The 287,352-nt window shown below is 43.0% G+C and overlaps 16 protein-coding genes and 1 long non-coding RNA gene across 46 annotated transcripts in view; 7 read left to right on the top strand and 10 right to left on the bottom strand.

The window, feature by feature from the left end:
• Positions 1-21,493, top strand: part of ppip5k2 (diphosphoinositol pentakisphosphate kinase 2) — a 24,643-nt gene extending 3,150 nt beyond the window's left edge. For 3 of the 15 annotated variants that reach the window (XM_077019656.1, XM_077019662.1, XM_077019663.1), the window contains exons 4-32: positions 86-176; positions 579-664; positions 2,820-2,974; positions 3,180-3,281; positions 4,310-4,471; positions 4,898-5,019; positions 5,528-5,629; positions 5,836-5,922; positions 6,113-6,188; positions 6,287-6,396; positions 6,495-6,580; positions 6,709-6,834; positions 7,515-7,636; positions 7,878-8,060; positions 8,426-8,567; positions 8,685-8,908; positions 9,075-9,202; positions 9,357-9,471; positions 9,805-9,912; positions 10,025-10,141; positions 10,368-10,538; positions 11,793-11,834; positions 11,998-12,171; positions 14,340-14,412; positions 15,776-15,895; positions 17,783-17,803; positions 19,599-19,742; positions 19,850-19,957; positions 20,132-21,493. In XM_077019656.1, coding sequence (XP_076875771.1) covers positions 86-176; positions 579-664; positions 2,820-2,974; positions 3,180-3,281; positions 4,310-4,471; positions 4,898-5,019; positions 5,528-5,629; positions 5,836-5,922; positions 6,113-6,188; positions 6,287-6,396; positions 6,495-6,580; positions 6,709-6,834; positions 7,515-7,636; positions 7,878-8,060; positions 8,426-8,567; positions 8,685-8,908; positions 9,075-9,202; positions 9,357-9,471; positions 9,805-9,912; positions 10,025-10,141; positions 10,368-10,538; positions 11,793-11,834; positions 11,998-12,171; positions 14,340-14,412; positions 15,776-15,895; positions 17,783-17,803; positions 19,599-19,742; positions 19,850-19,957; positions 20,132-20,721 — 3,887 coding nt within the window. In that variant the 3' untranslated portion in view covers positions 20,722-21,493. Of the gene's footprint in view, positions 1-85; positions 177-578; positions 665-2,819; positions 2,975-3,179; positions 3,282-4,309; positions 4,472-4,897; positions 5,020-5,527; positions 5,630-5,835; positions 5,923-6,112; positions 6,189-6,286; positions 6,397-6,494; positions 6,581-6,708; positions 6,835-7,514; positions 7,637-7,877; positions 8,061-8,425; positions 8,568-8,684; positions 8,909-9,074; positions 9,203-9,356; positions 9,472-9,804; positions 9,913-10,024; positions 10,142-10,367; positions 10,539-11,792; positions 11,835-11,997; positions 12,172-14,339; positions 14,413-15,775; positions 15,896-16,947; positions 17,011-17,782; positions 17,804-19,598; positions 19,743-19,849; positions 19,962-20,131 lie in introns of all 15 variants that reach the window. The other 12 variants (XM_077019671.1, XM_077019657.1, XM_077019659.1 and 9 more) reach the window with 12 other exon arrangements.
• Positions 21,494-21,912: 419 nt separating this feature from the next.
• Positions 21,913-26,932, top strand: macir (macrophage immunometabolism regulator). The gene is made up of 2 exons (XM_077019654.1): positions 21,913-22,010; positions 23,641-26,932. The coding sequence occupies exon 2, from the start codon at positions 23,648-23,650 to the stop codon at positions 24,278-24,280; it is 633 nt and encodes a 210-aa protein (XP_076875769.1). The 5' UTR covers positions 21,913-22,010; positions 23,641-23,647; the 3' UTR covers positions 24,281-26,932.
• Positions 26,933-29,831: 2,899 nt separating this feature from the next.
• LOC143525566 (lysozyme C-like) lies at positions 29,832-32,355 on the top strand. The gene is made up of 4 exons (XM_077019653.1): positions 29,832-30,059; positions 30,178-30,336; positions 31,807-31,882; positions 32,145-32,355. The coding sequence occupies exons 1-4, from the start codon at positions 29,933-29,935 to the stop codon at positions 32,233-32,235; spliced, it is 453 nt and encodes a 150-aa protein (XP_076875768.1). The 5' UTR covers positions 29,832-29,932; the 3' UTR covers positions 32,236-32,355.
• A 154-nt stretch (positions 32,356-32,509) lies between these two features.
• On the bottom strand, positions 32,510-44,188 carry pdzph1 (PDZ and pleckstrin homology domains 1). 5 transcript variants are annotated; one of them, XM_077019650.1, is made up of 14 exons: positions 42,023-44,188; positions 41,482-41,655; positions 40,922-41,006; positions 38,137-40,515; positions 37,819-37,983; positions 37,415-37,567; positions 37,049-37,150; positions 36,733-36,900; positions 36,264-36,442; positions 35,167-35,324; positions 34,738-34,780; positions 33,889-34,075; positions 33,399-33,534; positions 32,511-33,122 (listed from the first exon to the last, which is right to left on the bottom strand). In XM_077019650.1, exons 3-14 carry the CDS (start codon positions 40,974-40,976, stop codon positions 33,023-33,025), a joined length of 3,825 nt encoding a protein of 1,274 aa, XP_076875765.1. In that variant the 5' UTR covers positions 40,977-41,006; positions 41,482-41,655; positions 42,023-44,188; the 3' UTR covers positions 32,511-33,022. The 5 variants fall into 5 exon arrangements, with proteins under 5 accessions (XP_076875763.1, XP_076875764.1, XP_076875765.1 ...); XM_077019652.1 differs by having other exon boundaries at positions 32,515-33,122; positions 38,137-40,496; XM_077019648.1 differs by having other exon boundaries at positions 32,510-33,122; positions 40,922-41,655.
• Positions 44,189-76,347: 32,159 nt separating this feature from the next.
• On the bottom strand, positions 76,348-79,185 carry diras2 (DIRAS family GTPase 2). Its single transcript, XM_077019647.1, has 2 exons — positions 78,981-79,185; positions 76,348-77,903 (listed from the first exon to the last, which is right to left on the bottom strand). The coding sequence occupies exon 2, from the start codon at positions 77,886-77,888 to the stop codon at positions 77,289-77,291; it is 600 nt and encodes a 199-aa protein (XP_076875762.1). The 5' UTR covers positions 77,889-77,903; positions 78,981-79,185; the 3' UTR covers positions 76,348-77,288.
• Positions 78,374-95,891, top strand: syk (spleen tyrosine kinase). Of its 4 annotated transcripts, none has more exons than XM_077019644.1 (14): positions 78,374-78,818; positions 86,552-86,999; positions 87,448-87,608; positions 89,102-89,240; positions 89,532-89,604; positions 89,836-89,870; positions 90,558-90,626; positions 91,920-92,046; positions 92,159-92,318; positions 92,630-92,839; positions 93,266-93,455; positions 93,782-93,922; positions 94,306-94,418; positions 94,663-95,891. In XM_077019644.1, exons 2-14 carry the CDS (start codon positions 86,598-86,600, stop codon positions 94,733-94,735), a joined length of 1,893 nt encoding a protein of 630 aa, XP_076875759.1. In that variant the 5' UTR covers positions 78,374-78,818; positions 86,552-86,597; the 3' UTR covers positions 94,736-95,891. The 4 variants fall into 4 exon arrangements, with proteins under 4 accessions (XP_076875759.1, XP_076875758.1, XP_076875757.1 ...); XM_077019643.1 differs by lacking the exon at positions 78,374-78,818 and adding an exon at positions 81,738-82,050 and having other exon boundaries at positions 86,555-86,999; XM_077019642.1 differs by lacking the exon at positions 78,374-78,818 and adding an exon at positions 81,738-82,050.
• An 18,043-nt stretch (positions 95,892-113,934) lies between these two features.
• Positions 113,935-134,677, bottom strand: auh (AU RNA binding protein/enoyl-CoA hydratase). The gene is made up of 10 exons (XM_077019641.1): positions 134,401-134,677; positions 133,829-133,896; positions 133,646-133,733; positions 133,417-133,503; positions 130,784-130,876; positions 129,782-129,838; positions 118,434-118,621; positions 117,825-117,875; positions 116,066-116,113; positions 113,935-114,686 (listed from the first exon to the last, which is right to left on the bottom strand). The coding sequence occupies exons 1-10, from the start codon at positions 134,618-134,620 to the stop codon at positions 114,609-114,611; spliced, it is 978 nt and encodes a 325-aa protein (XP_076875756.1). The 5' UTR covers positions 134,621-134,677; the 3' UTR covers positions 113,935-114,608.
• Positions 134,678-136,556: 1,879 nt separating this feature from the next.
• On the bottom strand, positions 136,557-141,498 carry nfil3 (nuclear factor, interleukin 3 regulated). The gene is made up of 2 exons (XM_077019640.1): positions 141,284-141,498; positions 136,557-138,365 (listed from the first exon to the last, which is right to left on the bottom strand). Exon 2 carries the CDS (start codon positions 138,221-138,223, stop codon positions 136,826-136,828), a length of 1,398 nt encoding a protein of 465 aa, XP_076875755.1. The 5' UTR covers positions 138,224-138,365; positions 141,284-141,498; the 3' UTR covers positions 136,557-136,825.
• A 3,576-nt stretch (positions 141,499-145,074) lies between these two features.
• On the bottom strand, positions 145,075-202,504 carry ror2 (receptor tyrosine kinase-like orphan receptor 2). 2 transcript variants are annotated; one of them, XM_077019638.1, is made up of 9 exons: positions 202,086-202,504; positions 163,745-163,825; positions 157,641-157,928; positions 156,448-156,478; positions 150,094-150,215; positions 148,591-148,905; positions 148,063-148,320; positions 147,774-147,979; positions 145,075-147,377 (listed from the first exon to the last, which is right to left on the bottom strand). In XM_077019638.1, the coding sequence occupies exons 1-9, from the start codon at positions 202,177-202,179 to the stop codon at positions 145,950-145,952; spliced, it is 2,823 nt and encodes a 940-aa protein (XP_076875753.1). In that variant the 5' UTR covers positions 202,180-202,504; the 3' UTR covers positions 145,075-145,949. The 2 variants fall into 2 exon arrangements, with proteins under 2 accessions (XP_076875753.1, XP_076875754.1); XM_077019639.1 differs by having other exon boundaries at positions 148,063-148,308; positions 202,086-202,503.
• A 187-nt stretch (positions 202,505-202,691) lies between these two features.
• On the bottom strand, positions 202,692-210,331 carry sptlc1 (serine palmitoyltransferase, long chain base subunit 1). The gene is made up of 15 exons (XM_077019636.1): positions 210,187-210,331; positions 208,950-209,057; positions 208,689-208,783; positions 208,405-208,498; positions 207,892-207,964; positions 207,649-207,781; positions 207,193-207,322; positions 206,853-206,942; positions 206,543-206,650; positions 206,241-206,336; positions 205,761-205,857; positions 205,063-205,117; positions 204,397-204,514; positions 204,011-204,084; positions 202,692-203,815 (listed from the first exon to the last, which is right to left on the bottom strand). Exons 1-15 carry the CDS (start codon positions 210,238-210,240, stop codon positions 203,695-203,697), a joined length of 1,446 nt encoding a protein of 481 aa, XP_076875751.1. The 5' UTR covers positions 210,241-210,331; the 3' UTR covers positions 202,692-203,694.
• Positions 210,011-212,659, top strand: LOC143525558 (uncharacterized). The gene is made up of 3 exons (XR_013133699.1): positions 210,011-210,338; positions 210,952-211,096; positions 212,226-212,659. It is a non-coding gene; the product is annotated as an uncharacterized LOC143525558 (long non-coding RNA).
• A 339-nt stretch (positions 212,660-212,998) lies between these two features.
• cdc42se2 (CDC42 small effector 2) lies at positions 212,999-238,304 on the bottom strand. Of its 2 annotated transcripts, none has more exons than XM_077019634.1 (5): positions 238,011-238,304; positions 221,932-222,212; positions 215,531-215,632; positions 215,232-215,348; positions 212,999-215,025 (listed from the first exon to the last, which is right to left on the bottom strand). In XM_077019634.1, exons 2-4 carry the CDS (start codon positions 221,983-221,985, stop codon positions 215,247-215,249), a joined length of 258 nt encoding a protein of 85 aa, XP_076875749.1. In that variant the 5' UTR covers positions 221,986-222,212; positions 238,011-238,304; the 3' UTR covers positions 212,999-215,025; positions 215,232-215,246. The 2 variants fall into 2 exon arrangements, with proteins under 2 accessions (XP_076875749.1, XP_076875750.1); XM_077019635.1 differs by lacking the exon at positions 238,011-238,304 and adding an exon at positions 222,968-223,790.
• A 4,466-nt stretch (positions 238,305-242,770) lies between these two features.
• lyrm7 (LYR motif containing 7) lies at positions 242,771-246,134 on the bottom strand. Of its 3 annotated transcripts, none has more exons than XM_077018312.1 (5): positions 246,048-246,134; positions 245,649-245,721; positions 245,182-245,252; positions 243,818-243,899; positions 242,771-243,713 (listed from the first exon to the last, which is right to left on the bottom strand). In XM_077018312.1, the coding sequence occupies exons 1-5, from the start codon at positions 246,063-246,065 to the stop codon at positions 243,643-243,645; spliced, it is 315 nt and encodes a 104-aa protein (XP_076874427.1). In that variant the 5' UTR covers positions 246,066-246,134; the 3' UTR covers positions 242,771-243,642. The 3 variants fall into 3 exon arrangements, with proteins under 3 accessions (XP_076874427.1, XP_076874426.1, XP_076874428.1); XM_077018311.1 differs by lacking the exon at positions 246,048-246,134 and adding an exon at positions 245,825-246,041; XM_077018313.1 differs by lacking the exon at positions 246,048-246,134 and adding an exon at positions 245,832-246,041.
• A 1,622-nt stretch (positions 246,135-247,756) lies between these two features.
• carm1l (coactivator-associated arginine methyltransferase 1, like) lies at positions 247,757-255,688 on the top strand. The gene is made up of 13 exons (XM_077019633.1): positions 247,757-248,047; positions 249,040-249,165; positions 249,631-249,737; positions 249,860-249,964; positions 250,048-250,158; positions 251,055-251,232; positions 251,446-251,536; positions 253,497-253,578; positions 253,670-253,755; positions 253,851-253,940; positions 254,052-254,189; positions 254,302-254,391; positions 255,489-255,688. Exons 1-13 carry the CDS (start codon positions 247,882-247,884, stop codon positions 255,496-255,498), a joined length of 1,380 nt encoding a protein of 459 aa, XP_076875748.1. The 5' UTR covers positions 247,757-247,881; the 3' UTR covers positions 255,499-255,688.
• Positions 255,689-255,875: 187 nt separating this feature from the next.
• Positions 255,876-265,210, top strand: pum3 (pumilio RNA-binding family member 3). Of its 3 annotated transcripts, none has more exons than XM_077019632.1 (18): positions 255,876-255,975; positions 256,359-256,438; positions 256,910-257,086; positions 257,202-257,340; positions 257,553-257,628; positions 257,816-257,909; positions 258,004-258,016; positions 258,741-258,915; positions 259,047-259,150; positions 259,266-259,344; positions 259,465-259,563; positions 259,673-259,726; positions 260,127-260,207; positions 260,550-260,692; positions 262,090-262,312; positions 262,772-262,859; positions 263,112-263,202; positions 264,282-265,210. In XM_077019632.1, exons 2-18 carry the CDS (start codon positions 256,369-256,371, stop codon positions 264,406-264,408), a joined length of 1,833 nt encoding a protein of 610 aa, XP_076875747.1. In that variant the 5' UTR covers positions 255,876-255,975; positions 256,359-256,368; the 3' UTR covers positions 264,409-265,210. The 3 variants fall into 3 exon arrangements, with proteins under 3 accessions (XP_076875747.1, XP_076875745.1, XP_076875746.1); XM_077019630.1 differs by having other exon boundaries at positions 255,877-255,975; positions 258,004-258,070; XM_077019631.1 differs by lacking the exon at positions 255,876-255,975 and adding an exon at positions 255,978-256,056 and having other exon boundaries at positions 258,004-258,070.
• A 692-nt stretch (positions 265,211-265,902) lies between these two features.
• On the bottom strand, positions 265,903-267,866 carry kcnv2a (potassium channel, subfamily V, member 2a). The gene is made up of 2 exons (XM_077018310.1): positions 266,670-267,866; positions 265,903-266,151 (listed from the first exon to the last, which is right to left on the bottom strand). The coding sequence occupies exons 1-2, from the start codon at positions 267,849-267,851 to the stop codon at positions 265,903-265,905; spliced, it is 1,431 nt and encodes a 476-aa protein (XP_076874425.1). The 5' UTR covers positions 267,852-267,866.
• A 987-nt stretch (positions 267,867-268,853) lies between these two features.
• vldlr (very low density lipoprotein receptor) lies at positions 268,854-286,142 on the bottom strand. Of its 3 annotated transcripts, XM_077019627.1 has the most exons (20): positions 285,836-286,142; positions 283,452-283,571; positions 281,767-281,889; positions 279,685-279,807; positions 279,022-279,393; positions 278,431-278,553; positions 277,938-278,060; positions 277,366-277,485; positions 277,023-277,148; positions 276,519-276,690; positions 276,128-276,352; positions 275,882-276,000; positions 274,299-274,438; positions 273,620-273,761; positions 273,384-273,533; positions 271,668-271,730; positions 271,042-271,083; positions 270,536-270,613; positions 270,258-270,427; positions 268,854-269,760 (listed from the first exon to the last, which is right to left on the bottom strand). In XM_077019627.1, exons 1-20 carry the CDS (start codon positions 285,900-285,902, stop codon positions 269,725-269,727), a joined length of 2,634 nt encoding a protein of 877 aa, XP_076875742.1. In that variant the 5' UTR covers positions 285,903-286,142; the 3' UTR covers positions 268,854-269,724. The 3 variants fall into 3 exon arrangements, with proteins under 3 accessions (XP_076875742.1, XP_076875743.1, XP_076875744.1); XM_077019628.1 differs by lacking the exon at positions 271,042-271,083; XM_077019629.1 differs by lacking the exons at positions 271,042-271,083; positions 271,668-271,730 and having other exon boundaries at positions 285,836-286,141.
• Between the last annotated feature and the right edge of the window lie 1,210 nt (positions 286,143-287,352).

The following is a 287,352-nucleotide window of genomic DNA, read 5'->3' as shown; positions in this document are numbered from 1 at the left end:
AAACTGCCTTGACTTTTTAAAGCTGCCAAGACTGACTCTGTATTCTCCCGTATGCTTATACCACTGTTCTTATGTTCTGTTAAAGGGTTTCCCCTGGATAAAGCCGTAGCGTACGCCGAGCTCAGGGATCCGTTTGTGATCAACGACTTGGGCCTGCAGTACAGTATCCAGGACAGGTGAGTCCCGTGGCGTATCCGGGACGGGCGAGTCCCGTGGCGTATCCGGGACGGGCGAGTCCCGTGGCGTATCCGGGACGGGCGAGTCCCGTGGCGTATCCGGGACGGGCGAGTCCCGTGGCGTATCCGGGACGGGCGAGTCCCGTGGCGTATCCGGGACGGGCGAGTCCTGTGGCACTCCATTCACTACGCGGCTCACCCACGTTGGAGGACGTGGTGTGGAGTTCTTTGTTATTCTTTGATGATTTTTGTAAGAAATTCACTGCCAATGTTCACTGAGCTCTTCATTTTAAAGTGTGTATGAGTGAATGTACAACTTAATTTCATTTTGTCTTGGAACTTTGAAAATTTTATCCTAAACTCATACAGAAATGCTAAGTCTCTCTGTCTCTCTGTGGATAGGAGAGAGGTGTACCGTATTCTGAAGGCAGAAGGTATCCAGCTCCCGCGCTTTGCTGTCCTGAACCGAGACCCAGCCAGACCTGAGGGTTCGTACGCACTCCTGTGTTTGCAGACACTTGGTGACTAATGCTTGTTAATGTCTGGCCTGAGCAGAACAACGAATAAATGTAGAAAAGATGCAGCTCGGCCCTTATTTGGTTATGAAGAAATCATTTATAGAAGAAAAGATGAATTGACCTTTTTGGTCTCTTTATCTCCACTCTAACTCAGCTCCACATCTGACTTGAAAGGTGTATTTTGCGTGTTGGAGTGCAGAATCTATTGCCTTTTTAAAAATGATTGCTGACCTTTTGATATGTGCCAGACCATGATAAGAGGAGGAAATGCTGGAATTTTCTTCACGAATGAGAGTCTGGAGAGTACATGGCGTTTCAGTTAACACACTGATCCAGTATACACTGATCTTTGGTGCAGCTTAAGGTTACTGTCAGTCCAATGTCTTTTGTCATTGGTAACTGTGCTGGTTCCATGGCAACACCTGTCACATCCTCAGATGAGCTCTCTTTCTTTCTCCCCATCCCTCTCTCTTTCTCTCCCTCCCATCACTTTGTCTCTAGTGGTCCTCCCCCTTCCGTGGTGATTATGTGCTCATGTGTGGAGCTTTGGCTGTGGGAACAGCAGAGTGCTTGTCTTCTGTTTGTAACTGGCTGCTGTCATTTACCAGGAGCCTGGCCTGTCCTCCACGCGCCTGGCTTGTCCACCACCCTGCTCAGTCTCTCTCTGTGTGCGCCTCGTTCAGAGCTGACATCCAGCATCCTCGTGATCCTCTGCTCTTTCCCATTAAGCCTCAGAAACTCCACTCCTATCATCATTTCACTTGATGTCCTCCGGTGTGTCGTTCGCGTGTGTCTTCTCCAGGACAGGCAGCGTAACTGCCCCTCCCCCACAGGCTCTGCCAGGCCTGTTTATGTCAACCCTAAAATCGGGCCTGAGTGTGTTTGGGAAACACGTACCAGCTTCTTTTGTCAGGGGGTTTATCTTCTTGTCTGAAGTAGAAAAAAAGATAAACACACACAAAAAAATGCTAATGTGGGCAAGAGTGTGTAAAAACTGATAGGTCCTCTGTAGCTCATTTCTGTTAGTGTAGCACTACCAGGCCTCTCTAGCTTTTATTCATTCTGGAAATGTCCTGGGTGACTGGCTGCTTTAAGAGCCACATCCCTCTGGTTTGGCCCAGCATGCTGAATGGAGCAGAAGGCTTGTGTGTGGCAGCTCGGAGGCGTGACCCCATCAAGGCCTCTAGAGGCTGAGGTCAGATCCCGACGGCACACTAGAAGGGCCTGTTCATTCCTGTGACTCCTGTGATGATGTGCTTGGCTCGCTCTGCGTGCAGCTGTGTTAGAAGTGGCGTTGAAGGAGCTCCAGAAGCATAAAGTTTTCGTTCTGGATCGAGCATCAGGGTGCAGCTGGGCTGAAGACAGATTTACTCTACCAAGTGTTCCCCGGGCGAACATCGTTGTGATTGGCTGGCTGCAATGCACCTGTAGCGAGTTAGCTGTCTTTGTCTTGTTGGGCTCTCGGTGCTTCCGAGGCCAGCGATTCAACCCCTTTATCAGTGACATGCCAGTGCCTGGAGATTTTAAAAGCCCCCAATCCTGGATCCCGGCCCGTTCACGTCAAGGATCACGGCACTGGGAATGTGTCCCGCCCACAGTAGCAGTCGCTTGGTTCCACCAATATTTCCAACGGTGTCGCCACTTAACCCTGTTCAGTCCACTTTAATCTCTCAATACCCATCAGTACCCATGCAATAGAAAAAGCCAGTGTAATATTCCTAAGCCAGATGCAATTCAAAATATAACAATCCCATCAGGCATTGGTACTCACAAATAAAACGGATCAAAAACACCTCCATAAATAAGCAAATTATAAAATGCAGGCCTAACACTGAAGATAATAAAATGCAGCATTAAATCCAGAGTTGGGTTCCTTCAGCCAGAGAAACATGCTTCTGGTCTGATTTAATGACTTTCCCAGTTGCTTTAATTATGGCTTTATTGAAGTTAATAAGTTCAGTCTCCGTAGGTAGGTCCACAAATGCTTCACTGTGGGAAAGCACTGTGTCTGTAGTCTCTTGTAGTTTGCATTAATATAAGTAATTAATATAAGTCTAACCCTTTTTTACGCAGGTTTTCCTATTTAAGTTTTTATCCAAAGCAGCGCTGTGTGTTTGCTGTGCAGAGTGTAACCTGGTGGAGGGGGAGGACCACGTGGAGGTGAATGGGGAGGTTTTCCAGAAGCCTTTCGTGGAGAAGCCAGTGAGTGCCGAGGACCACAACGTCTACATCTACTACCCCACCTCCGCAGGAGGGGGCAGCCAGAGGCTCTTCCGCAAGGTGGGGGCGGACGCACTCCTCTCCGTTTACCCACGCTTGCGCTAGTTTTCCAGCTGCTGTACGTTGTGCTGGTTCTCAAGCACACTTTACTTTGCGCCACATGTCCGTGATGGACGCCGTGATGGACGCCGTGATGGACGCCGTGACGTCCCCGTGCCTGTCCCCGTCCCCGTCCCCGTTTTCCCGCCGGCTGATCCTGTTGCAGATTGGCAGCAGAAGCAGCGTGTACTCCCCAGAGAGCAGCGTGAGGAAAACGGGCTCCTACATCTATGAGGAGTTTATGCCCACGGATGGGACTGATGTGAAGGTACTGAAGCCTTTGTTGGACTAGATTTGGGGCATCTTTGGGTTGGGTCCAGTGCTGGGTGCTAAGAGTAAACACACAGATGGAGCTGTAGAGGTTGGCGGCATTACCAGTGTGTCTGTATACAGCCACAGCATGTCTGTAGTGTTCAGAAGGGCATTACCAGTGTGTCTGTATGTCTGTAGTGTACAGAAGGGCATTACCAGTGTGTCGGTATGTCTGTAGTGTTCAGAAGGGCATTACCAGTGTGTCTGTATACAGCCACAGCATGTCTGTAGTGTTCAGAAGGGCATTACCAGTGTGTCTGTATGTCTGTAGTGTTCAGAAGGACATTACCAGTGTGTCTGTATACAGCCACAGCATGTCTGTAGTGTTCAGAAGGGCAATACCAGTGTGTCTGTATACAGCCACAGCATGTCTGTAGTGTTCAGAAGGGCATTACCAGTGTGTCTGTATGTCTGTAGTGTTCAGAAGGACATTACCAGTGTGTCTGTATACAGCCACAGCATGTCTGTAGTGTTCAGAAGGGCATTACCAGTGTGTCTGTATGTCTGTAGTGTTCAGAAGGGCATTACCAGTGTGTCTGTATGTCTGTAGTGTTCAGAAGGACATTACCAGTGTGTCTGTATACAGCCACAGCATGTCTGTAGTGTTCAGAAGGGCAATACCAGTGTGTCTGTATACAGCCACAGCATGTCTGTAGTGTTCAGAAGGGCATTACCAGTGTGTCTGTATGTCTGTAGTGTTCAGAAGGGCATTACCAGTGTGTCTGTATGTCTGTAGTGTTCAGAAGGGCATTACCAGTGTGTCTATATGTCTGTAGTGTACAGAAGGGCATTACCAGTTTGTCGGTATGTCTGTAGTGTTCAGAAGGGCATTACCAGTGTGTCTGTATACAGCCACAGCATGTCTGTAGTGTTCAGAAGGGCATTATTGGTGTGTCGGTATGTCTGTAGTGTTCAGAAGGGCATTACCGGTGTGTCGGTATGTCTGTAGCGTTTAGAAGGGCATTACCTGTGTGCTTGTCTCAGGTGTACACGGTGGGTCCGGACTATGCTCACGCGGAGGCCCGGAAGTCGCCCGCTCTGGACGGAAAGGTGGAGCGGGACAGCGAAGGTAAAGAGGTCCGATACCCCGTCATCCTCAACGCCAGGGAGAAGCTCTTGGCCTGGAAAGTCTGCCTGGCTTTCAAGGTAAGCACACAACGTCTGTCCCAGCTCAGAGTGACACAGTGTTGTATCTCTCGCTGCTGAGGCATTATGGGGGTCCATCACCGCGCAAGGAACCGAGGAGTTGTTCTCGGATGGGGTGTATGGGCCAACAGACGTGCGATGGCGGGGAAAAGCTGCCACGCAGCGAGAAATACGTCGCCATGGTGGTTCGGTTTTGTGCTGGTTGCCACAGTGACGGCCCTCCACTGTGAACAGCACTAAAGAAACTGTAAAAATGTCGATCTGTATGCTAAGGCCTGACAATTCTCTAAACCTGTAAGACTTTGTATTCACTGAGTTTTTCAGCGACCGTCAAGGACAAGACCTTGGTCAGAACAGGGCCAACCTCGTGAACGTGTGGGATTCTTGTTGTTATAAACAACATTACTTCACTTTCTTTACCCACAGCAAACAGTGTGTGGCTTCGACCTGCTCCGTGCCAACGGCCAGTCCTACGTCTGTGACGTCAATGGTTTCAGCTTCGTGAAGAACTCCATGAAGTATTATGATGACTGTGCAAAAATACTTGGGTAGGTTGCTGCTGGAGGCTTAGGCTCCACGCCTTGATATAGCAGACGGCTTGTTTTTTGTGCGCTCCCAGTGAGGTGTTCTGATTTCTGATTGGTTAAGGGCTCCTTCCATTCTCGTCACACTTCCACATGTATACACGTAAGCATGTAGACACTTGGCTGGAGATACATACATACATACATACATACACACACAGTGTCTACATGTGGTAGTATATACACCAGGTTGGGGTTTCATGTGGTTAAACTCTCATCATGACAGAGATGCAATAATTTATTGTGATCAGCTATTCTGGGTTGATGTTTCATGTCTTCAGTGTCACTATGATGGATTTATCTGAGCGGCTTTGTCTATTACATACCACTGTGTGATCAGACCCTCAGAGGAACAGTCACTATAGCGTTCACTTCCAGAACCTTCCTTTAGTCAGCTCAGGATTCCCATCTGTTCACATGAACACAGTTTACCTCCTCTGGGAGTTGTGACGTCTGCTCTCTGTTTTCCCAGGAACATTGTGATGAGAGAACTGGCTCCTCAATTCCAAATCCCATGGTCCATCCCTCTGGAAGCGGAGGACATCCCCATAGTTCCCACCACGTCTGGGACAATGTATGTGCTCCGTATGTCAGTCACGAGCCCACGCTCAGCGCTGCTGCAGCCGAACAGGAACACTGGGCCATGAGTGTTGACCATGCTCACCATTTTGGTGATCTCTGCTAGTGCCTGGGCTACTGTACCACTGACCTGGGGGTTTCTGCTGAAGGCTTGAAGCCCGTGTGGAGTATTTGAGAAGCTTCCTCTCTAATGTTTGACAGGATGGAGCTGAGGTGTGTGATTGCTGTGATTCGCCATGGAGACAGAACGCCCAAGCAGAAGATGAAGATGGAAGTTCGGCACCAGAGGTACTGCCTTCCACTCTAGTGCTCAGTGGTGATCCGCCACCAGTTTCCACTCTGGTGGAATGGGACTGACCCAGTGCTGAAGGTGCTTGTTCCCCATTGCCAGCGGTAGTGTGCAGCTTGGGTTTGGCAGAGCTGGTGCTAGTAAAGAGTATTTTGTCCATGTTTTCATGCGTCGTGTTGTCTCCGTCAGGTTTTTCGATCTCTTTGAGAAATACGAAGGGTACAAAAGTGGGAAGCTGAAACTAAAAAAGCCAAAGCAACTTCAGGTAAAGAAATCAGGTGTTCAGATAGTCACCTGTCCACGTGTTGTTTTCATAACCATGCACTTTTATACTTTAAATGTTTTATTTCTTCTTCTCAACAGGAGGTTTTAGACATTGCCAGGCAGTTGTTGGTTGAACTCGGGCAGAATAATGATACAGAAATTGAAGAAAGCAAAGCCAAACTTGAGCAGCTGAAAACTGTCCTTGAAATGTATGTGACTGTTTTTCTCCCTCATTTAAATGGTCTGTTTAGTATTTGCATGACCCAGTGTTATTTATTTTACACTAATGCGTATCGCCCTGTTTTAGGTATGGCCATTTTTCGGGTATTAATCGCAAGGTGCAGTTAACGTATCTGCCTCATGGCTGCCCAAAAACATCAAGTGAAGAGGAAGGTGAGATCTCTTCTACAGAACCCTACAGAACCTGCACTTAACTGGAAGTGATTCTTGATTGTGAGTGTGTGTGTGTGTGTGTGTGTGTGTGTGTGTGTGTGTGTGTGTGTGTGTGTGTGTGTGTTCAGACGTGCGCAGGGATGACCCGTCTCTGTTGCTGGTACTGAAGTGGGGGGGGGAGCTGACTCCAGCAGGCAGGGTCCAGGCGGAGGAGCTGGGCCGGGCGTTCAGGTGCATGTACCCTGGTGGACAAGGTATAAACCTCACTCCTACCTCATTACTCTCTATGAACCTCACTCCTACCTCTTTACTCTCTATAAACCTCACTCCTACCTCATTACTCTCTATGAACCTCACTCCTACCTCTTTACTCTCTATGAACCTCACTCCTACCTCTTTACTCTCTATAAACCTCACTCCTACCTCATTACTCTCTATGAACCTCACTCCTACCTCATTACTCTCTATGAACCTCACTCCTACCTCTTTACTCTCTATAAACCTCACTCTTAGGGCATCACTCTTCCATTATACTCCAGTAACCTCACTCTTTTACCTCTTCCTAATATCAGGAGTTTAATTAGTGCTCCACTAGTTGATTGGTGTGATTTAAGTAGTTTACCTAACCAGCACTCTGCAGACTCATGTCTGCTATTGTAAGCCTACTGAATGACAACCTGCTCCGTATTCTGTGAGCATAATGACAAATGATGTGTTTCCACACAGCCTGACCAACTATGGGCTTCTATGACTACAGCATGTGTTCTAATATGCAGAACATTTCTCATTGAATAATGAGAAACGGCATGTTTGTGTGAACCCCTCTGGGTTTTTAAAATGTCCTGCACACGTAATCTCTTAATAAACCCTTGATTGTCCTTGGTGTTTCAAAGGGTTTGGTCATCTAATGACCTTCTAAAACCATCTGTGGCAGGTGATTACGCAGGCTTCCCTGGCTGTGGCTTGTTACGTCTACACAGCACGTACCGCCATGACCTGAAGATCTACGCCTCGGACGAGGGCCGCGTTCAGATGACTGCAGCCGCCTTTGCCAAGGTGCAGTGTGAAAACAGACTGCTGACTTTGTGTTTCAGACGGGCACAAACATTGAGCGTAGACCTGACGTCTTGGACGTCTACGTAACCCGATGGGCACGATGATTTTGCATGCGCCACTTTCACACTTTCACCAATAACCTTTTGGATGATGTTTGCTTGGTTCCTTCGCCGTTCCTCTTGCTAGCGTTTGTCGGTTTTAGCGTGCTGGCGTGACGCGAGGCTCCGTGCTGTGCGTGCAGGGTCTTCTGGCGCTGGAGGGCGAGCTCACACCCATCCTGGTGCAGATGGTGAAGAGCGCCAACATGAACGGCCTGCTAGACAGCGACAGCGACTCTCTGAACAGCTGCCAGCAGCGGGTCAAGGCTCGTCTCCACGAGATCCTGCAGAAGGACCGGGACTTCGCCGACGACGACTTTGAGAAGGTCCGTGAACACGAAGAGTGTTGTGTGTGTGTGTGGGGTGGGGGCATACAAGCAAACCTTTTCTCACAAACCGATTCAGTCAAGGATCAGTTGGCCAGGAGAGGCCCATTAGTTACTGGGCCTTCCATTGTGCTCTGCCTTTTGAAATTTCTTCAAGGAAGTATTGTGAAGCTCTTTTGAGAAGGGCAGAGAAGTCACAAATGTGCCTCTCTCTCTTACCAGAGGAGGTATTTAACGGCTCCCTTTTCAGCACTGCCATTTTCTTGCCAACTTCAGAGCAGGAAGGAGTTCTCGCTCCGAGTTCTTTATCCACAAAATGCCCTGCGCCTGTGTTCTTTTCAAACTGAACTGTCCTCTGTTGGTAGTTGGCTCCTACTACGAGTACGTCACTGGTGAAGTCCATGCAGATGATCAGGAACCCTGTGAAGACGTGTGATAAGGTCTACTCCCTTATCCAGAACCTCACCTCGCAGATTAGGCAGAGAATGGAGGAACCCAAATCAGCAGGTATAAGGCCTGAACATCATACAATTCTGCACTCAGGTTCTGGATAAAATAAACATAATGCAGTCCTAAATATGTTCTCACACACACACACACACACACACACACACACACACGCAGACATCCAGCTGTACCACAGTGAGACTCTGGAACTGATGTTGCGTCGATGGTCCAAGCTGGAGAAGGACTTTAAGATGAAGAACGGGCGCTACAACATCAGCAAGATCCCCGACATCTACGATTGCATCAAATACGACGTGCAGCACAACAGCTCCCTCAAGCTGGATCACACCATGGAGATCTACCGTCTGTCCAAAGCCCTGGCTGACATAGTCATTCCACAGGTGACGTTGTGACCCGCTCTCACTCGTGTCGCTTCTCATTTTGCATTACGTATTGCATTGCATAACAAATCCTCTTTCTTTTGAGGGCTTTTCCACAGCAGTGAGGTTCAGTCTTTAGTAGGTACCGTAGCACTGTGGCTAATTCTTTCAAATCCCTTGTGGTCAGGAGTACGGCATTTCTCAAGCCGAGAAGCTCGACATTGCCAAAGGCTACTGTACACCTCTGGTTCGCAAGATCCGCTCAGACCTCCAGAGGACGCAGGATGATGACACGGTCAACAAACTCCACCCGGTGTAAGAGACTGCAAGTGGCCTGTTAGCCATAAGCTTTATGATGAGCATTCTGGGAATTCTCTCCTTTTTGTGTTTTGCTCAGCCTTTGATTGTTTGGGTCGACTCGTTCCTGTGGAGTAGAAGGTCCCTCCATGTCACGTGTCCCTGTGTGCAGGTACTCCCGGGGTGTCATGTCTCCAGAGCGCCACGTGCGCACCCGGCTCTACTTCACCAGCGAGAGTCACGTGCACTCCCTCCTCTCCATCCTGCGCTACGGAGCTCTCTGTGACGTAGGCCATCTTATCCTAACACCAGTTGCTTAAATCCGTGAAGGCAGCAGCTGTTTAATGAGAGGAGAAAGTGTCTGGACTTTGCACCACTCTGGGCCCTAATTACTGTCAAATGTGTCTCCTGTTTCCCCACACCTAGAGGGCATAAACCAAGAGGTGTGGGGAAAAAAATCCAAAACCGCAATAGTCTTGTTAGGTTTTTTTTCTACATTTGACTTTTCGTGTTAATTTAATTGGTTTTAAAGAACCGTGTGACTGTGCAGGACAATTTCAGTCTGCTCAGATGGATGAAGTCTGTTCTTTGTTACTCTTTAGTGATTTAATTATTTTCAGGAGACCAAAGATGAACAGTGGAAGAGAGCCATGGACTACCTCAGAGTGGTCAGCGAGCTGAACTACATGACCCAGATTGTTATCATGCTCTATGAGGACCCCAACAAGGTATCCCTGCAGTTTGCCTGCTGTGACCCTCCACGGGCCTTAGTGGGCATGGTTTTAGGCGCCTGGTTTCGGTGATGCTCCGTTTGGTGTAACTCGTGTCGTGTGGTTTCAGGACCCGTCCTCAGAGGAGCGCTTTCATGTCGAGCTCCATTTCAGCCCTGGAGCAAAAGGGTGCGAGGAGGACAAAAACCTACCATCAGGGTTTGGCTACAGACCAGCATCCAGAGAGGTGAGACACGGCTGGCTGTCTGGCTGCCCGTGCCTGTCTCGCTCTCTCATTATCCTCATGTCTCATTAGTCATACACAGGCATGCTGCAGGGTGCCTGCATGCGCTGTGTATTAACAGCTGTACGTGGGGGGGGTATAACTGCCACCCCAGACAGGGCTTCACCTGTAATGGCAGAAGGGAGGACCTCAGGGGTCTGAATGTGACCTTGTGACCTTTGGCTCTCAGAACGAAGGCTCCAAAAAGAAGTCACAGAATGACAGTGACGAGGAGTCAAGCGCTCAGAGGCGGGACGAACCAGACCGAGCCTTCATGATGTTCCGGCCAATGGTGTCTGAGCCAATCTACATCCACAGGAAGTCCCCCCTTCCACGCTCCAAAAAGATTGGCTCTGTAGAAGTAAGTGGCATCTGTTTGGGCTTGGCTGTTTGCCTTATCTTTAAAGGAGACAGTGAATAAAGTGGATTCATTCTGTATACTGAGATGACCTTTATCTCTCTGCTTGGTTTTCTGTTTATTTCTATGAAGTCCTGTTTTGGGTCAGCATTACAGATTTTTGCAGTTCCTTGCCAAGAACAGCAATACATCAATGTTAGAGGAACGTGCCAAATATTTTAAGGAACTGATTTATTATAACTTAAATTTCATATTATTGAAAAAATATAGTTTATAAAGCATGCTTTTAGCTAATAGATAAAAACATTTTTGTTTGTTTCATTGTGTATTGGTAGGGTGATGTTGAAAGAACTAGGCATTCTGATGTTAGAAGAAGAGGCAGAGAACTGAACTAAGACTCATAGCCCAGTGACTGCAGTGATTCTCTTTAATCATATTTGCTGCACCAATTATGCAAAACTGATTACTTCATTTCCAAAATGTAAACTTTTCATACTATTTTCCGCTTGGTCTTTACTATACAACTGACTAGTGGTAGAAGTAAATGCTTTATTGGTAAGCTCTTAAGCTTCTTAAAGCCACGTTTAAACCTGCCTGTCATCTCCTACTGCAGTAGAAACACTAAACACATAATCACATTCCATCCTGCGTTCTCAGGAGCAAAGAACTGGAACAGATTGGGAATGTTTCCTTTTGACTCACCTAGAATTAGATGAAAGAAATCTAGAAAATTAGAAATTAAGCTAAAAATAAAGTAAATAAGCAAAAAGAACTGTACAAGTAGTAAGTAATGATGAGTATGAGTACAGTGCATTCATTATTTCTAAACCATGGTGTTTATTTGGACAACACTGTTCCTTCGAGACTATGCACAGTATATTATTATGTATTAAGTTTCATTGCAGATATTGCTGATATCCTAATCAGTGGGGTCACTGTAATGGTCAGGTGTGCTAAGTTATTGTTAGCATCATGCAGGGATTGTATGTCTTGATTGCCTTGACCAGGATGTAATTGCTGCATTTTATCACTCGTGGCTCAGTGTTCTCTTTGTATGGGGTGTAATGTCAGTCACTCATGTTAGAGATTATAGACATTCTTATGGTGGGAGGGGCGTAAGCTGCTATCATGGTCGCTACAGACGCTGTGTCCAAGCACTAGATTCATAGGCAAATGTCTATTTTTTTGACAGCTAACAAATATCTGCCAATTAGCACTTTTATTTGTTCTTTTGTTTATGTTTGTTGTCTTCTTTAGTCCCCATTGCAGACAGACTTTATCAAGACCTCTACTGGCAAAGTATGACCACACCCACATTTTTTTGTTTGTTTGTTTGTTTGTTTGTTTTGCTTTTCTCCTCCTTGAACAAAGGGCCTACCTTGTGAATGTTGATGGGACACATAGCTGGACTGTTGTTAATGTTGCATGACTGTGCTGTTTCTACCCCCTCTCTCACTTTCAGGAAGAAAGCCCCCTGAGTGTGTCTAGCCCTGACTCTATTGGTACCTGGATACATTACACCTGTGGTGTTGGTACTGGGCGTCGAAGACGCAGATCAGGGGACCAAATAACTTCCTCCCCTGTCTCCCCCAAATCACTGGCTTTCACATCCAGTATTTTTGGCTCATGGCAACAGGTTTTTACAAATTTAATTCATTTTTCACAACTGCTAACTCCTCGTTCATGCACACCTGAGAACCCTGACAGCAGACAGCAAGGACACCTAATCAGCAGATTAATCAAAAGAGTGCTTTTGATTTCCTTATGGCTTTTTCTTTTAATTATAGTTTTGCCATTTTTCATTCTATTTATAGAGGAAACTCGAGACAAATGAGCTTTGGTCTGGGACATCTGAATAGTCAGCTTCTCGAGCTTATCCAGTGTCAGAAATTCAGGAATTCCTACCAAAACAACTAACACTGGAGGATTTTGGGGTCATTTTGCATGGTATTCCCTCCTTGCGCTGTATTGTGTAGAATAACTGAGAACTGACTCGTTCAGTTGTATGACTAATTAAATCCTGAGGATTCTTGGCATGCCTGCAGGTCTGTATCACAGATTGTTCACCTTCTTACACCATTGAGGTCTAGACGTCTGTGGTTCCTGTCCTGTACATTCTATGATAATGACATCTTCATGGGCACATGCTTTTTTTCTTGCCTTTGAATCATTTTCATTTAAGGTGCATTTTTTATCTCTTTGCTTTGCATTTATGCTTTTTGGTTTTCCATCAGCACCTTTCCTTAACAGTGCCTGTAATGGGAAGCAAAACGTACTAAAACGGACCTTTCCTTACCTTAAAACAATCCAGTATTTAGCATTCACACTGTAGGAGTTAAAGACTGGAGCTTCACACTGCAAATCCGTTCATGATTTTCTGTATTTGGCTTTTGCCCTCTGTTTCCTCCTTGAAATAATGCGTTTTCCCAGCTGGTCTAAATCTGTAGAGGCACTGGAAGATGACGAGTTTTGGGAATATCTGCTACATAGGTTCATTTCACCAGATTTATTTCAGTAGCTCTTTTCATTCATCTGCTGACTCTCATTAGCTGTCCTTTGCATCCTGCTCCATTTCAGTGTCCAGTAACTGGTTTTCTTTTTCTTGGGTTCCACTAGGACTGGTGTTACTGGGTTTTATTTTTTGACCTTGGGTGGGTGTCTGTCCCTCCGATCACCTCCGCCTGAGCTCAGGTCCATCTGTGCTTTGGCATCCAGTATCAGTCATTGGTCACTGTCCTCCACCTGCAGATATGCAGCTAGATTCTGCTTGTTTCTATCCTCATAGTTTAATTTCTTCGCACAACACTTCAGAGATTACGGCAACACTTTTAAGGTGGGCCTCATTGACCGTCTCCCACTAATGATGGTGTGTTTATGGCTGTGATGGTTGATGAATTTAAGAGTGATCTTGATCCAGGAATCAGTTTGCCAAGCAAAGGTAATCATGATCTTATTTTCTGCACATTGAAATATAGTTTAGATTTTTTAATCTATTTTAATATTAAGATGGACCGAAATAAGCTGGTTTGTAACTTTCCAAAACTGATGGCACCCAACATAATTTTTCTGTGGGTGCCAATGTTTTATAAGTAGACTTAGAATGATCCCGGGAGCCTCCAGGTTTCTTCTTCTTTGCTCAGAGATGCCTCTGGGCACCAGGTAAGCATCAGCAGGCGCGAGGGTGTGCTCATAGTCCATTATACCGTGTTTCCACCATCCCACTCCCAGCTCCTAGGGTTCTCCACCCCTGTCACTTCAGAGAGGGTCCAGCTACTGCAAGTCTGCCTTGGTTTTGCACGACACTGTGAAATTAACATTTTCAGCAGAAACACAAATGCCTGTGAGCTTGTATATTTTTTTGCTTCTACTGCTGTTTTTGTCGTTCTTGTTCTTCCAACAGAGGTGCAAGTGCCTATTCAAGTTGTGCGGTGGTGTCTTGTGGACTGTCTGCAAACACTGTTGCCATGTCTGTCTTCATTCCCTCCGCTCTGTCCTAGTGCATTGAACTGTGACTGCCCTCGTGCGATATGGACCTGGTGGCCATGGGGATGTTGCATGATCCACTTGCTGTCCATGCTGTTTGTGTTGTCTGCACTGCCTTCTTCACTAACATATTTTCAGTGTGGCTTATTAACACACCTGTGTGTCTGGAAAAGGCCTACCTTTTGAAGAACATGTTTAGATTCTCGTGTTTCTCATTTTCTTGCGTTTCTCATTTTCTTGCGTTTGTCATTCTCTTGCGTTTCTCATTCTCTCGTCTTTGTCTTTGTCGCATGGCCAATTGTCCTGTTTGTGCTCTTCCAGGTCCTGTCGGAGAACAACAGTCATGGAAGACCAGGCCGACTGCTCAATGACCAGAAGCTCACACCTGGAATAGGTAAGACGACCCCCCGCCCTTATATCCAGAAAAGAGAAACTATACACAGACCACATAGTTTTGTCTGCCACTTGACTGTCTTATGGTGATGTTTCAAAATCACACGTAAATGTTTTGCTTTGGTACGAAACAAGTCCGTCGTAGACTTGGCAGTTTGTCTCTGGACTTTGTACTGTCGTATTGTTGCTCGTGTTCTGCTTCCTGAAGAAACGCTAAGTGTCGTGCAGTAGTGTTGTGTTCCTCCCTCCTCACGAGGGAAGGCCGTGGGTGTCTCTGTGCACATTGTAGTGCTTCCTTTGCACAAGCTGCTCTGTTGATCAATTACTAAAGGCGTGATTTTCAACTTTAAAGTGATAACTGAATTGGCATGATGTGAACACATTTTAGAGCAAGATTTTTGCCACACAACCAACTAATACAGTGCTGACTCAGATTCTCATACATGCTGGTAATGTCCTTTGTACATGTTTACTGCACAGTAAACAACGATGAGACTGGAATGTTGATGAGGGGTAAACCAGGTGTGCGTTCTAAGTTCAGATATATGGCAATGGCTCTGAAGCCAGCATGGGGAAGCAGGAGTGTAGACGTCTGGGGCGTGGCCTCAGCTCTGTCTAGACGTCTGGGGCGTGGCCTCAGCTCTGTCTAGACGTCTGGGGCGTGGCCTCAGCTCTGTCTAGACGTCTGGGGCGTGGCCTCAGCTCTGTCTAGACGTCTGGGGTGTGGCCTCAGCTCTGTCTAGACGTCCGGGGCGTGGCCTCAGCTCTGTGTACATGGATGATCAGGATTCTTTGTACGTTTTTTGCTCAATCACTCCTCTGTTTACCACCATTTGGCAATTGCGCACATCAAGCTGTGTTTTAGACTATTACAAAAATTAAAAATAAATAAAATCCTGCCCCACCACCCTCCCTTTCATACTGTTGAAGAACCATCCACTGTTAATGTGCTCTAAGCCGCATACAGTTAGTCAAATACGTTGTGCCTTGCTGAAGAATGAATTGTAAAGTTATAAGGGACAAGTTGTGATTTAGCCTATACCTATCCAAAAATATATATTGTACCTGATTTTGTTATCAATCATTTAGTAAATTCAGTACTGTATATATAAACCTCATGCCAGAATTAGATGAATACAGCAATTGGTGAACATGGCATATGTTCTACCAAGAGACGGTTTCCTGTTTTAAAGATCGTCATCACCACAACAAATGACATTACTGTCATTATGGGATGCTCTTAATGAGGCTGCACAAGTCTTTCTGTGGCAAGAATCTCCTAGGACTGCATGCTGCATGCACTGCGTGGTGTGTGGCTCCTGGAACACACGATTGCTGTATGTATCTGCTCTAACTCCCATCAGGGTCTCATTGTGCTGGTCTGTTCAGCACCATGGTGCTGGGAGGCTCCTCCAGCGCTCCTAACCTACAAGATTATGCTCGCACACACCGTAAAAAGCTGACCTCTTCTGCCTTCTTAGATGGTATGTGCAAACGCGCGCACACATTTGTTTTCTTTTTGTTTTTGTGGGGGGTATTTTCATTCTTTTTTCTTCTTCTTTTTTGGGGGTGGGATGGCTGCAGGCAGTTGTTTTTTTGTTTCTTTTACTACTTATTTGCCTGATCTCTCACTCCCTCTCTACAAACCCCAGGAGTCCCACTTTGGTTAGACATTTTAAGCGGTTGTGCTTGTGTCCAGAGATTCAGGGGTGGCAACCATACTCAGAACATTCACATTTTAGGTCAGAATCTTTCCTGTGGCATTTATTGTTTTTGTTTGTTTGTTATTATTATTATTATTTTACATACAACCCCTAGCAAAAATTATGGAATTGCCATTCTTGGAGAATGTTGTTTCAATTGTTTAGTTTTGTAGGAAAAAAACTCTTTTGTAGCCTTCTTATCTGCAAAAATATTAATCTCTTTACTGTAATTTTGGTACTCAGCATATTTAGTTGTTTTTGTCATTTAGTAATAATATTATATATAATATATAAAAACTTTTTTATTAATATGCCATTTTACCTGTATCATACATTTTTGTATACTTTGCATGCCCTTAGAACTCTTTGCATTTGAATAATTCAGGAAATGCAAGACACAATGTTGCATCAATTTCAGGATTTCTTCATTATGAGGTCTATGACACTGATGCCACGTGTCTGGGTAAATAAGCAGAGTAAGGATGCCTGGGGTAGACGGGTGTAGGCAGGGCAGCATAACTGGGTGGAGGTTCGAGGCCAAAAATGATCGACCCCTACCCCCCCACCCACCACTATTCACAATGCAAAAGCATCCTGCCATTTTGGAAAAGAGACCACAACAGCTGTCAGAGACGTTTCTCTTTCTTTCTTCTTTTGTGTTTTGCGTGCATCACTTTGTTTGGTGCGAGCAAAACACAAACTAAAGCCCTCCTTCCTGCCCCTCACCTGTGCCTGGCATGCCCTCTCACCGCTGCTCTCTCTGCCCTTCTGCCCCTCCTGGCCCTCCTTCTTAGCTCTTGTACATTTCAGGTGCCTGTGTTTCTCTTTCTCAGAGGCCATGCGTGGTTCTGCTGTAAAAAGATTTTCTATCTCATTTGCGCGACACCCAACCAATGGTACGTTTGCTTTAGTTAGTCCCCAGTACACCCCGTGTTTCTGAGCTCATGCCCTTTGCCTTGTTCTGGAAACACTTCAGTTCCAACCCATTAACTGCAGAGCTGTGCGCATAGATTGCAACCATAGCAGTCGGCTGAACTTTGACCCAAAGGAGAGACCCAATGTGCTGTTCCCCCCTCCCCTTTTTTTAAACAAACAAAACATGTCTCCTTCACTCAATTCTCCCATATTTCATTTAGTAAATACTGAACATTTTGTGGCAGTATCATAATGCAGTATAATTTTATTTACATCTAAATAAAGCTGAATGGCTGGTCATCGTTTACGTAGAGTTGAACATGTTAGATGTTCACAAAGTCTGAATGAACACGTACATGTAGATGCATTGCATCATTTGTAGGGTGACCCACTGACCTGTAATAGCATAATTAAGGTACATATTTTGTGATTTACATATGTGTATATGCAATGCCCTTGCTTTAAAAAAATTTTGTTTACTAGGATATCTTGGCAGAACTTAATTGATACATTATTTATATTTATTCATGTTTTTAGAATTTAGACTTGCATTAAGATACTTTAATGAATTAGAAAATAGTACAGTATACAAATGACTGCCTATCCAGCTACTACAAATAAATTTTTTTAAATGAAATGTCCCTTTGACTGCAGCTGTCTTATGAAATCTTAGATTTGGAACATTTTGGGGGTATTATTTTTATTGTTTTGCTTTGTCGTTTTGTTTTGAATCTGCTTTTCTAAACGGGTCAGTGTGTTCTACTATGTTCTGTGGTAAGTGTTAATTCTGTTGAATTCTCTCATTTATTATCCTGTTTGGTGTTTTTATTTGGCTAGTGACCCTTCGTAGAAGTCAACTCCCTTATTTCTGTGTTTTAGCCCCAATTTTTAACCTCAACCAAATCCTCAACCCGTGTTTGTACGCTCCTTGTAGGAAGTAGTGTTGTGTGTTTTAGCAGCATTTTTAATCAAAAGCTAGCTGTGATTTGTACATGCATCTCTGGCAAGTGATCAAACTGAGGTCTACTACGGGAAAAATATATTCTTGCATTCATTGGCTTCCAAATTCAGGCCAGATAAACTTGGAAGAACAAAGCTGATTAATTTTTTTAATGCCTATAATTTTTTCTAGTATACTATGAGTGTGTATTGAATTCAAGCAATTACAAAAAAATGAATGCTGAGGATATCAAAAGGGTTTCACACTCCACAGGGATTTGAACAATTTTCTTAGTTACAAAATTAATACATGGCTGAATTCCAAATTTGGGGCCCAGTTGAATTTATAATTGAAGGACCCAGTTCATTTATTTTAACATGAAAAGTCCAATTGGGAATCGTATCTTTTATATTGCAGTTTGTGGTGTTTTAACATTACAAGTTTACATCTAGTTTAACAAAAAAATTACAAATGGGTTGAACAAGCTTTCTGCCGTTCCTCTTAGGACAAGTTTCATGGTGCCATTGCACAGATTTGCCGTTGGGTTTAGCATTTGGGCTTCCTGTAAATTGATTTGAGTTTTCACAAAAATTGGGGCCAGATTGGACAGCATATGATTAGCATTTTTGTTGTATACCCACCACCATGAATGTCAGTATATCTCAGTAAATGTGAAGATCGTTGTCTTCCACTCTTTGCTATTACATGATGTATTTTAAAGGCACTTCCCATGCAACTCACCTGTGTTCTGCATAATGTTTTAATCCAAATCTCTAGTATTGTTTAAGGTTATGTTAACATAGCAAATTCATACACTCCTGGTCTAGCAGAAGTTTCTCAATTTAAGTGCGTAATTCTGCTGTGCTACTCCAGGTCCTACAATTGCTATGAGCTGGTTTAGTCACTGAAAACATTGCTTTAAGGCTCACAGTTAATGAACATCATAAAAGCCTTGCGTTATGATTCAGGATTGAATCTATATTGCAAGGAGTGAGAGAATCTCACTGGTTATGTGATGTGGTGAACACAGGTCTCGTAAGCTATACTTTACTACCTTTTTAATAATGCATACCTGAATCTTAGTTTAATACACCTGAAAGTGCTAATAGTGTAATTCACATTTGGACAGGTTTATTATGATTTGTTTTAATATTAGTTTATTTATTTGTATTTTATGTATTAGGTTTTTTTTTGTTTGCTTCTGAAATTTTATCATAATTCCCCAACTCCTTCCATGCAGAAGTAATGTGTGCTACTTAAATCAGAATTCAGTACTGAGAAGTAATCAAAATTGATCACGTGGTGATCTTGCCAATCAAATGAAAAATGTGGTATGAAAGGTAAGTAGATCACCATTCTCACTCCATCATCTGGCGTATGTTGTGGTAGGTAGAGCTTCTAGTGAGTTGTACTGTACTTTGTGTGAGCCCATCTGCTTCCATCCTGCCCACCTCAAACACACGTTTGATGGTGCTGCTCCTCTTCACCATCCTCTCAGATGATGGAACGCCATGTCTCCGTGTGCCGGGCCCAAGCAGCCTTGTGCCTAGTGCCTGTGCCGATCTCAGGTGAGCGTTCTCTCCGTGGCCGTTCGCAACGCTCATGGTCTGCACTTCACCTTTTGTGTAGGGTTCGAGTTGTACTCCATGGTGCCCTCCATCTGCCCACTGGAGACGCTCCACAATTCGCTGTCCCTTAAACAGGTCGATGACTTCCTCGCCTCCATCGCCAAATCCCACGATTCTCTGCTGGACATTTCCGGATGCTCCCCAGGTACAGGAACATGTTTATATATATATATATATAATGAGATTTGAAAAACTCATTTTTGCTCATGTCTGGTGTTGTCACCATGTTGACTGAAGTTGGTTGTTGCTCAGCTGTTCAAGGAAAGAAGGCCCCTTTAAACACCTACACTCCAGCGAAGGTGTTGCCCTGTCCTTTCACCCAACCACTGGCAAGGAGATCACCGGAGCCATCTGTAGCAGGCATGTATAGAACATGGGCGGCAAAGCTAGCAAATGCCCGAGTTAGCCCATTTTCCGTTATCATGAATTTCTCTTCTGTTGTTGATTATAATATTTTGCATAAACAAAAAAAAATTGGTTTTCTGTGTTTTATGCCCATATCACTTTTTCCATCATGTGCCTTTCTCTGTGCAGTCAGAGGAGACCCTTCCTCTGGTTTTTCTGGATCAGGTCGAGCAGGCCAGGCCCAGCGTGGTGCCGGAGGGGACAACACACTACAGCGGAGCTCTCCACAGCGTGCCAGGGAGAGCCGAGCGTCCACTCTGCCCAACCTGACCGAGTACCGGCCTGCGGCCAGCATCCCTCCCTTCTCTCGGCCACCATCCCATGAAGGTGTATCTGCTAAATCCCAGCAGATTCTAGCCTACCAGAAGACGAGAGGATCAAGCCAAGCTCAAGCTAGGGCGGGATGCTCCAGAGTTGCAACCCAATCACAGCACGTTCCTGAAAATGCAGCTATGACGCCTCGGAACGCCTCCCATGTTGGCCATTGTGAGGTCATAACAAAACAAAGCGTTGCACAGGAAACCCAAAGTAGAGTATTTAGCCCTGTCCTAGACACGCCCAAGCACAGGCCCACCCTGCGGACATCTCAAGACTGTGTTGAGGGCAACGTGCAGCTGTGCTCCGCAGCACCTGTGACAATGAAGCAGCAAGGCTCACCAGCAAGTGCTCTTCAGGAGGAGAAGGCCACAGCAGATTCCACAGTATCGAATAAGCTTTGAAAGTCCTGATTTATCCAGATCACACTGCTATGTTAATCTGAATGTTACGGGCCTTGTATTTTGTGATTTCTTTGATTTAGAAGAATCACATTTTCTCAGTAGTTTAGCAGCAGTAGAATATGAATTATTCAACAGATCTGTTTTGCTGGATGTCCGTTATCAGACACGTATGTATCAGACACATGTTATCAGACAAGGAACACCAAACTTTTGCCATGTTTTATTGTCTCAGCCATACAGCTGGTTTAGGATATGCTGTATATTTGCCTGAGTTGCTCATGAAATTTCTTAAATATCTTGTCAGATCTTGTCTATTTGAATGTTTAAATACAGAAGCGTATGCATACAGCCTGCTCTGACAGGCACTACGTTTTTTATTTTTATTTTTTGCAGTCTACTTGTCCACATTTGAATGAATGCAACAGCTTTTAGGTCTATAATATCAAGGTCCTAAAAGCAGTGTAATAAATATATTTCATACATGTCCTTAGTTACACTGAATTTGCACTTCAAATCCTTATCAAACTGGAAGTGAAGTTGGCCTTAGAGTTATATTTTTCATATTTTTCATCACATTTATTTCATTGTAAGCAAACCTGATTGTGTGTGCGTCTGTGTGTGTTATGGGATGGGTAATAGGTAATAAACCTTGAATCAACCTGAATTCAATATGTGAACATTTCTTATGTATTTTGTCCTAGTTGACTGTACAGACATTAACAAGCTAGTTATTTTTGTGATGTAAAACATGATTAAACTTTTCTGAACAGAGTTTTCAATGTAATACAGGTTCTTTATGAGAGTAATTTTTTTTAGAAGTCTTCTGGGTTTACTCAAGTAGGAACTTAATTATCTTGTGTTATTTGAATTGCTCGAAGTTAGTGTGTAATGTTTTGGGTTGTACAGGCGGCGCTAATGTAACGTCTTGATCTGTTTCACAGTAACATAGTAAACCTTTAAAGTGTTTGTAGTGCTTTCCGGTAGTGTGGCTGCATTTTAAAGTTTGTGTGCCTCAGTGAAACCGCTTTATGTTGTTTAGTTACAGTAATGGTGTTGGGGCTGAGGAACATTAATCCCGGGACTAGTGTTTCATCTCGTGTCCGTCGTCTATTTTCTCTACCATCCGACGTGCACGTGACCGCTGTCGGGAGCGCGCGCGCACACACACACACACACACACACACACACACACACACACACACACACACACACACGCTCTCCGGTACACTGACAGGGTCTGGGCCGGACGAGTGAAGGCGTGTGCGTACGGAGCTGGCTTATCCGAACAGGTTTGTTGGCGACGTTTCTCCATTTCTCCTTTAGATACATCGCGGAATCACTGACTTGATGCAGGTGTGCTCACTGGTTTTCTTTGCGTCGTACAGAGAGACGTATGCGACTGTACTCTATTAATAGTACAAGAGAAATGGTGGGAAGTGGTGGTTTTTCAGCCATTACTCTATTGAGAAATGGTGAAGGAGAAAACTGGGCACTATATTTTGCTGAATTTTATTAGCGCTTGGTTTGTTCTCTTGAGTATGGCCACATATTCCGTTTGTGGTGTGTTCACTGGTCTCAGCGCCACCCTAAAACATTAGGATGGAGTCGGCCTCCTCACAATGGAGCTCGCCTGTTCGCACACAGCCGTGGCCAAGAGGCCTGCAAACCACAGGATGGCATTTAATTATCATCAGTGCACCGATATTGTTCTACATATATGATGAATTAGTGGTGAGGTTCGTATTACTGGAGTTATTACCTGGCGCCTGTACCGAGTGCGCTGCCCCACCAGCAGCGATGACAGGTGTTTTTGGGTGGAGATTGAGTCTGGAAATGCATCGAAAATCGCCCTTATGTCGGATCGTTATTGACGTTTTGCCTGTGTTTTAATTTATGTATTGTGCACATATCATTTATCTTATATTAAGTCCCGTTAAATTGTGGCGTTCTGTTTTGGTTCAGTGTGTGGACACAGACGCATGCTCAGGATGAGCCTATATCTCAACCTTTTGTGCTATTGCTCAGATCCATGGCCTGCCATATTTAAGACATATTTCGTTTACGCAGGTCCAGTTATTTCACTGATACTGCAGACGAGTAGTGGGTTTTTTGTAATGCAGATGCATCTGAGCAATATATATTTTTTCTTACCGTTTTTCTAATGCTGTGACTGAACACGTCTGTCCGTTAAGGATCCTACTGTAGCAGTACCGTCCTTTAATTTTAAGCATCATTCAAAAATGCAACACTAAAGCAACACAAAACAAAAAACCTAAAATGTTCACTTAATTGGTATTTAATAATTTTCTTAGGAATTTTCCATTCTAAAATAGTACCGAAAAAACATCCACTCCTGGTCTCATTGTACCTCACTGGTGTATGAGAATCAGTATTAAGAAGAATGATAAGTGAACATGGGTAGTTATGGTCTCACCAAATATGGAGTTTGATGCTTTTTTACCTGATCTGTATTGGCCAGTACATACTAACCTCATGTCGTAACGTATTAACACTTTATTTGAACATTAGATAGTCAGGATATAATAAAAGTACATGTTAGTAAAGTCCAATGTTAGCTAAAGTGAGAGTGCAGTAGATCTAAAGTCCTGCTATTGTGTGTTGTGCTGATTTTTTTTTTTCTTTTTTTTTTTCCATGCCATTGGTGTTATGGACCATGTGTTTGGCAGGGCCCCTCACATGACCATATGTCCATGTTATTCAAACAGAAGGGCGATTCAAGGGTTGCAAAATATGTTGACGCATCTAATATTATCATGACTTGTTATCATGAATGTGTAAGTGGATGGGGTGATTTTCAGAGCCACCATTGACAAGATCTCTCTCTCCTACCATGAATTCTTTTTCTTACTATTATTCTCTGGCTCTCTTTCTCTCTTTGTTTTTCTTTCGATGTTCTAGCCAGGTTATGTCTTTAAAGATGGAGATGGATGTCAGTGGTGTGTCCAGGGCACCCGTATCCGTGCTACCTGCAGCTGAGGTCAAAACATCACTGAAGCCAGAGGCCGACAAACCACGCTGCTCCAGTACACCCTGCTCACCCATCAAAAACACAGTCTCAGGCTACCAGATCCTCCACATGAACTCCAACTACTTGGTGGGCTTCACCACTGGAGAGGAGCTTCTCAAACTGGCTCATAAGTGGTCCAGTCCAGAGAAGAGTGGTGCTGAGGCCCTGCCCAGCCCCATGAAGAAGCCCGTGGATTTGGGCTTGCACCGCGCCTCGCGCCTTTACAAAGCCAAAAGCCGCTACTATCAGCCCTACGATATCCCTGCCATTAACGGGCGCCGGAGAAGGCGCATGCCCAGCTCTGGCGATGCCTGCTTCAGGTCCCTGGCGGCAGGGGAGCCCAGCAAGGCCCTGCACGGCCCCCTACCCCTCTGCCTGCTCAAGGGCAAGCGACCGCACTCCAAGTCCCTGGACTACCTCAACCTGGACAAGATGAGTCTCAGGGAGCCGGCGGACACCGAGGTGCTGCAGTATCAGCTCCAGCATCTCACACTGCGTGGTGAGCGCATGTTCACCAGGAACAAGACATGAACGCCCGCTTGCTGGCCACTCACCCCCTCAGCCAGGCCCTGCCCTGCCCCTGTCCCACAGGGATTTGGCTGCTGTTTTTGGGCCTTGTGTTTCTCCACTCAGACCATAGGCAGTCCCTGTAGTAAGACACCCATAGGCCACTAATGTTATGTTAAGAACTGTTTGTTAACCAGAAGGTTCTATGAGACACTGTCGAGGCCCGACTAACATTACATCTGTGAACAAAAGTTGTTATAATAGTGTGCGTGTCAAGGGGATCTGTTTGTGTGAGGGGGATGGTCATTCAGGATTAGCAATAAATTATATGCTTAACAATTGCTACTACTGTATGTGCGTGGATGCCTGTGCTAAAGTCACATACCTTTGTGCGAAAATTACTATTTTGCAGAAAAGTATGTATGCTCTGCATTGGATCGCACAGATTTGACATTTATATATCTTTTTTTTCCTGTTTAGCATAGTTCATGGCCATTCTAATGTTAGCATTTTAGCATTAGGTTCTTTAGCGTTAGCATCTTTAGATGTGTCGGTGAGGTGAGCTCGCCAACTTTTTTGGCGTTTCTTTTTCTTTCTTTTTTTTGCCTCTGTCAGGCAAGAATCTCTCTGTAATACACTGACTGTTACACAATCTGGAGGTTATTTAAGGCAGTGGTGTTATAGGATTTGAGGAGAAGCTTATCTTCAAAGATCCTGAGCTAAGATTAGCACCTCATATACATACTATTAATCCCCCTTTCAACTTTTTTTCAATCTGTGCTTCATACACCGCAGGACACTGAAGAGATTATTTTAGTCCTGATTTTCAGATTGAGTAATCCTTCATGGTCCACACTGATTTACTTTAAAATGCATTTAAAATGCATCTAAAACAAAGTATGGGCAGTTGAAAATTTAAGCATGACCATATACACATCACTGTCTTTATTTCTCATGTGCACAGCATTTCTATTGAAACAAACCAAAGGATGAACCTTAGGCGTCCTGGGAAAAACTTGATTGATAATGTGATTTTTTTTTTTTACACCAGACAATCATATCGAAAGTTTTTACCCAATAAGCCACTCAAAAACAATTCGCATCACTTGCTTTCTCTGGTGCCAATAAGGCATAATATTTGCCATCTTACACACTCATATTGTGTCTTACTATTTAAAGCTATAAAGTAGCATAATATTTATTGACTATTATTATTAACAGACCACTACCACAGTTAATAGTGTGAATCTGACGTACTTGTTTAAAGCATGCAGTGGGGTTTTAAGGCCAGCTTACATTGTTTTTTTTTTAGTTTTTTCTAAGGTTTGGTCAAATAATGCCTTGCACTGTATGTCTACAGTTTTGATAGTTATCTTTTGAATCCTCAAATGTTGACTGATATTGAGTGTAATCCATTGTAAAAAAAAAAAAACTGTATACACTGTATGCTTTAACTTAGTTCTTACTGAGTAATGTGTTTTCAGTTTTTCTTAATATGGTTTGAGACTGTAAAGGTCCATTATTGAGTGGATATGGTATCATACACACAATTCTCTTCTTAGTCAGTCGGATAAATGTTCTAGAGAATGCTTTGTCTGAAGCTACAGCGCTTTTGTTTATTCCAGACATGTTTTGCAGTTCTTCATCAAAGGGTTGAGTGTAACTGAATGTTATGTAGGGTAATGCCCTAACTACCTTTACTTACTGGGTTACTGAACACCCCTTCAGTAGAAATGTTCTTTTTTCCCCTCATATTTATCTCTCTTACCTTTTATTGTATAGATGAGAGATCTCTTTATGAGCGCTAACAAGAGCACCTTAGACTCCTGGTTTCCTCCTGCCCTAACTGAACTGCGTAACTTTTTGGGGTTTTCTCTTGGTTTACAGACCAAGTGTTTTATTTTAAGGCTGGATACTGTTACGTGTTTGTGCTTGTTTATTTTTTAGGTTTGGTACTATAGTAATACAGTGATTTTGGTTTAAGCATGCCGGATTTTGCCACTACAGGTAATCAAAAGAAAAAAACAAAGAAACTTGCTGTGCTCTCCAGTGTACCATATGTTGCAAAGTTAGGGCATAGAACGCTTTTTATTGAATCCAGGAGTGAGCCAGTCTGTACACCAGTGTGGTAATGCAAAGGCAAAAAGCCCAGGAATCATCTGTTCATCTCTACGCCCAATGTTGCCTCTCCATTGTCTCACTGCGGACTCTAAAGGCTTAAAGGAAAACCTCGTCCTCTCATTGTGATGTAACGTTTCTACTGTTTCTACATTGCCATATTACATCCGCCTGCTGAACTCTTCTCCTTTAAACATGGGTGAGACCTGGAAGGACACCGTAAATGCTCACCTTCTGAAAGAGCTGAAGTTGTCGTTGAAGATGCATAGACAATGAGCTTTTGTGGACAAAAAGACACACAGAGCCATCGCAGGCCAGCAGGGCCTGCAGCTCTTTAGTGAAGACGCATAGTGCAACCTGCCGGCCTCCTCTGCTGTTTGCAACTATTGATTTAGGAGATTCAGGGCATCAGTGCCTCATTAACCCTGTGTTCTGTAGCTCAGCTGCACTTCATCTCTTTTGTCTCGACGTGTGGGTCTGTGTTCCTTGCACTGCTGGTCTTTGTCTTAGGTTTAATCCTACACTTACCGTTACACCCCATTAAAACACTACGCTGTACTTTTTCTGTGCTCCTGTGGTTTCATGAAATTGCTCGGACCTTTGCAGTAATGATCCAAATTGTAATAATTAATAGTATTAGTAGTAAAAATAGTAATAATTAGATATTGTTATATTGTTACATAGTTATATCAATAGAAGCAGCACTGCTCTATTTTAATGAACAAATGGAGTTATTAACATCTAAACTATTAACATCTTGTTCACTGGAGCATTTGTTTTGTTTTTTCATTGTTTTGGGGGTCAAAGCTGCTTTTAAGTCTGAGCTACTCGGACAGTTATTTATTGGACACGAGGTTCAGTGTTTTGTTCTACGTTTTGAAGAACTATTGTAAACCAGTAATTTCGAGCATCTGAATGGGAGCGTCATGCAGTTGGAGCTATCTGCAGTAATTCATTTGGAGAGGGACACCATAGCATTGCATAAGAACCCTGCTACCTTTTGTTAACTTAAAACCACACAGCATATCTAAAATTGATGTTAGCCTAATCTTAATCCTGGTGTGCTCCTGATCTGTAAAGAAACATTTTTGAAATTCTTTATGTTGCTTCGTGTTAATGAGAAATTTGGAGTGTCAGGCACATCTTACAATGTTAGCCAACTGAAAATGACTGTATTGACTACACAACGTGACAGAATCAGGCAGATGCTTTCAGATGAAATTGAAAAAGAAAACTTTAAATAACATACCAAGTCCAGTAACAGGTCAATACCAGAAAGTCAGGTTCACAGCATTACATGCAAAAGGGGCGAATCCAAAAAACAGTACTGAGAAGGCAGGGTCAAAAACACTGAAAAACGCCTTGAAAATTCTTTGCAAATAAGTTACGAGGGTGATTAAATATTCTAAATATATATACTGTATACTGCATGCTGATACCTGATTCAAATGGCAAATTGAAATGAAAAATACAATAATCAATATACAGTAAATGAATGCAGTAAAACAACTGGGTTATTTTAATGGCAGTTAAAACATTTTTTTATTTATCTCTCATACCTTTATTGTAGATGAGAGATCTCTTTATGAATGCTAAGAAGAACACTTCCTGATTTCCTCCTTTCCCAACTGAACTGCACACCATGCAAGGGTTTATCCTCCATGACGGTTCCTGAAGGTGCCACCAGAGGGAGCCCACGAGCCAGGAGTCAATCAAATTTAGATCTCTCTTTAGCCTGATCTCCCTCAAGTGGCTTCACCATAAACAGCTTCACAAAAGCCACTCTTTGTGAGGTCTTGGTGTTAACTGGTATTTCTCAAGTAGAAAGTTTCCAGTAAATCTCCAGTCTTTTCTCTTTTCTCTCCAGTTCTAAGAGGGACAATCTTCCATTGTGGCTTCAGGCTTTTGTCCTGTCCCATATGGACATTGGAGGCTGGGGTCTGGGTCCCTGGCTCTGATCTGGGGCTGTGGCTTCCGGTAGAGAATACGCTGTGCGCAATTGGCTGCCGCTTCTCGCCGGTGTGTGTGTGATTGGTTGTCTGTGACTTGTACCTGTGTTAAATTGTAAAGCGCCTTGGGTATTCAGAAAGGCGCTATATAAATTGAACATTCATCATCATCATCTCCGGACCAGGCATGTTTAGTGGAGCTTTGCTCTGTTTGTTTGTTTGTTTGTTTTCAGTTAGACTAGCTGGGGTTTGCTCACCTGTAATTCCACCCCATCTGGCTGGTTGAGTTCCCTTCCTGCCCCATCTCCACTACACTGTCCCAACACTCTGAGCCCTGCCCCTGATGTGGGTTCACTCCCCTTTTGTTTCGCTTACTGCTCATCACCGCTCCCTTATTCCACCTCATCTGTATTTGGGTCCATCTAGGTCCCGCCCCTCCTACAGAGTACCTTCAGATTGTCAGGATGCTTCACGCTCATCCTGACAGTCCTGGCGCCCCATTACACTGAAATAGAGTATCTTGCCGTTTGAGCACTTAAACATTTTTGAATGTCATAGGGTTAGGGTGACATCTTGCATCTGCATAGTGTTAAATGTTACACTGTCCTAACAAGTAACGTTGACACTTCCACGGTACATTTGGAATCAAGTACAATAGACTTACAGTAAACTTCCTGTAATTACGTTTTCACATTTAAGTCTAGGAACAATGCACAGCACTGGAAGCTGGAACCTGTGGGCTTAAATAGCAAAAGGGAGAAGGCAGGTAATAGGGAACAGGTGTAAATGGTGACGCAAAGGTGTGTCAACAGTCAGAACTTTTACAATTTCTTATTTCATGCTCAGATTTCTTCACCAGAATGTCTTTGGTGGGGCTAGTGATTGAGTGGACAGCATGTGATTTAGCTAAAGGCTGAATCAAACAGTGTTTAGGTCAGATTAGGAGTGTGTAGGAACATAGATGTAATCAGGAACCTCTTCCATCCTCAGCCAAAATTATAATCCAGGCCATAAAAAAATTGGAGAGATCAACAAACAAAAAACAAACAAAAAAAAAACCTTTAAAACATAAATGACAGGAAGGGACCAAAGACTCCTTTGGCAGTGTAAAGTCGAAAGAGGAAGAAAGGAAAATACACAACCATGTTTGCTCAATTCTGTGATCTCTACAAAAACAGGAAGTTTGAATCACATGAAACCTGCTACTGGGAGTGGACTTCCTGTCATCGGCTCCTCGGTTCCCCATGTCCAAGACCAGGCATACCTACAGATTCCCATGAGTGTCAGTTTTTAAAACATTCTTAAAATGTCTCAGCTAAAATGGCTTTACTTTGACAAATAAATACTTTAGATTAATGTAGCTACATTTTAAACCAGCTCTTTGTCAACATATAGCTAGCTAAGTGAAGTGGTTTAAGAAGTTGTCAGTAGAAGAAACAAATCACAATAGAATGAAATCCAAACATCAAAACAGTACAAAGTTTGAGGAAGTAGGTAGAAGCCAGAGTCATTCTGAAGATACAGAAAGTCTGCAACACATAAAGGTTCAGTGTGTGAGAGCAGAACCTGCAGCTTCACACCCAGAGAGCCGCTCTCAGTCCGCAGCACTATGAGGACTCTGGTTCTCCTTCTGCTCCTGGTGCTCACAAGTGCCAGAATATTTGAGAGATGTGAGCTGGCAAGAACCCTGAAAGCTGCTGGGATGGATGTCTCCACCAACGCCAGTCTGGCTGACTGTGAGTAGTCCCAGAACCACTGAGACGTCCTCGTTTTTCTCTTGTGCAGGCAAGCCTGTTCCAGACACAGGAGTTTCTGTAATGTAAGTCTATAACCTATTCTCTTATTCTTCAATAGGGGTCTGTTTGACTAAACATGAATCCAACTACAATACTCAGGCCCTCAACCACAACCGTGATGGTTCCACGGACTATGGCATTTTCCAGATCAACAACCGTTACTGGTGTTCTGATGGCAAGTTCCCCAGCCATAACATCTGTAAAATCTCCTGCGCTGGTAAGAAAAAATTCCCAGCTTCAAACTGTGAGAAATTAAGGATTATAACATATGCGTTAAAGTAATGTGCAAAATTTTTTTATAGTTCAAAACACACTGCTCACCTTCCCAGTCCACATATACGCCAAATATAGAATCACTGTTTCATTTATGTTAGTGTCAGAGTGTGTGAGTTGGGGAAGCCGTGAGATTAGTGCAAATGACGAACATTTATTGACAGGGAGACAAACAGAGTGACCAATAAACATGGCGAGAGGCTACACACATAGCTACATAACGAAAGCTAACAAGGGGTGTGGCATAACAGCAAATCCCCCCCAAGGACACCCGGGGGAGGGGGGTTGAGGGGCGCAGCCAGTCAGATTGGTGCTCATTTATCTTATATCCTAAAAGACTATACTTAGACTATTGGTAACAATAGGTTTTGATTTGGTAGTTGCACTGTAAAAATCTGAAAGAGATAAAGAAGAGAATGTAAAATATTAATTTTAACAGTTTAAACTAGAGTAGAGGCTCAAGTAGGAAATAACATTCCATCGCAACAAGTCCAGTTTTATCTTCATATTTAACAGACCATAATGAAGCTCAAAATATTCTGGAATTTCTTTACGCAAGTGAACCCCAAGGTATTTGATTGAACAGGCATCCCAGTTAAATTCATATATTCACAAAGGCCTTCAATATGCATCCATCAAGTTTGATATGAGCACCTGAGAGACGCTTGTTTGTTTTTATATGTCATGTCCTTGTGGCAGCTTGTTACTGGTGATTATTATTATTTTACCGTCATGGCTTTATGTTGGATCACCGTTTGTATTAAAATCCCCATTTTGTTTCTGAGACTCATATGTTTTTTCCACACATATTCTACCCGTGATGGTTGTCTGTAAATCTTCAGTGCTCTGATGATTTTTCCCAAGAGCGCACTCTATTGTGCCAAACTCTCAGCTTCTTATTTTAACATATTACTAATAGCTTATTGTTTCTATCATTTACATGATAAAGGTTTTATAGCAGTCCTACCTACTTCACAGTGCCACTGGTTAAAAACATATACATGCATACATATAATCTTTTCCCTTATTTTTCGGATGTCATCTTTCACCCTATTGTCTTTATTTTCAATATAATCGCACTGTAATTGCTTTAGTCTTCAAGGTTTACAGTTGCCTGTGTTTAAGGTTCTTCATATGAGAAGTGGTGGTTAAGATTCTGACCCTCCTCACCACCTTGAGGGCAACCCACACCACAGATATTGTCACCTCAGCAATATACTTGAGTTCAGTCTCCAAACTGTAGACATTGTCTTTCTGTTCAGACTCCTGGTCCCAACTCCCAAAGCTACAATTCACTTGAACATGATAAAAATGTAGTCTGGAAAAAAACATTCATAACTGTTTTTTGTATCAGTGAAGAAGATCTTAGAGGTCCCATAACATTGTACTACCTTACAATCTCGCAATTCTACAGATTTACTCACTGACAATATTTCAAAAGCCATCTGGTGTGCCAAGATCATAGCGAAACAGCAGGGCATCAAAGCATGGTAAGACTAAATAATATATATAAACATGAACATGTGTGTATATAATATAAAACTTGTACAGTTTACAGAGAAACAGGATGTTTCAGATAGAGGTCCTTCATCAGCTGTGCAAGCAAAGTGCTCCTGATTTAATAGGAGGAACCAGTTTATATATGAACATAGATATTTAAATCCTCACATTCATTCTATGGGGTTCTACAAGTTCCAAGAGTGGAGATGTATCTTTAATATGAATATGTGTATTTCTTGTATTTTCATTAAGGTATGGTTGGTGTGCTCATTGCAAAGACCGCGATGTAAGCAGCTATATTGAAGGCTGTGGAGTTCAAATGAAGAATGATGGATTCAAATAATGAACCGCAGTCTGACTGGAATAATCCACATAAGGAATATTTCTTCATAAAAGTGTTCTAGGAATATCTGTTGAACATATTATTAAACAATACATTTTATTAAACAATAAATGCAAAATATTTTTCCTGTTTTTGTTTTTATTTAAAATCTAACATATCTTTCTCTATAAAATAAATATCAAAACGGCATGTATGAAAGAACAGAACAAAAAAATGTATACTATAATTAAGTATTTAAACATAGCTATTCAACACCTATAGGGCCTGAGTAGTCTCAGTACTGCCTAAATGAGTAACCTATAAATTAGGTAATAACTGAAAAAAGAAAGATATTATGACACTTCATCATTATATTTGGGAAAAAGCAAGACATTTATTTCAAAGCATGCAATGCAAGACAAACATCAAATGTGTTTCACAAAAAAAGGGTTTAAATCAATTGTACACCTTTGGCCTTTTCAGCCTTCTAGGTGTGTCTATTTGTCTAGTTTCACCTGGCACCTTTCATTAAAACAGTGAGTGATTCAACAGTGTGGGTCCTGGAGCAAGAGCTGCAATACAAATGCTCATTTACAGTGGTCATCAGGTTTATCTGAGTGTATACGCAGTTGTTTAGATAAGTATGTGGGTCCCATGTTCCACACACAAACACTGACCTACGGAGGTTTTATTCCCTCTAACACATCTGATTCATGTCATGAAGGGAATTGACCAGTAGAAATCAAATGAGCTGACCAGGTGAGCTGAGAGGTTCTTTTGAGGACTGGGAACTACTGACCTATTCTGCTCACATTCTGGTCTCCTCTAATGGGCAACTCATGTAATCCTGAATTGCTTGATGTAGTAGCAACCACTTCCCTACTGATGTCTTTATTGCTGCAATCCACCTGCAAGCACATGGTAAAGGAGAAAATTATAATGTATGCTCAAACTACACAGTACATTTTATTTAGCCTTTCTCTAATTAACAAGACAATTATAACACTTTACATAATTGCTGTTGATTATGTAATGTTACATTAGTTATTGCACTCAACCATGCTTAATTTAAAAAAATCTAATTTTGTCAATTCATACTTTGTATAATTGTATAAAAGTACTTATTGTGATTTTTTTTTAGATAAGCCTTGGACCATGCTAACCACAAGGAAAGAGTTGGGTACCGTCTGTTTTCGCTGGGATTTTCAGCACAGAGGTGGAACACTTTGAACTCCTCCGATGGGGGTTTTAGTTCGATGGTGGACTTCTTGAATCCTAGAGTGTGCTCCTTTACTGTGTACCCGTGCAGATAGATCCCTCCTGCAGTGAGACACAAGTCAAAACCACATGAGCCAATCCATATCCTGACTAGGAACATACTGCTTATGTCTTGACCACTGAAGTTTCATGTTATGCAAATGTTCTGCCGTATTTATACTAAACTATACTAATATCTTTGTTGAGGTTTTGAAATATGAGCAAAGAATTTTGCTTGATATGTTCAACACATGCTGTAAAGGAATCCAGCGACTACATTTACATATGATCAGAGACCATTAATTACTTCTAAATGTTCAATACATCTCCTTTGCTTCTTGACAATGATTTAACATGGATCTCTTTGAATATACATTATAATCAAACTGTAGCTGATTAGGTATTGATGAGACATGCCAACTGCGTGGGTCGATCGAATCCCGGCGTAGAAATAGAGGCAGCCATCTTTTAAGATGCAGTAGCGCTGCACCCACGAGTCCTTGTTTCTGTCTTGCAGGTGGAGCAGACCCAGACATTCTGGGTTTTTCACAGCCAGCGGAGGAAGGTTGGAGTTGTGGCGAGTCACATCCACCCACACATGATTCTGCAACGTGAATCACCAAGGTTACTCTACTGACTGTTACCATGGCAACATCCCAACAAGCCACCCCTCCACTGTAAAAACAGCCATGATGCTTTGTTCTGTGCTACTGTGCTGCTCATTCTTTCGGCAAATATGTTGAGATGCATGCAACAGAAACATCAAACAATGCACAATGAGATTACCTAATACCGAGCTTTTGAATAGATGACAGCCCATTGTCATAATTAGAAACAGTGGGGAATAATGTACACTGACAGCTTCTCTTCATCGCCTCTCCGGTTGTGTCCAAAGACAGTTTAGTGCAGATGTAGCAACATGACTAAACGATGATTCAGCTTGTGGTATATTATGAGGCCCTAGTTTTAATCCCATTGCACCATTCCAATCCGTCAGCCCACACCTTAATTTCAGGATTAAAGTTTTAGATAGCACTATATGTAAACAGATTGGTGAGGAGTCCTGAAGCTATAAAGTGGTTTTGAAGAACTACTCTGTATAAATGTTCTTTCATCTTTGTCAATTAGCTCCTGGGGTCACGTGTGCGTGTGACATACACCATCATTACGCGCGTGCTAACGTCATGTCTGTAGCCTACGCTTTTGACCTCTTAAAACCTGGTTCTTTCACTAATGGACTGCTAAACTGAGTCCACACTCTGGTACCTGAGCGCAGGGGTGCACGGCCCGATCCATAGCCTCCAGCCACCTGAAAGAACGAAGAAGAAGAAGAAAAGCTCATAACCAGCACTTCCAAATTTTTAATTAGCACCAAGAGCTCAAATGTAAATCACAGAGGTGAACATTCTGCTCAGGGAATGGAGGATTCCTCCAGACAGGAAATGCTATGACTTCATGAATTTAGTGTTTGATAATGTAGTGGGCATTTGTAACTATTTTGCTGAAATCTGATGTTTTCCCTTCTTTAAATTTAGCTAAGTTAACCAAGTTATGATTTCAGTCATTGAGGGACCTGCTTGAGCTGGTATATAGAGTCTAGGTAGTTTTTCTTAGTCATCACACTTAAGCAAAAAAGATGCATAATAGCCTTGATAAACATGTTTGCCCAACAACGAGGATCTTAAATTCAGTTACCTTCTCATTTCCTGGCTTGATGTAGCACAAAAGTAGTAAACTCGGTTTCTGGACACTGGCCAGCATTTGAAGACGAAGGGCTTCCCCAGACTGCCGTCAGCCTGCACGACTGCACCGTCCAGCTTCATGGCTGATAATGCTCGGCTTTTTCCTTCATCCTGCAAGAGACGCACTACGTCAGCCCCTAAACTCTGGAAAATATCCCGACCCACCTATCCTGCCTCTGCAAATTACCCACCTGCCTCTGAAAATTACCCAGCTATCCTACCTTGTAAATGATAACTTTGGTACTTTAATGTTACTCCTATTATGATGATAGGTTCTTACACCATTTGCAGATATTGTTAAAACAATTCGATAGGCCTGGTTTGGCTCATGTTATGTTCCATATTGTGTAGGTGTCTGCATTCTGAGTCTGTTCCAGGTCCCAGTTCAGTTCTTGTGTGGTGTCACTCTACTCCATCTGTTCAGGTCCTTGTGTTCCAGGAATCATTTCTGCTGGTATGTGTGTGATATAACTGCAAATTTAGGAATGCTACCAACAGAGATAGTTATTAGATTTATGCTTGTTCTTGTGTATTTTTATTTATTAATATTGTGTATAGATTGAATGGTTACTTTGTGCGTTTGCTATTCACCTTCAAGAACTGATTTTAAGATGCTTTTGCTTGGTTTTCTTTGTAAATACCTCATATGCACATTGCAAATATTATCTGTTAGTTCAGTTCATTGGAAGCAGGGTGTGGTTTGCATTTTTGCTGGACTAAGTTTGTGTTTTTGCAATAGTCAAGGAAATGTTTCAATTTTTGGTTTGTCTTCAATTTTTGTAGTGGCAATTTAGGCTGTGTTTAATTTAAAACAATTTGGGGGAGGGAAGTAGGATATTATTCTTACTCCTGGTCACATCAAACAGGTGCATCACACAGTTTCACACATAAACTAACTGTTTTTGTTTACTCTCTCATATTCCTCATTCACATACAAAACATATACAAATGCAAACAAAACCACACAAACATTTCACACCACACACCTTTCATGGCGTGATCTAGACCAGGTTGTAACACCTTTCAACTAAAAATGAAAGCTGGACTCACTCTTTTGTTTCTGTAGTAGTAAAGCCAGCAGTCATGCTTGAGCACAAACCACCTCTTCCTCCAGCCTTTCAGCAGGCCAGACTGAGTACGTTTGTGTAAGTATCCTCGGCAGGCAGGTCTCGGTGTATTGGGAGTACAGCCAATGTCCGAGCCCAGAGTCAGAGTCAGCACATCAGGGCCTTGTTGAGAGATCACAAATGTAAACTTTTGTACAAGAAAGAAATCACTTTTTAAATGTATTGCACATCTAGCCTGATAATCTCATTAATAAGCAGTGCTGTTCATAGTTTCAGTTGTGTAAGTTTATATCAGAGAATCAGATTAACTCTGAAAGCTTCTGCACATTAGACACGAGTTCATCATGCTAATGAAGCAGCGTTTTGATCTGAATTGCTGCTCTGTGTTCTTCCTAGACAACACACTGACAGTCCCACCATACCCAGGTGCCGTGTCTAGAAACCCGTCATACCTTGCTGCGCGAGGTCCGCTGCCTCCGAACACTGCACGCTCGTGACGTCGGTACCGTTGACAGCCAGCACGTGATCTCCTACTCGTAGCCCCGCCTCCTCTGCGGCGCTATCTGAAACCCCCACGATACACTGAACTTCAGGCGACGCCGAATTAACGTCGTAACACTCTACAAAAAAAAACTTTGGCGTAAAAGATATGACATGGCCGACTACAGGGACGGGGAGGAAGGTAGAGAAACTCAAGGAGAAACTAGGTGGATGTGTTAGTTAAGATCCTCGAGCTGGTGGTGCTGAGATGTTTTTTCGTCCACTTACTTGTGTCAACTTCAGTGACGATAACTGGTTTGGAGAACTGAAGTCTAAAGCCCCACGGATATTCTCCCATTCTTTTGTTGATTTTTACAGTTCTTTCACGAACTGAAAAAGAATTAAAATGTTTAAATATGTCTGTCTTAAATTGTGTATTCGTTACTTTACTTTAAAATCTACATGTATAAAAATCAAGAAAAAATATCCCATATCTTTCTTTAACGAAAAGTACTTGATTACTTGGTTATTATTTTACTTGCTTATGAGGGGTTTGCAGTTACAACACAAGAACTAAACGTAAAGAACGCAACATGTTTTTTATTCTAAACACAGAATGTACGTTTCCATATTCTCCACTTTATTAACTCTAACCTGCAGCAGGTCGGGTGTGGTTAAGGCACTGGGCAGTTTCATCTCCGCGATAAATCCAGGAGGCTGAGTGGAAGGTCTCGGTGTAAAACCCCCGGTCTTCAACATCTCGGAGTGACACGTCCATTGAGCCGGTGTCCTCTGAATTCATTGTGTCTGTCCAAAAATAAAATAATCAAAAACATCAAATACTGATTTTTATCATGGATATAGCAGTAATCAGCTATTTTGTGTAAATTACAGTGTCCAAATATATATATTGTATATTGTTTGCCAATTTGGCTCTACCGGGGCATGTTTTCAAGATATAAACCTGGCACTGGTTATGCTTGAATTTTCCCAGTTTTCTATCGACCAATTTTGTAAAAAAAAAATAAAAAATTATAAAGTTGTTTCTTTATGACTACCTGATTCGTCTGTGATGTTATTTGTTGTAGAGAGCTCCAGTGCCTTAGAGCTCCAGTGTTTGCGCTTTTTGAATAGCTTGCGTTTCTTCACCCAATGATCTGCGATTTCTTCCGAGTGCGTGCGGTTTACTGGTGTCTTCAGATGTTCCTTCACCTCCGGTGAGGCTGTCAGCAACAAAAACAATTTGGCAAGAAACGATATTAACAGTGACTTGTACCTTCGCCCTATGATACAACAAAACTACTAGTAAAACTGATTTGGAGGTTTTAATGAAAATCAAGAAAGTTTAAAAAAAATGTTTTAGCTAAGTAATTTACCTTTTGGTGTAATTTGAAGGTAGGGTAAGTATGACTTTGATGGCTGATGTGTGCTTTTTGTATCCGGACGCTTGTTTGTATGACTCCAGACCTTAATTGATCCACTGGCTTGGCTCTGGCTTGCTTTTTCATAATTGCTCATTTCCTTTGCTGAAGCATCTCCAGCATACTCAGAGAAACCGCCTTTATTTGCTGTTCCCTTTGTAGTCTCTGTGCATTTGTCTGAAGAAGAATTTGAGAGAACATGACAGCACTGCTGATAATCCTTTCTATATGGATCTTGCTCTCGGACTTCCTGCTGCGTTGTTGGAGACACAGAAGGTGGCTCATACATTCCACTGCAAGTTCCTGTATCTGATGCTGATTTATACCTCTGTAAAAGGTCTTTGCTCGATGACACTGAACCGCTGTGCAAAACTCTCCTGTCATAGCTCTTTCCAGTGGCGATTACTGAGTCCCTCTGTTCCTTTGCTGAACTGCCGACCTCTTTGCCTTTGCACGTTTGAGGTATGGACACCCCTTCACTAACAAGTTCCTCTGAGTGGCTAGGTGAAGGTGGTAAAATATGAATGAGCAGATTCTTTTGATGGACATCGCCAGCAAGGCCTGCTGGACCACACTCATCCACCTCAGCCATCTCTTCATCAAAGCCACTTTCATTCACCTCACTCTGTTCCAGAGGCTCTGCTGATGAGCTCTCCCGTTCACCTTTGACCCCGTACACAGCCTTGCCCACCTCTGAAGACTCCACTTGTTCATGGCCATTCTTCGAGCACATCTCCTTAGGAGTCTCACTGGACCGAGTCGTATAAATTGGGTTTTTCGTTATGTTATTTGTCCTGATGTTTGGAACAGCAGTATCATGACCAACAGCAGCCCACGAGCTTGGTTTGTAGCTGCTGCTACTGGAGGATTTCCGACTCTCTCCATCAAAAAAAACATCTAGGTCATCGTCTGCGTAGAACCTGGCTGTGCTGTCTGTCTGAGAGGCCAGTGACTGCATGAGAAATGAGGAAAGAGTGCCAGACGAAACTGACTCTCCGCGTGAATGTATACTGTCTTGTTCTTCACCCAACCGATATGTCACACCTGGGAAAGTCCTGCGCCTTTTTCTAGGCCCATCTGTGAAACTGGTTTCCTTAATATTGGTGTCTATGATACCAACACTATTGTTATGCCTAATTATCCTCCCTTCATGATTTTGGATGAAGTTTGTGAAGGACGACCTACCTGCTGGAGGTAGGTCGTTGGTGGTTGGTGCTCTGTAAAGTAAGTGTTCTTCAGTGCCCACGTCATGTAGCTGACTACAGCAGGATGGCTCACATGCTCTTTTTCCCTCATCCAACGAGCACTTACACTTTTTGTACCATGAGGTGTCATCTGCTGCTGTTGGGCAATGTTGAGAAGCTCCCCGCTCTTTGAACACATCATCACTTAAGTGACAGGATGCTAAGTTCTCTGTCAAGCCCTGAAGCACATCACTTTTCTTATCAGCAAACTCAAGTGGGGGAGGAATATCCCACACCTCATTGCTGAGACTGTTGGGTAGTGACAGCTGCTTCCGTGGAAACCAGAAATCAGATAGGGATGAGCGGGTGGAAGACCCATCCACCAGTGTGAAATCGGTTTCGGCATGACAGCTAGTGTAGTGTCTGCAGAAGTGATCTTTACAACAGGTTTTGCAACAGTCCATCTCTTTTGGGCTGCTCACTGAGCTTGGAGTACTTGCTAAGTCTTTAGCATCCTTCTTCAGTTCTGCAAGGCTGACTTCATAACTCACATTTTCATGATGTTTGCTGTCTTGCCTATAGCCACCGCACTGGCTCTTTGAGTAATGACGGGCTGAACTTTCCTTGTTTGACATTTTATTTTCTTCACTCTGAAATCCGGTCTCTGCCTTCTTTCCTTTTTCCCTTTGCACAAGTAGGATGGTCTTAATTTCTAAATCATCTGAATCTGTGACTTCTCTGATATCAAGTGTCATATCAGAGATCACGCCTTTCTTTTTGGATGTTGTGACTGCAATCACACTGTTGACCGTTTGCCCAGCTGCTGTCTCATGAGATTGCTGGACTATGATTTTGGACTCAGACTGTCCAAAATGATGAATTGTCAATGAATGTGTGATGTTCAGTCTCTTGTCCTGATCCACTTGCTCTGTAAAACATTTTTTCCTACTTTTGTGTCCATGAGAATGGCAGTAACTGCTTTTTGTGGATGTACTCTGCTTGCAAGGAATTTCAGCCTCTTTCTCCTCTTTATCTGAAAAGGTGCTTTCTTTGTAGAAGGAATCTGTCTCTCCCTTTTCAGCAGTTTCATCTTTCTGAGCCATACTGATACGTGGACTCCTGACGTGAAAGCTGTATGAAGAGATGATCTCTATAAACATGTGAAAAGTTAAATGACAACCTGGTTTAGACAGTGGTGTGACTGGTTTATTGTAAAGAGAATGTACTGTGAATTCAGGATGCAAAAGTAATTACCGTTCTATAGGTTTCTTTCTTTACCTTGTAACTATCAAGTGTAAAAATTGTTCAGGAAAATTAACTTTCCATTCTGTTACATTTCCTCTGTTATTGATATTTGGCCCACGTTACATGGGCCTGCATGTTGATGTCCCTCATCCTTATGCATATTCATCCACCTAAGCTAGTGTGTTGATTCAAGGTGCTCTAAAAATAGGCCCCACTAATCCTCCACCTGTCTGAGTGCACGGGCCAGGACTCGGACAGCCTTCATGGGATTGTCATTCATTCGCTGGAGTTGGGTACACAGCAACACTCACGTTTACTGCTGCAGGTGCTCTTCGTCCTGCGGCCGGTCCTCTTCCTCCTCCTCATGCTGTCATGTTCAGCAGCCTCTAGTTAGCACTACAGCAAATAACACGTTGATGGCCTTGTTAATTGTTTATTTTTATTCAACATTAAACCACTTCAGAATGGCTACAAATGTCTACAAATGTCCCAAGATAGACCACAGTCCACTTCTTGTGTCTTCCTCAAACCAAACATCTCTAGGAATGTATATGTAATATCCCTAGTCCTGTAAATGAAAAGTCATTTTTCTGAGATCATTTATAATTTTTTTTTTAATCAAGGAAGATGAAAAGTTTCATTTGCCCATGCTTTCCTAAGTCTATTTCATATGTTTAAGGCTCACAACAGCATGGGATATGTTCTTATGAACTGTCGAAACATGTTCCCAAGCTATCAGGAACTCTGCATCCCATCAAATACATATCGCACAACAACTCTGGATCCAATTAAACACATGTTCTTACCTCACTCCTTGTTTATATGAAGGAAAAGACGTGTGGAAGCTCACAACTGACGACTAAGTGATCACCTGTGCTCTGCAAAGTGGTCCACTTCTTATCGTCCTTCCGTGAAGTCGGGGAGGTGCTTAATAGCTCTAATCCCATAAACGACTCATCATGTCACGTTTTACTGTTTAGTCGGTTTATTGAAGCAGGTGTTTATTCAAACAGGTGCAACATTGCCTGAATGTTGCTGTCAACACCTTATGTGAAAGGTAAACGTGACTGTGTTTTATTATAAAGACAAATTGGGGGGAAAAAGTCACATTGGCAAACATTGTTTTGTAAATAATAACACTGTATTATCCACCGTAAGTGTAAACAGCAGCATTTAACTATATGCACTAAGTGTATAAATAATTAATTTGCTACTAACACAGTGTAAATACCAGAATATTTTCTTTACATTTAGACTAAAGAGAGCCTAACTGCAAATGCAAGCTACATTAAGTGTAAATATTTATAGCAAATGTGCATGGTAACCACATTATGTAGCCTACACTTATTTTACACTATCACTGTGCAGCAATATAGTTAAGCCAGGTTAAGCACTAACAGAATGATACTTACCACCGTGTTCTCTTCAGATTCTGATTACTGCCCTTGTCTTCACTGGTACTAAATAATTTTTGCTGCATGAATCATAATCTGCCTGTGATGAATATGACGCTTCAATTTTGAAATGCAGTTTAAACCATAACAAAGGTAGATCATACCAAATACATAAATTAATGTAAAATAATGATAAGTGCAAAATAGCAAAAGTAAATAGATAAATATAAAAATAAAGGGGAAAAAATAAAGAAGGAAAAAGAATGAGGCAGTGTTGTGTCCTTTAAGATGACTTCTTCATTCTGAAATTGCATTTATATCATGTGACATTAGCAGCTTAATAGGTACAATAACATGGTATCTACACTCACTGTCCATTTAATCTGGAACATCTACTATAACATACAACATGACGTTTGACCATAAATTAAGATTTATGATGACTATAGCTAGTGGTCTAAATTAGCACGAGTTACATTAGCCAGGTATTTATAGAGAGGATTTGTGCCAATTGAAATGCAGTGGAAAGACTCGAAATGCAATACACATAGGCATGTCAATTTATACAATCCACCTTGAAACGTTATCAATGTCCAGGTTGTTCTTTCCACAAACTCATTCCACTGCAGTCATCACAGCCAACACATTGACGTGCAGCGTACACGAGATCGCATTTAAACAGTGAAAACAGTCTAATGTGCCATAATGAGAAGTGAAATATTGCATTGATCACGTGATCTCTTAACAGAAAAAATATTAATGTGAATTTGTATTTAATTAATGAAATGCTTCATTTGAGTTAAAGCTTAAAGCAAACCACTTTGCCAACTTGCCAAACAAAACATCACAGGCTTTCGGTCGAGAACAGTGTGGTATTGGTGCCACAGTGAAAGATAACTGTCCTTTTATAGACAGTTGCTGAATTTGGGGATTTGTTAAGGATATGATGTAGCTACGTTAGCTAGCCAGCTGCCCAACAACCAATGGGATTTGTGCTTTAGTGGACATTAAACTTCAAATAATAATTAATCCCAGAAGCCTTACCTAGCTAATCTGTTATCGTTATCCTTATTACCGAAAACAAACAAACAAAGTTAGTTGGTCCTGTTATCATAAACTCACAACAAGATGGAGGACGGCTCACACCAATTGTGCATGGTAAGAGAGGAGCGAGTCTCGCTAATTAATCAAGCCTAATCTAATAATAAAGTAGGGGATGACGGACTTGTACAGACATCTTGTACAGACTTCGTAGTTGTCTTCTCCACTGTTCCTGGTCAGGAGGCACGTTTTTGGCAGAAGTTCTGAAACCAATGGGTCTAAAAGGATTATGTAGCAAATCTTCACTCTAAAGACGGCACACCCTTGTTCAACCTTTGGCAGTCGACCTCGGCGATTAAAGCTCTCAAGCAGTAGTTAAGACCCTGAAATGGTTTTTGTTTAGCATCTCAGTTTAGTCAGTCAGTTATCTATTACTCTACATGATATTATTTACAATGTGTTGCAAATAAGTTTTTTAAAATATGGTTCATTAGTGGTTCTTCTAAATAAAGGTTCGACTGGCATTTCTTATGTTGTCCACTAGATGGAGCAAAGCTTTCAAGCATTCTGATGCCAACCCATCTCTACATGTACACTTCCCTTGCTGTCACATGTCTGCACACTGCGTGCTTAACCTTTGTGACCATTTGGCATCTGTTCCTGTGCCAAACCAATTACCTCAGCCAGCAGACTGGCTTTACTGACCACTTTCATGCTTCCTGTACCCTTATGTTATTCATAATGACTCAGTGTTGCATTATTTGGGAGTACACAGTGAGATTTCTCCTTCAGTATACCGCTGCGTAGCATACATATTAAGAGAAGCAAACAGATGCTGAGCACATCTCTCATCTGAAAGAGATGTGTAGTCTGTTCTATATCAGACTCTGTCCTGCGCATGTTTAAATATGAGCCACACTCGCTCTCCAAACAGGCTCTAGCACAGATACTTTATTGACCCGGGCCGTTTCTGCACGTTTGCTTAATGTAGCCTTTTGTAAATGGGGTTTGGCCCTGTTGTGGCTAATGGATGTGACCCACATTAATGGGCACCAGTGTCCAGCCTGTTTGAATGAGCTGTGAATCTCTGAAGACTTCACACCGTCTCCATCTGGATGGGTTCTCCTGTGCAGTAGACAGACTTCAGAGAGACACAAACAACATGGCACACGGAAGTGCACTAGTGCATTGTGCAATGATGCATACATGGATCTTAATGTTACCAAAAAAAAAAATGCATAGATGAACATAATTTCTTGAATTCATTTATTCAGTATATTACATGTACATTTTGTCCTAGTGGATAGAGTAAAGCAACTACTTCTGCTGCTAATTGACGGTGAATTATACCACTAGTGTTAAAACTTTTCCCTGTATGCCAGTACTGCTTTAATGTCAGACTAAATATTGGCTCTAGCTTTTAGATGGAGCAGAATCAAGTCAGTTGTGAGGCACATGACAGACAGAGAAAAAATTGCCATTGTATGTTTATTTATGTCTCTTTATTTTCACTTATAGATATTGGTTATTAATTTATTTTGTCTTATAATTTATTATTTGATCCTATGTTTATTTGCAATACTAGTAATGGCATTCATTCTTGTAGTTTAGTAGTAGTCTGATGTATCTGATGTATCAGTAGAATTCCGATCTATCTATGTTAGGTTGATGTGATGTCTATGGTGACGTGAGGTCAGGGGCGGATCTACGGGTGGGCCTGGGTGGGCCAGCCCCACCCTGATTGGCAGCTGGGCCCGCCTAATCACCACCTCAGAATACAGTTTTCCGTATGAAAATTAATGAAAATAAACTATAATTGCTGCAGGATGGCGCCTAGCGCACAAGTCATTTAATGATCATATACCCCGCCCACCCCGAACAACTTTCGTTCGTGCTTGCCCACCCCAATTACACACTGGCCCATCCAAAAACTGCCGGCTGCATCCGCCACTGCGTGAGGTATATCTAGGTTGAGTTGTGTGTATGTAAGGGGCCCATTTATGTCTGTAGTTTGGAGTCGTAATTGTAACTTGCTTTGCATGTTTACATAAATGCCTGTCAAAATGTACATAAATGTCGTTCTGAATGTACTGGTTTCTATGTACAAATATGTTGGCTAGTTGCATTTTTAGCTATATAGCTAGCTATGCTGTTCTGTGCATCAATATGTTAGCTAGTCATGTTGTAGCTAGATAGCTAGATGTTAGGTAGACTTGCGTACTGGAGAAGATAACTATACTCTAGAATAACTGGTGAATAATTCTTGTTTAAGCTGGTAAAAATGGAGATGCTTGTTATTTGTTATAGATTGTAATACTCAATAAAATGTGGAGAGGTTGTATGAACTAACTGCATCCAAACTTTCCCACATTTAGAGCGTGCAAAATAGTATCAAGGAAAAAAGAGTGAGAAACACAGCAGGAGAGCACCCAGGAGTCACATGCTAGCACCAACCCTTAACCACTCCACCACCACTCCCGATGGGGAACCAGGAGAGCCACCCTGCCAGATGGGGAAGTCAAAGAAAGGGAAGAAGGATGCTGAATGGATGCAGGCCTTTGGAGCAGCAGCGAGGTCTCTAGCTTACAGCACAGAATGGACTGAGTTTCTTCAGCGTTACGGCCACATGATGTCTGGGCTTATCGGATCGGCAGTCCCGCCAAAAGACATAGCAATGGACCCCGAGGAATTGGGCCGCTTGTTACCCATCAGCCTCCCTTTCATCGCAGCTTTTATGCTCTTTGGTGAGGCTAATTCTCAAGTAGCCGTGACCCAGATTGAACAGATTGCGAACCTACAGAAGAAGGTCTCTTCCCTTCAATGAGATTTGAAAGCCCTAATCGCCACCATCTCGACGCTGGCCGCCAACGTCACAACACTCTCAAGTACAATTGCTGACTATCAAGCCGAGATTAAAGCGCAGTCCATTATGGGCACCAGACCACGAGGAGCAACCACTAGCACCACAGTCGTCCCCGTTGGACAGGGGGCTCAAACTCGAGGACCCCACGCCCGCAACATCAGGGCTGCCATGTGCGCCCTGCATGATGAGCCTTCGGAGGAATACAGCATAAAGCATAAAGCATTAGGGGCCATGAGGCTCCAGGTCAAGAAGGTGCAGAGCAGGTTGGCAAGGGGAGAGAAAGATGAGTTCTTGTGTCTAGTGAGATGCGCCATCAGCGCGGCTGAACTCGCCAAGCTCGGCCAACGGCTAGAGGATGACGAATCCTATTGTTAAGTCATCTGTATTTTTTCTCTTTTAATTTAAATATAAGACATTTCAGAAAGCAGATTATAATCCTAATAGTCGAGAAGTTTATTTAATGATTCCCTAGTTTGTTTGTTATTGATATATATATAAAAAGCGCCTCGTGGCGTGGGTTTTCTCCTCAAAGCCCTGAACTCCACCTGCTGGCGATGCCTGGTGCGTCACCCCATATCTCCACCCAAACTATATACAAACATAGTCCTGAGCCTCTTACATGTACAGATAACAAAGCACTTTGTAAGTTGCTCTGGATAAGAGCATCTGCAAATGGCCAAAAAGTAAATGTGAACGTAAAAAATGTTTGCCTCCTAATTTTATTCACTGAAATTTTCGAGCTTTCCCACAGAACACCTTATAATATGTAGAGTTTTGAGAGCTGTAGGTTGTCTGGTGCCCACAGGATCTTTTCCACGTTCACTCTCATGTGAATCAGACTAAGCCTTCTCCATATTGCTTTTGTAGATGCCTTTTTGGCATTTGACCAAACCACTCGCTCATTACAGAGGCGGGAAGCATTATAGAAGAGCATTAGAGGTGCTGCAGCACAGGAGATAGGAGGAAGCCTCCTGTTTCCCCAACCTAAGACATAAAAAACAAACATTGAAAGAAACAGCTCTGAAGATGTAACACTTAATTTTAAATAGTTAATTGTAGGAGAGAAATAAGACATGTATAAACCACTTTTACTTACAGGTTGCTGTAATGCATGCCATGTCTGTCTTCACAAACGTTCTTTTATTTTCTTTCTCGTTTTTCGGGGCGGCAGTACATGGTTTTAACTGTGTGCTTTCACGCCTCGCCGATTCTAAAATGCTCCAATTAAAAGGGCTGCTATTCTTAGCTTCCTGCTACATTATTTAGCAGGTTATTAGGCCACAGAATGGACCTACGAGACCCTCTACCAGTGGCGGTTCCTGCTAAAAGTTCTTACTAATACCTCTTTTAGCCATTGCAACCAGCTCGTTTCATTCGCCATTTGCTGTGTTTCCCTCAGCAGAATATTTTAGTGTATACTTGCTGTCTTATCATTTAGCTGCACCATATAAACGCTAATTGTGCAAGTTACTTAGCAATGGGCTGATTAATTAATGGAAAGAAGAACAGTGATTAAAAACAGTGAAGTAAATGGATCTTTCAGCCACTTGATTTTTGTTCTGGAGAAGAGGAAAAGGCCCACCATGCAAGCCATTAGCGACCCTTGACACACAACCTGGTAGAGCTTCCTTACATTATGCAAAACAGCAGACTGAAAAGACGCTTAATTAGCCAATTACCATCTGCAACCATCTGGATGTCTTCCTCCTCTCTCTCGTCCTCACCATTGAAGTTTGCTTATTATATAACTGCAGCTTCCATTTGCAACTGCTCTTGTGCAAATGGAACAGACAACAGGTAGAAATGAGAGATGAGCAGTGTATATATATATATATATATATATATATATATATATATATATATATATATATATATATATATATATATATGTATATGTATGTAATCAATCAGTCAGGGCCCTCTACGCCCTCTCAGAGGGCCTAAAAATATTCTTAAAACATAAATATATATAATATAATTTATCCAATTTCATTTTATATACTTACAATTTAAGAATTGACATCTAAACAATTACAAAAATATAAGCAAATAAATTATTCAACCGTGTCTATTCAATCTGTGTTGGAAGGTGAGGGGTTAAGTGGAAGCCTGTGAGCCTGTGTCTCCCCCTCAGGACTGTGATGCCCGCAAAATTGACCAATCATATCTTCCCTCTTAATGGGCGGGCTTAACTGTATGATAATTTCTGCACGCTGTGGCCTAGCATACCACCGCTAGCTAGTTTCGATTCAGTCCTTTGATGCTCTTTGATGTTCAGTGGGGAACCGTCAGGGCCCTCTACGCCCTTTCAGAGGGCCTAAAATATTCTTAAAACATAAATATATATAATGCAATTTTTCCAATTGTATCTTCCCTCTTAGTGGGCGGCAGGGGCGTCGCCTGGGGTGGGCTTCCGGGGCTTCAGCCCCGAATGATTATCCCGTAGCCCCGAACCTTTTCGCTCAGCTGTATTATTAATGAGGAGGCCAGTGCTGCTGTGAGAATAGGAAATCTCTTAACGCCAATCACAGTGCCGCTTCAAGGATAAAGTTCCGCCTTTCAGGAGAAACAGCCAATCAGCTTGCTGGTTTTGCGGGCGCGGAGGAGAGCCCACCCCCACCCCCGTGGGGGAGCGCACATGCGCTCTAGCCATTTTTGGCAGCAGGTTGCAGGTAGCTGAGGGTGAATGAAAATGGATATACGGCGTTTTTTCAAGGAGAAAGGTAACGGTAGTGAACTATGTAAGCTGTGATGGCATTGTGGAGAAAGGTAACGGTAGTGAACTATGTAAGCTGTGATGACATTGTGGAGAAAGGTAACTATGTAAACTGTGATGACATTTTGGAGAAAGGTAACGGTAGTGAACTATGTAAACTGTGATGACATTGTTTGTGGAGCTATCTGATAGCTGGTTAAAAACACACGTCTCCGAATCAAAACACAGATCAAACCCACTGTGTGCTTAATAAAATGCAGCTTGTCACTAGTCAGCTTCGGAATTAGTTAGCTAACCTAGTTAGTTAACCGACATAGATAGTTAACCTAGGTAGCTTAGGTAGTGAAGGTTTGTGGAAAAAAAAATTATATAGCTAGTTATGTTATAGCTAGTTATAGTTATAGTTAGTATGTTCAACGTGCCCTGATGTACCTGATAAGCTAATAACTATTTCATTTTCAAATTGTGTTTAATAATTTAGGATTGTAGGACTGTAAGCTATAATGAATGAAATTCAATTTAGCTAACTAGTTAGCTAGAAGGTAGACGTTGTGGATAGCCAGAATTTAGTACAATACTTTATGATGGTAGTTTAAAGCAGTTTCTTAACCCTGGTCACTGCCCTAAAATTGTGTGTTTTCCACTGGAGCCAGCTGATCAGCTAATAAACAATCCTTTATTGAGTTTACACAGCACAGCATATCACAAAAAATAATTTACTTTTAATAGTTGAGGGTTAGGGTTTGTTAGAGTTTGTTCAAATCTCAAGTATTGTGGTGTAATTTATTTCCTAATACCACAGACAAGAAAGGGAGTACAGAAGAGGGAGAAAAGCAAAGTGACTTAGAACAACCTGAGGAATTTGAAGTGTTAGAGAGGACTAGAGAGGAGAACAGACAACAGGAGAGGAGAACAGACAACAGGAGAGGAGAACAGACAACAGGAGAGGAGAACAGACAACAGGAGAGGAAAGAGGAGAGAACTGGAGAGGAAAGAGGAGAGAACTGGAGAGGAGAGGAGATGGGAGATGGGAGAAGACAATACAAGTGGTATGGAAAACAATGTCTAATAAACACATTATTAATAAAATACACATGTTTTTAGTATGAAGACTAGCAAAATAATGCCAGATGTAGTTTGTTTTAGCACAGTCTTTTGTATTTAAAATATTGTTTCCAGCTTTATTTTAAGCATACTTTCTTGAATTACTATTTAACAGGGTAGAAGAGAGGGTGGAGAGAGAGGAAATATGAAATGTGGAGAGACCTGAAATGAACTGATCAGGACTGGACTGATCTAAAGAAAGAACAGGTTAGGAGAAGAAAGACTGTGCAAAAACATACAGGATAGATAATAAGTAATTCTTAAAGAGTATTAATTGTGTAGACCCCTTAGCACTAATAATTATTAATGTTTCTTTCAATAATTTGTTTGTGTGTCATAAAAGGTAAAAGAACAATTTAGAAACAAGTGAATTGTTTACATTATTACACAGTTGCATGAAATCCATTGTTGACATACTGATTTGCATACTTTATTGAGGAATGGATTTACTAATGGAATATACCTGGTCCATGTCCTTTAGTACAAGCTCACTATCTTTAGGTCACCAACAGTCATTCTGCAGATTTTGTGCACCCTTTGTTAAAAAAAAAAAAACTCCATATTATAGTGTTAAACATTATATATCAGGGTACGCATTGTAATATATATATATTACTATATATATATATATATATATATATATATATATATATATAAAATTGGGCTGAGCCCCGGATCTTTACATACCCAGGCAACGCCCCTGGTGGGCGGGCTTAACTGTATGATAATTTCTGCCCGCTGTGGCGACGCTAGCTGGCGTTAGCGTACCACCGCTAGCTAGTTTCGATTATTTCCCTTGATGCCCTTGTGCGCATTGTTTACATATTCCGCTTCCGAGGAACACGGAGCTGTGGAACATTATTTTGCTTATTTTGTTATCTAGTACAGATGTTATTGTTCATTGCATTTCTCAAGCTGTACTGTCGTCTCAGTTTTTTTAATTTTTTTATTGCAGTTTATTAGGAAAGGAAACAATCATTTTTATGAAATTATTCATGATTTGTAAATACAGATTTTAGAAGCACAGTTAAATGTAGTGGTCATTAATTAAACAATTTAAATAATTTATTTTACCACTATAATGGATTTTTTCATTAGCACTGAGTGATTATTTGTTACAAATGTGAGTAATACTTCACACCATAATTTAGCATCAAATGATTTTGGGATTAATCCATTTTATAGATCTGTTCATCCAATAAAAGTCGGTGCATTGAAAAATGTGCAATGAATACCATGCCCACTCATAGCTGTGAAGAAAGAAAAAGACTTTAATCTGACGCATGACCTTCTCTCAGCAGATTTATCCACAGATTAAACCCTGACTCCAATCAAGGGTTAAATGGGAACTTTCCTTAACCTTGGTCAAATGCAGTTCAACTGTATGTTTTGTTTATGTAACCATGTGGTCGTCATTCATAGTCCCTCCTTTTGTAACCTGTCCCCCTCGTTAGTGTGTTCAGGTGTTTCGTGTTCAGTATGGTCTTTATATAAGCTTTGTTTGCTTGTTAGTTTTGTGGGTCATTGTCTCTGTGTCGATTATGGTGTGTACTTGTGTGTTTGAATATGTCTCTTTGTGTTGGTTACTTTCATGTCTTGGATTCATTCACAGATTTGACAAATGGCTGCCTTTAAGACCCAGGGTTCAGAATGTCCTTTAATCAATCTCGTTCTTCTCAGCGTTTGTGTGTGCCGTTTGGCTCCTTGATGCCCTCGGCGTTACACCTTGTCCTGGCCTTGGTGTTATACTGATAGGTTACCGTGTCCTGGCCTTAGTTTAATTTTTCAATGATGCAGTGACAAATCAGATTCTGATAGTATGTAATATGACAGAGGACAGGCCTCTGGATAGGACAGAGGGGATTTGTGTTCCTGTCATCTTTTTGTTTTCCTTCCTTTTATATGTTATCATTGTGACTTTTTTTTTTTTACTAGTTATTGACTTGTGCAGCTCAAATATATTCATTCCCTGGGTGGTCCCATTACCTGAGATTGCGACATGTGTTATCACTGCTCTCTTTCGGCTCCATATCTATTATCACTATTATCTGTTTGGCTGTGGATCTTCGAACAGAATCTTGCCTTTGTTGTTGTCCCAGCATGATCTGTGGTTGTTCTCATTTGGCCTTGAGAGTGTCCAGCATGTGTTCTTTGCAGTTGTGCTTTTCGTTATATATTTTTGCTGCCTGTATCTTGCAGCCAGTCGCTAGGTTTAGGATTATTGGGTTATTTGGGTTATTACTCTGGGTCATACACTCATATGCCCTTATATCATAATATTTTAAACAGTTTTGCATTTTCACAACATCTCATGAAATCAATGCCACACTAATAACTGTAATCTTACGAGTAGGATTACTGGACTACTAATCTGAGACTAAGAGGCACCATGGCCACATGAAAGCTCTCTAGAGCATATTCCACGACTTCTGCTCCCAGCTCAGGACACACCTTACACTCAGGACACCTCAGGACACACCTTACACTCAGGACACACCTAGAAAACCCTAGTTCAGTTATTTAGAGAGCAAAAGAAACATGAGCTGCATGTTAGCATGGTGGCCAGCAATGCCTTACAGTTCCTGTTCATTCTTCCTGTCACTGGCATCTAATCACAGAAACAGCTGAAATGCTGTCAGGTCCTGTGGTCCTGTGATTCCCTTTACTTGTAAGGACATTCAGTGCCCATTCACTGGAGATTTCTTTTATTAGATATGAACGCAAATCCATACCAGAAATGCACTTTGGGTCAAATCGATAATGGTAATGATGTTTAATTGAATGAGAAGACTTGCAGGGTTCACCTGCCTCTCAATTAGAGGGTCACTGAGAACAAAACGTCCTTGGTGTGTGAATATTCCCACTAGTGTGCTTGGTCTTGGCCTTTCTTTAGTCCTTAAAGGTTTAATCCTAATCCTAATTACAAATTCAAATATCGAATAATCAAACAGAATGGTTCAGTGAACTCACGAAATTATGATCCTTCTGTCAGTAAGATGTGAAAGGCTTTGGTTGTGATTTGCCTGATTGTGACATGCCTGTATTCTTGCATTAGATTTGTCTGATCTAAGTCTGATCTTTATATCCTCAGGATACACAGGATGTAGCACATTTGTTTTTTGTTTTGTTGCACCATTCTTGAAAAACCTTGAATAGGCTGTAAATGAAAAAATCCAGGATGACTGGAAGCTTCAGAAGAAAGAGCAGACATAGCACCAGCGATCACGCCATGTCTAAAACACGTGACGTCACTCATTTTTCCCATTCCGAAGCTCAGAAGAAGTAAGCTATGTAGTTATATTAGGATTTGATCACCTGAAGCAGCATCTTCAGGCATTATGAGAGATTCAGAGCTTTCTGCCAGAAATGTGCTGTTAGGGGCTCCTTGTCTTATAAGAGGAATGAACGGACCGCAGCAGGACTATATGAAATTCCTGTGATCTGGAGCGTGTTCAAAATCAGTCCAGTGGTTAACAGAATCAAATCCTTAATGTGTCTGACTGATTGTGTAATAGCACTGTCTGACATATCATTGCATGGTAGTATTAAGTCATTATTCTAGTTTGCCCCTAAAAAAACCCTTTCAAAAGTCAAAAGACCACATCCTTTACATTTCCCATTTCTTTCATGCAACAGGCAGCTTGTCATGTGTTGGTTTAGATCACAAAAGAAAAAAATATTTTTTTAAAGAAACCCAAACCTCCTTGCAAATCGGTGGGTTCCTGTGCACGAATGAGCCACGATCCAATTATAGCCCAAGAGCCCCAGAGAGCGTGTGAGGCAAGGCGAGGAGAGGCGCGACACACACGGCGTGTGAAGAAGAACCGGCGATGTTCACGGGACGGCTGCATGTGAAGATGTAGGCCAGGAGCACATGGGCGCTTCACGCTTCACTGGTAGGATCGCACAGGTAGGAACAGGATGCCTGGGGCCTAAAGCGCACTGGTCTGTGAAACTGGGGCTTCCGTCTCCCTGTCTAGCTGTGGGAGCAGTGGCAGCATGGTTTGGGTACAGTAGGTTAGGGACACGGTGCTGAGCTCCACTAGGAGTGATCTGAGGATGGATGCATGTTACACCGCAGAGTGGAGTGAAGATCTGCCATGTGCGCTAATGCTAACACACCATGTCTGGAATGGGGAACTCCCGGGATCAACGTCCTTCCCTCTCTGGGTGTCTTGACTGTATGTTGGAGGTGTTTAGCGTTCCCGCTGATTAAAAGGCTGGCATGTGGGGCAGAGCAGGTATTGGACCAGCTGACATTACAGGGGTGTTATACTACCCTTCCGAAACCCACCGTCCTGCGTCACCCTCTGATGTTGCAAATACCTCGTACAGGACGTTGTGTTTTTTATCTGTAAAATACTGAGGGCTGGAACCCACTGGCCATTATACGTAACATGACTGATTCTTGTGTATTTCACTGTAGTGTTGAATCTCTCTGTATGTATCCTGATAGTCTGTTGGTAGAGAGGATTGGTGTTTATCGTGTATGTTGATAATCTGATAACAAATAGTAATTTGACATTAAGTGTTTAGGAAAAACGTCTGATGGTTGTGTGATTTTTGTTATAGTGTGTACTGGAGGAATATTTGTGATTGCCCTTTATTGGGGGTTATAATGGGGCAGAAATAAATCATATAGTTTATAAGAGCTTGGAAATGTATAATACTTGACTGCTTCAATTTGAACTCATAAATTTAACATGAGAGTGAATTTTTCTCTGCAGCCCCCCCCTCCCCCCCAGTACAGGGGTTTTCTAAAATTATGCTGAGAGATTGACTTATTCAAAGAGATTTACATAGACATTACACTATAAATAAACATAGAACTTAAAAAGAGCTATTAATATTAAATTCTGTATGCCAAGGATGTCATATAAAACAGCACTGTAATAGGTTTAGAGTTCCTGATAATGTAGTTTAGAAAATGGTAGATTTTAGATGGCACAGAAGACTTCCAAGGCTTCAGTTTTAAAATCTGCTATTTTCAGTCAGAAATATCCAGCCAACAGCTGTCGGTGCTGTTCACTGATGAAGGGGTAGAGCATAGCTAACCCAGGCTGTATATATGGACACAGATAGTCTACACTCAAACTGATCATCAGTAAAGTGTTCCTGCTGATAGGCATTTGAAATAAACTGTTCAGTAGGTGTTTGTGTGGACTACATGTGATATATTCTGGAGAAGAGACTCTTCCCCTCTGCATCATCAGTAAGTCGAAGGGGTTCTTTGGACAGTTATTTAACTTAATATGACCAAATCACAGTGTGTTGGTGGAAAGTGGCCAATGAAGAAACATCCAAGCTGTCAGTTTGAGGTTATTACTATAATGGCTTTGACTACAACAGCCCCTCTGCCACTAAATATACAGTAGAGCTTCCTCTGCAGATGCTGCATTTTCACCCATAATGGGTGGGCAGAACATTTTACTAGCATGATGAAATAGACACATAAACAGTGTGCTGTTGGGTTCATTCAGGATGATCCATGTCTTTATACGGGTTAGTTTTACTGCTGATTTAAGTGACTTTGCAGTAGGTATGATTGTGTATTATAAAACATTCAGTGTCAGGCCTGTAATTACTGAATCAGAGCCAGACACCTAGACTAAGGTCTGCCATTGACTCTATCAGTTCCCTGGCAGAAGATGAGTATGCAGATCACGCTCCCAATTTTAGTGGTGCATGACTGTAATCCAAAATACCAAAGTGTTTATACACTCCATCTCTATAATGGGTCTTTGGTTGCGATTTGACTGGTTTTCCCTGTTGGATGAAGCTGCTTTCTTACAGAAGCATTGTGCACAGCATGAAGGGGATACCAGATCCAAATGTTAATGTTGTACTGATATTTGTGGAGCCCAGTGAAATTGCTACTTATACTAGAAAATGTGACAACAAGGTGCAATCCTTAGCAAGTGTTACTCAGCACCATGGAAAAATGTCAGTGTCTCTTTGATCTTAAGTGAGGCCAGCTCTCCACCTAGACTACGGTGTAAGGATGAAATATGGTATGAACATGTTTGCAAAACGTTTAAAGCAGTATAGGCTCTTAATATTGCAAAATCCATGTCCATGTCTGCAGGCTCCTGGGTGTGTTTCATATCTCTACTCTAGATATGCCTTCATGTCACATCTACATCATCTCCACAGCCCCATCGAGCTGCCTGTGCGATTGATGAACCCCCAATTACAGAGCCTCACCTTGCCTACCTAATTAGATCAAAGCTAATGACTGGTGTGGGCAGGGCCAAAGCCCAGGTCAGCTAGGGCTGTGTTCGAAATAGCCTACTACATACTACTGGCGTACTGCTTGGGCCCCAAATCAGTATCCAGTATGCAGTATGCAAATAAAAATAATTTTTCTAGTACGCGAAACATCCCCGGATGACATACTACTTCCGTAAAAAATTCCAGTATGCGAACAGAGCTATCTTCGTGGTGTACTGCATCCCATCATGCAACGTTACGTTACGTTCACGTGACCCCGTAGTATGCTTTGTTTTTGTCGTATACTGGAAACTGTACTGCATGCTACTATGAGGACCAGTATGCAGTATCCAGTATAAACTAAGTGCAGTATGCAGTATCCTGTATGTAGTAGGCTATTTCGAACACAGCTTAGAAGTGTCGCCCTGCTCAAACCAATAAGCCCCGCCTCACCCGTCTAAAGCCACGCCACTGATAGCACACCATGTGTCCCAAAAATATACCACACCATGCAAAAATTTGGCTGTTTCAGTTAGTGCAGTTAGTTTCACTGAAACCTCCTCTACGTGTTGTGAGAGCAAACATTTCTCAGCCATTTCCTGTGTAAATGGGTGGGTAAACAGAAAATCCCCAGAGAGGCAGTAATTGCGTGGTGCTATCACATTACGTGAAGCATTTGGCCAATGGCCTGGTGTTTGGGAGCTCTTCATCTCCGAGCGCTTTGTCCGCATCCGTTGTGTCATTCTTTCCACCAGGGTCTCGTGCTTAGCGTGTCCTGCCGTGTGCTCAGTCGGGATTAAAGGTGTCTGTCTGCGTTAGAGCTCATCCTCTGACTCCGAGAGACCAGCGTTTCCTAACGTTAGAGTGCGGGCTTTGACGTCAGCAGAACACCTTCAGCGCTGACACTGAGCTAGCTAGGTATGTCAACAATGCACCGGCTGGTAGTCGATCACTGTAGACTCCACTCTCAGGAACCAACACCCCCCCCCCCAAAAAAGATGCTTCTCTGTCCGAGCCGGTTAGTTCCCAGTGGTGATATGCGAAATGAAGCTGTTTTACTTCACTATTATACTTCACTCCCACCTGATACACCTGTTTGCTGTCAGATCTGTGTTATGTAAGACGCATCCATGCTATACATGTTTCAACAAAACATTGCTATACATTTTCTATACATGCACCATGGCTTCCACTAATGTGTAAAATCCTTATGTAAGAGATCATATTTCATCCTGATCGTATATTTCAGCACAGTGCAGTATGAGGTGGTTACAGGCATCTTATTAAAATGGAAACAGCAATCATCCAACAGATCGGATGAACGATTCATTTATTTAGGCTGATGTCAGACAACAACCCCAAGATGCAATCAGCTTCATTCAGACTGAGCACATAAGCTGAACCCATTGGAAATGTTGACGAGGATAAGGAATATGAACCATGAGACTGCAGATTGAAGACATAAACAAAACAAGAAATTATATCTTCTAGCTGAAAGAAAATCAATATAGTAAATACGGCGTGTGAATTTGAATGCACTACTTTTAAAGAATGGCAAATAAATGTGACTGATACGCATACCTCAGAGGTTGGATAGCACATTTTATGAATTACGTATTATCCAAATGTATGAATGGCAAAGACTTGTTTGGCCTTGGGTGTGTGTGTAAAGTGTGTAATTTGATTAGAGGAGCTGCTCCATGGATTCAGATATTGATCCGACACGGTATGTCTGTGATTGCGGTGCCTGCGTCAGCTTCTAATTTCTTGCACCTGTGGCCTTGGGACCTGGTGCCTGGTCCTCTTGGGGATTCATCACATATTTAGCATTTAATCAACTTTTAATTTAGATTAAAATATAAATATATAAAGTATAAATACGCTGAGTAAAAGCAATTACATGTCGCACGTGTCAACTTTGTGCAGTGTCTTAGCTGTTCCCAGGACTGCAGTCTTCTGGACAAAGATCTCGGACGCTGTTCCTGGGATCTGCTGGAGCCATTGTCTCAGTTTGAGGGTCACAGCACCTAGTTCTCTTAATAACACTGTGGCCTTCACCTTTCACCTTTTCCATCAGCTCTCTCAGCCTTTTTGTTGAAGGTATGGCTTTTTGGAAGTCACTTGTCTAAGTGGTCCAGAAGACCACTTCTGGACTGACTTCTCCGAGCAGTAGATTGGTATACCAAGGTTCCACTGATTTTGGCCAGTTTTTAGCTGATGGCACTGCTGAACAACATCTGATTTGAACAAAAAGTTAACATGATTGGTCTTTCATCTGCACTAAGGTCCTTGGCTGACCACTGGTCTCCGGTCCTTTTGTGCTTTTTCAAAGGATGCACTTTGTGAATCTCCCAGTCTGCTTTGAAACCTTCTCCTGGGAGAGACCTAGAGGATGCAATTCTTGTTGCTGTGCTCAGTCTCACCGTGGTACATAATCTTTGACCTGTCTTCCACAATTCTTTGTAGCAGAGTTTAGCTGTTCCTCACCTGGATTTAAACCTCCTACACAGATGTTTATCTGTGTTTCAATCTACACATAAAAATGATGATCATTATCATTAGTATAGTTGTTATAGGATGGTATAGTTTTGCACAGCACTATATATGAACTTATATAGGATCTTATATACAGTATATACATCATACATACACCATAAATGTTGTCCCCAGAGGGTCCTTGGTGTAAATAATTAATGATTGGTTTGTCCCCCAAAATAATCTGGATTAATCCTGTGACCAGAAACAGAACAGTAATGATGAGAGCAAATAATGCCTGATGAACTGTACATGTCATCACATACAGCTGTAATATACCCTAATAAAATGCAACTATAAAATATATCTGGTTAATCTCAAGTGAAATGAAGCTCAGTGTGTGTGTATTTAATGAGGCTGTTGGTGTCTCTGTTCATGCCATGCAGTTTATAAGCTAATTGTATTTGCATGTCCCATCTCTCCCCTGTAGCTGAACAGAATATCTGAGTGTGCAGAAAAATGTACAAAAGCGACACATATTTCTGTTAGTTGGTGTTAGTAAAGGATCAATCAGACGTTTTTAGGTTTTTAGTATTCCAGGCCATTTATCTTAAGTGCACTGGCCAATTCATAATACGTTTTTTGGCTTACTCGCCTGTGTTCCATTAGTGGAACTGGGCATCATATACAGCAGCATGCGACGTCCACAGGGATCATTAATAAGTGCTCCATCACCACCAACAGAAGTAATTCATCAGTGACCCAACATGCTTCTCCCTGAAGCTCCTCAATCAACATAGCAGGACGAGGAATGACGATGTTGCTCAAGGTCACTCCACTCCTGAAAGTTCTGTGCTGCTCTGTTCTGCCCTGGCTCTGCTCTGTGCTGCTCTGTTCTGCCCTGGCGATGCTCTGTGCTGCTTTGTTCTTCCCTGACTCTGCTCTGTGATGCTCTGTGCTGCTCTGTTCTGCCCTGGCGATGCTCCAGGGCCGGCGCCACGGGGGGGCGAATGGGGGCGTCGCCCCCTCAGGCGAGGTGTCCCCCGCCCCCTCAATGTAAAAAATAAGACCCATTTATTTTACAACAATCGCTACATGGTGCCCCCTCGGCCGCTCGACAATCGTTACACGCACCCCCCCCCCCCCCCCCCCCCACCCCCCACCCCGCTCAACAACTTACGGTCGCCCCCCACCCCCACCCCCTGACTCTGCTCTGTGCTGCTCTGTTCTGCCCTGGCTCTGCTCTGTGATGCTCTGTTTGCTCTATGCTGCTCTGTCCTGCTCTGGCTCTGCTCTGTGCTGCTCTGTGCTGCTTAGTGCTGCTCTGTGCTGCTCTGGGCTATGTTCATGTCCCCTCAGGTGACCCAGAGATGTCAATATCTGCTTAATAGCTGCTCTGTAACACCCAGTGCAAAACAAAATGAAGCCAGCTGTTTTACTTGCAATACAGAAGTGAAAAACTGGAACAAGAGTGTGTGGCAGAATGAACTCGCTCGAGCTCTCTGATGTGATTTTCATCCCTCCCCTACCGCGGCGTTTGCTCTACATTCTGTGTGATTGAGTTAATGAGCACAGGGTGTATCGCAGGAACGGCAGAGCTCAGCAAGTGTGTCTCTGGCTTGCAGTCAAGTGTGTCCCCCAGTGGTGATACAGTACAAAATATGAATGCATGGTGCTGAATTGAGGTTTCCTGTCACAGAGGTCTTTATTAGTAAAATGCGGTTGTGCCCAACAGTAGACTTTAGTGAAAGTAAATGCACTCCATAATTTAATAAAATGGCTCTTTACCTGGACATGTAGTATTTGACATTTGTGCATTCAGTTTGGAGCCAACCACACACACACACACACACACACACACACCACCCCTCATACCTGACTGAGGCCATATGCCATGTTTTCAAGGTGCCATCTGTGAGCCTACTGGTCTCAAGGAAAGCTTCGTTTCAGAACAAACTGCAGTGTTATGCAATTCTGTATAGGAAGTGAAAGCATGTGTGTGCTGAACGCCGGAAGGCGCTCGCTAGTGTTGAGCCTGCTGATAGCACCAGCTCCTGCCGGCTTCATCTTAAAATGATAAATAATATAATGGAAATTATAAATAATGTGAATTATTAATGAACAAGGAATGTATTGGGAGGATGTAAGGTGTGGGTGTAAAGGTGTCCTGGTCGTATTACCAGCGCACACATGAGTGAGTGGCGCCGTGGTAGAGGGGAACGTGCAGCTCTGTTAATGGCTGCCTTCCAGACTCCATTTAGGCCCAGCACAGTTTGCCAGGAGACGAATATCTGATTATTTCTGTTCACTGCTTTGCTTTTGCTTTGCTTCTGTTCCTGCCTCCCGCCTCCAAATGAACTTCTATCTGTCTGCGTTGCAGTGATACCCCTGCAGGTCTCATTGATTGATTGTCCCACGGGGGTGGATGGATAACGTCCATGATGAGGGAGCCCTGTGGTACCTGCATCCTTGTGTTTCAAAGTGCATCAAGGGGATAGATGAAGATTAGGTGAATGTTAAAAAGCATATTTTGAAAATAATATTTTAATGTTAAAAAACAGCACCAAGTCTTTACCTAAAAAGGAGTTTCACTCACTTTCATGGTCCTGGGAGTCTCTCACTCAATTTAGCATTGGGCGTGCTAGTTGCAAGCCTTAACCAAATGTTATATCCCTCCACCTCTGTGTTAAAAATGTACAATTTGTAGAAATAATGTTTTAATAACATTCATTAATTTCCAGTACAGCTTACAGGTGCAAAGCTGACCAAGTTAATTCAGTGCCAGTTTACCAACAGAAAGAAGCATGACCCCCTCTGTGCCATATGCAGTGCTCCAGACACAGTGAGATAACAGGGAGCCGACCAAATGCATTTAGAAACACACACAGCCATTATCAAAAGGCATTTTGGAATGCATGTCTGCTGTTTCAGTGTCAGCGAAGCCACTGCTGTCAAATGCACTGATTGCTTGGAAGTTTGTTTCACACCCCCTCTTAGCGCATGTGGTGACTGCTCAGGTAGGGAGATCCTCTGGGAGGACAGCTGGTGCACCTGCTGTGGTTGCTCCTGCTGCATTATGTTTGATACAGCAGAATCTACTCAGCAAGCACATCAGTTGTAGAGAAAGATAGCATGTGTCACCACAAACGCACACTGCGTGCACACACACACACACAGCCTGATCACACCAATAGCAAGAGACTAAAATAACAGCACGAGACCAGGCTGTACCAAAGGCATATCCCACTGTTCACATCTCGATTAATCCCTACAGCCAGATGTCTGACAATGTTCACAGGGGTTTTTATACTATTAGGGATTAGAGTTCATTCCCTTCAGCAAACACATGGATAGACAGGGTCTGGTTTTGAGTGTCCTGGGGTGTCTAACACATCTATTGAGCAACCATTGTGAAATTCACACAGCCCTATGAGCTATTCCACCAATTCCCTGCTTAGACCCCAAGGATCCTCTACAGAACCCCTGGCTCAGCCTGAATCTGACATCGTCACTGTTATGAAACTGGATGACATCCATACACAGAGTTGAGCTCCTGTGCCTTTAGTTGAATGTGAGAAGGTTTTAAACCATCTTTCAACCCCCTTCATTACTCATTTATTAAATTAATACCAAAATGATGTTAATTGAATTTAATACATATACAATATAACCTTTATGGAAATGAGAAATTATAGCACATATAGCTCATGACTGAAAACTGTACTTGAGACATGGAAGTGAGACTGAGAACAACTGAATGTTGTCTAAAACTGTAACTTAGAGCTGAGCTCTGCTGGGCACAGTCTTACAGTTGTGATCAAATTTATTCAACCCCCAATGCTGCGAAGGGTTTTATGGAATTCAGTGCACATTTGTAATTGTGTTCATAATGAAATCTTACAAGGACTTGTTAAAGAACTAAATGCAACTAAGATAGCATCAATTTTTTTTGTCATAAAGTATTAAATGGCCTTTTTGTGATTTCTTCATTGACACAATTATTCAACCCCTTTACGACTACCACTCCTAAGAACAGAGGTTCATTCCAGTGTTTTCCATCAGGTATTGAAAACATCTGTGGATGTCAACGAGCAGCAATCAAGCATGATAAGCACCAATTAGGCAGATTTAAAAGGACTGTGATACTCAGCTCCTTCTAGACATCTACTGGTGTGTTTCCAAGCATGGTGAAGGCAAGAGAATGGTCCCAGAAGACAAGAGAAGAGGTTATTGCTCTTCACAAGAATGGCAATGGATATAAAAAGATTGCGAAGTTGTTAAATATTCCAAGAGACACTATCGGAAGTATCATTCGCAAGTTCAAGTTAAAGGGCACAGTGGAAACGTTACCTGGTCGTGGCAGAAAGAAGATCCTGACCGCGACTGCTGTGCGCTACCTGAAGCGTAATGTGGAGAAAAATCCCCGCGTGACTGCTAAGGAACTGAAAAAAGACCTGTCAGATGTGGGCACTGAAGTTTCAGCTCAGACAATAAGGCGCGCACTGCATAACGAAGACCTCCATGCCAGAACGCCCAGACGCACCCCCTTGCTGACTCCAAAGAACAAGAAAAGTCGACAAAAGTCATGTGGACAAGCCACAAAGGTTTTGGAACAGTGTACTGTGGTCAGATGAAACTAAATTAGAACTGTTTGGGACAATGGACCAGCGCTATGTTTGGAGAAGGAAGAACCAGGCTTATGAACAAAAGAACACCTTGCCTACTGTGAAGCATGGCGGGGGGTCAATTATGCTTTGGGGCTGTTTTGCTTCTAATGGTACAGGAAAGCTTCAACGTGTGCAGGGTACCATGAATTCCCTTCAGTACCAGGAGATCTTGGAGGAAAATGTGATGGAGTCAGTCACAAACCTGCGGCTTGGGAGACGTTGGACCTTCCAACAGGACAATGATCCGAAGCACACATCCAAGTCCACTAGAGCATGGTTGAACATGAAAGGCTGGAACATTCTAGAGTGGCCATCGCAATCACCAGACTTAAATCCAATTGAGAACCTCTGGTGGGACCTAAAGAAGGCAGTTGCAGTGCGCAAGCCTAAGAATGTGACTGAACTGGAGGCTTTTGCCCATGAAGAATGGGCTAAGATACCCATAGGTCGCTGCAAGACACTTGTGTCAAGCTATGCTTCACGCTTGAAAGCTGTCATAACTGGAAAAGGATGTTGTACTAAGTACTAAAAAATAATGTCACTAGGGGGTTGAATAAAACTGATAATGATGTGAGCACAGTAAAGACATTTGTGGTTATTCCATCATAAATATTATGTTATGTTTGTCTAATTTATAAGTGCCTCTTTGATATAATTGTAAATAAGATGACTGAAATGATCAAAATCAATGTCAAACTGGCCAAAACACTTTATTTCAGTGGGGGTTGAATAAATTTGATCACAACTGTAGATCTACGGATACTGGTGTAGGCTTAAATAAAGAAAGGAGGAAAACAGAATCCCCCCCCTTGTGTTTAAATGTAGCTCTGTGAGGAGATAGGCAGTTGTTGGCAAAGTTAATTGCGCAGTTGGATCGATTCCTCGGGCACAGATTGCCAGAAGTGCTGAGATATTCCACCTCTCCAAATAATCTACAATCATGCATCGGAAGGCAGATCTCGCTGTGTAGAGGGACTGAAATAGCATGTCACTTCTCTTCACACAGACTCATAGCAGTCTGTCATGTCTTCCCTTATCTGCCAGTTTGTCATTCGTGCTCACCTCAAAGACAGCATGTAGATTAAAGTGAAGTGAAGGACAAATTGCACACCAGTGATTGTGTGGTAAAACTTTCTCTTCTTGAGAGTCGGTGAGGCTCCTTTTTCACTATATATGTAAATCTTGTATTACGTTTTAATGAACGTGATTATTGATGAGGTTGAGGTTGGAGTAAATATACCACAGTAGCACAGAACAAGAACACAGTACAAGAACACAGAGTGGCCTGAACTGTTTGAATGCCAGACTAATTCAGCCTCACCTGGGGCTCCTTTTCTCTGGCTCCTGGTGGCCTCGTGTCCGCATGTTTATATCCTGTTGCTTTTTGTCAGCAGTGATGTGACCCCAGGCTGACCCCTCGATGTGGGTGGACATCACTCAGGCTGACCCCTCCATGTGGGTGGACATCACTCAGGCTGACCCCTCCTTGTGGGTGGACATCATTCAGGCTGACCCCTCGATGTGGGTGGACGTCCTTTAGGCTGACCCCTCGATGTGGGTGGACATCATTCAGGCTGACCCCTCGATGTGGGTGGACGTCCTTTAGGCTGACCCCTCGATGTGGGTGGACATCATTCAGGCTGACCCCTCCATGTGGGTGTACATCATTCAGGCTGACCTCGTCCATGTGGGTGGACATCATTCAGGCTGACCCGTCCATGTAGGTGGACGTCCTTCAGGCTGACCCCTCCATGTGGGTGGACGTCCTTCAGGCTGACACATCCATGTTGGTGGACATCATTCAGGCTGACCCGTCCATGTGAGTGGACATCATTCAGGCTGACCCCGTCCATGTGGGTGGACATCACTCAGGCCGACACATCCATGTGGGTGGACGTCCTTCAGGCTGACACATCCATGTGGGTGGACATAATTCAGGCTGACCCGTCCATGTGGGTGGACGTCCTTTAGGCCTTGTTGTGATGAGAAAGTTGTAAAATAAAACAGCAATAACAGCCACACAGGCTTGCACTCCAGAACAGGCCTCATTCTCCCGCCAGCTGAAGTCCAAAAAGACGCCTGGGTCTGGGTTTGATATTATCACAGAAGAGGCAGCAGAATTGCCTTTGATGAAGGAAAATCTTGAAGAGTCAGTTACTGTTCTGCCTGACACAGACCTTGTCGTTGGGATTGTGTGTGGAGAAGTAGGGACTGGACTGGAGTGTATATGGACTGTAGAGTGTAGAGACACAAGGTGGCGGACTGGAGATGGCGGACTGGAGATGCCTGGTGAAGTTTGACAGGACCCAGAGCACTAGCAGTGCCTCTAACCACGCACCCTGCTCAGCAGAAGCTCTGATGTTTGTTTACTTTACCTTTGTTTACTTTGCTGATAACACAACAAAACTGTTCATTGACTCATGTGTATAACATAATACAAAATGGGCATTTTCATGATGATTCAAAAACATCATGAGGTTTTTTTCCTCTGGTCCTGCTGAGCTCCAAAGGGCCATTCCTGAAGAGGGTGGTTGGCATTCATTAAAAGGTCACTGTCAGTGATGCAATTTTGAGTGCATTAAAGACGTCGGGGGAGATCACAGTTAAAGCAGTAATTGAGAAACTATGATCTTTATCTGAACTGCCAAACTAAACTTGTGCCTTTCTGGGGTTATTAAACAGAATGAGGAAGATTCTTAGGACGTAGTCCAGTCCTGCTGTACATCAGTGAGCCTGCGATACAGTGTGCTCACGTCAGACCTGCAGGCAACGGCTGATCGAGTTTCTACTTCAACTGACCGATACAAAACACCACACTGTTCATTTGACACTGGCTCATAATGTATTATTTTGAGTTTGAACACGAACAAAAAAAAATGAACACTGTAGCATGGAAAAAAAAAAACCTGTGAACAGCAGGGCTGAAACCCAACACCCGGCCCCAGCCGGCGTAACGCCATACAGACAGGAAATGGTGGAATCTTCGAAACAACACTGTGCCTAGTTCATGGTAGAAAGAGGCAGCAGAGCGGTTGGGCGTGGCCCACGTGGCAGTGCTGGTGGCGGGACGGGACACGTCGCCATGGACGTGACGGCGGAGCGCGTGTGATGAAAGATAATCCAGCAGCAGATGTGTGCCACTCCCCCCCCCCCAACCAAGCAAACATAATGAGTCACCGCCGTCTCTCCTACACACTATGGCCTGCCTAGCGCCTCCACCGCCCACGTCACCATGGCAACAATCCTTCTCACCCAGCAGCTCTGCGATGCATCATTATCATTGTTGCATGTGCACAGTAGAGAGGGAGAGAGAGAGAGACAGAGATAGGGAGGGAGGGAGAGAAGGTGGAGGAGGGTGAGAGCAGGAAGCATAAGCGTAATCAAGTCATACCAAAAGATCCAGAGGTAGTGATGGTCAGTAGTTTTATTTTTTCAGTTTTTGTGGTGGTTTAAGTACAATTCCATCTCAAAGTGCAATTCTGCTGTGATTAATAAGGTGTAAAAATGAATGAACATTATTTTTTAAACTTTATGTAATTATCACATTATTATTGCCTTAAATTACATTCATAAAAATAATTGGATTTAATATTGCATATGGAAATACATTTTTCATATTAAACTATTATATTTTTTTATATTGATTTAGCATTTGTTATAAAAATAGTTCTGATGATCACTGGAGACAGAACATGTTTCCTTGTCCCAGTGGTTCATTCATGCATCTCATGGTCATTTATCACAGCACACAGCTGAACTTCACTCTCACCTCCTCAAGTATAAATTTTAATATGAATTCTAATCAGCACCAGGAAATGGCAGAAATAACCACTGCTGTGTGGAAACTAACTTTGTCTTTATTGACTGGGCTTTTCCAACCCGATGAGTAACGGCTCTTCTGTAGCGACTCCGCTGTGTTCTGTGGACGCATGTAGTTTGGTCCTGGATAAAAATAACGCCTGCCACATGTTTGTCTGTGGTGATGAAAGAATGGACCAGGGCCTCCACTAATATCGCTGGTGAAGTCCAGCCCTTCTCAACAGATGCACACTACGCTGCATGGATGGTGTGCAGATCTTTGGTCTCCAAAACTGCAATAATTCAACATGGCATAAATTCTACTAGGTGTTGAAATCGTTCTGTCTTGGCCCATGTAGACAGGATAGCTTCTCACAGCTTTGAGAAGGTTGGAGGTTCTGACGTGCTCTGAACACCCCGTTCTACCTCATCCCAGAGATGCTCTGCGGGATTATGATCCGGTGACTGTGAAGGCCAAACAAGCAATGAAAACTCTCTGTTCCTGGAACCAGTCCATAACTACATGACCCTTGTGGCTTGGTGCATTGTCCTGCTGAAAGTGTCCTTCTGCCACAGAGTAAACAGCTGCCATGAAGGGATAAATGTGGTCAGATACAATGCTTAGGTAGGCTCTACTGTCCAAACCTCCATCCACAAGTATCAGAGGAGCCAGGGTGTGCCAAGAAAACACTCTCCTCACCACTACTCTTCATCCACCAGTCTGAACTGTTGACTTCTGACAGGAAAGGCCCATCGATTGATGCTGGTTGTGCACAAATTTCCATTCAGTACGGTACAACAAAAATCGGAATTCATATGATCAGGTTTTCACCGCTCAGCCAGTCCATTTTTTGCTCTTTTGCCAGCTAGAATCTCGCCTTTGTGTTTCATTTAGGCTGCGGTGGCAATTAAGATGTTTCTCTGCTGATGTTGTTTTAGCCCATCTGCACTAAGAAATAACAAGTGTATTTGGACACATTAGTAGGAACACCACCATTGCTCTTGGCTGCAAGTGGCTCTATTTCGTTTGCCAGAACGATTCTTGACATCGTCCTCTGACCCCTTTCATCAGTGAGTTATTTTCTTCCACGGTATGATCTTCCGTGATCCAACCATTGTCGATGTCCTCTTGACGCTGTTGTACAAGAAAGTTGCAGTGAAATACTGCAAAGACACACCACTGAAAAAGCAGGAAATGTGAACAAACGTCTGAGGCTTTTTTCACATTTACTACTAAGATACAAAATTCAAGTGGTGGATGACCATGTGGCAAATGACACCAGGCAGGGCCCAGTGCACTTGACTGGAACTGATGTGATTACATCATTTTAGTGGGCGCACCCTTGCGCCAGTGACGACGTGTCGAGTCTAAACCTAGCTTCAGGGGGCTTTGACAGCCTCTCATTGTGCACACAGTAGTGCACACTGTTCTGACCCTCGCTCTGACGTGGGTCGAGATCTGGAACCAGAGATAGCACAGCCCAGACAGGCGTAAACATGCAGTCCGACACGTGGGCCTGTATTTCGATGCCTGTATTTGCAGAAGCATCACGGTTTCAACAGAGGATTTTCCCCTCATCCAGGTTCAAAGTGACTATGAACGGAGGTAAAAAGAGCTGATGAAGTCTGACATTTTTACTGGATATCAGCTTCCCCCACCTTTCCTCCTCTGTGCCAAACATTCAGAAGTCAAGGAGAGTTGCTAATTCACACAATGAATACTTAGCCTACATAATCAATACCTGGGTAAAGCAATGCCTGAGAGAATCAGTTTTCGCACCTGAGTTTGCATTATTTTAAACAGTAATAAAAAAAAAGTGGCAATGACGATAAAGATTAATCTTATCTTATCTTATCTTAATAGCTACAAAGCATTAAATCTTTGTGTGGCAGCGAGCTCCTGAGCTCAATACTCACCACCCACATTAAAAAAAAAAACATTTTTGTGTTGTTAAGTTGGCATGTTGTAGCCTATATTTGGCTCATAGTGCAGAGCTGTTTGATCAAAGCATACTGCATTAAGTCATTTGCCACACAGTGGGATTCTTTTTGAATTTCCACGCCACGTTTCTGTGTGCGAAATGCACATCACCAGCACTGTTCCTCTTCCTCTCCTTGACCTTTTTTTCTCCCTCACCCTCCAGCTCTTTAGTGAAACAACCTTGGGAATGAGAAAGGTGCTCTATAAAGGCAACAAAGAAAGAAGCAGAGACACCTCTTCCACGTTACAACACTTTGTCCTCTTGTGTGCTCTCTGACACTTGCTGTTCACATAGTCTTTTCCTGTTAAAGATTTTGCCTTCTTATAACACTCTCAGTCTGTTCTGCTGTCCCGGAACTACAGTGTAGTCAGCCAGAAAGACGCAGCCCACTGCCCCACTGTCTGCATGATACAGGAACCTGTATCCTCATGTTTGTTTGTATATCATGCTGTTTGTTCATTGAGCTTTTCTCTTGTCTTCTTCACTAGGACTTTGTGAGCTTTTTAGACTGTACTCAATCAATAACAACCCTGAATAATGAATCACAGTTGCAGGAAGGCCTTTGACTTTGAGCCCACATCTTAAGTCACCAACCCACATTGAAGATAAAAAACCATCTAAAAACAGCTATATTAAGAACTGCAGGAGAACGTTGAGAGATCCATGAACAGAGACCATCCTAATACACGCCATGCTCTCATGGTCCTGTTCACATCAGAGCCACAGAGTGTTCGTACCCCACACATCCTGTATATATCCCCACATATCCTGCATACATCCTCACACATCCTGTATATGTCCTCACACATCCTGTATATGTCCCCACATATCCTGCATACATCCTCACACATCCTGCATACATCCTCACACATCCTGTATATGTCCTCACACATCCTGTATATGTCCCCACATATCCTGCATACATCCTCACACATCCTGTATATGTCCTCACACATCCTGTATATGTCCCCACATATCCTGCATACATCCTCACACATCCTGTATATGTCCCCACACATCTGGGTATGTCCTCACCAGTGATGCTTAGTTACCTTGTAAAAGTAATCCAATTACTGATTACTCCTTTAAAAAGTAACTTAGTTACGTTACTGATTATTTTAAAAGTAACTACATTAGATTACAAGTTACTTTAGTAGTTACATTCAGCAGCAAAATTAGATTTTTCCAATACTCATTTTATTGGAAGTGCATTTTTAACAGTAACAATGTATCTCCTGACATTTAAATAATGTATCTCCTGACATTACGTTTGTGTCATTATTTGTAAATGTATTTGTAAACGTAATACAAGCGAACTATTCAGTCAGACAACTATTTGTTGTGAAACAAAATACAATTACAATTTCAAGCATTTTCAAGTACTTTAGCCAAAATTCCAGCATTTTTCAAACCTGGAAGAGACTGCAACATTAAAATTGGTCAGGTAAATGTTCATTCCCCTGTTTTTGAGGGGTATTTCTTTACACTACCACACAGAGCCGGAGTGGCTAATCGGGAGATTCAGGAGGATTCCCAATGGGCCGGCTCATGTCAATCTCTAGTTTTAGCCGAATGGGAGGGAAAAATAATTTTGGGCCGGATTTGGGCATGAAACTCCCGGCCTGAAAAGGGGCCCACTCCGGCCCTGCTACCACATATCGTTTCGGAGAAAACTGCTAAGGAAAATTTACTAAGGAAAATAAAAATAGTAACGCACGGTTATTTGGATAAGTAACATTAATCTGATTACTGGACTGGAAATAGTAACTCGTTATATTACTCGTTACTGAAAAAAGTGGTAAGATTAGAGTAACTCGTTACTAGTAATGCATTACTGACATCACTGGTCCTCACACATGCATATGGAGACAACAGGTAGGGACATTATCCATAGTTCTGGCAGACACTATTGGCCTTTCATCTCCTTTAATCAGTGTAGTTACAATTAATCACAGCAGCCAATTCATCCCCAGTGCAGTCACAGTGGGCAGCTAAGGTAGGTTGACTGAAAGCAGATTATGCTTTTTGTTAGCCAAATGTACTGGCTGCCAAACCTCCAACATAAATGCCCAAGTTGGGAGTTATTACATGAACAATATGCTGCCTCTTTATTCTCAGAGACAAAAGCATGTCACTATATGCATGTGACTAGACTATGTTTTATGTGTGTGTGTATACTCTTGAGTAACATCACTTTATTTGACTAATTTTAAGAGTTACTGGAAACATTTAATACAAACAGAACAGTGCCCAACAATATTCATAACTGGATTAAATGTAAATAATTAGGTCCTATATGGCCTTTGTGGTTAATTGTAGTGCTATTAGCAGACAATTGATAGACTGCCCCTTTGCTTAACCTTTCGACATCTAATACATTCATTCTCTCTCCCCACTCTCTCACTCTCTCTCTCTCTCTCTCTCTCTCCCTGTGCCTCCTCACTCTCTGTCTCACTCTCTCACTGCCTCTCTCTCTCTGTCTGTCTCTCTCTCTGTGCCTCCCCATCTGTCTCTCTCTCTCTCTCTCTGTCTCTCTCTCTGTCTGTCTCTCTCTTTCTGTCTGTCTCTCTCTCTCTCTCTCTTTGTCTGTCTGTCTGTCTGTCTCTCTCTCTCTCTCTCTCTCTCTCTGTCTCTCTCAATTGAATTCCATTCAATGGTGCTTTATTGGCATGACAAATATGTACATTTGTATTGCCAAAGCATACAATGGTAAAATATAATAAAATAACATAGTAAAGTAGAATAATAATAAAGTAAAATAGTGGCTATATTGTCCACCACTGTTTCCATAACTGATATTTATAATAATAGTTATGATAATAATCTCTCTCTCTCTGTCTGTCTCTCTTTCTCTCTGTCTCTCTTTCTCTCTGTCTCTCTCTCTCTGTCTGTATCTCTCTCTCTCTCTCTCTCTCTCTGTCTCTCTCTGTCTTTCTCTCTCTCTCTCTCTGTACTCCTGCTGACATCACACAATCCCCTCCACCTTCCTCCAGCGGCATGGCGGCCACTGTCTCCATGGCGATTGTTAATCCCCCATCAGAGCTTTGGCCTCAGCAGTGTGGTTGGCGTGGAGACTTACAGAGTCTCCGTGGAGAGTCTCCACCCATCTTATCTCTGCTGCTCATGCACTGATCCACACCAGCCTCACTCCTCTCCCAGCCGCTCCACCTGCCGCTCCACCTGCCGCTCCACCTGCCAGCACAGGTTTTCAACACTAACCCCATAATGCACTTTCTTGAACCCCTGAATTTGTCAAAATAAGTAAGTGTGTCAGGTGTGTAAGGTCCATGTGTACTTGAATAACAAGTGAGGTTGTGTAATAAAAGACTGTACAATGAAGTTTATGCTGAAGTGAATCAGAATAAACGCTCACGCTGTCTTCCAACATCATCCTTGGATCCAAAACAAAATACCATAGCCAACCAGCCAGATCTTGTGTGATGACACAAGTGTCTAAGCACTTGACTCTTTCCTATGCAGTAATATCTTCTTAAAAGTTTCAGTGTTTTGTAGCATGTCTCGAACTTTTAATCTGAATGAAATGAGTTTTATTTAGCCCACTGGTAAACATTCATCTCAGATCACAATGAGTCCTTGAAGCTGTAACTCTAACAGCACAGTCATCCCAAATGTGCTTGACACCATTTTCTGATAGTTGTGTCTCTGAGGGCTCTATTGGGAACAAACATATCAGCTTGAAATGAAGCTCACCCTTGTCTGGAGTGTGATTTGATGAAGATGTGAATGAGAGAAACTGACACTGTATTATGCAACACACATATATACACAAAGCACACACACGTTCTGATGTACGCACACGCACACACAAGCTCTGCATGGCCAGACCTTTGAATTATTCAGATTAAATTCATAGTGAGTGAAATGATAGAGTAGCTATTGTGGTTCTTCTGACTCTAAAGTGGCCAAACAACATTTGCAGGCAGATGTACTCCGAGACACTTGAGGTCCGGCCTGTGAATGCACTGCAATGTAAGGTAGGGCTTAATTGGGACTTCCTGACATGGCCAGTTGGTGAGTTAACATGCCAAACCAGTGATATGGGTGAGAGTGTTGAATTTCACAGAATTTTCATATGTATCTACTGTGGACTAAACTGCAGTAATAGGAATGCAAATACACCCTTGTCACATTTCATAGTGACAAGCATATGCATTCAGTTTTACTGTCCTTGATATCATTCTGGCCTGGAGTCTTTAGTTTAGTGTTTGGTCTCTCTCTCTCTTTCTCTCTCTCTTGCTCTCTATCTGTCTTTCTCTATCTTTTTCACAAACTCTCCAAGAGAGAAAAGAATCATGGTGATATGACTACAAGATCACTTCAACACTTGCCAATCACTGTTCTCTTAATAAAACAGGTCATGTGAAGTCCCACAAAAACGACGATCGTCCCGTCGACGGCGTCAGCTAACAACCGCACGCCCGTTTGACTGCAACCGATGCCAGGATGGAAGCGTCTGCTCCTCGGCCCGCGCAGACACACACACTACAGGAGGAGCTGCTGTATCCGGCAGTCATGAAGAGGCCCGTGTGGCCGGCGGGCTGGAAGAGTGCTGGCAGGTGCCCCATTACATCGACTGGGCAACTTCACTCGGCAGTAATGAGCCGCATGGCTTTATTAGTCATATCTCATATTGCAGCTCCACCATCCCTCCACCTTCTCCTCTCACGCTTAATCGGTGAGATCCCATTGTCCACTGTCTGGAGGAGGAGGTGGAGGTGGACGGGTCTGTAGGAAGAGGTGGAGGTGTCTGGTGGAGGAGGTGGAGGTGTCTGGAGGAAGAGGTGGACGTGTCTGGAGGAGGAGGTGGAGGTGTCTGGTGGTGGAGGTGTCTGGAGGAGGAGGTGGAGTTATCTGGTGGAGGAGGTGGAGGTGGACATGTCTGTAGGAAGAGGTGGAGGTGTCTGGGGAGGAGGTGGAGGTGTCTGGGGGAGAGGTGGAGGTGTCTGGTGGAGGTATCTGGTGGAGGAGGTGGAGGTGTCTGGAGGAAGAGGTGGAGGTGTCTGGGGGAAGAGGGGGAGGTGTCTGGAGGAAGAGGTGGAGGTGTCTGGGGGAAGAGGTGGAGGTGTCTGGGGAGGAGGTGGAGGTGTCTGGGGGAGAGGTGGAGGTGTCTGGTGGAGGAGGTGGAGGTATCTGGTGGAGGTGTCTGGAGGAAGAGGTGGAGGTGTCTGGGGGTAGAGGTGGAGGTGTCCGCTCGTGTTGACCGGAGTTTCCGTTCTAGGTGTGGCAGGCAGGTGACTCACCTCAGCCCTGAGATTTGGATCTAGCTGAGCAGCTCACGTGTATCACATACATGACATACGGGACAGAAATGAGTCCAGGAAAAACACAATTAAGATCATTCAAATGCTCAAAAACAAGTTTAAAGAATTTCGGATCCAGACAAAATGGTGAACCTGGTACGACCATGCACAGGATAGCTGTCATTCAAGTCTAACTTTAAACAACTGTACTGAACTGAATCTTCATTTCAGTACTGTGTCATACACATACAGCACTCTGAATACATGCTGAGAATGTCCAGGGTCCGTGAGTTCTACACTGTCTTTAAAGTGAAGCCATTAGGTGTAACCTGGGAAATCTGTCAGTGAATTAGACATCCCTGTCAGTGCATGCTGGCCATGGATGTCCTCACTAATATTATAATACACATGTCACAGGTTTTTTGCTTTGCAAGACAGTACTAATCCATCACTGTTTCTAATTAATAAACCACACTTAAACATGTGGATCTGGTCACATTTTGCACTTGAGTGAACACCCTTCCAGTGGCCAGAACTGTGTGTTTCTTCGAGCAGCTTTGTCCCCTAACGACTGAATACAGAATAAATGATGTTGGACTGCAGCGGCAGGGCTGAGTGTATCAGCTGATCCCATTAGCGTAATGCACCAATCAGATGACACGTCTTGGCAGGTATTTTCAGTGTTGGGCAGACGCTCTTCTCCAGAGGATTACCTATTCATCAGAATGAAATACAGTGATCTCTATGGGCAAACACGCTGGATCTGCTGGTAACTTTTGATGTCTCTCTCTCTCTCTCTCTCACACACACACACACACACACACACACACACACACACACACACACACACCACCCCATAGACATGCAGTACAAACCAATCTCAGTACAAACCGTTGTTACCTTTTTCATATGTTAGAAGTATTACAGATACAGGATGAAATGCATATCTTTTTTATTTTGTCATCTATATACAATTATATATAAACTTGTAGGCACACATGATGCTTAACAGCAGTTTCATCAAAACAATGTTACTTTATATATTTGTTTTACAATTCTGGCATAACAAACAACCAGGCTTAGTTAACATCAGAATTGAATCGAAGCACTTTTCCTGCTGAAGGAACACATCTCACCAACTGTTGTTGGCACTAGGGTGACTGTAGATAGACAAGTTTTGAATATGGGTATCTGACCATCTACTGTGATTTCACTACTGAGAAGTCTCACTGTCATTCTTTTACGCTTTTTGTTACAACCATAGTAGACATTTCCGTCACAATGTAGCACTTAGATAAACAGCTTTACTTAACCGGACGCATTGGTAACGGTACTGATGTAAAGACAGCCAAAGCAGCAATATAAACTAGCTAAAAAGCCATTTTCTACCATTGTAGTTACAAGATCCATCATGCTAGAATATACAACATACAAGTTATATTTCTGAAAAAGATTGTAGTTGGTTATTCATATTAGATTATACCTGTATGGAAAACATACCTGTTTGCTTGTTAAGTAGAATTTAAGAAAATTCTTGAAGGGATTTACTGATTTTGCAGTAAATATAGCTGTCGTACTCATGCAATCCAATCATAACGTTTTATGTAAATATTACAAATTCTTGCCATTTTCATTGGACCAAGTTTCATTACCTGCCACAGTGTTCCACTCACAAAGGCAACATTTGAATTCTCTAAAACAACTCCAAAATACTACCATGCAAGGTTAGTTTCTCTATAAATATAGGATTAGCTCTGGAATATGCACTTCAAAGTACTGAATGATTTTTTTAAAGGTTTTGAAAGGAATCTTTGGAGATGACATTTTAAGCTAAATGTTTTGCCTTATGATATTTGTCATTTTCAGCTGCCAAGAGATGATTGTGTGTGCTGTGTATTAGTGGACCTCAGCATTACAGCATGCACACTGTTGACAGCATGTAATATAATCCTAGCAAAAGACCAATTTCTACTTGTGTTTTACATCTGTGTGATTCTGCTTCTGCCTCTGATATATCAGGCTGCAGTCTTGTATTCCAAACATCAGCTGTTTTCTGAATTACAGCTATAAGTACTGAAGTACTCTCAGTCACAACTAAAACCTTTGGCTTGGTACTGATAGATGTCCAAAACTTAAAATGATAATGGTGTTGACATATGGAAAACAAAAGACATGATGATCTGGCTATTGTTTATATAAAATATAACTTATATATATATATATATATATATATATATTCCTTATATCTAAGAATATTATTTCACAGTCAAAGGTATGGAATGTTACAAGCTGAGTCATTATCATATCATAATCAGTCATAACCATATCAAATTATATCATATCAAATGGCAAGGAAAAAACAAGAATAATCACATTGTTTTTCTTGATTTGGGATAAAGATGATCTCTTAGCTTTGCTTTGACTTGACTAGCCATGTGACTATTCATTAGCCACTAATGCACTATTTATTCAAAAAGATTTCTTAATGAAATGTAAACTTTCTACCACCAAAACTGTAATATCTGCAGAAGGGCCTTCAGTGGGATACTCTATCTGGCTCCGCACTTTGTATACCGATTTCAGTTTTATTATGACCAATTAAGCATCTTTCAAAATACATCACTGTGGCACTTCAACCTGAAGAAAATGCTCCCATATTACTCCCATATTGTGGTACATCTGGACGAGCAAATGATTCATATAGATATATAGTGTTTGAAATCTTACTCACGCTTTACCAATCTCAGGTCTTCGTTTCCTAATTATAGTTTCAACGTGGAGGATTCAGTGCTACCATTCAATGGATCCTTGCACGTTGAGGTTTCTGGTTATCTACACTTGCACTGTATTTAACATATGGAGGGAGGTTGCCAAGTCCCAAGCAATGATGTCAGCAATTAGGATCTAGGATCTGGTATGAACATGCAGTGAATAAAACGTGAGTCCTGTGAGCGTGGGGGAGCTAATTCAAAGCGTGACCGCGTAAAAGTGATGTTTCGTTGGAGAGCGGGTCTGGGAAGTGTTCTCTGTAAGTTGTCTGACCTGTCCTCGTCTTCACGGCCCACAGTTCGTTGGCAGTCTTCTCAGAGGAACGTGTTACGGTCAAGCGGCCTTGCGCTTTGCCAGACATAATCAAACGATGTCAGAGCGCCTGCTCCTCCGCCGCCTCACATGACCACGCACTTCCCCTTCAGCTTCTCGGCGCGTTTCTGCTGCTTGTTCTTTTTGCCGTCGATCTGGAGGCTGACAGTCCTGCGCTTCTCCAGGTTGAGCAGCTCCTGAAAGAGCTCCTTCACGTTGTGGTTGGTCTTGGCCGACGTCTCCATGAAGGCGCACTTCCACCTCTTGGACAAGGCCTCGCCGTCGCCGGCGTCCACCTCGCGCCCGCTGGTCTCGTCCATCTTGTTGCCCACGAGCATGATGGGAATGCTCTCCACGTCGCCTTTGATCTGACAGATCTGCTCGAAGATGGGCTTCAGCTCCTCCAGGGACTGCTTGCTGGTGACGGAGTAGACCAGGATGAAGGCGTGGCCCTTGGAGATGGAGAGACGCTGCATGGCGGGGAACTGGTGGCTGCCCGTCGTGTCTGTTATCTGCAGTGTGCAGATGCTCTTATCACAGCTGATCACTTGCCTGTACGTGTCCTCTATGGTGGGGATGTAGCTCTCGCGGAAGGTCCCCTTGACGAAGCGTAACACAAGGGAACTTTTGCCGACCCCCCCGGCCCCAAATACCACCACCCGGTAATCATTGCTCTGTTCTGGCATACTTCTATACGAAATCTTAGAAGCAGAGGGAACAAAAAAAGAAAAAGAAAGAGACAATGAAATAATATTCATAAAACAAACAAATAAATACACATTGCTATGTACTCATTTAAACACTGAACTTAATAGAAATAAAGAAATAAGTATTATTTCTATTGTATTATAATCAGATTTATAACTTTCTGCTTGAAAGTGTTTCCCATGTTTAATATGAAGGACCATCCGTTGTGGAATCAGTTTTTGGTTTAAAAAGCAAGTTTGATGGTTTGATCAGCTGTCGCTATTAAGCAAAACTCTGCTGTTACACCCGCTGAGAATATCTCCGTAAATCTCTGCTCAGTGGACAGTGCACACACACACACACACACACACACACACACACACACACACACACACACACACGTGCCTACCCATCAGCAAAATTTCCTTCCTGCGCAAAACTGCTATTTAACAAGGAGAACATATTCCACCGTACGCCAACCTAGGCGTGTAAATATAACCTATAAGCTGCATGGGCAATCTTTACTATATAGAAGAAAAATAATTATTATTTCGTATCCTGAAAGGGTTAGTTAGTTTGCTGTTCTGTTTCACCAACTGAGCAGAGGTTTCTCTGAAGAAAGCCGATCTATCCCCGAAATACTGGAACTGCAAAAGGAGCTCGTTGTTCAGGGCAGGCCAGCGTTTAATAAGAAGAGTTGTGGATATTGTTTCAGCAGAGCTCAGTTTCGTGTCATGTAGACAAGTACTGTAGGTAATGTAAGAGTGGCGAGGTTTGTTTCGTCGTATTGAACGGAACACGACTCGTTTTTTTTTTCGCAATGCACAGTGTTGTTGAAGCTATGATACTGCGCCGTTGGATGCAATCCGCTGCTGATGCAAGCAAGATGCAGAGAAGATGCAGGAGAGATTAAAGCTAAACACGTAGCTGTAAGTACATCGGTTACGCACTTCTGTTCTTTATTGCTTTATATTTCTTTCTTAAGAGTAACTCACGAACTGGCTTTTGAGACATAATGAACTCGATTAAACTGGCAGGGCGTATCCTGTAGTCATTATTCCACATATAATTAGAGCAAATAAAGCACTCACCTAAAATGCTGCCGAGGAGAAAACTTTAGGCTCCTGTTATCATATTGTACGGCGTAGATGAAATTATGGGATGGCTGGTGTCTTTCCGCATGTGAGGTTGCTCTTGCACTAAAAATCCATTCGGTAGCCGACTCCGATATTTAAAGGCACAGCTTCGTGGAGGAGATTCGCGTCTGCGTGTGTGTGTGTGTGTGTGTGTGTGTGTGTGTGTGTGTGTGTTCGCTCCTGGTGACGTAAGGTGGCATCTCAGGGCTTTGCTACACCCCCTTGTGCAGAAGAACCCCCCACGGCGAGGGCTGGTGCCGTGGATCAATCACCTGGCACCACTGCGGATATCTAAAGTAAATTCGTTTATCACAAACATTTATTATCATGGTTAATTAAAAAATCAACTCATGTGGAGTCGTTAAGAGATAAGAGATAAGTCGTGTATGTTTAGTCTATAATCAAAGTCGAAATTCCTGTTAATCTTGCAGGTTTATTAAGATCAACCAGTCTACATCCAATACATTTCATAAGGATAAAGAATCCAAGGGTTTTTCTTAAGGATATAAGCTATGATACTATGATAAGCTGTGATGCCAAGCAACACGTTTAACTTCGATATATAAACGACATATACACACATTTAACATTCACTGGTCGCCAAATTGTGCGAGATGTTTACACTTCTCATACTCTTTAGGGAAACTAAAGCATATTCTGGTTTTTGCTTCTATATCCTACCATAAGATGGATTGATTGTTGACATTCATGATTCTGATATTCTTATTAGTCTTTTTATTTATTTAGAATATATACCTCTAAAATACATTAATATATCTAAAGTAGCCCACTGTAATATTTCAAACAATTTAAAAAGCATTCAATCTAAAACTCAGTATGTGTACCTACACTTGTTCAAGTAAAGTTTGTTTAGTGTGATGAGCAGGGAGAAACGAAATGCAACTACATTTTTAGCTGTGTAATTTGCTTGCATGCTGGTATATGGTTATTTTTTTTCTTCCTCACTGCTCTGCCCCCTGGTGGTCATAGTTGCTATTTAAGACACTCGCACAGCGGGCTAAGGGGATAGTGGTATGCACCTGAAGAGATAAATGGGTAAAATCATTTCCGATGACTTCCGTTTCGCTAAAAATAGTTGTATGAGAACTTAGTCCCTTCGCGCTCCCAGAAGACAAAATGGTTTACCTCCAAAGAAATGTCATGAAAAGAAAAAACCTAAAGCATTTGAAGAGTTGCCACATATCTAGTTTAAGCAAGCGCACTGAGTTAAATGTCACACATCGGCAAAATGCTGTCAGATGGTTAAGAGATGAGAACTCATTCTCTGTAAAAATCAGCCATTACATACCTCAGCATTTGCAAAAATCATTATTATAAGATTATTATAATAATATATATAATATGATAATATAGCTATAATATCATAATATATATAATATAAAATTATAATATTATTATATTATCATAAGATCGACGTTGAAGCAATAATAACTGTTAGAGTTGATATTGGTGAATTTGCAGCTGAGTGAGCATATATATTCAATAATTTAAATAATCTATTTTCCTCTCCTCAGAAGGCATGTAAAGGAACATGGATGACTAAATAGCACAGATCTCGGTAACAAAGGAAGTAAACATTAGCCAGGTGTCTTAAATGAAAGCAGTGTGGCATAACTTGACTAACATCAGCAAACACCATGACTGGTTTCACCTCAGTGGTCCATGTCGCACAGATAGTGTTCACAGCATCACAGGACATGCACTGGCCGTGACCCTGTGCTTATCGTAATGTGCTCCACCGTTACATCAGCTGAAATACAATATGTTAATTGACCCTCTCAACATCACATTGTACATTGTATTTTACTTTTAATATATTTAATCTCATAATCAAACGCGCAGGCATGGTTAAGTTAATTGTTGGTTATTTGTGATTTAATTATTGTAGATATTATATCAAAGGTTTTTATTATTAATAGATTTTTCCTTCTCTACATTTGTTATTAGTTTACATTTATGTTCAGATATATGCATGTCAACATTGACCTGCTCAGCATTTACATGACTCATGAATTTGAGTCCATGTTTGCAGTAGCTGACGTGTACTGGCAGACATGTGTGCTGGTTTCTTGGAACAAAGAATTCAGAAAAGACATTTAGTGAATTTACCATCAGGCTTTACGAAGAAAAGAAATCATATGATATACTGATACAGAAGCACATGGTCATGAGATTCACAGCTCACAGCTTCTTCAGAAATCTCCTGTCAAGAGAAATGAAATAATGCTTGACATGAAGGGGAGACCTTCTGAGAAACACACTGTATATGAAACCTCTTGACACTACTCTTCTAACACTGTGGAAGGCATGTTGAATTTAAAAATCATATTGCTTTTCACATGGTCAATTTGCAAAATACTACAACTTTTGTTCTATCTGTAGACAGATAATAATTATTGACACATATTTATATTATGAGAATATAACATAAAATAATAGTGGAGGCCCAGGTTGGTACAGTTTGTGTATTGTGCTGAACCTGTAAACAAGGGTGTTTTAAGCTTAGAAAAGTTTTCAATTCAGAAATTCAGAAAAAAGTTGCAATTCAGAAAATTCTAGGGACTCTCATAGAGTGTGACTCACATATGTTAATTTTTCCAGTTGAACCAAGTGGCTCAGATACATGTACTTGTGTTAAAAGGGGAAGTCAGAATTTAGACTTAAAAAAACTGTCTGAAGGAAGTAGCTACAAGTTACTTAAAATGAGGAAGTTTAGCATCAGTTGTACTTAGACCTCAACTCTTTTTATATTTGTGGTAAGCCATTTTTTAATACAAAACAGCACATTTGTGTTCAGCTCTTGACGACCCCAGCATTCTTTGACGGTCCTTGCTGTGAAGATTCTCTTGTCGAGTGAGGGGTCTTAGCAGCGCTGTATCATTTGAGCTCTATCAAGTGAGATTTTGCCGTACCCTGTCTTGCGCAGAAATTTCGGACCCTTTCAACATGTTTGTAACAGTATAGCAGTGCAGGGTCTAGTAGAACATTCTTCGGACCAACTAAGGTAAGACATGTTTAACTCAGTAGTGCTAGCTATAGCTTAATGGTTACTATATAATTGTATATATAATGTGACATTATAGATAATTCTATTTTTAAAATAATATTTCCTAATGTGGCTAAGGCCTAAATCTATACCTCTAAAGGGATGGTGAATCAAAAATAATTAGCTGTTTCTTCCTTTTTGGTGGAACTACCAGTGTTTAAAAACATTACAATTAGAAAAAGAGACATTAATATATTTTTACATTTCTTTGACAATAATCTGTTATTAAGAAACACGGTGTGGGATTCTAATGAAAAAAGTGATTATACTGTAAATAGACATGTTGCTGACTTAAACGAAACATGTACTGATCTTTTAGAAAATAGCTTTTTTTATCAAATATAAAAAAGGTGAGCTTTATTCTTCATAGCATGTAGCTTGTATGTGTTGTGGGCTAAAATGTGTGATCTCTCATTAGATAGTCACTTTGAAGCAAACATTACAAAGTCTTGTTTGAGCAAATTTTTGCCGTTACCTAGCATTTTCATCTCCAAAATATTTAGAGAAAAGCAGCACTTCATTCAAATACCAGTGATGTGTCACAATGGGTCAGAAAACTATTGTATATTATTCTTCTGCTCCAGAGAAACACAATGAGAACAAATCTAGCATTTTGATGTAGGTGCTCATTTCTGGTATGCACTAATGTTTCATTCTTGCACTAATGTTTTATTCTTGCACTACTGTTTAATTCTTGCGGTGACCTCTAACCAGCCATGTCAGAAGCTTTTCTTCAAACATGTGCACAATTGTACTCTTAGCAAGTGAGATTCAGATGAACGTCTTGACACATCAGGCTGCTGGCCACTTTCTGTTGCACTTCCGTTTTATTAAAAAACTATTAGAGCATGAATAACCAACATTAAGAATGATAAGGGAAGATATTATTTATTTATGTGGATTTTAATTTTCACTTCATCAACAGGCCTTTGGCTTTCTTTCCGCCATACATTTAGAAGCCAAATGGCTTTGGTGTCTACATCACCATTCAGAAATGAGCAACATGCATGCAGTGCTGGGAAGAGGTCTTGGGCCATAAAAAAGATTGTGGGAGCTTTTTGCTGTGGTGTCATGGTCGATTCCTCTAAGCACGTGCTTTTCCCACACAGCCTCAGGTACACTGAGAGCGCTGTGCTGACTCACTGGGATCTGCTCTATCTGGACATCTTCATTATGTTTCGTTGTGTTTAACGTCATTATCCTGCAAAAGATGTTTAATGGTAATTAAAAATCTAAAAGTCAAACTTCTGTTCTTCGAGTGAAAAATTATACAATCAAAATCTTTAATTTGCATAAATATTAGTGTTTATTTAGTGTTTGTTTCTTTTTGTGCTATTCTGTATTATTAACAGCACAACAATATTAAATTAAAATTATTATTAATTTGTTTTTTAAATATTATTAAAATTAAATAACAAAAAAAGAAAGAAAAATGTAACACACCATCAACAAAATAAAACACAAACAATAAATAAAGAAATTAATAAACTGTAATAATAATGTTAAATATATATAATTTTTTAAAATATGTAATATATATTTTACACCCTTAAAGATGTCTTTCCTGTGTTTATTTCTTTGTATTTCATTTTTGACTATTTCATACGGGTTGCCATTACCAGACCTTTCATGCTTTGTGAGGCTGGCCTCCTTTCTCTGTCTGGAATCTTTTGTGGTCAGAGCTGCATGTCAGAAGGACTGCATGTCTACCTGGGCTTGTCTCTCTTTCTTTTCAAGTCACTGCACCGAGGTTTTGTCACAGCGTCAAAGGGGGGCTGTATTGAAATGGAAAAGGACAGCAGGATGTGCACCTTGATTTGGGTGTTAAATATACATATATGTATATAGTATTTTTGCTGTGCTTCAGGACTGACATTGCTGTTGCCAGTACTGTGATCTGTTGGAGACACTCCTGCATTTTGGGGGTCACAACCCCAAGTGACTCTATCAACGTTGCGACAACTGCAGTATTAACCTTCCACATTCTCTGTTTCTTCTCACAGTCCCTAGTATACTTACAAATCATTTCTCTTCTGCCATGTGGGACTATCAGACATATATTAGCAGTGCTGTATTCTGCTTCTTGTCCACTCTCATAGTGTCGTGTCGGTTTGTCTACTATTGTCTGGATATGGAGAATTTGTTGTTGTTTGTGTGGACATGTTTGGGGTGTCCCACTTCATATGATCCTCGCCCCTTGGTTGTTTTGCTCAGTGTATGCTCTCCCTACCAGCATGTTGAATCCTGTATGAGGCACTGGCTTGTCTATAAATTCACCTCCAGGTTGTAACTCTCTAAGTCTTGAAGCTCTTTAAGTGTGGAAACTTGCGTGACTTACAGCCTTGACATATTATAACGAGTGAGCCAGCCTTGAGTCTTCAGTTCTGCTCTCCACATCAGCTATATGTTTAAGAGGTTTAAGAAAAATATGAGTGTGGATATTTAAAGTGTGAGCAAGTTCTACACACTAACAGATCCATCTTGTTTTGTGACTATGAAATCAGAGATTGCTGTGTCTAGAACCCCCTTTTTGGAAAAATCCAAAAATTTAATCATAAAACAAGATATTTTATAGAGTTAAATGATTGATTCCTCTTCTTTTCCTCCTCTGATGGTAACAGGCACGGTGGTAACAGGCACGGTGGTAACAGGCACGGTGGTAACAGGTGTGATGGTAACAGGCGTGATGGTAACAGGCGTGATGGTAACAGGCGTGATGGTGACAGGCACGATGGTGACAGGCATGGTGGTAACAGGCATGGTGGTAACAGGCATGATGGTAACAGGCGTGATGGTAACAGGCGTGATGGTAACAGGCGTGGTGGTGACAGGCACGATGGTGACAGGCACGGTGGTAACAGGCACGGTGGTAACAGGCATGATGGTGACAGGCGTGATGGTGACAGGCATGATGGTAACAGGCATGATGGTGACAGGCGTGGTGGTAACAGGCACGATGGTGACAGGCGTGATGGTGACAGGCGTGGTGGTAACAGGCACGATGGTGACAAGCGTGATGGTGACAGGCGCGATGGTGACAGGCGTGGTGGTAACAGGCGTGGTGGTGACAGGCGTGATGGTGACAGGCACGATGGTGACAGGCATGGTGGTAACAGGCATGATGGTAACAGGCGTGATGGTAACAGGCGTGATGGTAACAGGCGTGGTGGTGACAGGCACGATGGTGACAGGCACGGTGGTAACAGGCACGGTGGTAACAGGCATGATGGTGACAGGCGTGATGGTGACAGGCGTGATGGTGACAGGCGTGATGGTAACAGGCATGATGGTGACAGGCATGGTGGTAACAGACGTGATGGTGACAGGTACAGTGGTAACAGGCATGATGGTGACAGGCGTGGTGGTAACAGGCACAAGGGTGACAGGTGCGGTGGTGACAGGCACGATGGTAACAGGCACGATGGTGACAGGCGTGGTGGTAACAGGCACGATGGTGACAGGCGTGGTGCTAACAGGCATGATGGTGACAGGCGCGGTGGTAACAGGCGTGATGGTGACAGGCATGATGGTGACAGGCGTGATGGTGACAGGTGCGATGGTGACAGGCGTGGTGGTAACAGGCACGATGGTGACAGGCGTGATGGTGACAGGCGTGGTGGTAACAGGCACGATGGTGACAAGCGTGATGGTGACAGGCGCGATGGTGACAGGCGTGGTGGTAACAGGCACGATGGTGACAGGCGTGGTGGTAACAGGCGTGGTGGTGACAGGCGTGATGGTGACAGGCGCAATGGTGACAGGCGTGGTGGTAACAGGCACGATGATAACAGGCACGATGGTGACAGGCGTGGTGGTAACAGGCACGATGGTGACACGCGTGATGATGACAGGCATGATAGTAACAGGCGTGGTGGTAACAGATGTGTCGGTAGTACTCATTTTTGCTTCTGATTATATAACATACACTGTTAGTGGAACTGAACAACCCACATAAGTGATTGCATATCATGCAGTGTATCATATTTTGGAGCTCTTAGAGTGGCATGTTGGCTTTTCACAGTGCTGTGTGGGCAGTGGTTGGAAAAGAAGAAATGCATTACTGATGGAATTGATATCTGTGATGAAGCTCGTCACTTAGCATGGTTAAATGGTTGCTCATCACAGTCACAGGCTCTTTGGTCTGGTGGTCAAAGTACCTAATTACCTACTTTTGGCCCTGGGCTGAAGCCCTGGTTGGGTGACTGCTCACAGCCTTCATCACACCATCACCACTTCACTCTTCTTTAAATAAAAAAAAACAGTTGCTGTACAGTTGCTTAAATCCACAACTTGTCATCCACAACATACGAGTGATTGCACCTCACTATATATTTAGAATGTCTGAACCTCATTATAGATTCAGAGTAAACGATCCTGCCTATATTTAAAAAGAATTTAAGACTATAAATTCATTTTTAAAAGACCCAAATCTTTGTTCTCTCTCTCTTTCATGGGACAGTAGCGAGTAGAATTCCTCTAGGGCAGTCGAAGCTGGCCGAGCCAACATGTCGGACGAGGTGCAGGGCCTGTCGTTCTTTTTCGGCAACATCACTCGAGAGGAGGCGGAGGACTATCTGAAGCAGGGGGGTATGGGCGACGGCCTCTACCTGCTCCGGCAAAGCCGCAACTACCTGGGAGGCTTCGCCCTGTCGGTGGCGTACGCTCGCCAGTGCTACCACTATACCATAGAGAAGGAGATTAACGACACGTACGCCATAGCGGGCGGCAAGTCGCACCGCACGCCGGTGGCCGTGATCGACTACCACTCGCAGGAGTCGGACGGGCTCGTCTGCCTCCTGAAGAAGCCCTTCCCCCGGCCGCGCGGGGTGCAGCCCAAGGTGGGTGCGTTTGAGGACGTGAAGGAGGATCTCATCAAGCTGTATGTCAAACAGATCTGGAAACTGCAGGTACGTAAAGGCTGAATTATACTTTCTCGAATGGCCGTAGCGCGCGACTCCGCACACCTCGCGCGAACCTGCGCGAGCGGCGGAGGCGTTAAACTTGGCGCGTCACATTCTTTGCAGTGTTCTCCGAAACGATATGTGGTAGTATAAAGAAACACCCCTCAAAAACAGGGGAAGGAACATTTACCTGACGAATTTTAAGTTTTTTTGTGTTCCAGGTTCGAAAAGTGCTGGAATTTAGGCTAAAGTGCTTGAAATTGTAACTTAGTTTCACAACAAATAACTGTCTGACTGAACAGTTCATGGTGCAGGAAAGAGTGTGATGAATTGCCAGGAATATGACATGCTGTGACTTTCCTTTTTTTTTTTTTACAGTATTTCTCACGCTTAAAATTGCTGACTAAAAGAGTTTGTGCCCTTGCAAGTAAGCTAAGGATTCTGTTTCGATCAGGGCGCCGCGTTAGAGCAGGCTATCATCAGCCAGAGACCTCAGCTGGAAAAGCTGATCGCCACCACAGCACACGAGAAGATGCCCTGGTTCCACGGCACCATCACGCGTGACGACTCAGAGCCGCGCCTGCTCAGTCCCCCGCACACCAACGGCAAGTTTCTGTAAGTACCCTCGCAGTAAACAGGTCCCGCCCCTGGCAACCAGGCCCCGCCTCCGGCATTCAGGTCCCGCCCCTGGCGTGCAGTCGGCGTTCACAGCTACTGCACCCAAATAAACTTCTCCCTCGGTACAATGTGTTGAACTTGAACTTGAACTTGATGTACTTGATGATGCACATGATGGAAGATATCTGAACTATAGGCTTAGAAGAGAGGATTAACAAATATTTTTACATTTTACAATTTAATTGGTAGTTGGGATAGTACATATATTTACTAATAAATTCCAGATTAGTGATGATAGATCACAGACTAGTGATGACCACTGATCATTAGTGACAGACCATCAAATTATGGTCTGTGAGTAATAGCAGATTCAAGAAAGATGATATCAGAGATTTTGAATGTTTGTTAAAAAATTGTGTGCAACATATAGGTTATTATTCCAGTAATCATGAAGTTGCAGAGGTCTGTCCAGAGAACTTGTTACTTGTCAGCTTCTATGAACGCCTGAAGTCCTTTTAATAGCATACACAGTCTCTCTTTCGGTCTCTCACACACACACACACACACACACACACCCACACACACTCGCGTGTGTTCACAGAGAGACACAGTGGTTTCCGTTGTAACACTGTTGCACAGGACTTCCTGAAATGACCAAAGAAGCAGTTAGTGGATGTGTGTGTATGTTTGACGTGTGTATTTATGTGGGTGCATGACACAGAAAGTGAGTGAGACTGGGTGTAGTGTTCATGCCACATTCATCTCACGTCACTTCAACCTATAGAAACACTGAAGATGTCTGTGCTGGGCAGACAATGAAATGCTGCAATTTCATTAATTTTCTCTTTTTGTTTTCATTGTCGAAAGTTGAATTTGTATAACCACAGTACATAAATGTGTCTATATTGTATAGTACTAGTTATAGTACTAGTTATAGTACTACAGTACTACTGTTTAGTTCTATAGTACTAATTGTATGATTCCATTTATTGTTATCTCCATTCAGTCTCATGCAATCTGGTGCATGTTTTTATAAAACACCTCCAGTCTGACTTTTGAATTTTTTTCTATTTCAGGTAGTTTATCTTAATGCTTTCCTTCTTTGGCTAACTGAATATAAATTGTGCTAACTGAATTATAATTTCTTTCATGCTATAGCGATTGGAAATGCAAGCCTTCATATTGACCTGTATGATAGATGGAAATATATATATTCCCACACTACAGCATATTGCATATATATATATATATATATATATATATATATATATATATATATATATATATATATATATATATATATATATATATATATATATATATATATATATGCAATATGCTGTAGTGCCACCTAGTGGTAGGCCTTGGCCAGAATAATGCTGTGGTCACCTGCTACTTCGATCAAAATTTTAAAAGTATACAGTATAAATGGTGAAAGGCGTCCTCATACATTGTCTCTTTAAAGTCATCTTCGTCCGAACCGTTAACAGAATTCGGCAGCGAGACGCCAACGGTTCGTTCGCCCTGTGTCTCCTGCACAACGGGCAGGTCATGCACTATCGCATAGACAAGGACAAAACCGGCAAGCTCTCTATTCCTGATGGGAAGAAGTTCGACACACTCTGGCAGGTAGAGGACCCTTCCTGCTTATGTCCAGATGGTTGATTTATACCCAATACATTTAATGAATCTAATTAAAAGAAGATGTAATAACTTAAAGTATCAATTATTCAATTATTTTGGTCTGTGTAAATACATAAATGTATGTTTATTTTGAGGTAAATGTGCATTCTTGTTGGTTGTAGATTTAAGACTAATTCAAGGTTATTTCTTTAGCCCAGTATGACGTAGCACGTTTGTGTTTGGATTTCAGCAGTTAAAGATGCATATTGACTTGTTCATACGGATCTCTCTCTGTAGCTGGTAGATCACTACTCATACAAAGCTGACGGCCTGCTCAGGGTGTTGACTGATCCATGTCCACGAATGGAGGGTAGCAATATTTCCTCTAAAGATGGATGGATGGATGGATGGATGGATGGATGGATGGATAGATGGATGGATGGATGGATGGATGGATGGATGGATGGATGGATGGATGGATGGATGGATGGGCGGGCTGGGGTTAATGCATTACAGATACCTAGTACAACAGAAATTATTGATGAACACCTGTGTGACTATAAATAATCCCAATATTTGTTGTTATGTTCGTTGTGCCCAGGCCGCCCCACTCTTCCCTCAAATCACCCAGTGACGGTGAGTGTTGCTCTCCAGTCATAAACAAATAAAAATGTGCAGACCATAAATTTGATTAGGCGGAGTAATTGTGTTCTGATTAACACATTGCAAAATGCCACACTGTTTAACAATAATCACAGCTTCCCAATAATCACACTCACTTCCTCTTCATTCTCTCTTCATTCAAACAGCCAAACTGAAAAACAGTAAATGTTTGTTGCGGGCACATTTTAATCTCTGATGCACACATTACTGGTTTTGCACATAGTCAAGAACGGATATGAACAGTTTATTTTATGCACACACCATCTGCTGTAAACATTCCTCTGCACCAAAATATTGACACACAATAATAGTTCAGGGAAACTAATATTCCAGGGAGACAGTGCCTGCAGTTTAGAGCACCTCACCATGAGACGTCACGTGTTCAACAGCTTTTATGTTGTCAATGATAAACTGTGCTGTGTTGTTATTTAATCATGATTGGAAAAAAATTAATTAATCCCATTAATCTTGAGGCTTTGGGCAGATTCCATATATACAGGCCTGCTAAAGCGCACTGCATGGTTTGATCTCACTTGTTTTCCATTAACGTGATGACAACAATGTGAATGCATGAAACAGTGCCTATGGTTCACAGTTATAAGTGTTGCAGTGTAGGGATCAACACAATAACGCTATCCTCTCTAAAACTGTGGTTTCTAGCGGGGTGCAACAGGTGGAATTCTCTCCAGAATCAAATCCTACACCTTCCCCAAACCAGGCCAAAGAAAGGTGCCGTTGTGTCAGCCTTTGCTCTCCGCCCCTGCTCTCATCCACCACTGCATGTGGTTATGCTGCTCAGCCTCTTTCTCATTTCTCCACCTGCCCCCCACCTCCACCCACCTCCACCCACACCATCCACCTGTCCCGCAGTGAGCCCGCCACCCACTGCTACTCATTATCTTGTGTTTTGGTGCACAAACATCAGTCTCGAAACTGAAAAAGCTCCCAGTTTTTGCAGTACGTGTCTTAGTTAATTATTTTTGTGTACCAATTCATGAAATAGAGACATACATTAATGAGCCTTAGAAGACATGTATTTCATAATGTGGACAGGCTTATTAACAATTATATTGTATGGACATCATGCATGAATTGTGAGCTTTGCAGTTTTGAATCTTATTAATCATTTGAAGGCTTTGATTTGATTGCTCTATTCCACTGACATAGTCATCTCATAAAGGGGATTTTCCCATTGTGATACAGTCCTCAAAACAGACCCAGTTAGGAACATAAACCTCTGCTGTATATGATATGCATGGCACCAATATGATTAAAGTGACATTTGGTTCAGAAATCACTAGAAAGATCCATTTACATCATTTAACTTTCAGTAACTCTGAATGTTGTCTTATACTAAGAAGAGAGCAAAAATTGAAAGCAAAATTAAGTCCATGCAAGTCCACATGGGACAGTACCACAATGCTGCCACCTAGTGGTCACTTGAAAGGTTTCCCAGTTTTTATCTGAGTCTATAAAAAAATCCCCAAATCAACAACAATGCAAACAGTGCAGATTAGTTTATTTATAAAGGAAGATTCTCAAAATAAAAACAAATGTGTATGTTCTAGATCTGTATGTAGATTAGTATTATCAGTTAGCAAACAGAACATCTACTAAACACTGGCCTACATTCTTGATGGCTGCATAACATTAACTCTTTAACCTTTTTAAAACTTGTGTGAGGAGTTTATCTTGTGGCTTTTTGTTTGTTTGTTTGACTTATTTTTGGACTGAGATTCTCCTCTCATTTATGGTCCTTCACCAGGATTTTCTAAAGTCAAGCAGTGAGATTTTAAAAGGCAAAGGAAACACGCAAGCAAAAAATACATATATTTTTTTGCACTGGTTTAAAGAAAGTATGAAGGTGCTGATGCAAGGGGCCATGAAGGAGACTGGGAACCAGCATGTGGTGGTGTGCGGTACTGATGCGGTACTGGTGCACCACCTGGCCTCATGCCACAGTTTGTGCAGCTCTGTGTGTCTTTACTGTGCCAACCTTTTGCTTGTCTTTTGTGCTGACAGTTCAAACTATCCATCCCAAGTACCCATGCAAGTTCCCAAGCTGCCAGCACCAACCCATATGCCACGAGGACCCATGCAAGTTCCCACGGTGCCAGCAGCAAACCAAATGGCATACAGTCCGACACAGGTCCGACACGGTTTCGTTTCAGATAGCGGGTCATATCTTTATCTCTTGGCAACAGCCAATCACTGAGCTCCGTAATCTCTGCTTCTTGCTTGGTGTCTTTGGCGGGATGCAGAAGCCATGCCCATGGACACGGAGGTGTACGAGAGTCCGTACGCTGACCCAGATGAGCTGCGCTCCACAACGGTGGATCGGAAGAACTTGATCCTGGAGGACGGAGAGCTGGGATCAGGAAACTTCGGAACTGTGCTCAAGGGCATCTATAAGATGAGGAAGTGAGTGTGCCTCAGTGCACCCTGCACATATTTTGAAGTTCCTTTTTGACGTTCTGGTTTCACTCAGTTGAGGACGAGATTCAAACCCATGGTCAGCCGTGGCGAACAGTTTCACGTTATATATTTTAAAGCCATCAGATGTATAAAATATTGCAGGCAAGCAATCATTTTGGTTTTGGGCCATGAAGTAATGCAGAAATGAACCTGAAGTTTATTACTCCACACTTCATTATCTAGCTCCCCATCCTGAGGTGTTTCAGTAATAGTAGCCAGTGTCCTTGACGGTATGTGTGCATGTGTGTGCGCTGTAGAAACCAGAAGCAGGTGGCGGTGAAGATCTTGAAGAACGACGACAACAACGTAGACTTGAAGGATGAGATGTTGCGTGAAGCTCAGGTCATGCAGCAGCTGGACAACCCCTACATCGTACGAATGATCGGCATCTGCGAGACGGAGAACCTGATGCTGGTCATGGAGTTGGCTGAGCTGGGGCCCCTGCACAAGTTCCTGCAGAAGAACAGGTTCAGCTTTCCTCCTCTGCAGCTCCAGAACCCCAATCCCACACCATCACCCCCCAAACAGACCACATGCTACTATGGGGCTTACTGTGTTACATGGGACAAAACCCATCTACAAAGGTCCATGTTTGAGAATGTAGGACAAGCTCTGTGCGAGGGTTATATTCCTAGAGCTATTATGTTTCTACAAATGCCTGCATATTAACATTATTTAGGGTTCTTTCACTCAGACCTTTGATATGGTTTCATTTTATTGTGAACTCTTCATTTCCATAATGCAAAAGAATACTGCTGGAGGCTTTTTGATAACTAAATGGAATATAAAATTAGTTATTAGCAATGCTATCAGGTGTCAGGTACAGACTGTACAGTTTGTTTACCAAACGACTAACGCAATCGAGTCATTTATTTGATTTTTTTTTTGCACAGGCACATAAGTTTGAAGAACATCACAGAGCTCGTGCATCAGGTCTCGATGGGGATGAAGTACCTTGAAGAGCACAACTTCGTCCATAGGGACTTGGCCGCCAGGAACGTGCTCTTGGTCACTCAGCACTATGCAAAGATCAGCGACTTTGGCCTGTCGAAAGCCCTCACTGAGGATGAGAACTATTACAAGGTAGAGCTCATCACAGTAGAGGTGCCAGTGGAACCAGCTCATATTTTGGCAAACTAAAATGTCTGAAAACAATTCAAAATACATTTTTATATATTGTATTGAACCATCTAAAATGGCATCCTTGGAATAAACACCGCCCGTCAAACTTTTAGTCATCCACGCTATAGCTTTGAATTAAAGCCTACAATATGTTTTTTTCTGTGGCATCTGGACATACATTTACACCATGTGAGATATTACGACACTGTAGGTGTTGAAATACTTTTTGCTGAGGTGTGAGACTAGAACCTGCTAAACCACGTGTTGCCGTCTCTGTCTCCATCTAGTCCGAAAAATACGGTAAGTGGCCGGTGAAGTGGTATGCCCCCGAGTGCATGAACTTCCTGAAATTCTCCTGCAAGAGTGATGTGTGGAGTTTCGGGGTCCTGATGTGGGAGGCGTTCTCATATGGACAGAAGCCATACAAGGTACGTAGTTCCCTGCCCTGTCGGCCTGAGCTTTCCTCTGAACAGAAGCCTTGAATTTCACGTGACTGAGTAATGTAGGCAAAGATAAGCAATAAAGTCCAATATGTTAGCATCCCAAGATTCACCTTCGAGTCAAGATAACAATGTCTCTTTTTACAATTACTACAATCCCAATATTCTGATTAATTTATAAAAAAAATGCAAGATACTCTATTTCCTAGCCTTTGAACTCCTGATTTAGTGCACAGAATTGCCTTTGAATTGGATCTTGCATATGAGAGCATGGAGACAGTGTTTTGAGTCGTGAGGTTTAAAGTTGCCCACGTTTGGCCTCTCAGCCGGGGTCTGAGTCTGGGCTTCTGTTGTGTTTCCGTGCTGAACAGGGTATGAAGGGTAACGAGGTCATTCAGATGATTGAGAAAGGGAGCAGGATGGAATCACCGCCCAACTGCCCACCCGAGATATATGACCTCATGAGGAAATGCTGGACATACAAGTGAGTGACCCAGAATGCACCTGTGCACATCACAATCCAGGGTGTGCCTAGCTTTGTACCAATTTTTGAATGTTATCTTCAGAAACACTGTTCTTTGTTCATGATCTGTACATGTGCTCTAGTATACGTCAAGCTTACACTTATGAATTGCTTTATTCTTTTGTTGAACTGCTTATAAGTCAAGATCATTTTGTTTTAAAATTAAGCTAAACATTAAGTTCCTGTCCCGTTGTGTGGTGTACAGGCCAGAAGAGAGGCCTGGCTTCTTGATCGTGGAGCACAAGCTGAGAGACTACTATTATGACATTGCTCATTGACCACTGGATGCTCCGCCCACTACAAGAAGAGGCAGGATGTATGAAAAGCAACACAGTATGAGCTGTTTGGACATGGAGGCTGAATGAGTCCAGAATGTAGACCAAGTTATCCTATAATGTAGCTTACAGGTGAAAGGTCTGTTAGTGTTGACATATTAGGAGAGAGAAAATGATTTTAAGAGAAGAAAGACTGAAATGTTTCTTTTTTGTCATTATTTAATGCAAGTTTGTTCAAAATGTTTTCAAGGTTTTGAGCAGTGACCACATGGCTTGGCAATTTTCCTATAGCATATTTCCTGTAGCACATTACATTTCCTATAGATTATTATTAGGAATACCAGTTTTTGTTGTATAATTTTTCTACATTTATACTGATACTTAGCAATATGATGCAGTACAATGTACTTACCAAATCTGAAAATGTTTGTCACTTTTAGTCATAGCATAGCAAGCGGAAACAAGGATGAGAGATTAACTCCATGTTTACAGCAGCCTGTGTTGAAAAGATGAAAGACATTTCAGCTGCAAAATGTGTAACTGTCCACACCTAGAATGAATGGAAACCCCTCCCCTCGTATTCAAACGCAAAGTTCAAACGCAAAGCTACAGTATTTGCTTGGAGTTGTCGTCAGCGCTGACTAAAGTACCATCTTATTCCATCTTGATGAGTGATACATAGATGCTCCCGTTCAGAAGCAGTCCAGGTGTCTCTGGCTTGCCCACAGAGCATTCCTCTTCATCGTCCTCTTCATTCATGTGACGTTTAGCAGATTTTAGGGTTAGAAATGTACTCTGTTTCACAGTTTTTTGTCTGTAAGGTTTTATGTTTAGACACTCATGAACATTGCCATTCAGTGCTTATTTCAAGGCCTTTAGTAACTTGACCTGCCTGGTTGAAGTTACCATCTGAGCTTCCCCATTCCACTGAGCGTGAACTGAAACAAAAACACACGATACGTCTTCCTACTTTGGAACCCTTGGCTGTTCTGGCTGTTTAGGCTGTTCAGGCTGTTCGGGCTGTTCGGACGGCTTGACGCGCCGGGCCCTCCCAGTCGTCTTCCTGACACACAGCCACATTTACACTGGGATGCATTTAACTGGTCTATGCACAAACAGTTCATTGATGATAATAAATCCACAAACTATTTCAAATCTTCATTTGTTTGTTGTAATTTCCTTAAATGTGTAGAAATGTGACACAATACATGCACAAATATAAAATGCAGGTACCTGAGCTATGATATTGGAGACCTAGTAAAACACTGGACAGCAGAGAGGCCTGAATATATGTAAAAAGTGTCATTTACAGTGCATCTGCTACTGCAGGCAGCTCCTGTAGTATCTGTGCCTCCTTGCTCACTTTAACGTTTTCTGCCCTCGTGGAGCAGTTTTCAGTTGTGCCACTAGATGGCAGTAGTGATCCATTTTGTGCTAGAGTAGGGCGTGGTTTGCAGGTAATACAAAGTTTTGAAGCTTGACAGAAATGCTATTACATGCTTGTAAAGCATGCTGGATCATGAGAATGAGATCTATGTCTCAACATTTAACATACTAACATCCTATAAAATTACAATATGTATTGTAATGGTACTATTTTATTAGCACATTATTATACTATTATATCATAAACTGGTCACATAATTAGTATGTGCATAATTGTATTTCATAGGTGTGTATGTGCATAACTGTTTCGTATGTGTATTTTATTAGTCTACATTTACAGAGGTCATGGTCACTGCTGGTGGTCCACCACCACAAAAACCTCCAGCTAGCAGCGTTCCTGCAGTCAGACGAAGCCCACGACTGAAGGGCTAGGACTACGACCCTTCACACATGGCCACAGGTGGTCTAACACCTGTACGGCCACAAGCTGGACCTAGGTAGAAGGCTCTAATATGTGTGTGTGTGTGTGTGTGTGTGTGTGTACCATATTTGAACCTCATGTAAGTTCATTATTACTCTTCAATCACGTGTCACTAAATGGTTAATAATTATTAAAGAACACATTTTCTATTCAATATGTCACATTAAAACAGTAATGCTTTTTAATCTTATGTAATCAAAACATTCATCATAATGGCTACTCTCACCATATGTACTGGCCATATAGCCATATACATTCTCTGGAAATACTAATTTAAGACTCCAGTCATCCAGTCATCACAATCATTCAGAAAACATATGATCGGATCTCTATGACTGGTCAGTAACACTTAGGCATCTCTCTCTCTCTCTCTCTCTCACACACACACACACACACACACACACACACACACACACACACACACACACACACACACACAAACACACACACACACACACAAGCATGCATGCATGCACGTGCACACACGAAGACTGTGAAATGTGTAGTGGTGAGCCTAGCGCAGAACAGGACAGAACCACAGAGAAGACAGGTTTCCGGCCTCACACACTAACCCCTTGCTTCAAGGACCTCACACACACACACACACACACACACACACACACACACACACACACACACACACACACACACACACACATACACACACATACACACACATCACAATTTTCATGAGATAAATAGGATTTAAGATGAAAGGCATACATACGCCTAAAAGTGAATGCGGTTGTGCAGTTGTCATACTTACTGCCTTGGGTTTCTGGGGTTGGTACAAGGAAGTGACCCAGTGACACGGAGATGGATCAGATAGGTAACACTGTGACACACCTTGGTCAGTCTGGACTGATTCTTACATAATCCCTCAGTGTGTGTAAGAACGCTAAGAACGTCAGGACTTTTTAAAAGGTGTTTTTAGGAAAGTCTGTTCACTCAGGATCTCGCAAAGTCCCGTAAGGTGAAACAGAGATGTCAGACCTTATTTCTGAAGGCAGTCAGACAATAGCAAAGCTTGAGGTTTGAGTTGAGGCCTAACAGTGCACAGGTAGAAGACTGAGTGGAATGGGGCTCACTGATGAAAGAGGAATTATGGGTTAGTTTTAAAGCATAAGATGCTTGTGCAGATCTGAAGATACTTCAACAGATCAGAAGACATGCTTACATACTGCCTATGAATATACTTCAAATAAAACGTTATCCACTGTGAGTTTTAAAATGTGGAATTTTGATGTACTTTTACCTCAAAATGTTCACAAGCTTGAACTTCAGTGACAGACAATGGGACAACTGGGGTCATTTAACTACCCCACAGCAAACAAACAGATCCGTTAGAGAAGGGGTCTAAACAGCAAACAAACAGATCCGTTAGAGAAGGGGTCTAAACAGCAAACAAACAGATCCGTTAGAGAAGGGGTCTAAACAGCAAACAAACAGATCCGTTAGAGAAGGGGTCTAAACAGCAAACAAACAGATCCGTTAGAGAAGGGGTCTAAAGAAAAAAAGCCCCTCTGTTGCACATCTGCTACTGTTGGAAGTCTCCCTTGAGACTAAACGGAAGAGTCGGCCCCGCATCTCAGACTTGGACCCCCCCACCCCCCCATCTCTCTCTCACACACGCGCGCACACGCACATGCACACACACACGCACATGCACACACACACGCACACACACACACTCACACTCACCTCCCTCCTTCTGTGGTGGATCCTCTCGGCCTCGCATCTGGGACATCTGCCGGAAGCAGGTCACCCACAGTGAGATGTGCATTGCCTGAGACAACCCCCGCACCTCAGGGGCCTGAAGCCACAGCAGATGCCTGCAGAAGGGCCCTTGGTCAGGCCAGGCTGCCTGCAAGCATCTGATAGGAGCCGCCTGAACCTTCTCAGTGGGCAGACGGCCGGATCTGCAGTAGCGCGGCCGGTAAACCAGAGCCTATTTCTGTTGACGCCAGTCTTGCCGGTGGGCGGTGGGGTGGGAGTGGGGTTGGTATAGTAGCAGCCGGCCAGGAGTGGGGGGGGGTTTCGGTTGTAGGGGAAGGAGCGGTGAAGATGAGCTCTCAGCAAGGACAGGTGCATCAACCGTCTCCCTGAAGCTGTACTGCAAACACGCTTTTTGGAAATGACCAAGTCAAACAGTCTCTGAGGTGAAACTATAGCTAATAGCATTTGCACTTTATGGCTAAAAGCATTGCACTTTTTTATTAGATTTGTCGATGTTGTGACCCCCAGGTCATTTATGATCAGCAAGTGCTTGTGAACATCAAAAGTGTTCTGTAAACATCTGTTAACAGTTAATATGCAGCACAGTGATCCAACTCCCACCATCAAATTCAAAATAAATTGTACACCATGTATAAAACCTAGCTACCAATTTTCATTATTTCAGTACATTATTCATTTTGTCTCATTAGGAGAACACTAGCACAGAACATCTCCATTAAGAAACTCAAAAGACATCAGATGGAGACTCACCACAACCAGACACGAATAATCACACCAAAGCCTACTAGAAATTAACCAGCCCTAAATGGGATAATGTGTGATGTTGGCCAATAGGGTAACGAAGAGTGCAGCAGGGCACTGAAGTGTGTGGTTCAGCGTTTTAATTTATTGTGCAGTGGAGCAGCTGCCAGTTCAAACCACCGGAAATCATTTGGAAGTCTAGAGAGTCTTCCCTGGGCCCTATGTGGTCAGGCTGCGGTGGAACCGAATGGGTCCCTATGTGCTTTCAAAGTCGGGTGCACTGCTTTACTGCACAGGGCCCCAGCAGCAGGCCTTGGCCTACATCACAGTGTACACCATGTACGTGAACCTATTCCACATTCACTTCCAACAGCAATCAAGGTTTAAGACTAGCGAAGCCTATTGCCGGTACGTCTGTGCTAGGAACATCAGGTCATTGGTCTCAGAGGGCTCGCTATGGCTCACGGCCTGGATGCTAAAGGCCTGGACTACATCCGTGTGAGGATCCAGCAGACGTGTGATTGTGGTGGGTCGTGGAGGAGCAAGAGTTGCAACTATGAAGGCCTAACTTATCTGATTCACAGGGGAAAAAGGCAACTTACCACTTCTGTGAACCTTGCATATAAGCCACAGTGTATCTGGACTACCAGTGCTACGTTTTCAAATCAAAGAAGAAATTCAGTAAAGTGTACACTGACCATACAGTCCTACAGCAGAGGTGTCAATTCCAGGTTCAGAAAGTAAAAGTCCTCACCAGGATTCACCAGGAGGTTTCCTGGATTGTGTTGATTCCACTAATTTTACCTGGATTGCACTAATTAGAAAATCTAGCAAGCTTGAGCAAAATCCTGGTGAGGACTTTTACTTTCTGAACCTGGAATTGAAACATCTGTCCTACAGTTATATCTAATGAATTTGATCAGTCATCCTTTTTCAAATAAAAACGCTAATGTCAATGCATGCCACAAGGGGGCACACAAGCGCTGAAGATACAGCAAACTTTCTGCAGTAGTAGGCTAGCTCCTCTCGATCATGCAGAATATTGTTCTGTTGTTCTTCATTGAAAACATTTTTTCTCAGCATATAATTTTTATATGTCTGAGTATTTAACATATCAAGATGCTACCTAGGCCAGAAGCAAAAAGCATATTTAAGAAGGCTTATAAAAAACCTCCATTAAACACAGTCTTTCCCACAGACTGGGTTGTGTGTTTCATCACATCACATTGTTGTCCTGAACTTTGCATACATACCTGTTTTTATATAACATCTAATGTCTGAGGTTTTGCACAGTTGCTCCATTCCAGGAAACAACTGTGGACATAACCAGGTCCTCATTGATGATTCACCAGGATGCTATGCAGATAGGTGGATTTTTTCTTCTACATCCTGTCCAGTAACACTCATTGCATTACAATAAATCTTATGCAATATCCCAAACTTAAATATTCAACCAAAACCACAAGTGTAGCACTGAAACATTAAAGGAAGTGGCCAACAGCACGTTTGAGCAAACCTTCTTCTCATGGGCCATATGGGCCCATACCTCAGTAATGGGGGTTGTTTTGAAATATGCACTGTAAAATTGGATTTCAGAATCCAATAGCATGGCAGTTTTACTACTGTGACATTTAAAGACAAAAACACAGACGCCACCGATTAACACTTTTAGTGGACGATGCAACTGTGACAAGCTGACTGTAATAAACTATGATGATTCATATTTTATATATATATATATATATATATATATATATATATATATATATATATATATATATATATATATACTGTATATATTAATGGGTTTACTCAAAGAACAAAGTAATGTATACATTAGATATTTACACTTGCTCAAGAGCTACAAACCTGTTTCTTCTATTGTAAATGAATGTCTTGATGGTGACAAGCTGGTGAAGTTCTTCTAATTCTTTAGGCTTCTGAATTTTAAAAAATGTAATGTAAGGTTATGTAAGGTTTTCTTAATCTGGCCCATATTGTACATGGCCCACACGAGAACTGAAACATTGATCCACACCTGGAGATTGAAAATACGTGACTGTAAAATTGTTATTGATGAAATTTTACCAAATATATCTGACCCAAATGGACAGTTGTTCCTTTGGTTGTTGAGGATCAGATGTCAAACATCTGCCATGGGTGAACAATATATCAAAAAGGAAGGAAGCAAAATAAGAGTTTAATGAAATAAAATGGAATGTAACCGTACACCAAAAAGACTCACCGTGCACCACCTGTGAGGCACAAAACCAAAACCCCTGCAACACATGCAACACAAGCCCGACATCAACACCAGGCCACATGGATGCCACTAGCTCCACGTAAACACGGCTGGTGAGGAGGTCCTGTCACACCAGCTAGTTGAGGAAGATAAGAACATGTGACATGGTTGGAAGTGTAAAGGTTGTGAGAGATTTTCCAGAATAAAACTGGACATTCAAGTCTAGTCAGGTAAACTTCTTTTTTATTTAGTTTAACCACAACATCTTACAGTGTTGCATAAGTGATGCAACTAAGATTCTGAGAGAAAGCTTGTTTTATCATAGGCTGGTAACCGCTGTAACTCCACCTGTGTTTGTGTAAAGTCATTCTCTTACAGTTGTGCAAATACCAGTATAAAATCAGCCTGGCATCCGGTCCATAAAATACTGCAATAAATTCATTTCCTGGTAATCATTTCATTTCATGGTAATGTTTTAAAAATGAAAAGGTCATTGAACATAATATTTTGCTTAATAATTAGGCTACTGGTAAGACTTCAAGTACACAGATTTAAACTCAGTTTTAACTGGGAACAGGTTCTTGCTACTCTGGCCAGTCAGCATGCACCGTCTACCAGGAACATTTGAACACTCTGTAGCAAGAGCAAGAGAGATGAATCCCGTTAAACTCATTGTGTTAGCTCTTCTTGCCCAGGTATTCTGCTCTGGCACAACGTGATTGACAGGCTGGAAAGCACCAGTCCTGCAGCTAGGACTGCAGAAACATAAAATGAGTTTTGCAAAAGCTCTAAAAATAGCATAAACAGGTTACGTCTTTTGACGTTCAAAACAGAGCAATTCAAAACAGAGATAAGAAATCAGAGCTTAACTGGGGCTATGAAGAGTGATATTTATAGTGAATACAAACAGGTGTGTGTGTGGGGGGGGGGGGGGGGGTGTCAATGAGGACAGTAAGGACCGTTAGCATTACTGCTAATGAAGCCTGTCTAGCAGCCATTTGCTTCAATATCCACTGACTGGATGCAAACTGAAGAAGAGAATTCAGCATTGAACATCTTCTGTTGTAATAGATGTCTATAGAGCAACGTGACAAACTGGGAATACTTTAAAACAGTAGAACGTTACGAAAAGAGTCCAACAGTCTATTGCTCTATTGTCATTGTGAAGTGATTTATGTGGCTTTAATGATTTTGTTAAGAGTGACCTCTGGACAAAGTAAATTCCACAACAGGTGTTCTTTGTTCCTTAAAAATAAAAAAATAATCTGCACAACCCACACGGCCTTATGCAACAGCTCTTGGCACGTACCCAATGGGAGCAGGAAATGGTTAGGACACAGTCCGTGGTCCAGGACATGTTAGACCTGACTGTTGAGCCTGCTAATGAGCTATGCAGTCTGGGTAATAGAGGAGATGTTGAATAATGCCACTGACGCATTCTGTCTCTTGCAGCTCATGGAACTCTGTATTAACCCAAATCACATTCTTGTTCATTTTTCTTTATATGTCCTCTTCTTGTTGCCTTTGAGTGAGTATGGACATAAAACCAAGCTTCCTAAATTTGTCTGATTATAGTTATTTCAGTGATTATCACTGAACAGAAACTTGATGAGCAGGGTTCTTTAATCATTGTGATATAAGAGAGAAGCCCTGATTTTCAACTAATTGCAGTAATGGTAGTGGATAGAGCTGAACTGATGTATAACTGTAATCAAACTGGCTGATTGGTCAGGGCTAAGCCATCCTGTGAATCTTTGCTTCAGACTACATTTTCCGTATCAGAAGTCATGTCCACTTTGCATTAAATCACAGCAACCTAGATCAAGCAGTAAATGGCTGAAGGGTGGGTTGAAGAGGCTACCAGCTCAGAACAGCTGCATGTCATGGGCGCGCACACACACACACACACACACACACACACACACACACACACACACACACACACACACACCATAAGGTGCGTCTGTTGAACCAGGTGCCCTCAAGCGGGAGCAGCGCTTGGCTTGCCACGTGAGGGGGGATACGCGTGGTGGCCTCGCGCGGGCTGGATTAGCTCGCGGCTCTTGGACGTCGGCCAGAGGATCACCATTAAATTCCAGCTGCATTAGGCGCAACGTGGCTCCACCTTACATCAGAGCGCCATGCACGCGGCCATCTAGCAGTCGCTAAAATGAGGTCAACTCCGAGCAGCTGCAGTCTCGCGCTTAAAACGAGGGGAACTTTGAACTTAGGGAGTATGCCGCACGTCTTTGCAAATCAGCACACACGTGATTTGTGCTCGTTTTGTGGTTGTAATGTATTTTAGCTAAGACCAAATCCGTTGCAAATTGCCGTCAACAGATTTGAAGGGGGTAAAAAAAATACTGGACAGTCCACGCAGACCCGACTGTTGCTAGCCTGTTGGTTAGGAGCTGAAAACATTGCTCTTGTGTTTAATGGGTGACTCACTATTTACACTGCCCGACGTCAGCAGACCCCATCAAGAATAAAAAAAGAGAGAATAAGCGAAGTCGTCGTGAATTAAAAGGCTGCGTACGAGAGGTATACAAGGGGACTGAAGAGCTCTGAATAATGTGGTTTCTAGAAAGGAACCGTTCTCGAAGTTACACTGAATGTCACGTTTGAATAAGGAAACGGGGCTGTGCTCAGTGAAGTGTGTAAATACAAGTGCACATGCGGATAAAATCACGTCGATATGAAACCCGACATTCCGTGTTTTTTGTGGCAGCGGGGGCATGTAAAATGGATGTAAGCCGTGTGAAGGTTACAAGCATAGCGCACCTCGCTCTAATCTTCGTGTGGTATTGAACATTTCTGCCGGATTACATGAGTTAGACCAACGTTTTACGTATTCTCTGCCCTATGCGTAAATTGTGTATAGAAAATAAATATGAATGGCCTTTAGACATTTGGGCCTATAGTAAATGTAAATAAGAAGATTTCTAACTTGGTCGTTTCCGCATTGAAGTCTATTTTTAACTTTGGGAGGTAGACTACACTAAAATGAATACTGAAAAGATGTGTAATTACTTAATCCGGTATTAAATCTGAAAAGTCGTCCTGTTCGGAATGAATCTTAAGTAATACTCCGCGACATCTTCACAGGCAGGAGTTGGTGGGGACCGTGTGTTGTCTCGTCAGTCTGGCCCACCTGTCAATATTGACAGGTCCATATTGACATGATAGCATCATGTAGTTGCTGCAGATTTGTCAGCTGCACATCCATGATGTGAATCTCCCGTTCCACCACATCCCAAAGGTGCTCTATTGGATCGAGAGCTGGTGACTGTGGAGGGCACATTCACTCAAGGTGGGTACACTGTGGTCATGAAGGGATGGACTGGACATGGTCAGCAACAATACTCAAGTAGGCTGTGGCGTTGACACGATGCTCAATTGGTACTAATGGGCCCAAAGTGTGACAGGAAAATATCTCCCACACCATTGCACCACCACCACCAGCCTGAACCGTGGATACAAGGCAGGGTGGATCCATGCTTTCTTGCTGTTGATGCCAAAGTTTGACCCTACGCGGACAGGAGTGGCACCCATTGTGGTCTTCTGCTGCTGTAGCCCATCTGCCTCAAGGTTTGATGTGTTGTGCGTTCAGAGATGCTCTTCTGTGTGCCTCGGTTGTTATTTGAGTTACTGTGGCCGTTCCATCAGCTCAAACCAGTCTGGCCATTCTCCTCTGACCTCTGGCATCAACAAGGCATTTGTGTCCACAGAACTGCCACTCACTGGATATTTTTTCTTTTTCGGACCATTCTCTGTAAACCCTAGAGATGGTTGTACGTGAAAAACTGTAGATCAGCAGTTTCTGAAATACTCAGATCAGCCCATATGGCACCAACAACCATGTCACGTTGAACTGCAGCAGATCGTCTTGGCCATATCTACATGCCTAAATGCATTGAGTTGCAGCCATGTGATTGGCTGATTTGGCATTTGCATTAATGAGCAGTTGGACATGTGTACCTAATAAAGTGGCCACTTGTACTTTAATGTACAAATTAACAACCCACGAAGTTCAGTAAGCCAATTGGTAGTCTTGACAACAGAATTTACCTGATATCAAACTTGGTCTCAAAGTCTAAGACCACATCAAGGTTCTCATCCAGAGTTTTCACCTGATTCACAAATATACAAGGTTTTTAGATACAGAATAACCCTGGATCTGTTTATGTCTTTAACTGGAAATAATTATTTGCCATGCAGAATTCTTGCAGGTACTCATAGAGACTCGCAGCGTGCACAGATCAGTAGAAGACAAATCATTAGCATAATATGCTGAATACAATATCTTTCAAACTGGAAATGCAGTCTGGTTCAAAGTGATTAAAACTACAGGAAGAAGGTGGATTGAGAGTGGGGTCATAGGTAGATGGTGTGATATTAAACCTAATGTTCTCATTTTTGCCAATAAAAAACCAGCTGGTTTTGGCATTTCAGTGGCATTTGAGATCAGGATTAATGATATTAAAAAGAACTTTGGGATTATGACTATTTCTTCATATGATGGCTGTAAAATAATTTGCCTGGCAGTTTTACCCACTTCCTGGAAGGCAGATCTTTAAAATTTTATAAAATACCTGGAAAATATATTTTCCCCATTTCTATTTTGCTACCTGGCACTTCCTTATAAACCCTGGGTGGGGCTGTCTGATCTGGATAGTGGCCTGTGTCTAACAAGCCTCGTGTTAACAGGAGAAACAGAGTTTCAGACGGAACAACAGGAACAGTTAAAACATTTAACCATAAGGTGAATTTATTGGGGAGGCAAGACCAAACCAACACAAAAATGACCAGGGTAGGGGGGCATGTAATTATTTTACTATGAAAATGTGTTGGTTTCATACATGACTTTAAACATGATGTGGTTAGTAGAGTTTCTGACAGAGTAGGATTGTTGCGCACAGCACAGACCATGTGCAGATTCCTAAACTGGTCGGATGCACATGTGAAGTGTCATGCCAAGCAGATAAGATGGTACAGCCCCACTGGGACGAAAGCAGTACAACATGAGTCATCCCTCTGCTCCCAGATCAGTGAAGCACCGAGCCCAGTCCTGCTTCCTTCACTACCTTGTTTTTCTCATCTCTCACATCAAAACCTCACCATAGCAACATGCGAACATCACAGCTTGCCAGGCAAGTGAAGTACGTAGTTTGTTGTAACGAGCTCACGTTGTGCTCGGGTGGGGTGGGTGGAGGGGTGGTGGAGGGGGTTGCTATGGTGACACGTGAACTTCAGTGTGTATCCGATAAGGCAGCAGCCTGGATTGAATGTACGTCACTGAAAGTCACATGTAAAGTTCTTTGTTCCCTCAAGGAGGGTGCATTGTTTTGAAGGCGGTGGAGGACAACTGCCATTTTAAATCAGTCCATTGATGAATAGTGGGTCTTGACATCACTCTGCCTAGTAAGCACTCTGCTCCTCTTTACCGCTGCACACGGTTGCTGAGCAACCCGTCTTCAGCGAGGGCCTCACATGTGAAGATAAAATAGCACGGACTGACCAAGGTGCCTCATCAGGCAGCGTGGCTTTATTTAGCTGGCCAAGTTCACCAAGTTTGTTTTCCAAAGTGGGAGCGAAGTGCAATCGGTATGTTTTCTTTAGCCCTGAATTGGTTTCAAGGAAACTTTTCTCTTCTGCTGTATATTTGCCCAGTTCACACCGAGAGCTCCAGGGAAGTCAAGATTCTGTCACACGGGCGCAGCGATCGCATCTGCCGTTCTTAGTTTTGCTGCGGCGAACAAAACATAATTGACCAAGAATACTCACTATGTGTTTGTGTTCCCACGTGTTGTTTAATGCATATGCGGAAAAGTGGCACAACATTAACACAGGCTTTTCTTATATCGCAAAAAAATGACCAGAACCACTCAGCTTCCAATTCTGTTGCTTGTTTTGTTCTTTTATTCGCCTTTGTGTGAACAAAATCTGTCTAGAGAGAGCTGTGCCTCCGGGATCGACTCTCAGCTGTTCACACGGCCACACACACACAACGCTACAGGTGAACACTGATCTCACTGTGACCAGAAGGACCTGTGCTGGGTGCTGGGAGTCAACAGGCTTCAGACGACACCTGTGCCGCCTCTGATAGTGGAGGGAGAGAGCGGGTACTGGGTCAGCCGGTCGGCTCTGCTGACACGGGCTGAAGGCCAGACAGCAGCAGATATCTGAGCCCTGGACACAGCCGGCTTGGTTCCGCTGCGCCGCACACCGCAAGCGTGACCTCTGATCTCTGACCCTACACATCGAAGGGCTGCACGCGTGTACTGTAAACACGAGTTTGAACATGGGGCAGACAGCCAAAGATTTATGTATGCACATATTGATCAATATGTACATGAGAGCACATCACACAGGTAAATGAATGCACACAGGCATACATTCACACATGCTGCCCCCCCCCCCCCCCCCCCCCCCCCCCCCCCCAATGCCTGGAGAGATCAATCAGTCTCATAAAACACAAACGTACATGTCCATGCTGCATATTCGTTTTTTGGGGAACTTTGGCTCACAAGACATGGCAAGTTCTGACTACACTTTGGACCAAGCAAGGGGCTAAAACAATTTTAAAAATATGTCCTGGATGTCATTTCTTGCATTAAGCTCATATCAACAAACACAAGATAAGCGTTTTTTTCTCCCCCACAAGCACTTACTGAATGTTAGCAAAAACAAAGAGCTCTCTTATCCTAGAGCACGTGCAGCACCAGCAATCTAGGGTTCCGCCATCTTTAGTGCAAAGTAGGTCATGCAAACACAAATAATATCACTATAAAACACAAAGTCATTTCCTCATGTATTTTTTTTTACTTGGAACATATGGTACAAATGTTCACAAGTGGCAGACAAGAAAACAAGGTCAAGGAAGTTCGTGTTCACACAGGGCTGTATTACAGCACACACTTCCAGCTGCCTGCTGGTCAGAAGAAACTCCTTTATTTCTCAAAACCTAGTGAGATGAGTCAAATGGAAAACAGATGAGCCGGAAAACTTTACCAAACTCAGAAATGACCATTTGTACAAGAAACGTTTATGGACGTTTTAGTGCTGTAACTTACCAACTTCAGCTAGTCACCATAAAAGCCTGGACTCTTCTGGCCAAGTCTGTGGTCTAAACACGCACGGTAAACACGTACAAGTGTGATGGTGGAGGAATGAGTCTCTAAAGTGTGTGTCAGGGATCACCTCTCAGCTGTTCACACGGCCACACACACACAACGCTACAGGTGAACACTGATCTCACTGTGACCAGAAGGACCTGTGCTTGGTGCTGGGAGTCAACAGGCTTCAGACGACACCTGTGCCGCCTCTGATAGTGGAGGGAGAGAGCGGGTACTGGGTCAGCCGGTCGGCTCTGCTGACACGGGCTGAAGGCCAGACAGCAGCAGATATCGGAGCCCTGGACACAGCCGGCTTGGTTCCGCTGCGCCGCACACCGCAAGCGTGACCTCTGATCTCTGACCCTACACATCACAGGGCTGCAGTACAGTAAACACGAGGACGTTTGAACATGGAACAGCTAAAGATGTATGCATAGACACACGTATGAAGGCATACATGCCAACACACACACACACACACACACACACACACACACACACACACACACACACACACACACACACACACACACTCCCACTGTCCCTCCTTTTCTGATCAGAAGCACAGCAATAATTTGCTTTGTAGAAACTGCAATAATCAGGGTCCCACTCAAGATATATAAAAAATGATTATCTTCTTCTAAACAATCCTTCATCTTCAGTCTTTAAGGCATCTCAGAAGTTGCTGGCAGACACACTCAGACCCACAAACCTGTCCCCTATATCCTCACACACACACAACCTCTCCAAGGCTAAAACATTTCAATGGCACAAACAACACTTCCAGTCATAAGTCCTTCTTGAAAATCACTGAGATCCAGTCACTCAACACTTCAAGGCTTGCTATACCCATCTCATCTCATAATCTCTCTCACACACACACACACGCACACACACACACACACACACACACACACACACACACACACACACACACAGAGCTCTCAGGAGCTGACAGCTTGTGCTTCTGAGGGGCCGTGATGAAAACCTCCTATTTCTGGGTGCACGGTGAGGCCGAGAATAGATCACACATGAAGCAGCTGCAAAACAGTGTGTGTGCGTGTGTGTGTGATACTGAGCACCGTACGAGACACACACACTTTTCTCACTCTATCTTATAATCTGCTGCCACAGCTGTAGTGTTCACTGTACACAGTAGACAAGCATTATTTCAGGTAAAACACCAAATGCTACTGCGGCAAAATAGTAAAGTACACTCTAGAAATATCTCAGAAATGTGCACCCATGCAAATCGTCGCTGTGCCGTACCTGTGCCATACAGTTATGGCCGCTCAGCAGCGGTTGTACACGTGGGCTCACACTTGTTCTGTTGTCATTCGTTAAAGTTCCTTTTGTCCATGCCTCCCTTAGGTGGTGTGTGTTGTTTATTAGTAGCCACACCCCCCAGGTTTCCATGACATCATTTACGTTGCGTTGCCTTCTTTTGTTGTGCTAAATGCTTCAGTTACTTTTCGTCTGCAGGTTCTTTGTGATAATTCAGACAATTTCTTGGACACGATTGGAAGTATAAATGTTTGGGCAAGTCCTCAGGATGAGGCCTCAGGGGTAGGACTGGGTTTCAGCATTTTCTAGGCAGAATATAGTTGTACATATAGGTTCATATGTACTGACACGCCATGGACAAGTACATTGTGTTCACTACCAGTTAATGTCAGAAACATCACAGTAAGTCCTTGCAGTTTATAGGTCTGGGCTAAAACATATAGCACATATTCCAGCAGAGGCCACTCAGAGTAGCCATAATTCAACATCAGCTTCACACAAGTACTGGAAAATGCCTTGTTCATATCAGCCGAACACACAAGTTTTGAGTCACCTTATGGACTCTGGAATTCTTCTACACCCACACGAACAGATGAGGAAGACATTAAAGCCATGAGTGTCTGACACAAAGCTCCCCTCTCAGCAGCTGGGGGTCCTCGGCACCATAAAAAGGGATGCCATTGCATGGAGAGATCGGGAAGTCTTTAAACACACACACACACACACACACACACACACACACACACACACACACACACACACACACACACACACACACACACGTCCACGTTGCTTAAGCACCGACCACCAGAATGGCTCCTTGGGAACTTTGACTCACAAGACATGCCAAAGTCTGACTTCACTTTGGGCCAGGCAGGGGGCTAAAACAATACAAAATGGCTTCCACATTGTCATGTCTTGCATTAAGGTCATATCAAGATAAGCACCCTTTCCCAAAAAGCACATTTACTGTATGCTAGCAAAAAACAAAGAGCACTCTATCCCTGAACACGCGCAGCATGAACAATCTTGAATCCAGTCAGTTATCTTTAGTGCAGTAGGTCATGCAAACACATGCATAGAAAATAGCATTATAAAATGATCATTTCCTCATTTATTTTCCTTGCAATGTGGTGTACAAATGTTGACAACAGGCTGACAAAAAAACAAATTCAAGGAAGTATATATTTAACACCACCAATGTTGTGCTGCCTGGTGGTGACAAGAAACCACTTGAATGCCTAATAATGTTCATACGTGAAGACCAACACAGAGGTGGACAGACTCGGCTCCCCCAGCAAAAGCCCAGGGGGAGGGGCTGGTATTAATGGGCCTCTCTATTCCAGGAAGGAATGTCAGCTATTGGGTCAGCGTGTTGGAGGAGATGAACCCCGGAGCACGTAGGCCTGGCACACCCACCCACCACACACATCTTCTTCTGTGAGGGGCAACGGTGAGCTCTCCTCTCACTCACACACAATCTTGGAGCAGCCAAAACAAAAGAGGTGATCAAGAGGCTCTTGCACAACCCTGCTAAAAGAAGAGGGCGGCTAGACGCAGCTCCGAGCTTCTGTGCTCGCACGAACGCGCAAAAGTTACGCGTGCTGGTGTGAAGCAAGCCTATGGCGCAATGCAGCGGTCAAGAACGAACCCTCCCGTGTGCACGCCTGTGTGCATAGACTCAGAACACCATCGTGCTAGTCAATCATTTCTAGGAAAGGCTGAGAGAAAGGCAGGGGAAATTCATTATGATGTGAACGGCTTTTACTGGGAAGTTGGCATTACGCACAGGGATTCTTTAAGAGAGGGTTGAGGACTGACGTGGGCATGTTTTGCCCCTCCCCAGCTTTATAATACAACTCAGTGACATACAGTTAGAAGACCAGTAGTCAGTAGCCATATGGGTCTTTAAAGCTATTGTGTAGGTCTCACGTGAGCTCATGATTCACACGCACGCAATCGCAGTCGGCTTTCTACAGAGCCTCAGAAGACGCGCAGATGTGTTTGAATAAAAATGTTATGGGTATCTGTTCAAACAAGCACACAGGAGCAAGGTCCCCACAAAGCAAAGGCCTTCGTTATTAGCGAGTGTGTTTGCTGCCTGTTGTTGCTTTGTGTTTGCACTGAAAGTAACGGTGCACGAGTCCAAGCAGCACGTGTCGGTGAAAGACATGGATTTTCGCCCGCGATGGGAAATAATACATGTAACCTTCATCTCACATGTGAACCAGATACTGAATGTTTATGAGAATCAGGTCAGCACATTGGGGCCTTGTGTACCATAGTTACCTTGAGAGCAAAACTGGGGCACCCAAACAGGCCAAGATGCTATAGACCCAGGAAAGACACACTAAACAGCCTAGAAATGGCTCTGTTGGAGATAGTCTGAGCCATATCTTGCTGTTTTCTGTTTCTCTTTCTGTTGAAGGAGCCCACAAACACTGTCTATGTTGTATACACCAGCTCTGCACTGTGACAAAAGGATTAATCGCAGGCCACAGACACACAGTCAGCGTTTTTCTCTCTAGAGCTCTCCGTCAAGCATTACAGCAAATAAATCACTCAGACACTGTTGAAACACACTTAAAACTGGCTTGAGGAGGAGGGGATGCTAGGAGGCCAGTCATCGTTCCTCACGAGCGCTGGAGCAACTATATTCGCATTCTAGAAGATTCTTCAGGTGTGGCGCCCCAGACCACTTCAAAAGACAGCAGCCGTCTGCCTGCGAGGTTGGCGGGAACATGAGGCTCCAGCTTAGAGCTGACGAGTGAGGACACGCTCAGTGTGAAGAGACTCACTGAACTCCCGGGCGTGTGAGAAGGGAATGGAAGTTAAACAAGAAAAAAAATAAATAAAAGGGAAAAGGATGTGGGGCAAATTCCTGAAACAACGCCTCACATCATTCCTTAGTGGCATCGAGTGCAAGCATACCCAGGCCTGAAGGGAGAAACTCACACAATGGCGACATTGTAGAAAGGCTACAGTAGACTCCATTCAGGACGTTTTGGTCTTAAAGGAGAATTAGGCACATCTGACATAACAGTCACTTTGCATCATAAAGACCATGAGGAAGGAGGAGACTTTCTGTCTCACCACTCAGCTGTCCTTACAGGCAACACATTCCTGGACTTCTAAGGGTTGCAGTACAGTAGTGATATTTATGAAGCAAGCATCCTCAATCGTAGCAGCACACAGCCGATAAGCCCACCACCCTCCCCCCGTCACAAACAGGGACTTTCCTGAGAACTGAAAAAGGAATTATGTGGTCAAAAAGGTATTATAAATAACAGGCAAATATGGTCTTGGCACAGGTCTAATTCACCACTCATACCTTTTTCCTGTTTTTGAGGTTTATTAGATAAGCATTACATCACTGGTTTAATCATTCCCAGAATGCAGGCAGGCATCGGGCTAGACCATCCCCCCTGACCCTCAGGGCAACGTTCCTGTTGGCTGACACAGCCACTCTTGCAACAGGCTGGGCTTTTTTTTGTTGGGGGGGTGTTTGTGTGAGATCCTCCACAAAGGACCATCTTCCTCAGAAACTAACCTTTGTTCTACATACTAATACTTTTTAATGTTACATAATCCTGTATTTTTTTCAAGAAATAAAGTGTCTTCAAACGAGCCACATTTGTGGAATGTGGTAATAATCTTTAACTGCCCCCTCCGCTTCCTGTGGCACGCGGGCTGAAATGGGCTGCAGATTTGGGCTGATTTTTGAACCGTGGACCTTAACACAGCTCCAAACCCTGCCCTTCTGTGTTACGCTTTAACCTCGGTCTGGATCACTACAGAGTGATGGAATGGATACCACAGTAGATCTTCAGACAGGATCTAAACACCTCAGTCTAGGGGTGTCAAAAAGTTCAAATGAAAGGCCAAGTCATTAATGATTAGATAATCTATTCCATTCACTGCTGATGTAGGAAGTTCCCTCTTACACAACTGAGGAACTACAAAGGAACACAGATCTGGCACAAGGCTCGGGCAGCACTGCTACCAGAACAATAAATAAATAAAACAACATCAACAAACTGTTCTACATTAGGATTGAAGGATGACCAAAGAAAGGGACCCTTCAACTTAAAAGCAGTCTGCAGTTAGTTAAAATGCAAATTTTAGGGGACTGAGCCAGTTTTAAATTCAGTTATGTATTATCTCATGCTTTTATGTGAATGCCAACTGTAGCAGATGTGAATAAAATACAAGATAATTAACTTTTGGATAGATTTATTGCATCAGTTAACAAAGGGTAGTTTTTCTCTCTACAAAAAAATAACACTGCTAGAGATTTGTGACAGTGTCAGTCATCCTAAGCAGCATATAACAATTTGTTCTAGACAAGCAAAGATGCTTTTGATGCACTTGTACTGTTGTAGTGTTTATGTACGTTTTGGTATTATATTAATATTTAAGCATTTGTAATGTGATTATCTATTTTCTTTGAAGTGTTAGTTTAAATGTTTAAACACCTGAGGACAATGAACTTTCAAAGACATTTTACATAGAACAGATTCACAACAAAGAAAGTCCAAATATACATGTGACATAAAAAAAACTAGAACCAAAGAAGAAGAACAAAAAGACAGACCATGCAGGATGGAGCTGATCCATGGGCGTTTTGTGAGCAGACAGGCCTCCACCTCTCTCCTCTAGCCCTGGCCAAGTCCTCGTGGGAAAGATTGGCGCTGGTCTTTCTGCACGAGGGGGGAGGGGGGGGGGGTGTTCAGCGACGGGTCAGAGGCTCGGACAGGCACGGAGCACGCCTGTGCTCTCGTCACGAGATCCGTCAGAAGCAGTGGAAGGAAACTTGGACGGCAGCGGTTGGGCATACGGGATGCCCTCCAGGGCTCTACTCGGGATGCCCCCAGGATGCCCCCCCCAGGGCTACTCGCCCTTGTAGCGGGGGGGCCTCTTCTCCTTGAAGGCAGCAAGGCCCTCCAGTCTGTCCTTCGTTGGGATAACCTAACAGACACAACAGTGGATTCAGCGCAGATGCAAAAGCATTTTGTCTGACTAATGTTTGCCATATTTGTAAACAGACCTTGTATGTTGTAAAATTCAGCTAAGCTCAAAGGCCCCACCCCTCTCTGTAAATCATCCATATCTGTTTCACTGCTGTGATATACTCCCACCACTACAATATACAGTGCTGCTTGAAAGGTTGTAAACTCTTGAATAGAATAATTTTTCTGTTGTTTTACCACAATTCCCCAATTTTAATCATTACTAGTTTTTGTATATGAAATGTCAGGTTTATATTCATCAATTCCATTTACTTTTACATTTAAGGCAAAGATCAACAATGCAGAGGAAAGGAGATATCTGAGGACATCTGGAAGAAGGTGGCGACAGTCCGTCAGTCTGGGGATAAGGCCATCTACAAAAGATTCCAGCTCCAGTGTAAGACAATCATTTACAAATGGAGGACACTCATCACCCCACAACTCTGGCCAGATGGCCATCAAAATAACAGAAGCAACAGAAAAACAATAATTCAGGTAAAGGCCATCCCACATATCACCTTCAGAGAGCTGCAGACCTCTTCGGTGTCTGAGATAAATGTATATGCATCTACAATCAAGCAAAGAAAAAAGAAAGAAAGAAAAAAAGACGACATGGCATTCATGGGAGAGCTGCTAGTAGGAAGCCTCATCTCTCAAGAAAGAACAAAGTTGCTTAGTTAAACTTTGCCAGAGCACTTAGACAAAACAGAGGTTTTCGGGAAGTCCATTCTCTGGAGAGAGTCCTTATGTACTTATTTGGCCACAATTACAGGCACCATTTTTGGAGACAAGTCAACAGTGCATATAAAGAGAAGAACCTCCCAACAGTGAAGCATGGTGGTGGAAATGAGAAGGTCTGGACCTGCTTTTCTACCTCCGGAATTGAATGACTCCATATTATCCAGAGAACCATCAATTCCCAGGCCCATCAACAAATTCTTGACCAGAATGTCCTACCATCAGTCAGGAAGGTGAAACTGAGAAACAGCCACAAGCTGCTAGCTAAATGAGTTCACATAATTCTAATTATCTTTTTTGTGCGTGTCCCTTATTTGGAAGACCTGCTTTACAAATCGAGATTTGGATGTTAATTTCACAAGATTATTTAAATGTTTATTTATTTATTTTTTTAAACAATGAACATTGGTTCACAAACTTTCAAGCAGCACTGTACAAGTGTGTATTTGCAACTATGTTGTAGTGTTATACTTATATGATATGTGAAATGAGAGCTGACAGCTCATTGGACAGTTAAATTCTGAAATATTATGTTATGTTATGATCATAAATATTATGATTTCCAAGTTCAGGCCTTGTGGTGTAGAAATGCTGGCCTACCTGTGCATAGCACGCCTCCTCAATCGCTAGCCCTGTTGTTAAATCCACCTGGAAATGTCAAAAGAAAGATTCAAGACAATCAAGCTAAAGCTCTATAAAAAAAAAAACCTTTAATATATGGTGGAATTCAGAGAACATAATGATGTTCAAACCAAAGGCTTAATGTCAGATTGCTTTGCGTAAGGTTATTCTTTGATGTCTTAGCACGGCAATATGATCATCCATTTCCACAGATTTGAAAAGAGCCAGGCTGGTACAGTACTGCTGAAATAACACACTACAGAAACGGCAGTAAAGGGCACCTGTCCGAAAAGTGACATGTCCCAGTTAACAGAGGCCTCCAGAACCGATACCTCACCAGAATATTTATGCAAAATTCCTACGATAACCCTAATGCATCTTAATCAGGGACAGGAAACCTAGCTATTTATTTCAGCCGATCTGAGTATTTGAAGAAATGTCATTAGCTCATGCCTGCCCGTATGGCAAAGCTGCAAATCTTGTGAGTGATAGGAAAGACCAGGAGACCTACTTTTATAGGTTACCTTGGCATTTCACCGATCCAGAAATATCTCCCCAGTCTCACTCTGCACTAGGCAAATAACCTTCTTTTTAAGTACTTGTCCTTTCACATAGCAAGACACAATGCGACAGGCCCTTAATAGCACCTTTTCTGCACCAACTGAACAGATATCTCTTTTTAAGGTCGTCACAGGAAAAAAAAAACCTCTGCACATGGACACAGTTTAGATTATACAAACCTATACAATATAGCAGTCAGGCTCAGAATTAACACAAAGACTTATTCGCACTATTCAGCACAATTCATAACAGGAGGTCTAGTGATGACTTGTGGCATTTGAGGAAAAAGAAATGACTAATTTCTCAAACACCTGCTGTGACTTTTTCCCCAGTAAAAATCCATAATGGCCACGAAAAAATTCTGGGGTTCACATGCCATCATACTATGATCAGGATAACTTTCAGGATGAGATGATAACAGGTTTTAATAATATACAACAATAAAAAATGAAGATATAACTAATTTGTTTTAATTATTGTAAAACCTCTGTGTAATTAGGTTATCTTTGCATTTTCTTTATATTTTAATAATACAATGTTAAATAATGTTGATAATTTTTGTCACAGCAAAACAGATTAACAGGTAGCACAATAAATGAGTAATTACTAACAGCACCATAAAGTAATGCTGCTCTAAAGTATGTTGTGTATCTGGTGTACCAGCTGGAGGTCATGAAAGCACCTCTACCTGATCACTGATATAAATGACAACACTTGTCAGGAAGCCAGTCTAACTAATGACTTCCTTTGACCCGAAAGCTCTGTGGTGCTGACAGGCAGGGCCCTGGGTTCAAGGTGCTGTCACGGAGCAGACTCTCACTGGCATGTAGAACAGCAGGCAGAGGTGACCTACACACACGGTTGGGAGCGAGTGTGTGGCACCCCACACACTCCACACCCAGACAGCTTAATCTGTGTCACCAATGAACACATACAGAGCAGAAAGGCATGAAGTCTGGCACTCCTGATCTTAAGTTGATTAAGTTTAAAGAAAGAAGGAAACACTAGACCACCTTAATTAAAGTGTTTTCATTTCCTATAAACGGAAAAGCCCTCAAGAAAAACATTTTTAATTCAATGCTTGTTTTTAGCAATGGCAAAAAAACCCCCCAACTTTAGCTTGGATTATGAACGTTTACAAATGTTTACATCAGTTCACAAAAATGTCTAATCTTACCTCTACGCCCTGGTTGATGGCTAGTTTGGCCATCCTGATTGCAATAGGTCCCTGAAAGAAAGACAGAGTCTTATAAATAATTAAAGAATGTGGCTTTTCTCATCAAACCACTTCAACCGCATTGCATGACAAACGCAACAGAAATGAGTGTTCACAGATTCAGACACATTACCAAAATAACATGTACCACCTCCAGCCTTTGGAAGCCAGACTCAGTGTATGTTTATTTCACTCTAAAGGCCTTGCCACAGATGCCAAGAAGTGATGTCACAGTTACATCACCAGATGGCTTCTTTTAGCAGTTTATTGTTTACTTTGAGTAGGGATGTCACCCGCATAATAATACGACAAACCTGTTAAATCAGTTGGAATCCACGCTTAGGACTAATCCACATGGCTTCTTGGTCCAAAGCACTAAATACGGGCAATAAGGACAAATCTGGAGGGCTACTGCCCCGTGCCGTCATGTTCTCTTATGTGCTGTGTTCGACTGGAACAACTCAAAGACTCTGTACTTGACTGACGGGTTCAATCAGAGCACTAAAATGTGCAAATACTAAAGTGTGCAGTGCCATTGGCCAGCCACCACAGGCTTGTGGGGTGCTGCACCTGTGGGTTGAACTCGCGGGCCAGTTCCAGAGCTCGAAGGTAGGCTGCATCGCCGCTCTCATTCTGCTCCACGGCGTGGTTGACGAGCCCCAGGGCCTTCGCCTCTGTGCCATCCAGCACACGTGCAGCAAAGATGAGCTCCTTAGCTAGTGAAACTCCTATAGCCCTTGGGAGACGTTGTGTTCCTCCTACATGGAGGAAGGAGGAGGAGGAGGAGTGAGGGGGGGAGAGAGAGAGAGAGAGAGAGAGAGAGAGAGAGAGAGAGAGAGAGAGAGAGGGAGAAGGACTGAAACTGGTGCTTTTAAATGTTTCATCAGGTAGTCTAAGCCTTATAGGCAAAAACATCAAGTAATAATACAAAATGCACATCTTAAAAATGGCTAAATAAATCCACAGATACAGAAAGATTTACTGCATTATTACAATCATATTTGCCGATATCTGTTAAAAACAAAACAAAACAATTTCACAATGTCATTCTCACAGATGAGTGAAGTTATCGTTTTCTCAGCACTTAAAACAAAAGACATAGTGCAGCTCTGAGCACAAATGGCGGGTTAAAGAAGTCTGGTAGACCAGTAAACAATCCGAACATGTTGCAGTTTCAATGCAGTCACACGTTAAGCTTTCTAAGGCGTGTATATATATCTAGGACATTAAGGCGAGCCGCATACTGTGCTTAGCAATGATCATGTTTTTGTCTTATATAAGTATCTTGTTTTGTTTACATACAGGGATTAGGCTTTGTGTGTTTGGTACACCAAGAGCTCTAAACACTGTCCCCTGTGGAGAAGATGCAAGAAGCCAGCATTGATTTTGAACTGATGCTAATGCGTGTTTAGAAACCCTACTGGGGCACGCTGCTTCTGTAGCAGTTTTTGTGTGGTTTCGTTTATTCAGACTTGCACTGGTTTGGGCCACTGGTTCGAGCACACGGGAGCAGATGCGGGGGTGAGACAAGTGACCACAGGAATACTAAGCTTATCAGCATATAGCCTACATAGACTCAAAATTGTCTTAGTTGCAATCTCTTATAGAGCCCACAAATCTACACAAACTCCAGCAACATGATTATGGAGCGCTCCATGTTAGATGATACTGTCTATGGACGTTGGATGGAGTTACACAACCGTTACCAGTGTTTTACAAAAGTCGGGAAACTTTAGTAGCTTTCACTTCAGTCAAAATTGTGTTTCCTGGGTATGCAAACACTTATGCCAGTAAGCTATCCATCATCACGTTGTTAGCGAACATTTGGTGTCACTGCACAGCCGTCTTGACTTGGAGTCAAGTTTTTAGCCTTTCGACAGCGCTACATGACTCTTACCCAAGCTCTTGAGGGAAATGTGTTTACACTTTAAGAAGCAAAGACATGTTGCATAAGCTCTTACTGATGAAGCAATTCTCAACTTTCACCACAATACTATCCACTACTGGCTATCTAACCCTGTGTACTGTCTGTCTCAACATGAATAAAGTCATCCTGAAACCAGATGTAGGCCACAGCATGCCTGACAGACTGACTGTGCTTACAGTCTATTTTCACACGAACTCCTCTGGGTTGAAGCCATTTTCCAGGACTTTGGCAAACTGCTACATTTAAAGAAAAGCAAAGTCCTTGACCGGCATCTCCAAATGGGCAACTGTGTTGCTGCTTATCATTACAATCAGCACTCAATAAAAGCCAGACAAGTAAAACCATTGCAGAACAGCTATTAACATCCACAGGGAGAAAGTTCTCATGGCCTTTTCATACATTACCACACACACACACACACACACACACACACACACACACACACACACACACACACAGTTGGCCATATATCAAGCTCCAGCCAGCAGACCCCGGAGCCTTGCGCAACATTGTGTAACAAACAGGTTTTTCTAATGTGGTGGAGATTTTGCAAGAATTTCAAGGAAAGCTTTGCATCACACCACAATCATAACTAATGTGAACAGTGGACCTCCCCACTTACAGTACACTCTCGGAAAACAAGTCGGGCAGAAGGCATGTCTGAAGCTGACGGAACTGGAGCCCCGATCTGGTTGGAAACGGCTGGTAAAAGCCGGTCAGTGAGGCATGTGGTACATACGGCATTCCCAGAACTGTTCAAAGTTGGCCAAGAAAGGCCTGTGTCACCTCTGAACATCTGGCAGCTGCAGAGTTTGGGTGGTTTCTGGAGAAGAGCAGCTCCTGGAAGTGCTATTGGGTCCCTGCAGGTTTTAACCTGTTAACCTCCAGCATCCAGGCAGGTGGGGCGAGCTTTCTCCACCATCTGCAGAAGTGTGCGCCAGGTGATTTACAAGAGAACCTTTTATCTACTGGAGAATCGTGTGACTTCCTACGACGACACAGGGCCTGTCAAGAGGTGAAAAGGGCAGTACTAAAGAAAAGATAAACACACTGTGTGTGTGTGTGTGTGTGTGTGTGTGTGTGTGTGTATTGTTAACTTCAACATACTCTCATGCTTTAATGAACTTGTCCTCATTTTCCCCATGGATACACACCTACATGCGCGCACGCACGCACGCACACACACACACACACACACACACACACACACACACACACACACACACACACACACACACACACACACACACACACACACACACACACACACACGGATGATGAGTGGATGACTCGAGATCAAATTACAGGAGGCCCGGGCTCTCCTGTCCCCACACGGTTACACAACAAACTCCACATCCTGCTGCAGTACTGCTTATAGCCATCAGCTAGTTGTCTTGTGTGCTAATGTACAACACATACTTCTAAATATGTCTAGTCAAGCTTCTTACGACTCACTGATCAAGCCATTTCCACTATGTCTTTGCCAACTACACTGCAACAGAAATCAACTGGCTGGTTTTACATCCAAATAAAGGCTTTTTAAACCATAAAACAATGTCCATTTTGAAACTGTGAGGATCTTGAGTAATACACAGGACATACATTTACTAATATTGTTGCATGTAATATTCACAATATTTAATACTATATCTTGATATGATTGGGCAGTTCATTTTCCCCAATGGGCCACATGAGGAACTGGAAAGGTTTTAAGAAGACCTGACAGATATACTGAACTCAGTTCTGCACAATGCATATGTACTGCATTACAAGGATGGTTCTGTATTTTACAGGACGGCTAGCAACCCTAGTGGTTTTATTTAGTGCTTCTAACTGAAGTGTCATAGTTACACATTTACTTTTGACTTCTAATTTAACAACAATCTCAGGCGGGCCGGTCAGAGATTACAGGCAGAGACCAAAGGCTTCAGTATGAATTACGCAAAGCCATGACAGATCATGAATGATGTACGCAGTGTTAGGATATAATCACTGTGTCCTCCACAGCATTCCACGGCTGTAGTTAGCCTTGTAGTGTAGTGAGTAACAAATATGCCTCTGGGCATGTGCTCTATGCTATACCATTAAGATCATCTGTCAATGGAGTGAAATATAAATGTATGGTTAAATAGTTTATTCATCTAGGAGTTCATGGTTTGTTAATGCCCATTATTATTAATGCATGTGATTTGCAGGGTCATCTCACCATGATCGTCATGATCAACATGATCGTCATGTTAGTACTTTTCCTGGATCAACTCCACTCATGTTCAATCACAGATATGAGCCCTCATGAACCAGCACATTGGCTCCTCCTGAGGACGCATTTCAAACCAAACTTAGCACCTGCATCTTCTAGAATGAGAGCCAACACAACAAATACATTGATTCTGTGCTATTTACACAATACACCAAAATCAAGAGCCATTAAATCTTCAATAATCCATTGATAGAACTGATACATCGTTTGTGCGGCATTGTGTAACATTTTAATTACCCTTCACTTTCACTAAACACATTCTCATGTTTGAAATCTATACTATAATGTGCAGGTTTGAATATAGATCTCTTCGATTTTTGTTTGCATGGACCCAGCAAAGAGTCTATAGACAAACCCATAACTGCTCGGAAGATGATTATTATTATTTCAGGCACCTTACTGGGAAATTGTCAAACATCCTGTGACCACACACACACACACACACACACACAGGTATATATATATACCCGCTGCAGATGTCAGAGGAACATCCAAGTTGCCAGGAGTTGAAATCAACACGACGGCCCTTAATAACAACGTGATGTTTGGCACCCAAGCTGAGTCAGCACAGGCAACTTTGTGCACCAACAATCCTCCAAAAAGGCAGAGAGGACAGAACCTTGGGAGGAGAGCAGAGAGGACAGAACCTTGGGAGGAGAGCAGAGAGGACAGAACCTTGGGAGGAGAGCAGAGAGGACAGAACCTTGGGAGGAGAGCAGAGAGGACAGAACCTTGGGAGGAGAGCAGAGAGGACAGAACCTTGGGAGGAGAGCAGAGAGGACAGAACCTTGGGAGGAGAGCAGAGAGGACAGAACCTTGGGAGGAGAGCAGAGAGGACGGCTGCCCGAGGAAGAGGCTACATTCCCCAAATCCCCTGACTTGTGTGCTAGCAGTACAGATGAAAAGGGCTACTGTGCTAGTCGATGCCACAAACTGCCTCTCTCATGGCGAGCACCACACCAGATGGCTGGGAAGCAACCGTACGTTCAACATCCATCACCAGCAGCAGATTCAACATGCGGAGTGAAGACGCAGCCCATGGGAGTGCTGGGAGGTCTGAACCGGGAGCACAGACCCAGTTCACAGGACACGCACACACTCGGGTCTGGAGGTTCTTACAGCAGCTGACATCACACTTGACTTCTGGAATGAAACTCTGTGTAACAAGGGGTAAATTAATTGGTCCATGGCAGATAATGTCACAGGACTGTCTGTGTAATGTGGTGAGTTCATTGTGGACATACCATGCACACAGTAATACAAGGGCAACAGAAAATTTGTAAAAGTTCATTTAAACCATTTTGTTTGTGGTTCCATCTTTGACAGAACATACAGTGGAGACTTTTGCCCTTACATTGCAAAACAGTTTTCTTGGCTGCAAAACTGAACAAAGGCTTGCTGGATTCCAATAATCCATTGTGTGCAAGCTTACTGGTAGGTGGCAAAGTGCTATGAGATTGCATCATCTTGTAACAAAGAAATCTGCTGTTTAACCAAGAGATCAAATCAGAACCAGGTTTGTTCTTGCTTGACCTGCATGATCATGGTATCTCTACATCTAATGTACAGCACTAACTACATCTAATGTACAGCACTAACTAACTACATCTAATGTACAACCCTTCTCAGAAACTTCTCTTATTGGCTAGAAGATGTGTCCTGTTGTAGTGGTTAAAAACTCCCTAGTTCTCCCTACTATCAATCAGTCAGTGGACTGGTGAGATATTTAAAGTGTTACCTATGGAGTGCCTTAATCTTAATGGCAGTGAGATGTACAGTATCAATTAAAAATGTGGACATATCTGTAACGATTCGGACGTAGGTTGAAGACACGTGCAATAGGGGGCAGTGTTTATTCAATACTGGGTGGATCCTGGATGATGGCCACGCCCACACAGAGGGCACACGATCTACGAGGTATATTCGGTTGTATATACTAATACGCCTGGTCACTAAAGGGAGAACAGAACAGACGGAGCTGGACGTTCAGAACCATGAGATTTTTATAAAGAGACACAAGGGACATAAACTAGCAGGGAAACCAAAACAGAGATGGGCACACACAGATGGATCAAACAATAGGACAAATACCAATCAAACTAGACAAACACCAAACTATGAGTAACATGAACAGGAAGACACTGGCATGGAAAATTCCAAAGTATTCCTGACCATATTATTAACATGGCTGTAGTTAGCCAAACAAATTCACTGGACATCTTATGTGTTTAACTCCAACCAATCCACACAAACTTTGAATGGCTTGTACAGGGAGGGACTTTATACAGGCCTATAAAGTTTCATAACTATTGGCCAATAGGGGTACCAGTGCAGAGTTCAATAAGAACAAGACATTTCATTGGTTTCTGAGAGAAACAGATTTTTTCCCCCCCAATTGTTGATTGTTTACAACAGACACTTCAATCACCAGCATTTAGGCACAGTTGGCTTAACCTTGAAAAGTGAAAAGTAATTGTTACTGAATGTTTCTGTGCCATCACCTTCTGAACACATGGCAAATTTAGTGAGAACTGGCTTTAGGGTGGCACTGCAGTGCTAATTCCTATAAAATAATTATGGTACTTAAGTATATTTGCAGTTATGCAACATTTTTATGGCTGTAACTTTGGATCAGAGAGACAAACATAATTTAGTCCTCTGAATCCCAGGGACGTGCTGAATAAATGCACGTTTGGTCTTTTTTGTCAACATTTTAGATGTGTAGATAATTTGCATGTGTTGTGAAAAGCGCTATACAAATAAACTTTGATTTGATTTGCATAATATGAAAAGCCTGCATTTGTAAACTAGTTCTATTTTTGCCCAGTCTTGACATCAAACTCAATAATTATCACACTCAATATTATGACATTTAAACATAGCATGGCCTTTATATGCCAATCATTTCTTTCAATGTACGCAATTTCTTTTAAAACAGCTGGAATTTGGGAATACCTCAATTGTCATTATATTTGACAGGAACATTCAATTATAATATTTGAGGTATCCTGCCAAATTAAGTGCAAAGTCACCAGTAGGGCTGTTGTAATATATAAAAAGGTATTTCAAAATTGTTAAATGATAAAATGCCGTTAATTTTTTTTTAAATATAAAATTCACTTTCTTGCCAACTTGCCATTGGCATTTCAGTCAGTCAATTTAAATATAGGTCTGGAAACATTCTGGAAAGATTCCTTGTAAGTAATTATCACAAATACGCTGACTTTTAAAACACAATGGCTGTCAATTCCTAAGAGCTGGTCTTTTTAGAATCACCTGGCTAAAACTTGGCTGTAGTTACATTGTGTGGATGCTTGCAAAATTAGATTTGATCTGGCGAGCACTGTAATCCTCAGTCTTGTGTCAAATATAAATTATATATATATATATATATATATATATATATATATATATATATATATATATATATATATATATATATATATATATATAAACACATCTGAGGTTCAAAATCCCAAAACAAACCAGAGAGTCTGGTGTGCATCCATCATGTGATGGTTCTATAATGTCAAAGTGCAAATGTGTAGAAATGTGCTTCAATGGAATGTACAACATTTATCATTGTCATGATTTTTGTCCCTTTGTTATAATGAAAAAAAAAACAACAACAATTAGAACAAGACCATAATAGCCAATCAAAAAACAATTACAATACACCATAATAGCCAATCAGAGCTGCAGAATGATTACATAACCCTTGAAGGCATAGGTTTAGATATAGATTATAGACATGGGTTTCTCCTTCTTCCAGGTTTGAAACAAACACTACCTGGTACAGGATTGACCTGCGTGTCCCACTCAACCTGCTTTTTTAAACTGCGCCATAAGAAAATGTCTGTGAGCACACAGCCAACCACTGGAAGAAGCCAGAGATGTGTGTTTGCCACTGCTGTAGCCCTGCTGAGAGATGTGGGTCAGGATAGCGTGGGAAGGACTCAGAAGTGGGTCAGTGGATCTGGGGTGTCTCTCTCCTTGGTGCGCGAGTGCACACAGAACATCTACAGTACAAGAAACGTCCTGCCTCATTTTTTCAATTGCAAGTTTTGTTTTTGTTCCCTCATTGTGCCCCAGTATTTTTAAAAGCTCGTCTACGCTGGTCTTTTGTATCAGAATGTGTGAGAAGGAGACGGAGTTCACCTACTCTGTGGCTAAAATAAGACTCTACACTATAGTGTTTTCATCAGACGAGTGAGGTGCACGAGCATGTGAGCCTGAAGGTGCATTTCAGAGACGAACAACTCCTAACAGCAAGTTTGAACAATAACCTTGAAATACACAGACCCAGGCTCTGTCTTCAAGATAATTCATCTCCAGCAAGCTTCTGTGCTGTTGTGAAATTAATTTTTGTCCGCATCTATTTTTCCCCTGGATCAGAACACTGAGTTTGGGTTTCAAGGAGAGATGGCATGCAAAACCCATACAAATGTTAGCATGTCTGCTGATGTGGACAGGATGGTCTCTTCCAGGACACTATTGGTATGCCCATGCCGATGTGTGGTATCAAACTATCACAGCACAGCAGCCCGAGGAACAAATGACATCACTGGTGAAGCTAGACACAGTGTTCACTGCTCCGTAAAAGGAAAATCCCTGATAATTCAAGTTGACAAAAGGTGGCACTGGCAAGTGTGGCTTGAAAAGAAAAAAAAACTGATAAATATGCATTGCCTCACTAGCTCTTCTTCAGTAAAAATGTGCCATCTACCCACCAAAAATAAAGTTCCAGCATGACCAACCTTTAAAACTACAGATATCTCAGATATTGGAGCTGTATTAATTCCAGGAAATGGACTGAATGAACTAGCAGAAGTGTGACCACAGAATGACGTCTGGCCTAATAAGAGAGCATTTCTATTTCTACCAACTCACATGAACAAAGTATTCATTTTTCAGAAAGAATAAATGGTATTTGTAAATGGAGGACCTTCTGGTATAGCAGAATACTTGAGAAATAGGAAATTGTGATAACCGTGTTCAGCAGCCTGGCTATCTGGCAACCGGGAGTGTTGTTTGCAAATGTGTCTTATCAGACACTCTGACTCAAAGTTTGTGGATCATAATTCCAAGGAAGTGTGTAAATGATATCTCCTTTGAAAGCCTCAGGAGTTTAAGTGTTATTTCAAAATAAGCACATAGTTACAATCTGACACAATCTCACAACACTAAATAACGCTGCTCGTCTTCCTTAGTATTTCTTTTCATATCTTTCATATGAAAGCGACCAAGCCTTCCCTCACCATGCCAACCACACTCTGACCTCTGTGTTGCTAAGGCACTGGAAGACAGACCATGGTTGCCAGAATGCTGGCAGAAGTAGCAATGACAGCATGTTAAAGCCATGTATGCCCTGAGGATGCTAGCAGACACAACCATACTGCCCGTGCTGTCAGACCAGGCTGTGAATACAAAATGGGAATTGCTCATAAGTACAGTTTGCTAGCTTATGGGTAGCCACAAGTTCTGATCTCATTTGATTAGTGAATTTACTGGTTTCTTCTAGACGTTTTCTGTATATAATGCAAATCTAATACTGTTCCAGTTTGACAAAACCACCAAAAGCATTAAGAAATCTCTCCAACACAGTCATTTGAAACTGTAAGACACAAACATGCAGGCACATGTATGACTTCTCCACACAGAAACAGAAGGACACACACATGCACACACAAGCATAAGGCTCAGTTGTCTTTCATAAGAGTCCTGTTAGCATTAGCACTAGAAGAGTAATCAAATTTGCTTTAATCCCCATATGAGAATTCTGTTATTAACTAACCTTCACAGATCACTCAACAGTGATTACTTTTCTGAGTCTTCCCTGCTAGAAGGGTTAAGGTTAATCACGGCTGCAAGTGTTGTGAGAAGCACATGGCTTACACTTGGGTTAGCACAGTTGGAGGAGCTATTGCAGGGGGAGAGAAATAGACGAAAATGAGAAAGACGAGCGGAGAGGAGAAGAAAGGAGATGTCCGGAGACTCGCGGGTTCTTCCTTTCAGATGGATTACACTTAATAACAGGTCAGCAAGCAAATTTGTTCCAGAGCACCAAACGGCGTGTGTGCCAAACGAAGAAGCACTTTCTGCTGACGTCCAAGCCTCACTCTATTTCCAGGGACCTGCCGTGCGCCGAATACATCTCAAACAGCTGGCAGCAGGCCAAAGCTCTGGTGACCTATTTTTTCATGTAGTGGGAGAACCATCCCAGCGCGACAGGCTCGTCACCTTCGTCACCCCCGCCCCCATTGCTAGCGCAGACATGCACCAACAGGTCAATGTGACCGTCGCATCCCAGAGAGACTCCCCCCCCCCCCCCCCCCCCCCAACATCCACAGGCCAGATTCTCCAGGGCATTGCGTGTGAGCTTACGTGTCTGAGACTTCTGTAGTTCACTGACAATGCATTCACATAGGTGTACTGGCACGAATCGGAGGAATAAAAGGGTGAGACAGACTTTTGCTTTCTTTCTACAGCAGTGAGCACCATGTGCCTTCTCTTTCTTCAGCTGAGGTTCCACAGAAAAAGCCAAAGTGAAAGGTACAATGCAACATCAGTTCAGACTAACGACAGTCACAATGGAACCATTTAAGCAAATTGGTACCCTTAAGTTTCTAAGGTAGTTACGATCTTGTGGTAATTCTATGGTGCTTTCAATCTGATCTTGGTCAGGGTAAAAAAAAAAAAAAGGACAAAAGTTACCAGATCTAATTCATTTCATCAAGCTGTTCTTGTAGGATGTGAAGGAAGGAAACTTGTCACAGAGGTGCTGTGGAGGTTCTTAATAAAAACGGAAAAGTGCCCCATGTGCCAGACTCAAATCTGCAGCAGGAGCTGGCGAAATGTCACTAGCCCTCTTCCCCAAGCACACCAGCACAGACCACCAATGGCCAACCTGAACGAGGCGGGAGCCACATCGACGGGCTTTGACTTAAGCCTAATTAAAACACAAAACCTTTCCCAATATTAACAATGTCATTCTCCATCTGGCAGATGGCGAGGAAGGCTGGCATTTTCACTCTGAACAACATAAGATGAAGGCGCCATGTTCAACACTGACTCTCTGAGAGTCTTATAAGGCTGAATGTCATTACCTTTGTGAACATTTCTATACGAGAGTCAGGGTGGGGATGGTGGGAGGGGCATGTAATTTGAAAGAAAAGCAATAACTTCACAGTTATGACTCCTCGAGATGTGTGTATGAATAATTATTATTTTGCTTTCTTGGTTCCTCTTTTCTTCATCTCAGTGCCAGAAACTGATGTTGGTGTTCTGTTTGGTAGCTTGTGCTGTGGTTTTATATTTAGAATGAGGTAATCTGAGCAGTAATCTTGTTTTATTAAAGATTCTTTGGATGGGGCTGAACATGAGAACAGTCAGGCATTTCCCCTAACTACCAGTCCATGAGTAACTGTTGAGAAAATAACCACTGGAACAATCCTTTAATGTGCACGGACAGTGGCACCATTGTGATTCCAAGTGAGAAAAAGCCCTCCCTCCCCCACCTCCATACAATAACATTACATTATTTTATATAATTAGCATTCCCGCTAAAACCTAACCATTAGCATGAAATTGGTCCTGCAAGATGTCACTTTAAGAAGGCATTTTGAAATAAAAATCTTATTAGACATATTAGATATTAACGTTGCTGTAAGCGGTTTAACTTGTCCATCAACCTGTAGAGTTAGATATTAAAACACAGCTACCAAGACTCACCTGCACCTGGAATGATAGCAAGTTTTGTTTCAACCAGTCCCATTTTAGCAGAGGTAGCTGGGGAAAAGCAGAGAGAATGATCATCAGTTCCATGATAATTACAATACCAATTACAATTAATTAATTACAATTACAATACCTCTCACATGATATTTACAATACCGCTTTGTCATCATCATACTTCTCAGCCCTACCAACACACTACAGGTAAACCTCACCAGAAAGGGTTACTGGGAAGAAGACCTTCCATATTACATGGAGTTTTAATGTTTTATTTTTAGAACATTCCATAAATATAACTCTGACATCAACCATGTTGGCACCTTAAATATTTGTCTACAGAAATGAACATGTGCTTTTTTCAGTGACTAGTGTGAAGGCATATGGTGTGGCACTTCTGCTAAGTGGGAAGTGTGCTAAGGCTATAAGAGCAGATTTCCAAGTCCAAACTTGGGCGTGTGAGATGAGAAAACAAGACATCTGCTCAGTGTCAGTGTGGGTGTTTAATTCACTGGAGGACTGACACACACACACACACACACACACACACACACACACACACACACACACACACACACACACACACACACACACACACACACACACACACACACAGAACTGAAGAACCCACAGTGCATCACAGGCATCCTATGTTCCTATTTTTGATTTGAATGTAGGTAATGAAAGCACAGAAAATATATTTTTATGTGGTAGTGGCTTAATGTTGCTTTTGCTTTCCACCCTTGTATCTTAACCTTTATATTAATATGTCTGATGTACCCATCTTTGTTTTATATAGCTTCTGTACAATGGTTTCTGTTATGCCTTTGTTATGCAACCATGGGTTACAGAATGGTGTTATAAAAACTTACATATTAATAATAATTATTACCAATTATTATTATTATGTTGAAAATAATACAGAAAAATTCAGTATTTTCATTCTTAAAACAAACGAACAAAAAACACTAATATTTTCAGATGTACTGGTGCACATCATACCTGCTATTCTGATGTCACAGGCCAGTGCCATCTCAAGTCCTCCACCCAGTGCTGCTCCATCAATAGCTGCTATAGTCGGCATGGGAAGGTTACCTACACCCAGATGTAGCATGATAAGCTTTCAACACACTATCGTTTCATGTGTGATTGAATAAATCAAGGAATTCATAAATCAAATGCAGAAGCTGAAGTGTGTGCAGACTAAAACATACATACATTTCAAGTTTAACTAAAAAAATAAAGTAAAATATGATTTTCAAAAGATTGTATATAACCAACACTTTAATCATTATGCTTAAATTAGTGTTGAAATGTAGGTCACACAGAACAGAATGTAGATGATCAGTTGTATTACTTCTAATAGCTTTCCTATGGCTGATTGATATGGACAAAGTACAATCCTGTACTTACACTATTATATATTTCCAATAGTGTGCATGTTTCCCTATTTTAAGCATGCATTACTCCAAAACCATTCCAGTTTGTTAAATCATATGCATATTCCTTAAAACACCTACATTTACATTGCATTTAGCAGACACTTTTATCCAGAGCGACTTACAAAGCACTTTGGTTATGGTGCTCCAAGTACATATTGCAATATTCTGTTATGTCATTATTACAAAAGCTAACTCTTTATGATAAGCATATAAAGATAACATGTACTGTGCAGCCCTAATCGTCAGTGTAGTAAGCTTCAAAGGCAACCTTCCACTTCTCATTCGGATGAGTGAACCCAAGACATAAGGGGTCCAAGACTCGGGTTGCAACGGTATGAGATTTTCACGGTATGATAACCGTCTCAGAAACCGTCTCATGGTATCACAGTTAGTTTGTATATTATTAAAAGATACACTGACCCTTAAAGAAATTACAACAAGTTTTTTTGTTCAATTAACTATTTATTGTAGAAACCTGGAACTATTGTATACAAAATGTATCCTTTAAAAAAAATAAGCAGTACACAGGTTTATACAAATCCTGCAAAATTAGAGAAACCTAAATCATGGATTTCAGTACAATTATTTAAGTTTAAATTATCTAATATCTGATAAACTCAGCCTGGGTCAGTGTCTGATCAACAACTGTTGTAAACGTCCGTTGTACTGCCAAGTTGGAATATAACCAGATACTGCAGAAAGAGAGGATTTATTTCTGACATGACCCTCACAATAGAGATTTCTATTTTAAGGCTTTCACACCGAGTCTGGTTTTAACATATGAAAAACAGGCACGTTAGAATTTGAAAATGAACGCATGTAAATTAATGGCGTCTTTCACATCCAGTGAAAGCAAGGACCATAAAAAGCTAGGTTTATTCTTTCACTAGTGACCGTAGCGCGCGACTCCGCACAGTTCTTTTGTATTACGTTAACAAATAGGCCTACGAGCCTCTTGTAATTCCAGGACGAAACATGAGAGAACGTGAAGACGTTAAGATTGGGCGTTTTGAAAATAAAAGCGAATTATTTCGAGTATATGTATAAATATTTATCTTAATTAAGTTTAAGGTGCTGGGAAATATTGAAACGGACCTTTAAAGTGACGTACAAGTGCTTTAATTCCACCTTATAAAGGTGTATGAACCCTGCAAACATGACTGTTCATTGCGCTTGAAGCACGGCGAGCGCAAAGTTACAAAATTCGAGAGCTGCACGACCTCGCGAATCGACAGAGCGCGAGACCCTTGTGCATGGGCGGAGCCACCACGATTGCATCATTTTCGTCGCTGATTTTAGTTTAGCTTTTTTTTGTTAAAAAAATTGTTAAGTTTGATTGATGCACTTTCTGCCATTCTCACCGCTGTGTTCTGAGTAGCTGAACCAGAGCGGAGTTGCGCATGCGCGGGTCAGTTTCTCCGCTGGCTTGCTTTTTACCGGTAATAAGCAAACGCACACGGTATGATAACCGTGCATTTTAATACAGTGGTATACCGTGAAACCGGTTACCGCCGCAACCCTATCCAAGACATAACATATAACATTGTAAAGTGTTCTTCCGGTCAGCAGTTATCCAGTGTGTTCATATTATATATTCATATCAACAGCATTATGTTAAGCTGTTAAAAGAGTACATGTTAATTCAAACTATTCCTATGAAGAAATGTGCAAACATAAAAATACTTCATATCATAATATTAGTGTAATGGCCTCCCCCTCCTCCATGACTCCTCGCCTTGTGTCCCGTTAAGAGTTTGTGTTTCCTGACCTTTATAGTTGACTAATACAGAGTTTACTTTTACAGTGGGCTCCAATATGTAATGAAAAACAGGTTAATTAAGGGACATTAAACTGGAGTTTCTCCTAGCACATTATAGATGCAAACTAGTAGTCATATAGATGCTTACGGAATATGTATGGTGCTTTCACACCCCACAACCCCTTTGAATTGTGCAAAGGCAAGAAATGGCTTTACATTATCTGTGTAATGAATATGCGATATAAACCACAACCCCTTTTAAAAATTATACTAGAGTTTTCATCACTCAAACATCAGGCCTCAGTCTTATAACTGTGTTAACATTCTGGAGCTCAGACAGGCATCAAACAAACCCAGATCATTACCACAGTAACATTTTTCAGGGTAGATCATTTAGTCCTTTAATAAAAACTGGATTTAGCAAGTGTACTTACCCAGTTCTGTAATAAGTGCCCTTGCTTTAGACACAAAAGGCCCAACTTCACGCTGATCCATCTTGGCTCTCTCTTTCAAATCAGCACCTAATCATGGAAGCACAACAAGTATTATGTAGGACCTAATCAAGCGTCCAAAATGAAGCCACTTTTCACAATATTTTTCACATTGAATATATACACAAATACTCATAAACAAAGCAAAAATAACAACAAACGTTTTAACTACCTGCACAGAATACTCCAGGCACTGTACTGCACAAGATTACTGTACGCACTTTGTTGTTTTTCTTCACAGATTCAACTGCTTCAGACATCTATTACAAATACAGCAATAAAGACCACATGACTCATCAATTCGTGCAGAAGATGAATTAATATTATGAGCATTCAAAGTGAACTTTATACATACCATTTTAACAAGATTTTTACTGATAGCATTTTTAGCTTTAGGTCGATTGATTCCAAAAACAACAATCCCTAAAAATACAAAAACAAAGCAAAACAACAACAAAAACAATCCCCTGGTTAGCAAATTTCAAACTGCAGTGCACTCACAAGACTAAACAGGACATAAAACAATCCATGATAATCAGTTTAGTAAAGCAATTTATTATTATTATTATAACCCTTTTTAGATTATTTGTATCTTTTATTCAAGAACTTAACTGTTTTCTAGGTTTTCCCCCCATAATAAAATGAAGCCATTTTGTAATGGTTTTATAGTGTTATTTAACTATTTATTGGTTTTACGAACGAGCCAGAGCAATTGAAATGTCAGCAGGAAGGCAACTGTAAACCTCAGGTCCTGGAGAGATAACACCAAAGCATCTTGACTGACAGTTTGGAGAGTGGAGCCCCACCGCGCAGCTGGGCTTCCCCCCCTAATACTGTAATCCCAACGACTGTTAAGACAGGTCTACACAGCCCTGTAGTCTAATGTCAGCAGTGTTTCCGAACTGCGTAAAGGAGCTTGGCGTCTACCTGAGTCATCCCCGTCCAAACACCTAACGCTCAGGTCGTCCCCCGACTTTGCGTCGGAGCTGTATTGCCGCATCCCGCCGTTCGCTGCCAGGCGCGTGTGTTGAGCTCTCCTGATTAGGACATGTTGCATAACATCTTGCAATCTACAAGTACCGTCGAGGTGTGTCGGCGGAGGCCGAAAAGCTGGGAAAAGAAGTCTACACCTCGCGAGAACCGCCATGCCGCTTTGCTGCAGTGTGTAATGTTCTGACTTTCAACTTTGAACCAAGCGTGACGCAGTTGCGGATCACGTGACCCAGGTCGCGCCGGCGGTACGGGTTTCCCACGTGGATTTGCACCAGGACACAAATATTTTCAATTTTTCATTCTATAGATTATCGTATTTGTCTCGTTGCTGCTCAAGGATTAGGTGTTCTAATATTTTGTAATATTTTCTATTCGACGGGCGTTGTAGGTTAACAGCTTTTTGCGTGTTGATGGATTTTACACAGATAACCTTAAATATGCTGTTTAAAATAGAAATTAAAAACTACTAAAAACAAGATTTCACATAACGCTACAAGAGCTGCAGGCCCCGCCGCTATTTAGACAACTATTACATTATAGGCTAAGAAGGGCAATGACGTAAGTGTAACACTATATTTTATCGTTTCATTTGAAACGTTCTCGTTTCTAAGCATTTTCTCTTTTTTTGGATCTCATCCATTAATCTCTCCGGTCTTTTATCGCCTATCCCCACCCAATGCACGTCATGAACACATCTGAGAGAGCACGTGCTTGCCCGGACACGCGCGAGCCCGTCAGCTGCGGGATGGTGGGGAAGCGAGGCGCGCATGCGCGGACCCATGCTTTAATCATCCGGATTGGGGCACGCATCTTTGTGATAGGGTGCAACGCTTTTAGGACATTGTGCCACTTCGGAGGCCCTTATAGAGCATAACAGAGAAAATGGATTACTTATATTTTGTTCGTTAAAAACATAGGACACTCAAACCCGCAGCTTTGACTTCACCAATACCCCGTGTTTGTAGTTTTTGATTGATTAAACCATAGTGTATATATAGTTTCGCTTTATTTTGTGCAAAATAAGCTGCTGAGAAAAATGGTTGAAGCGAAACTTTATCAATGTCGAAGTCTTAAATAACCTAGTGTAGGCGTGTTTTTACAGAGCTAAATAAGTTCTTAATAACGGGAAATGTAAGGCAAGTTCTTGCCTTTTCTATTTTTGCTGACTGAAAACCGTACCTTAATACCAACAAAGCATGTTATGTCATTTAGATTATATATACTGCACTAACCATCAGATGATAAAATACTGATGAAATCCTCATGGAAAGACAGTAACATTCAATTATAGAATGTTCAATAATTTCCATTACGTTACTCATCGCTGGTCATCAGTCCTTATGAGCCGAGTGAGGTCCATGATTAAATATCCTTGTGCCTCTAATTAAAATATCAAAGCAAATATACTATCATAGTATGTAATAGTGCATACATAATGGCTTGGTTGCTAAGTTCGAAGATGATGTAACTTTTTTCAGCACATCAGAATCAAATTTCCTTGTGCCCATTTGTCATGTAAAATCCAGCCATAAAGATTTTATAAATTAGCTCTATAACTAAACTTTGATGAATAGTCTTCAGTTTTGTTTTTGTACATTTCTTTGCCTTTAAAATCATGCCACAGTGAGTTCAGAGCCAACGTGCCATATGAGAACAGTCTATCACTGCCTCACTGGTCTATTACTGCCTAACTGGTCTATTACTGCTTCACTGGTAGTTTTGACACAAATATATATACTTAACATTCTGTCAGAATACTGTAGAAATGTCAAGCTTCCTCATGGCAAATGCAAACTTGGTTTTTGTTTTTTTAACATCACAATATAACAACCCATTCCATATTGCCCTTAAGGAACATTAATTTTTTATTGTTTATCAACATGAGTTCCTCAACATGAAAAATTCTACCTATAGTTCATTTAAATAGAATCCAAGGTAAAAACTGAACCACATAGAAATGACAAAGGTAAACAAAATTTGAAAGAGGCACGTTCAGTCCAGAGCTGCTGTTCATTCAAAACCTTCAGATGTTTCATTGTACAATACACTCTTTCAAACATCCTGGAAAGGTGGCAAAGACAAAATGGTGCTTCAGTGCTTACGTATATTTATTGTAAACAAAAGAAAAAGAACATACAATGTACAACAAATTTTGCAAGAGCATGATCTTTTCATGTAGTAGCCTAACATTTTGGTTTCTGGGGCTACAAGGAGTCATCAACAGAACACGCCAAAGTACAACACTAAGTGCGCAGAGCCACTATCCATCTCGGTGAACTGCAGCTTTTAGACACCATTTCAACTGCGCGGTGCAGTAGCAGACACAGTGGAAAACAGGTGTTGTGCAAACACAGAAGCCTCATTTTGAGTAACATCCTTTTGATACCGAGTCGTGTGCATTAGTGCTTTTGGTGGACTCAATAACGGACCCATGTCGTGTCGCAATCAGCCTTCTCAGGGAGGCCACTTCTGCCGACAGGTCTGCGATGCCCCTTTTCAAGTACACGTTCTCCGACTCTGAGCTGGCACAGTAGCCATCTTTAATGTCAACAAGTTTTTTAGTCAAAGGCTCTGATGGGTCAGGAGAAAGTCTGCTCTGGCAGCCGCTTGGTGGAGCCTCCCTGTGGTCTTTGTGCCAGTACTCTGGCTGGTGGATCCAGTCTTGGACGTTGTTTACCTGCAGGGACAGTGGGCTCAGTGTGGACTGGGTGTACTCAGTGGCGGCTCCCTGACTCAGCTGGTAGCATCCTGTTGCAGACATGTCAATGGGGCAAGAGGATTTCCCAGAGGAGTCATAGTCTGGATCGATGGTCTCCACTTTGATCTGAATGGCCCGGGCTTTGATGCGCAGTTTGTGGGGCAGAGCTGAGGCACTGCAGTCTGGCACTTTGAGGGCAGAGACTATCACACTCCTTTGGTCCGCGGTGGATGGCACTGGACCTTTGGGCACCTGCTGTTCATCCTCTCCATCTGACGACTTGCTCACCGTTCCATCGTCTCCGTCGGAGGTCCTTGGTGAGTTGCTGGATGATCTGGTGATCTGCAGGAATGGGGAGGGTTGAGAGTAACCTCCAGGGAAGGGGCTACTCAGGTAATTTCTGTACAGTTCGAAGGGACTGGCTCGGTCCTTGGCATAGCTGCTACTCTCTAGAGGTTCTTGCTTGATGATCTCAGGAGACCTGCAGATGTTCACTAGTGGGCCACCATGTGTCACCATGCCAGAATCAGATCCCTCTGACAGTGAACTGTGCGGGGACTGTTTGATGACCGATATGCAGCTACCACTGAGTCGCGAGGGCTCCAGTTCTCTTGGGTAAGAGTCTTCGGTATTGCTAGATGACACAAAGTCCCGGTAGAGGGCAGTGGTAGAGGTGGAGATCTTCTGGACTTCCTGAGCATAGGTGGCCGAGCTTACCAGGCCAAACTTCAGCTTGAGAGAGAGCAGCTCGGCCTTGAGCGATGCGTTCTCCTCTCCCAGTGCCATCAGCTTGGTCTCCAGCACCATGTCGTTGAGTCGCCTCTTCTCCCGTGAGCGCTTGGCCGCCTCGTTGTTCTTGCGTCTTCGCTCCCAGTACAGGTTGTCCTTCTTCTCCTCCGGGATGAACTCCCGCTTCCTACGACATGAAGACGTCTTGCCCTTGAACGGCAGGCTGGACAGCTTGTGGTCGATCAAGTCCCTGTCTGGGTCCTGCAACGCCATGGCTAAGACCAGGGCGTCCTCCCCACCATATGATGGCTCCTTCTTAATTGCCTGCATATTACACAACAGCGTGTCTGCATAAGCTCATTAGTTGTCGCTTGTGTTGAGCAGGTGCATCTTCATGGTAAACAAACAGCTGTGCCATACACGCCAATGGTCTCTGCTAATAATTCCAGGCGGGCACTTATTCCTCGTCAACCTGATGAAAGAGCAAAAGTCGTTTTCAGAAATAAAATACACAGAAAAAAGTATTATGTCTTAAAATCAGATTATGTCAGGCAAAACCAGTTTGTGTTTTGACAAATCCTGACTCCACTTGCTCCAAGCAAGAAATGTGATTTTATGATATGTATTAGTCATCAAACATCTCTCATTTCAAATTATGAGCTTAGCACATGTAGTATTAATCAGACTCAGACAATGACACATTATCATTCAACCTTCAAAAAAGATTTATGGAGACAATTGGAGTCTAGCTACAACATGAGAAGGTAAATGAGTTTCACAATAAAGCAACTGATAGTGTCCTGTGTATGAATTAATTTTAATCTCTGATATTTCCCGTAAGACTAAATCCCACATAATTAATCACTGTACGCATTCTTCCATGACAAAGTTCTAGAATAATTACATTTAATGAAATAAATGACAAATGAACAAACGTAATACCAATAACAAAATATAAATTTGCTTTATTTAAGAGGTTAAGTGGCTTCTACATATGATAACTACATACTTGAGCCAGGTACAGTAATAACAGCAGTGTGCTCCTGAGGCCAGCACATTGTGCTCTCTGTCTTTGAATCCCTCAGTGCTTCTGAAGCGTGACATCACTGAATCTCCAGTAGATGCACTCCTGCTATTGGCTCACAGGATTCAGCAGCTTGTCAGCTGATAAGCACTATTATGTAAATTTCACTCAGATGCCAACACTCCATTGCTTAAGATCATACAGTAACTTATTTGTGTTGATGACTTATAATGACTTATGACATTATATATATGACGTATATAACTTGGGCTAATTTTGATCAAGATTAATTGTTTCCACAGTGCGCAAACGCTCACCAGAAAATCAGTTTAGCGCCATTATCTATCTTAGAATAATCAGTAATTTGGTGGGTGAAATGTAACCACAGTTACATGTGATTTTGCTTGTTACAAATTCATTTCTTCACATAGTCAACTCAGGCCAGCTGTAACACATTTTCAAAAGCACTGAAATAAATACAATATCTTATTTTCTTCTTTGATAAATATTTGATAGCCACGTGCACTATTTGGTTACCAGTCTATAATACATTTAGCCTGGTTTTAATAAGTAAACTTTGAGAGACGACCTTGCGTTTATGTATTAAAATGCAACTAACTTTTAAGGATTGACGCGCCAATTTAAGGTTATGCAGCGCCTTGGCTCTGGAATGATGTCATCGCTTACGCAAAAAGTACATAGAAACACAACACTTACTGACACGTTAAACACGATTAAAGGTTATTTTAAGCCACACATCGAAGTTATAAAATATACAAGGGATAAACAAAGACACACAGGACATGCGAGAAGTCCATATAGCGATATTTGAAAATCCCGTCGGGAAGAGCATGGAAAACTAAAAAATGGGCTGATGGCAATGACCTTCAACGTGTCGGTCCCAACAATCAATTGCATTGGCTAAAGGCTTTCGAATAGCCCAAGCGACAAATTCGGAAGTCAATAAAAGTCATATATATATATATACCGACTGACAGAAAATTGGGCTGGTACAGTATATGTCCTTTTATATGATATAAAATTAACACAAGAACTGGTGCTTCAAGTTTCCTTAACCTGGGGTAGCAGCGTAACCGCGGAGGTTGGGCCAGGCGCCTCCCGGGCGCGCGGAACAAAGGAACGCGACTAGCCGTGATCATCGCACGTGCTTGGACATAACATCACATAACATAACACAAAAACAACCAAGGATTATATCAAAACACAACCCTAATAGTGTTCAACAGCGTAACACGAGGTGAAAGCCTTTGTCTCGTTTTAACAATTTGTTTGGTTAAGGTTTAACGCTTAGCCTACATTTCAGGTGTATATTGGGTTATTTTTTAAACTAAAATAGCTTAATTTCTTTCCAAATATATGTGATGAAACAAAGTTAATTAAGTACGTATTGTTCTATAATTAAGTGACAGCGACCGTTTTAAAACTAGAATTGCGCTATTGACAAACAATCGAAACAATGCTGATGTTTTTGACAGGCCTTGTGAGATGTAACCCACGACGAGAAATGTTTTATAATGGGATTCGACGTGTGCCCCGTTTACATTTTAAGAACATGTTAAAAATTAACCAAATGTTATAGTATTCACAAAATCCTTTATAAGAAAACGTTCCCGAATCGGTTCATTCACAACTCCTCGATGCCCCAGATTCCTTTAGGCAATCTCGTCAAGAGTGGAATATGTGTGACCAGTCTTCCTCCAAAGCATTCAAATGTTGTGGTCGTTAGTCAGTAATTTATGGAATTACTGATCCATGATAATCTACGACCTTTAAAAGACGGGAAATTCGGGAACGATGCGTTTATAGCGATTTCAGATTTCTGTTTATTCCCAGGTTTTAAAAAAGGAAATACAAATTCACTTGTAATAAATTAGGCCTGTAAGAAATTGGTACCATGCACTAAAAAAAACCCGACAAAAATCCTGTAAATATTGATCTCGGCGTCCTCGGTGTGAGCGATGCGACACCCCCACCCACAGTATGGGTCACTATGCCTTTCCAATTGTTGTGATAACATTTCCAACTTACATAATTCACATTTCTAAGTGTGCAGTAAGAATCTGTTACAAGCCGCTATCCCAAAACCACCCAAGCGTTTAATACTGCTCCCAAATCCAACGCAGTTATTGGGAGGGAAGTTTTTTAATCAGAGAACGTGTCTTTAGTTAAGCTACTTGCAAACATTTTTACAAGATAGTTGAGTTACAGATTCAGAAGCAGTAAAGTATTGGACTATATTCACCAACAATCCCCAATGTATAGGACTATATGCTATAATGTCCTAAACAAACTAGCAACTGTCCGGATGACTCACTGTAAAACAAGTAAAGAAAAAATAAGCATACCTTTAATTAATACAAGTTCGGTCATACAGTCCGTAGTGTGAAACGGCGTAAATGAAACACATAAAGCAACACGGCTCTCATCAGCAACAGTAAAATTCCAGTAATTGTGAGGTAATGTTTCCCTGTTCCTCCTGTGCGTTTTCCTCCCGGAGTGACTGCTGCCTCATGGATCTGTGTTAGTAGGTCACTGAAGAAGTGTATTGGCAGCGAGTAGTGACTGACATGCCTTCTAGCCAATTGGAATCCAGCATTTTCCGATTTCAACCAATGATTCGCTTTTCTTCTGGCTACATCAATAGTCTAATACAAATGAATGAATTCTACTTGGGGTTCTACTGTATGTTGGATAATCATGCAGAGAAACACCGACCCAATGGAGAACTGCAGTTGAAAGGACAACACTTGTCATAAGCACACAAACATACGCACACACAAACTTAAAATGTGCATTTAAAATGTAAGGGCAAAGGAATGAAAGAAATTAAAGTCGTAGTGGTATAACATTTAGGTTACACAAAAAAATGACCGTGAAATGACATAACGTAGAGATAACGGCTGCATGCGCGAAACAACATCTGTTTCTACACACTGTGAACTGTGTAGTTTACGTGTTTGTAAATTGTTACCTAAATGAGGAGCTCTTCACAGACTTGACCTGCTCACGTGTCTCTAAGGTGTAGATAACTGCGGCTCTTACAAAAACAGCAACAGCGCCCCCCTACGTTTAGTCTCGGGTACAGAGCACCAGAACGCACCAGTTTTCCATCTTTCAGGTCCTGAACGATGATCCATCTTCTGTTTCTAAAGAAAAATGCACGACTCTTAAATATCAAGAGCACCGCCGGTCTTTTTTGCTTGATTACACATGGTGGTTCTTATAGAGTAAGCGTCTCCCCTATTAAACAGGTTAAACATGTTTTGAAAGAAAATATAATTACATATATATATATATATATATATATATATATATATATATATATATATATATATATATATATATATATATATATATATATATCCATATAAAACCATATAAAACCGTTAAGATATATGCGAATTGATATGCATCAGACGTTACACTAGTTATGAAAACCGTAGGCCTACCTGATGTTAGAGACAGTTTTACTGATTATCGCCTATCATAGTCTACTCGCTTCTATTTCACATCACAGCTGAGGACGGACTTAATTTCAGATTAATATCATCCATTTACATTTATATTTGTAACATTTAGAATATTTTCTTATCTTGTACATACGTGCTTTGTAGTCTTTACTAAACCATCCTAATACTAGCATGCTCAGTGTCAAGAATACTATCAGACCTTGGATAAAACAAACGGGAAAGAAGCCAATACTTTTTCAAGCGTTTTGAAGTGCTCAGTGACACAGTGAAGTCTTTGAAAACAGTGTATCAGCTGTACAGGCTGCCGAGGAAGTTCCCATACCAGGATGCCAAGACAGAGGAAACTCGTGATACTTGTTTCACAGCCCCAGTCAGACGATGCTTATATTAATTGTGTGGGCCTATCACCATTATACATTCTAAACACGTATTTTGCGATTTCACGTGAGAAGGTCTCAGTGGAAGGCTTGTGCATGCTGTTATCTTAAGACGAGTGTATCTAAATGTGCTACTAAATCACGGTTCAACAGAGTAATATTTGTAGCACACCAGCATCTGTTAATTACACACTTAGCCACACCACAATTTCTTCGTCACTTGCATGACATAGCACGCGCAAGCGTGAGCTGGCAAATATTCCACTTCGACTGTGTTGTAAAAGAGGCGCGAGGACATTGGCGATCGGTGTAAAAAATGTATTTATTTCAAAATTGTGCACTCAGTTGTACACTGTACATCGTCAAAACAAGCGTTGCACGTTGTTTATCTTCCCCGTTAGACCAGTCTATTGATACCTTCTGCCATCATGGAACAATACACAGTACTTTATTCTCAAACAGCATGATTAGAATCCCCAGAATGAGGAGCGCGCGTGATCCACGAGTCTTTCTCTCCATGTGTCACTTTATTTACTTTGTAGCGTAATTTGTGTGGCAGACGTGGACTCACGGACACACGTTCAGTTTGTTTAATGGTCGTAAGTTCTTTGCGAATGCTTTTCGCTTCTGTAATGGCTGGAACACGATCTTCGTCGGATGGTTTATCCATCAGAACGTGCGTGTCACGGTCAGGTACTGCAGTTGCTGCCCGTGAGTAATTAGATATACCAGCAGAACTGTTCGGGGATGAGGCCATCGTGGAGAGCGCATTGATATGCATTCCTTTCCTTTGGGACACTTCATATGCAAAGGGCATAAGTGTATTTCCGGGACTACATACACCGCTGCACGCGGGAATTCTCCAAATGTTCCCGCCTCTTTCACGGCCGTTTTCCATGAGAGCGACTGTCGGTATGGTTGGAGCAGTGGTCATCCCTCCGAGGGACACAGAATCGCAGGCTGTACTGAAACGATGCGTTTGGCTGTCTGATCTGCATCGACCAGAAAGAGCACAAGACGAACAGCTGGTTTCTGTCAACGGGGCCAGTGGCGCAGGGCCAGAGAAGTCAACCAAAGAACGCAGATAAACATCCCTTGGCAGTTCTTGGGTCAAGGGATTTTCCATTATAGTGCCAAGTGGATATTGCACTCCGAGACCATGATAGTGAACTGCAGACAGCGCCGCCTTCAGCTTTTCATTTTCCCGCAGAAGTTCCACGGCGCGTGCCTCCAAGAGATGTTCCTCCACGCGCTTGCGCTGACGCGAGCGTTTCGCTGCTTCGTTATTTCGACTACGTTTCAGCCAGTAGTTGTCGTCTTTCTGTTCGTCTGGTGTGAATTCTCTTTTTCGACGCGTTGTGCCATTTGTCTTCACAGCTGTATCAGCCTTAAGTCCTTGCATGGAGTTCCCGCAGCACTTGTAAGTGGTCTGCAAGTCGTTAACATTAACCTGCTCATCGAACGCAAAGCAACAAGTGCTAGATATCATTGTGACAGAAGTATAGTGGACTACGAGGTACAGGCTGCAGCTCTCGATAGACACTTCATTTAACTTGAAGCAGGCGTTGTGCAAAAACGAGCATTTTCAGCGTGTTCGGTTATTATAAAGGTGTATACAAATGTAGAAGTAAGGAGCTCAGGATGAGATGAGATCTGTTAAATATGGTTTAGTCACACCTTTTTCTGGAACCGCAAAATGCATTAACGCCCACTGCGCAAATCATTGGTTATCCTGCACATCTACATTCTTGGATAATTCATGTCCTTCTGTTAGCGCTTGACTTTCACAACTATTGATACGACAAACGGTAAAAATAAAGGCTGCCCGTAGACAGGCGTGACTTCCTGCGCATGTGTAACAGTAGCACGTGGACATGTCCGACAGTTGCCCATAGAGAGTTTATTAAGGTGATGTTGTGAAATGTAGACTTGTTCTTAGCAGGACCACTCGAGTTCGACAGGTGGGGCTTGGGTATCAATTTGCACACACTGAAATGACTCGGAGGTCAATTTCTTTAGCTTAAGCGCAATTACTAGTTACATTAATTATTTTCGTGCTTTTGGCTACTATCCGGCTATATTAATATGAAACAAACTGAATGGGTTATGCGTAAATTGTAATTTGCATGGAAAATGTAATATGAACTAAACATTGATCGTTTTGTTTGAGAAGAGAAAACAAGGATAGCCTACAGCACGCCGAGTATAACTACAACAGTGATCTGAGACTGCACAGCTGAACATGAACTATACAGTTAAAACTAAAGGTTGAAAAGAAAAATCACAATATGTGCCACATGTCACTTTATTTGACACTCCATATCTCTGGTTGTACACAATATATGGTTAAATTCTGTTATAACGGCTTGGTAAAAAGCAAATATCTGGTTTTACACAAATTTAGGTAATACCGCTGGCTAAACAAAAATTAAAAGAGAGTAAAAGAAAATAAAAAGAATCACTTAATTTCTTTATGAGAAACAATGACATAAATTACAAATCTTTACAAGTTTTTGCACCTTAAAAGCAACTATATCTGTTGACCTCTCACGTTTCTACAGGCTTTGATAATCTGTGCTGCAGTGTGTTGCATAGTTTTAAATCGCTTAGAAATTCTTACCCCACATTCAGATTCTGCAACAGTCAACATAAACATCAGTGCAGCAAACAGTCTCATTCTCACATTACTGAGACTACGAGACAGATAGTCAAGATTGCCTGACCTTTCCTGTATGGCGAAGTTTTGAACTGAAAACAAAATGGAGACACTGATGGGTGGCAACAACAGAAATCCTTATAAAAAGATACAATGTTTCATGTTGCACAGCAACAGTAAGAACACAAATTCTTCTGAATGGCTTTGCAACAAGTTTGATTTTAAACAAGTCCATGTGTTATATTAGCAACTCACTGACTGTGAAAAAGCAAGAAGTTAAACTTAGATTCTTCATTGCCGACCACTAAGGGTAGCTAATCAATATATCTGTCACCAGTTCCAGAGGTACAGCCTTAAAAATGGAAAACATGTATTAGTTACTGCCAAAACCCCATAAATAACATTCAGTTTTCGTCTCAATCGTTGGTTTCTCTCACAATTTTTTTTTTAGACTGATGCTCAACTGGCAGACGCTACAAAAGTCACGCTCCACAGGACCACAGGTTGCCTATGCTTCTGAGTGCATTTCACAGTCATCCATTTGTGGGCTGTCATTGTCTCCTAGAAGCTCCGTTTCTGGGACAGATGTGTCCTCGTTGTGCAGGCCATTCTGGGAAGCACCATCTGCCACGCTCTCCTCAGCCGCCTTTGCGTCCTCGCTCAGGAGGCCGGCCTTCTCGGTACCCGATGCGTTGGATGGCGCTGTGGTGACATAACCCGTGCTGGTGGAACCACTGCCACTGTGGTGTGAACCTGCCTTAGCTACCATCTGTGGGTGCATCTGCTGTGAGGGTATTTGCATGGGAATCTGCATGGGGTAGAAATTCTGGAGGTACGGATAAGCCGGCACGGGCTGGTAGCCGTTGACGGGAATGTAAAGCTGTGGAGGTACCATGGGTCTCATTTGGCTCTTCATGGGCACAAACTGGGGCTGGGGAAAGGACGAGGCCTTCTTGGGGCTGATGTAACGTGCTGCGCTGATGTTACTGACGGGGCTTGTGCTGAGTGAGCTCGTCTGGGTTGTGTTGCTCGTTCCGGAGGTCTGTGCCAAGCTGTTGTAGTTGGACAAGCTTTCCCAGGTACGCAAGCGCGCGTGTATGTCCTTGAAGCGCGGCCGTCTCGCGGGGAACTCGTTCCAGCACTCCAACATGAGCGTGTAGATCCAGGCGGGGCAGTCGTCTGGACATGACAGCACTTGCCGGTTGCGTACCATCTCGATCACATCCTGATTTGAGTAGCCACAGTAGGGCTGTAGGCCATAGCTGAAGATCTCCCACAGCACCACACCGTAGGACCAGATATCCGAGTCGGTGGAGAATTTGCCATATGTTATGGCCTCTGGGGACATCCAGCGTATGGGGAAAGGATTGTTGCCCATCAGCTTGTAGTAGTCAGCAGAGTAGACCTCACGGAAAAGCCCAAGATCAAGAATCTTCACATTGAGTTTATCACAGACCAGGATGTTCCGAGCAGCAAGATCTTTGTGGACCACGTGGTGACTGGACAGGTATTCCATCCCTGCTGCCACCTGGGTAACTATGTGCAGAAAGTCCGTCTGCTCAAGGGCAGACTTAACCGTTTTGTCATCGTCAGAGCTGCCGACGTCAGAGTGCGGTGACCGCATTACCAAGAACTCGTGTAGGTCCCCGTGGCCGGAGTAGCTGAAGAGCATACTCATGGGTTGCTCTTTGGTCACAGCTCCCAGGAGGCACACGATATTGGGGTGTTGGAGACGTGAACGGAGCATGGCCTCATGACGGAACTCTTCTCGCAGGGTCCCCTCGTCCTTGTCTTTGACCGTCTTGATGGCCACCACCTGGGTCTGCTCTCCTGGTGCTGTGCCATAAAGGTGACCTTTATAGACCTTTCCAAAGCGGTCTTCTCCGAGCTCCTCCATGAAGCGTACGGCGGACAAGTTGATTTCTCTGAGCTTTGCCTGTGAAGGCAAGATCGTATTAGTTCCACACAAAATCCCACATTGCTCTTTATGTAAAATGAAGAGATGTTAACCTGTGAGGTTATGACATATAGGATTGAATGATTTTATGATGGAGAACATTGCTTGTAGTATCCTACACAGTGATTTAATTGTGTCTCCAGCTTTATGTACTACAGCAAAACAATATCTACATGTTGACCTTGAAAGTAAGATTACAAATGTGAAATGTCCATGGTGTGTTTGGTAATATTAGTTTTTACATAATGCAAGAGTAACATATAGTTGCTCTTTATGATTCTCCACTTCAGAATCTTCTCAGATCTAGAGACTTAATCCTCTAACTTGGGGATGTTGGTGATCTAGAGTGACAGGGACCGGCGGGGATGCAAACACCTGAGGCTTGTGCTGGTTGAGAAGTGGGAGCTCCATGTCGTGACTGGGAGACGCGGCGAGCGGGCGGCGAGGAGGAGTGTCTACCGACTCCTTCTGCTTGTTACGGCACATGCAGACCAGGAAGAAGAGGCAGGCGATGACGAAGGGGATGGCGATGCTGGGGATGAGGATGTAGAGGATCTCCTTCTTCATGTTCTCTGGAGGTTCTGAGGTATTAACACACTGGATGAGAACTACTGAGTGGATTTATTATGGAATTTCATCCATGATGGGCGTGATGTTTACTCACTGCATGGGTGGATGTCACAGAAATCCACCCTTATATGGGGGTCAAGGGTGAAGCACCAGGGACTCTCCATCTGCCCTCCTGGGTTCCTGCAGAAGTTGTGCCCCCCTCTGAGCTCTGGATACTCCGCAGGGGTCAGATGATGGCTGTGTGGGTATTGGTTACTCCAGGGCTGGCAATGTTGGCCAGACTTGGTTACACTGACGGTGCCTCTGTAATTGGCACCGCTGCCATTGTAACAGCTGTGATCTGGAGGAGAATCTTTCACAAGGACTGAAAGTTAGAAGGAAGAAACGCACAGCCAAATGAAGAAACACTGTAGAAACCTGCAGGTTAAGTGGTAACAAACTGATACCATGTTGCGCAATATTGTGGCGCATTGATAGCGCAAACAGCAGAAACTTCATAAGCACCACTAGAGGGCAGTATTAATAAAATTAATTCCCAGAAGTTTTTAAACACAGACCAAGGTGCTCTAAGAGATTAACAAAGAGACAGACGGCCCCTGGGACCTGCGGCGGGTCCACCTACATGCCTCCAGGCGGTCGGTGGGGACGCCGATCCGCATGCAGCTGGCGGCGTCGGGCGAGCCCGGGTGGGGGAGCAGGTGGCAGGTGGGCAGCTCCAGCTGCATGAGGATGAGGGGGTTGGAGCGGGCGATGGTGTACTCCGCCCGGCACAGGTCGTTCTCCAGGGCCTCACACTCATCCCTGCAGAGCTGGCGCTGCCGTGGGCCCCTGCTGCCCTCCTCACACAGAGGGAACACGTAGTGGCAGAAGGAAGGGATGGCAAACTGGGAGCACTGGTCAGACAGCTGGGTGGAGGTCCCAATCATTGTGAACGCCGCTGTGGTGGGGGGGATAAAGTGAGATGAGGGAATAGGATTAGCGCGACTCGCTGCCTGGAGACACACAGTACTGGGCGGAGATGTATTTACGTTTTTTTAGGACGTGAATCTGATGCCAGAGACTGGACAGGTAAGTTATGGGCATAATAAAATATTAAATATAATTAAATGTTACAAATAATTCTCGATAATATAAGTTATTATTTTAATCATTTAGTGAGGAAAGGAAGGAGATCTTTCTGGAATCCTTTCAAAATCCTTTGGACTTGGTTATCTACTGATCTGTTTTCCCCTCTAAATTCTCCTCACTGTCTGAAAGGGATGGATAAATTGATTCGTAATTCAAGCCCTTTTCGGTTATGGGCATTTTTCCATTGAACTAAGAACACAGAACCCACAGTTGAAAGAGATTACATGTAAATAAAAGTAATGAAATTATATGAACTCAATTTCCTGAGAAATTTTAAGCCAAAGATGACGTTGAGAGACTTTGGTGAGTTGGGGTTGAGGAATGGTGAGACATTATCTCCTCTGACAGCACTATTGTGAAGAAGATATTTAATTTCACTATATGATAAGATTTCTGTTTCATTGACTTCCTGCACTCAGAGTTCCGAGTGATTATAACCAAACCCAAGATCGTCTTCATATGGGGAAAAAAACAAGCATCCTAATGCCTTTAATAAGAACGTTTTACAAATGGTCTAGAATCTCTACATATGATACTTCTAAATGTCGACCAAGGTAATTTTCACCAATCATATTTGATGCATTACACTTTTAAATTAATACCATACAGACAAACCTCCTGCAAATAATATTTTCCATATGACTCCACATGAGAGTGCCCCACAGATCCACGTACAGTACATAGGAATAATACACCAGACAAAGCACAAGTCACGTTCTGGCAACTGTAGCAGGAATCCCAAAGGGACGGAGCAGCTGGAATGTTTATCGCAGCATATTTCTTAACGATTGTAATTTTGCTTGCCTAGAACGTACCATGTTCCTGCACATCAGAGATACAAGAGCCCAAATTAAGACCAGCTCAGGCCTTTAGCCCTGAGGCTAATGAGTGCTAAGCAGAATGCCCGTTGACCTGAGCACGACAACCATGCAATGATGTGTGTCACTAACTTGGGAGAGCTGTGACATTGTGAATGCGGCCTGCAGTCGCCCCCTACCTGTGATGCGGTTCTCACTTTCTCCTTGCATCTGCAGAGACTGCACATATATGCTCCTGTTGCCAATAAAACGAGCACACGCGATGCCCCGATACGGCTGACAGAAGCCCTTCTCATTGGTCCTAAGAAACAAAGTACAGACACACAAAGCACAAGTTACACATGAGGAATGACTTTACTAATAATTAAGATACACATTTCTGCCATTCACAGAAGTATGTTAAAGTAAACAGGTTAATATTAGTCAGGCAGTGGCTATGTGTTTCCAATGCATTAATAATAATTACATAAATCATTGCACAAATAAAAGTTTAATATTAACATTTAGCCATACAGAGTCCCAGTGTGGTAATTACAATGTGTTTCAGATGAGCAAATGTTATAGTTCAATAACGTCAGATACTGTACAGCACAGCTCACAGCAGATGACTTTAGGCAGGCTGTGTATGACTGCACGATCACATGCCAAGGGAAGGGATGTGATCATGCTAAAGAATTCCATGACAACGTGCTAACTCACCAAGTTACAGAATTATGCATGTCATTTTTCTGAAGTCCAAGATGTACACGATGTCCAAAAATATCTCCAATCCCTCATGTGCACAAATGGTGCCAAAGCAAGTGTGTGTGTACGTGAATGTACTCTAATGGGGTTCAACATGTTTGACTGATTCATTAGTGATCACAGCCTCTGTTCATGCAATATAATACCTTTCTTATGAGTAACCACAATAGAAATGGCACCAGGATGAAAGTGTCTACATGAAAGTATCTGCAGTGGAAAGCACATTAAGGCCCACAAAGGACTATAATAAAACAAACTTGCAAAACTTTTCATATCATAAGGGCAAAGGTCATTCAGTTCTTGTGCTCTATGACTGCACATGGGATGCATAAGGTGCTTGGAATGTGTTTCCCTCATGAGAGGATGCAGGAGATGGGTGAGTGTCTTCAAGGGAGTGCTCAGAAGAGGGGTGAGACAGCACTCTCCTCTTGATTGGCTGGCATTCATTTTCACAGCAACTCGTGAGACCCTGGGTACAACTCAGCATCCAAGCCCAGTTAGCATCCAGGCCAGATGGCCGGCCCAAAGCCCAAGGCCAATGGACAAAACCACAGCGATGTGCTGAGACACTCCAGCAAATGCATCACTTCTCAGGACGCCGTGTGAATTCCCCCAAGTCCAGTCATAGAGCCAGGGGCGGAGCGCCAGGGCACTGAATCTGGACTGAGGTGTGAGGGCTTGTGGTATCTGACTGCAGCAGTCTAGCAAAAGTCACACAAGTCACATCAACTGCAAAACCTTTTGACTGTTTGCCACATCACATGTCACTATTGCACTGATTAAAATCACCTGTAAACTGCTAATGAGGATATCCTGTTTTCCTTTTAACACAGTTGTTAAGTAGATGATTCTGATCTGTACTGATATACAAGAGAAATAAATATTTCTCACTTTCTGAAAAGCATATTTAACTGGATATAATTATTGAACCGTAAACAAAGTCTCTGGGGTGGTTTAACGAGGACCCATTTATTTCCATATTAATAAGGGATTGGAATACAGACCTTGTTAATCACTCGTCCTGTATGCATTAATCAATCTGAGCCCGTTAGCAGGTTTTATTGCATGTTCAACAGAAGAGTACATGAAATCTTATAGGGAGGCTTAGCAAGTCTTCGACATCCTTACAAACTGAAGGCTCGCCACATGGATGAATTCCAGAACTGTATGCAAAAAGGCAAAGACGTTGGAGTAAAAGGTACTTTAAGATACTGTAACTAAAAGTGGCAGATATGAGCAAGTCCACATTGTGCTGGACTGCACTAGTTATATTCTAGCCAATCTTGCAATGTAATGCAGGAGAAAGACGGGCTGAAATAACTGCGCAGGACATGGCCTTGGGTTTGTGTGTGTGTGTGTGTGTGTGTGTGTGGTGTGGGGACGTGTTGTCACATTTCCTTGCTCCGTCTTTGAAGAGGTGAAGTCGTCCGAGTTGAACACAGGAAACAGAACCCATCAGAACCAGTATGCTGGGCCCCAACTAAACAGGCAGGATTCCACTCCTCAGCCTTCATATGTGAGATGACGTGTGGGAAACACCCACTTCACATTGTGCATCCTTTCTCTTCCAATTATGAGATTTAAATGTGTGAATGGGTTGTTTGTGTTTGTCTGTAATTCAACAACCATACTGCCCAAAAGAAGTTTCCACTGTTCATTTGTCTCATCTGGAATAACGCCAGGGTCAGTGGGCAAGAAGACCAGTCCTGCTGGGATCCAGCTCACACATGCTTACAATTTCACTCCAGTTTTAAGTGACTTGGGGGAAATTTTCTCTCCAGAAAGCATTTGAAGCTTAACAAGAATTAGATTTACTTCCTAACTCTATCAGCAAAAGATACGTTAGTGGGCAAGAACATGTAAATGATTGCATAAAGCTTAAAAAAGAACTGGAGGAGTTCCCATAAAGTTGTACATGAATATTTATTATACAAAATGAATCATCCTAGTCTGCATACTTCACTATATGAAATACACTAAATATGTTGCATACAACTGTTTCTTTCCCTCAATTGAAATGTTTTTTTATTCACGGGAACATATATCAGAAGTCATCAAGCATACAACCTTCAAGGTTTAAGAACCTATGCTATATTTTCATAAAGAGAGCACAATTAAATTTGCTGTGAATAATTGTGAATAATTGCAGGTTCATTACTGGTTCAACTTTCAGGGCCTTTTTTGTCGGAAAATATGCCTTAATGTGGCTAAGTGATCTTATATAGTCCCAGCTCTAAAAGCCCATCAATGCTACGGCTTTTCTCCTGCGTCAAAATCACCACCACCAATTCTACTTCTCACAGTGGAGTTAACATAAGCAGGCCGGGCCCTATATTTACGCACTGAAGAGGGTGCGACTTCAAAGGGTGAAGTCGCAGTGTGGCTTTACGACTGCATGTCAGGGAAACAGACTTTGAGTGACTTTCTACAGAACGCTGGCTGCTTGTAGCACAGAGCTTGGTAGGTCAACCCTAGGTATCAAAACACATGTTTGCTCGTCGGTCAGCTGACCATCTTTTCAGCGTTCAATGCAGGACATGAAGCTTTCTTTTTTTAATGTGAAAGGGTGTAAGAGGACACAGGGGGTGGGAGGGTGGAGTGGGGGTGGAGTTAACATGTAGGCTCGAGCAATGCTGAAGCCCCCACTGGAACCTGACTCCAAGAACTGGCCTTCAACACTTGCCCCCCAACCGGGGCAGCAGGAACAGAGAGGGCGTTGTGTGGGTGTGTGTGGGTGTGCAGTGGTCTTTGGGCAGCAACCCCCACTCCTGGGTCCTTTACCTGCTCACGGCAAACACTCATCCATGCCTGCTTCGGCACAACACGCAAAATGACTTCATTAAAAAAAGAAAAAGAAATTCTCCCAGGGTTCCTGTCGCCTCCGTGCCAAAATGCACCTCCATACGACGGGTCCTCGATGTGCTGGGGCAGTTGTTTGCACGCAGATGGCCAAGTAATTGGATTAGAGCTCAAACAGAGCTCAAGCGGAGCATGCTGGCAGGCAGAATTTGAGAAAAATGCACCTGGGTGTGGGGGAATAAAACTTCTGATGGATGAGCCTTCGTGATCTCACGCACGGCCCCGTCCGGCTCCAGACAGGGGAGCGGACGGCGTTTGCACTGCAAGGTCAGCACTTAAGCGTGTGATCAGTGCCAGGCCTCCTGCAGCTGCGTGCTGAACTGGGGAACTAAATGCCATCACACCGCGCTGCATCCCCGCAGAGCTGGACACCCAACTAGAAGCCCCCGTCACGCCGAATTGATGTCCGGCAGCAGTAAACGAGGCCAAGACAAGGAGGCGGGAGACGGGAATCCGTAAAGAGACCACGGGACAGGCTGGGAAACGGCTACAGAGTAGCTGTGCGACTGAGCCATTGAATTTGCAACAAAGGAGCAGACAAATTGCTGGAAACCTCAGTAAAGATCACTTGGAGAAGTGCGGTGAAATAGTTTAATGGTAGACTCAGGTCCGGATGCTGGTGAACAGGCTGTTCAGTGAACCTCTACTGCAGCGGGTTATTCACTGACCGTTCTCTAATTCACAGAGAGACAGCTTTAATTGTATGTCTGTCGGTTGTCTCCCTCACCACAAGATGGCGATAATTACCCCCCAAAACACAAGTTTGGATCAGCACAGGAAAATAAAGAAGAACACTTTCTCTGCCACATGTGCTGGGGTGAGTCTTGGGATTTCCAAATAAAACAGCAGCCATAGTAGAATGAACCAATGACACCCTTACTGAGACTTATACTACACAGGGCGGAGGTTTCAGCTCTTGTTTTACGAGCGACTATCCCTGTAATCAGCAGAGAAACATACACACGCATGCACGTGCACAAACACACACAGACACAGACACACACACGGCTATGTGGAGTCTTTCAGTGACTCAGAGGAAAAGACACCGAGGGGCAGCGAGACGGACAAAAGCATTCCTGCTGAGTGGAATTTACAGCACTGCTCTAATCAGCCTGAGTGACCTGAGACTGCCGACTGCCTGGGGGTCCAACATCATGGAAACAGCGCTTATCACTAACACACACACACACACACACACACACACACACACACACACACACACACACACACACACACACGTGTGTACACACGCACGCGCTCAGACACACATGCATGCACACACGTGCTCACACACACTCACACGCACGCACGCACACACACACACACACACACACACACACACACACACACACACACACACAAACACACGTGTACACACGCACGCGCTCAGACACATGCATGCACACTCGTGCTCACACACACTCACATGCACGCACACACACACACACACACACACACACACACACACACACACACACAAAGGGCAGTGCTGCTCCTACTGTCAACTGTTGTAATATGTTCAAGTGTGTGGCAGTGAATGTGTATCTGTGTAATATGTACTGAGAACACTGTCACACTGGAGCACTCGTTGCTTTTAAAGACCATTAAGCACCATGTTACACAGACCTGCACTTCATCAACAAACCCAAACAAACTGGCCTGCCACACTACTGACACATACAGACCAGACGGATCCTGCACACTCACACAGCATGAAGGCTGGGCAAACAGTCCACGGGTCTACCAGCTGTGGCCCTATGTATGAAAAGCTCACAGACATTAGTCAGGGCATCTCAGATCAGCGCTAAGTGCAGGAAGGCTGCAAACATTCATATCACTTAGCACGTGTCCACGCGTGTTGTTTTGTTCACAGATCCATTTGAATGTGAATAGGTGCGTTTCACGCTTACACTTTCCTGAGAATCCTCTTATTTGTCGGCACCAAGTTGGGAACAATTATGACTCCGCCTCTCGCTTTCCGTCTGTAGCCGAGGGTGACCGCCAGCCAATCAGAGCTCACGCGGGCACGAGAAAGGCCCTTTGTTGCCTGCGGAGAGCCGGGCCAGCTCTGGCTCCGACCACCACCACCACCACAAGCCACCCGCGCTAGACGCCAACACACCTTCGGCTCGCACCCGCCTAGCGTTTACAACCAAATAAAACACCCCCAGTGAGGCAAAGGGCAGAATATGAACACAAAGGAGAAGAGAAAAGAGAGGTGAGGGTTAGGGAAATGGTGAAAAGTTGGAGGAGCTCAGCTGGTCATGACCACGTCAGGAAATGGGAAGTAAAGAGAATGATGTCACGATGTGTGCTCTACTGTGAGATTGTGAATAAGCTTCCTGTCCTTGACTCAGCAGCACTATGAACCCATCCTCAACCAGATGAGCAATGGGGGACGGGTAGCCTGGAAGGGCTAAGCGCCATTTTGCTTCTCAGCCAGCCTGTCCAACTCGAATGCCTTTCTCATAGAACCAAGACAAGAAGGGAATTAAACTCCTTCCACTACCACTTCTGAACAACCCTGTGTCTTAAACAAATGAGCAGGCCTCGAGAAGATGCACCGAGACGCTTGCTGAGGTCTGGTCATTGCTGACTGGAATCGGGCTGATTCATCAACTGCAACTCCAACCCCCACCAGCATCTGTCCTGTCTGAGCAGGATCTCTTTGTGTCTGTGCTGTGGAGTTGGCACCGTTTGACGCTCACCTCAGTCCTGCCCTCTTGGATGTAAGGACAGAAGTTGCATGTTTTAAATGTTCCTGAAGAGTGAGCGCAACAAACAAACTAGGGACCAAAGTATCCAAGGAGGATTTGGTATAAACAGTGGGCAGTACACAACAGTATAAAGTATACAATGACAAACATGCACAGACATGCATGTACACACACACACACACACACACACACACACACACAGAGAAAACTTACGCAGCATCAGGGCCATGAGTTGGTGACTGACCTGTAAAGGAGCAGAGAAGAAAAGTGCATCACCTCACCTGGCTAGAATATTTCAACAGAACAACCAGATCTGATCTCGAACATCTCCATCTGTTCTCAAAATTCCACTAGTCATGCAAGACACAGGCCAGCAGTGGCACTTTCCACAGTCCTGAGTGAGAGGAGAAGGCTATAACATCAACCCAACCCAATGGCTATACCATCAACCCAATGCTTTTATCAGAAAACACTGTGATGTAAAGCTGGGTCATCATGTGTAGCACTTGATCTGAGACAGAATGATGGATCATTGGTGTCACGTTGAGTGCTTTCATCTCTTCTGCCATTCAGTGCAAGCTCTCCTCTGAGGACGACCTAATGCTTTTACGAAGACTAACCTGTCGTTTTCAGTTGGGAGAATAATAGCGTTACTGCACTGGGATGACATTGCAGAGAGGCAGGAGATGCAGAGTCACTCAGATGTGCTCCTAAAGCTGTCAGGACCACTGTGTGAAATATGAGAATCCACATCTACTGGAGAATTTCCCCATGTGCACACAATAGAGTTTCCCCCGTCTGTTAAAGGGCTGCTTTGGCCAAAACGGAGGTAAGATGTTTCTAGAAGAGACTCCTAATGGAGGGACTCTAAGATTTATACTAGTGCCCTACAATAAATCCACTCTGATGCCCAGCAGAGATGTAGTACACGTGGCTCTGAACACAGTGCTGCCTTAGTTTAGGCTACAAACCAACGGGCTCTCCATATAATAACCTAATAGAAGCAGACAGAAAAGAAAACACCGGGGCTGTAATGTTGACTCTTAACAGCACTAGTGAGAATATAATTATTGTGTCCTGAAGTGCGATGGACTAAAAGAACATCTTATACCTGGTAGGTCAAATCTGAGAGTGCTTTGTATCGGGACACCAACCACAGGAATTCTGAAGGCGGCGACTCATTTCACAGCATCATTCACTGCAGTTTTTCTCTAAACTACTGCAATTTCTGGATTGGCCTTTAGTTTGACCTTTACCTTTGATTGCTACTAAAAAAAACAAATAATTTAGCATTAGGAAATGACCTCGGCCAGTCCAACACCTACAAAACCAGAAAGCACCCGGCAGCTCACAAACATACCAACAGATAAGTTCTCCCCATTGACCTCCAACCCCGTAGGCCTTACCCAGGCGGACGTAGAGGACGCCGGTGGCTGAGATGACTTTGAGCGCATTGGAGGCGACGCACTGGTAGTAGCCCGTGTCGGTGGTATCCAGGTCCTGGATGCGGAGCTTGGAGCCCGACTCCGTCTTACGGATGGAGATGCGGCCGTGTTCCTGCACCACGGGGGCGTCGTTCTTCAGCCAGCGGATGCTGGGGCGAGGGTGCCCAGACACCTTACAGTGCAGCGTCGCGGTCTGGCCCTGCATTATGGTCATGTTGTTCGGCATCTCCACAAACTCCAGGAAGTACCCTGGGGAGGTAGGTGGGGGGTTAAAAGGACAAAAGGTCAGGGGCCCGGACCTCAATAGAGGCTTTACAGAGAAACAGAATAAGCTACTCTTCACCAAACAAAGCTCTGGGTATTTCACATCATTGCTACTCAAAGGCTGTATTGGTACCATACAACAGAGCAGCCATGTAGGAAGAATGACTTGTGTGTGTGTGTGTGACTTTTTTTTGTTTGTTTTTAACTTCAAACAACTGTGTGACTTAACATGTGAAGGTCAAAGTTCCATCAGAGACCAGCAACGCAACATCTCAGAGGCCAGCAACCCCTGCTTAAGAGGGTCTGATCGCTCACGGACTGCTGAATTCAGAAGTTACAGCAATCCACCACATCTGGATTAAGTAACTGTAACCCCCATACCCCCCCCCCCCCCAGCCCCCTCGAAACAAACACGTTCTTCTGAGCAGCCTTAGCTTGATGGCTTGCGGGTGGATGGTGAGAATCAGGAAGGCTTGTGTTGGTTTTGGCAGAGCTAAAGTACGCAGGGGGTGGGGGGTTGGATGCAAAACGAGCATCTCACATAGGTCACACTCATCGTTAATAGTACTTTGACAACTACGGCAAACATGAGATGGACATAATAGATGACCTCTGGGAAAGGAAATACGCATAGTCAGAGTCAGGAATACTTGACAGTGGGTTTTGTGTGCTGGTGTAAAATGGCCTTCTAAGCACTTATTTTGAAAATTGATTTGCAAGTCATAAAAAAATCAACAAAACAAATGGCTTTTATAGGAGTCTGAGAACGCGTCACAAGTTACACAGGAATAAAGGAATTTTTATACACTTCACATTAATATAGTGCCTGTGGATCTTTCCCGTTTGTGGATTTGAGGCAGTGTTTGATCGGAGCATTTCCTACTATTTACTGTGGTGTGCAAGATGGCACACTAGTGTGGAGCTGAGGAATACTACATGACTGTAAAAGGGGAACGTGTGCAAGTAAGTAAGTGAGAGAGAGAGAGAGAGAGAGAGAGAGAGAGAGAGAGAGAGAGAGAGAGAGAGAGAGAGAGAGAGAGAGAGAGAGAGAGAGAGAGAGAGAGAGAGAGAGAGAGAGAGAGAGAGAGAGAGAGAGAGGGAGACTGGGGGTGGGGGCTCTGGTCAGCCTCAGTGTGTGAAAGGTGTGACCTCAGAGAATACGAGTTGCCAGACAGAACTCAAATAAACAGTAAGAGACGCGAGTGCCAGACCTCCACCTTATCACCCAGACACCAGGAGCCCCTCTGCCACTCAGGGCACGCCTGCTCACCCCCAGCCATTCCCACACACAGCTGAGGTCATGTCTATTTAACCTGCGCCTGCCCTTACCCATAAGGCAAAGCATGAGGGCTACAAGAACAGTAACCATAAATGGATTTATCTACCACTAAATAACAAAATAACCACTAAGTGGTCTCATTGTCTTTTTCTCTGTCAAATTCATGTCGATTGTAGATGTTCCATAATTTGAATTCCTTTTACTCAGCTGACAATCACACATTTAACAAATGAAATAAAGATTTGAGAGTTAAATTGAGACTCAGCATTGCTTAATTCCCTAAAACGTAAATCCTTTCTACAGAAGTAGATAACGGGACTGATGACAAGCAGATGATATGCATCTGAGGAGAAAGGAGGCAGGAGAGAAAAGAGGCATGGAGGAGACATGTGAGTGCTACACACAGAGCACGATAACACCGTGTGCAAGAGAGCAAGACCAGGGAGAGAGCAAAAGAGCGATAAAGGGGAAAGAACGTGACCGTAAGACACACATACACACAGAGAGAGGGAGAGAGAGAGAGAGAGAGAGAGAGAGAGAGAGAGAGAGAGAGAGAGAGAGAGAGAGAAAGAGAGAGAGATTCGTCGTGGTACGGGCAGGTTCTTACAGGTTCTGCGCTCTCTCTCACCGGATTGGCTGTGACTGCTTCACAATCTTGCCGCTCTGGGCACGTTCAGTTAGCGCAGAGATGAGACACGGAGGTGAGGGGGCCCACGGCGCACTACGCCTTTACAACCCGTAAGTGGCAGGCCGCGCTGCCAAAACGTTTAAGATGGGACCACAGAGCACCTGCGGCCGCAGCCAGACACGGTTAGCATGCCGCAACGCGCTCCAGCCCTTTTTGCTGGAGGCACAATATTGCTGTAACAACACCCAATAAGGGTCAGTGTCCCATTACATCAGGCACCTGGATAATATGAGATATGACGCACAGGGAAACATGAACAGGGTAGAAAATAAACCAAAGAGGGATGAAGTGTGTTCTGGTCACCCTCACCTGCTATCTCTCAGGGCTCAGGGCACAAATGTTTACAGCTAGCAGGCCAAGGACAGGCCAAGTCAAAATGGAAGAATCTCTCTATGTGGAATAATTCAATGCTTTGGAGTTTTTTTCCTCCCTGTGGGCCACAGTGCTGTTGGCCGACACACACACACACACACACACACACACACACACACACACACACACACACACACACACACACACACACACACACACGTGCTGATTGGAATAAGCAAGGACAAACAGCATCTTGGATGACTCCAGTCAAGGCCTGGAGTCGTCACATCCATCTGGGAGGGTTTCAGTATTTTCTCTTGCGGCGCTTACAACAGAATCTTTGCACTTACAGTTTTATTCAATTATATATAATCTAATAAAGTGCAACAATGCTGGCAGCAGTTATGAAGGAGTTTGTGTTTTGGTCAGCATGCGTGCATGTGGTTAGCGAGTGCATGTGTGAGTTTAGCTGTTTATGAAAAAGTGCTTGAAATCTGTGCTTTGATGTTCTCTCGCCTGCATGACTTGATCCATTTCATAGCGATTGATTATGTCTGCCTGCTGCTAAGAACTTCTAATGTCCTCCAGTCAGAATAATCATAATAAGTCAGCAGTCTCCTGCTCTGACTTGCGGTCAGTCATTCAGGACGAGAGAGGAGGCTGCCAGCGTTCAGGACAACGAGAGCAGGACAGGGACGAGCTCCAACCTGTTGTTTCAACTTCAGGATGGCGTAGTTTGTGCCCTGAAAAGGTGGCACAGGCAGGGATCTGAAAGGAAAGGGAAACGCGGGGAAAGCAGAAGAGCTCCGTCCGTGTTTAGTGGCCGACTGATATAGTAAAACCAGATCTGGACACACACGTATGCACGCACACACTCTGCTACCCCGTCTAAATGACTGCTAATGCAATTAGGCCTGCTTTGATTCTGCACAACACAAGAAACAGATGTCAGAAATGCCTGGGAGAGGCACTGCGCTAATATTCACAGGAACCCCTAGCACTCGACATCTTTTTTGCAACAGAGCCAGTGAATAAAACAAACTCAGAATTGTGAAATCAAACCTTTTTGAGGGGGGGAACAATAAATGGCGTTGGCAAAAACAACCTCACGCATTGGGTGAAATATTTTAATGCAGTTCTCAAAAGCATTTAGATGCTACCACAGAACATGCAAACCTATTCTGCATAGACAGGGCATTTGCCAATGTCAGAGTTTCACTTTTAAGATTCATTCGAAGGATGCCAGGAGACCCACGTAGCTTCGTGTTCACCTCAGCTGGTCCAGTGCAATTTACAGTCGACTGGTCCAGTGTAGGAATGCACATGGAGGGCAGAGCCAGGCCACCAACTACACGAGAGCGCGCTTGAAATGGCTGCGCTACCCTGGCTTGAGACAGCCTCAGACCTGACGCAATGGAAACTCCACTAACGGTGCCCATCACCACAGAGGAGAGCTAACAGATGATGTCATTGCCTGCATGTTTAATTAAAGTGTCTTGGCCTGCCTTTTGGAATGCGGCCCCTCTTTTTGTCTCCGTCTCTCTTTCGTTCCCCATTCTCTCTTTCTATCTGTGTCTCTCCTCGCTCTCCCTTTCCTTCTCTCTCTTCGCGGTCTCTCTTATCCCCATGTCGGGCACTCTCCATCAGATTTCCTTCATCTTGTTTTTGATCCATTTGGGGGACTCTGTGCTTCTCCTGGTTTTGGTTCCAGCTGGAGGAGCTGGCAGACAGGCATGAGTGAGTTTGGCCTTTTGTGGGCAGCCATGATGAAAGGTGATAAGCAATGTGGGCGGCACCAACAAGCCTGTGCAGCCCAGAACCCCCCCTCCAAGACCCCAGCTCAGGGCCGTACGGGCAACTGGTGTACCAACAACAAACGTCAAAGCAACATCACTTGCTCTGAACTACATCCAAGGACTGTATGCACAAACACACTGTCCTCATCAAACAACGTGTGTGTGGTAAAAACATGCTCACAGATGATTCACAACTGTTTGTCCTTCTCCGAGGCACTGAGACAAACTACATTTCTAGCTGCTGAGATTTATATGCCTTGAAACAGGGTATTCTCCATCAACAATACTGACCACAAGCCAAACTCCCCAGAAGGTGTCACATCGCTGGCGTTAGAGTGCTGGGGACCAGAAAGGCCGATCGATTCTACACTTTCGCTGTAAATGAGTCCAGAGACGTTGCCTCCTCTTTAAACACTGTCCCCTCTTCTACCAGGCCAGCAAACACTTAGCTGCGTAAATGGCCATGCAAGATGTTAAAACTATCCAGGAAATAGACGGAGAGCAAAGTCACAACTGAGTGACAATGATTCACCGATGCAGTGACAGGCGTGCGTATGTAAAATGACCTCTTCTGCTTGCCTGGTCTGCTACAACGTGTAAAAATGTGAACAATCTCAAATTTAAACAGACACAGCAGGACGGATCCCGCGCCTTCAAAATCTCCAACTTAGTGAGTGTCAAGCAACTTCATCATTGGTTTTCTTCTTTACTTTTTAAAAGTACAGGTTTGAGACACACTTCTCCTTGCTTGTTTTGTCTTTTTTGTGGTCATTTTCAAAAACTCTTCCTGATCGCTTTCGTCCCCAGACACCCCCCCCCCTCCCATCAGCCAATCAAAATAACCCTCCACAGTGGAGCATTCCACTCTCCCGCTCTGCTGTTAAGCAGCTCTGGCAGGGTGAAGTGGTACGATTTCCTTTCTGCATGATTTATGCGTGTAGAAAAGCTCTGGGCCCTGCATGACAACTTTAAGCCATACATCAAGATCCAGATCTTCACTCGAGGCCATCCTATAAAGCTTGATGTCCAGAACCAGACTATAAATGTTCATAAAGTCATTATTTCTCTTCATTGCGTGGACGTGTGTGGCCCAAAGGGCCGGCGGTTGTCAGTACTGTTGAGGTTGACTTGGCGGCTGTGTAGGGGGATGAGGGTGGGGGTGTTTTCGCCTCCAGGACCTGTGTCAGTGTTATGGGAGGAAGAGAGACCCACCAGAGCTAATGCTTTAGTTGAGGTTAATTACTTCCGTAGGTTGTAATCACAGACTAGTCAAGCGTGTCCTTAGACTGAAATTTAACTGAGGGAAATGTTGGTGTTTTGAGACTCAAGTTGTAACTGTCCCTGTGCACTAGTGAATCACCTGGGCACTTCAGCTAAGTGAGAACAGAGAAGATTCTGGAAGGACTGAGAAGCACCAGGAGGCTGACAGTTAAGGCCGAGAGAGGTTAAGTTAACAAGCATGAAGACTGAGCATATGCCAAAGGCTCTGGAATATTCTGTCCTGAAACCCAAAGGTGCCATCTTCAAAAAGCAACCCTTAAGTAAACGATTACTCCCTAATGAAGATAAAAGAAAACATAAACCAGACAATTAGTCCTGTTGATGGTAAGCAGGTGAGTGCTAATTTAGCTGGCAGCACATAGCTTAAATGTAGCATGTCCTACATAGTCCACATGATAAAACGTGGCTGGGGTTGTGTGGATGAATTAAAATCCTGTTACTGTACCTTCAGCTGTTGGCAAACCTCCACTCTGGGCCTCGGCCAATGGCTCGATCTCCCCAGACTCTGAGAGGTTCACATCGGCCACTGTGGAAGACATACAGAGGGAACATTAGAGGGTTCCTGTTGTCACAACCTTGGACCTGCAACCTGGAAGATGCACTTCTGAATTATGAGGACGTGTTGAGCGATCTGGTGATACAGATCTCTCTATGATCTGTCAATCAATTCACCCAGTGCTCCAGGTTCGACCATCCTGACTTTGATAAAGTAGAAATATTCCTGCCCTCTCTCTGACTTTTCAACAGCAGACAGACATGCACAAGTACAGTCACTTAACAAGAAAGTACATGAAATGTCCATATCCAATTCTAAAAGCAATCCTTTGAGACCAGACCTACTACACGGTATGGGTCACCACTACATCTGCAAAAACAAAAGTGACTGCTATGGAAATAAATTTGAGGGCCAGACAGGCGATGAGCAGAAACATGTAGAATATGTTTTAACTCCAGAATCAAAACAAATCTGGCTTCTTGAAACAGGACGTCACCCACAGAAAAGGGATTTTGTGACAGATTGAGCCAATGAGCCTACAGAAGAACATTTTCATAAAGCACAGATGCTTAGCAAATTCAAAACCACCTTCCAAGCCCTCTGATTCTGATGAGAAGGGGCACAGCCAAGAACAGGAATTTAGAAACAGATGAGCTCATGCCCACAACGGTGTCCAAAGTACCGGCCGATTAATCATAAAACGCCACACTGTCTAGTACGTCTAGTAGACTACTACGGTTCTGATACATCTAAGGCATCCCGCCTCCAATTCAGTTAATTATGAAGACACTAAGAGGCAGGGATAAGGGTTGTGAAAGAGAAACAAGGCTTTCTATCCAAAACCAGCAGTGACTATTTTAACTAGAGTGTGAGCATACGATGACCTCTCGCTAGCGACAGCAACGGAGCTGATGTTTGTGTAATGTAATATGCAATAACATGCTAATTACATTCTTATTTAACCCTGAAGGATGACTTCCTTTTGACAATAAATAACACGGTGGGAATCACTACACTTGTGCATGACGGGGCATAATTTGTGCCTGGTGACTTAAAGTCCTAATAACATGTTGTTTCTTAAAACAGTTGAGCCAGACTCCGTCCTTTCGTCTTTCTTGTTCCCCCTTGTCTGATGGAGTGGAGGCATAAAAGAAGATCAACACGCAGAAGTCAAGATTTAGACACTGTTATTCTTCTTTCCACTAATCTTTACGATAGCCGAGTTAGCCTTGTATAAAAGTGCTTTGGAGCCCGCGAGCCGGAAACCAGAGCTGGCAGGCGGCATGCAGTTGGTCTGCCTGAGGTCGCCTGCGTAATTACACAGGCCGCTATTAGCATGCAGCACGCTGGAATGTACAGCTGGCTGAGCCATTAGCACATTAATGAAGCGGCGGTGAGGAGGGCTAATCCCGACCGTCCTGCGCAATCCGGCAGACGTGCGTTACCTTGGGGGACGATGACGTCACGCCATCTGTAGTGGATCTGCGAGAACGTTACATTTATTCCCGTTGCATTCTCTGAGTAATTGGAACTTTGCGACATCGAGCATATGCAAGGGATTATGTATTTACAAACGGATTATGTAAGGGATTACGTATTTTAAAACTGGTGGCGTTTCCTGCTTGACCTCAAAAAGCCGTCATAATGACTTCAGTCATTACTGAATACCCAATCAATATACATCTTGACAATGCAGTGAACTATCCCATACAGCAAGTATCTATTAAGTCCACAATAATTCATACGTTTGCCAGTGGGATCTACATAACCTGTTCTCCACTGCCAAGTCTGCTTAGGTTCACAATGAAGGTCTCCAGGCCCAGCACATGAATTATATTGTATACATTAGTGCATCAGCAGGTCAATATAGAAATCGGATCTGTAATTTGGGAATAGTGGAATAATATGTAAGGAAAACTATCAACATTTCCTCTCCTCATAGTACAATTAAATGATACTTTGAAAACCAGGACAGTTATTAAGAGCACATTAAGATCACTGACAGAGCAGGATATCTTGTACAGTATAATCAGTTGGGCAGCTTTCCCTCATAAATTGCAGAAGTCATCAGACTACAAGCAGTTAGGAATGTTATTGCTGGATGGAGGGGTCTGTCTACCAGGCTGTTTGAGTTGAACCACTGTCCACGGTTTGTCTACAGGGATGTAGACAGAAGATGTTACTCATCCATATGTGAGCTAGGAAGGTAAGTAATGGATTCAGATAAAGCCAAAACCAGCAAAAAATAATAGGTTGTTCTCATCAAATGGCCATTCCATTGTTTAGGTAGTACTACTGAGAATTGTTCGGTTTACACTGTGTGCACACTCCCTCTTTCAGCAAGCTGAAGCCAAGCAATGGCAGATGATATTTCACCAATTTGAAAGCAAAACAGGATAAAGAATTTCTAGTGCTTAATTTACCACCTCTGGGTCATGAACAAGCTGCCATGCTGCTAGAAACATACAGAAACACATCCCGGTTCCCTGAAGATGTCTGGGGTGGGGAACACACAGACCAAGCCTGGCAAGGTGCTCTGCTGTATCCCGAGGAGCAGAACCAAGATGAACGAGTAACTGGTGTTTGGCTGGGAAACAGGGTGATTTATACTTAAGCAGGCTGACAAATGAAGACAGAGTTGTTAATTGTTAACATGTTCACAGGAACTCCATAACCTGCTCTCAACCTCCTCAAATGAGCTCCTCTGTTGCACAGCTCTTAAACCAACACCATCATTTCATGTGTGAATAAATGGATATAAATAATATGCAGAGGTTTCAGTATGAAAACAAAAAAAAAAACCCAGCTTTTGTCATGACAGTATTTAACATTTTAGTTCATTTATTAATTTATTTATAAGTGTTTAATATTTAATATTATTTCATTCATTAATTAATTTATAAATATTTAATATTTACCTTTTTAGAATTAATTTATAAATATTTAATATTTTTGTTTATTAATCAATTTATACATATTTAATGTTTAACACTTTTGTTTATTAATTAATTTATAAATATTTAATATTTACCATGCTATGACCAATTTCTCTTATACATTCTAAATGCAACATGCAGGATGCTCCTTTACGTCAGTCTTCCTATGGACCAATAAATTAATATTTAAATCCACAGCAATTCATCAGAAACAAACGCATGTAATCAACAACAACAACAACAGCTTCACCCTCTCCACCTTCTCCACCTTTCAGGCAGACCTGTATTTGGCGCGTCTATAGCAGGGAGCACACAGGGGTGTGCAGGACGACCAACAAAGGGGCCAGTGTGCAAGCCAGGGCCAAGAGGCAGATCTGATGATTTTGGCTCTGCCTGCCAGTCTGTGCTTGGGCCCCTGAATTGCTGCCTTTCACTCCGCATTGTCTTTTTTCAGCATGTGCCTGCCTGGCAACTGTTGGCAAGCAGACCACTCTGTGGCGCTTGTAAGGAGGTGATGGCAAACAGCTAGGAGGCTACCCCCATCTCCATACCACACTGAGGGGGGGGGGGGGGGGGGGGGGAGTTGGGTGACGCAGTGACTGCACCCTTGGCCAGGTCAAAAATGTAGGAGCTTGTTAACACTCCATCATGCCCTCTGGAGGGTCGTTCTGTCCTCAGATGGTTGCCAGAATCATAAAATTAAACAAGTGAAATAAAGGGCAGACACTTTGGAGTAGCAGGACAGACTGTCAAAAATTTGTTAAAAATGATGCAAAAAAACCCCCAAAACAAAACAAAAGAGAGCAAGAGGACATTCCCATTCAGCAAATTAATTCAGTTGCTCCTACCAACATTTTGCAAACACAGTACAATTATAATGTACACATTACAGTTATCTGTGCTCCAATGAAGGTATCTGATTTGTTACTACCAATTCTACCCACCAAACTCCACAAGGACATGAATTGTACCCACAGGTGTGGACATACAGCAATCAAACACAATCTGCTTGAAGTTGGTCTGGAAGGAAGAAGCGTCCCTGAATGCCAGTTTACTCTTTTTTAGTATTTTCTATTACGTTGTGGAACAGAGGCGCCTTCTTCTTCTTAGGGCTTCAACAGCCCAGCATTACACCAGCGTAGACTAGCTGGTGACGGCCTGCGCCGGTACGTCAGTGTCATTCTGCTGCCTCAACCTCTTGCTTTACTTCCAAAGATCCGAATTACACGCTTCATTTCCCATAAGAACCTTGTAATGACCCAGGTGATGTCATTTTATGCCAGCTTTCGAGGCCTGTTATTCTTGTGGCACTCTGTTGACATAATACCAGCATGTATCCCTTGGACTGGAGTGCACACGCACGCGCACACACGCACGCACGCACGCGCACACACACACACACACACACACACACACACACACACACACACACACACACACACACACACACACACACACACACACACACACACACACCCACGCACTCACGCACGCACGCACGCACGCACGCACGCACGCACGTACACACACACACACACACACAGACCCCAACATAAAGTCTCAAAGCCTTGATTGTTCAAACAAGTGCATACAAGTGAATGCTCGAGGATTTTAACAGTATTTTTATCACAATGTAATAAGCTGCCTATAGGAAAGGTCAAAATTATCATAATCTTAGCCTGCAAGCATTATCTAATGGGCAAATGTAATGAAAACTACAGAACGTGACAGATGGTAGAAGGCAGACACCTGGCAAAGGCATACATGCATTTTCTGGGTAAGCCTTGTTTGTTACTATGTAATACCTACAGGTAATGACCAGTATGCTAAAATTACAGTCAATCTTGCCATAAGGCAATTAATGGAAATTGTCCATCACATCAAACAATTTAAGAATAGGCCAAGCAAATCCAGCTGCAGTGTGGAGACCCGGACCCTCTAACCGAGGGTGGGAACATTCAGTGGTTCTGCATGACGATTGGCATCTGGCATTTGTAACTCCTAAGCCCCACCCAATCACAATCAATTTCATAACACCCAAGCAGAAATGGTACTGCTTTGCCTGAGGTCTAGGACATCCACACACCTAAAAATCTGAGTTGCTGCCAGAACCTGTATGCAGACCACCATGAGTGCTCCTGTGCTAAGGCTGGGCCTGCCAACTGGAAACATGCTTCAGGAGATGGAATAGTTTGGAGCTGAGAGCCTCTCCATATGTTTGTGTTTTTGTTTCTTCATGGTGGAGCTGTGATTGATGTCTGAGATGCTGAAGCCAGTGCTTAGTGGTGGCTCTATCTGGTCATTCACAACAAAAACATGCTTTTACCTGACTGATAACGAGTCTTTAAAAAACAATCGCAATTGCCACTGGAAGCAAGAGAGCAGCGCGCGAGAGAACTGAAGCGAGTGAGGGAGCGAGAGCAGTGCAAGAGAGAGAGAGGAGAGGGGAGAGAGAGAGCAGTGCAATAAGGGATAGAGAGAGCAGCGCGAGAGGGGAGAGAGCAGCACGAGGGGAGACCAGTGTGACAGCAGCAGTCGGGTTGCTGTCTCTGAGTGAGGTCCGGAAGTATAGAATGTGTAGCATGCTGCGGCTGTTTAGCTAAAAACACACACACACACACACACACACACACACACACACACACACACACACACACAGTGTCCTTGAGAGAGTGATTGAGAGAGAGCAAGAAAGAGATAGATGGGCTGATTTCACTAAAGCTGCAGATTTTTTTTTGTGGCCTGAGCATAATTACATGGCAGTGCTGGAGCTCCACTCCTCAGATCCTCCACACAAATGATGGGATAATAACAGCCCTCTGAGCTCCACCGACATGAACTGCACAACTCGGCTAGCTCTGTGTTTATCGACACGAATCCTGGTAGTCATAACAAGGGCGCTAAATATAAAAGTGCAACAGGTCACTGAATAAAAAAAGGACATAATGCAAAAATTGCGTCTCCTCTCATACTATCTTGTGTATACCTTAAACCATAATTAGCTTGGCTGTATGCTAAGGCAGTGCAGTTACATAGCCAGCCAACCACATACTCATATTATAAATCATATCGGGTATCACCCATTGAGCACCAAGCAAAACAAAGACCAGCAATCCCCGTCCCAAAGGGTTATTTGGTTTTCATGGCTATGAATGTTTTACGTCATAAGCACCAAAAGGAAGTCGACTGCAGTGCACTTATATCTCAGTAAATTAAAAAGAAAACCCGACGTACACACGAGCCAACTCACATTTCACAGCAGTCAGCTTAAATGAAGCACCCAAAGGAGTCCCTCAAGTAATTAAACCCAATCTAGTTCATTACACTTCTGGGTAATGTTGTAAAACTATGGTTTAAATATGGCTTCCCTTGCACAATAAATAATTTGAACTGAACCAAAAGTCCAGATATAATACAATTTCAGGGGGAATCATTCTGGATACCAGTCATGAACAGTAGGAAAAGTAGAAAACTGGCATAAAAACTATTAGTACTTAAAACCAAAGTAGGACCATGAGAACAAGAGTTTCTTAGTCCTCAGCTACCAGCAACCAGAAACCCACCTTCCTGTTCTACACTGTAGAGCATCAGTCTGGCCATGGAGCGTGGTTTAGGATAGCACAGCGCACCACACAAAGCGCCCATCAAACCCCAATAATGTCTTAAAGCCCAATAATGTCTTAAATCTATATCTAATGGTATAAGGTTAACCACCATCCTTCTAGCTGCATGATTTTTTAAACTAATATTTTACTAAATTTAGATAGGTGGCCAGGGATTAGTTTATTTTATAAGTTATAAGTAGCTTTTTGATTGATTTTGACTGATGACTATTCTGGAAATCTGGCTCAGAATGCACAGGTAAGCATTTTCAGTATAACATTAAAACATGTCTTGAACCATCTAGATTAGATCTAGATTAAGGAGGGATTGAGGATAGATGCATAATCAAAATGAATTAATGCACCTGTCAAAGTTACATGTCGTCTTGGCCCAAAGCATCTTTTGATAGCCAATTTCCAAAAACACAAACTAAAGAGTTAGCAAATGTTATTTGTCACTCCTTAATGCAGTGTGTTAGCCTACTGGCTAAAAACGAAGATAAAGTTAAAATTAAACAATTCTAAGCGAAAGATCAATAGTGAACAGTGTTTGTTTTTAAACAGTTGCAGTGCAGTTGTAAACAGCGATTTGCTAAGATTAAACCAATTACAGTTATCATATTTTCTATGTTGTTTTCTTGGCTCCCACAGCACTGTAGATAAGTTCAGACATCATAAGTTATGGTGTGCATAAACAGTTTAAAATTCACCATTACTGAAAATTACAGTCAAGGAAACTCAGGGTTGGCCGCACTGAACATTTTTCCAACAAACAATTCAGCCAGTATCCATTCATAAGTCATCATAATTCCACTAGAGCCTCTGAGAAATAGGGAGGGGGCCGGGTCCAGCAGTCATGCTAACAAATACCCAAGGGACATAGATGGTGTAGCAGGACTGAGATCAAAAGAGCAGTGGGCCCCAACATCCACCCAAGATCACCTCTGCGAAAACAGGCGATGTTCGACACATATGGAAAGTTTAAATCAGAAACCTTAAGTTGGTTTAAAGGACAATATTGTCCTTTTCAGATAATACCTAGTTAACTAAGAAATCTCACTGTATCAAAATAGAAAATAAAGAGATGAGTCTGAAGCTCACAGACTGAAGGGCTCATGTATGTACTAAAGGAGCCGCGATCCATGTGGTGTGGACTTGCTGGATTTGACTTTAACTTTCCATACCACCTCAAGCAATGGAAGTACCAAATGTGTATACACAGATTTACACATCCACTTAAAATGGTGTCCCATTGGGTTGATGCGGTGCATTAAACATGGCTGGGCTTTGGTCGTCCAAGAATCTCAAGCTCTTCTGCAGCCCATATAAGGTAATGGTGGCAGACACAAACAGGGCAGAAAGGAAAAAAAAACCACCCTCAACCTCCTGTACAGGATTCCAGTAGGGCAGATAAGTAAGTAGGAGTGGTTTAAATTAATCCACAATCCTCCTGTGACATTCTGCAATCTCTTAATTTGCTACCACCTGAGCAACAAAGCCCCTGGTCTGGGGGTGTTAAGCTTCTAACACGGGACACATTTCTTGGTTTGCGGAAACATTCGAGGAGAAAAGCTGCACAGGCTTAATTCTTCTTGTGCCCACAAGAATGCATGATTCACGGTCAACGGCACCAGATGGATGATCTGAATTATGGTTAACCATGTTAGGCAGTTTTGGCCTGGTGTTGAATGCAAGCCAGAGAGAGGCAATGACAGTTATAAATCCACAAATTGTTTTTGGCTCCCGGCTGCAGTGTGTACTATAGACATGAATGGGTCAGCAAATGTGAACAAGAGCTGGGTTTAAGAGGCACCTCGTGGGTTTAAGAGGTGCAGTACTCAGCTGGATCATGCTGGTCTCTGTGACTGTGTGTAAAAGGTTAAATCTGATCGCACTCAACCAGAGAATTTAAAGAAATGGTGGGTTTACACTCCACCTTTTTTCTCATAGTGCAGGAAACAAAAGATTCAGTCGTTATTCCATTACTCCTCGCTGCAAATCCAAGACAAACAAACAAGACCTCAGGTTGAAGCTCTAAATAGAACCGTGTATCCATGGCAGTGTGTACATGGCACAGTACTTTACACTCTAAACGCCCAGTCCTTAAAAGGACCTTCTCATGTGTGTGGCTCATGGCGGGAAATTTCACATTTTAGTAATGATCATTATTCATGTGATTCATATTATGTCAGAACATCAGTAGCTTTTTAACAGCAGTGTTACAGATCAACAAAACACAAAACAAAGGAGGCTAAAAATGTTACGTGAGGTGTTGGTGAAAACATCAAACACTTTCCTTTATTTGAATTCCCCTCTCCGACTGCCTCCGAGAATTTGACTCGTGCAATAAAATAATGAAATGGAATGAAGTTTTTTTTAGGAACAAACGGTCACTGTTTGAATCAAGTATGTAAATGAGTATGTAAATAAGTATTTCTTCACAATAAATGTGTCACCTTATCAAAGGTCTCATTCTCCAGACTGAATCTATTGTCATTCTAGCAAAGCTTCTTGAATGCAAAGCTAAACATTGTCCTTTCAGAGCCTCCATCTGCCTATTTGCTTCAGAGTGGGATGGCAGAGATATTGATATCTGTAGAGAGCAGTGTTGGGAACGTTACTTTAAAAAAGTAATTAGTTATAGTTACTCACTACTTGTTCAAAAAAGTAACTGAGTTAGTAACTGAATTACTCTATAATAAAAGAAACTCATTACCAGGGAAAGTAACTATTTGCGTTACAGTTAAAAAAAGGTTATATGCCAATTAATTAAGTTTTTTTAAAGCAGTTTTCACAGTGAGTTGAAATGAGTAGATCAGAAAGTTGTTTAACTTTTGATATTTATTGCACATCCACAGACCAGTGCAGGATAAAATCCTTTAAAATCCCAAATCTTTGGGAAAAAAGCAATATATATATAGTGTAAACAGTTACACTATATAAAGAGCATTTACATCTATGAAAGTAAATTAAATTCTCTCAACCTGAGACAACTGGTTTGTTCACAACAGAAGTAAACTTAACAATAAAACCTCTATTCTTAATTAAATAAATCAAATACCCAGTCTGGTAGACATTCAGGAACTTCAAGTATTTTCTTAAATAATGTTTATATTGCCTTGAAAATGCTAAATTTTCTTCGGCTTGCACCTGACGCCATTTCGGCCTCTTCTCCGTTTGTGTCGTGTGTCAGTGTAAAAACACTGGCTCTGATTGGCTATCATAATGCTGCCTTAGCCAATCGCTTACTGACTTGTTAAGTTAAACAGGTGTTACGAGAACTGTGACCTATCGAGATCTGTTACTCCTCACTAGTCTGGGCAGCGGTCCGCTCGGTTTACTGTTAATATATCAATATATAGTAACGCACCGCTTTTAATGACCAGTAACGTAAACAGCTTTGGAACGACAGGAAAAGTAACTAATTATATTATCTCGTTACTGACAAAATGACGCCGTTACCTAACGCCGTTATTTTTAACGGCGTTTTTCGCAACACTGGTAGAGAGAACCAGCATTTGGGGAAAGTCACTGTTCTTAAACTTTGGGGGACACTGATAACATGTTGAGTTACTACGAGGCTTCACTTCTTCTAGGTGGAATACAGTGGTAACAAGCTTCATCTGAGGTTTTGTGCATTCTTCTCCCTCCTCTACATTTATACAACGCTCCTGATACCAATTGTACAGGGCACAGGAACGCAGTTACACCATCCGTCATCCAAGTCCTTGACACGACTAAGATTTTACATTTCCTACAGATGTCTCATAGATGGCACGCCGACTCTACATCATTTGTAGACTAGTAGGTATTATTTAGCAATTGTTTGGAGCAATGCATTGCTCATATTACATCGTTCCACAATCATGTATATTTAGGACAAAAATTGTTTTGTATAACACATAAATACATCATGTTTGATGATTATGCACCATGTTTTCAATAAGGCAAAATAAGAATTTTTTTACTGTGTAGTCCTTGACAATTATGTAGAAAAAAGGCAGCATCTACTTACACCTTCAAACCTCGTAATGACATCAACAATACACTTATTAATGGTGTTGGTGACTAAAACTCCTCAAAGGAGAAAAAGGCTCTTTGGCCCCTTAATGGAAGAAACAGACCACTCCAAAGGAAACCTGGTCATTGTTGGTACTGAAAGTAAAATGCTAACACACATCCAGTTTAAACAGCAGTGCTGGCTGGTCTCAGGAGGCATGAACTTTTGGACTGTGTTTTTTTGGTGTTTAATGCTCCTACTGGAAAGCTGACAAAACACACATTAACCAAGCATCAGCAAACTCCAACACATCTCACTGGTTTACATCGAGCTAACCTAAACACTGCCAGCCCCTCCCCCAAAGAACGTTTTCTCACTCTATAACTCTGGCAGGCCCGTGTAAATGGTGGGATGTTTAGCCTAAGGCTGTGCCAGTGCTTTTTGGAGTGAAAAGAGAAGTTCAGGTTGGCAGACTGGGTTAATCCAAGAGTGCTTGGCCTGACTCACGTTTGCCACTGGCCGATTTTTCTGCCGGTCTATAGGTTTACTTTACAAAAGGAGACAAATTCTGTTTACACAAGTTGGTCTCTACTGGGACATGCATGCTAACCTTAAAGTTATGCTCCCTTACTGACGATCTCTCTGAAAACACAACCTGACTGAGCTAAGAGGCACTAGAGAATTGTGTAAATATATGTTTCCTTGTAGGGGTAAAAGAAACTGATTTAAAGTTTGTAAAAAGAGAACTGGCACACATTTACTCAGCCAGGTTTGGGTATAAAACATGAGAATGCAGCAAAGTTCTTGTATGCGTGGCTAAACTTGCTCATGCAGACTACTGTGGAAAACTGTCTTTCATCGTTTGAAAGTTGTCAGGGGTCTAGCCTCTGGGCCTAGACCACACACCCATGCTCTGCAGAGGTCACGATCTTCACAACACAACTCAATAGATTCACACAAGTACAACATTTAGCTTGATTGGACTGCACCGTGTTCTACTGTACTGCCCCCATCAAAACACCACGACGAAGGGACATGTGAAAGCACACACTGTAAATCCTGATTTGCTGAGCTCCGAGTGGTGATATAGTTAACGAGTACATTGGCTGATGTTAAGGTGTGTGTGTGTGTGTGTGGGCAGGAGGTACTAAAAAAACATGACAAATCAAGGTGATTATTTTCCATAAATCTAGAGAAAATCCATAATTCCTTGATTCTATAGGAATTGGGCAGCCTGCGGGCACGGACAAAGTGCAGTGAGATGACCAGCAAGGTCTCGCTGCTAAAGCCACAGGAAGAGAGAAACCCAGTGGTGCGGCTCGTCTGAGTGACTCGAGAGATAACCAGAGGAGCACTGTGGTTCCTGCATTAAAGAGGACTATATATACACACAAAGGCTGTTCAGATGGTTTTTTGATCATGTATTATAAATGTTTGTCCTGTTCCCACATCTTGTCTTTCATGCTATTGCTATGTGGCGATTGTATACGCTGCTGTAGGTCAAAACACACCAGCGGGTTAACAAGGCATCTGCTCCAAGAAGCGCCAACAACGCTTTACTGCTCAAAACAGGTTTAATCTATGATTAAGAGCCATTTTAAACATTTCCATTTCTACCACTGGTCATTAATTCAGGTTGCCTTCTGCATCTGTACTGTACCATATGTAAATTTCTTGTTTATTTCTTTTAGGGAGTGAATTCAGATCCTCATGGACCATGAGTCTGTGATTCACCTATGGTTTGTATTAGGGATGTCCCGATCCAGCTTTTTGAACTTCCGATCCGATACCGATATTTATTTGCACTTCCGATTCGATACCGATATTGGCCGATACCAATACCGGCCTATCCGAGCACATGTTAAAGTTTAAAGTTATTTAGCCAACTTACTTTGTTGTCAAACTCATGTTGAAAAGCGTTTTACTCTTGATAACAAGTAGACAGCTGAATTAGATATGTTTGAATAATACACAATGGTTGGTAAGGAGCAACTGACCTGTTTATTTAGCAATTAATAAACTCAAAATAAACAAAATAATAAATAACAAACAGAAATGGCATCAGTAAACCAAGGCTTAAAAAGTCATAAGTGCAAATAATATTGTAAATAATTTCGCAAACATTTCTGCCAGTGATAGTTGTGTAGGACCTTTCTTTTTGTCTTCGGTTTTCTTTAGAAACTCTTCATGTTGTTTATGGTGGTATTTCGCTAAATGCTTGATTAGATTGGTTATATTAAAAGTTCTTACAGCTTTACCACACCACTTGACTTTACTGTGGCATAGGTTACACTCTACCTCTTCATCTTTTTCGTCCTTTAAGGTAAAATAATCCCACACAACTGACATTTTTACTGATAACTTCAAATTTACATGGCCGTCTTTGTGGTTAGGAGATGCCACTGAGCTAAATTGGGGAGATGCTATGCTCATGTGCTGAAGGTGTGCTGGAAAATGCAGACCGGATTTTACTCTCACTGGCGAAAACACAGCAAAAACTGGAATGGATTATCTAAATGGGTGCGCTGGAAAGCCTGAATCGCACTTTCAAAAAAAAAAAAAAAAACTGGGTCGGCATTTTCTCGTGCCTGCTGATCCTATACGCATTTTTTGCAAATATCGGCGGCCGATTCGATCCAAATATCGGATCGGGACAAGCCTAGTCTGTATCAAGCTGTAAATTACACGCCATTCCAGGAAGACCAAAATAAAAGGGCACGGAGTTGTGTTTGTTGCTGGATCCGTGCTCCCCTGGTGCCCCAGGGGATGAGGGAGTCTCAACACCATCAGGGGACAGTTTGTGACCAGATGGTTTGTAAACATGCACTGGCAAAAAAAAAAAGTCAGTTAGTGTCAGTTGTGTCTCAAAGTCAAAGTCAATATCAACGCACCTAAGAAAACACGGCTCAAAAGGCTGAAGGTTTCCCTTCAGACAGAGTATTTAAATTCTCAAATTGTTGCCAAACACTTTCAATTACATGAAGCAGCAAAGTGCTTTTACCACACAAGCTTGTGTTTTTAATGTGGTATGCCAGTAAATTAATCACTGTTTTGTGCACTAATTTGAGTAGATTGATATCATTATACCATATAAACTAGCTTCTAAAGAAAAAGAAACACATTTATACCCAACAAAGTTAGAAAAAAAGCACAAGAAAATAAACTTATTCAATTAAATGATCTGTATTGTTCTGTAAAATCAAACTTACAGAACCTTATTATTGTTTTCTTTTGAATACTTAGTATCTGTAAGTCCTGGCCAGGTTGGCCTGTGGGGTAGGCGGATAAACCTTAAAAGCACCATCGAGTCACAGTGGTGGAGCAATTTGCCTCCAACCGAGTGGACAAAGTCCTGAGGGGCCTTTTACTTTTTTAGAGCCCTGGAATGACAACAGCTCTACTGAATGTCTAGGGGGAGGGAGATCTGGGGTAAAGATGGAGGACATATCAGAGGAACCATTTCCATTACATAAGTCCATTCTTCTCCCATTTAAATGAGCCTAATCAATCATTGCCGGTTTACCTGGGGACAATGATGGCCAATCAAGCTTTGTTGTGTCTTCTTTTCAAAGTTATGAAAAGCAGTCTTTAGTTTTTTGTATAAAACATATTTAAAATGATCCAGTTTACCTCTGTTGTCATCAAGAGTATGCAGTTACATATATATCAAACTAAAAAGTGAGATTACGTTTTACAAAGTAAGAACTACACCATTTGTGTGTAATGATGGCTACACACTCACATTTTTGTTATTTTGTTCTGTATATCAGGATATGGGATATGAAATGAAATAATGACTATAGGATTGGGGTTTTGGGAACTTTCATAAGAGTACATTTTTACTGATTTGTTGTGATTTCTTAGTTTCATGATAGCCTGATCAATATTTGCATTTACATATAATTCTAAGACAGATGGTCAAGGAATAACTGTAAACCAACTAAAGCTAAAACTGACCAATCACTGCTTGCCATTTTGAAGCTGAAGTAACCAATCACTGCTTTCCCTTTTGGGAGTTTCATTTTTCAGCACATTTTCCTGCCTGGACAGGTTTCTTTTATAGCGTTTTTCACACACTCACGTTCTGGCATACATGCATGGAAATGGCTAAAATTCTCTCACATTTTGCTTTTTCTAATGTGATCTCTTTAGATTTTTTGCCAATAAAATTTCTCTCCAAGCTCCATCCAAATGCTACACGGTAGTGGGAGGAGAGGGGAGGGGCCTGCTCCGCTCATGGGATGCATTGCACCATGGAGGTGGTTTCAAAACACCAGTGATGTGACTACAAAGTTGTTCTTATGTATTGTTTGATTGCCTTTCACGTCATCTTGTTGGTTACAAGGTATTTCCAAACAACTGCAATACTGGACAATTAGGATGCATTCCCAAAAGTCTTTGGAGGCAATGATGGTTTAAGCAGCTCTTAAGTTCTGGTGCCAGATAGCACAGAGTCAAATATATATAAAAAAAACGTTTTCTTTTTTTGTTCTCAACCAAACACAGTGGATATTCGGTACTTTTAACATTTCCCAGTGGTTTGAGTATTTGCCTGTATGACATGTGTGGGGTGTTTTAGTGATGCCTGGCTACCAGTTGTGGAAAAGCCAAACTTGCCTATCTTGGTGCCACATGAATCACTGTCTTTTGGAGTGCAAGACCCTACAAATGTACAAATAACAACTTTGGCGTGGCATAAACCAAAATCAACATGAATAAAACCATCTGTAAACAGACCTCAAGTGCCACATATCCAAGCACACTGGAATAGGATGAACCACTCTGACCACAGACTAGTGAAAAAAAAACCCAAACAGAAGTAGGGGAAAAAACAGTAATGACATGAAGTCATTCACAGGACACTCAAAGCTGTTGTTAGCCTGACAAGACCAAATGACAGTCACCACTAAGGCCTTGGAAATGTTGGTCTAATTATGGTGTAGTTATGCCTCCTAATATGCTCCTACTTCAAACTCAACACACATCTGTGCTTCAAACAGTCGAACAGTTATTGGGATATTTGATTAAAGACCTGTTATATTCAAATTGGGAAACTCCTCAATTTACAGTGAATATATATAGCCTATATATATATATATATATATATATATATATATATATATATATATATATATATATATATATATATATATATATATTCTCTATCAAGCAGTTTCTTATTACGTGTAACCCTCCAGATGACGGCCAAGATGGAATGAGTAAAACATCAAAGGAAAGCAGAAAACTTTGTTGATGTATGTAAAAAATATTGGACAGATGGTATGTCTCAAACATTCAACATCCATTCAGCAAAGACAAGCATGAGACTGAGCCCACCTCAAATCATGACACAATATGAGCCCAGTCACACCATATTTGGTTATGGGTCACAGACGATTGGAAAAATTATATACTTCAATACACAGTTCATGACTGTATGTATTGTAAAACATGTATCGCTTTTGTGCAAACTTTAGCTTAGTCTGGATTATGTAGCAGCTTTTAAAATATATTTTCTTTGCACACAGTGTTTTCACAAATCAAATCCAAGAGCTGCCCACCCACCAAAAATAAAACAAAATTCAAACATAGAATGACAGTAACATTACAAGAATTATGAGCATCTCTAAATGAAATGATAGGTGTCCCCCCTTCATTTACCTGCTGTGGTCAGGCCTTTCCAGGTGAAGAATTGTTATGATTTCATTGTACCAAAGGTTGATTCTGGGTGACTTAGTTACTATAAAGAATCAAGGACCAAAGCAGGTGTAAGTGTACTTGCTTTGTGACTAGTTTTGGCAACCATGAAATTGACCATGAAAAGTCCCTCCATTGATCCACGACCTCCTTTATAGCCTTTAGTACTGGATAAATGCTGATAGTAGCTAGCCTTAGTTTAGGAAAAAACTGTATCCCAAGGTATCTACAAGAGCAGTTTTAGGATAACAAACCCCCACCCCTGAACAACTGAATTACCCAGCCAAAATCAAACGTTCCTTGTGTTCTTTCTCCCCCAACTCCTCCAATAATGCACATGTGCTTCACTACCAAACCCCATTGCCTGATGGGAAACATAACGGAGGGCAACATCAAACAGAATCCGAAGGCCTTAAAGGAGAAGGCACTGATCAAAGTCTCAAGGCTTCTGTGTGTGGGACTGTCTGCTCGAGTTTACGTGACGCTGAGGCCGGACCAAAGTGAGAGGAAGAGAGCAAACTAATCTGAACCAGAGCTGCGTGACTACGGAGGAGCTGGAAGGGTCAATCATGGGGAAAAACAGGGGAACATGCCAGCACGCTTGCCATCCCAAAGCCATATGTTGTCCACTTGAGCGCCTTGACACTCGTACACAGACAGACTTGGACTGAAGGCCTGCAGTAAAGGGCTCTGCATGTTCACCAATATGACGTTCCTATATACACTTTTCACCTTTTTTCACAACTTTCTGGCTACAGTAAATTTGTTCCTTTGGCTAATCTTAATTGGAAATCAATCCTAATCTAGCAATTGTTCAAAGGCTCATTTTAAGTAGGAAAGTCCCAAAATACAGATGGATTTTGAAGGCCCTCAGCTTGGCAAAATCTATACAATGTGCTTGTTTGGGACACAGTCCATCTGTATGACTGATTTGATCTCTGGCTCCTTATAAGCAGTAATCAGTCCCAGGGCTACACGGAGCCTGCGCTCCCTTCTGTGCGACCCCGACCGCCCACTCCCTGTTCTGTGGCACTACCATGTGCTCAGCAGATGTGTGAGGAGATGAAGCCTGGGTAGACTGAGAACACATCGACTTTTACCCAACACTACAGGCATAATATTGGCATGACTGTAGCACATTCAATGATGAAATGCCGATTTCAATGTCAGTTATTTTTTGACACTTGTTAAAAGCATGTCTTATGAGGGACATCCTTTTAATTGAACATGATCTTTGTTATACTGTTTTACATTGTACCTTTTAAACAGACTGGGGTTTGGAGCCCAAATGATTTGGCCCAGTTTGTATTTTGTGACTCAATAGACTGTATATGATCCTTTAATTCACATAATCCACTTAAAGATCACCACAAATGCAGTGCTGACTTTACACAAACATGGTTCCAAGTGGTTTAGAGAAACAGCAATGCTACACAAACAGCCACTTACATGGTGCAGATGCAAACCTGCAGAGAAAGACGAACCTCTCTGGCTCCACCGCACACACTCTTGCATTCTCTCATTTTTGCCTGATCATGAAATGTGAGGGCACGCATGCACACACACACGCACACATGCACGCACGCACTCATGCTGTATCTATATAGATGCCAGATTAAGTGGTAAAGAAAAGGGCTGGACTTGTTGCACATACAAATGAGGTGGTGAGAAAGTGGACGTTTTCCATGTATAATAATAATATAACAATAATAATAATAAATATATAGCATATGAATCGCAATACAATTTCTCTCATTATATCACCATAAACCTTCATAGATTTAACATACATATTCAGAAGTAGATGTATACAAATATATATATATAGATGCTTTGTCTAATGTACTTTATCGTCTCTTTCCTCAGGTATTGTACATAATTGGGTTATAGGAATTGTTACTGTCTTTTATCTCAGGGGATGTGTATATTCAGGTATAATTGTTAGGCATCATTTGACTTTCGTCTAGTGGTTTTTCCAGCTTAGAGTACCTTGTGTTCAGGACTATCTATTCTACCTTGGAGATTCCAAGCAACTGCATAGCACTTTTGTAAGTCGCTCTGGATAAGAGCGTCTGCTAAATGCCATAAATGTAAATGTAAATGTAAATATATACACACACATTACTTTTAACTTGTCTCTCCCTGAATTTAATAACCCCAGACTCAAATCAGATAAGGCCCCCTTTCCTCCAATTTCACCCTGCCTAAGCCGGAATACCACATACTGCATTCGGACATGCAGTTACGGATTGGGGGGGGGGGGGGGGGGGGGGGGGGGGGATCACAAGGCTAAAGTTGTAGGAAAGCATTTATGGTCTAGAAGTCACCAGAGGAAGTCTTTACTGTCTGTGAACAACTGCAATTAAACTTAAAAGGGCCTGAGCCCTCAAACATCCCCACATCTCCTCACCCTCCCTCTGCTCTTACTTTCAATAAACATAAGTAATGAACCAGGACATAACTGAAGATACCGGGCCCACTGAGCAGCGCAACAGCTCTGGGAAAGGAAGTGCTTTGTCTGGACTATACTTCCAGCTAGAACACAAGTCATAATCGCAATTCATCAAAGCGGTTTCATAGCCACCCTAGGACTCGGTTACCTAAAAGGTAACGCAGTGAATGGTTGCACACTTTAGTGAATACACTCATTTTCAACGGCGTCTGCTGCAGCTATGATAAATGCCGCCTCTGCAGTTACAGGACACCATGAGAACTGAGTCTTTAGGACAGGTTAAGTTAATAATATCATTACGCATATAAATTCCTAGTGCTGGAATTACTGCTATACAGCCATGACTCGAGTCCAAGGTAATATCTGCTACAGCTGCATTCCTGCAGCACACAGCCCTGGCCATGAATAAGGCCATTGAGCAAAGGAGGACCAGACCGCTCCATCTACGGGGGGCACAGGAGAGGGCCGTCTGGTTAGCCTCATCCCTCTCCTCTACCTCTCTCTCTCCCTGCTAAAAGTACTTTTCAATAGGTGTTTTTCTCCTCCTCCTTTACCCCCCCCCCCCTTACCCCCACTTTCCCCTTTAGGGCTCTTTGTTCTTTGTTGCCTTCCATCTCAAGCCACGTCATCTCAAGCCACTCACCCCCTTCCCCCAAACCACCCCCCGCCCAAGCCCTCCACCACCCCCTGTGAATGGCCATGTTCCTGCCCACCTCCACCTCACTTTTGGCCCTGAAGTAAGCACCTTTTGGCCCTGGAAAACCAGATTGATTACCCTATGCCAGTGGTGCACGCATTTCATCAGACAGATTTTGGAAGTATACCTTCAGAGTACTTTGTAAATACAATTCTTAACTAATATATTTGTTTAAAAAACAAACCCTTGCCTAACCACCAAGAAGGGTTTGGTGGTCATACACACTGAGCAGACCACACACCAGCGTTTAAATTTATCAGTGTTAACACTACATCCCTCCTATCTGAACTTTCATGATGATACCCAGGACTGGGATAAACAATCCCCCAACCCTCAGGTTTATGTTATGTGTAATATCATAATTATTTCATTTTCCATATACACAGAGCTCTGTGGTCAGCTCTGTGGTATGGATTTGCCGCTCTCGGTTGTTTTCATTGAACATGCCTCCTCAAGCTCAGAAGGCTTCTCTTGTGTATCCTTCTGCACCTCACAAAGTTTACAGCCTCTCCAAACATCCCAGGGGTCCAGTGCTCGCATATACATGTGGGATTGGGTTGGTATGACACGGATTAGGAGGGAATCTCAACCACCTGTTGGATGCGAGCATAGCTGTTCTGGGATCAGTCCCAACACGTCTCAGTGTGCATCAGAACAGACGGGAGGCCAGCAGATGTGACGCATGATCAGTTCTAATGAGAAAGCGAAATGTACAAACCACAATGTGCCAAACATGTCCTGGATACACACCACCAGGTAACACACTCCAGCCAAGCCTGTGATCTCAGAAAGGGATTTAATAAGCAGGAGATTAAAGCAAAGTCCCCAAAACAAGCGAACTAAGTGCTTTGAAACCCACACCACGAGTCAAGTGTGGAGGTAGTGAGGTCTCTCCTGTGAAGAACAGCTTTTAAAGACGGGCCTTGGGTACATCGTGTTTTGTGCACATCTCCATTCTTCACAAAGGTTGTAAAAATGTGTTTTTGCTGCTGGGAAATAAAAGACAGCCAGGGGAAATATTACTTGTAGTGTAGACAATGGAGAAAATACCACGATAGCAGTGGCTTGATGGATATCACGGTAATGTGGATAAGGATGCTACAGCACATGCAGGAAATACAGGGCCGTTTTTCGATTACCGATGCTAAATCAAACAATCTAAGCTCATCGTGTATTTTGAAGTAAACCTCTAAACAGGAACAACATATGGCAGAATAAATCCACATTTTGTGGATCACAAAATGGGTCTTTATGTATGGGATCCACTGCAATGCTTTACTTCTGTTTTAGAGGGGGTTTGAGACTCCCTTTCAAACTCAGATCTGGTTCTTCTCAGCAGGACATCTGGATGCTATTTCTACCTTAGCAAACTGCTTTTTAATTGCAGCATTAATCAGATGTCCAATATGCCATTCCAAAGGTCATCTCATAAAGTAGGTGTTTATTTGATGAGCTCTTGTCATAACAGTGTTAAGGTGTTCAGATTGAGCAGAAACAACTCACTAATCCCAGATCAGTGCTCATTAAGCAATTAATCTCAAAAGGAGAGAAAGGTTAAAATATCCTATGTGTTGTCATCTTAAATTAAGATACAAATCTAGACCATAAAGACTTCCTCCTTAGAAGGTTATTTGTTTTGCTATCTGAAGGATTTGGACACGTAGAAGGCTAAACCACCGATTAGCAGAAGGCTAATCCATTGAGCTGTTGCTCGGAGTTTCCTCAATGGAGATCTTTCTTCTGATGAAGTGTTAAACGGTCAAAAACGAATGGGTCCTTGTGTTTTTCGCCTACTTGTTTTTAATAAAATTTAAAAAACTGTTCAAAGCCCATGGTTGTTGGGGGGGTTGGGTGGGAGTAATGACATTGTAATGACATTGACTCCTGTAGTTTAGTAGTAGTCTGACTCAATGGAATGTTGAATTCTGGCCTATCCGTACTATTTCCTAGGATGAATTCTGTGATCGGATGCAAAGCACTTTGTAAGTCGCTCTGGATAAGAGCATCTGCTAAATGTCATAAATGTTATTTCCACGACTGCTGGTGGCGAGCCCCACAGGGTGAACCACAGGCTCCTGTACTGATCTCATGCTCAAATGAGGAAGCAGGAAACGCCAAAGAATAAGAACCTTCGTCCTGGCACAGCTGATGCGCTCAGAGCAAATCACCATGGAGACGTGATGGCAAGTGCAACGTGGGCTGGCTGACCTAGTGTGGTCTGGTTAACGGCCTCGCGGTGGACACATACGCAGGGGTGTTTACTGCCACTCGCCATCCTCCTCTACTTGGTCGGCTAGCCAGGCCTTCAAAACTACCTGGAAAATAAACTTTGCAAAGTGGTCCAGTAGACACCGTAAAACAAACAGCAGAATATATATAGCCAAATATAAAGATTCCAGGTGAGTAACTGCAGTGTACTTTAGTAAAATATGTAGGGATATTAAACCTTGTAGTGAAGTAAACACAGTTTCCTGAGAAACAGGACATTTCAGAAAGAGGTCCTTCATCAACTGAGCTGAGAGATCTGTGCTCTCCATTTTACCATTTCTTACCAAGCAACTGTGCCCTTTCCTGCAACTAAATTATCATGAAAGTAGTCCCCGCACATCCAGTAAACTCACCACTAATAAAAACAAGAAGGGAACCCACAGTCAGCAGTACGGTTCTGCTATGCCCTGGGCTGGAACGTCCTGTTGGGTTTAACCCAGCGCTGCCTTAATCAGACCTTGTATTTGCGGAGCTTTGTAGCAGCTCAGGTGTTACCCAGTCTAAACGAGGGGTCTTGACGGTCATATTTACGCAACCGTCTGTACGCTGATGGGTCAAGCCCTGTGAACAGCTGCTTCAGTTTACCTAACGAGGAAAGGGGCCAATGGCAAACGAGCAGGATCTCGTGCAGGCGTTATCCAGACAGATTAGGGGGGGAGAGCGGCGGATTTGGGCCAGATTCTAACATACCTTGGAACCGGGCCCTGTGGGTCTGCAGGGTTTCAGAGGGCTGATTTATCGCTTTCACATATCGGTACATCAGGCTGCTCGAAGAATGAGCCTGGGTGGAGTGGGCGTGTCTTGTGTCTGGTCCACAACATATGAACTCTATTTCAGTTTGCCAATGACATGAGATTCGGTGAATGGTATCTCATTGTGTATGTAATAATTTAAGATATATATTTGTATACAGTATTAAAAAACAAGGAGTTTCCTCTCTCTTGCTACCCCCCCTCCATTCAGTCTATAACCAGCACTATCATTATACCATTGCTAAAACAACACATCTAATGGTGGTCTAAGACGAGTGAACAGTACTATACTAAAGTGTGTACTGCTGTGTGTACTACTGTGTGGTGACCCTCTGCTTTTCACTACAGCTGCAAAAAATAATTTCAAATATCACATTTTTTATTTGTTTATCATTCATAATTGCAATATTCAATTGTATCTTTAGTTTTCCCCCATTAATTCCTACTTAAATCAATCATCTTTAAAAAATTTTTTATTGTAAAGCACCTTGTGTATTAAATGTGCTATATAAATAAACCTGCCTTGCTTGCCTTTAATGGCTGCAGTGTATTAAAAATGACAGACTGCTGCTGCTGCAATGAAAGAGAATTAGGCAGAACAACCGTTCACTGGCAGAACAGGCATGTAAAAATGGGACCCAGTCCCCACACACACACACACACACACACACACACACACACACACACACACACACACACACACACACACACAGCAATACAAGATCATCTGTGATCTGATTAGACCCCTAAAAGGAAACCTTTTGGGCGCTCAGCCACTTGGGATCCTTCGATTCACTGATTTTCTGCCATTGATGATATTCTCAGAATACATAATAAAAGCCTTTTGGTTTGAATCTTTTGGCTGGCTTGACAGGACCTTTATAATTTTGTCATAATACACGAGACATAATGAACGATAATTTTTTTTTTTACTTTTACATAAACAGGAGCTGTAACTAAATATCCATTAACAGCTTGCTGTTAATACATGGTCCTGTTTTTTTAAACATAACAGTCACACTGTGTATAACTGTAGGAATTATTGTCTTCTAATAAAATGTTAATGTAAACCTTATTGAATTGGCTCAGGAGTCTGTAGATCCAAGTCTTGGTCCTCAAGGCCCTCTAACCTGTCCCCACAACCCCGGCACGCTCCAGGAACCGGGAGCAAAACCACAAGTCTGTTCTGCGGTCAGGGCAGAAAGGACATTTACAAAATCCTTAAAAAAAAATCCCAGACTTCCCAGACTCTCGTGTGGATGAAAAAGAGTATAATTGGGCATATGGCTTGCAATGAAAATACAGAAATGTAATCCGGATCACAAAAAATTATTTACTAAGTTCACAAAGCAGCCATAAAGCTGTGTGAATGGCCTCACACGTACAGTAAACACAGTTTCCTGTGGAGCTCCTGGCAAAACACAGAACTAAACCTGGAACTGATTCTTTCCACAAGCAAGAGCCATAACATTTCTGACATACTGTAAACAATGAACGAGATAGAGAGATACGATCAGCTTGTAATGCGGTGTTGCTGGTCTTAGTTCTCGGAGTCCTCGGAGTCCACCAAACAATCCACGTGTTTTGCTCCCACATCGTTTTTAGTACACCTGTGCATCAAAATGATGGTTTGGTTCAGACAGGGACGGGTTCAGGGATTTTTATTTGGTCTTAACTTTACAAAAATGTAAGGTTTCCAATTTTATATGACAGTTGCACCCGCTACAGTTTAATTTCAACATCACAGACACATGTTTACAAACACACATTAACCTCTCTGCAACAGTTACAATGGCATTGTGTGTTAAACACACAGCGAGATGCAGCTTATGGGATAACAAAAAACTTAAAGGTCACAAGCCAGCCTGTGTAAACCAACCTAACGTTCATGGAAATGTTCATGGAAAAAAAATCATCAATAATGATGTCGCTAATGATAAGTTACAAAAACACGCTTGGAGTAATAGGACGTGAAATAAAATGTCAAAGATTCAAGGTGTACTGCGTCCATTGATTAATCAGATCACCTGTGTTGATTTTAGTTTTAAAACAAATTCTAGCATTCAGACATTAAAAATTCTATTCTAAATAAACCACAGAAAGTTACTGGGGGTGTTCTGGCTGTCCTAGGGGTAGTTAAAGCAGGCCAAGCCCCTCAGGTGAGTCTCTCACAAGTAACAAACCAGACAGAGAAACCCTGTTGTGTGTATTTTAAAGGCTAGCATATTTGTATCTGGCCCCAAAGAACACACAAATGCTTTTGATATATTGTTGGGACAGCATTTAAACCTTTTGTGCAACTGTCTAGAAGCTAACACGTAAACTACTAGTTAAGTCTTCTTAACATAAATGGGCAAAATGAGTTTACATAGTAAATGAAACTTGATGCATCTGTTATGTTGGTTCAAAGGCCTTACCATAAAGAGTCAGGATGAAATAAAGAAGTTATAAAATTACCATTAAATGGTTCCAGGAACATTCATTGGGTGGGGGTGGGGGGGGGGGTTCAAATCAAACAAGAGTTCAGCTCTGCTTTTCCCAAAACCAAGAATTTGATGGTTTCATGAAGTGTTTGAATCATTTCTTTAGATTTATGAATTGCCAAGACACATGCAGCATGAAGATACATTTCCAACATTAACATCCTGGGAGTACTAAACCTGGACGAACAACAGAGATGTTAGGAATGGCTCTGACATCAGGGTTAAAGGCTCTGGTACTGCTCAGCGCTTAATTGGAAAACCATGTTCCCTCTAGCACGTAAAACGTTTAGTCATTCAGGTCTGACTGACATGAACCTGAACCTTTTATGCACCTTTGTGCACCATTTCACATTTGACACTGAATTTCATGTTTCTGTGACTCTTGATAACATGATGTCACTAAAGGAGAAAACGGCCCATGATACTTGAGACAAAAATATCACAAAGCCAAAATGGTTTTGGCCAAAATGAGTACAGAACAAAAATCACACATGAAGCTGTTTGTAAAAATGCTTGAATGTGTAATGTAGCAACCATGCTAATAAATAAATACATTTGTTTGAACATTTGTTAAAATGAACTATGAACAAACTTAAAAGTTAACAAAGTTGTGGATAACTGTTCAATCCTAAACGCCAAATTGCAGTGCAAACTCATTCCCAGACAATGTATGGATTAAACCTATGAAGTCAAAATGAACCTATAATTTTGACCAAGGCACTGAGCAGTTCTACCAGATGGGGCCCATCCCTGTCATGGCACTCAAACACACCAAATCAACAGGCAGCAGTGCAGGTCCAGGCAAACAGGCTTTCATTTCACTTCACAACTGAGCCTTCACTTACGAGGTGAACAAACGCTACTCTCTGCCAAGCACTCTCAGATTTTTACCATCAGGATTACGAGGACACCTAACCCATCAGGACGGCTTGTTTAAAATAACATTTAAACCCTTAAGCCAAAGAGTGAAGTCGGGAGAAACACTGTGCGTGTCATTCAGTTAGCGTGGCTGCCAAGAATTTACACTGGCAAATGTGCCAAGTGTTTGGCTCATATTTGGCAAATGTGTTCAATTAACGATTTTATTTAGATTCCAAATGCTCTTTGTATTTTTTCTATCAATATATAATAACCATTCAGACCATTGTTCTGTTGGTAATGAAGTCCAGATGTCCAGTAGTGCTCTTCCACCAGACAAGAGAACTGTGGGTCTGGCTGACACACTACTGGTACTGATAATGTGAACAGAGTTTCCACCCAGTCTGGCCATCAGCGAGGGTCACAGGGACCCAGTCCTGCCATCGGTGGAAGGGCATTTTAGACTTCACTAAATCTCCATGATACTTGTCCATCCCCACCATTATTCACCAAAGCCTCAACACCGCAGGTCCAGACATGCAGCAACAAACCTTTCTGTCCGTGACTATTATTAACAGCCATGCACCCTTTACATATTTTTAAATCCAGCAAAACATTACATTTTGCCATAATTTCATTCTTGCGTTAGTTCTCAAAAGCTTAGGTGAATAACGCTTGTGTCTAACTCTGTTGACACAGACCTTCAGTAATATAACATTTTTATAGCTTGAACGCGAGTTGCTTTGGGTATCAATTTTCTTAATGAGACAGAGCACCAGAGTTGGAACTAACCTGGCATTCAGATGCAAGAAGCAGCTCTGTTACCAGGGAAACAACGTTTCAAGGTGTTCATTACAAACTCAACAAGCATCTGCTGTGGTTTGCTTACAATACCAACCCAAAACAGCAAGTGTACTAGAATACCAAGCAGGAACATACTCCTCGAAGTTAGATTACAGTAGAACATCTAACACACACAGGATAAAGGCTTCTCCACAAGACTAGGTAGGGCATTGTGGGAACATACGCCATTGAGTAAAGCGAATGTGAGCAGGACAAATGCCCTTGGAGGGAAAGAGGGAGGTGACTGAAGCATTGAGGAGCCACTTGGTGGATACAATAGCGGGGGATCAAGTATCTCTGACTGCACGGAGACACATTGAGGAACAATCTGTTTGGAGGTGCTGGTAATGGGGCTTTTTTGTCAGTGCCACTGTCCCACAGATCACAGCACAAAGGGATTCCTTCAGGCAAACCCCAGCGTGCTGACGTATCCCCGTTGGCAGGGGTCTCTGCGTCTCAGTCCAGCGAGGATCAAGCACCAACTTGGATGGCTGCATGTAGACCCCCACGCTAAAGCTGCACATAGACATGACTCGCACGTGGATGAAAAGGTCTTTGGACATTAACATCAAAGAGAGAGCAGAGCACAAAAATAGTAAAATACTGAAGGGGGTGGTGATGACAAAACGACATAAACGCTACATAAAATTTGATTATATATTGTACAGATTAAAATATTTACTGAATTTTACAATGATCCATTATGCATTCCAAAAACCTGCTTCAGTAACCACAATGGTGACAGTAGAGATCATGATTTTAGGATTTATTGCGTGCAAATTGAATAAATGACTTTAAACATACACCAAGTCTGAAGATTTTGACTATTCTGTTTTTGTAGAGAAGTGTGACCGGGTTGTTTTGGCAGGCAGCACAAATCATATCAAAGTGTGCTATTTTTGAAAACATAAACACACTACAAAGGAGCCCATGGGGTGGCCAAAAGAGTGAAAGTAAGGTAAACAGAATGGTGTGAGACACGTGGGGGTGTGAGAAGGTCATCAGTGGGAGCTCCAACACAAAGACGGCTTGTTTAGAGTTAACACTCTAGCAGAAGACAAGTCAATATAGTGTGAGCAAATGGAGCATTATCATAGGGTCTGACCTGAAGGGGGCGCTCTGCTTACCGCACATAACACGTGCTCTCTACTAAGACCAAGTAGTAAAGGCCTAGTCATCATACAGCCTACTGAGAGTCAGGCACCCCCCCCCACCCCCCCCAACCACCACCACTCCCCTCAAGGACGTTTGGTATATAGGTGGTTTGGTATTGTGGATGAGGAACACAAGCGTGGCCACAGCGAACGCCAAATCAAGTTGGAGCCGGTCAGATCGACGCTGATGGGGGAGAGAAGAGTTCAAAGGTGCAGGCTGCTTAAGGTCTTACTCAGTCCTCACATCGTGCTAATGGCTTTACAGAACAGCAGCAGAGCGGCCAGGCCACACGTCGACTCTAGTGCAGGCCTGTAATTTGCTTGACTGAGTCACCATCTCTCTCCCCAACAAAAAGGAACCAGGCAACACAAGACAAAGGATTCAGTGCTGACTGCGAGCCTCTTGAAGTCTGCTGAATGAGGTGAATGGGGTCAAATAATAATTCAGGCACATCAGCAAAATGCAAAAGCCCTCCTGGTCAGTGATTAGTGGTCCAGGGTGGTCGTGAAAGGTGCGTTACGTAATGTAGAAGTGGTCAAGTCTGCTAAAATAAGAAATCAGATTTAAGAATATATATGAAAATGTCAGGCTGATAACTGGAAGAACATTGTTCCAAACTGTAACGACTGTAATGTAATTGTAATGGGCTGATGAAAACGTAGTCAGACACTGATTTATTAACAGAAGAAGCAGCAGAGACAGAACTTGGTGGAAAAAAATGACAAAACACACATGAAACTAACACAAAACTAAACAGAGAAATCTACGATATGAAAAGAAACAAACCTGAGGATCCTGCAGCATATAAAAAGACAAATAGGCTTCATAAGGGCAATCGAGAAAAGAGAATCAAGGCTAATGCAGGAGAAAGAGCACAGATAAGGGTAAATAAAACAAGTGAACAAGGACCAGACAGAAAGGAGACTAGAAGCATGCACAGAAAATATGAGCAGATGATTGATGGAGAGGACGTCAGCAGGAGGGACCAGCGATGGACACAGAGGAACACAGGCAGGAAGCATGCTTACATGAACAGGTGAAAGGTATAAGTGGACAAAATAAAGTACAATGACCGGAGTGGAATGGAGGAGAAACATGCCAGGAGGGAAGCCTGGTACAAGAACACTGTACTACACATACAAAACCACAACACTGTACTACACAACTACACATTCAAAACCATAACACCACAACACTACTACATGTAAAAAACCATAAAATTGTACTACACATTCAAAACTATAATGCCCCCCTCCCCCCCACTTCAAACGTCTTGAAGCCATGCCTCCAAATACCTTTGACATTTGCTTGCTTTTCAGCATTTTAAATCCTAGAGATTATGGGATCAAACACTGACTATACTAAACAAACACACACGAAAGCCCATAGAAAAGGCTTCTGTCAATTGTTTGTATTACAGATTCACAAAGGACAATGCAAACATGGGATTAACTGTTAACACAAAATACTACTACAACAGCTTGTGTTAGAAAACTTGGAATAAAATGGGTAAAATGCTTGCAGTTACCAGTTCTGTTAAAGCTATTGGTGAAACATGGTTTTTGTAGACCTCATCATAAGGCTGCTCTGAATGGGCCAAGGCAGGCGCTCTCCTATAGAACGTGTGCTGTGAGGCGTCTTCTGATATCTGAGAACTGGAACAGTTGGATTATAAGGCTCATCATCTGGGAAACAGAAGAAGCCACTTCTAACTCATCAATGGGCAAAAGCAGAAAGTTCTGTTCTGGGAACCTGGCAGGTAATTATAAAAAGATGCAAAAAAGTGTATGCATGTAGGTATAAGAGGATGTGTGTGTGTGTGTGTGTGTGTGTGTGTGTGTGTGTGTGTGTGTGTGTGTGTGTCTCTGCATGTGTATGCGCATTTCAAAGAGTCGTGCCCTGATGTCAATGCTTCGTTTAAATACTTCATGCTTAAGAAGAAGCAGAAGAAAGAAGAACAGATGAAGACACGAGGAAGATGCTGAAGAGATAAAGGTGTGTTCAACAGAGTGAGAGACAACAGAGTGAGAGACAACAGAGTGAAAGACAACAGAGTTGAAAACACACATGATGCAGAGCAATTAACAGCAGACGCCACCCAGGAGATTCTTCCATTTAATGAGCACTCGGTGATTTATTCCTTCAAATAAGTAAAAACATTTGCACAAATCCTTAAATAATCACTACTGTTTTCAAAGCAAGTGTGTTACACAGGGGACGTAACTGACATCTTCCCCAAACTGGTAATTTTGTGGTTTATATACATGACACTAATTTTGCTGAAGGTTGCAAGAGTATACCATTAAAACAATACCACAGCATCAAGACTAAGCCAGCATGCCAGTAGTTTTTTTTCCAAGTCTTTTTTTTTTTTTGCCTATTATTATATGGACATGCTGACCATGTAACAGAGCCACCATCAAATCCATTACTGTTTCTATAGTACCAGTATGCCTGAGCCATTTCATCTGCTGGGAGATCTTATCAGTTGTGTTCATTCTATTGGCATTTGCACCAAATGCAAGCCCCAGATGTTATCTCCAACCAGCAATGGGCACAGCCCTCATCGTCAAGGTGGTTTACTGAAGGTAATTTCATCCCAATGGCTGGGTTAAAACAACAGTGTCCATCTTTTAAATAAAGAACAGGACTTACAAGGCAGTCCGTGTACTATAGGAACCCCACTGCATAACACCAACATTATATACAGTAAAATGCAGTACTAACTAGTACTAACAGAACTAGGTCTCTGTTTTTTTTAATTAGTAATATATACAACAAAAATTATTACACAAAATAGTACTGCAAAATTATTCTTGGTTTGAAATGAATGATAAAGATGGTGTGATAAAGATGGTATGTAGTTTCAGTTTTGTACACTAAATGGCTAGCTCTGATTTCTCCTTTACATTCTTTCTCTGGCCTCCATCATGAAACTGATTAGCAAAGCATCTGTGTGCTAGAAACAGGAGACTTAGTCTCAGAGCTTATTAAACTTCTGTCGTTCACACAATTTCTGGCTTAAAAAAATGACTCAAGAGAACATTTTGGTGTATTTTGAAGAGTTTTCACTAGAAATGTAAAAGTGTGACAAGATTTTAAACTGGAGGAGAAAAAATAACTTTCAGCTTATCCTGTCACCATCCAAAGGATGAGAGGCACACATGCATGTGTTTGGATTCATACCCATTTGTTCTAATTAACTTAAAGAGGAAGTAGAAAGGAACCTTCAGGCTCAGGGTGGAGGGAGGGGTGTGTGTGTGTGTGTGTGTGTGGGGGGGGGGGGGGGGGGCATAACCACGTAAAACAAAGCTGCTGGCTTTTAATGGCGCTACACGCATGCGGAAGTATGCGCCCTCCAACATAAGACAATGTCCAGCCTTTGTTTACAGGCTAAATGAAGACCAGAAACCAGAGTCTTGCCTAATGGCTTGTTAGAGAACAAAACAGATCAACTGCACCTCCAAACATCTACGTGCCACATGTGGAAAATCGAAAATGGATGTAAAAGTCCATGTGCGTAAAGTGGGAACAGTCAGTCCTGGTGAGTTCTAGTAAATGAGGAAAATGGCGGCACGTTACTGTTTGAGTGTCGGTAGAGAAAACATCATTGTGTCACATAGAAAATGTTTTATATTATTTAGATTTCTTTCATTAAAATATTTACAAATCAGACAGTAAGATTCACAATGCACTGTACATTGCTTACTCATGATGTTCTGTACATTGCTTACTCATGATGTTTTGTACACTATATGTGACTAACATCACAACCAGTTTGACATTTAAATACTTTGGATGAGCCAGTTTACAAAGTCTGTGGTGTCCAAGGGTTTTGTTCATTCTGGTCATGACATTTGTGTAAAATGTATGTGCAGACTAAAGGAATAAACTGCTTTGAGTTGTGGCAAGCAACAGCATGGAGTCAATCTTTAGAAGAATGTCCGAGTTTCTCCCAAGAATTTCTCAAAGTTTATCGGAATGTCAGATGAAGATGACAAGATACTACATCTCTTAAATATCAACAAATTTCAAATAACCATACATCACAGACAAAACTATTCCCAAACATTATTTTTTCATCCTTATTCGCAAACGAATAAAGTATGACTACATTTGAGGCCATCAACAATATACCGAGACATCACAACGGCATTTAAAGAGTTCACTATAAGTTCACTAGTAACAAACCATATCTGTCCCATTGCCCAACACCACAACCACGAAAGTTAAACAAAAAATATTTCAGCCTCTTCTGTCAGTGCTACACGTAAACGGAGGCCATTTTGAGCACGTTCCACTCTCCTGCAGAAGTTCCAGAACTTTCTTTGCCGCTCGCCGACATCCCCAGTGTCTCGCCTCAGCCGTCCTCACAGGTGCTGCACCGGGTGGCGTTACCAGCTTGTGGAATGCCAGCACGCTGAAGCGAACACCTGGGGGTGGAGTGAGGAGTGATTCCTCGGCTTGGCGTGGACAGATATGTGATGGGTAGAAGTGCCGTGGGCGACGCAGCCGTCTTTGGCTGACTTCCATAATCCTTGGCCCTTCCGCCAGCCGGAGCACGCAAACGCACTTTACAGCCCTTGATGAATTAATGTGGGGGGGTTTTACACATATTTATCTGAGCGCTGGGAGCAAGAAGACAGGAGGTTTCCTGAACTCTCATGCGTGAGAGAGGTGTGAATCAGTTCCAAGAGCCAGTCACTACAATTCTGATTTATCAGAAAATGTGAAGTTATCACAAGATTCAGAGGGGGTGGGGAGATTTTTTAGTTACGGCAGTAATTTCTCCATTATCCCTCGTATACAAATGCTTTAGAGATAAAGTTTAATCAACTGTAACGAACATATAAGCTGATTCATCATCACTGCACATCTTTCTAATCAATTTCATACCTGATATGTCTTGAAAGAAAACCTCAAGGGTCCAGGAAGCTGCAATTCATGAGAGCATCTGAATGAACAACAACACCTGTTCTCATATTCCTACAATTATTAACCAACAAGCTTCAGCCAAAAAGCCCCTCATAAAGAATATCTCCAGTCACTTATCATTCTCCTCAGATTCTCTTTCATGTGTTTAACAGCACAATTCAAGTGGACATTTGTTCCTTGACAAATGTTTTTGAAGTCTAGCCTATTCTTGATTCTTCCTTTTATCACCATTTCCAAGTTACACCCATGAACCACCCTCTGAGAATAACATTAAATATCACTTGACTTCCCTTGGAAAGATTACTAACATTCATTCTCTCTCTCTCACCCACCCCAAACACAACTCACACACACACACACACACACACACACACACACACACACACACACACACACACACACACACACACACACACACACACACACACACACACACACACCTAACATAATGAACACATCTAATACAGTGAACACAATTAATACAGTGAACACACAGACACACGCATACACACAGATACACATACCAATTCCCATGATGTCACACCCACATTGCTTTTGATTAACATCTTACAAGGCACCAGATTAAAAACAACTTTTTATAAAGAGCCTGAAATACATCAGCTAAATAATTGGTCGTTTCCTTGACAGAACAGTTCTTGAGGTATTTATGGACATGCACAACTAGTTTTGGGGGTCTTTTGCCCAGCAGGACATCTACTATTAGACTTTAAGCACTTCAAGTACTTTTGTAATTTAGTTCTTTAAGCCATGGTGAAATGCAGGACAAACACATCTGACCCAGGTAAACATACAGTTCCTGCTTTTCAGGCCCCAAGCTGATTCTACCAAAAGCCAAACCCTAAAATATTGTTTATAGCGTATGCCAGAAAGCCAGCCTGCAGCATTTATAGAGTGAAGTTACTGCATTTGAAGCTTGAAGGGCAATGTGCCAAATATTTCACCATCATTAACAGAGAAACTGAAGCCAAAACATGATGCTCGAGTTTGAAAGTAAATGTGAGATTTCTTTCTGATGTATTGCAATTGTAATCATTATAAATTACACTGGATTCAACTCGAGTTTCCATTTTCAACCACAAATGAGCAAATCTGAGCTCCATTACTGCACTCCGGCCCACACCGAGAAGAATAAATTTACAAATGCACAGTGCACCGTGAAACATCTTTAAATGCAGGAGGACGAGACGCAGGTTTAAGTGGGGCTTATATTGAAATCCCCAAGGCAATCGATCTCTGTTGACAACACATTTAAAGCCCTCAACAATAAGCATCAGCATCCCATTAAAATGTTTTATCTTGCAGTGTCTTGAGCAACATTACGAATAAAGAATTGGAAAATCATTCAGAATACATGAGAATTACCTTCACATTGGTGTGGCACCAGGGACAGAGACGGGATCCAGTTTTCCAACAGAAGGCAACCACATTAATAGTCCTCTACTAAGGATAGATGTGTGCTGAACATGCTCAACTGCTGATGGGACTTTGTGTCCAAAAACTACTGTGTCAGCTCTACAGTCAATCCAGGCACCGACGGTTAGTCTCCTGGAGCTGCTGATGGAAACTCCATCTAATGTTGTTTTGATTGCTGTGTTTCAATATGGATTAAACGTCATTAGTATTCCACAAAGCCTTGAGGAACCATGCCTTAGAGAAGCTAATGATGTGTCATTGTTGGTGCATGAAGTTGCAGCAAAGAAAGAAAAATCAGGCTCGTATTGATGTATTATTGTCATGTGCCATGTCGGTGGGTTATTGTAGCAGAATTGATGTGAGCCATTTCTGCTGTTGTCAGATTAAAAGCACGATAACCTTGCAGCTCCTTCCTTGAGAACCAGAGATCTCTCTAGTGCTATCGGGTTGCTCGGTAGGGAGGTTTAAGTGCATTTTAGGTAGCTAGGCGCCGATTCACTCCCATAGACATGTCCCACAAGAACAAGTAAAGAATACAGCGGGCAAGCTTGACGTGTTACTATCTTATCCCACATGATTTAACGCCGGTCTGGATGATTTTCACGTACGACAGTGAGAGCGCGTGTCCTAACAGTGTAAATGCCTTTTGGGCTGATTAGAAGTGCTTGTGAAAGAGTGAAGGTTTATGGTTTATGGCATAAAGTGAAGGTTTATGGTGAAGGTCTCGAATAAGAGAATGAAACATAATAAAATATGTGGCCTGTTCATTCAGGTTTATCCCTGGCTCCACTCTGTTCTGTAACTTTAGTGTTTTGGGCTAGCACTGGGTGGCCCTTGGAAAAACGTCACTTCATAGGTTTTAACATGGAGGCAGGATGAATTGAGGTCCTTAAACTGTCAGAGGAAATCGTAAGAGCCAGATACAGCTGAAATTCCACAGACCTAAGTCATCCAGCTACAGACCATGTCGGAAAAAAAGAGAATGACGAGAAAACACGGACACGCTTGGCACACGACATCCCACACGTCAGTCACTCTGTTAAATACACAGCTGACATAAAACACGAGACATCGTAAACACTAGTGACGGACACAAATGTGTATAGTTTTAGAAAACTGCAGAGTGAAAGGGGAGGACAAGACCTTGGTGGAGAGTCAAGCTTTGCTAAAAAGTTCCAGAAAAGCACTTCTAAATCCTCTGCATGGTTTTTCAGGCTGCCCCCCCCTCCAACATAAAAAAGAGATGTCTTAGCTTATTAATCACCATCAAAACCCTTTCTCCCACAAATAAAAAAACAGACACCAGTATAAAACTTTTTGTACTTCTAAGCATGGAAGGACTAACGGCAAAATAATGCAACCGTGGCAACCTTCTTCACCTTGGCAACAAAGTGGCCTGAGATCAACTCTCCTGATGTTTGGTCCCTGGCCTGCTCTCTCCATTATGGGTGCTTTCAGCACTCTCCCCATGTGGTAGATTATCTAATCCTGTACTGTGGAGATCTCACTCCTATGCTGAATAGTTCCGTCGTGAAGGGATTTGCCAGCCTGGGTTTTTGGAGTTAGTCACCTTCAGCTAGCCCTAACACATAGGCGAAAAACACATAAATAAGTGAAGCAAGTTCTCAATGTGGCCTTGTTTTGATTAGGGATCCTCTGAAATGGCGACTCCACAGCTTAATAACGTTAGAAAAACATATATCAATTTCATACACAACAACTGACCACAGTTCTCTTAACTGCAGTCTTCTGTAGCCTTCTGGCTGAAAATCAAAAGATGCCTTTCATCACTTTCACATGTCCACAGAGAACGTGAGGGGACCCTAGTACCAACGCAACACACACACACACACGCACACACACACACACGCACATGCACACACACGCACATGCACACACACACGCACACACACGCACGCACACACACTTCATCCCACAGCTCCAAGTGTGATCTTTTGTACAGCTGTCTAACATTGATTTTGATGCAGTTACATGTTTGTCACCAGCTTGTGATTAAGTTGAACAGAAATGAAAAGGTGCATTTAACCCCCATCTTGCACTATTCATTTCACTTTTAGGGGCTCTCGTGGCAATTTTAAACGAAAGCCAATTTGAACTCTGGACTCTGGAACAGTTACTGATGAGGCCACTTCTAAACTGGAGTATCCAAAGGCTATACATGGCTTTCAGCTGCAAACCCCGTAGCAAAGCTACAGGGCACAAGATACTTTGAAGGTTCCCTTCCCCTGTTCCAGTTAACACTGAATTAACAGGGTGAACTCTGACTAGGTCTTCAGCCACATGCCACATCCAGGTTCCTCTTTGCCTGTTTCAGTTACAGCTCAGCAGGAGCGCTGGGGAGGGGGGTGGGGGGGTTCAGGGGGGTCAGGCAAGCGTCGTTAAAAAAAAAGAAGGGGCAAGCTGGACTTTTCTTCTTTGTTCAGTCATTCCAAAGACCCTGCGACCACTTACTGCTTCATAAATCAGGGCAAAGTGGCCTCTTTGTTGGCCTTACCTTGGGCCAGGCATAACCCGTTTTTCTGCCCCGGTTAAATGGGGGAGGGTTCACACGCATTGTAAATACCCCTCCAGATGTGCTTCTTTCCAACAGCGGATCCGTTACTAAAACCCCTCAGCTAATTTCATCATTGCGTTAGAGAAGACCCCTGCAGAAGTGTGGCTCAAGCAAGTACACAGAGGGAAACTCGACATCAATCACCCTGACTAGCTGTTATTGTTCAAATTTGCCTTGCTGAATTAGAGTTCTGCATGGTGGGAAATTGGAATGTCATGGTTGTGCACTGTGAGAAACAAACTCCTGGACAGGATGTCTGACTACAAGCAAGCAAGTCTTTATTTCCAGTGTTTAGGTCACTGGCCACCTCTGCTGATCAGCATAAACTCACTAAATCATGAAAGAAATGAGTCAATCGAAACAGACTGACCCAAAACTATGAAATAAAAAATGCACTCAGCTAAAGAGGGGAGGTCTGAATGCGAATGAAACAGAAATTAAACATGCACATTTGACAAATACAGCCCTCCTTTCAAACAAAAGTCTTCCTTTGTTTGGCACTGACACAATTGCCTGTGGGTTCAAGAACTGTTATTAGCAAGTGAATCAATTACCATGACAATGGTCGTGCTGAACATCCCTACACCTTTCTAGCTGGTGTGACTGGTGGTCATCAGAGACGGAACTCCTGCGGTTCGCCACAAACGGACCCCCCACGGGCCTTTAACTAGAAGCGATGATATCGCAGTCGCCCATTGAAGGGTGAAATATTCACGCTTTTTTCCTAGATAAACCAAATAGGACTATATTTAGAAGTCGTGCAATTGTAATATCTATAAAGTTACTAAGTTAATGTGTATTGCTCAAAGTTACAACTCACTGACTTGTGCATCAATATTAAATCATGTTTGGAAGCCGAGCGCTACATGCATACTGCAACCAGGTCGTTTATTTCAACCGTGCCAACACTTTCAGTTGCACGACGATCTCTGACACCGGATGAGATTGTGATCTATTGTAATGCTTTGGCAATATTGTTAATTACAGTCATGCTAATAAAGCTTCTTTGAATTGGACTATGATAAAAGGGCTCTGCGTTAATCTGTGCCCCAACCCCCTTAACTTCATACCAAACGGCGAGGCCGAAGAGCGCGAGCTCCAAACAGGACATCTGGACATCTATCACCCCCCGCGGGGAGGTCAATGAATTAACAAACCCAACAAAGGCAAGAGATTCAAACGTGCATCTGATTAAGCAGAATCTTTACTTTCTTTATGTGGCTGCTAAATAAAAATGTAAATCTATTCTCAATTTCAAAAATACGGATTTTAATCATTATGGCTGTTAATGTACATATAGTGTCACGCAGGCACAAACTGTAACCTGTGGTCAAGCGCGCAACCCAATTACGCACAGCCTGGGGGACAAGATTAGGTACAGAATTATGCCAAATTAATATAACAGTACACTTTCTCCTTGGACATGACAAATTCTACACACTACAGATGGCAATGTAAAGGAGAGGATACGGTCGATATGATCCGTATCCTTTGAATACCCTGCGAATTGTGGCTGCGAGACCTTTGGTAATGCATTACCGTTCAACTCTGATCTACTTTATAATTAGTTGCAGTGTTTATTTGACGAAATTCCAAAACTTACCTGTGTTCCTCAAAGTTGCCAGAACCGAAATCGCCAGAATAAGTGCTTGCACGGGATGAATCAAAATGTGAAAAGTAATCCTTGATATATGCATCCTTTCTCGGAATAAACTGGCCCAGCTTTATGAGGTATAAACTAGACACGGGGCATCCGACACGCAGCGCAGGTACTGGGCGTCTCTGGGCGGCGAGGTAGAGCACCTCTAACGTGGCTTAAAAGTCTCAGAAAACAAACTCTTGTATAAATCTCAGGTATGCAGTGAATTAAATTTTTGTTTTTGGTGGTTGGTTTCCAAAATAATGGCCCGTTTCATTACGCACAATCTAAAGATGATCGTCGACCTTTTGTGGTCCTCAGAGTTCCAGAGTTCTTCTGAAAAGTGAGCGGAGATCAACTCCAGCAACTCATGACGTGGGATGATCAATCCCAGAGGAAACGGGAGTTTGACACGCTGAATTCAATGCGCCACCTACAGGCCACGACATGTATATACAAAGACGAACGGACAAACCCCTTGGCAAAACTTGCAATTACATGACTTTGTTGAAATAAGTTAGTCACATATATCGTTTTTTTCTGTTCGAAATAAATTTGCAGAATTCCACATTTATTCACACAGTGTATTTTGTTAAAGAAAACCCCATACAGCAGCAGCAGTTTAAAACAGAACAATCATCTGACGATTCAAACAGATAGAGATAATTCAGACATGAAACAGACAAGATCTTTGGATAGATGAGTTACAAAAGTTATCATTGTTACAAAAGAAAACAGTCATGCAATCAAGCTGATGGATTTCTGCAACATATGGAAAATAAATAAATAGATAGATAGCCCCTCCCCTCCTTCCTGGTTCCCAATTAACATACATGTAGTTGTGCGTGATGTGTGCACATATGTGACATTTATCATCTGGCTTTATTTCCCATTATAACTGGCTATGGTCTCATCACAGCTGAGAACCCTTATTGGACTAGATATGTTCATCTAAAAATCCTCTGGTTAAAAGTAAAAAAAACAAAAAAAAAAACAACAACTGAAGATAGAAGAAAAACAACAATGGTGAAATGTTTTGACATTTTTCTATGAAAATGAAGCATCATAACTCTATAGTAATCCACAGTACTTTGAAGATATTTTTATATTCGCGAGTATGGTGGTGTCAAGCTTCAGTAACAGCTGGGTTACAGTAACAAAAAAAACATTAAGTCTATAAAAAAGCAACTTTATATATAAAAATGTTTTTAGTGTTTATTATAGTTTAGTCAAACACTGTGACCATTATTCAAGGCATTGGCTGGAATATAAATAGGTCTGGTGAAGTGAACCTAAAACAAGAAAAATATGTTCATTTCAATGTGAAACTGAGACTCAGCATTTTAGAATTAACATCTGCAGTGAAACGCAAGCGGATGCAGCAACGATATTAATGCAGGATGTGCTGAATCTTGCCTGGGTAAGATCCCCACCTCAGTGATGGATCCATCAGTCACGTACACCACCAGTCAGGAGTGCCCCTTTCTTTCAATCAACAGTAAAAACAAAAAAAACATCTGCTCCTAAAGTCTCAGACTGTAGGAAGAGCCAACGATTGAATGGCTGCCTGTTGCTAACAGTGTCCATCACCAAGCTGGCAGTGCTGACGTATAGAGGTAGTTGCCTCTCGTATGCATGATGCCAGTTTCTCAACGTCCTCCTCGGTCTGCTCGACGGTCACCACTACTCTGATGCTGGGGATGCCGATTTCATGCGGAACAAAATGATTATGGTCAGACATGAGCAAAAAGAACATGACCAAAACAGAAACAAACAAACAAACATCAAAACATGTAAACACTCATCTTCAGCCAGGCCTAAATAATAATGAAGTAGCTAATCTTTTTAACTGAATAAAACGATATAGAATATTAATAAACTAAGGTCACCTTGGTGGGGGAAGAAACCGTTCCTCCTTGTCAAGGTAACGAGCCTGAGTGAGAGCTATTTGTCTTTCCAAACACTGCAACAGAAGAAACAAGGCAACGAATCATAAATTAGCGAATGCTATCAAATCAAACTTATTATAACTTTGAGGGTGAGGGGTGGTGTTAGTATCTCAGTGTGCCTCTGTGGTGCACATGACAGACATGGCGTCTTCCAACGGCAGAGTTTCTGCTACACTACTACAGCGGTTCTGCCCAGTCCTGGTACCAGAGGTGCAGGTCTTTAGTGTCCTCACCACTAATCTATCAGGAGCGGCTGCGTTTGTGCAAAAGCGTGACGTGTGGTCGTGACGTGTGGTCGTGACGTGTCATATGGGCCCAGGTCTTACGTAGTCAATGATGTCACGCAGCGTCCTGATGTCACTCTCTCGGGATCCTGTGCTCTGCTCCAGCTGAAGATGGAACGCGGGGGCGAAAGGTTCTCCTACCACCTTCAGACCTGGAACGCTGCAACACACCACCCACAAGAAGAGAATCTCAGCTTCTCAAAAAGATCAGGGCTCCACATGAGAGCATTCTAACAGAAACACACATCAGCCCAAAGCCCATTTGACTATTGTAGTCAAGTACTCCTTTATCAAGATCACACAGCATGTACAGCCATATGAATCATGAACCTGTTTTTCGTTTAATTTAAACGAAACTACACAGTTGTTTTTCATTTTAATTAAAATGTAATGAAGTTACAGGGATACTGATCTACAACTATGAGAATTGGAGCAAGAATGAGGGCCAAACCCAGAGATGAAGCTCTCACGCTTCAGACAAGCTCTTCACTGGCACAACTGACATGCAGGAATCTCACTTTGTTTGTCAAGATTGATCCAGACTGCAAACTCCTTCCAACAATACCAGCCTGTTGCTTTCATGAGCTGCATCACTTCATACCAGAGGATGTGAAGTAACAGGATGCCTCCGCATTTCGAGGTCTGAGCTTTTGGGACGGCATGTGTTTCTCCTTCATGGGAAAAACATCAGGAGAGAAGATGGCTTACCCTTGCAAAGCTCTGTGGACACGTTGGCATTTTCCCCTCAGGACGCTAAAAATTCCTGCATAAAAGAATGAAAAGGGCTGTGTGAGTGAGAGGCAGGGAGAGCGCCGGCCTCCACAGCAGTGCTTCATTTAGTGGGACAAATGTGAGCCTGAAGCCCTCACTGAAGTAGCCCTCCTCTGGCAGCCCCCCCTCTGGCCCAATACTGCTGAGAAAGTTAAACAGGCGTGGCCGGTTTTCCCTACATTAAGCTCAGTTTCACACCCGAGATACAGAAAGACCTGGGAGACCTGGCCTAATTTCACTAGGTACTGAGCCCAGCCTCAACGAGATTGGCTCATCTTTTCAAATCTGGTTGAGAATGGATGGGAGGATGGGGAGTGGCCTACGTGTGTTTCTGAGCAGGGGGAGGGTCTGGGGTCTGTTAGCCCCTCCCTCAACTCCCTCTTTTTTGTCAAGGGCTAAGTGTAAAACTTTGCCCAGCTTTCATATAGGCCTTTGCATATGGTCTAGATCAGGAGAATCTCTCTCGCTTTCTCTCTCACGCGCTCGCTCTCTCTTTCTCCTTGCCAATTCAGTTGTGAGGCTGCACTTTATTATTTTTTCTAAAGTGTTTTATTAGCCTCCTCTTCCTCCCTTCCTGGTTTTATTCTGCATTTCAAAGTCTTGAGTACCCCGTCAGCCACGGAGGTCTTACACACCTGGATCCTCCTCCATGATGTTGAGAGCTTCGATAGCAGCAGACGCCAACATGGGAGGGAGAGAGGCGGAGAAACAGTAGCCCTGTCCAGACAGACGCTAGCATGCACACGCACACACACACACACACACACACACACACACACACACACACACACACACACACACTAACAGATTTACTTACCACTAAACAGTACTTCAATATTATGAATAATAAACTCAAGCAATAATTCCAATTGAAATTGTTTAAATGAGTATGTCTAACAGCCATTGTGATCTGGACCACATTTGCACACTGAATGCATACTTGGATGGATTCCATCCCATTTAGGGCGGAACAGATCTAACAGTGATTTCCATTCAAGCACAGATATCTTTAAAATTTTTAAATAAATTTCTTTCATACCAAACACAACTTTATTTAAACATTTTCGTAGGGTACCAAATATGTGCTATAGTAAGAGTCATGGCAGAACGAATACCTGATGATCAATAACAAATGATCGTCCACAGCAGAATCCACCTATAGACGCCACTGCGTTCTCCATGTTAGCACTGATAAGGTCAATGTCCTCGATCTAAAATGTAAATCACAATTCAAGAAACACTTTCAATAGCCCGATACTACCACGCCTGCCTCGAACAACCACCCACCCCTGCGTGCCATTAGTGTTTCATATGTTGAATATTAACTGCCCCCTGCGGTCTTACGTACCCTATGGTAGGGGGTATCTGGGGGTAGTAGAAGGAGGGGCAGGAGAGTGAGGGAGGCAGCGTGACTCACATTGACTCCGAAGTGCTCCGTGACTCCTCGCCCATGCTCTCCCAGGACGCCGAATGACATACTCTCCTCCAGAAAGATCCGCACTTTATACTTGTACTTCAGTTTGACCTGTGAACGAAGACACACGCAGCAACACATGACCCACTAGGCACTGGAAACTGTTGGTTAAGCACACAACAATAACGCACATTCTCGTGCTTAAAGAATGATTACACATCTGGTGAAAGCCACAGATCCCCCCCCAGGTCAACTCTAATTATCTGGGGAAGAAGAGCTTAACCCTACTTAGGGATCACATTCTTTCTCTCACCAGCTCTGGGAGAGGGCAGAGATCTGAAGTGTTGATGTACAGCCCCTCTACAACAATGAATCTTCTGGTGACTCGGGCCTTCCGTGGATTCTTGTGAAAAAACAAACAAAAAAATGTGCACACACAAACGCAGAATCAAACAAATAACTATTTGTACACTGGGAAAAAAAAATCTATTAGTCTTCTGATTGCGAAGCGCCAGTTCTCCACTGAATCCTTTTCTAGATCCTTTTGTCTGGAGTGTGCGATGCACACGGGGCCCCTGCTGTGTGAGGCACACGGGCCCTTGGCTCCTCCCCTGGCTCCTCCATTGGCTCCTCCCCTGGCTCCTCCTCCTCACCTTCTGGTCCTCCAGCTCCTGTTCCTTCAGCAGTCTCTCCAGGTCCTCCATGTCGTTGTGCTTGAAGTACTTGATCATGCTGCGAGAGGCCTGCAGGCCTTTTTGGATGGAGAAGCATGCTGCCTCATCTCTGGAGAAACGACCACAGAGATCAAAACTCCCCCCATCCACACACTGGACATCTGAAGGGTCATAGGTCAGCGCGTCACTGGGGTGTCACAGGTCAGCGCGTCACTGGGGTGTCACAGGTCAGCGTCACTGGGGTGTCACAGGTCAGCGTCACTGGGGTGTCACAGGTCAGCGTCACTGGGGTGTCACAGGTCAGTGCAAGTCAGTCGAGAGAAACACCCCCTACCCCCCCATATGCGATGCCATACACAACAAAGAAAACACAGAAAAACGTGGGGCCTTCAAGTCCTCTGGATGTTAACAGATGCACTATTCACAAGCACTTACACAAAGATAATGTCGCCTCTCTTGGAGTACGCAGGAATGGCGCTGGCGATGGTGGCAAAGCCATAGGAGTAGATAATGGCCTCCTCCGTCTTCATGAAATTAGCTAAGCGTACTTCTAACTCCAGATGGACATCTAAAAAAAGGATTACCAAAATCATTTACAGAGAAATTCTAATTGGAAATCTGATTCCAGATATATTGCATAGCATGTGCTTTTTTCCACCTGACAGTGCCACCACTTACCAAAGGTCCCATAGAAGCCTCTTGGGCCACAGGTACCCACACCATACTTCTTGAGAGATGCCAGGGCCTTTTCCTGCAACAGAAATAATTCAGTGATAATGCTACTGAAGGGGTACAGGAGCACGTTGATAATGAACATGTAAATATGCTAAATCCAGCTACTCACACTAGGAATTAGTGAATTTCCCATTTTTGGGAAGATTATTGAACTCCGACACTTTATTTCACTTTTGGAATACTGCACATCAGTCAGAAAAAAACTATACAGATTGCCAATGATCAAGGGGACCCTTGATAAAATCAGACATACAGAGATAAACAAAAAGCCCTACAACACATGACAAACGTGCTTGCAAAGACGACACTGTGAAATTAAATCAAGGCCATGTTGTTACATCCACTCCACCCACCAGACACTAAAACATGTCCGTATACGAACACCACCGTGCAATCTGAACTTAAGCAGCACGGAAGAGCACTTAAGCTAATGACTGTGTTCACAGTGGTACAAACCTTAACACGTTCATTGTCCAGCAGGCCCAAGAAGTTAAACGAGGCAAAGTTTATGCACTCTTTTCCATTTACGTTGATTCTGTGGCTCGGGGGGCTGTATAGGGAACACGATAACATTAGCAGTAAGAAGGAACACACCAAAGCACAGCGCAACTTCCATCTGGAAGAAAACTGAGTTGCAGTCACGTTGGTCAAATAAAAATTAAGCACTTGGCAGTGTGAAAACAGCATGCCCTTATGTGCAATAAGGGAGAGGCAAGTGAGTGGTGGGCAGGCTATCCTACCCTGAGACTACATCATAAGTAAGGGACGGGTGGTGTTTGGACACGGGGGGAACCAACGGCTCTGGCTGCCACTCTTCAATTAACTCTTCTTTTTCCTGAAACATCAGTCAACAGAAAATGTTCCAGCAATGCAATATGGGAAAAGTGAGAAGATTTTAAGCTAGTATTACACTTGTGCCATAGTAAAGGCAAAAAAAATATTCAGACACTAAAGCTGGTAACACAGTAAAGGATACTGTAGAACCCTCAGGGAACTCGTACCTTCTCTGTGAGGTCAGACCTTTCCTGCAACTTGTATGTCTTTGAGAAGAGCAGCCTGACGATCCACAGTATGAGGATTCCTTCTAAGATCAAATGATAAGCAGGTGCCTGGAATGACAGAAAGGAAGGAGATGCTGTCCATTTTCTTTATCTGAATCTGACCTCTGAACTTTACAGGAAGCAGAGGGACGGTGGCGTAAGCAGGTCACACCGAAAGTGTGAGCAGAGAACACCAGACAGGGTGCTGGGGCTCTCAGAATGCCTCCGTGCTTCAGGAGAAGAACAGCATTTTGAGGCTTCATTACATAGATATTCAATACAAAGCCAAGCACATAAACGATATGCAATGCGATATACTTAATACATTATGACCTACGCCTGTGAAAAAACAATGCAACGGCACAACAGTGAAAATTTTCAAGGTCTGGCCTGGTAATCTAAAATGGAGTTACTTAAAAAAAATTATCTTTATAAAAACTTAATTAAAAGGTATTTTATGATAAATGGGAAAATGGCACAACTATAAACAAGATATTATGAAACCATCATCTTACACTAAATTACCATTACATATTTGTATTTATTTGTTTGCTTATTTCTTTATTTTTCTTTCTTTTAATTCAGCACATCCCAACAGAATGTTTCTTAAAACAGTTCCTGAAAACCACTCACACACTTCAGGAGGCCTACATTCAGCTCTGGTGTCCCAGACCAGTCTCACCCCACCCCCCTGCACTACACCATTACACCATCACCTCCACCCACTGAAACACCGTAACTGTCACTATATCACTTACACAACAGCTACAACCCAGTCAAGTCCGTGCAGAATTAGTCAGTATCACCCAGCTCCCTAGATACCCAAGCTAGCTAACTATAGAAAACAATTGTCTGCTGATGATGAAACCATTTGTGAATATTTACATGTAAACTGGATGTAAGTACATTGGATACACAGCTAGATTAATATAGTTAGTGATATGTGGCTGGTAGTTTACATTAAAAACTGACAACAAACTGACAACAAACTACTCAGACATGTTAGTCAGTTATGAGGCAATCCAAGTTTACTTCCTGGACTGTTAGCCATCCTAGCCTGCTTAGCTAACTAGCTAGGTATATCTGTAGGAAGGTTACGCGTGCTTATACGAATTCCATTAAAACTGACAACAGTTATCTGGATTTTACTGGAACCGACAAATCTGGAAAACGACATCACTTTAAAACGTATACTAACCTCGTAAAAAGCTTGCACCATCTCAACTAACACCCACTGCTGTCCAGACGCCATCTTGGTGCTGGGAGTCACATGACCAGCGACAAACGTTCTAAAGTGTTCGCTGCCGCCCTCGTGCGGACTCACGCGGGAAATATTACTGGAATTTTAAGGTATAAAGAATTTGCATCATTCCTCTCTCATATAAGACCATTCTGAATTAACAAGAATGCAAAATGTTTTGTATTTTACTTATGGGTTCTGAGTTAGAGTTTGGTAAAATTAGTAAAATTGATACTAATGACTGAAATTCGGATTATTTGAATCCCTTGCTTGGTGAAGCAAGTCCACTTTGATTTTACCGTTAGAGTATGGAGGGCACTGCAATTTCTAATAGTTTTTATTAAAACTTTATGTTTGTGGTATGAGGAAATATATTACTATTATCATGTCTTGATAGACTACTGACAAATTTCACGTAGTTTAGGTTACAGAATGTTAAATCATATATATATCCTAAATAGTTTTTGGTGACTATCCCAAGATTTTGGCTTAAGCCTACCAGGTGTTATCCTGGGTGGGGCATCGGGGATTTGGTTTACTGAATATGTGTTTCAGCCTTCTGAGCCGTTAGCACATCATCCTGGAGTAAAGTATATTTGCATTGCGGTAATACTGTTTTTTTTCTGGTCTTTTTTTCTTTACCAGTAATCATGAACACTGGTTATGTCATGTATGAGTTCAGTTCTAAGTATATAAAGAGCTATATGTGCTTTTGTCCACCAGAGGGCGGTATCTAGCATTCCTGCATATGAACAAAAGTAAGGGGAGAGAATGTACAAAGGATTACCTGCATTAAAAAGACTATTATGAAGGCAATAATCAAAAATGCTGCGGAATAGCTCCGTTTTACACGATGTTTGTGATTAAGGTAGGTCTACTCTTCCCTTTCTTTCTTTCTTACATGGGGATGAGTACAGAAGTTCATTTCTTGCTTCATGTGATGGCGAGGTCCATATTTCTCCATCTTATATATAACTTTAGATCTCACTGTTTATAGGTATATTATTCACAAGTACGTAGTAAGCTGGTGCCAATGGATTATCCTGTCTTAGTGTTTAAGCGGCTATTAAATTATGCATATTCTATAGCCAGATAGAGACATGTTCTGAATAATTAGTCTTAATTAGGCATACCGATGTCAACATTGCCAGAATGGGCGTGTCCTCTTAGAACATACAATGACTGCACAGATGTGGTTTCACAGTTGAAATCCGTGCTTACACAACAAAGGCAACACAGATCCAGTCAAGATTATTGGGTGTGGCTGAAAACATTATCACAATTTTCTTAATGATGAACCGCATTACTCACTGAACATGTAAAGCATCATTACAGCATTTCTGTTTGTGGTAATATGCTGCAGATAAAGAACAAATGTTTCACCTAGCAAAGGTATGAGAGAATCAATTTAGTAAATTACCAGATCCACAAATATCAAAATAAAATCCAACGTATTAAACAATAAAACTATTAGCAAGGTTTCTGCAGTTATATTACATACATTACCATCTTACTTTTTTACCAATATACCTTTTGGTATGTTTTCATCTGTTCACATCTTATATGTGGGACATTGTGCTGAATGTCTCTCCCAGGGCAGTTGTAAGACTGTGATGAAGTAGGTCTCGGTTCCAAGGCAAAATTATTCCATATTTTATATTTTGTATTTGTGTACTCACACACAGGGAACATACGTATGCAGCTTCAAAGAGCATTATACACTTATAGCATTATAGACATTTTAATGTCTACATGTGGTTGTACTAAAATAGTCAACAAAAGTAATTATGCACTTTGTCTACAGAGATATTAAATCCAATTAGTAAACAATACTTATGCTCTGTGCTACTTCCTTTAATACAAGTCTTAATTTACAAAAAGATCTAGACATGCCAAGAATCATTTACTTTGTTGCTAAATTAAGATTTTTTTGCACGAACAGATCTGTTCACATATAAAAAGTGAATCTGAACACCGTGTACTTTCTTCTCATTCAGGAACTACTCATCATCCAGGAAGACGTCATCGGTGAAAGCTCCTGATTTGCTGGCTGGCAGGTTGCCTAGCAACAGCAGCGAGCTCCAGCTTGTGGCTTGCGACACGTAAATGATCAAGTGCTTCATGAAGGTTGAGGGTTCCCCGCAGATCCAACACTGCAGAACACAGCAGTCCCGATCACGCCCGTCTGCTCCGCTCACGTTGGCACGTCCCAAGCCGAAATGAAACCTTCAGTGTTTGTCTTCCTGCTCTTTTTTGCCAGGTTTGCACATTTTTACTCAACCAGGGTCTGCTGTCCTTATCTTCCAACTAATTTCTCCCTTAATGATGTTAGTGTGGGTGTGACCGCACTGTTTTTGTAGTGCCTTGGTGCCGTTTTGCTGGGTCAGTGTGTCATGTGTTAATTACCCAACCTGGGTGCACCAGCCTGTTAACGTAGGCACAGAAGGGCCTTTGGGGGGGGGGGGGGGGGGGGGGATTATTCACACAGCCCACCCGTTCCCCGACTACAGCTGGATTTCACCGGCATGCCTCACACTCCAATCACAGAACTGCAATTGCACCACCAGCGTCTATTAGAATCAGCACAAACAGCACACTACAGGACATTTTAACCCTCCTGAATCAAAGGTCTAAATGTAAATGCAAATCACTTTCAAATGCTTTGCTCTGCCTTCATATTCTAACTTTCTGGCTTGGGCATACACCAAGCCCTTAACCACAAAAATGCTAATCTTTTCCAATTAACATTCATTCAAACATTAAAACTATGTAACATGGGAAAAAAATATTTATTTGAACAGAACACATTTGCTAATCTATAAGCTAACAGGAGGAGAAGGAACGTAAGATGAAGTACTAAATGGTTCAGCTAAAACAATAGTTGCTTGTTGAATTCCCTGATAATGAAAGCCATTGGTGAATGATGGCAGAGTCATATTTTATGTATTGCAGGTCAGTTATACCACTTTGGCCAAAAGCTCACCATATTGCAAGAACATGATGACCAGAAAGCTTTTTGCTTGTTCTGCTCATAACCTTCATTACAGACACCACAGGTCTCCAATCGGTCGAATCCACATCATTATGGAAACCCAGGAAAATGTTCATCCAGCTCTAAAATAATAAATATTGCCAAAGTGATTCATTTTAACAAAAGAGATTCAAACAAATTCAATCGTTTTAAAAGAGACAATGGTTAAAAAAAGTTGCAAACAAGGGAAAATAAATTAGGACAGTTCAAGGTTGTGGTACACAAAATGTACAGTATATACAAAACAGAAAGCACTTGGGAAAAGGACATAAGATGACCAGTAAGAATGCGAATACACTTTGCCGTTAGCTCATAATATATACTGTATGGCTCTTTTCTCTCATTTATTTAAAAAATGTAATCATTTCTCTTTTTTGTGTGAACACATTGAGATGAATCATTTTTGAATCTGATGTATATCCACCCTGATTTATTGGTCCTGCTTTATGTGCTAAAGTTAGTCAAATTACAAGCTGGAAACTTCTTACATTTGAAATTTAATTTACTAAGCTGCCACTGGTCTAGACCTTTTATGCATTTGAATACTCACAATGCATTTAATTAGGTTTGAGAAATTAGTGCAATTTCAAATTATATTAAATTGTTTGAAATAGATTAAAAAAATTAAACTGCTCAACCAGAACAAATGTCTGTAAGCCTTAACTTTGAGATTATCATCTAACGGCAGCAATCTTGTTCAAAATAGTCAAATTGCTAGAGCACAACCTAAACAAATGTACTCCAGAAGACAAACGGTTACATCATTGTCTCTCTCAGACACTGTTAATGTGGACAGGAAGAGGGTCAGGATCTTAGAAGAATTGTTGCCACACCAGCACGGACCATAAGGACGTATTAATCCCTCCCTCCCCCCACCCGTAACTGTACAGCATACAACTAGAGCTCGAACAACTTCATATCAAGTTTAAGGAAACCATTTACAGCAGAGTGGTGGGAGAACTGACATGTGTGTTTCAGCATCAGTCACTCCAGCTTGAATCGCATCACTATGAGGAAAAAAAAAGACAAAAGGAATGTGAACTGGAACGACAAACAGCAAAACAACCAAATCGCACCTCCTACAAAACGGCATTCATCCGCGCCCAGGTCAGAAAAACAGGTACTTATCAGCAGAGTCGTCATTTCACTGTAACAAGCATTTTGGCACCACATGTCCATATCCACTTTTAAACACCATTGGTGACTTTTGCACCAGTCTTCAAACTCAGAAGTCCATCAAGAAAAACGAGACACCCCCCCCCCAAACAACACACAAAAGACAACAACAAAAGTCCTTTTGAACTCACGGGCTCCAGACCTTCACATTGAAAGTGCTGAGAAACTGGCTGGTCATGGTAAACCACAGACAAAAACGCGAGGTTACACTTTGCACTGGTAGGCACGCTGCAGGGCGGGCGGCAGGACACCAGGGTGTGATTGCTGAGGGGCAAAAGGGGCATGTGGTGGGTGATCTTTGGGGTGGGGGAAGGGGGGGGGGGGTAGAGGGGTTTATGTACAGAGAGGGGCACATGCAAGTGGGGCGAGCGTCCATCATGGCGTGGAAACGACACTGAAGCAACTGCCTTGTCCAACAGAGGTACGGGCGGCGGCGAAGGGGGGCGTCCTCGCTCCCATGGAGTGCATGACTGTCCATGTGTTTGCTGGGTGAGGACATGGCGAGGCTGGGAGTGGCCACCGCAGGAGGTGGGCGGAGGCCACGCGAAGAGGGCGGGGTCAGGATCGACATCCATCCAACCACAAGGGACCTATTGGAAAAAGAAGGCAGTGTTGGACACGAGCAGTTGGCCCAAATACATAAATTGATTTATGATTTGTGACCATCAGACACTTGCAAGCGTAGTTATGCATTTCGTTATGTATAGTTATGCAAGTAGTTATGCATTTAATTTCATGCAAAAGAGGAACTTTGCTTTATTTAATAAAAATAGAGGATCGTCAAAATGTTATTTACCTCCCAAATCACATATTATCCTGCTTTTGTGTCAACCAGTTGCATCTGCATATTAATGGGCATGGCCTCTCCTCCGTACCCCCCCTTTGACTGCATCTGGCTCTGGATCGAGTTCACCTGTAGAAGTAAGAAGTAGAACATGCTCTATTAATGCTTGATTAACTGCCTGGTATGGTAGTTTGCACAAACTCAAAGGGAACTGGCAATATCACCAAAAGTATCAGTTCAATATAAGGCCTGTTCAATGAATAAAAATGAGAAATGACTTGGTAAATCAACGTGTGAGACATCAGACTTACAGAGTCCATGCCACTGAACAGATCTCCCGATCCCACGTGGGCTGTATGGACAAAGTTTGTGGGCTCCCCGATCATGCTCCGGTCGATACGCCTCCGTCGCTTCTGTGGAGCGCAACAAAACCGAGGCATCATGAAGATAGCCCAGTATCACCAGTATCACCAGTAACCACACACTTACTGGCCAGAACCTGCTCCTGGTTTCAAACTCAGCAGAGTTGTAGAAACAGTGACACATCGCCTCTAAGCTGCAGTAGCACAAACTAGGATAATCAATTCATTTTAATCAGGTTATACATGGGCTGTATGCAAAAAGTTCTCCAATAGTGTGTGGCTCTTTCCCTCAGGCCAGGTATAAAATATTTAATATTAGTAATCAGCTAACTGAGAATGTGATTTAAACCCATTTAAACAACAAGCCTGAACAGGGGAAGATTTTAAATCACTCCTGAGGCCACTAATCTGATTTATGTAAACAACTCTATTTCACTGTCGGACCTTTTCACTAAACACAAATCTGGCAGAAGACAAACGACGTTTGCACCATCAACCCTTGTCAGGCAGATTTAACGTACGGCTACAAGTTTAAACAGTGTGGCGACTCGGTTAAATTGCGGTTTCAGACATTCTGCTTCGGCACCGTCTGTCCTGTTCATTTATTCGTTAGATTAAAAAGTCGATCACTTGAGGTGCACGCGTGGGGGGCACCAGCACCGACGGCAGCAGGAACATTTCCCTGCTGCCACTTGATAAGATGCTGCCCACACCCCCCCAATACGGCAGTTGCCATGACGACTAGACGGCACTTGAGGAGGTGGCATTTCATACCTCGCTGGACGTGGACTGATGAGACCCACTGCTCCAGAATCCAAGTGCGTAATTCCAACACCCACAATCCCTCCCTCACCCCCACCCCCCCAGCCCTCGACCCAACCCTGAACACCCCATCCTTGAAGCCATGGTATGAGGTGTTTATACATTTAGACTACCAATCACTATGGGAGACGTCATAGTTGTTTGGGCTCCAGCACATCTCTGGACAAAGACATTCTTCTGTCTGGTTAAAGTGTTTCTTATTCATCTAGTATCAAAGCTGCAAATTCATGAGAAAGTGTATTACCTATCAGGAAAAACAGACTTTTATCCAAGACTCAACTCCCTGGGAACTTTGCCTTAATAAAACAGCTTCAGTAGAAGCTGCCAGATCAGTTTTTAGTTCCCCTATCAGGTCTTCATGCACCGGCCTTCAGCCGAGCAGTCCCGTAACTGTCAGTACCAACTCACAACATGCCAAGTTGGCACGGGGAGGCGTTCTTCCAGCCAGGGGTGAAGGGGGGGTCAAAAGTGCAAAGGAGTCCCTCTCCACAGGGAAGCCCTGCTTAGAATGTTAGACTCATTCATAGTGTGTGGGACTGGAAAGAGTACAGTGAAACGTTAGCTCAACATGGTGGTGTTTGTGAAGCACGCAGAGGAATGAATGCTTCGCAAAGTCGAGCACATGCTAGTAGGGGCAGATGGGCTGTTACTCTGGGGCAACTGACACATCTGTGGGGGTGGGACAGGGGGCATTTTCTGATACATTCACACAGGACATGAGTAAAGGAATGCCACACTGCCAGAAATGAATCGTTCATGTAGATGGCGGAAAATGGATGGACACGCGATAAACCCACATACACCCTGCAGAATACACCATGCTTTCCTAAGTTCTGTCATCACAAGACTTTAGTCAAAATGATTTCTTGACCTGTGCTGGGCGGGAACACAGGGCGGGAAAATGGCGGGAAAGCAGGAGTGGGAGGCGGCCTGGACCGAGGCTGAAGCTCTCATGGCAGACGTCATCTCTGAGGAAGTTGAGTCGCCGGTACAATGGCAGGAATTCAAATAGCTCTAAAAGGGGAACCACAGAACCCCCCCCCACCACCTAACCCTACACAGCCATTGTGAGCACGCGACCCCCAACAATCTGATCCTCGTCGAGCCTGAGGTAAAATTTAGCTTACCAACCTTTGTGTCTGGCACACAGCTGTTCAATGAATCGGTTCATAAATGCAGTGACATTTGCAGAACCAACCCCCTCTCCCAAAACCCACATCTCCCCCACCCCCAACATCTACAGCAAAAATAGGTTACAACTCAGAGAGCTGGGCTCTTTGATGAGATCACTGCATGTTCCCAACCGACGTCTTTTTTAACAGCTTCGGACAGCTCGTGTTCTGGTACTGAAATATTCCAAGAGTTGTTGGCTTGAGACACCAGGATGAAACTAAAGGCTCCACTGCGGGGGGGGTTTGTGACGTAAATCCCGCATGTTGCCGCTACGCCCTTGTGGAAACTGCTTACTCGTCACTACGCCGTCTGTGCATAGCTGCCGTTAAAGACGCCGAGACTCTGGGGCCAATTTTCAGACATGTCTCCAGACTGCTGGGTCAAGCCCTCGATCTCAAAACGTAACATATGCACTCTGCAATACCTGCGAGTGCAACCTCCCCATGCTTTCTGATCATTTCTTAAAGGTTACAACTCTGCAGGAGACGTGCAGTCTGCCTCCGGGACAGAGGGGGAGCATATCCCAGAAGGCCGAGTGCGACGGGGGGACCCAGCGTGAGCTTAGCCCGCCCCATTCAGCACAATCCCTAAAACGACATACAGTGCTGCCTCATTACACAGATTCTAGCACATTCCACACAGCGGTCCGGGAGTGCTTCCATTAGCCCCCCGGCACCAGGTAGACACACACACTCAAAAAGGTCCTTCAGCCCACACTTTGGACTGGTGCTGACCTGCCGGATTCCTTAGGGCTGCCTTTGGCTCTCGCCATGTTGCCTCTATACAGCCAAATGGATGATGCACCTGGCAGGTAGAAAGAGCAGCAGCCTGATGTAGTGAGATGTAGCAAGAGTCTCTCTAGCCTCCGTCACACCCAGCCAAGCAAGTAGCACCCTTCCTGCCGGTCTCTCCTTCTCAGACAACAGATACAACACCGGCTGAACTGCTCAGGAACGGTCACACACACACACACACACACACACACACACATACACACACACACACACACAATCCCTCCAGCTCCTTAGTGTTGCATTTGTTTTCTCATGACGGCCATTTGTTAAAGGTGAGGGCAGTTTTTTAATCACGAAAATTAAATTGCATCTAAAATTAGGACAAACACGATTTTCAAAAGGCCAACCGAACCAGCACAGACGGGTCTGGGGTTGCGAGCGGCTGCTGGTGAAGTGTGAGGACCAAACAGCTGCAGTCTCTGCACATCCACGTGCCAGGACAAAAAAAACGTTCGGTACACTTTCACTGCAGTGGTGAAGGTGACATCACGCGGGCCAGCACGACTGGGTCATATTACTGCCTGGTCATCCACATGCTTGTCAACAAGCACAGAGGAGAAGCCTCCGAACGTAGAGTACTCCGTGTTCTGACTTGCTCACGTGACTGCATGCTATGGAGCTTTCCACAGCTCCCACGTGTGCAGGACACCTCACATGGACCCCGCTGTAGCAGGAATGGCACAAAGCAATTAAAGTGTGTAGAAACGTCACTCAGACCGTCCAGGGATACAGCTTGTGCTTTGTGCGTGAGGAGTTTAAGCAGCAGCTCATATATTTAATTTCGGAGATGCAACGTTACCAACAAGGTGCGTTTTCTGATTCCATCAAGCCATCAAAAACTGAGTTTTAAGTTCCGGCTTCCTTAATGAGTCAATAATGCCACCATTATCAACACCCTGCCATCCAAGTGCCAGTCGGCCTCTCTCTCCCTGGCCTATTTTTTCTCTCTAGGCTGATTCCAGTTCACTCATGGGAGAGATGTGCCATTAATCGAAGTGTATTATTAGTAGGCTAAGACAGGCACTGTGCTTACACGCTTCTCAGATATCACTGCGTACACCCCTTAGTAATATGGACAATGAGCTGGTGAGATAATGACTACGAACAGAGTGTTGGGCATCGTCCAACGGACATCAGCACTCCAGACTCCACCCAGACTCCACCCAGACTCCACCTTATGGGGTTGTTTGTACATTTCTTGCTTGTTCTGCGGTGTACTGACTCAGAAACGAGTGTAAGAAATGAGCCTTTTCCATGAGAATGTCTGAGGAGGGGGGCTGTGTTGAGGAGGGGAACACCCTGCAGCTCCTCCAAACTCCACACCTCCTCCAAACCCCACACCCTGCACCTTCTCCAAACCCCACATCCTGGGAGCAAACTCAGCCACTTAGTTCATCTAGGCCTCAAAAACACTCCTCAGCCAAAAGCAGATGACTCAACTAAAGTGGGACACTCGCCCACACACACACACACACACACACACACACCCATGCCCCCCCCCCCCCCCCCCCCCCATTTTTTGGAAAGTGTGACCTAATTAAGCACCCATATTCCAAAATTATACACAGATTTAACATCAGAGGCCCATGGGGGCTGATTTGCATTAAGAGTTTAAGGGCCGTTTTGAACATCCCGAACCCTTGAACCAAGTTGCCTTCCGCGTTACTGTTGTGCTACTGAGCTGCAACAATGGATCATTGAAATCACACTGGACAAAATACAATGGGGGACTTCCACACCCAACTTTCACTGCCAATAATGATTACCTCAGACGAGGCCAAAATTGGTTCATTGGCTTTTTATAGATTAGACTACACTTTGCCTAGATAAACCTGGACAGATCTGTCTATAACCCGATTTACACCTAGTCGTTTCATGCAATTATATAATTACTTGCAATACGTGTCCATCTCTCCATCGTGATTACGTAATATGCCCCGTGATTCGTCCCGATACACTCGCACCAATCTCCCGACTGTGGCCATCCACGTGATACGACTGTGACCATGGACAAAAGTTCAATTTCATGGGCATTGCAGATGCTGTACAGTATATGAGCTGATTAGCATATTATGTGCTAGGTCGGATTTCAAAGTGACTAATCGGAAAAGCTTTTGACTACCAAGTGTGGTTAAAATGTGGTTAAAATTTCATCAATTTTATCAGAGCACAATCCACATATTCCTGGAATGACCAGGTGTGAACGGGGGTCTGTGTGCAGGCCAGTCTCCTCCTGTGAAGCTCCTCCCCTTGAGGATATCCTGCAATATGACCTATAAAATACTGTTTACTGTTGTTCAAATGCCTTCCCATCACACCGTGCTCACCAATATCAATGGGACTACATGTTCAAATTTAGGAAACGCACCATACAAACAGGTTGCAATGCAATCAGCTACCGAACAATCAACGTCGAGGGTTTATAAGTCAGTGCTGAATGTCCATTGTCAAGGTTATCAGTGCACGGCCTAGGGTTCAGGTCAGTGCGGGCCCGCGATGGCCCCAAGCAAACACAACCCCCCCTCCAAGCCAACGGGAGTGTTAGAGGTGGGGCCTCCTGGAGCAGGGGGCCGAGGGCTTCCCGAGCCCGTCAGCGGGCAGTGTGGCGGGAGCCAGCAAGCACTCTGAATTCCTCACATGTTTTGGCCATAAAAGGGCTGGAGGAGTGAAGTGCACCGCCTCCTCCTCCCAGCGGTCCCCAAGTTCGGGGCGCTGGGACGCAAGTGGAGCCCTACAGCCGCCAGTCACGTCCTCCTCAGACACCGGTCCACCATCCTGGAACCAACGACCTTGGACTGCGTAGAGGAACTGTCACAGGTCAGAGCTTAATAAAAAAGACAGAAGAATCCTCTATGATGGACAAACCCAAGCTGAAGCCGTGACAAAGGCGGCTGGAATGAAACCCTAAGGCTCCCAAGAAGAGTCTCTCTCTCAGACGGTCCTTTTACGGCTAGTTGTGCGGTGATTGTGGGAGAACTCGGAGCGCTTTTTACTAAGACTTGTGTTTCTTGAAATTGTGGAGGCTAGTGGAGCCAAACTGGGGACCAGTGTGCTATGACAGCATTCATCTCCAGGGAGGAGTCCAGACCCACTGGCCTGCAGCAAGGCCTTCACACACCAACCTGCGTCCCCTGCCAAGAATAACGTTACGCTGACAAACACCAGAGTGCACTCGGAAGGAGATGTAGATAAAAACAAACGTTTACTGCTGCCCCTTGATAAGACCTCCAATATCTACCACAGTACACACACACTCTTTCAAGCATACATGCATGCACATCCACACACACACACACACACACCTACACACACACACACACACACACACACGTTAAGCATACACATGCATATGTAAATGAAACATAAACTTGTATAATTTAAACACATACACTCCTCCACAAACTGAGAAAAGCCTGCAGTCACGCACAGGTGCTGCTCACTAGCAAAGACACACCCACAACCTCCTTCGCATCGGACATGGTGGGAGGGGGCGGAGGAGGTGGTGCACCCCCACCCCCACCCACAGCATGAACAGCATCCATCAGCATGTGGGCCTCTTACCGGCTGGGGCTGCTCAGCAATACAGCAGTTGAAGCACAGCCAGAATTCACTCATGGCTAGCAGCCCTAAAGTGCCCGCGTGCCAGTGCTGGGGGGGCGGGGGGGGCCAGGGATAGGGGGCCTGGCTCTGATGTCAAGGTCCCGGGTGAAGAGCCGGCTGGCGGTCGGGCGGGTCTGGGCAAAGCCGGGTGTCGATGCTGGACGTCTGTGGGGTCGTCTCAGAGCTGGGGGTGAAGAGGCCGGCAGGGCCAGAGAGGCAGACACGCAGATGAGCCCTCGCACCTGCGAGACAAAAAAGAGAAACATTGGTGGTCTACAGCGAGACAAACACGTGCGTGCACACATACTCTAGAAGAACAGCACAGATGCCACAGCTGAACTGCTCGTCGTGCCATGTGTGAAGGTGTAAACTGAGAAGGCTTAAATTCTGTAGCTAACCTCTGGTTTCCACATCTCACACAGTCAGCGCCAATTAGGGGCTGGCTGTGTCTCCTACTTTAAAGGGAAATTAATTAGGGCCGATGCCCCTTCTGTGTGTAATTATAGTAATATGTACCTTCACAAGAGATTCCCAGGAGGCCTCCTAGAACACAGGAGCTTATACAAGAACTAACAGGGACCTTGGATTTCGTCTGTTAAACACACGCGCACACTGGTCAGAGTCTTTCCAAACCCCTGCTGGACAGAACTGCCCATGCAGACTGTGAATGTGGTTGCCAGAGAAGGACTAGTCATTCTTCTGCCCGTGGGTAACACGCACTATCTGGCTGTAAATCAGACACTTATTCCAGTGCAGCCTGCATTCTGGGTGAAAGTATCAGTTTGTTAGTATCTGGTGATCATGTTTGTGGCATGTTTTCCAGCGTACATCCAGAGTACACTTCAGCATGAATATCCCCGACCACCATCACCTCTCACACACGACTACACCCAGTCAGACCCACATCAAGACAGACCCACACCCAGACAGACCCACACCCAGACAGACCTCCCTCCCCACCCTCCCACACACAGACCCACGTGTATCCAGTACTAACCAATTCTTCAATTGTTGTTTCACTCTCCCCTGCTGAAAATCTGACGCCCCAGGGGGAAGTAAAGCCAGGAGCCAACAGGTAGCCTTTCTCTGCCTCTCTAGAGCTGATCCAGCAGTGGTAGGACCGCCCCCTTCCCAGCAGGACACCCCTCACGACTCCACACACACCCCCGCCACACACCACAGCACAGGGCAGGAAACAGCTCTCCGCTCAGAAAAGCCATTGTGATATGTGGGAGTCATTACCGCTCAGAGCACCAGGCTCCAGACGTTAATCCTGCACACAGCATGCGTGTGTGTGCGCATGTGTGTGTGTGTGTGGAAGGGGACGACACAACACTCCAACATACATCCACACGCGATCAGCTCTCTCTTGCCCTCGAGAACTGAAACTCAATCATTCCCCCTCATTAAAAATCCATTCACAAACCAGGGGACTCTGAAAGTGCTTATTCAACCCAAAACAGGTGCAGTGCACACCTGCCCAACATAAAAAATAAGGGTTAGGAGCACATGCCGTCTGAATCTGAGGGAAAGGTGTTGTTTGTTTAGATTTTGTCCTCACGACCCCAGTCCCATCAGACTGAAAAGGAGTCGTCATCTTTTTTCACCAGCCAGAAATATCAACCAGCCTCCTGTGTCCTCGCTTGTGTGAGGGACCGCCTCTAGCCGTCTCGAAATAAACGTGTTCTGAACGGCGCAGTTTTACAGGATTACTGCACTTAACATCGAGAACAGACGTGTTGGTGGGGGATTCCTACAACCAGATTTCCCCGATCGGCCGTGATGGGTGAGAACTGAGTCATAGCCTGAAGCTCGTGGTGGATTTGGCTGACAAATCTAGGTGGGGTTCGGCAGGTGGCAGGTTCCCATACAGAGCTGATTTAAGAGGGGGAGGAGAAGCGTGTCCTGGACTCAGTGCAGTAATGCATTACGTACATCAGCCCTGCCTCAGTGCTGTGGTCTTACTGAAAGGGAGTCTCACAGTGTGCACGATACACTGACTTTGCCATGTCTGACAGAAAACATGGAAAACGTACATAAATATGCCAAACAAGTCAAAGACATTACACTCATTTTTAACGGCGCCTCAACGCCAGAGCCTGAAGCTCTTATACTGTGCATCAAATGTGCCATTCATCCACCCAGAGGCCGTCGGAGCAGGCAGGCCTCACTTCCTGGGCTTAGAAGAGGAGCTTTGTGGACAGGACTGGGTCACAGACACATGGGCCAAATATGTATGCAAATGAGTTATGGAGCTGCTCTTCTCCTGGAGATCCAGCCCCTCCGGCTAAAATTAGCCGCCCTTTTCCGCCTCCTTTGACTGTGTGGAAGTGTCTCCGACTGAGTCCTCCTCACTTTGTTTTTTTTAAACCTCCATCCTGGACTAATCTAGGAATGGTCTACCCACAGTCCCAACACTGGAGCCCTGGAGAAACATGAAAGGTGAGTTGGACCCGAAGCAGCCAAAAAATGACTAGAGAGTGTATGGAAAATACAACTTAATTATTCATTATTTAGCAGAAGTGCCATCTTAGCACAATGACCATATTTGACCATTACCAAATGAGGGGATCATCCAAGCAAAGGATCTGTTCATTAGTCTTAATAGCACCAACAACTCAGAAGTAAACAAAGAAATAAAATGACAAGAAAGAGGACCATTAGTCCATGTGGTGGGTGCACAAAAGATCAGTAAGTGCATTCATCCAGTGTGTGGGAGTGGTCAAGGAGTGGGCGGGTCATCAAGCAGCTCATGGAGGGGTGATCGGCCCACGACACGTTAGTTCAATCACGTCCGAAGGAGAAGAGGAAAGAGTTTCTCCGGGCTGGAAGCATCAGGGATGTGTGCGCAGAAAACCCCATTCGTGGTGAACCACACAGAAGAGGACGCTGACAGATTTTCCACACGAGAAGGTTTACTGTTCAACACACTGACGGCACGTATGTATATGCACTCAGACAAACGAGCTTCTGATGACGAGAGAGGCGGGTAGTAAGAGTGTGGGGAGGGAGGGAGGGAGGAAAAGCACAACCTGATGGCTCACTGTACCACAGAGCATCCTCAGCAAGATTCTCTACCACATCACCCAAATAACACAAACCTCATCACGCGGCTGATGGCAACAACCAGAAATACAGCTTGGTCTGGAATTCCTCACGGCACTGTTCAACACAAATACCTCCCCCAACACACTTCACAGCTGGAGGGAGAGTGTTGGGTGGCGTGGGAAGGTGAGGCGAGAGGAGACCCAGGCCGCGGGTGTGCGCTCCCCGGGAGGCCTTTGTTCGTCACGGATCAGTGGCAAAGCGCCATTCACCTGTTCTTCCAACTCTCCACCCCCCCCCCTGACCACACCCCCCCACAAACCCCACCCCCTGAGCTCCTGCACACGCCTGAGCTTAGCCCCACCTCCGGCTCCACGCCTCACGCCGTGGGCTGTTTACATAAGCGGCAACTCCACAAGTGCGAATAAGGAAGTTCCGAAATTCAAATCAATTGAGTTGAATTTGAAGAACAAACACAATTGAACAAACCTCTGATCTGGAAAAACACTAAACATGGAGGCCGTGAAATACGCTCTCCCCTTACAACATAAACAAGCATTTTGAAAAAAACGACCAACTTCTAAGAATGAAAACAAAACAAAAACCTCTAATCCTATATGCAGCATCACACATTAGAGGTTGATTTTGAGTTGTTAGCCAAAGGCGTTTTTGAATCACTACCTTGTAGACTAGTCAGACCTAACACTTTAAAGCTACACTGTAAAAAAACATGGCAGAGTTATAGGCATAACAGTGCAACATGATCAGAGGTGTGGACACAAATGGCTTTATGTACGAGTGGGACACTGGGGGTTGGGAGGACGGGTCAAGTCCTTTTTGCAGACTCACTTGCCACAGCACTAAACAGGACAATTGCCGTCCTTGTTGCCAGAGGCCCCCCCCCCACCACCAATTCCTCCATCCTAGGGCTTGTTTCCACGGCAGCCACTAACCACCGAGGAAGGGGGTTTGCAAGACATCACAATAGACTGGCCTCCCCCCTGTCTCTCTGAGTTAAAATGGGCCTAACAATGACTGGAAGCTCAGCGCACAATTTCCATACAAATGGATCACATGTGATAGCTGCATGTTTCAACACAGGAGGGCAATACCGCTAGAGCAATACCACTAGTTACTACCGTTTTCCAGAGCAGAGGGAAAGTGGAAAGTGTCTGGGACACTGAGCAGCGTATCTGGAAAGCAGACCGCAAATCAAACGTGTGGTGCGCCAACATGAAGATTCTTGCAGTAAAATTCCAAAGCGGATTTGAGTTTTTTTTTTTTGGCTTTGAAAGGCTTTTCTCTGTTGTATTATTACTGTCATGTCCCCTGCACCTCTGCCTGTAGCTACTGAAGCTCATTTAAATATGCAAGCGAAAAGTATCAGAAACGAGTCTCTTCTTTAAGGCCTGCCAAGGGTTGCTCTACACGTGGGGATTTCTAATTAAAATTAGATATTGGATTTATGTTTAGATTACACACAGAACCTTTGACAGAAGCTCGTTGTGTTTTTTTTACCATGGGTCCCATTTGCTAGTGAGAACTTAAGACGACCATATGGCACGAACGTAATCGACTAATCTTTCACAAGACGGCAAAAGGCAATAAATCACTCTTACGCAGCAGTAAAAGTATGTCTCTGAATTAAGGAGTGTACGGTCAACACGTCACCTTGTTGGATGAAGAAGAAAGAAAAAAACAAAACAAAACAAAACATGATTATCAAAATCCTGAAGAAGCATTCTGGTTCTTCAGAGCCACTGAGATTTTTTACAGGTTTCTACTCAATGGGCATTTAAAAGAATCCACACGATAAAAGTAAAGACACAGACAGAAGGTCCAGCTGGCCAAGGTCAACAGTGGCGGGACTTCTCCGCGCACCCGGACTGAAACACTGACCGTCATTCATTCACACTGGCAGGGGCCTTTGCGCATCTGGCCAAAGCGTCGCCCACGGCAACGCTGACACCAGCAGCCGTGATGGAGGGGTGGAGCGGTCCGGCGCTCCCTCCACAGCTCCACGCAGGAGCAGCCGGGCACTCTGCGGAGGCCCCCTGTCCTTCCTCCACCTTCCTCCACCTCACTCCACCTTCCTCCTGGACTCTTCTCCCTCTCCGTTGCCACGATTGCAGCTGCTGCCAGGCGGCTACTCCACACCATGAAGTCGGCCTGCTGTCTCGCCTCAAATTGGCGCCATTGGCTCCAGCTGTTGAACGCTCTCATTCTCTTGGTCTCTCTCTCTCTCCCTCTCTCTCTCACTATCCTTCCTACACACACACACACACACAAAAAAAAACTATTCAATGATTTCATCCATGCGTACTGTGTGTATCCTGGAAGGAAGCCAGCTCACCACTTTCTAAATTTGTGTCGTGTGTATTGTCTTCATTTTCTTCCATTTCGTCCATGGATGCAGCTCCCATTCTGGAACTGAGAATCTGTGTGTCAGGTTGGTTTTTTTTTTTAGCAGTGCCAGACGTCCACAACAAACATGTGGCCCCAGTGAAACCCTGAACACTAGCGACTCAAGCAATATAGCAGTGAATAATGATCAAAGACTTCATGCCTATTTTAAGTAACATTTCAAAGACTGAGAAAACGCACAAGGGAATATGTGAGAGCAAGACAGTGAGAGAGACAGGGAGAGAGGGAGAGAGTGAGACAGCGAGAGAGTGAGACTGCAAGAGAGTGAGAGAGTAAGACATCGAGAGAGTGAGACAGCGAGACAGGGAGAGAGAGAGAGAGAGTGAGAGAGTGAGACTGCAAGAGAGTGAGTGAGTGAGACAGCAAGAGAGCGAGAGAGTAAGACAGTGAGACAGCGAGAGAGTGAGAGAGTAAGACAGTGAGACAGCGAGAGAGTGAGAGAGTAAGACAGTGAGACAGCGAGAGAGGGAGAGAGTGAGACAGCGAGGGAGGGAGAGAGGGAGTGAGACAGCAAGAGAGTGAGAGAATAAGACAGTGAGAGTAAGACAGTGACAGAGGGAGACAGTGACAGAGGGAGACAGTGAGAGAGTGAGACAGCGAGAGAGTGAGACAGCGAGAGAGTAAGAGAGTAAGAAAGAAGTAGAGGGAGAAAAGAGTAAGAAATCAGAAAAAGATGAAAAAAATTTACACACACACAAATGAAGATGGCAGTGTTCTGGGTACGTAAACTGTACCAGGGGAGACTTCTGCAACTGAGCGGATTAGCAAAGTAAAAAGTGCAAGAATATCACAGTAGAACTGTCCAAATACTGCAACATGCAAATTGATGACTACAATGACCATACCCCTCTGAGCAAACTCTGTTGGAACTCATGACTGAGCTTGCATTCTAGGTCTTCCTTCTCCCTTATGTTAGAAGTAATTCTGCACTTATGCAATGCCAATAACAACCTCACCACCTTTAGCAAACAATATCCCTCAGAGATGGACAATCTGCTCTGAAAGCCTGTTATCAGTCCATCATATTTGACAGCCTGTGCCCATTAAATACACATAGAAGCTTATTGATTCATATGCAGCCATTTACCAAACAAGGTCATTCTGGCAAAAACACCATGTTTAATGTGTGCATATATAATGTGTGTATATATAAATATATAACATACATACATACATACATACATACATATATAAAGTGTGTATATATAAATATATAACATATATATCATATATATATATATCCTTCCTCTGTGACTCACCCTTAGCATCCCCCTCCCTCAAAGAATTACAGACAGCTCCCTTTTCTGGCCGCTGTTAGCATTGTGTCAGCTAGCCAAAATCAAACACCCTGAGATAAAGGACCGTCCCCCTGCAACACGACAGGCTAATACATGTGCTTACAAGGTCACAGACACTCGTACGACACTAATCTGGCCATTTTGTGCACGCAGTGCACTATTTGCTATAAGAACTCAGAGCCTTAAAATAGTTTTGCCCACAGGAATAAGATCATCCATGGCCACATCACAATCAAGCGGTCCTGGAGGTCAGAGCTGCTGCGTCCACATGTAATCTAGCAGGAAGGGAGCTGGAGGCACCTACAAGAACTCTTCACTCACCACGCCAGGGGCCACTTTGATGACATCATGGTTTTTTTTTTTTTACCCTTGGTCCGTGCCACTCGAGACAAGCCGGTCATTTATGGAAGTGGAATCACAAGATGGAGTCACAGGCTTTTCATGACCACGCACACGTGCACATGCCTGGAGACATGACTTCACGCAGACTGCATCGTGCAGTCTCGCTGACATGCCGCCATGACCTCTGCAGAAACGCCCCGGGGACCTACATGCGAAACATGTCCCAAGATGAAAGAAAACAGAAACCTTGGATTTTTGTGTTGGACCACAATGACGAGCCATAGTGATAAAGGGTGACTGAAACTCAGTGTAGAATTCCATACATGCGAGGCAGTTTTAATTCATGGTCTTGTACACGGACACTGGAGTGCTCGTGTTTACTCCAAACTGTCGACACAGTGCTGGGCTTTTCAAGAGTCTGAATCACCACCTGCCTACTTTTATACAGTAAAACAAGAGAAGTCATTTTCCCCTATTCTTCAGAGTTACTAGAGGTACAGTGAGGAAGGGTCTAAAGTGGACTATGAGGTATTTGCTGGGTAGAGGAATAAAGAGGCTATTTAGTTTTTTACAAGGATCTCAAGAGTTCAGTGTCCTTTCCCAGCAGTGCACTTCCTTTTTCTCTCAAGGCTGCCACTTCATTGATTGGTATGGCACATTAATTGCTTGTTGACTCTACTGGCTAAAATGTCTTCAGCCCCCGTGTCCTATAAACAGAGACTCTATTAGCAAAGTGCCTTTAGACATCCCTACACCCACTACACATGATCACACACCCTTAACTATAGGTCATGCCAACCTCTTTCCACACACACACACACACACACTACTAGTTGACTGATCTTAAAGGTCCTGGTTCACTAGGCCTTCTGACCTCCTTTGGAGAGTATTTGGGGAATGCCCATGTCAACACAAACCAAGCTGTCACTGGGAGATCCCAGCAGGTGGTATAGATGTTAATCACTCACTCACACACACACACACACACACACACCGTGCTGTCAGGATAATAACTAACTCTCACTTCACTGAAGGGAAGGCACACACCTTATTCATTTAAAAAACAGCATGATTTAGGCTTTGATGATAAGTTGTACATTTCTTTACACCTCAGAGAAGCACAGAGAAGTTTAGCAACTAGGCTGTTTGTAGATGGAACCAGTTGACAGAGAATATTACAGGAGCCCTGACACTAGATACTGTTAAATTTGAACTAAAAGCATTTTTATTTGATGAGGCTTTCAGCTTAATTTAAAATAATGTTCTTTAAGCTCTACTGCACTTTATAATAGAACGCTCATCCTAATTTGATTTTTTAATTTCCTTTTAAGTTTTTCATTCCTTCATCTTAACCGTGTTTTAATCAAGTTTTTTCCCCATTCTTTTTACATCTCTTCAAAATGAATTTAATCACTTTTTTCATTTTCTTATTTATGAAGCACTCTGAATGACCTTAGTGTGCGAAAGGTGTTTTTAAGTTGTCCCGCTTGCCTAGAGTCCGCTGCGAAATTCCAGCAGGTGTTGATTTCTGGAATGTTTCCTGATGTCTTTCATGCTTGACTTGTGACACATTCATTAAACAGATCATGATCGTGCATACTGGGATTTTACAACCTTCTTGGGCAACTTTGAGCTTCCTGTTCAGTTCTGAGCTGGTCCGTAACTTCATCTTTGAATGTCCTACGTTACTTGTTCGATGATGCTTTCACATCTCAAGCTGTCATTGAAAGCTGAATACAAAGGTCGAGCAGGAAGAAAGCAACAAGATGCCAGCCGAACTGAAAACCAACGCCACCTCCTTCCATTTCATACGTATAGAAGTGCTTTTGAGAAACAGAGATGAAAGTGAGCACGTGTGTGGTCTAGAAGCCACTTAAAGAGATGGCTGACAACATGTGAACCATCATGGAACTGATGCGCTCTGGCGAGAAGAACAAGACACTCCTGAACATGCCGTTCTCTTCGAGATGTGTTTCTCCTCGATGTTCTCGTACTCCAAACTGTGTATGTGCGAGGTCAAAGGGTTACACCAAAGCATCTCTATTCTGTGCTGTACCGGCCATGACAAATGCATCATTCCCATTCCTCCACCAGAGATAAAGCGCCATGCAGCTGTACAAGTTAGCTCTGTTCCCAAACACCTATGACATTTTGTACATTATGAGAATATAAGGCGGATTCTACCAAGATTTATGGCAAAATGGTGGCTGGCTCAGAGAGGTGCACAGAACACCACAGACACACGAACAAGCTGAACTACCTCACGCTTCTTCCTGCCTTGCAGCCTGCAGGACATGTTGCTTTTGCACACAAAAACCACCAAGACGATATATTTGCATGGCTGCTACATAGACAGAGGTTTGTTTGGGGTTTCCCCCATCATTACTAAATGCTAAAGCTTGGTCCAGCAGTGTTCACTGTATTCAATTAAATAAACGACTAAGATAATGTCACTACAGTATCATCTCTTCAGAGCAATGGTCAAGTGTTATAAGACTGCTACACGTTTAATGAAAGTCATTATCTGACCTTAACCACTGCTTGTTCTAACCAGAGCTTGCTAAAAGAAGCCATGGGTATCGTGACTACGTAATGTGTCAGCAAGCAGCTGAAAAAGTGATTTGGCAAAGCATATTTTCCAAGGCAGATTCATTAAAAAGGGAGAGAGAGTCCAAACATCTGCAGACTGAGCTTAGATGGACTGAAGAGGTAAGTCTTCATTAAGTAAAGAATGCATTACCACGGGAACCAAAATCATTGCCAGTAATTGGCAGGTTACATGCTGTCAGGTTTAACGACGGGTTGGGTTTAATGATGATGACTGAAGTAGATGTATCTCTGTCATGAAGGTGCAGGTTTACACTACAGCTCTTAATTTAAATTCTTTGATGACCAGAGCCTTATAAATCACCATATAAACTTGAGAAAAACAATGGTGAGCACTGCTATGGATCATATCCATCTAAGAGGGAGCATTCTTTTACCACTTGTATTGTTATTATTCTTTGCCAATGTATTTAATTACTACTCTGCGGCCTATTTTTTACTAAAGGTGCAACGTGATAAAGCTTTTTTATGTTTACAGTCGAGACTGCAATCTCAGATCAGCCAAACGAGGCTCATTATTTTTCTATACATAGGCTTTTTGAAATGGTTTTAACTATACAACTAGAAGATCATAATAATACATTAAATGAGGCATACTAAAAGTTGTAGTCTACAAATGCCTCCGTTTGGTTTTAGATGTCTGAACATTCATTTAATCAGTTATATAGCTTATAAAATCACTCATAATACACCACCACATTTTATTGACAAATATAGCACACAAGAACAAATTAGGACACAGTTCCATACTATAACGTTTGACAGCCCATTTAAATGGCTAAACACCTGCCTCCAGTGCAGGAAACAGAACCTTTAGAGAGTCCTCCCCTTTACGATCACGACATTCAGGGAGTCGCTGTAACTGAGCTGAACTTTTCAGCCAATCCTGATCCATTTCTGCCTGCAGTACAGAGACCGCTCTACAGATTCCACTTTAGTGACGTCCTTCAATGTCCCAACACCATCACTGGAGTGCACATGAAAAGATCCAGATGGCTATGGCTCCTGGTCTGATATTTGGCTACATTACAATACATGGACCTCACACAGCAGGTCCAAAGTCAGGGGGTTTGGGCTCATTTGACAGACAGGGTGCAAATGTGTAATGCACTGGGTGTTTTTCCAAGGCAAGGTGGCGAGCATGGAGCATGGCTGTCCAGATGGGTGGCTCTAGAGTAGCCACTTCCTCTTAAACCTGGTCTCAGTCACTTTCAGAGTACTGATATAACACACACACACACACACACACACACACATCATGCTCCATTTGTAATGAATAGACCAGGGCACTCCGTGAAAGCGAGTGAAACCACATCAGCTGGGTGGTAAAACATGTTTTTCTGCTGTAACAGAGACGTCAGACAATAGAGATCTTACGGTTTCTCTCAAAATCACCAGGTTGAATGAAAGATAGGCCTATTTGTTGAACCTAAGGGCAGAAAATTTAACGACTTGAAGCTTTTTGTTTGTGTGGTTAGACCAGGTAGCCTTTTTTTTTGTGGGGGGGCAGGTTGATGTTCAGACTTACTTCAGAAATATCACCTACTTTCTGATGGGCATGAAATTGTAAACACATGGTCTTCGTGAACATGTGCAGCTTACAAGCAGCCAAAGTGAAATGAAAGCTGCAGCTCCAAAGACTTTGAGAGACGAGATCCAGGATTACATACGGCATCCCTGACCATTACGAAGAGCAAACTCTTAAACATGGGAAGATGTCTTAAATAGAAACACATGTAGTCTAAATTAGATTAGAGGGTTACTGGGAGCCCTGCACTGTTGACTACAAACGCAGCCTTTAACACAATACAAGCTATCCTCAGGAAAATGAATTGATGTGTCTGTAGTGCAATGTGTCACAAGGTTAAAAAGACGAATCCTTTGCTGCTTTCTCTTAAATAAAAACAATTGCAAAAACAAACAAACAAACAAACAAACAAACAAAACACATTCATAGAATGTGAATAAAATTCTCAGGAATCTACTAGCATGAGAAATGAGAACTACTTTTGATATTTTTGACAGACCAGATTTGCAAAGTTCATGATGCTATGTCTACGGGTCTACAATGACTACAGCACTTGCTGGTCATCTTGAAGGTGCTATTAAGAAGGGTAAGCTGCATAATTTGATTTGGGTGCTCTCAGCATTAAGGTCAGTCTTGAGTGATTGTCAGTTCACCAATCCAATTATTCTTTTCTTCTGTTGGCCAGTCCTGTTTAAGGGGTTAAACTGAGGTCTTTAAGATGAGGCCTGAAGATCCAAGCCAATAGTTGGCGTCCTGCGAAGAAGACTTCCCTGTTGTTCAAATGTTGCACACGGTACACAGGTTACATCTATTCAGCTGACAAATTGCAGAAAGGCTGGGAAGGAAAGCCTTGTGGTAGATATGCCAATGGGACACACACACACACAAGCGCACACACACCATCAGTTGAAGGTATATTTATGCTTGGACTCCCTTAAAATTCTGTTCCAAAACCAAGAACATTATGTGTAATTTGTAATATAAATAAAATAAAATAATAAATACAAGAATGTCCAACTACACAACATTTGAGTTGCCAACATTGATGGCCCAGTGACTGCAGAGTCAACAAAGAGCACTTTCACCTCAGCACAAAAAAAAAAACACAGCAGTAGTCAAGGGCCGCACAGCGCAGTTGATGATTAGTAATTATCTCACAAAATGATCATGAAAAGCAAGAAACATGTTGCTAGCTTTTGGCTCAGCAACTGTTATTCCAGAATGTAGATGATAGTTAATTAACTGAGAGCAAGTGATAAAGAAAAATATTACCAAAATTAAATACTGCACATGTACTACAGGGTCAAGATGTCATGCCTGGATTGAGGCATTGGGTGGTTTTGATTAGGAATTCAGCTAGTCTGATTGCTGACAAGATGGTGACTATGCCAACAGAAGGATGACTCTGCCAGTCTGTCAAATGTCTCATGCTTAAAGAGACCATCAGATAAAGACCCTAACCCAGAAGCCACTTATCCCTCTCTACAGGACTAGTTATAGTAAATTAAGTATCTGGTGTTTCACCTTTGGACAAGCAGTAGTCCAAAGGTCATTTGAAAAAATTCTGTAGCAGGTTGAGTGGTCCTGCACTGATTATACTAGTAGAGTTAAAACAGTGCGTCAAATTTATAACTGGGCCTAAAGCTGAAAATACCATTTCCTGGTGCTTAAGGTCACTTGTAGTGCTACAGTTGAAAACGTATAGAGTTACTACATTTTTAAGGACATGATAGCTTTTTCCACATTAACAGTCCTAAAGGTAGAAGTATTAAAGTTAATATTTGTGAATTTATCCCACACAAAAAACCTAATAGTACTGTGGTGATAAATTGAAGTTCTTGGTGACTCTACCAGATCCGAGTAGCTAATAGGTTTAACATTCCTAACTGTGAACAGCTGTTGGGTTCTCTTTCTGAGTCATTAATAGTCACCCTGTGGCACCACAGCTAAGGGTGTTTTCACACTAGCTTTTTTTCTGGATGTAGATACACTTGCTTTGCGGGTTCGGGAGGGTTTTCAAGACCAGGAGCAGTCCAGAGGACCAATCTCTGGTCCTCCTTAAATTGGTGGTCTGGAGTTCATTTCTTGTGCGAATTCTGGTGCGGTCCGCTTTCTGTGTGGAAGCTATCCACTCCCACCGAGGCACTTGGTTGCATGATTGGTTAACTTTGTAACATAACTACTTCAACTTATCGTGTCACTTCCCTTTTCAAGTTTCACGGTGCAAATGAAAAGCCATGTATCCAAAAAAGACTTTCTATAGAAGGGAAATACTAAACTGAATAAAATAATTTATGGAATTGTGAAAACTATTCATGGTTCGGATGGAATTCTTCAGTGTGAAAGCAAACCAGGAATAATGAGCCCCTCCCTCAAATGAACTCAGAATCGGGCCTGGGTGTGTACCCAAGTATTCAGGACAAGTGTGATTACACCCTAAGAATAATATGTCGACTGATCCAGATATGACCTCACTCACTTAAACTAATCATTATCGTTAGGGCAACGATGTGTCGTATATCATTTTAGCCTATACAGCAGTACAAATCCATCGTAAAGGTAACACGCTTGTTGTTTTCTTGTTGTTGAAATAACTTGCAAAACACTAGGTAATGATATTGACTCCTGTAGTTTAGTAGTAGTCTGACTCAATGGTGTCTTGAATTCTGGCCTATCCGTACTATTACCTAGGATGTATTCTGTGATCAGAAGCAAAGCACTTTGTAAGTCGCTCTGGATAAGAGCGTCTACTAAATGCCGAAAATGTAAATGTAAAATGAAATACAGAACATACATAAAATTTGCATATTTTAATGACAAATGTAAAAAGGTATTCTCGACCTGCTGACAAAGAATTTTTTTCTCTAAATAATATTTATTCCTTCTGGTTGTGAGTAGGGGAATGCAGTTTGAACATTTTCTTTCCACTAATCCCTTGGGTTGTTTTATGGATATTTGACATGTTTGACAGTGTACCCCCACATGCAACACTAATGATTTTGTCAGTGCAGCTTGAGGGGATCAGACTTTGACTGCTTTGGACTTTCAGAGGCACTGAAACACTACTCAATAGGCCCATAGAAAACAGGTTTATACCGCCATTCATCGTGTGCCCATGAGACATGGTTTTAAAATGAGAGCCATGAATGAACATGTTAGCATGAATAAACCTTTCACACAGAACGGATAAAAAGACATGAGCAACTCAACATCCTTGGATGTCTTATCAAACGACTGGAAAAGCAGCCTTTTGTAGTTAATGTTAAGATACTCCCTTTATAACACTTAGAACTTGTTACATTCATAGCAATTCCTCATTTAAGGGAGTAACAAAACAGAAATATTGATAAATCTGAAAGAAAACAAATGGTGAAAAGTTTTTTTTTCTTGGCAAAATTTTCCACATTGACAATTTTGCCTTGTATGCTACATGAGATAACCTTCACAGTAACTTATGTCTGGTAACACAGCAATTCATATTTTCATGCATTGTTCTGTTTACAATACAATTATAATGAATGAAATAAACTGTCTAATTAACAATTAGAACTGACGCTTTTTCTTCTGAACAATATTTTTAAACTAAATAAATCGTCACATTCCTAATCATTTTACTGCAAGGAGGTTAAAGGTCATCTGGTCTAGGAAAACAGGTTATAGGAGCATGCAGACAAGTCTCTAAAGCTTAGACCCACACCAGGTGGTCTTCAGCAACAGGCACTGTGCTTCTCCACTGTCATCAGTCTTCCCCAGCCAGCCTACAGATCATTTAACCCTGTTACATCCTCAGCTAATTTTAACACCATGCGCATTAGATTAAACAAAATTATGGGGGCTGTCGACATCAGTGATTCCTCATTTTTTACTATACTGACTTCACAAGCAATTAGATTACATGCCATCAGAGAATGTCATACGTCGGGAACATCACAGCAACAAACGCTACAACGCTACAAAACGTACATTGAATGCATACAACTATTATATTAGTTAATATAATATACTATCAGTTTCATATCAAACCGAGATATCACCGACACACGTGCAAATCAGATGAATTACATCACAGACGTTATTACATCACTGTGATTCCAAACAAAGCGCGAGCTCTTTCCGCCTGCTGATCCACGCTTCAGTCTTGCAGAAAACACTTTCAGACTCCTTTTTAAAATACGGGCTCCTTCTAAATGACATGCAGACGTCGACGTTAACGAGGTCGCCGCCGTGACATTCTCTTCAGGTAGCTAGATACCGCTGCAGGCCAAACTCCGCAGGATATCCGTGATGGTTCAGGACAGGTGAATTCATTCATCGATTGGCAGGTCCGCGCAGGTTACACCTCACACTAGACAACGCAACCTGTTCACTCCGTGCTGACATTTCAGGATGAAGGCTGAATGAAGGCTGTCGTTAATAATGCCAAGCGTCGTGATCTCGCTCTACCAAAGCTACAGAGCGCCTGGCAGTGTAGGCTGACTAAACTCAGCTGCATAACAGAAAGGGCTGGAGAGGCAAGAAGGGCCGTCCAGCTGGCGGTGCACCGGGCTTCATGCCACGGTCACCCTTTGTTCGCTAACGCCACATTAAAACAAATACGAACAGTGTTAGTGAACGATTTTCCAAGGCTGCCTCGGAGGAAAAAAAGGCTCACGATGAATCGATGTTAGCCCATCGCCCAATACTGAACCGACCCGTAATATGACCAGAAGCATCTTTGTCAAAATGAACACTTCCATTCATAGGTAGGCGCAATATACACAATCGATTCATATATGTATAAAAAACAGTCGCCTTACTGATTTTCCTGGGATTCCTTGGTAGCTAAAGCTGTTCCGCTTCTCCACTCCTGCATTGAATGGTGAGGTGTTCACCTGCGCTTCGGTGCCGTCTGAGCGTTTGAAGAGCGACGAGTGATTTTTCTCTTAGAGCAGGAACGGAGGCACGCACGAGCATCCGACGGGAGCGCGAGACAGCGATCGGGAATGCACGCACACCGTGCCAGGGATTGCGCTATAGGCTGCGAGCAACCTGGTAGTATGCGAGTGGGGGAAAAAAGAGAGGGCTTGATACGGCTAAACACTCCCATTGACGTTTTGGAGGTCTGTCATTAGGACGCAATGCAATGGCGCCCCCTGTATACACCTCTTAAATGGTACAAGAAGTTCCAAATTACTCAAAAAAGGGCCCACTATGGATGAGACACTGTTTTGCGGACCCTCGCGTTTAAGTAGCCAATAAAATCAAGGATAAATAAAATAATTAAAAAGTTTAGTAAAATGAACAAAACATTCATGCTCCATGTGATGAAAAACCACCCACCAAATTCAACACAACCTTTATTCTGGAATAAATTTCATTCATTTGAGATTAAAATATTAGGCCTAAATGAACATCAGACCTCTACAAATATTTGTGAACAAAAAAAGCAAAGTTATTTGATTTTTTGATGTTTAAAGGATGAGGGCCAGCAGCAGGGTGTGTGGCGGCATGCAGATACATAAAATAATATATAAACGGCATGAAACTGTTCACCCATGGTAGTCCCTAGTTCCCTAGTACTGTCCAAACTGTTCACCCATGGTAGTCAATAGTCCCCTAGTACTGTCCAAACTGTTCACCCATGGTAGGCCCTAGTCCCCTAGTCCTGTTCAAACTGTTCACCCATGGTAGTCCCTAGTTCCCTAGTACTGTCCAAATTGTTCACCCATGGTAGTCAATAGTTCCCTAGTCCTGTCCAAACTGTTCACCCATGGTAGTCCCTAGTTCCCTAGTACTGTCCAAATTGTTCACCCATGGTAGTCAATAGTCCCCTAGTCCTGTCCAAATTGTTCACCCATGGTAGTCAATAGTCCCCTAGTACTGTCCATACTGTTCACCCATGGTAGTCCCTAGTTCCCTAGTACTGTCCAAACTGTTAATCCATGGTAGTCCCTAGTTCCCTAGTCCTGTCCAAACTGTTCACCCATGGTAGTCAATAGTCCCCTAGTACTGTCCAAATTGTTCACCCATGGTAGTCAATAGTCCCCTAGTACTGTCCAAATTGTTCACCCATGTTAGTCCCTAGTTCCCTAGTACTGTCCAAACTGTTCACCCATGGTAGTCAATAGTCCCCTAGTACTGTCCAAATTGTTCACCCATGGTAGTCCCTAGTTCCCTAGTACTGTCCAAACTGTTAATCCATGGTAGTCCCTAGTTCCCTAGTCCTGTCCAAACTGTTCACCCATGGTAGTCCTTAGTCCCCTAGTCCTGTTCAAACTGTTCACTCATAGTAGTTCGTAGTCCCCTAGTCCTGTTCAAATTGTTCACTCATGGTAGTGCGTAGTCCCCTAGTCCTGTCTAAATTGTTCACCCATGGTAGGTCCTAGTCCCCTAGTCCTGTTCAAACTGTTCACTCATGGTAGTTCGTAGTCCCCTAGTCCTGTTCAAACTGTTCACCAATATTAGTCGCTAGTCCCCTAGTCCTGTCTAAACTGTTAACCCATGGATGAGTAGGTGTTGCGACACACCTGCACTTTTAAAGTCAATATGACATGTGAACGTACCACCCAGGTACACATTAATGGTAGAGAAGATTTGCCTTTGTCCATAAGATCTTGTAGATAGCACAAGATGCTTACTGAGCACTTTAAGGCACTAGGTTGTGCATGGCCCACCATCCCTCAAATGCCTGTCACTTCAGCCATATAGAGACTAAGTGGATGGGGCTCTTACATTCTAGATAGCAACCACCTGGGTGGAAAGCCCTGGTGTGCTGAGGTTTGATCTCTCACAGGCCAGAGCCAGATAGAATTGTGCTATTCACCTGAGACAGAAAATCTGTGCAAACCCCAAGGGCCCATGGAATTGTGGGTTACCTGGGAATCAACAGAATCAGAGTCAGAGTGGGGAAGAAGCATGGCGTACCCCCCTGGGCCACAGAAGGGCTTGTGCATCTATGCTAAAGGGAGATTCTCTGTCCTAAAGTGAGAAGAACAGGACAGCATGTGTTTACATGGGCAGTGAAAAGATCTGTGGCTTCCTGGCCAAAGTGTCTGAGAGCTGTCCATGCAGTGTAGAGCTCCACATAATTTATGTGATCTCAATAAATCTGAATATAACCTGTTCACATTCCTGCCTTCCTGGGTAGACCCCCTGTTAGAGACAGATCGGTCAATACCACTTTCCTCACTAAAACAAGCCCAAGGGGCTTCTTCCAGTGGTACAGTGCATGTCTAAGTCACTGTGATATGGCATGGAGATCACATATGCAGCTGAGGTGGACAGATAAAATCCAGCTCATGAAGCTTCTCATTTTTAGTAACCCTAATGGCAGGACCTGGATAGCAGATACCATAAGTCCCTGTAATCTCAGACATGTGTGAAATTGCACCATCTGCCCCACTCTGAACTGCACGAGGCAGCTCTTGAGGGAGAGAACACTCTCTTGTGACAGGCACGCACCTGGAAATAGCTAGAGTCCCAGGAATGCAACCGTCTGAGAGGGAAATAGTTCAGATTCATTCTGAACTTGAGAGACACTAAATGGGAGAGCACATGGTTCGGATCTCATGACACTTTGTCTCTGGAATTGGCCTAGACCAATCAATCACCTGTAAATTATGATCTTGAGTCTCGTAACAGAGCTAATTCCACTTCCACAGACAGCACATCTGCAGAGTCTGAACTGCAGAACTGCCTATTCTTTGCATGTGCTGCAGTAAGCAAATGGGAGGAACTCTCATTGAGAGAAGTTAATGCTTATGCAGAAAAATGCATTTAGTTTGGTGATTGATGTGTCACTTGGATGTGTAGATCATGATAGAGTGCTACACGTCAACAGATTGAAATGTCTGACATTCTATCTGTTCAACACTCTGAGATCTAAGCTGGGATGTCATGCCTTTGTCATGTCATGTCACTGCCCTTCTGGGGAACAAGGAAATATTAAGAAAAAGAACCCTACTGACTTTACACTAGTCCATGTGAACTAACCAAATTGCTGTTTCTTCCCAAGAAAATAAGCTTGTCAATGTGACACAAAGTAATTTTGCTGAAACACAAGGGTCCCATGGCAAACAGGAGCTTGAAACATTTGGCTATTGTCCTGAATACCTAGTCAGAGCTGACATAGCTTGCCAAGCTTCTATGTAGACCGAAAGTGTTCCCATCTAAGTTGGAGATGGGAGAAGGAGCTTGAGCTACGAACACTGTGCTAGCACTCATAGATGGTGCAACACTGACATCTTATCAGATCAGGGTTAGGGGTCAGACTGCAGGTTGGGGGGCTTGTTGCAGGGTTTTGAACTTGTGCCTTTGTAGAAACCCTGGGGAACAGAGTCAGAGAATTTATCCATTTTGGGTAGACCCCAGGAGCAATGAAACAATTCCCTCTCCTTGGCATCAGGGTTTAAAAGAACTGGCCAGTCAATGTTGAGACAAGCAGTGGTTCGTTCCCACACCCCAAGGAGCAGCACAGGGTCAAGCAGTGGAGATGCTAGAGGAAACTTGAATAACAGTGTTGTCATCCTCTGCACAAGGCAGCTTGCCTCGAGAAGAGGGGTAGGTCCCCAAACGTGCTGGGATCAGCTTGGTCAGCCCAGTTGAGCCTGTGTAAATTCTGGTGAATATCCAGAGTTCCAACTTTGTCACCATTTCCCCCATTAGAGTCGTGCTGGCCAGAATCAACAGTTTGAGAGGCAGCTACTTGAAGCCTACAGCACAGAAACATCTTAGGTAGTGATAGGCAATAGATAATTATCTGGAAGAGAAATACCTTCCTGGGTATATTTTAGCCCCAAACAAGCAACTTAAAAGGGATCAGTTAATGAGTTAAACAAAATTAGTTCAGCCACTGAAAGTCTTTACTTAACAGGGAAACAACAAAGCAAACAACAAAGCAGGACCATGGATGCGGTCCTAACTTCAGTCCAGATATTGCATCCCCTCAGATGTTATTCACAAATCATAAATGAAACTCTGGCTCTACTGTTAAATATTTTAGACTTTATCTATAAAATTATATTATAGAATTTATATATTAAATTTAGATTAGAATTTTATAGAATTTCTGAACCCAGAACCTAGAGAAACATTTAATTACTGCAGCAAACGGCAATAATGAGTATAAGAACAGGAATTTTCTCTTCAGTGTTAAACACTGCCTGAATCAGAAATACCTGTACTATAATGAATGTTCCTGTACTATAAACAAAAAACCTTCACAAAATCAGTTTCTTTAAGAAAACTAGAACTGTTGGATATGATCCAAATGGTGTTTTTACACTTGAACAGAGTAAATGTGTCTAGCTGGAGGTTATTTACAGGGATATGGTTAAAATGGAGTGGTTGACAGGAATTCCACTAGGATTGTTCCAGATGCTACAGCAGTACAGATACATAAATATCTTGTCTGGGTGGTGCATGACATGACAATATATATGCGTATTTTAACACACAAAGCATTCCAAAACAAGATCCAACTACATAAATTCTAAAACAAACAAAACTGCCTGGACATCACTATTAAAAGGAAGTACACTATTTGCATAAATAGCACCAATATAAGAGGTACACCAAGACGATGACACCAAGCATCTTTATTAAATAAAAAAACTATTTACAAATATTTTCTTAGCAGCCACTTTATTAGGTTCACTATTAAATATTCTACAGGTGTCCAAGTACTTGGATGTTGTACATCAAATTTAGTCAACTAATTGTAATTTGCTTGTACTATGATCAACTGTCTCATGTTTCCAACAGTACCTTTCATAAATTACATTTTAACATTGACATCAGAGCCAAGCACAATATGTATAGTTCTGAACTTTGTGTGCATATAAATACATATAATGTATGATGTTACAGAAGCAAAAAAATGAGCTTTCTAAAAATATATAAATAACTATGTTCTCTTCTTGGCTTGCTTAAAAACCTCATGATTTATGTTCAAGTCTGGTCAAGTAGTCCTCACAAAGGGCGATCATGCAAAATAAAAGCTCTTCAATTTTTTTTTTTGTTACTATAAATGCTATTTATGAATGCAATTACAAATGCAATTGTAAATACTCTTTACAAGTTCAGTTACAAATGTAATTTTGAACATCCATCTAAAAATAAAATATTTTAAAAACCTCTTTGATCAAAGATGCATTGCCCAACAAAGGTTAGAATGATAGACTTGTACTCTGACTACAGCAGAAGAAGTCAGCTCAGAGCACAACGGAGCAGAGCGCACAGGCTGAGAGCAGCTCTTTGAGCAGGGAATTCGAATTTATGTAGATTTTTGCATCACCTTGGCAGAAATCTGATACCACCCATCACTTGATACATACATGGAATTCATGCTGGTTTTCCCAGTTACTGAACTGCAATAACACAGATCTTTAGGTCAAAGCTGAAACCTGACAGAGTTCCTGCAGACATGTGGCGAGTCCAGAATCCAGTGAGTCATGTTTGTTTTCTAGGGGTGTCACTGTAAGGTACATTTTCTAAAAGAGCACTCTCTCTGGGCCGCAACACTGTGGAAGAGAGCAGGACAACCGGTTTACAGCAGGCGATGTTTAAATTGAGCATATGAATTATTCATAATCACTGTAGACAATGTAGGGAAACCAAAACATACCAAGTTTATCTTTTCCAAAATGCTCAGCCTGTAGGACATTTTCACGGAGAACTGCCTCAACATCTCTGCCCATGTTAATCATCTGCAGAGATAAAGAATGGTGCGTGTGAAATTTCTCCAAATTCAAGGGGAGACTCAATTCACAAAGACAATAAAGGGTGAAGGAACTATTAGCATCTTCAAAATGATTTCAATGTAGTTTAGACAGGTCTGTACAAGCAGACTAAAGCATCAACTCCAACAGAAGTATAGTAACTAGGCCTGTCGCGATAATTACATTATCGACTTATCGTACGATAATGTTTTTTACCGCGATCATTTTTGCTGATGTCGATATTTGGTCATTGGGTTTCCGCGCACATTTGTTTACACGAGAGTAAACCGCAACTACGTTAGATTTCAGAAAGACACGCAGTGCTGCTCTCTCGCACCCTCCCCCCTTAAGGGAAGACGAATCTGTGATCAGAGAGCGACATCTACAGGTTAGGAAATGAGTGCAGTGCACAGAGAGCGCATGCGTCAATAACAGTGCCTCCACACACACACGTGGAGATGTGTTCGCGAACGTATTCGAGGCTAATAGGACTCGAAATGATTAGAAACAATTCGCTTTTTATCACATTATTTAGTGGTTGTTTATTATAGTGACCGTAGCGAGCGACTCCGCCTACCTCCGCGAATGGTGGAAGCGTTTATACTTGCTTTTCTTTGCAGTGTTGTTCGAAACGATATGTGGTAGTATAAGAAACACCCCTTAAAAACAGGGGAATGAACATTTACCTGACAAACTTTAATGTTGCTTTTGTGTTTCAGGTTTGAAAAGTGCTGGAATTTGTTCGTTTCACAACAAATATCTGTCTGACTGAACGGTTCTCTTGTATTACGTTAACAAATACGAGCCTCTTGTAATTTGAGGACGAAACATGAGAGAACGTGAAGACGTTAAGATTGGGCGTTTTGAAAATAAACATCCATTAAATAATGTGATAAAAAGCGAATTATTTTGAGTATATATATAAAGATTTAACTTAATTAAGTTTAACGTGCTGGGTATTATTGAAATGGAGCTTTAAAGTGACGTACAAGTGCTTGAATTCCACCTTTTAAACGTGTATGAATCCTGCAAACATGACTTTGTTCATTGCGGCGCGGCGCGCGCGAAGTAACAAAATTTGAGAGGTGCACGACCTCGCGAATCGACAGCGCGCGACGCCCTCACGCACGGGCGGAGCCACTGCGATATTATCGTTTATCGCGATAATTTCTGGGACAATATATCGTTATGAAAATGTTGTTATCGTGACATATCGTGGCCTAATAGTAACTGTTAAAATGTCAGTGCTAGAATATTTGCAGGAACATACCTGTTGTATATTTTCTCCTGATGTTTCATTCTTGTTTTTCTTAAATTCTTCATTTATCTTTAACCTGGCAGCTGCACAGAAACAGATACAGAGGTACATTCAGTCTAAAATGTCCAAGGTAACAATGTCAGGTGCAGTTGGTTAACTAAATTTAAACTTCTGATATAAATACAGAAATGTATTTTGATGTTAAATTGAAGATACAAAAAACAAATTATAAAAGCCCCTTATATTGAACCAAAAAAGAGAGTCACTGTGAGTAAATTTTAACACCAATAAGTAATCTAAATGCATCACAAAACATCAAAAGTATAATATGAATCATGCTGTCAGGATTTGCATGGATGATGACAAGACTGGAGTCTCCGAACTTGTGCAGTGCTGTATTTGGCATCTGGACGCTGAAAGACAGGTAACAGGGTTTGTGCCAAAAAGACAGGGAGTAAACACGGGGAATTAGCACATACCGGTCAAAGCTCTGTCATCATCTTTAAATACGGTCATCCGTGTTCGGTGTAGAGCTTTAAACGTCTGAAGAACCTACATACACATATAAGAATAACTCTGCAGATAGACATATATTGCTAGACAGAAGCGTGGCCTGTTGTAAACCCCAGACGTTGCATTCCCGTTGTACACTTACTCCTGACCTTGCACGCGCGCCAGAAGCATTCATGCACGCGCAACTAGACGCACGGGGTCGTGCTAGCTAAGCTGACTAATTTAGTAGCCGAACTAGCTACACAGGCATAAAGTAAACAAAGCAGGACATCAGTTATAAAGTTGTGTAATTAACAGCCGATGACTACAAATATAAAGAAACACGCTATATCAGAGAAGACTTAGCTATATTTGTACCAACCAACCTTAAGGCGCGTCCCCATGTTTATGAATGACAATATTCTTCCTCTGGGAAACGTGCGCTAAACCCATAAGCTCTTGAGCGCCGCGTATTGTTGTGGAGTAATTTCGTGCATTCTTTTATGTTGGTTCTGAAAATTTTATACATCCCAGAACATGAGAGAATATTGATGTAATTTAATCTAGAACAATTATCGATGGAAGTCAATAACATCTATGGATATACTGAGCGAACTTTTATTTATCCGTTTGTAATAAGATGCAATGCAATACGTTAACCGTAATAAGACTTGCATTTTCAGCATCTTACTCAGAGCACATTGATCAGTATAACAGAGTGAGATCAGTCCCACGACCTTGGTGCTCTACCAGGTGGACATGTTTAAGTGAGGTCAAACTTTTGTTTAAGAGCTGTCACACAGGGAAGAGTTCAGATTCTGAATTGTGTATAGAAACACATAATTTTTAGTGCAAGTATGAATTCATACGTGTACTGTAGCCCAACGAGAGGTTCATATAACACACGAGGTTCATATTAATTGTAGCGTGATAAAGCTTTGGTCACATATTTGGTCATATTTGGTTAAAATGTTAAATACGACCATCTAAAGCCCATTTTGGGCTCTTGATGATAAGGCACTGTTCCCAAAGGCCGAGTGTAGGGAAAGTGTAGACAACAATCGCCTTTCCACTGTCTGTCATTAAATAACAGTCTGAGGAATCAACATTTGCTCATGCTGCTTGTAAACTTAGTGAACTTTGTATTTGTAATCTTACCATTAGCCTACGGCACTTTACAGTTGAGTGTCAGTACAGTAGTCCATGATATCTCACTCACCAGACCTTTTCTTCTTCATTCAGCACAGGTAAGTCAACAAACTTGTTAAGACATCCAACATGGGAAGGTTCATTAGATTTGTTGATGAAAGGGGAGAGCTCAGATTCTGATCATTCCTTAAAAATTGTTTCACATATCATGTGTATCGAAAAGCGGGGGGAAAAAGGAGGAAAAAAAGATAAACCTCATTCCTCAGTATTACATTACAGATCTTGTATTGTTTTAATGTAGGTGATAGAGGTGTCTGAGAACTATTAAACACATGTTGCCTTATATAAGGAAATACAAAAAAACACACACGTCCATATACAAAAGACATGTCCACCTACATAAACCTGCCTACAGTCTTCTCCCTTGTCATTTGTCACACTCAGTCTTTAAAAACAAGGCAGAGAGAGGAAGCAAATAGGAAAAAAGTCCAACTCCACAGGAAGTGCTTCATTTTAACACCAATTTTACAAATTACAGATAATCTAGATGGGTTCTGGAATTAAAAAAACTGTCAGTGTATGATTGTTCTCTCTGGTAATATATTAATAAGAACATGCACGAGAAACATGTGAGAAACAACCTATTATTTGCCAAAACAAAACATAGCTGCCTGTACATAAATTACTCCAAAATGTGTTCATATTCACTGCATGACATCAAATCAAGAGAAATAAAAAATCTCTTTCAAAAATCTTATTTTTCAACACATTTTGTCAGTCCTGGCACTTCTGTGTGTTACCAGTGTCTTCACAAAGTTCAATGGCAGTACCTTATTATTATTATCAGAAATTGTTTGATTCAGTGTATAGTGAAGTGGGACAGGCGGTGGGTAAAGCCACACCCCTTTTGTCCCAAGCGGGCTTCTGTCTCCGCCCTCATTCTTGATCCATCCTCTCAGCTTCAACACCCTCTCTCATTTGAGCTAGCAACTTGCCAAACGTGCAGCATTATATGGGCTTTTATGGCCACTGGAGTTTTATAAACATGTCTGCAAATGAATCCGCGTTCAAATGATGTGCAGCAGCCAGGAACAGAGGTGCTTCTCTGTCAGCCTGATCTGTCTGAGTGACAGTGAGGTTGAAGAGGAGCTCCAGGTCTCCGAGCAGAAGCAACATCACGATCTCACTCTTCAAGTCAGCACGGAGACAACATCTGTCTCTCTCACCGTGGAGGATGGTAAGAAAAAAGGCTTGATACAAATTTCATTTAATGAGAAAGTTTTGATGTTCAGTTACTGTGACGTTACTTGAGTTGCAATATGCATAACAGTTTACATAGTTTGTCTATTGGCTTGATTCTGTGTGCCACAATTTTTATATATGTGGCAATGCTGTGTGTTATAAACAGTAATCTTAGTTTTGTATTGTACGTTGCATATGCACAGTGAAAGAAAAACACACACACACTCTCTCTATATAATATACAGTATATATATATATATATATATATATATATATATATATATATATATATATATATATATATAAATAAAGAAAGAGAGAGAGAGAGAGAGAGTGCACTGCTATGCTCTTAGAATTAGCCTATTTGTATTATACAATTATATTACAATCACTACGATTGTGTTCATGACATGTGGCCATAACCTTGTTTATGCGCACCCGACAGAAAGAGAGAGAGAGAGACAGACAGGGAGAGAGAGAGAGAGAGAGGGAGAGAGAGAGAGAGAGAGAGAGGTCTCTGTCCTCCGGTCCCTTCTCTCTTTATTCAGGTGTTCTGCACATTTCGCCCATGCCTTGCTGTGTGGTCCGGCCAGTGGCCGTGCTGACAAGCGGTGAGGATTTACAGCACTGCTGTGGAAGCTCAGGGCTGCGTGGCGGTTCTGCCCTGTGAACTCCAGCACTGCATGCACTACACTGTTTTCCTTGCCACGGTACACTGGTCCTGGCCGCCAGCGTGCTCCGCCTCCCGCCGCTCAAGATCAGATAGGGGCTCTTGCAATGTTCTGCACATACTGGCCCACACTACCTCAGAGCCTCCTGAGCCTCTCCTACTGTTTATTATGGTGTACATCGTCACAGAATTAATAGCCTGCCCATGGGCACAAAATCATCCATGGGAATTTGCCCAAGGGAATTATCTGGGGATTAGTGGTCTGTGAATCGTGAGCTTTATTGGCCATTTCACCATGTTTCTAAACACTTTGGCAGGTGATGGAGTGTGTGCCTTCAAATCCTCAATTACAAGGGAGATGGAGTGGTGTCGTGTTGGGGCTCAGTCGTTCCTCGTAACCACGGGCTGTACTAGCACCCTGCTGCGCTTCAGGACAAGGACAGGTGAGCCCTCCTGGTTTTTGCATTCCTTCATCCAGGTAATAAATGTAAATTAGTCGTCTTCCTCTCAGGTAATGGAGATTAAATCGTTAAGGTCCATGTGCTGGGCATCTGTTGAGGACCTGGGTTGCGCTCGCTGGATTAAGAGGAGAAATTGTCTCAGAACTCTATTTAGAAAAAGCAGCAGTTAGGCAACTGGAGGCAAAACAGAACCTATTACAATCAGCAAAGTTCATAAAACCTTCAGACTAGATGCAAGGACCCTTTAATGAAGGTCAGGTTTTTACGGTTCTTCATGCTCAATAGGTTGTTTCAGTACTTTGTGTGTAAGCCATACTTTGAAATGCTGAGATGTCTTACACCATCAAGGTGTCTGGCATGCAACCAAAAGACAGCGTCCCTCAATGACGCTGTTGGGACACAAAGTCATGAGACTCTTCAAAATGTCAACTGTTCCCTCAAACCCAGAGTTCCAGACCTTCTACAAAATGCTAAAGGCTTGGATCAGTAGTGGTGCGGAGACGTCAGCTTTTGATCGGAGGACAGACAACTCATCTGCCCATCAGTACTTTCAGGTACAGCTGTATTTCTGCTATAAAAGTCAAACATAGCGATACAGTTTGGATAGCTGTTGCTGCCTGCTGCAAACTATACATCACAGCGATGTAAAGGTCATAATCTGGAATATCTCTTGCAGTTTTATGGCTGTCTTTCGCAGCAGCAGAACTCGCTTCAGGATTTTCTGAGAACAGCAACATACCAAAAAGCCATTTTGCTGAATGAGGTTGACTTCAGAAACAAGGTAGGCTGGTTAGTGAACACATCTGAACTTTGTGGCACTTCCTGGGATGTTTATACACGTTTCTGTCTTCTGTCCATCTGTAGGTAGTGCTGGATGTAGGCTGTGGGACTGGAATCCTCTCATTTTTCGCCATACAGGCTGGAGCTAAGAAAGTGTATGCAGTGGAGGCCAGTTCTGTGGCCAGATATGCAGAAGTACACTATATTCCACAGATCACTACATTATTTCACCTCATTCTTTCTCTGCTCCTGTTGACAGAACATTGTCTCTTTCAGAATGTAAAATATTATAGAAAGAAAGAAAATAAAGCCCATGCTTGACAAATTACCCATTCTTCATCAGAAGACATATTGGCAAATTGTGTTTGCAAAACTATTTCACCATGTAGTGAGGTCATGAATGTTCCTTGGCAGACAAGGCCAAGACCAGGTTCTCAGACAATAAATCCCTCATCACTGTTAATATTACCTGTGTTGTCACACAGTTCCTCTTAAGCTCAGGGTCATAGCAATTGTTGAAACATGGTCACACATGGTGCCCATGTTCATCAGATTCTGAGTGCTAAATGGCTTATGGGCAGTTCAGGCATTTAGCTCAGGAACCCTGGTGTCTTGAAGGGTGTGTGTGTTGTGGTGGAAGGGAGGAGGAAAGGAAGTATATTTTCACGGATGGATGGATGTTTGCTCCACAGACATTCATTGTTTAAACGTCTTGATTTTCACTCATTTGGTAACACTTTTTTAGACTACTACCAGATGTGTTTCTCCTCCTTTGCAGGCTGTTGCAATAAATTAGCCAAGTACAGCTACTCGCCTTAGAAATGACACTATAGCACAGGCCCACTCTATTATGTTGTTAACTTGTGTGATCATTATCGACATGAACCATGTTTTTGTGCTCTATCTACCAGGTTTAGTGTGAGCATTCTAAAAATGCCTTATTATTATAATTGGGAACGTGGCATTAAAAGAATGTATACAGAAAAGTTACTGTTGCGAAAGAACGGGACAATGATTCCACAGTAATTGCTTAAAGGTTGTATTCTGATTCATTTACACTGGTGCTATACTTTGTTTGTGTGCGTGTCCAGTTACTAGTCAAAAGCAATGGCATGTCTGACCGGATCACTGTTCTGGCTGGAAAGATTGAAGAGGTTTCCTGCCCCGAAAAAGTGGACATCATCATCTCCGAACCCATTGGCTACATGCTCCTCAATGAGAGGATGCTGGAAAGTTATTTGTACTCCAAAAACTGGTTGAAGCCCAAAGGTTTGTGGATTATTTATAATCAGTAGTCCTTTGATATAGATTCAAAGAATAGCATTTATCATATAGATTAACCTTTATCATATAGATTTCTGTAACCTTAACCAACAACCACTTATTTATTCAGTCAATTTACTTTCTAATTTTACTGATTTATTTTGTCTTAGCTACTGTGCTGAATGGTGTTTGTCTGTCATCTTTCTTTCTTTTGACCAGGTATGATGTTCCCCACGTTCAGTGACATTCACCTGGCTCCCTTCACTGATGAACAGCTGTACCTGGAGCACCACGCTCGTTCCAGTTTCTGGTATAAAAGAAAAAACCCCACAAAAAACACCTGACCACTTCCACGGGCGATACTCTGTAGTCTTTGGTATTCCTGTCCTGCGCCCTTCCTGAATTTATGAGCAGGGGAAATATGAAAAGCCCCAGTACAAGACTCCCCGAGGGCCAATGTGGACCTGGACCATGTCACTGGTCATCTGAGTCATATCATAGATTAAAAGTACCATCTGCTTGTGAAGCCTTATTAATTGGAGGAGGCTGTACTATTATTTCTATTCCTCTTCCTTCCTGAATGTTGGGCTGCAAAGACATGCCTGTCTCCTAGCAGACCATACCTGTCTCCTAGCAGACCATTCCTGTCTCCTAGCAGACCATACCTGTCTCCTAGCAGACCATTCCTGTCTCCATCTGTCCAACCACAGCTCCTCTTACCATGGCTCCTGTGGCGGTTTGTGCTTTTGGTATGAATGTTATGTATAGTCACATCTATGAGGGTTTATTTCACGTCTCCCGCAGAGGTCTGTGTTTCAGCGACGCTGAGACGTGGCAGTCCGCCCACTACCCACACCCCGCGCACGGCGCCATGACCCGTGTTAAGCGGGCTTTCCACTACTGTGACATGCTCCAGTACAGTTCAGACCTGTCCCACAGCCAGGACTCAGCCTGCTCAGATCATCCCCAGCTCTCTCCTGCTATGCTTCAGTGCTATAGTTAACCAAGCAAAGTGCCGGGAGAATAATGCCAGTAATCTGAATCTTCTATTTCTTTTTTTTTTTATATAAAAATGAGTGGTTTCCCTTTACAGAGCTTCATTGTTTTTGGAACCCAAATTCCACCACCAGTTTTATAAATTTTATCTGTCAATGTAATTATCACCAGCTGTTTTATCTATGTTTAATGGATAATATTCAGCAATTCTGGCTCTTAATGCCTGCATGTAGATTTGATGTAATGTATTTGAAGAAGGCCATAAACAGTGTTTCTCCACTATAGTGCTGACAACTGCTTTTGAATCATAACCATAGAAACACTTTAGGGCAACTCTGCCTGCCCGTGCGAACTACTGTGTCACACGCTCAAGCTCTACTTGTCTGGACTCATCAAAGAAACCAAAATGAATCAAGAAGGAATGAGCTCTATGATGGTCTCAGTTTACTGTAGAAAACAGTTTTTAAATTGATATGTTAATGGTTTCCTGGCTGTAATGGTACAGGCTGATGGGACAAGGAGGCTCTCAGTGGTCCCTGAGCTGGGAAAATATTTTATGTGTGTCGTGCATGTCACGTCCTGTTTAACTGACATGGCCTGGTGGTTAGGAAACTGGTCTTGTGACCGGAGGATCGTGGGTTCGATCCCCAGACCTGAGGCCATGACTGAGGTGCCCTTGAGCAAGGCCCTTAACCCTCAATTGCTCACTTGTATAAAAAATGAGATAAAAATGTAAGTCGCTCTGGATAAGGGCGTCTGCCAAATGCCATAAATGTAAATGTAACTGTTGTATTGAGGCTTGTGATTAGCAACAAGCTGTTCCGTTGGTGTCCATAGATACTTGTGTCTCCTTCTGGGAGCTTGATACAGATCAGTATTTATAAGACGCAAATCATGATCAGCTTTCAGTCGATACGTGTCCAGCTGGAGTTTGACAGTATTTTAACTCCAAAGTCTTCCACATTGTTCAAGTGGAACCATGCTTGGCTACAGGAGACCGCTCATCGTAATAAATCACTTCTTTCCACTGCTTAAGTGTCCAAGTTTTAAGCTGCTCACACCACACCATGCCTTTCAGTGCTGCAGAGGTGGCAATTCAGTCATGTGGTGATGTTAGATGTTAGATTTAACAGCTGCCCTCGTGAGTGTCTGTCCCTGACAGTGAACTTGGCCGCCCCCAACTGCCAGGGCAGTTTGTCTTTACACATGATAATTTCATCCGCTCTATATGCCTTAGTGTGTTCATCATGATTGGTTATGTCATGATTCTACAGGCTCCAGACCAGTTTCTATGGGGTGAACCTGAGTGAACTCCATCCGAGTGCTGTGGATGAGTTCTTCAGACAACCAATAGTGGTGTGTTACTTTTTTCATACACACCTCATGCTTGCACTATATATATAGTGTATATTATATAAAATATAAACATATGATACTGGTCTTCCAGGACACTTTCGATATGCAGATCTTGATGGCCAGGTCTGTAAAATTCAGCATTAACTTCCTTCAAGCTAAGGAAGAGGACTTGCACAGGTAGGCGTTTAGATAAACACAGATGGTAATATTTCATTAGTGTGCTCGTAAGACATGCTTTAATATACTGATGTTCTGACTATGTGGTTCTGCAGGATGGAAATTCCCTTTGTCTTCAAATTGCTGCAGTCTGGACTGATTCATGGACTAGCGTTCTGGTTTGATGTAGCATTTGTAGGATCACGGTAAGAATTGGGTATTAAAGAGAAGTAGAATTAGAATGATCTACATCTGCATCGGCCATCTATCTCATAGGGTTTTATGTTCTAATCATTAATCCTTAATGTCTTCCAAAGGATGACAGTATGGCTGTCAACTGCCCCCCATGAGCCACTGTCTCATTGGTACCAGGTGCGCTGTCTTCTTCAGACACCCCTGTTTGGCAAAATGGGGCAGACACTGTCTGGACAGGTTCTACTGATTGCCAACAACAGGTATTACACAACAACAAACAGTGGCTCTCAGATTGAAGCTGGTGTTCTGTCAAGCTCTGATTCATTGTATTATTGTAATATATTCTAACTTATTGTCTCTTTTATTTGACAGACAAAGTTATGACATTCATATCACAGCCGTTGTTGATGAGTCTGGATTTAAATCAGGCAATACGCTGGATCTAAAAAATCCTTTCTTTCGGTAGGCTTCACAGAAACTCTTCCATGTATAATTAGCGGTCATCTCAGCTGATGAGCGGACGGTACCTTACAAAAGTTGTTTTACTGCCACCTGCTGGTTGTGAATGCTTACAAACTGCTATTGCTCAACCTACAAATCCCTGTACGTGTACGGTCCGGCTCCCACTTACTTCACTGAATTCCCTCTTACCTGCACCATATAATAATAATAATAATAATAATCTTTATTTGTATAGCACCTTTCATACATACAGGCAACTCAAAGTGCTTTACAGAATAAATTTAACAAATAAACATTAAAAGGAAGCAAATATAAGAAGACAAAAATAAAATGTTAAAATTAATTAAAGATGAAAAGGAAACAAACATAATAAAATAATGTAATAAAGTGACAAATTACAAAATAATAGACAACATAATGTAATAAAGTAAATAAGATGGCAAAACTTAAAATAATGAGAACAGACATAAGATGTAACTAAATAAAATAATGTAATAAAGAAAAGTAAATAAGATAACATTAAGATGGAAAACTATTAAAATAATTAGAACAGAGTTAGAGTTTCTTAACTAAAAGCAAATATTCTACCCGCTCACTCAGGTGTTCTAATGTTGGCCTGCTCTCCATTCCAGAGGTTTGATTGGTCAATAGGTGGTAGATCTTTTAGCGTCTTGGCCCCAAAATGATGGAATACCTTACTGCAGTCTCTCTGTCTTTGTCCTTCACCTTGCACCTTTATATCTGAATGTAAAATGCACATTTTCTCACATTTCCATTCTGTGATGTAATACTTAATGCTGTTTTGTTTGCCTGTGTGTTAAACATGGTTTTGTCTGTTTTGCCTGATGTCTTTTGATGTCTTATGTATCTGTGTCATCTGAGTTTGTTATCTGTTTAGTCTATGGAAGTGACCTTGAGTTTGAGGTTTTCTCCCTTTTTTCGTTCTGTTTATTTGCAAATGTACTGTACTGTAGAAAACCTTTGTTGGGTCCCTGTATGTAGGGTATTGGTCCTGTATGCTGCAGCCTAGTTGGTCATGTTCAGTGTGCTGCCATATTCGGATCACTTTAAAGGTTTCTGTGATCTCTTTCTTTCAGGTATGCTTGATTGACCGCTGTTCCTAACGTAAATGGACCGGAGAGACTGCTTTCCTTCCGTGACCGTCAGTGTCAAATAATCAGCCGTACTGCACTTTTTTTCATAAAAGTTTTCTACAGGAACTGTAATGCTTCGTATTCTTAACTGTGTACATGCCACAGTGTAAAACTGAAACAAATAAAGCGCAATGATTTCTGTACAGTTTATTCAACATGCGTGGGTTTATGTTGTTAAGCTATTATGTTGTTAAGCTATAGTCTATTTCAGTTTTCGAAACAGTGTGCTAAGGGAAATGATAAATTATAATACATCTAAACTTTTCAATGACCGAACTCCTTATATAGTCCACTTTACAGGGAACTAGCTCCATCATAATGCACATAGCTCAAATACGACCGTAAAACGACCAAGTGTCGCAAAATTTGTGAAATTCTTTACGACAATCGGCGCAGTGAAAGCCGTAAAGTGGTTTCTCTCGACACATGGGTAAGTTCGTAAACGTGTTGGATGTTAGTGGGTAAAATAGTAACATTACCTTCCGCTGTATTCGGAGTAGAATTAAAATCAGTAAGTTTTATAAATAGTGTTGCTTGTCATTTTTGGAAACTAACATATCAAGCCTGTGTCAAGAGGTTACTGACAAAGTTTATAAACGTGGCTAACTAGCAGTGCTAGCTAGCAACAGACCACTAGGAGAACTGCACGACTAGCTGTCTTAATATTAGCAGATGATTAAAATATTTTGTTCAGCTTAGCTTTTCAGCTCTATGTTAGAAAGCTAGCTGCCCGTCTGATCTAGAATAGCCATTTTTAGCTAAGTGAACTGTATAAGCTATCGAGCTACCTACTTACACGTTTCTACTTTTCAGTTCATACAGAATGGAGGCCAAGCCAAGGAAAAAGTCGTTCAACGGCAAAGAAGGAAAGAGACCTGCATTCAAGGGGAAAGGTAACTGTAGTTAGCAGATAATTCACATAATAATGTAAACAACATAGTTAGGTTACATAATTTACATCCACAGCTAGAGATGTGTAACTGCAGTGGTACAGAAGACATGGATTAAAGCTAATGTTAAATCCTGAGTTCAGAATGCAAAAACAAACAGTAAAACGATCAGTTTAATACTGTAAATGAACGCTTATGCCTTATTATTTTACTCTTAAACCCTCTATTAATGGTTCATCTCTGGTATTAAAGATGTTTTAGGTAAGGCAGCATCTAAAAGAAAAATGAAGGAGAGTGAATTAGAAATGGCAGTGTCTACATAGTGTGTTTTTTTGTACTTGCTTGTAAAAGCTTTCAAATGTTGAAGGGTGCTTTAATAGGGACAAATAATTGACAATTTTACTTATTTACATATTGCATGTGTGTAGGGTTAATGACTATGTAAGTATGCATGTGTTTATGTTGTGATTTTAGGCAGACCAGAGGGGAAACCTGGTAAACGTCTTTTCAAACCTCGCATCTCTGACAAAAAGACTTTTGTGAAATCAGGAAGAACAGCAGGACAACAGAAATTCTTCAAGCAAAGGCCAACAGGTGGCAGGTTTGCAAAAAAGAGGAAAATTTCTGAAGCAGATGTAAAAATCGAAGAAGGTATATATATATATATATTAATGCTTATTCATTTTTTAATAGTGTAGTTCTGCGTCAGTTTGTTAAGGTCAGGCCATAGATTTTGGCTTTCTTACCCTTATTTTGAACTGTCCAGGCACAGAACCAAAGAAACCCAAGTGGAATGAGTTCAAACAAAAAAAGAAGGAGTTAAAACAGAACCGCCAGTTGAATGACAGGAAGGATACTTACCATATCATCAGCAAAGCCAAACAAGTGTGGGAAGTGGTCAGAAGGTGAGAGGACGTTCCTGGTTTCATTCCGTCAGGGACGTAGATGTCACATAGCTAATTCACTTGCTTCTAGTTTTACTCAACAGTAACATGGGTATTTATTTATTTGCTCCAAATTGCGATATTGGGGCTGTTATTTAAGTACATTTTACCCAAGAAGGCAAAGCAGTTGAATAAGTGTAAATGTTATTTTTGTGTGCGTTTTTGGGATACAGAAAAGACTGTGACAAAGAAAAAAGAATAAAGTTAATGAAGGAACTGCACCACCTTGTGGACGGAAAGATTAAGACAGTAAGTAGTTTTTTTAACCCCAATATTATCAGTTATCAGTGGAAGCTCTGAGAAGACCAAGTTCATCTACATAGGCAGAACAGAATTCAAACCTGGAACACTATGGACACCACAAGGTGTTTTCCAAGTAAGACCATAAGACTTCATCTTGTTTGCTTTGCGATGGTTTTTTCACCTTTTCTTCTAGATTGCATTTGCTCATGACTCCACTCGAGTGCTTCAGTGCTTCATACAGTTTGGGAGTGAAAAGCAAAGAGAAGAGATCTTCAATGAACTCAAGGGTTGGTCTTCATTTCACTCTGACTTTAGCTCTGCATTACATCTATATTTCGAGCACTTGAAAGTATTCAAAATGTTCTTGCATTCTTTCCTCAGATCACGTAGTGGAGTTGAGTAAATCCAAATATGCTAAAAACATCGTAAAGAAATTTTTAATGTATGGGTAAGTCGCCATCATTTACTATATGGTTACCATCTTAAAGCCCAAAGAGAGAGGTTAGCATGGGTTGTGCTAGCTGTGTTGCATCAGTTTTTATAATGGTGTGTTGGTGTGTGTTCATTTTGGCATGGTAACATAGTCAGAGGATGGGAATCTTGAGTACTGTACTGTCACTGCAGGACATTTTTCCATGTCATCCATGTGATAAGAAGTCGAATAAAAGAGGCTGACCTCCACAAAGCAAAATATGAATGTAAAATCCTTCTTTATGAATACATAGAATGATATGCCTTGCTTTGTCTAATTTTTTACTTCAAATTTGCTTATTGGCATAATAATTCTTTGGTCATGTCTTTGTTCAGTCATGACACTATTCGGTAGTTGGTGATGAACAGCTCTTGTGAATTTAATGTTAGTCTACCACCACCCTGGCATGGCCAAACAATGTTCTGATCATGTTCTGTACGGGCATCATTGAGGACACATGGCCAGGAGCTCCTAAGTACCAGAAGTCAGGGCAGGATCACCTGGCAACAACAACAAAAAATAAATAAATAGAAAAACTTTTGCTAAACTTTTTTAGATTTTGACATTTTGCAGCTTTAATTCCAGCCCTTTCTGCCTAGTCGTAAGTCATGTGGTCTCATGTATGCTCCCCGGCGTCGTTCCTCAGGAACAAGCAGCAGGTAGGGGAGGTGATGGTGGCCTTTAAGGGGAAGGTGAGGAAGATGCTGAGACACTCCGACGCCTCGTCCGTGGTGGAGTACGCCTACAACGACAAGGCCGTCCTCTCCCAGAGACTCATGCTCACCGAGGAGCTCTATGGCAACACATTCCAATTCTGTAAGGTGTGGATGTGCCTCGGCTCCTTCTTTGGCAGGAGCATTTAAATTCCATGTGTTGTGTTGGTCTTGAAATTGCTGCATTAGTGACTGGGCACCTTGTGGGGATTTGGATTAACGCCAAGATTTGTTTCCAGTCCACAGTGTGTCCTACATTAGAGAAGGTTCTGGAGAGCAGTCCAGATAAACTTGAGAACATCATGGAAGAAATGAAACAAATCCTCACCCCTATGGCACAGAAGTGAGTACCCCCCCCCCCCCCCCCCCCCCCCCCCATATAGATCTATGTGAATGCTTAGAATTTCACAAAATGTGGGTCCCCATCAGTGCCTGAAATACTTGTTTTCCCTGAACAGAGAAGCTGTCGTGAAACATTCCCTCGTGCACAAAGTGTTCCTCGACTTCTTCCTCCACGCTCCAGCCAAGCAGAGAGCCGTAAGTGTGCCGCCTGCTGAATAGCTCTTGAAAATGACATTGCGTCTCCTGCAACACGCCAACGCTGCCCGTCGCACTAGCACGCCCGTGACCCCACCACCCTGTCCTCTGTCCCTGCAGGAGATGATCGAGTCCATAAGGGAGTCGGTGGTGTACATGGCGCACACGCACGACGGGGCTCGCGTGGCCATGCACTGCCTGTGGCACGGCACAGCCAAGGTGAGACTCCATCATGGTCGCTCCTGTGAGCTGGGGGCGGTGGGTGAAGGTTGCAGCCTTGCACTGTAATGCTGCATGCTTCTGAACACCTGCACGCTCTGTGTTTCAGGACAGGAAGGTTATCGTGAAAACCATGAAGACGTATATTACAAAGTTTGCGACGGTAGGCGATTGGAATTTTTATACAGTGCCATAAGAAAATGTGTTTGTATGGGGGGGCGTATATAAATGTGTTTGTGTTTGTATGGGGGGCGTATATAAATGTGTTTGTGTTTGTATAGGGGGCGTATATAAATGTGTTTGTGTTTGTATGGGGGGCATATATAAATGTGTTTGTGTTTGTATGAGGGGCGTATATAAATGTGTTTGTGTTTGTATAGGGGGCGTATATAAATGTGTTTGTGTTTGTATAGGGGGCGTATATAAATGTGTTTGTATGGGGGGCGTATATAAATGTGTTTGTGTTTGTATAGGGGGCGTATATAAATGTGTTTGTGTTTGTATGAGGGGCGTATATATTCTGGGCTGTTCTTTGTTTAATGAGCTGATGTCGTGTATTGCAGGGTGACTACGCACACCTGGTTCTCCTTGCAGCCTTTGACTGTATCGATGACACCAAACTGGTGAAACAAGTAATTATTTCAGTGAGTGCTTCAGATTGCCTTCTGTTCTTAATCCTTTAGCTGTGAGTGCCATCTGGACCCTGTGGAACTTTAAGTGGTGTCGGAGTTTTAAAAGACTCTCATGAGGACTTGAGATCCAGTAATGTTCTAATGAGCCTATCTCATTAACATGTTTTTAAGATTAGAAGTCTCAGATGTATTATGTTGGGGATTAAACTATAAAAGGCAGTAGATGTACTAAACTGTGTCTTAACCATCAGGGCACATTACATTTTAAGTCCCAAACCAGGTATCAGATGTTGAGTGTCTGGTATTGATCCTGGTGCTGCGGTGTATTGACAAGTTCCTCCCTTTCTTGTCCAGGAGCTGATCAGTTCCCTGCCTGAAGTCATCAGCAATAAACATGGCAAGAAGGTGCTGCTGTACCTGCTCAGTCCCCGAGATCCCGCCCACCTCTTACCTGAAATCATTCAGCTGTTGGAGAAAGGAGACGGCAACGCCCACAGGTGGGTGCCAGTCAGGTTGTGCTACAGGCCTGTTCACTGCAACCTGCCGATGGTTCTGTGACCAGCTCGGCCTTCTCTAGTCAAAGAACGTAGACGGCACGATAATGTTTTTTCTGATGCTGATTTTGTAACTGTAATCTGCAGTAGAATTATTGTCTATTGATCTGATATATACTTATCTTTTGAAAATGAATTTTTGAATTGTTGTTTTTTTTTTTTTTTTTTTTTTAAACAAGAGAGTTAGTAAAAGGAACAAATACCCATCTAATAGTACCATGCTAAAAATGCTTTTAAAAAATTTCTTCCCCGCAGGAAGAAATACATGGTGAAAAATGTCACGCATCTTTTTCCTTTTGAATTAAGCAATTTGTAATGGTTCAAGCTTGAATTCTTCATTCTCAGATTAGGCTCATTCTTTTTCCTGCCAGTGTGCCGATATATCCCGATCCTGATGGTTGTGTAATAGGGATATTTTGCCAAGTCAAAAGAAAATTCCCAACCTATTCTTGTAGTAGGTATGGGATTAGTTAGAACTACATGCATGTAGACATCTGACCAACACGCCTATAGAAACTTGTAGGACATCCTATTTCAAAACCATGGGCATTAATAAGGGAATTGAAGCACACACCCCATTCTGGGAAGGCTTTCCATAAGAATTTGGGTTGTGTCTGTGGGAATTGTGTATATCCAGTCAAAAGAACATTTGTGAGATGTTGTTGAGCAGAAGTTTCCATTCATCTCCAAAGTGTTGAGTGGGGTTGAGGTCAGGGCTCTGTGCAGGCCCCTGCTCTGCCTATACACACATGTCTTTATGAGCTTCACTCATGCTGCAATAGGACAGGGTCTTCTCCAGATAGTTCCCATATTGCTAAAAATAATTGTCAAAAAAATTGTCTGCAAAATGTAGCATTACCATCAACCTTTATTGGAGATAAAGGTCCTTTTATCAAATCCAGAGGAATAGCACCAGACCATAATCCCTCCTTCACCAGACTTGACTGTTGGCACTACGCGTTCTGGCATATAGCATCCACTAAAGTCTGATTCATGAGCCTTACTAGTGAAGTATGATTAGTCACTCCAGGGAACACACTTCCAGAGCTCCAGAGTCTAGTACTGGTGCATTTTACACCACTCTAGTGCTTTGTCATTGTGCATTGAGATGTTTGGCTGGTGTTCAGCTGCTCTTCTGTGCAAACCTGTTACAGTGAAACTCCCAACACACAGTTCTTGGGCTCACGTTGTTTGCAGAGGCAATTTGGAACTCTGTAGTTGCGTTAAAGAGATGTGCTTGGCTTGTTAATCTGTTGGCTCGTTGAAGCCTGTCTCCTTCCTCACGAAGGCCAGAGGGGGTGGTGATGCTCACTTCTGCGTCCCGTTGTCCTCTCCTGTAGCAAGAAGGACGTGGCGTTGAGACGGCGTGAGCTCCTGGAGGCCGTGTCCCCTCCACTCCTAAAGCATCTGAGTGAGAACGCCCACGCCATGGTGATGGACAAGGCCAGCAGCGTGGCTGTCAGCAACATCCTGGGCACTGCCATCGGTGACCTCCGACCTGCCATGGAAGCTGTGGCCCAGCTGGCTTCTGAGGACTTTGTGCCTGGCGGTGTGGAGGGCCAGGTGAGGCCTGCTTGTTTACTTACTTATTTAAAAGTATTTGTGTATTTCATTTGAATCTGTACACTGCATATTGACGTTTTAAGAACTTTTTGTCAAAAAAAAAAAAAAAGTGTTTGGGCTTCCAGATAAACTTTTAAATGCTGTTTTATTTTAAAATTGGTTTTACATTTTGAACTGAATTTTGCCCACGCCACATTTTTTGAAGCCACATAAATGGTCATGGGAGCGTCCGTCAGTGTGCTGACTATTTTGGGCTTCCCTCTGTCGTCTCCTCGGGCCAGCGGTTGTCTGATGATGTGCATTCAAGCGAATGTGTTCATCAGTCCGGGAATTACTGGTGGGGCAATTTGTGTCTGTCAAAACCAGGACACACTTCAGTCTGTTATGTTCGTTTGCTTGGCTGCAGTCTGACCAGTTCAATTCTCTCTCTCTCTCTCTCTCTCTGTCTCTCTCCTCTAGCTGCACGTGGCTGAGCACCCAGCAGGTCACCTTGTGCTGAAATGGCTAATTGAGCAGGACACCAAGATGAAGGCAGCCGAGCGAGAAGGTAAGTGCTCGTCTCCGCGGTCTCTCCCTACATCAGCTGTGCTCTGGCTTTGGAAGGACAATAACTTGGACAAAAGAAAATCTTAGAGTAGCAGCTAAATATCTGCCACAAGCATCACTGAAAGATTATTAGCAAAGGTCATCAAGATGTAGAGTTGGTTTAAAATGACACACAGCCTATGCTTTTTTTTTTTTTTTTATGTATTTTGTTTGCATTGTAATTGTGTTCATTTGATCTTTTGTGGGTTTACAGAACGTTTCTCCAGAATTCTGCTAGAGACAGTGGGCTTAAAAAAGCTGAAGACGTGGACTTCAGCCAACCGGGGGGCCATTGTCCTGTCCTGGTGAGTGACTCTTCATGGGCTTTTGTTGTTCTCCAACCCCCACCCCTCATATATTCATTTGTTTAATTGTTATTGATTAAATGCTAATAGATACTTTTTTTTTTAATCTTACATAGTTGGGTTCATACCCATTGGGCAAGACACATCCACTACCTGATCATCACATAGTAAAACAATATGCACTGCTGAAATGTTACCAAAACCATCCAAATATTGAAAGGAGCTCTCTGCCACATTCAGTCGACCACAGCTCAAACCATGTAATTCATATTAAAAAAAGCCCCCAGAGCATCACAAAGACTCCTTTCACAGGAGATTTCTTGCCGTTCCTTCAGGCCAGCCATCTCACAAAGCATTTTTATTGTAAAGAGGAATTCCACCGCACTTTGCCCGCTTGTGCGCCTGCCTTATGCTTGTGCATGCTCGTATGCTAATGAGGCCTATCCAGCCACTCCCTCCTCCCATTGGCCTATCCAGCCACTCCCTCCTCCCATTGGCCTATCCAGCCACTCCCTCCTCCCATCAGCCCCGCGGGGATGACTTCACTCCCCCATGACCTCTCGCTCATCATTGGGTCAATGTTTTGTTCCACCGCCCCCCACCACACTCCTCCCTGGGCTTTGTGCATGACCTCTTCTAATCTCCCTAAGACTTTAAGCACTGAGGAGATTTGTCTGTTTGCTTCTGCACACTCGGACCTGGACAATACAGGCCATTTTATTAAAGCCAGGGAATGTGCTTTAACATTTAAAATTTGAGTTAAATTTAGTTTTATGAGTTAAATGAGTTTTATTTGGTGATAAACAACAGTGGGCTAGACCATTAAAAACTGATTATTTAGTAACTCATTGGGAATCAAGTAACGTAAAAAAAAAACACATTAATGTCATGCACGTGTTTCATCTGTACTTTCCAGGGATGCCAGACTAGCTCAGATCAGAAACCCCCCCCACCCCAGTTAACAGTGGAATTTTTCCACAGCTGTATTTCAGTTCAAAGCAAACCACGGCCTCTGATCATACAATGGCTTGTTAGTATTTCTCTGGTTTCAGCTGGTGCTTGTCTCTCTCCCCCCACAGTCTCCTCCAGAGTGCCGATGAAGACACTGCAGCGGAGGTGAAGGTTGCTTTACGCTCCATTCTGCCTAAACTACAAAAAATCCAAACTTCAAAAGGAATTGAAGCTCTTTTGGAAAAACTGTCATAAGCCACATGGGTTCTGTCAGACCCTGCACACCTATATACTGCATCTCACCAGTGCTGGACACAGTCGGTCATCACCCAGGGAGGCGTTTATCAGAGTACTGGTTTAATTTTCTCAGTCAAACCAGCCCTTACAGTGTGTTGGTGTAGAGAAAAAACATTGGAATGGTATTTGTATAAGTACCAAATACATTATTGTTCTGAAATAAAAGCTGTGTTTTATATTTAAAAATGCAATTTAGCCAACTTAGCAAGCTGTTCCTTAATCTTAACCTCATTATAACATGAACTGTTTTACCCAAAATAGACCTTACATTGTTACGACATGAAAGATGTAGTATTAAAAGAAAAGCATGTGTGTGAAATGGTTTTTGTAATCGTTGGATCATTTTAACAGCCAGAATGCAACAAAAAGGTATCTAAGCGCCCAAAAGGTACATTTGATTACACGTGGATTGTGTACATTTATTTCCTTCCTTGGCCCTGATCCCTGCTAAATTCCTAACGTTCAGTCTTGTTTGGAGGTATTTACTGAGAGAGGAAGAGGACGTGTTTTCTAGGAAATTAATTTTGTTGTCCCATTACACCTCCATCTGTCTTCTCAGAGTGGACCTGCTATGAGGAAATGCAGCTTCATCCCTGTGTGATATTTCCTGAGACACCGACATCCTTGTGTTCAAGGGTGAATGGTTTAAGCAAATCTGCTTGTATAAGCATTTGTTTTTTAATGGCATGTTTATTTGGTCTGAGTCTTGACTGTTGCCAAGTGACTCATTTTTTGTGCATGAACATGACCATTGAAACCATTTTCTCCTTGTCTTAGTATGATTTTTTTCTTTACATTTTTGTTAGGCATTTGTGTTTTTGATTCTTTTTTTTTTTTTTAGGTGTTTTGGGTCTTGGTCTTTCTTAAATGGATGATGGTTATTTAGAAAAAAGTTGCCATGCGCTTTATTTGTGGCATTTGTACAACCTGTTCTTATTGTCCTTATTGCGACACCAGAGGCAGGCTGGACATTTTGTCCTATAGCTACATTTAGTAAATTGAGTATACAAGTTATGGAATGTTTTGAGTAACTTGAGTATTCCTGTTATGAAATGTTCATATTCAAAAAACATTACACAAGTAAAAATTGCTAAAAATGTTAATAATGAACATTAATGAAGTAGGACTCCCATCTGGGGTTAAAGAAGGAGCAAGTCAATTGTGAGCTCAGCCCCATTGCATCATGGGTTTTAGTGATCAAGTGACCCTTCCTAGCGGTGAGGTTCAATTTGTGACTGCTGTTCCTTTTTGAACGTTTTACTCAGTGGAAACAAGTAGACTTAACCATAGTTCTTTCTAGTTAAAACATCGTCATTTCCCTTTCACATGCTTTCATCCTCTTCTGCATGGAACATGTTGATCTCTTCCAGAGAATTTAATTTACGTCATGTGGTGTGTGAGGGACACCACCGTTACGTAGTGCATCAGTGGCAGTAGAAGGACGCTGGAGGACTATCCTTTGCAGCACTCTGCGAACTTCTTGATTGCTCTCTTGGCAAACCTCACCTTGCCTCGAGCTTTCACACTGGACGTGTATTCATGAGACTTGAGCTTGGAGTAGTAGTCCGAGAACTTGTTGTACAATATGGAGATCGGCATGCCGTTCAGGATGATCCCAAATGAAATGCAGGTGAACGCAAAGATCCTACCAAGGGGGGTCTCTGGAAACATGTCGCCATACCCCACTGTGGAGATGCTGACCTGTAGAAGAAGAGTGTCGATTTAACAAACATGAAGTGAACATAGCCACTTGCATTTAAACACATACAATTAGTAAATTCTTACTTGCTCTTAAAGGTAAATGTCCAATGACTGGAAATGTTAGAAAATGGACCACCGCATGACCTCAATGCCTTTGAGAGGCAGATGTTTAAGAGCATTATATTATAAATATACAAAAGCGAAGCAATAGGATTGTGCTCCAAATTGGCATGGTCACTACTGAGATTATTTATAGGTGATGCTGATACGAGCAGTGTCCTAACCACAGTGCTGGTTCAGCCTTCCTCAGTACAGCACCTGCATCACAGCAAGCAGAAACTGGTCCCTACTTGGAATTTAGAATTTGTGTCTCATTACGTAACACGGAATAGTAGAACTGTTGTGTGTCGGTTTGATTGATGTATTATGAAAGACTCTAAGAGGAACCTGAACAAGCTGGTTATTGTTCTTCGTTCAGTACTTCTGGGCCACAATGCAGAGAACAAAAATGCACTTACAGCTGCCCACCACCATGCGTGGGGTATGCTCGTGAAGTTAGTTTTGGGAACATCGTGCTCCACAGTGTAGACCATGGCCGAGAAGGTGAAGATTCCCATTGCGATGAAGAGGAAGAGGCAGCCCACCTGCTGGTAGCACTGGCGCAGCGTGAAGCCGAACGCTCGGAGTCCCGTGGAGTGGCGCGCCAGTTTCAGGATGCGGAAGATTCGCATGAGACGCATGATACGCAGTACTTGTCCGACTTTTCCCACCCGTCCCACCCTCTCGATGTCGGAGCCATGCTTATGGAGGTCCTCGTCCTCGAAGCATTCCAGGACCATCTGCAGGTACAACGGCAAGATGGCGATCAGATCCACCGTGTTGAGCACGCTCCTACCGAAACGCCTGAGGTCTGGCGTGGACACAAGTCTCAGAAGGTATTCCACGGTGAAAAACGCAATGCAGAAGGTCTCCACGTACTCGCCGTAGGTCTTCCCGCTGAGCTGTCCAGTCGCCGTTTTATACTGCATCTGCTCCACCGTGTTCAGGGTCATGGCAACCAGCGACACGAGCACGAAGAAGCTAGAGGCGACAGCCATGAGCTTGGCCGTGACGGAGGAGAAGGGCTTCTCCATGAGGTTCCAGATATTGCGGCGAGCATGCCCAAAAGCCATCCCCCTGAACAGCTCCTCGTTTTCCTCCACCTCGATCTCTGCCTGCAGCTCCCGTTGCACCTTCAACTGGTCGTTCAGCTCGTCTTGCCGTTCTTCGAAGGAGATGCGACAGCAGCGATGGGTATTCTTGATCCGAACACCCCAGTAGTTGATCTCCTCCAGAAAATTGCGAGGACACAGCTCATCATTGATCCAGAGAACCCCAGTTCTGTAGAAATTAAAAATGTTGTGGAAGACATCTGGATCCCGGTCAAAGAAAAACTCATTATTCTGGACGGTATAATCATCACAGAGGTCGAGCTTTCTGTTGTGGTCTGTGTATGTTGCAAGACGACCAATCCTCGTCTTGGGATATTTAGCAGCCACTCTATAGGAGATCTGGTAAACTTTACCTCCTACGTTAATATTTAGCATGTAGTTCTCAACTGGAGGCGGAAGCTTCAGAGATGTGTGAACAAGTTGAATGTCATCAACATCGTCATCATCGTTTTCATCAAGGTCATAGATATCCCGACCAAGTTCCTGCATTGAATTCCATCTTTTCAGAAGGCTTTGTTGTGTGAATGAGAGTTCATCCTCTTCTGTGGAGTCGCTAACAGAAAGGCCAATATCACCAAGTTTATAACCAGGATAGAGGCTTTGCCTCCGGCTATTAAGGTTAGACATGGTCGTGTCTTTTCATGCGGGCAAACGAATGATTGTTCAGGGTGAAAGTAGTGCTGCGTGTGTCCCAGAACACCATAGAAGATGGATTCTGGCACACCAATGGGAAGCAGCACTTCATCTAGATGTTGCTGACTGAGGATCTGTATGCTTAACGGTTTAAACAATTATCTCCCCACCCTGATGCCTTTCAAATGCCTTTCATTCACAAATCTCTTCCACAATAGACTACAGGTATTACTCCATCTGCTATACAGAAGATTGGACTTTTTTTGGAATCAATCTTTTGATCAAGAATTTGTATACCTACATTATGAAATCACATTTTCATGGATTAAGAACAAAAAGAGCAAGATAAGGAGACCTGTAAACTAGCCAGCAGCTTGATGTTGGGATCGAATTGTAAGCTTGTAAAAGAAACGACTGAACCACTACAGTCGCTAGTGTCACTTAAACATGGCTCCCAATACACCTGCATGCAGATCTTGCATTTCACATCACATGCATCTGTCAGCAGGGAATATCTGGGCAAACAGGGTTATGATGATCAAAACCCCCCCCAATGCACACAAGCCCTTGAACATAAATGCCATTATTCTAAACTAATCGCAATTAACAAGACCGCTAAACATTTCACAAAATCTTCATCTCATTGCACACCCACATTAATCTGGATTAGGCACCACTTGAGCCAGAAGAGTTTACTACATGTGAAGTTTAGTCAAGAACCTGCACTGTCTGTGACCAGAACACTACCAGCACAAACATTGTCTCCATTTTCTAGCCCTCATAATCCTTTAGGTTAAACAATCATACAAGTTACTATGGCCTTTAAGAAAGTGGACAAAGGGATTACTTTAACAGTAATCTGATTTAACAGACCATTTCATTTTATTTTAAGTGTTTGCAAAGGTTTCTTCAATACAGAGCACTGTGTCCCCCTGTACAATGCTATAAAAAGATCACAGGAACAGCACAAACATACAAAATAGTTTAACAAACTTGGTTTTCCTTTTAAATACTTTTTTTTTCTACCCTGGTACTATGACCCACCATAGCAAAATTGAGTCAGTCAAATGTATACAATCTTATTTACACAGGACCTTTTGATCAAAGTGCTTGGAGAATCCTGATTATGTTTAAGAGGGATATGTACAGTGTTTTACAAACAATCTACTAGCACTCCTCTTATAGAGCTTTGGGGTTTTCCTAGGACACACAAAAAGCTTTATAAGAATGAGCTTCTGGAGGTAAATGTTCCTAAGGAAAAAAAACAAACAAACAAAAAATTACCTTGCATTCTTACTCAATCTTAGACATTACCGCCTAAAAAATAAGCATTTCATTTAAATATTCACACACGCGCGCGCACACACACACACACACACACACACACACACACACACTCACACACTCCAACAGAACTGGTAATGTCTGGATTTGGAGTCTCTGTCTAGGCTCTCAGTAGTTCAGCTGCTGACTAATTTTGCAAGGGCCCAAAGTTGGGGGTAGAGTCCGTAAAAAGGTCATATCCTCAATTCCATAATGCTTTGGGAACATTTTACTCCAAGAAGGAAGCAATTCATCATCACATTTCACACAAAAAAAACGCACACCATCCCCAAGAAACAACTGTGAAATGCACTTCGGAAGGCATCGGACTGTGGGTCTTCTGCAGCAACAGTGGTTGGCAAGGATGCCGAGCGGACAGTACACGAATGGAGGGACGACAGCCCGCTTACGGAAGGTCATCCTCCGTGTTGACCACTGAAATCTGGAGGGAAAGAAGCAATTATTCACAGGCCAATTTAAAGAGATTTTCTGTACCAAGCCTTGCTAATGAATCTTGTGCAAACGTTAACATATGAATGTTTAGGTAATGCTGAACGAGGTCATGAATTTATATACGTCTTGACGCAAAGGGCAATGAGTTTTTCCTATCTAAACTGTCCCATCCCCCATTGCAATATTCCTTATGAGCCAATATAATTACAAATTTGCATAAGGTGCGAGAGAAATTGACTTTCAGGACATGGGTCACATGCTACGAAGGGCTGCATGCATCAAACGCCACACAAGCTGCTCATTACGCACACAAGACTGGACATGAATGTGGCTTGTGGAATGAGAACACTAATTAGTGGGAAGTGAAAAGTCAAACTAGCCCCACACCCGCGATGGCCTATAGTGACCGATACACTGAGCACTGAAGTGTGCTACTGCAACAGTCAGTCTTCTACTGTACATCAAAGCAACACCGGTTAGACTCACTGCAGGATACGTGTGCCCCACAGACGCAGTGTGTCTGCCGAGATCGATGTTGAGGTCTTCTTCCGTGGTCTTCAAGTAGACCGGGTTGTCAAAGTTCATGCTCTTTTTGTTCTTCAACTGCCAGTTCCGCCACATCAGGTATCCAGCCGCGGCAGCCACAGCCAGCAGCACTGAGGAGCGCAGAGCCCAACGACGTGTCAGACACGAGCCTTTTCACTCACTCGCACTTCAGCGTCACAGCAAAGATGAATGGCGCACAGAAAAGTAGGGCTACTCACACACTGGTAAGACGGCCCAGGCGGCAGCTGATCCTTTGGTGGACTTGACCTCATGTATGGAGGTACTTATGTTTCCTTCTGTTGGAGAAGACAAAAAGGTTGGTCCAAATCAACGGATCATGTGAACACAAAAACAAAAGTCAAACTGGTCGATGGTTATGCTAGGTCTTCCAAGACGGTCACGTGTCAGAAGAAACCAATCATTCATTCAGTGGTTAGGGGAAGGTAGAAGTAATGACACGAGAAAAATAAATAAATAAATAAAACAAAACAAAAAGGAAAACCTAATACAGACACTAAAGTGGTGATTAAAAGGCACAGAGATGGGATCTGAGACTAGGGACCCTATAGGCGACATCCCAATCAAAGCAGCACACGCGATTGCAGCACAGCCAGAAACCCTTGCACTAAACCATGATTTTTACAACCCATGTGCAGGGTTAGTTCATCTGAAGAAAAGCTAAAGAGCAAGTAGAACTAGCACTGGGCAAGCCGGTTGAGCTTACCAGTAGGCTCTGTCTGGGGGGCGGCCTTTGGTTTTGGAGTGGCTTTGAACAGGGGGAGAGGTTTCAGCGGCACAAAGACATTTTTTTATACCAATACACCTGTAACTCTGTTGTTGTAGGTTACAGAGGCATCGACCAACGAGTCATACAAGTCACTAGGCTACAAGTTATTTGCTGAGCTTCAGAGGTGAGCATTCAGACTGCAGTGGAATTAGGTTGCCATGCTGTCGACCTAAATAGCCAACAACCTCCTTTAAAAATAAATAAATAAATATAGTGACCACTGCTGAAAATGCCTCTTCATTAATCAATGGAATTAACAGATGGTAGCAGTAAGGGGAGTTCTTGCGTCACTTCGATTAAAATGGCATCGTCGGTCTTACACACCACTTACTAATTCATTCTCCAGCTCTCCCAAATGTTTCAATGTCATTTCGAGGCAGCAAGACACCTGGTAGGGCTGCAAGACAGCACAACGCCAGCCTGACTGTTGCACAGGCGAAAATGCTCAGGACACACTAGGGGACATTACTGAGCTAGAGGGTGTTACACTAGGGGGACATTACTAAGGCTATTTGAGCCATGCACATGCGGCCCAGAAGGCCCATGGAGGGACACTGGGTTACCTTGAGGATGGGTGGCGTGTACCCGCCCTTGATCTTGTGGGACAGATGTAGCTGTAGATGGCACTGTTACAAGAGAGCACAGTGATAACACCATGGCCAAAACCTGTAGTGTATTGCATTACAACAGTGCTATGTGTTTTTCCCCACCAAATTCCCCCCCCCCCCCCCCCCCCAAAATTGTTTGTAGGACTGAAGAAGCAATCAAAACCATGACAAATGAGCTGACAGCTTCAGACAGCAAGTAGCATGTGGGTTGCAATCAAAAGATATTCAATGGGATTCTCCCACCCATCCACCCCCACCCAACACAAACAGATTAAAATGTCAAACAAACAGTCATGGAAAAAGAGGGAGAGGGGAGAAAAATAAATTAAAACGATCCACTGGTGGGGATCTTCCTGCACCGCGCATTACAAGACATGTACTAAAGATATTTACTTCAGCTGTTGATATTTCATGGTAGTTACATCGCAATGTGTGCACATTTTACTGCCTTTTCTAGACTCACTGAATGAATTGTTCAAAACGCATCCAATATAACCACTACTCTTTAATCCGGAACGGCAGTGAGACTTGATTTGCTCTGAAATTAAATGAAATTGTCATTTAAAAAACAGCTCATTATGGGCGTGACACTGGTTAGGTAGAAAGCTCAAACTCCCAAAATAGGTTATGTAAGGTTAGGTGCAAATGTTTTAAAAACTGTCACTTGAGTCAATTGCACATCATGAATGGATCCCTAGTGAAGGAGCTTCAAAAGTATCTGCTGTCAGAACCACGGCTCCTAAGACATGCGGCAAGGACACCAAACCACATGAAATAACAGAAAAGTCCTGCTTTGTATAGGATATGGAGTGTCAAAATGGATCTCTTGTATAAACAAGAAATACAGACACTGCCAGTTTGGCTTAAGCTAATAAAAGCCACGAGTTCAGTCTCAGACTTCGCTCCACGTAAAACTTTAGAAAATCTTTATAATGTGCTCAGAGTCTGGGTTAGTTTACAATCTGGGGATCGTGGGTTTGGTACAAGGGGAGAAATCCGTAGCTGATTTCAGGGTGTGAATCTAGCTGCAGTTCTAAAGAGAAGAACCCAGCAATGAAGCTCGGGTCTTTACTCCTCAAAAGGAGTTTGTGCTCTTTATCTTCACCTTAAAGCATCCATGTCAGAGAGAATGTTTTACTGCCCCTGCATTCTGCATGAAGGCAATTAGAGCTCTCCTGCTGGCCCCCCATAGCCATCAATGCTTTGCTTGGTAAAGAAAAGCCCATTATTTTGCTCAGGTTTAAGAGCCATAAAAGTATTCATGCGGTGATGCCTTCAACGGTACCCCTGCGTTCCTATAAGCTCCTGTCAGTGTTGTCCTCCCACTGTCGCTTTTCAATACCAAGCACTGTCTGTATATTACTCAACATGGCATGCTCCCTCTCTGAAAGAGCATTCAAGGAAAACAAGCCTTGTGCTTTAAGAGGAGACTAACAGAGTGGGAGAAGCAGTGTGTGAGCAGAGTCTGAAAGCAGATGAGGGGGGTGGGGGGTGGGGTGAAGGGTCAGGGGGAGGAGCCATCAAGACGCACAAGAAACATTTTCAAACTGGCCACGCACAAAAAAAACAAAACACACAACAAGAGGACAGTCGAGGTGAAAACGAAAGACTGTGAAAGGGCAGGTGGTGAAGGGGTGAAGGGGCAGTTTCAGCATGCCGGCACACACTCGCCTGGTCTGCAGTGCAGGCCATCCGGGCCCAGTTCCTGCTGTCCCGGACACACACAGGTGTACTTGGGCGAGTGTTTGTTGATCTGAGGAGCTGGTAGGCACATGTAGGAACAGCCTCCATTCTCAAACTTCTCGTCACACCAGTTGGTCCCTGAACAAAGCAGGAAGAGGAACTGGCTTCAGTCGTGGCCTCCGTTCCCGTCGCCGTACGACTAAACACGGCTTCAGTGGACTCACCGGAAAGCTGGATGAGCTCGTGGTAGACAATGATGTCCTGTGGTTCGTTGAGGTTGTTAGCCAACATGATCACATCCAAGCCTGTGAACTTGTTTGCCCCATATATGGCCTCACTCTCGCCCTCAGTCCAGAACACACGATCCTGTCAAGTAAAAAGCGTGTTAAAAATCATGCTTGCAACACAAAGCCCGTTTCTCCTCATGTAAACAGGATTAGATTACAATCACTGTAGCACATTGATCCTCCCAAGCTTGCATTTGTGACTCCAGTGGCAACAGAACAGTAACAAACTAGTCTCCGCCATCTATAGGTGGGTCAGCTTTTGTTTCTCACAAAACTCTCTCTGTTTCTCCTACACTCTCTCTCAATTATGATCCATATGGAATCAATCAGTCCATCCGCCCACTGACAAACTAGGGTATGAATGTCTGAACCACTCCCAAGCTTGAATGGAGCTTGTACACTTACAGGGAGTCTTAAAGTTAACCTCAACAATCAGATCTGATTAAACTACACACCAGATTATATACATGTATAAACATGATGTTTGAATTGGCCAAATTCAGGAAGTCTGGTTAGCATCAACATGCTGCAGAAAAAACTGTTTTTGAAGGACAGCATGTGAGATTAGTGTGGACTCTATAGAAACTGGTCAACTTTACAAACCAGATTCCCATACCTCAAACACAGTCAGGGCAAATGGGTGGGCCAGATAGTTCTGGGACTGGAGCACTTTACGACGATTATCTCCATTCAGGTCCACACTACAGAGCGTGTGCAGCTTGGAGTCCACCCAGTAGAGTCTGCTCTTGATCAGGTCTGTCAAGAAAATGAACATTACCACACCATGAAGGGGCTTCTTCACAGGAACCTCATATACAGTGGGGAAAATAAGTATTTAGTCAGTCACCAATTGTGCAAGTTCTCCTACTTAAAAAGATGAGAGAGGCCTGTAATTGACATCATAGGTAGACCTCAACTATGAGAGACAAAATGTGAAAAATTGAGGAAATCATTTTGTCTGACTTTTAAAGAATTTATTTGCAAATAATGGTGGAAAATAAGTATTTGGTCACCTACAAACAAACAAGATTTCTGGCTGTCACAGACCTGTAACTTCTTTAAGAGGCTCCTCTTTCCCCCATTCATTACCTGTATTAATGGCACCTATTTGAAGTCGTTAACAGTATAAAAGACACCTGCCCACAATCTCCGTCACACTCCAAACTCCACTATGGTGAAGACGAAAGAGCTGTCGGAGGACACCAGAAACCGAATTGTAGGCTGGGAAGACTGAATCTGCAATAGGCAAGCAGCTTGGTGTGAAGAAATCTACTGTGGGAGCAATAATCAGAAAATGGAAGACCTACAAGACCACTACTAATCTCCACGCAAGATCTCAGCCCGTGGGGTCAAAATGATCACAAGAACGGTGAGGAAAAATCCCAGAACCACAAGGGGGGGATCTAGTGAATGACCTGCAGAAAGCTGGGACCAACGTTACAAAGGCTACCATCAGCAACACACTACGACGCCAGGGACTCGGATCTTGCAGTGCCAGACGTGTTCCCCTGCTTAAGCCAGGCACGTCTGAAGTTTGCTAGAGAGCATTTGGATGTTCCAGAAGAGTATTGGGAGAATGTCATATGGTCAGATGAAACCAAAGTAGAACTATTTGGTAAAAACACAACTCGTCGTGTTTGGAGGACAGTGAATGCTGAGTTGCATCCAAAGAACACCATACCAACTGTCAAGCATGGGGGTGACAACATCATGCTTTGGGGCTGTTTCTCTGCAAAGGGACCAGGACGACTGGTCCGTGTACATGAAAGAATGAATGGGGCCATGTATTGTGAGATTTTGGGTCCAAACCTCCTTCCATCAGCAAGGGCAATGAAGATGAAACGTGAGGAGATCTGCATGGAGGAATAGGCCAACATACCAGCAACAGTGTGTGCCAACCTTGTGAAGACTTACAGAAAACGTTTGACCTCTGTCATTGCCAACAGAGGATGTACAACAAAATTTTTAGATGAACTTTTGTTATTGACCAAATACTTATTTTCCACCATTATTTGCAAATAAATTCTTTAAAAGTCAGACAAAATGATTTTCTCAATTTTTTTTTCACATTTTGTCTCTCATAGTTGAGGTCTACCTATGATGTCAATTACCGGCCTCATCTTTTTAAGTGGGAGAACTTGCACAATTGGTGACTGACTAAATACTTATTTTCCCCACTGTAAAGCAAAAATACCTCACCAAGTGTGATTCCATTGGGCCACTGAATGTCTGTCTCAACCAGGACTTGTCTGTCCACCCCGTTCATGCCAGACTTCTCGATTTTAGCTGGCTCACCCCAGTCAGACCAGTAAAGGAACCTATGATTAAAAAAAAGTAAATACCACCACAGACATGCTAGTTCAACTCGATCACAAAATGTATAGAAACAGCCATTTACACAAAAGATGATTTAAAAAGATCATTTTAAATCTGAAAACGCTTTACCCAGAGAGAGGATCCACTGCAATGGACGCCGGCTCTTTCAAGTTACTGTCAAACAGCACTTTCTTCTTTGAGCCATTGAAATTGGCCACTGCTATGGTCTTACTGCCCAGATCTGACCAGTAGATGTTCTTGTAGATCCAGTCCACTGCTATCCCCACAGGCATGAGAACATTATCAATCACTTTGGTGTAGTTGGCCACATCTTCACGCTTGTCCAGTACTGTGCTGTGGAAACCAAATCAATAAGCAAGTTTAAGGAAAAAAGCAAAAAACAAATAAAATCACTTAAAAGAAGGACGAACATTTACCATTTCAGGAACAGACGAGTATTTCAAATAGTTATCACACTAGGCTTCAACACCAAACAATCTACCAGAAGCCTGTCCGTCACCTGAAGATGGCTTTCTGTCCCAGGTCAGCCCAGAAGATCCTCTGTTGGGTAAAGTCGGCGTCCAGGGCCACAGTGTTGCGTAGCTGCTCAACTATCTGGGTGTACTCGCGACGCTCCAAGCCCAACTTGCGAATGTCCCTCCGGTTAGTGAAGATCAGACAAGGTTCTTTTCCTGCGGGGCAGAGATGAAGTGATTGCAGTTGAAGGCTTGGCCTGACTGCAGGGGCAGAGTATAAGGGCTTATGGATGTCCAACACAGAATTAGATATTGACAGGTTATACTCAGATATATACCAGTTATACGCATTATAATTAATTCTAAGGTATTGGACGAACTCTATTAAAATCACTCAGCTGAGCATGTGAAACTATTGAAAACAAAAATGACAAATAATGGCTTTCAGGCATGCTAGGCCAAGGGAAATCCCACGCTTGGCTCAGGATACCTTGAGGGCATTTCGTCAGCAGTGACGGCCGTCTACATAGGTGCTCCGTGTTACCCACCTACTGCCTTGCAGACCCCCGTCGTGGGGTCCATCTGATAGCTGCTGTGACACTCGCACTTGTAGCCTCCTTTAAGGTTAATGCAAATCTGACTGCAGATCCCAGGGTTCAAACACTCATTTATATCTACAGGAAGAAGACGACCAATGAGGTAATCATATGACCACGTGAGCAGGAACTTTGTTCCAAACAAAATAACTGTTGCCGTGCTCTCTACAGGAAGATGAAGTATTGCATCATAACTGCACGAGAAACCAAAACTTTCTCTGCTCCAATGAAAATCACACCAAGACGACCCCCCCCCCCCCCCGTTAGTCCTGCCAGCTTGTGTGGTTTCACGCACCTCCGCAGGTTTTGCGATCAATGAGCTGGAGCCCAGGGGTGCAGTCACACTCGTAGCCGATCGCCATATCACGGCAGATATGGGAGCAGCCTCCGTTGTTGAGCAGACACTCGTTTACATCTGAAATGAAGCAGGCAGTCGACTCGCATGATTAATAATCAGCATGGTGACCCAACAGAACACAGACCGAACTAGAGAGCTGAAGCAAGCGCTGATCAATATTCTGGAGGCAATCTGGCCGACTACAGAAATGGGAACTGGACCGTTTCAGTCACGGCCTTGGAGCACTTAAACGGAAATCATGACTCACAGCTAGTCAATATTTGTTCTCCATTTTTGACAAATATATATTTTACATCACACATCTTTATAGCCACAAGATCAGCAGACCAAGAGCCACACTAGACCAAGCCCTACATTTAAACACCGCCTTCATGTACCAATGCCAAAATCAGCCTTCTGCTCTCCGAGCTCCCCTCGTCTTCGTTATTGGACACCTGCAGAGGAAGGCTGTCGTGGAAACAGCAGCTCGGCTCACACGGTTAATCCCGACTTGTTCAGATTATACTCACTGCATTCTTTGATCGGTTCATCGCTCCAGTCGGGGCAGTCGCGGACCTTGTTACAAACTTTGCTCATTTCGATGCATTCTCCACTACGACACTTGAACTTGTCAGGGCCGTTACACTGAGTCTCTACACAAAGGAGAGAAAAGAAAAAAGATGGGAAAAAAAAACTCCATGACAGAGGCAGGCAGATAAACACAAACCAAATCTACACAATCGGATAGTGATGTGCCACATGCCATGCTGTTACTACGCAGTATCCCACGACTTGGCCCCTGGGTATTATAACAATTATTTCATTACTATAGATCTGAAATTACCAGGACAAACTGTACACTGTATCGAGCGTGGATTTGACCCAGTTCCTCACTACAGCAGAGCGCACACACATTACACTCTTGGAGGCAACTTCATCCTGCCACTTTAAATTCTCAGAAGATCAGATGGAGCGTTCAAAAGGCCAGAGGAGGCTCCAAATCATTTGGACGTCCGCACTCACGATTTTTACAGTTGACTTCGTCCGTGCCGTCGCCGCAGTCACGGATACCGTTGCACTGCCGGCTGCCATGGATACAGCTGCCGTCATCACACTTGAACTGGTCGGCACGACAGGAGCGGGCGGCTGACGGGGGGGGGGGGAAGCAAAGAGACAAAGACCTGCAGGTGACTCCTCACTCCTAGGACACGCCCACCACAGAACCACCACCTCCACACCACTCCACAAACACCTCCGCACGGCCGCAAAACGGATTTCTGGGGCAAAAGGCAGCCGTGCGTTTTTCCTAACTTGCCTTCTTGCAGCCATTCCCCACCCCCCGACATCAGCCAGATGCTCCTGCACCACAACCTCACCATGTCGATTGCACCCTGTTTGCATAAATAACCCCCCCCCCCCCCCCTTTACCCCAACGAATCGCAGTGTTGGCATATTTAACGATGGTGCAAGTTCAGTGTGACACAAAAGATTACAATGCTTTCGGATTTCCCCTGCACTGGTTTCTTGGAAAACCCACTTAACCGCTACTTCTAGACGGAAATGCACTAGCCCCACCCCCCCAGCCCACTAACCCCTCCCCCCCAGCCCACTCACGGCAGTTCCTCTCGTCGCTTCCATCCTTGCAGTCGGCGTCTCCGTCGCAGCGCCAGCGCCGGTGGATACACTCGCCCGAGGAGCACTGGGTCTCGCTGGCCGAGCACTTGGCCGGCGGCGTGGGGCCGCGGCCGCACCTCTGCGGCGCCTCGTCCGACTGGTCCTGGCAGTCTACGTCCTCGTCGCACACCCACCCGCTAGGGATGCACGTGGCATTGCCACACTGGAACTCGCCGGGGGAGCACGAGGAGGGCGAGCAAGCCAGCTCGTCGCTGCCATCTCCACAGTCATCCTCCCCGTTGCACACGAAGTTGCGGGACACGCAGCGGCCGCTGGCACAGGTGAACTCCAGCGGGGCGCAGGTGACGTTGCCTGGGTGGGGGGAGCAGGGGGGCGGGGCGTCTGGGGTCAAATCCCAAAACTAGTGGTACTAATGGAATTTTCTGAAGTCCTTTTGTTTATGCGGGCACATGCATCCAATGAGTCACTTTCTACAAGGTCTGAAAGTGGTAATATAATCCCAGTTTCCCAAACTCCCCAGCCATGTGCGAATCAACTGCCACACACAATCAAATTCTCACTTCAGTCATATAACAGAAACCACAGGTGGGGGGTGCCTGTCACTTTTGCAAGCCTCACACAAGTGGGCGCGTGCCGGCTCACCACAGTTCATCTCGTCCTCTCCTTTGTCGCAGTCCTTCTCGCCGTCACACTTCCAGAAGATAGGAATGCACTGTGTGGAGCCCGAGCCACAGCTGAACTCGTTCACGCGGCAGGTCCTGGTGTCTGAAGAGCAAGTGAAAGGTTAGAGCAAGTGAGAAGTTACACAACCTCTCAAGCACCCCTCCCCAGCCATTTTGAAAAAGGTTATGAGAACCCAAATTACAGGCGAATAATTCAGTACAATCTGGACTCATGTTCAAATGTAGTTCACTTAAAAACTAGAAACTGGCAGAGAGCATGGCTTAGAAAAGGCCCAAAACACCAACTGTAATAAAACAGTATATAGCCTGAAGTTCTGAAGAAGCACTCAACAATATTCAACTGCTTTTCCACTGCTTTTCATTTCCACCCTCAAACTTTATTTATTCATGCATCTCTTCATGTTAAGCACCTCATCATTTGATCACACTTGGATCACTCCAACTGAGAAGGCACACAACCTTGAGGTGACTGTGGATAACCAACTCTCTTCATATTACCAACTTGGCACAGTCATGCGAGTTCCTCCTCCACGAAATCCCCTCACGTTTGTTCAGTTACCTGTAGTCTCCAAATTGCCGCATTACAACCTGCTCTGGGAATACTTTGTCCTCTGTGGCACCAGAAACCCCCCCCCCCCCCCCCCCCCCGGAGTACAGCTCAACCTGATCCACCATCCCTCAAGACACAAAGGCGATATGCCTCAAGATGTCCATCCTGGCACCCAGGTGTGATGAATTTCCACAGATTGTCCATACAGCTAAAACCTGTGACATTTTACATCCAACTTCTTAAATCCCAGATGAACTTCTGCCCAACTACTAAAAACTAAAAATGTTCTTTAGGTGAGGTTTATATCTCTACACCCCTCACACCCACCTTCCACTAAGTCTGGCAAAGGTCACCTTCCCAGCCCGTAGTCACAGAGAGCAGGAAAAGCAAATCATTAAATAACCCACGTAAGCAGTCAGTTCTGGGCCATACTGCGGTGCCTTTACAGAAACACACACACTAAACTACAGCATGTCCCGTTACCCTTCTGAAAGCAGACTTGCACATGATATGTGTCCGTTTATTACAGCCTAACTTTCCAACAGCTGGTCAAACAAGGACTGATAGGGAAGCTAGCCACATGGAGTGGCACGTACAGTGTATAAAAATACTCGTCCGGCTTTGTTGGGCTGTGGGAAACATGCCTGCCCTCAAAATAAATGGCACTGACTTTGTTCGTTGCATGCCAGCAAATGCACCTGCATGTAGATACCGGAGCCTAAAACGCCACTTCAATTCTACTGCATGAAACGGCAATACAGAAATAACATTAATATTCTAGGTAATTGATCCTCGTTTGATCATTTCACCTTTCATTTTTGAAACAATTACACCCCCCCCCCCCCAACATGTTGCAAGTATGAAGTGTTTAGCCCGTGTAATGAGCTCACTTGTATCAAACACATCCCAGTCCTCACTCCTGCGTGGACACGAGACACGGACAAGACGTGGGCACCTAAAGCAGCTCTGTTCTATGCCTTATAAAAATGGCTGCTGGGATTTTTCAGCAGAGATACCGGGATGAAAGGACGGCATGCGTTTGTGAACCAGAACGCAACCCGAGTGGACACACAAATACATCTGTGGTGTGACGCGCACGAAAGCGACGGCCTGCAAGGTCCCAACAGCAGGTGGGAATGACCCATGGGAGAACGCTGCACACCCTCCTGGATGGTTTTTCCTGTCTGGTTTTTTCCTGATGTTTTTCAGCTCTTCTACCCACACGATAATCACGGCACAGCAACTCAGGACAGCCACAGTACCCAAAGGATTGATCTATTACCTAACAGAGCATGCTCTGAATGCGTGGTAAATATCCTTGTGCGCTTCTATTGGCTGTCCATGACTGTGCATCAGCCGCGGGATTTATTACTGGCTGATCAAAATGGCTGCCGTGACCATAAGCATGTTGGCAGAGCTAGCAGCAGCACGGACACGTGGCTAGGGGTCGTCCGATCACGGCAGGTTAGGACGCAGTCGGTCGCAACTCACGGCACACGTCCACGCTCTCGTCGGAGCCGTCTTCACAGTCGGGCTCGCCATCGCAGTGCCACCTCTTGGGGATGCAGAGGCCGTTGTGGCAGACGAAGTCGGCATCCGCGCACGTCTTCCTCACTGCAAAGGAGACACGCGGTCAGAACACCTTCTCACCGGGTTTTGAAACGAACAAATTCAGTTGGGGCAGAAGAAAAAAGCAGCTCATCGCTCTGCAATTTCATGGCAGAAGTGGAACCCATATTCCAGACTGCGTTTGCTGACCTCTGGACACCTCCGCATTACTTCAAAAACGAGGCAGCAGCTGTTCAAAAGAATCTCAAACTTTCCTCCCCGTTCCACAATTTGAAAACTAATAAAAAAACACAGAGTTGCAAGCCTGCATCCTGGACCCTCTAAACTCTGCAGATGGCATTTTAATTGTAATTGCATTAAAAAAAAAACAATTTACAAGCAATATTAATGCTTTCATATTCATAAAGCTGTCCTTTACATAAATGGTCAAATCAGGTGCACAACAACCCCCAGCATTGTGTGAAAGAACCGACTAGACATTCTGACACGACATGGGTTCAGATAGCTACATACCAAAACATCTTAATCATGTCCTGATAACCTACTGTTCATATTCAAGGTCATGCAGCTGTTACTTACAGCTCTGAGAGAATCTTGCTTACATGACAAGGCATCTTAATCCTTTAAATACTTGTTTTGAAGTTAGTATTTATTTTACCCTTTTAACTTTTATCCAGTGCTGAGACTACATGCTTATCCACCTTTTACTAAAATAAACCCCACACACAAAGTCAGTCAAGAACACTTGAAATATCTGAGCATTCATTACATGCCACAATTGTCAAGTAAATTGCATTTTCACATATGTAAAGTCCATTTGATTTCCTTCCAACTTACAGGAACAGCTCCCTTCCAGAGGCCGAGCCAAGCCCCATTCTCAGTCCCCTCATGTCCCCTGGACAGTACGCCCCGAGGCCATAGCCAACTGTGGGTGGATCAGGCAGGACAGCTAATACCATACATTAGTATTCTCCCCACACGAGTCAAAGTTTAGGCTCACTTGGTTGGAATTCCGTGTGTGTGCTTAGAGGCGGCGGTCAGAGAGGAGGCACTCTCTCAGTGGACACTGCACGGGCCAGGGAGCTGCAGAACTGGGCCGGAATTCTGATGACTTCACTGGAACCGTTACACTAACGAATCACGGAGGCAGATTCGTATCTATGCCAACCCCTCCCTTCCTCTCTTCCACCCCCCCACACACAATCTATGACCCAGTTACCATAGATACAAGGAGAGTTGGATCATCCAGAAGGGGACCTCGTGGCTCTCAGGTCATCGTCATGCCAATCTCTCCTGACTGGTGGCAGACGGACTTGGCTCAGTCGGGGCACTGGTCAGTTTGGTCAGAAGGTTGGATGCAGCGATGGAATTGTGCGCTATCTGGGTGCTGCCCGAGCAGATGGGCGGGTGCCTAGTCTGCACTTCAGGATGAAGGCCCAGGAGGATTGCATCAGTGCTCTAAACTAGCACAAGACTCCCGAAAGTGCACAGCGCAGAGTCCAAGCCCTCCAGCCTCCCAAGCAAGCAGACCGCCTAACGGGCCGGGTCTCCTGCTGTTGCATGTGCACCACCGCTGTATGTGCATGAAGACAAACGGCTCGACTCACCACACGTGTTCTCGTCGCTCCCGTCCGAGCAATCCTCGTCGCCGTCGCACTGCCACACAGACGGAATGCAGCGGCCATTCCCGCACTGGAACTGGGACGGCTCACATTCTGTGCGGGAACCTGGACCCGGGAGAGAAGTTTTACTGGGTTGCTTGCAGAGAAGCAAAACGCAGGTGTACGCAACATTAAAAGCACCACTGCTAAATACTGCCATTATTAAAAATTTCTAAATACAAAGTATAATCATTTAGTCTACACTGGTAATGTACTGAAAATATTCCAATGTTTTTTTTTGTTTGTTTGTTTTTTTCCTCATTACCTAGTGGTAATCCCCAAGTTTACACATTAGTAACCCTGTACACTTATTGGGTTACCCTTATTCCAACTGCAGTACTAAACTACAACGCACTCATTTCCGAATAAAATGCGCATCTGTATCTGGACAGCAGTAGATCCGATGTGGCCATCAAAATACTTTATGACGAGAGCCAAGGAGGGTAAGCTTGTGTGGAATTGGAAGACAGCCTTGCTCGGGTGGCTAGGCCGACGAACCGGCTCTCTTCCCGAACCTCCGCCTTATCCACAGATCATTACACCCCCGTTAGGAACGTCAGAGTTGTGCGTTATGTCGGGTCAACGGCAAATTCTTCAATGAGACAACATGGCTACTAGGAGCCGGTCCATTGTCTGCAAGAGCAAGCGGTGTGGGTTTTACAAACATTCAGGATGCTTTCTAACGTATGAACACACAAGGCCAACACCAACAAACGACATCAGCACGTAAGAGGAAATCATGACACGGATATTTAGAATTCCGTTTCTAACACTTTCCGACTGTGCTTTACAAACGACGGCGGGTCTTCTATGCAGGGTCACGGGCTCATGTGCGTTCGGAACAATGCGGTCACACCGCGCTCATTATGACGCGTGACACGCCGTTCGGTCCAATCAGACTCCTCGAAGGTCAGGTCCAGATTAGCCTCCGGTGGAGAGGAGGACGCTGTCACTGCCAATTAAAGCGAAACCAGTGCACTCCACACCATCCAAACAGCTAAAAAGAAGCCTAATGCAACCCTACTGAGTGGAGAATGAGCGTGTCAAACATGTTTTCGGGGCCAATTTGGGTCATAACTTTCACGGTGGGTGCAATGTGCGGGGGAAAAAGGCGTCAGTTCTGAATACAAGCAGACTGTTGACATAACTGCTGAAAATGCATGACAGGAATAGCTGAAATAGTCGGTTTAGGTGTGGAGTAAGTGATGAGTATGAAGTCCCTGATCCATGAATCTGTGCTCTTTGGTCCCCTTGCCAGTCATATTGCAAATAATTCACATACCGGCGAGCCACAACAAGACAGTTCCTCACCCCAACACACGTGATTTAAATCTAGCGAGCGTTTCACATTTAACCGATAAACCGAGCAGCGTGCGAAAACGCTCACGTAAGACACGCAGTGGTGTCACGTCCCCGCCTCTTAAACACTACAACCCAGTTCTTCTAGAGGACCACTGAATAATACAAGATCGAGATGGTCTGTAAAACCCGTTCAAATTAGGTCAGCGGTGTACCGACCAACGCGCACAACGCACTTTTAGTGCTCAAAATATGAATTTTGGAACACGTGAGAACAAAAGCGAGATCCATAGGAACAACGCGATTTCACGCTCGCGCAAAGCGCTCTGTTCATATACGTGACCTACGTGAGCGTGAGACTAAAATCAGCCACACTATCCTACAACTGAAAGCACCTGTCCTTCGTCAATTACGCAATTGCAGGGCAATCTGCGCACCCACACCAGTCTTCCTCACCCACACCAGTCTTCCTCACGCCGTGTCCTATAGGTTACTGGTGCATGGACTACTGGGTTATTCCCAACGCACGCAAATGCCTCGGTCGCGTAGAATAAAATGTTCATTGCACGCACATGGGGGCATTTAAGAGTGCCGGATAATCCATGTGCGCAAAAATAAAGCTACCCGATAAAACGAGGTTGGGAAAAATCCTTCATGTTCAACAACGACGAAAAGGCGTCAGGCGGCATGTTGCTACAAACACTTGCAGAGGCCTGTGCTTTAACGCCTTTTCAACGAGCGACAGAGGAGCCTGTGAATTATACACAATTGCTCACTGGAGCACAGGTTAAATTTACAATTTTGCATAGGGGTAAATAGTACCGCATCATAACACATTCGAACACGTCATTGCGATATATCCACGCATCTCCAGAAGAGCCCTCAATGCCACATTGGTGCATCTTCATTACAAGGGTTTGACAGAACCACTTCTCTGACAAGCGCTTCTAGCAGCTCAAACGCACCCAAAATCTACACAAATGTTCATACAGATCACCAACCGCAGCATTATCGCCATGGCAAACACCTACCTCGAGCAAGTCCACACAGCTGAAGACAAACTGGTAGCAGAAGGATCCCCAGAATAGACGTGACCATTTCGTGATAGAGCTGAACGGTTTGCTCCCGGCCCTTCTGCGCTGACACTGTAGCACAGCCGATATGTCTCCGTGGGACAAACAGAAACCAACCGGAACCACGCGCTTTTATCTCATTAAGGCAGTCCCGTCCCGCTCAGAAGTGCCCTAGCTGCGAACGAGTCATGAAGCCGTGATCCATGTCTTTATTTACTGATAGCATTAACGTGCGGCAAATAACATGTTGAATTTTCTCCTTCAACATGTCATTTACACTTTGTTAACCCCTTATGTACCACAGACGTCTCAAAGACTGCGTGACGTCCTGCATCTTGAGTACATAACAATTTGTTATTGCAAACAATTCACAAATTATTAGTCAAAATATAGACGACAGTAAAACTGTGATTTGTGTTAAACATTATTACGTGATTTTACAGAATTGTGTTGCAGCTTAAATGTCTCGGTGCTGTGTGGCTCCACCTATCAACCACTTTAAAATTAAAATAATGCTCTAATATCACCTAATGAAACAAAGATTAGTAGAATTACCAAAACCTAATAACCACATTAAAGTAAATTATTGACACATACATTTAGACAATAAACACAAACATTTAGTCATTCAACTTTAGCTATGTTTTGGTGTGGTGAACAAAAGCGGGACCGTTGGAGCAAGGAACCCATAGATTCTCTTGAATACATAACTGAGGGAATGAAAATGTTGTTGAATATATAAGTGAAGACTCAGATATTTTATTGGCCAGATAATGTGTTTCATCACCCGGAGATGCATGGAACTCTCAGCTATTGTGATGTCATATGTGGTTAGGTAATCATGAGATTCAAACTTCAACTAGTCCTCAATATTTTATCACTTGTTATGTTTGTTATCTGACTTTCTTGATTTACTCATATTCAATGATTGACTCATATTAAATGATTGACCCATACTGAATACCACATTTCTCACTTTCCAGGTAATTTTCCTGTGACTTCTAAAGCAATGCACGGTGTCTCTGTGTGACTCTGGGTGTCTCAGTATGTCAACGTAGTATTAGAGGATTCCAACAAAATCACAATAAATATGATAACTAATACTGCTTTAAAAATCTCATGTTTTTGGATTTTGTCGCATGTGTAAATGTCAGGGAAGACACTGCTTTGACATTCAAAATGGCTAAATGCATGGCTTGGATCAAGAGTCAGATGGGTTGAAGAAGCTTCACCCTTCTTTCCTGTCTTTTAGCAATGCTTTATGATATTTTGGATGAGCCTGTTAATCCCTTTAACATGATTTGTTGACGTTTGTATCTTTTAAAATCACTTCTAACTGTGTATGGTGTCATAAATATCACCATGATTGAGGGATACACAAGAACCCCATTTATTGAACCTACTTTAGAAAATATTCACTTTGCAATGCTTTTTGCAATGATGCATATAGTTTCTGATGTATTGTGTATTGATAA

This window comes from Brachyhypopomus gauderio, chromosome 10, assembly GCF_052324685.1.
Source record: "Brachyhypopomus gauderio isolate BG-103 chromosome 10, BGAUD_0.2, whole genome shotgun sequence".
Lineage (NCBI taxonomy): Eukaryota > Metazoa > Chordata > Actinopteri > Gymnotiformes > Hypopomidae > Brachyhypopomus > Brachyhypopomus gauderio.
This window is presented reverse-complemented; position numbering and strand designations above follow the sequence as displayed.

Coding starts and splice junctions, on each gene's coding strand:
- vldlr (XM_077019627.1), bottom strand. CDS start 285,902: ATGGTCACGTCTATTCTGGGGATCCTTCTGCTACCAGTTTGTCTTCAG. Junction 276,001..276,127: donor GCAGTGGATCCTCTCTCTGG/GTAAAGCGTTTT, acceptor TTTTAATCATAG/GTTCCTTTACTGGTCTGACT. Junction 271,084..271,667: donor ACACGCCACCCATCCTCAAG/GTAACCCAGTGT, acceptor CCCTGTTCAAAG/CCACTCCAAAACCAAAGGCC.
- carm1l (XM_077019633.1), top strand. CDS start 247,882: ATGATGTGCAGCAGCCAGGAACAGAGGTGCTTCTCTGTCAGCCTGATC. Junction 250,159..251,054: donor CTGTGGCCAGATATGCAGAA/GTACACTATATT, acceptor GTGCGTGTCCAG/TTACTAGTCAAAAGCAATGG. Junction 251,233..251,445: donor AAACTGGTTGAAGCCCAAAG/GTTTGTGGATTA, acceptor TCTTTTGACCAG/GTATGATGTTCCCCACGTTC.
- pdzph1 (XM_077019649.1), bottom strand. CDS start 40,976: ATGAGGAGGAGGAAGAGGACCGGCCGCAGGACGAAGAGCACCTGCAGC. Junction 37,984..38,136: donor CCTTCAAATTACACCAAAAG/GTAAATTACTTA, acceptor TGTTGCTGACAG/CCTCACCGGAGGTGAAGGAA. Junction 36,443..36,732: donor AGCGGACCTCGCGCAGCAAG/GTATGACGGGTT, acceptor TCTCTCAACAAG/GCCCTGATGTGCTGACTCTG.
- kcnv2a (XM_077018310.1), bottom strand. CDS start 267,851: ATGCAGGAACTTGGTCGGGATATCTATGACCTTGATGAAAACGATGAT. Junction 266,152..266,669: donor ACGCATGGTGGTGGGCAGCT/GTAAGTGCATTT, acceptor CTTCTTCTACAG/GTCAGCATCTCCACAGTGGG.
- LOC143525566 (XM_077019653.1), top strand. CDS start 29,933: ATGAGGACTCTGGTTCTCCTTCTGCTCCTGGTGCTCACAAGTGCCAGA. Junction 30,337..31,806: donor CTGTAAAATCTCCTGCGCTG/GTAAGAAAAAAT, acceptor GCAATTCTACAG/ATTTACTCACTGACAATATT. Junction 31,883..32,144: donor CAGCAGGGCATCAAAGCATG/GTAAGACTAAAT, acceptor ATTTTCATTAAG/GTATGGTTGGTGTGCTCATT.
- diras2 (XM_077019647.1), bottom strand. CDS start 77,888: ATGCCAGAACAGAGCAATGATTACCGGGTGGTGGTATTTGGGGCCGGG.
- auh (XM_077019641.1), bottom strand. CDS start 134,620: ATGGCGGTTCTCGCGAGGTGTAGACTTCTTTTCCCAGCTTTTCGGCCT. Junction 133,897..134,400: donor TTTGGACGGGGATGACTCAG/GTAGACGCCAAG, acceptor TTGTATTTTTAG/GGATTGTTGTTTTTGGAATC. Junction 133,734..133,828: donor GTAAAAATCTTGTTAAAATG/GTATGTATAAAG, acceptor TATTTGTAATAG/ATGTCTGAAGCAGTTGAATC.
- macir (XM_077019654.1), top strand. CDS start 23,648: ATGTCTTTAAAGATGGAGATGGATGTCAGTGGTGTGTCCAGGGCACCC.
- ror2 (XM_077019638.1), bottom strand. CDS start 202,179: ATGCATATATCAAGGATTACTTTTCACATTTTGATTCATCCCGTGCAA. Junction 150,216..156,447: donor ACTCATGGCCCTGATGCTGC/GTAAGTTTTCTC, acceptor TTTGTTTCTTAG/GACCAATGAGAAGGGCTTCT. Junction 147,980..148,062: donor CTGTGACATCCACCCATGCA/GTGAGTAAACAT, acceptor TTAATACCTCAG/AACCTCCAGAGAACATGAAG.
- nfil3 (XM_077019640.1), bottom strand. CDS start 138,223: ATGCAGGCAATTAAGAAGGAGCCATCATATGGTGGGGAGGACGCCCTG.
- cdc42se2 (XM_077019634.1), bottom strand. CDS start 221,985: ATGAGTGAATTCTGGCTGTGCTTCAACTGCTGTATTGCTGAGCAGCCC. Junction 215,633..221,931: donor TTGCTGAGCAGCCCCAGCCG/GTAAGAGGCCCA, acceptor TGCGCTCCACAG/AAGCGACGGAGGCGTATCGA. Junction 215,349..215,530: donor TGTTCAGTGGCATGGACTCT/GTAAGTCTGATG, acceptor TTACTTCTACAG/GTGAACTCGATCCAGAGCCA.
- lyrm7 (XM_077018311.1), bottom strand. CDS start 245,857: ATGAATGCTTCTGGCGCGCGTGCAAGGTCAGGA. Junction 245,722..245,824: donor GCGCGCGTGCAAGGTCAGGA/GTAAGTGTACAA, acceptor ATGTGTATGTAG/GTTCTTCAGACGTTTAAAGC. Junction 243,714..243,817: donor TTTTGGAAAAGATAAACTTG/GTATGTTTTGGT, acceptor TCTCTTCCACAG/TGTTGCGGCCCAGAGAGAGT.
- syk (XM_077019644.1), top strand. CDS start 86,598: ATGTCGGACGAGGTGCAGGGCCTGTCGTTCTTTTTCGGCAACATCACT. Junction 92,047..92,158: donor TGGCATACAGTCCGACACAG/GTCCGACACGGT, acceptor GGCGGGATGCAG/AAGCCATGCCCATGGACACG. Junction 92,840..93,265: donor AAGTTCCTGCAGAAGAACAG/GTTCAGCTTTCC, acceptor TTTTTTGCACAG/GCACATAAGTTTGAAGAACA.
- sptlc1 (XM_077019636.1), bottom strand. CDS start 210,240: ATGGCGTCTGGACAGCAGTGGGTGTTAGTTGAGATGGTGCAAGCTTTT. Junction 207,782..207,891: donor AGGCTTCTATGGGACCTTTG/GTAAGTGGTGGC, acceptor TCCTTTTTTTAG/ATGTCCATCTGGAGTTAGAA. Junction 204,085..204,396: donor TGCGTGACATCATTGACTAC/GTAAGACCTGGG, acceptor CTTCTGTTGCAG/TGTTTGGAAAGACAAATAGC.
- pum3 (XM_077019630.1), top strand. CDS start 256,369: ATGGAGGCCAAGCCAAGGAAAAAGTCGTTCAACGGCAAAGAAGGAAAG. Junction 257,087..257,201: donor AGATGTAAAAATCGAAGAAG/GTATATATATAT, acceptor TGAACTGTCCAG/GCACAGAACCAAAGAAACCC. Junction 259,564..259,672: donor TGTGGCACGGCACAGCCAAG/GTGAGACTCCAT, acceptor TCTGTGTTTCAG/GACAGGAAGGTTATCGTGAA.